The following is a 288,358-nucleotide window of genomic DNA, read 5'->3' on the forward strand; positions in this document are numbered from 1 at the left end:
GTTTGCAAGTTTATGTCATGCATACAAGGTTAAATATCAAAAGAGGTGAAGGAAAGCTTGTTCGAAGCCCTAAAGTTGGGTCAAGTTGAAGAAGAGCATGGTTGCCAAAGTCTTCTACACTAGTACATCCTCAAGTTGCAGAAGTTGCAGTTGAGTCTTCAGAGATCATGTCTCATGAAGGAGAACCTTCCATGACATAAGATGAGAAGACCTTCAGAAAGGATTTCTTTGATATGACAGAGATGGTGAAGGTCCTATATGAAAAGAGGAATAGAATATTGCAAGGATAAAGTTCCAAACCTCCTAAAGGAGAAGGATCTTCAAGAGGAGGTGATGGAAAAGGAAGTAATGGGAATGGAGACAAGCCTCCACCATCTCCACTATCTTCTTCATATTCTACTTCACAAGAATCTTCACACTCTTCACTAATACAACCTTTACTCATGTTCATCATCATTCTTCAAAAGGAAATGGTAAATCACATTTTCTAAAGCTTCATGTTAAATTTGAGTTGCCTATGTATAATGGTGAAGTGAATGAAGAGAAGCTGGATAACTAGATTCATTAGTTGGAGGTGTATTGTATAATTCAGAACCTTCAAGAGGATGATATCAAGATTCACTTGGCTTCCTTGAAATGGAGGGTGCAACACTTCTATGGTGTGAATCAAGGACGCAAGACGAGATCAAAAAACATGGTAAGATCTCTATTACATGGTATGATTTCATTGTTGCTATAAAAATACAATTCTACCCTTTAGCTCATATGCAAAAAACTATCATGAATTGGCAAAATTTCAGACAGTTAAAAGGTCAAAATGTGCAAGAGTATACTCAAGAGTTTAGGAGAAGATCTCTTATGCTAGGAGTAGACTTACAGTCACAAGATACTTTGCTGAAATATATAGGAGGGTTGCATAGCTATCTTCGACATACCATTATTATGTTTAATCCCATGAATCTTGATGAGGTCTGTGTTCAAGCTACACACCTTGAAGTAAGAGGGAAAATGTATAAGAAGAAGGTAAGAAGAAGCCATTCCAAAATGGTGAAAAGGGGAAGAAATTTAAAGGAAAGTAGAAGAAAAATGCTTCTGTTAAGAAAGAAGGGGAGAAACCCTTATGCAAGAATTATTCCAAAGAGGGCTATGATGAAGTGCATTGCTGGAAGCTTCGTCCAGAATTATGACTAAATAAATCTAATAATAAAGGGAAATAGAAGACAAACATTGTTGTACAATAAGACTTGGGTTCTAACTAAGGTGATGAAGCAATGATTGCAGCCACAATCACTAAAGGAAAAGCAAGAAAAGAGGAAGTTGTGGCAAGTACCAGTGCAGAAAATAACTCTAGTAACACTTCAAATGAGGAAAAAAAAATTGAGTTGTTCCATATCCAAATTATTTACAAACACACCAAGATTGATACGTTGTTTGACATTGGATCTCAGGCAAATTTAATTTCTATAGACTTGGTTAAGAAATTGAATTTGGAAACCGTGCCTCATCATAAACCGTATCTGTTGGGTTGGATAACCAAGGATGCAAATATTCAGGTCACGAGGAAATGCGTTTTCAGGTTTGCAATTACTACCAATTTTTTTGATAAAGTCGAATTAGATCTAGTGTTGCTGGATATTTCTAGAATTGTGTTGGGAAGCCTATATCTGTATGACAAGAAAGTTGTTTTCCATAGATTTGAGAATAAATATCATTTTTTTAAAGACGGAGCGGAGTACATTGTGAGAGTCCATCGTAGGAAGATTAATGTGTCTTTGGAAAGCACAGGGAAAATGAAACAACTGGTCAATTCCAGCAAGAATCTGTGCTCCTTATGATCAAGCAAAAGAATGACATGAAGCATGAATCCTTTGCAAGATGTGACATGAAGATAAAAGCTGAATTGGTTAATGTGGTCAATCAATATGGAGACATGTTTCAACAACCAAAGGGATTGCCACCAAAAAAGCGAATTCAACATGAAATTCAGCTACAACAAGACTGTCCACTCCCAAACATCGGTATGTATCGAATGTCCATTCTGGAAAATTTAGAAATTAAGAAACAAGTCCAGGAATTGTTAGATAAAGGTGTAATTCATCCCTCTACTTTTCCATGTGGTTTACCAATTGTTTTGGTACCCAAGAAATATGGAACCTAACGCATGTGTGTAGATTATCAAGCTTTGAAAATATGACAATCCATTCATGAAAATATGACAATAGTTTAATAAACCCCTAATCTAAGATGTTGCACGATGATCTACTAACCGAGCCAGAACTGGGTGATAACTTGAGGGATAGGCTTAGTGACTATGCAGTTTAGGCCTCGTTGTAGGGAATGATTGCATAATTTTAGAGGCCAAGGATCAGGCTTGAGCAGTAAAATTGTGAAATGCACACTACTGGAAGGACAAGAGGCCATGTGATTGCACAATTACGTAATTCAGGAGCTCAAGGCACAGGCTGGAAGACTAAGATTCTGCAATGTGTAGTGTGGGCTTGGATGGAGAGAAAGATTGTGCGGTTCTAGGACTTAAGGGTTGGGCTTAAGCACTAAAGTTGAGAAATGCACAATTATGGGAGTAAAATATTGGTCACTGCGTAGTGCCAAGAGACAAGGTTGCTCCTTGAGGACTGATACTACATAGTGCATAGTTCAGGAGGGTTGTATGAGGCTGAATGGCCTGGTTGGGAGTTTTTCCAACTTTGACTAAGTGTTGGATTAGGGAGAGGAAGTTGAATAAAAGAAAGACATGAAAATTTTCACACAGTTATTTCACTTTATTGCACAACAAGGAGCACTTAGAACACATGAAAAACATACTTTCCTCAATGCAACAACATTACAACAACCCATTCCAAGTGCAACACTAAAGATCCACTTTGTGATGACAATTATGATAGTTGCGCGATAGTACGTGAAACTTTGGAAATGAGTGTAGTACATGTGTACATGGTAATAAAAAATCATTATCACAAATATTTCCCCTTGAAAAAAAGAAAAAATCCACTTTACATGATAACCGATAATTCACATGCCAAAATATGACACTTGTATATGAAAATAAAAAAGCAAACGACACTTGCGATATGAGAACGGCAACAAAAACAACACATGCCAAGGCGAAGATAACATGAAAATTACACTAATTAAAGGGAAACCAAGAGAAAGCGACAACCAAAAACATGAAAATGACACTCGCAAAAACAATGGTGCGCGAAGCAACAATTTTCAAAACTCACAAAAATAGAAGTACAAACGCAACTAGGAGTGAGAAATCGCCCATGTTAGTGTGTAGTGACTGCCGACATGGATTGGACATCACACAGGTATAGTCTTGATGGACTGCGCTATGAACATTCAAGATTGCATAAAAGAATGTGCTCGTGCACTTCTTATTGACTAAGCATGTGTGAGCAAGTGACTTCGACACTTCCAATTCAAAAAGGAGCTCAAAGACTTAACAAAGCTAGAAGTGACTACAAAAATGTTCATCGCAAGATCCATGGTAGGCTACAAAATTAAAGTATAGGAAAATTTATGGAGGGTGTCTGTCGCAAAAACCACACTTGGAAACACACTGGTAGAACTCCAGCTCCCCTACCTTGGTCAATTATTTCGTGTTGCATCTAGTTCTCCAGGGTGTATTGATTCAACATTCATATTACCATGTCTTCCCCACTTACCCCGTGCATAAACATAGTCCCCTTCATTCCTTTATTTGCTTAAAAAAACATAAGGTCAGCAATCACACAATGTTTCAAATTAGGATATGGTAATGAAGTTCGCGAGATTTATATTTTCAGAGTATAATTTTTCATCTGTGATGTTGCTTTGATTCTAGTAGGATTAGACAATACCCCAACTGTTATAGACATTTTTGTGCCTTACAGCATGAAGCATGAAATGTCAATAATCTGAGGGATCCAAAGTCCCTAAACATGTTGTTCCTACCCCTAGAGGAACAAGGTCAGTAAACCACAGCACTGAAAATCAGTTCTCCACCTGAAAACACTCAAAAACAAGCTGTTTCTGGATCATGTCAACTGCTCCACTGAGCATCTGCGCTGAATGTCAACTGCTCCACTCTGTACCTGCGCTGAATGTCAAATCTAATGAAGGCTACCTGCGCTGGGCGAGATTGGCCAAGTGGCACAGTCATTCTGCAAGGTGTCAATTGCCCAGGAAGCTTCCAAACTGACACTTGGGTCAAGGAATTCGCCTTGTGATGAGTAAGAGGGTCTTGATCTCCAAGTGGAAGCAAGAATCTCCAAGTGGACTCAAGAACTGAAGTTTAACTAAAGTGGGAGAGGACACTAGTCAACCTCATGTCAGTCTCAAGCTGACTCATCCTTTCTCCAAATCTCCTATATATAGAGCTCTCTCATGAGGTCTAGGGAGGCTGGAATTTTGTGCAAGTAAGGAAGTGCTGTTGGTTTGTGTATAGAACTATTGGATGATTTCTTTGAAGGAGGTGAAGAGGAGATTTCTTTCTGCTGGGAGGTGTTGCTGGATCGGGCCTATTATGGTTGTAACACTCTCAGAGCTTTACTTCTTCCATTAATAAAGTATTTGAGGTTCTTCTATATGCATGTGTCTCTATGGTGAATTGATGCTTGTATATTTGATTTATTCTAATCCTTGAATTAGTTATGGATGTATGCTTCTTGTAGTTTCCTTTCTTTGTGCTTTTACAGGATCTTTGTGTAGCTGGGTCGGTGAAAGAGCAAGGATCTAGGAGCAAGCAGCAAGAGGGAAGATTGGATCAACCATTAGCGGAAGATAACGGTTAGTGGATCCCTTTTCTCTTCTCTCTCTCATCTCATAAAGAAGTAATCTTGAATAGCTTTGTATTCAGTTGTTGCTGAGGTACTATCACCCTTAGAGTGGGATAGGGTCATTCTGTATTGGATACTTTTCCCAACAACACCAACAAAGTTTCTTTCCTCACCTCTCTCCACAGGAAGCCTTTCTCTTCTTTCACTTTTATTTATTTATTTATATAGGATTGTGCATGTGAACTTATTTATTTCATGGGTAGAAGAGGGATCCTGAATTATTGAGAGTCGGAGAGGTTGTCCCTTTAGAGAAGAATATATAAGACCTTTTACATTGGTTTGCTCGTTTATATTTTCCCCTTATCCTTCTCTACTTGATTGGATCAACATGAAAATACCAAAACATAAGTACCCGAGTGTAGGGATGAGGTTTCATGAATAAGCATGCATATGATGGTTCAACACAATGCTTTCCTAATGCAAGAATCCTATTTTCCATCATAACATCATCGAACAAAACGTGTAACCAAGACAACGAAGAAGGATGGAGAGTTAACCAAATGTTGTAGCGTCAAAAGTCCTTTTTCTATTTTTCCACATTATCTTTTGAGCCAATGGAACATCCTTCATGCAATGTCTTATTAAAGAAAATGAAAGAAAATACAACAAAAAAAAGATGGAACAAAACCAAAGACAAAAGTTAGAAAACGAAGAAGGACTACATAAAGAAAGTGCAGGATGAATGCGAGAAAGGGGAAACTAGAATGCAGCTAAGCCTACTCCTAACCTAAATGACTAGAAGGTCAGGATCACATATAATGAAATTTCCAATGTAGCCACTATAGTTGCTCTCAACCTACACCCACAAAGATACGAACAACTAAAACATATATAAGTAATATTCAACATAAAATATATGAACCTGAATAACTTGTACAAAAAATTAAAGGTATTTCCCGTAAGAAGAAAGATAGGCCATAGCCACTACTTCTAACTAGTTTACATTCTCACATTTTTTATGAGAACCATCATTGAACAAACCTCGAAATATTCTCATGAATGTGTCTCCATGTACACTGAACTCCTTAGCAAGCATAAGAAAATATTGAAACATGTTACTTGTGATGGAGCTTGCCAAGTAAGATTGCTCCAACCATCCAAAGATTGAATCGTAAAGTTCATGAGAATCTTCTTGAAAACCCAGAAATCTTTAAAAAGACAAAATTTTAATTTGAGGAACATGATTACAATGAGAATCGTATGAGGAAAAATATATTTGATCATATTCAACAGGCATGTCAAGACAGTCAGGACTTGACATAAACATCAGTGGCTGTGAAAGTGCCTCAACTACTTGAAAAGTACCTAAATAGTGTGATACTAAACCATAAAGATAAATGATGTAAGACACTAGTCATTAGATGTCATGATGGGAAAATGATAAGCTCAATGACACTCATCAAAGATAGAATCATGATAAGATGGTATGATTAAATAATCAAATTCCCAACTTGTAATTAACAAAGATAAATCAATTTGAGCAGATTTGTGAATTCTCTAAACAATAGAACCAAGTTCCTCAGATGCCAAATGTAGCACGCCATTTTCCTGTAACTGGAGACAAACTGTACAAGCATCGTGATCATCAAAAGAATTTAAAAGGAATTCCAGCACCAAAAACACATGAGACCGGTCAGGACATAAAGAGTGGAGAATAATTTGATTTGAGAAATAACTTATGCATTCATTATCTCTCAAGAGGATTTCAGGTGCAATGAATGGAAAGGTTTGTAATAGAACATTTGCAAGAAAAACCAAGATTTGACTATTAAGAAATGAATCCCATAGGTATGATCTCTTCAGCCAAAGATAGTCTTTGAAATGATTGATTTCACAATTTTATCACTCTATGAGAGATACACATTAAAAACCAAGTTTGATGCGAACGATTTGCATGAATATGGATTAGCTGAAGAAGATCCTTGAATCCGATGAGAATCCAAATCTCTAAAGTTTGAAATATTATATCCGAGATACCAAATATCTTTCAAAAAGAGCTTTACATCGAGTGAAACAATGCAAAGAAAAGGATTATGCGATAGAAACCAGATCTGACTTAGCTCAGGGGGATTACCAGAGTCGTGAGATCTTGACGTAACCATCAATGGAAATTGAAATGCCTCGACTTCCCGAAAATTCTCGAAGATTTCAAAGATTTTAAAATCGCATCTTGAAGATTGAACCAAATCGTGCATGGTGTGAGGAAAGTTGTTACCACTAATTTCAATAGGACCACTAATCACCAGATGGTAGCCATGTCAGTTACTAACTTCACCATACTTTTTTAATTCAACAAATAGATTACTCAAGTTGAAAGATTCATCTCATCCAAAATATGAAAATGTATGAATTAGAGAAATTTGATGAGCAAGATGATTTGGAGATTTGTCTTTATGAAAGAGAAGAGATGATGAGGGATGGAGAGAGCACTTAATGATTTGATTGTTTTCATTTTCATCATGGATAATCTCACCACCTTGTGTCAATTGAGAAGTTAACTCATCAGATGAAGAACATGAAAATCATGGAGTATCTCTTTCACAAGTAGATGCATCGCAAACAGTAGAGCACAAGGGATAGTGAGATGAAGAGGAAGTTTCTATAAGGACATCCTCTTTGACAAAATCAGATTCTAGATATAAAGTAAAGTCTTCATGAGAAACCAAAAGATCAGATGACGCATCAGGGCATTCATGATCTCACACATCAACAGAATCATCATCATCAGAATGATTGTTTCCCAAGTATACTGATTGATTAAATCAATTGATTACATTTGATTCACTGCCGAAATTAGGAGATTGAAAATCACCCAGGAATAAAAGTGCATCATCTTCACATGGAGGATTTTGATAAAGAGAAGAAGGATTCAAATAATCTTCACCTTCATGCTCCTCTACTTGTGTAATGTGGTTGCCTTGTATCTGATCCCAATTTGAACCAACAACTCAAAGATCAAGAATGTGTGAAAAACTAGCTGGTGGAGCATATTGATCGGGTTGATCATGGCACATAGAGTCATGGCATGTAGATCATAGAGGATAACTGAAATCCATATTGCACTCGAGACTAGAGATATGAATAGTAACATCATCTTTCGGAATGGAGGATTTAGTCTTCACCATGGGCTTCATGAGCCATTCTAGGATTTCCTCCATTGAATCTGAGTCATGAAAAGTGGAAGAAGTATGAGAAGATGGATTAGGAATTTGATTAGAAGATCTCCCAACTTTATTATCATCTCAAGGAGGCACCCACATCAAAACTTAAAATGGAGGGGGACAAGGAACAAAAGGAATCATAGATTCCTCCTATGAAATTAGAGGTGCCTCATGATTTAAAGGAGTTGGGGAAGTAGAAACATCAAGAGGTTTAGATTAAATGTTCAGAGAGATCTGAACCAGACGCTCAAATTTTTTCTTAAATAAATCTCAATCCATGTCTTCTTTGGGAAATTCATAACAATGGTGAAGGAATCGATGAGAGAAATCCTCAATTAGTTCATTGGGCTTCATTCTTAGCTGATATATTCTTTTAATAACATCTCTGTAATCATACCTATGGAAGTCTTGATAAATATCCTTGGGGAAATGATGAAAATAATGGATGGAAGCATATGGTAAGTTATGGCACCGTCAATTAACATGACCTTCAAGGGTGAGGAAGAAAGCCACAGAGAAAAATCTTCATCATTGATTTTTTCATGTTCACAAAATTTAAGAAAATTAGAAATGTGCTCAATTATGGATGTTCCATACTCACCATTAAACTTCAATTGAGGCAAGTGATAAAAAGGCTCATCGGGGATTATCATGTTACTAGGGGATAGGTTGGAAAAAAACCCTAAGAAGATGATTTGGTGATGAGCCATTTATGATAAGATATTAAAAAGAGATTTAACATGAATAATGTTTCATTTGGCCCTCTTTCTAATGCCATTTTGTTGACAGTGTTGGAAACCTGTAAACCAAGCGGGTCTCCCTAACATGAAGTCCCAATTAGATGTCACACCATTTGGAATAGGATTCCCATTCGGGATATCAACTCGATTGCCATGTCTTCTTATAGGTAATCTCGAATCAACAAGTGAGTATGCCTAGTGAGTGTTCAGTTATATGTGTTTCAAAACTCTTCTACTGTAGAGGGAAATAAAACTAATCCTCTAGGAGAGAGTTAATAGTACCACCCTAGTAGAAACACACACACATAGAAAATATTCATTTAACATCCAACATAATAGTCCAGAAGGTGTGACAGTCATTGCAGCCATTATAAACAAGAAATATATTTCTAACAACTAGCAGAATAGTCCACAAGGATGTGACAGTTATAACAACCATTACAACATATTATCAATATGATAAGTACCAAAATAACTGAAATAGTTCAACTAATTTAGCAAATATGAAAGAAAACATGAATTACATACATCTAGAGAATATTCTTACAAATATTCATAATCCATGAAAGAAGAACATTTTGGCCATGCGGCCTTTGATATTAATTAAAAGTCATAAGAAACATGGATAAAATGAACACCACTAGCCCCAATAGTGGAGCGTTGAAGCCACTCCTTGCTCCAAAAAAGAACTAGCTTGTCTCTCTTATGCCTTGCAGGAGGAGCCAAGGTGAAATGTCATTTTCTCATACAATGACAGTGTATATATAACCAATGGGGTGATGCTTCACCTCTTTGTGACTCCTTGACTATCCTCATGACTATTTGACATGCTATGACTTTTCTAATTTTCATCACTCTTCATATTCTATATCTATCCTATGGGCTTCCACTTTACAATACATTTTGAATAGATAATTACATAATCCACAATAATGATGTGGCATATGACGACTCGTGAAAAGACATGACATGACACTACTAGAATGGACTACATGATGACATGGAAATGTCAAGCCATTCTTTGTTGTTGCTTGCTTTTTGTTTTCTAAAAGATGGGTCATGATCTTCTTCTTTCTCCTGAAAATGGATTAGAGATGAGGAGCCTTCAGTGGAAATTGATCTCCAGTTTCAGCCTCAATTTGATGTCCCTTTGCTTTCTCTTGATTGATCGGCTTGTATTTAGAGGTAATAAAGTGTCCTCTAGCATCCCATCCTTCTCCATCTCCTTCTTCATCATCTTTCTATAGCATGTTTGACTACCTACATCTGCAATCCACTCATCGATAAACCTCTAATCTCAGATGTTGCATGAAGATCCATTGACTGAGCCAGGACCGAGTGACCAGGTGATAGAGAGGATTAGTGACTGCATAGTTGTGAAACATAGATAGTTAGGGGTGAGGCTTGAGCCTTGAGATTGCACAAAGCACAATTCAGGTTGGACTAGTTAAGCAGATTACGCAGTTTTGGGAGTCAAGGAGCCAGGATGAGGGGTTTTGCGTTGTTTCAGCCAACTACATAGTTTTGGAAGGAATAGGATGCAAGGTGACTACATAGTTATGCAAATATGGAGCTCAAGGGTTGGGCTTGAGGTTTGAGACTACACAATGAGCAATTTAGGTCTGGATGGATGGCATGATTGAGTAGTTTTGGACGACAAGGGCTGAGATTGAACACTAAAGTTGAGAAATGTGTAGTACTGGGAGGACAAGAGGCTAGGTGATTGTGTAGTTGTGTAGTTCAGGAGATCAATACTGAGGCTTGAGGAATGAGATCACACAATGTGCAGTGTTGGCTTGACTGGAGAGAAATATTGCGTAGTTATGGGACTCAGGGGTTAGGCTTGAGCACTAAGGTTACGAAATGCATAGTTGTAGGAGGCAAACACTGTGCATTTTGTAGTGCCAAGAGACAAGGTTACTGCCTTAGGATTGAGACTGCACATTGTGCAACTCGGGAGTGTTGGATGAGGCTGAGTAGCCTAGTCGAGAGTTTTTCCAATTTTGACTAAGTGTTGGATTAGTGAAAGGAAGTTGAATAGAGACAAGACTTAAACATGATTACACACTTAGTTCACTTGAAGACATAACACGAAACACTCATAACACATGAACAACATACTTTCCTCAATGCAACAACATTATGACAACCCATTCCAAGTGCGACACTAAAGATACACTTTGCGACGACAATGACGACACTTGGGAGGCAATGCGTGAAACTTTGGAAATGAGTGTCAGACATGTATACATGATAAGAATAATTCATTATCATAAGTATTTCACCTTGAAATAAACCAATACACCACTTTCCAGGATAAGCGACAATTCCCACGCTAAAAGACGACACTTGCTATATCAAAATAAAAGTGCAAACGACACTTGTTATATCTAAATAATGGAAAAGGAAATACATGACAGGGGGAAGATAACATGAAAATGAAACTAATTAAATGGAAAGTAAGTTAAAGTGACAACCAAAAAAATTAAAACGACACTCGTGAAAACAAAGGTGTGTGAAGTGACAATTTGCAAAACTCACCGAAATAGAAGTACAAACGTAGCTGGAAGTAAGAAGTCATTAATGTCAGTGCACACACACTGTCAACATGGATTTGACATTCCATAGGTGTTGAAGTTTCTAAGTCTACCAGTTAGAAACCCTCCATGCACTTTATCTGATTTATTCCTACCTACTTTTTGTTACTTAACAAGTTATTTACAATGTAAATACTGAAAATAAACACTATTGGATGCTCAACATATTACATATCAACAACTGAGCAAACAAAAACAATCACACCAAATGACACCATTATTTTTGAACAAATGTCCCTGAAATGCCCAATGTCGGAAAATTGGTGCAGCTATCTAAGGTTTTTCTTATTAAGCAATATCAGAGTACAATCTGGGTGCCAAATCCAGCCTACCCAACAGAAAATTTCCTTGAAAATAATACTTCACAACTTTAGACAAATGTCCCAACTGAAACCTTGGATCAACTTTCTGGCAACTCCTCAGCTCCAATCTACCCCAGAAACCCCAACATCTACCTTTCCGAACTAAGTCAGCCCCTCTCTGCCCGTCACCGGCCATGTGTCACCCTGAATGGGTCTGCGTTAGCATTAGGATGACCTACATCAACCTTCTGGTCCTTTGTGTTAGCAATTTTGGCCTCTCTGAAGCTCTACGTAGCTTTCAACTACCTCTGCATGGCATTGCGTGAGCCCTGGCTTCTACTGCGTCACTCTCTCTGGCTACTGCACTACTCTTCTGGCATTATCTCTACCTATCTATCTCTTTGTACTCAATGCCCCTTAGCTACAACTTTGATCACTGATTCTATCTCTCTTAGCAAATGCCGCTCTAGAGAATAGAATGATTGATGACTCTAGTGTATTCTCCAAGTGACCCTCAAGCCTCCTCTTATACTTTTATCATTGACATATAAACGGCCGAGATTAAGTCCCTAATCAATGAATAAGATTAGATCTGGCTTGATCCATGTGTTTTGGACCATTCTAACACAGTTTCATATTAATCCACATTAATATTTTAATTTCCCTAAGTTTAGACTTAGGGACTCCATTAAAAATATTAATTATTTTAATATCTCATGAATTGTTTAGAATCTTCCCAAACCCTTTCTGGGTATCAGACAACTCATGTGCCCCAACCTCTCCACCAAATTTTGTGGATAGATCACATCCGATGCTACCCAAATCAACACTACCTCTTAGCAAGGAGTGTGCTCTAGTAATACTCTTCACTGAGTATCACCCTAATCATTCGGCATCAGTCCCTGTGTTAATGCTAGGCCTGTTGCCCACCATCCTTTTCACTCTCGTATCTTGTACTGCTATCCATGGTTCTGCCACTTCCACTACTACATCTATAATAATGTAAACTTTGAAACAGGAACTATAAACTCAAAACGGGAACTCTGGCCAAAAAACCCTAAAAAATCATCAAAAATAGTGCTAAAAATGAAGAGTGTGTATACTGGAACAATGTTTTTATTTTTTAGGCATAAATTTTGAACATGTTTTAAAAATGGTAGTGAATACGAAATTTACTATGAAATTTTCGTGCAAAATATAGCTTCAAAACGAAAGTGATGATACTGGGACAATGATTTTTTCTTTTAGGGTCAATTTTCAATATTCTTAAAAAATGCTAGTAAAATCAAATTTTTATGTGCTAAACAAAGTTGTTTATGAGGAAAAAACACATTAATGTTTTTGGTAGAATATCATTTTTCTTTCCTAAGTATAAATTCAACATGTTTTCAACCATAACATGATAGATACAAAAGAAATTGAAATTTTTTCAACTATAAAATTAAAAAACCATGACATTATGAACAAATTACATCAATGAATTCAAAAGCCATTATTTGTATATTGAATAAAACATACATTATATCTCTAATTTAATAATGCATTGTAGATATTTTAAACAATAAAATTTATCATAATTAAGACATATAATCCAACAACATAAAAATGCCTCATAACTTCTCATTTAACACCATATGGAAATCATTAACTTTATTTGAAGATACGATGCATACATCAGTTATATAAACTATCTTAAACAATTATTCAAAATCACTCATATTTTCTCGCACACCATTAGAATTCACATCTTTATATGAGTGACTGGATGCTGACGAAGATGTTCCATATTCTTCTCTTTAATCAACTAGTGCCCCATATGAGTCCACATGCATGCCCAACATTTTAGGTTTCAAAATTCTTCTAGATCTATGACTGGTTTCAGCAGACTCCCATCTCAACACTGTTCCTTCTGGTAAAAACCTTTTCAAAATCTCTATCGCCTTGAAGCGAAGAGTTCCTCTCTTTGTTAAATTGAAGTCATAAACAAGTATGTCAACATCCTCCAATTTTAATATGTTTGTGTGGCGGCGATTTATATTTGTACCCTTTCTTTTTCTCTTTCCGCCATTTTTTTTGTCAACTACCATCTCTGGCTTATACACACCATTGAATGGGTGTGTATTTGTGGCATACCAATGTACTTCAACACTTGTAGCATCCTCATTTTCTCTAAAGACCTTTATAACTTTAGCAACCCAAAATGGATAGCCATTGGGATCTCCATCTACTAGCATTGCAATCATGCAACCCTCCTTAATATATCTTGTATTGAACCCCTGTAAAGGTCTTCCATGGCTTCACATTATGCATGAGATATTTTGGAACCAATATACATCTCTCTTTCCGCTGCCTGTGAAGAATTAATAATACCTTGAGATTGTTGCTGTTCAACAATGTTTATTTCCTCACGTTCATTCAACACATTTTGTGGCCAAATAAATGGATTTTTCAAAGGTATATCTTCATTTGTTGTTGTTGAAATGATATCACTTTGATTATTGAAAAATGACCAAACTAAATCAACAATGTCAAAGTACTCATATGTATATCTAATACATTTTTTTAATTTCTTCCAGGCAATCAGAATAATTTATATCTCTATTCTATCTGCGTGCATTCTGAACTTCACCAATTGATTATAATAACAATATTTTTGATGCAAATATTGGATGATCTAGAATGAACTTCAAAAATTTCAAACCTAATGACGGTGCCCATTCTACAGTAGTTGAATACTTCTTGCCCCATATTAGTGCTTTCCCATCAATTGTTTTGATACGAAATTGATGTTGGAAGCTAATGTCATTAATTTGTTCAATTCATTTCCCCTCACTATATGATCCCAGAATAAACCTTCGCATGTCAAAAGTTTCTTCCAACACATCAAAAGTAGGCTCTGGCATGTATGATTTCTTAATACATTCAATTAGTGATGGCAAGCTCCCAACTTCCTTCCTCCTCAATGTGACTGAAAAAATGATTGAACATCTAATCAATATGGTCATGAGTGTGCCCAACAAGAAGGAAACCAACCTTTACCTTTTGAAAAACTCTCAATTCAAAAAGCATGTTTAGATATCCAAAAACAACCTGATTTTTGTTTTCACGGCAAGTGTTGTCCAATTGTAGATACAAAACTTCAAGAAGATTACCAGACCAATGAGAAATCACATCATGAATTATGGTTATGGTCAGATTTGCATCATTATGAATATTTGGAGCTGTGAAGTACACCCTTGGCAACATTTTCCCATTGAACACCATACAACTAACCAAGTGAAATTGAATAAAATTTTCCTCCTGTAAATTTTTGGGTGTGCGAACAAAATGTGGTAAAAGTGTTTTCTTTCGGTCCATACCATCAATTATCAAACCCAAATATTTATTCGGATTATCATAACACTTCTTTCAATGCTTGTACAACTTCTTCCTTTCATCTGTTTGTTGTTTGTGATGCTCCTGGAGTTCTTTGACAATTAAATCTACACAACATAAAAGAAATTCATTAAGAAATATGTTTTCATAGTTGATGACTATACAATTTTAAAATTTAAAGTTATGAATGCTTACCTCTTTCTGACCCTTCACATTTGTCCTTTTTTTATTTAAGAGAAGCACATGTACTGCAAATCCCCATCCTTGTCTTCTTAGGAATATGGACATTGTTGAATTCTTTCTTCCATACCTTCACAAAATATTGATATGTAATAAACTGGCCATGTCCCTCAGCACCTTCTGCATATTCTTTGTATAAGTTGTAGATTTCTCGTCTTGAAAAATTATCTGGAATATGTATTGTCTCTCTATTTGGCATACACTCTCCATGCTTTGAAAAGAAATATTTCATCCATGACATTGCAGTATTTGATAATGGCCCAAACTATCTTTTATGATGTACTTCTGAATAAAATGTGGGATCCTTTTCCAAATTTTCTTGAATTCTCGAGAGATGAAAATTCCCAATCGAATGAAACATTTTGAAAGCTTTTCTACACATAAATAAAGTCCTAATATGATAATCATAACCTGACAATGTAGATTGCATGCACCCAACTAAATATGAATTTTGCATGCTTTTATTCATTGACAAATATCTCTTCCTGCTTTCTAATGCAAATGTGAAATCCATATGTTTCAAGAAATTTTTTTGGCAACATTCACTTGAAATGAGAGCGCTGATAGAACTTCTTCTTGTTAGATATTCTGCTCTACCCCTTCTATAACTAGAACAACTTGCATTGATATGAAAAGGTCTGCTCCTACTCCTCGATACAATATTTCTTGGCAACATCTCCATCATTGGATCATCATTTGTATAATGATTTTCATCATCATTAAGAGGAATGTTATCCACACTATGATCAGCTCTACTTTTCAAATATTGACTTGGAGGATATTCTTCATCTTTTCCTTCTTCAGTGCTACTGTCATAGTCCTTAGAATTCAGACTGAATGGAAAATTTGACTTGATGTTTAATGGATACTCTTCCTCATGTGCATTGTCAGTGCTACTCTCATAGTCCATAGAATTATGACTACATCGAAAATGTGACTATTTACTTATTGAAGATGCTACATCATGTCCTTTGTCACTGCTACCTTTATGCTCATTAGAATTAGGACTAAGTGCATCATCCTATCCTTCATCACTGCTACTCTCATAGTCCTTAGAATTAGGACTAAGAGGACATTGTGACACTCCATTCTTTTGAAATTCATCATCACGCTCTTCATAACTGTTGCTCTCATAGTCCTTAGAATTAGGACTAGGTGGACACCGTGATACTCCAATCTTTTGAAATTCATCATCTTGTTCTTCATCACTGTTGCTCTCATAGTCCTTAGAATTAGGACTAACTGGACACCGTGACACTCCATACTTTTCAAATTCATCATCATGCTCTTCATCACCACTGCTCTCATAGTCCTTAGAATTAGGACTAAGTGGACACTTTGACACTACATTCTTTTGAAATTTGTTATCACGCTCTTCATCACTGCTGCTCTCATAGTCCTTAGAATTAGGACTAAGTGGACACCATGACACTCTATTCTTTTGAAAGTCGCCATCATGCTCTTCAAAACTACTGCTCTCGTAGTCCTCAGAATTAGGACTAAGTGGACACCGTGACACTCTATTCTTTTGAACTTCACCATCATGCTCTTCAAAACTATTGCTCTCATAGTCCTTAGAATTAGGACTAAGTCGACATCGTGACACTCCATTCTTTTCAACTTCACCATCATGCTCTTCATCACCGCTGCTTTCATAGTCCTTAGAAGTAGGACTAAGTGGAATCTGTGACTCTTTACTTATTTGAAATTCTCCATCCCCTCTTTCATCAAAGCTGCTCTCATAGTCCTTAGAATCAGGACTAAGTGGAATAATTGAATTTCTATTCATAGTGAAATAATTCTCGCTATATTCATCAATATGAATAGAGTTGTTACGCGAGGAAGATGTTGATGGTGTATAAATCAAAACTTCACTATCAGAACAATCCATCTCTTTCAAATAGAAGATGTTGAATGATACAAATGGAGAGTCTCCTAAAGATATTATATAGCTTAAAGAATGAAATTTTCCCTCCAAAAAGTTTGTTATATTTATTTACTTTTATTATTTCTACAATTTATTGAAAAATGTAAACTAAATTTTTTTATGAAATAAATCATTAAAATTAAAACTGTAAACTACAACTTCTACATTAATTATTTTAATAGTTAAAGTATATAATATTTACTAAACAATTGATTTTTTTTATTTTTTATTTTTATAATATATTATAAAACAAATTAATCCCACATTCAACCCGTTGTAAAACAATTCTACAATATTCGCTTCATAATATTTTAAAACAAATTATCCCACATTAACCGTACGGTAAAACATCTCCGTAATTTCACTTATAGATTAAATTTCATTATCACTATTACTCACATCACATCCAGGTTTTCTGAAGTTCGTTGAAAGACTCGTGAATTTGTGGATCAATTACATTGTTATCAACAACATATTCAATGCAAAATTCTCACAATTGAAAGGTAAGTTAAATTTTTTTCCTTGAAAAGTTTCATATTAAATTAGTTTAATGAAAAGGAATTTTTTTTTTTTAAATTAATAATTTTTCTGAGCCAAAATAACAATTACGTCCGTCGTGAGCATGGTGGGCCCAATCAAACTCAATCGCCCAATAGTCGTGGGTGGGCTGCCATAGTGTCGCGGGGTGGGTGGGGAGGTCAGGTGAACAGGTGGGGTGTGAGAGAACAGAGGGGCGGTAGGGGATGTGGGGGTGGCACGATAGCTCGCCTACCTGTTGCGGGGGTTGGGTGATTCTAAGAATCACCCAACCCCTGCGGTGGGAGGGCGAGCTGCCGGGGTGGGCGCCGCAGCCCAAATCGCCCCCTACCACACACCCCCCCAACACCCTCACCCCATTCACCCACACCCCGCGCCCCTGACCCCTTACCCCCTCCACATTCCGCCCCCTCAACGCCACCCTCATCCCTTACCACCAACCCCCCAGACCCCTCACCCCCACATCCCCACATGACTCGCCAACCCTCCCATCCCACCCACACCTGCCCCCCTTCCACCTCCACGCGTACACGCCGCCCCTATCCCCTCACCCACACCCACTCGTCCCTCCCCTCACCCTCATCCCCCCACACCCACCCAACCTCACCTCACAACGACCCCCCACCACCCACCCTCCCTCACCTGCACGCCCTCCCCATCATCCACCCTCCCCACCCATGCTCTCCCCACCACCTGACCTGCACGCCCTGCCCATCATCCACCCTCCGCATGCCCTCCCCCTCACCTCCTCCCCCTCACTCACCCTCCCCACGCCCTTCCTGCCCACGCACCCTCCCCCTAACCCACCCTCGCCACCCCCTCACCCGCACGCCCTCCCCCTCACGCGCCATCCCCCTCGCTCACCCTCCCCCTCACCCACCCCACCCATGCCATCCCCCTCACCCACGCTCTCCCCACCCCCACCCCTGCCCATGGCCTCTCACGCCCATGCTCCACCCTCGCCTAGGTCTGCCCAACCGATGGCTGAGCGATTCCAGTCGGGCAGGCGAGCGGGCTGTTAGGGTGGCACCAGCCGGGAGGGCGGGTGAGGGGCCGAATGAGGGGATGGGCCAGGTGTGGGCATGGGTGAGGTCCGGTGGGCGGGTGGTGAGGGGCTGGGACGGGCGCGAGCGAGGGCAGGTGTGCAGATGAGGGGTTGGTTGAGGGGGTGGGGCGGGCGTGGGCGTGGGTGAGGTCAGATGGGTGGGTGAGGGGGTGGGACGGTCATGGGCGTGGGTGTGGGCGTGGGCATGGGCGAGGACGGGTGGGGAGGGCGCAACATGCGAGGTGGGTGAAGGGGGGCAGGTGGGGGTGCTGGGGGAGGGCGGGTGTGGTCGGGGGGGGTGAGTGTGGGCAGGGAGGGTGAGTGAGGGGGTGCAGATGGCATCCAGGTGAGGGGGCAGGCATGGGCGTGGGCAGGGAAGGGTGGGTGAGGGGGCGGGTGTGAGCATGTGGGCGGTTGAGTGTGGGGTTTGGGTGCGTGGGGCAGACGTGGATGGGGGAAGGCGGGTGAGGGGGCGGAGGGCGAGGAGGGAGGGGGTACGGGTTAGGGGGAGGGCATGGGCGGGCAGAAAGGTGGGTGAAGGGCGTGCAGGTGAGGGGGCCGATGTTAGCACGCATGGGCGAGGAGGGCATGCGGGTGAGGGGGCGACTGAGGGGCCAGGCAGAAAAGGGGAGGGCAAGGGAGGGCGAGGGCAGGTGGAAGGGTAGGTAGGGAGGGGGAGGTCGTGGGTGGAGTTGTGTGGGGATGTTGGGTGGGCAAGCGTGCGCGGGAGTGCCTAGTGTGTGAGGGGGTGGGAGGTGTGAGGGGTGTGGGAGGGGTCGGGTAGGTGGGGGGGTGAGAGGGGTGGGGGAGAGGCGAGTGGGTGTGAGGGGGTGAGTGAGTGTGTGAGGGGGGTCGAGAGGGGTGGGGGAGAGGCGTGTGGGTGTGAGGGAAGAGGTTCGGCATGGGCACATGGGGGTGGAAGGGGGCTGGGTGCGGGTGTAGATTGGGAGGTTAGCAGGTCAAGGGGCTGGGTACGGGTGAGGATGGGGAGGTTGGGGGCCGACCCACCCCGCCCGCCCCCCCCCCCCGCATGCTCGTCCCCACCCATCGTCCACCCGCCCACACTTGCGCACCCCTCTCACCCACACCCACCCGACCCACCCGTCGACCCGGCTCGCCCTCACCCACCTGGCAGCCCACCCTACCCCACTGTCCCTCACCCAACCTCCCACCCGCCCACCGACCTGCGCGCCCACTCGTTACGGGTGGCTGGGGGATTTTGATTATACAAATAAAAAATTTATGATATATTTTCATTGTTAATTTAAGTTAATATGTTTTTGTTATTTGCTGATTTATGTGTTTCTATTTTTCAGGAAAATGGCATCAAAGTAAATTTCTGTCAATCTTTCTGAATCAAAGAGTCTTAAAGGTGCATCTTCAAGAAACATTGGTGAATGAACTCCACCTGAACTCATGGCTACAAATCTTTCAAGTGCCTCAAGTGATAAGAAGATGATTTCAGACTGGAAGAATTCAAAAGAGGCGAAATTTCCATCAAGAATCTGGTATGTGAAAGAAAAAGAAAGCACAAATGTGAATACATATCTATATATTGATATACCGAATGATAATGGAATTTTTGAAGTGATGGGAAGAGTCATAGATATGTGTTCGGTACTAGACAGTGAGGTTGTTTACATACTTACAAAAGCTCCCAAGTCACATGAAATGATTAAATACCGACTATCATATTCATTGTATGACACAAGAGAGGTATCTACAAAGTTGTGTAAACAAATCATAAGTTATATTTGTATTTTGTGTTCTTGAAAGTGTTTCGCTATATTTTTTTAACTTTGTTTTTATTAACATATGATATTTTGTTTGGCAGAATTTTGTTGAAAGTTGTTCAATTAGGTTGGAAGGCATTCATTTCATAGAGAATGATATCATGAAAGTTGTTAGTAGTTTTTACTCAGTGTCAGAAGAAGATATGGAAAACAAGCAAAATGTAGTAATTGATGATGCTAGAAAACTACATCCAAAGAATAAAAAAAAAAGGCCTCTGGTGGATAAATCTAGCAAGGGTAAACAAGTTACTTTTGAGGACGATGAAGTTGAAACTGACAGTGAAGCATATATTTCCATTACTGAAGACGACATTGGAATTGATAAGAGTCGTAAAAGACCAAAAGTAACAATGCCCAAGATAAATCTGTTGAAAATGTTATGACGAAAAAAAGTAAAGCTGAAGATTTTGAAGTAGTTAATACTAGCAGTCAAGAACCTAGTGAAACTTCAAAAGAAACCAGAGAAATCATTACACCAGGAGTTGATTTAGATGATGGCATTATCAAAACAAAACAAAATGCCATTTGACAGAATTCGACAAAAAGAAACTTAATTGATGGTGGTCATACATTTCAGCTTAATGTCAGACAAACCTATAAGGCAAGTGAAGGACAATGTCAATATCAAGTCAGAAAGCCACATCATCTGCATGTTCACAACTTGAAGACATTGATGAGGTACAATCCATATGCTCATGTGGTTAGTTATGTGCTTCTTGTTGATCCATGTCAAGCTCCCAACAAAGAAGCATTTGATAAGTCAAAATGTTTTGAATACAATTATTATGTACTTGAGGGGAACCATTGTGTAGAAGCTCAAAGACAATTGATGGAGGAATATCCTAATAACCCACGTTTTGAAACAATGAAATGTATCATTTATGCTGGTTTATCAGAAATAGAAGCAAAGTTAGTGGCATGGGATCATAATTCAGATAATGAATATAGGATGTCTATGACTTTCATCGAAAGGGTTAGATTTATTCATAGTGAATTTCAAGAAAAATGTGGTGGGGATAGGATAAATGTTACTGCAAATTTTTGAAAGGAATGTTGTATGGAAATAGGCTATCAAATTGAAGAGAAAATCAATTCAAAAGGTGGAAAAGGCAACAAAAATAGTGATTTATTCAAAGGTGTTGATAACATTTTCCAATTGGCATTTAGAACTAGAGATGTTTGGAAGTTGATTGATGAGATTTTTAGCATGTGGGAAGACATTGGCATTAAAAACTAGAGGGTCAAAAAGTCTAAGCCATTGATATTAACAACTGTAAATTAGCTCCTGAAATAAAGAAACTTCCAGACGATATGACTATCACACCTTGGAGGGCGATGCAAGGAGTGAAAGATGAAAAAATTGTCAAAACAATATTATCTCATGTGAGGTCAAGGGAATTATCATTGGAAGAAATGCCTGAATAATTTCAAAAGTAAGTTCACTGAATTATTTTTATTTATTTCTAGATTATAGTTATCTTTTAAATAAAACATGTTGTTCTTGGTAGTATTGTTGGAAATAATACTGAGAGGGGGGGTGAATCAGTATTATCAAGCCAAATATTTCCTTTTTAAATTCCAGAAGATATACGCTGCTTCAGTTAATAAAAACCGCGTATATACGCAACTACAGATAAAGAAACCCGCGTATATCAAGCAGACTTATAATTTGAATTATCTTTAAGAGGTCATTTATTAATCTGTGATTCAGATGCACATAAACAGTATCAGAAACAGTGAAACAGAGCAGAAGACAGTCACACACAAGAACACAAGATATAAGGAGGAAACCCAATGTGGGTGAAAACCCCCTGCTGCAATTCGTCTCTATCTTCTTTTTAATTAGAAACTTCTCTTACAATGTCTTGTACTGGAGCAGACTTTACCAGTACGCAGGCTGCAACCTGCAGAGAGCTATAGCTCTCTCTCGTTTTCCAGCTTTCCTAGAAGGGAGCTCCAATCCCCTTAGTTCTTGTACTAGCTTGAGATACTAGTACGCAGGCTCCTACCTGCAGAAGGCTGCAACCTTCTCTTTGCTTTCAGGGACCTCGTTTCATTAATTTTCAGACTGGATCCACCAGTAACATCAATCAAACATCAAGAATTTTTGCTTAACCCAAACTCCTTTTCACCAATCAAAAGCTGAAACAAATAAGCACTTCTCTGACCACTGAACCCAGAACACAGTAACTGTAATCAAACACCAATTCTGAACCCAGAGCACAATAAAACAGAAGCAGCTAGAACATAAATCAAGATATATAAGCTACTTCATTGTTCATCAACCTGCGAGTATACGCTTCTATATCACAACAAACCTGTGTATACGCGTATTTCATTCACAGAAAACGCGTGCATACGCACCTTCAATTCACTAAACCTGCATACAGATCTATAAAGGATAATTTATTCTTTTCAGACATTAGTTAGCCCAGATTTATAGATCAAGAGTGTGCTACATATAACAGATCAAAATCATACAAAGATACCAATGTTCAAGCCTTGAGATTTAGATCCATCAATAGTCCTTATCCTTCTTGCGCTCAGGTTCCTCCTTTATTCAGATCTATATCTGCACCATAACCCAATCACCAGTATTCTAGATCTATCACAATATCAGATATTCAATAATTCAGATGATTCCTTGCCACATGATCTCCTTCCTCTTTTATAGTTTTAGGCCTTCCTCAATACCACGGTCCAAAACCATAATAAACCAATACCAAGGGCCAAAAACCTGGGGTCAACTCTTCTGACGAGACGCCATGGTCCACAACCATAGGTTCAAATTCCAAGGACTAACAACCATGGACCAAAAATAAGTTTCCCATCATGTACATGCTTTTATGTGCATAAAAGTGCGTGTATACGCATACGCGAATTCGGAACGTATAAACTGCATGTATACGCGTCTTCGGCAAGGTGTACCTGCGTATACAAGATTTCCTTCAATCTGAGCACCTAAACTGAGATCTGTCACGAAAGTGAGTTGCCATCAAGGACAACACCTGTACCATAGCGCCATACCTGTGCCAAATTGCCAACAAGTATTTGTTATACGTATCATTATATTAAGTTTTTGTTACTTTATTTATGCAGTCACAAAGTTTACATGAAAATTCAAGAACAAATGGTTAGATTGTTGAATGAAGATAGTTGGGATGATGTTGCATGGAACTATCCAGATTCAAGTTCTTCATCAACATTAAAAGCTTTTTATCTTGCATTTAAAAATGTATCTTGATTTATACATTCATTTTTATTCATCTATGTACTATTTTTAATTTATAACTTACACATATATTTGTTTATTTTATAAAAGATGAGGAAGGATGATAATAGAGCACCAGATAGTTTTAAAACCTTTATTGAAAAAATAAAGAACGAAAGACTGAGGAAGCAACGTATTAAGAATGTTGAACTTGGTCCAACTCTTAATCCTTTTATTTGGAATGGGCTAGACACTATTCAATATCAAGTAATACAAGGCGACTGTGAAGACATTGCTAAACTCATACCAAAAAGGGATTATGCCCTAGTTATTGCAGATATTCCCCATGGTTTCAATATTCCAAACATTTACTATGATAGTGACCCTTATACTTATCAAGCTCTTAGTAAAGTGGTTGTGGGATTTGTAGAAGTAACGTCATCACCATTATGGAGATTTGTGACATTTCATTCAGAGACACAATTGGCAATGATATTGTCAAGCTTCAAGGGGAAAACAAATTTAAGGATGCAGCTTACATGGTATGATGTTTAAAATGTATATTTGATTAATGTTGAAAAATTCGTTTATGTACAAGTTAATTGAACTTTTACTATTTCATGTTACAGGCAAAAGTCAAATCTTCTTAATAATGAAGATCAACAATTTATAAATGATTGTTAGTTCATTCATATTGATAGTTGGGTAAAAGGTGCTAGCCATATGTCTATGATTTTTAATCGGGTAGACGGAAAGAGTCATAGCCAAATACTGACTTATGATATTGTTGTGAGAAAACTAACATGTGAAGGCAAAGAAGCAAAAGGAGAGATAGTTAACATTTATCAAAAACCCCAATTATTGATTAACTATCTTATAGACATATGTTCAAATGAAGGAGATTGGGTTCTGTATTTATTTTCTGACTCAGGTAAGTTTTATTATATGGAATTGAATTTCAATATGTTGTTTTTTTATTAATATGTCATTGTACTAATTTACTTCATTGTTTATTTTGTGCTTGATAATTAGGTAGAACACTAGCATGCTGCCTTCAAAAAGGAAGAAATTGCATTGCAATTGAAAAAGATCCATTACAGTGCCATTTCATTCACCAAAGAATTAATGCTCTTCAATTTCTTCCAGATGCAATGCAAGAAATTGGGTTGAAGAAGGGGGACTTTAGTGAATCACGTGTGGCAAAAAAGGCAAAGGAACCCAACTACCATTACATGGAATTTTTGGAAAGACATACATTGGGAGATTCACAGACATCAAAGATCCATTAGAAGAGGAAAATGAGCAAAAGAAAGCAGAAAATATTGTGGAAGAAGACAATGATGAAACTCTAGAGGACGAAGAATTTGGATTACGTGACATTGTTAATTAAATTAAGTTATGCTTGGAAATCAAGCTTTGCAATGCTTTGACTTTGACATTTTATGAGAAGAATAAACACTCAATTAAGGTTGTTATACGTTCAATATTTGTAATATGTGATTTTTACATTGATTTTTAAGTCAATCATTATTTTTTGAAAAAAAAAGTGATTATTATTATGTTTTTGACATGAAATTCATAAAAAAAAAAAAACTATTATTTAACCATTTTTAGTTAAAATTTTTGTATAAAAATCGTGATTTTGACATGTCAATTTTAGCAAAAAATAATCAAAACGTGTAGTTTTTTTGTCATATTTATGTTAAAAATGGTTATTTTTATGTCCATTGTTAAAAAATATTGTTTTTTAGAAAAAATTATTTCATGTGGATTGAAAAATTAATTAATGATGTATAAATATGTAGAATATCAAAAATTCAAAATATCGATTTTGTAATTTAAAAATGCAAAACAATGAAAACCTCACTACAAAAAAATTAAAATTAAAAAAAAAAAAAAATATGAAGAAAATGACCACTTCAAAAATTATCAAATTTAGAAAATAATTATTTACATTTCATACATTAGAAAATTTAAAGTCAAGAATAGGTCTTTTAAAAAAATGGTGTGATGCAGAATACCCCACTTTTTTAAATCAGCATGAAAATCACTACCATTCTAAAATGTAATGTACATAAAACAAATTAAAGTGCCAAAAACTATGCTCTAAAAAAAGCATGTGTGTTTTGCATCACCCCTTTTCAAAATCAAGTCACTTGTTTGCTATCTCTACGAAATGAGTAATAGGATTAGTTCCCGTTTCAAAGTTTACACTGTTCTGTACGACATCTCCCTCTGCACCCATGCTACTACTGGTCCTTTCTCCAAGTAGTGCATCCGCACTACACCTCTTCTCGTCGTGTTGCATCGTGTTGCCCACTATTTCACTACAACTCAGTTATTGAGAAGTAAGTAGATGATCTCCCATCTCTGACCTCTCTGTTGGGCTAGAGACCCTCCTGATGCTAAATCTCCCTCTACCACTAACTAGTGCTCCCTCTTCGAACTCTGCATTGCTGCAACAACTCCCTGCATCTCACACCATTGCAAACCTCTCTGTGTCATCCTGCACTGATGCAACACTCTTGTGCCTCTCGCACTGTTGCAGCCTACTAGCCTCACAGTGTCTTCAGACTCCTGCACTATAGCTCTCTCTATCGCTCCATCCGCATCCATCTCCACCCACATCAGCCAATCCTGCTACTCCTCTTCGAGGCTCCCGTAGTAAGCTCTAATCCAAGAGACTTGGTACCCTGAGGATTCTACCCCTCATTGCTTGTAGTTCGCCTGACTATAGCTCAATGTCTCCCCACTTTCGTTCAAGTGGTGTGTGTGCACTCATGGCACAGTCATCGTCTATCAACACTTCCTTCTCTGCTCTTTCTGGCACTGCCTTAGTCTCGAAAGACTCTCCCTTACTCTTCTTCCTTGGGCACTGGGTCACATAATGACCCATCTCCCCACAATGGAAGCACTTAATCTTGGAGAGATCCTTCTTCTTCCGCTTTTTCTGCTCTCCCTCAAATTCTAGGGTAACATCTTCCTCCTCCTGCTTGACTTTTATTTCCTTGCTGCTGCTATCCATCTTTGACTATCGTCTGATCTCTTCTTGGCGAAGAGTAGCCCACATCTCATCCCAAGGTGGAAGTGTCCCTCTACCTAGTATGATCTCGACAAATACCTCCCAATCTTCTGAGACTTCATTCAGGGCCATCCTGACCGTCAATTCCTAATTCGACGTGCATTCTATAGCAGTTGACTGATCTCAGATCTCGTTCAGTCCTCCGAGGAAGGTGTCAATTGGCTATCCCTTCTTGATATGATATGAACTCAGCTAATTTTCTAGTAACATTCTTCTTTGCACAGAAGTATACTGGTACAATTTCTTGAGGGCCTCCCACATCTTATATGTCGTTTCCTTCTCGGCAATGTGTGGTACTACATGGTCCTTGACCCCATCAAATATGATGCTCTTAGCCCTCGCCATTGCCTCCTTGTAATTTTCGTTATCATTTGGGTCGACTGGGTAGTTATAATCTTCAAGGCAAAGTTCTTGACACGATTTCTATCAAGTACGGATAAGATTATGGCCTTCCAGATTGCGAAGTTTGACGCTTCGTCTAGTTTGTCTTGGTCTCTTACTCCATGTAGTGCCATGATGCTCTTCTACTTCCGTCCTAGAAGTTCTCGATCTGACTCCTTCTGAGTCTCAATTTCCCTCCTGGAAATCCTTTTGTCGATGTCGAGTTACCGCCTACTCTGATTGTCTGTGAAACCATACCATTAATCTGGGTTTCTCAGCTAGAAACCCTTGGTAGAAACTTCCTCCTCTTGGCCTTGCCTTGTCAGGTATTGTTTTGACTATGGTACCTCAGCAGCTCCACTCTGCAATGTTCCCACAACCTTCTAAACCCCAACAACCTGAAGGTGAGAGCTCCTAGGCTCTGCGTAATCCTGACACTAGCAACCTGACCTCCTCAGCTAACTGCGTTAGCCCTCCTAGATTTTTCATGGCTCTGTGCAAGGCTCCCTTTGCCTTCCTTAGCCTTTGTGTTTCCTCTTCCTGGCTCACCCTTGATGAAGCGGGCACTGATTCACCCTTCCCTTGTTACTGCTCTGCTAGAAACAACTTCTGTCACTTCAGGACAACTGTTTTCTATTACTATTGCTTTGATCAGCTGATGTCCTCAATCCTCCTGTGATCTACAATCATGCTCTAATACCATGTTGAAGTTTCTAAGTCTACCAGTTAGAAACTCTCCATGCACTTTATCTGATTTATTGCTACCTAATTTTTTTTTACTTAACAAGTTATTTACAATGTAAATACTAAAAATAAACACTAGTGCATGCTCAACATATTACAGATCAACAACTGAAGGAAATAGAAACAATCACACCAAATGACACTGTTATTTTTGGACCAATGTCCCCGGAAAAACCCAATATGGGAAAATCAGTGGAGTTATCTAAGGGTTTTCTTATTAAGTAATATTAGAGTACAATCTAGGTTCCAATTCTGGCCTACCCAATAGAGAATTTCCTTGGCAGTAATACCTCACAATTTGAGACAAATGTCCTAGCTGAAACCCTGGATCAACCTTTCACCTTAACTCTAATCGGCCCCAAAAACCCCAGCGTCTGCCTTTCTGGACTGTGTTAGCCCCTCACTGCCTAGTCCTGGCCATGCGTCACCTTGAATGGGTCTGCATCAGCTTTAAGAGGCCCTACGTTAGCCTTCTGGCCCTCTGTGTTAGAAACACTAGCCTCTTTGAAGCTCTATGTAGCTCCCATCTGCCACTGCATGAGCCTTGGCTACTACTGCATCACTCTCTCTAGCTGTTGCGCTGCTCTTCCGGCACTATCTTTGCCTCTCTATCTCTCTGTACTCAGTACCCCTCACTTGCAATTTCAATCACTGATTCTATCTCTCTTAGCAAAACCCCGCTCTAAAGAATAGAATGACTGATCACTCTAGTGTATTTTCCTAGTGACCCTTAAGCCTCCTCTTATACTTTTCTCGTTGACATATCAATGGCCGAGATTAAGTCCCTGATCAACGGAGATCTGGTTTGATCCATGTCTTTTGCACCATTCTAACATAGTTTCGTATTAATCCACATTAATATTTTAATTTCCCTAAGTTTAGACTTAGGGACTCCATTAAAAATATTAATTATTTAAATATCTCCTTAACTATTTAGAATCTACCCAAACCCTTCTTGGGTATTAGAGATCTCATGTGCCCCAACCTCTCCACCAAATTTCATGGCTATAACAAATTCGATGCTACCCCAAATAAACACCCCCTCTTAGCGAGGAGTGTGCTCTAGTAATACTCCTCACTAAGTATCACCCTGATCATCCTGTATCAGCCCCTGTGTTGATGCTAGACCTATTGCCCACCATCCTCTGCATTGTTGTATCTTGTACTGCTATCCATGGTTCTGCCATTGCCACTGCTGCATCTGTACAACAGCTCCCTCTACATCCGTGCTACTGCTGGTCCTTTCTCCCATCACTGCATCCGCACTACACTTCCTCTCATCATGTTGCATCGTGCTACCCACTGCTGCACTGCAACTCAGTTACTAAGAAGCAAGTAACTGATCTCCCAACTCTGACCTCTTTGTTGGGCTAGAGACCCTCCTAATGTTGAATCTCCCTCTGCCACTAACATGTGCTCCCTCTCTGAACTCTGCACTGTTGTAACAACTCCCTACATCTCGCACCGTTGCACACGTCTCTATGCCATCCTTCTCTAGTACAACACTCCTGTGCCTCTCACTGCTGCAGCTTGCTAACCTCCCACTGTCTCGGGACTTCTACACTGTAGCTCTCTCTATTGCTCCATCCACATCCATCTCGACCCACATCACCCAATCTTGCTACTCCTCTTTGGGACTCCCATAGTAAGGTCTAATCCAAGAGGCTGGGTACCTCGAGGATCCTTCCCCTAATTACCTGTAGTCCACCTGACTACAGCTCATTTCTCCCCACTTCCGCTCAAGTGGTGCATGTGCACTCATGGCACAATCATCCTCTATCAACACTTCCTTCTCTACCCTTGTTGGAGCTGCCTTAGTCTCAAAAGACTCTCCCTTACTCTTCTTCCATGGACACTGGGTCGCATAATGACCCAACTTCCCACAGTGGGAGCAGTTGATCTTGGAGAGATCCTTCTTCTTCCTCTTTTCCTGCTTTCCCTCAGATGCTAGGGAAACATATTCCTCCTCATGCTTTACTTTGATCTCCTGACTGCTGTTGCCAGTCTTCGACTATCGTTTGATCTCTTCTTGGCGAAGAGTAGCCCACATCTCATCCCAAGGTGGAAGTGTCCCTCTGCCCAGTATACTTTGGAAAAATACCTCCGAGTCTTCTAAGACTGCATTCTGGGTTGTCCTCACCATCAATTCCTAATTTGGCGTGGCTTCTATAGTAGTTAACTGATCTCGGATCTGGTTCAGTCCTCCGAGGAAGGTGTCAATCGGTTCTCCCTTCTTCATCTGAGACGACCTCAGTTGATTTTTTAGTAACATTCTTCTCTGCACAGAAGTACGCTGGTAAAATTTCTTGAGGGCCTCCCAGATCTCATATGTCATTTCCTTCTTAGTAATTTGTGGTACTACATGGTCCTTGACCCCTTTATGGATGATGCTCTTGGCCCTCGCCATTGCCTCCTCATACTTGTCATTATCATTTGGGTCAACTGGGATAGCTATAATCTTCAAGGCAAAGTTCTTGACACGATTTATGTCAAGTACAAATAAGATCCTTTCCTTTCCAGACTGCGAAGTTCAACGCTCCATCTAGTCTGTCCTGGTCTCATACTCCGTGTAGTGCCATGATGCGCTTCTACTTCCATTCTGGAAGTTCTCAATCTGACTCTCTTTGAGTCTCAATTTCCCTCCTGGAAATCCTTCTGCCTATGTCGAGATGTGCCCTACTTTGATTGTTTGTGTAGTTGCACCATTGATCTAGGTTTCTCGGCTAGAAACCATTGGTAGAAACTCCCTCCTTTTGGCCTTTCCCTGTTAGGTATTTTTCTGACTACAGTACCTCACCAGCTACACTCTACAATGTTCCCATAGCCTTCTAAACCCCAACAACTTGAAGGTGAGAAATCCTAGGCTCTACGCAATCTCAACACCAGCAACCCAGCCTCCTCAGCCAACTGCGTTAGCCCTCCTAGCTTTTGCGTGGCTCTGTGTGAGGTTCCCTTTGCCTTCCTTATCCTTTGTACTGCCTCTTCCTAGCTCACCATTGATGACACATGCACTGTGTCATCCTTCCCTTGTGGTTACTCTACTAGAAACAACTTCTGTCACGTCGGGACAGCTGTTTTCAGTTGTTATTGCTTCACTTGGCTGATGTCCTCAGTCCTCCTATGATCTGCAATCATGCTCTAATACCATGTTGAAGTTTCGAAGTCTACCAGTTAGAAACCCTCCATGCACTTTGTCTGATTTATTCCTACCTACTTGTTTTGTTACTCAACAAGTTACTTACAATGTAAATACTGAAAATAAACATTAGTGCATGCTCAACATATTACAGATCAACAACTGAAGGAAATAGAAAAAATCACACCAAATGACCTGTTATTTTTGGACCAATGTCCCTGGAAAAACCCAATGTGGGAAAACTGGTGCAACTATCTAAGGGTTTTCTTATTAAGAAATATCATAGTACAATCTAGGTGCCAAATCCAACCTACCCAATAGAGAATTTCCTTGGCAGTAATATCTCACAGTTTGAGACAAATGTCCTGGCTAAAACCCCATATCAACATTCCGCCAACTCCTCAACTCCAATCTGCCCCAGAAACCCTAGCATCTTCCTTTCTGGACTGCGTCAACCCCTCTCTACCCAGTGCCAGCCCTGTGTCACCTTGAATGGGTCTGCGTCAGCCTTAGAAGGCCCTGCATCAGCCTTTTGGCCCTCTGCATTAGCAACGATGGCCTCTTTGAAGCTCTGTGCAACTCCCGACTGCCTCTACATGGTCTTGTGTGAGCCTTGGCTACTACTGTGTCACTCTCTCTGACTACTATGCTACTCTTTCGGCACTTTCTCTGCCTCTCTGTCTCTCTGTACTCAATTCCAATCACTGATTCTATCTCTCCTAGCAAACCCCGCTCTAGAGAATAGAATGACTGATCACTCTGATGTATTCTCCAAGTGACCCTCAATCCTCCTCTTATACTTTTCTCGTTGACATATCAACGACCGAGATTAAGTCCCTAATCAACAACTAAGATTAGATCTGGCTTGATCCATGTCTTTTGGACCATGCTAACATAGTTTCATATTAATCCATATTAATATTTTAATTTCCCTAAGTTTAGACTTAGTGACTCCATTAAAAATATTAATTATTTTAATATCTCCTGAATTGTTTAGAATCTGCCCAAACCCTTTTTGGGTATTGGAGATCTCATGTGCGTCAACCTCTTCACCAAATTTCGTGGCTAGAGCACATCCGATGCTACCCCAGCTCAACAATAGGAACACCTTGATGGACCGTGTTATGATTTTTCAAACTTGCGTAAAAGAGCACACTCGTGCACTTGTTACAGACTAAGCATGTGTGAGAAAGTGACTTGGACACTTCCAATCCAAAAGGGAGCTCAAAGACTTAATAGAGCTTGAAGTGAATACTAAAAGGTTGATCACAAGATCCACGATAGGCTCTAAAATTTAATTATAGGAAAAATTTTGGAGAGCGATTGTCGCAACGACAACACATTTCTAAAAAAATCATAGAACAAGATTATTATGAATGGATGTTTACCCACACTTCCCATAGTGATTCTTAGTATGTAAATAGAATTTTCTTCAATACCATGACCTATAAATATCACATACCCAGAAAACCATAACTCATTTCGTATGACACTTGCTCAGATGATTTTTTTTTTAAATTAATAAATTTAACTAAAATAATTGAAAAGGAATAATTATTTTAAAGATTAATCTCAGTCATTGATTTATGTAATATACTATATATATTGTAGAATATTCCATGGAAGATAAATCCTTACTATGAACCTAATATTTATTAATAACTAAATTAAAATTTTGAAATCTCTATTTCAAAATAAACATAAATTAAAAAAAATTACAACATCAATTTTACTTATTTAAACTAGAAATTTTTAATTTAGTTCTTTAACCAATATAATAAAAATAAATAATAATAATAATAATAATAATTATATATATATATATATATATATAATATATATAAATAGATAGATATAGATAACATGCTCTTTTCCTTTCTTTTATCATTCCTTATGAAAAGATCAATTTCATAAAATATAAATTAAATAAAAAATATAAGAAATAAAATATAATATAAAAGAAAAATGAACTCCATAATCAATATGCTAATTAGAATATAATTACAATGAAAATGGAAAAAACCACGGTTCCACCTTTTACCCAAAAAATGAAAAAAAAATGGGTATACATATATTTATTTTTAATACACATGAAAAATTATATATATAACCAACTTATCTCGTTCACAATTCATAATACATTTATTTCTTTATGATTCATAGTACATTTCCTATTAAGATCAATTTCCTAAAATATAAATTAAAGTTATAAAAATTGTGATGTTTTTTAAATTGATAATATTCAATTTGTCGAATATTATCGATAGATATTCAAATAACATTTTATTGAATGAATTTTATAATAAGTTATGGATGAAACAAATAATAATATGTGAATAAATTAGAATTGACTGTTTGGATTTTTGGTGTTTTACTTATGGTAAATAAGAGAATGATGAAGTTAATGGAAAAATATAAAAATTTGATCTATTTTAAAGGTGTATATTCATGTTTTTATTTCGCGAATATAATACTTTTTGACTGGATATTTTCGTTAATATCTAGTCTCATTCTTATCTATTCTCGCATCCTCGATTTCTAGAGCTTTGGCTCCCATTGGTGAAGAACCAGACTACTAGTTATGAATCAAGTATCGAACCAATGGGGAGATACTTGGATCTGATCTAATATTATTATATGTTCACTCTAGTTCTTGTTGTTCTTGATGTTCAAACAATCTCTCTTTCTCCATGGGCTATGAGTTCTAGTATACAGGGTATATCTTCATTTGTAGGAGCATCAATTCTCGTTTTGATTTTCAATGTTGGTTCATTCCATGCATGACGAAAATGTACATTGGAATGGTCCTTAGTTTCTGAGCAAGGGAGGGAAGTACAAAATCACATAAAGCCAATGACGAATCCTATGGAGTTACCTTTACTTGATCAAACAATTTTGAATCCAAGTATTCTAAGAGATCTGTCGAATGAATTGAGCTAGACTCTCCATTTTATGACCACTCCTTTACAATACTAATTGTGGTTTCATCGAATTTTCTTCATTAATAGGTTAAAAATTTGACTTTGATCGTTACGGTCTGGGACCAAGATATGGTCCTAGATGAGCTGACCTCATTATAACAGCGGGCACTGTCACCATGAAAAAATATCCTTATGTAGTGAGATTGAGTATGTGAACAAATGTCAGAACCAAAATATGTAGTTTCCCTAGGAGCATGTACTATCACAAAAAAAGGTTTGGTATATATTCTTATAGTACCATTTGCAATGTAGATAAGTTAATTACTATGGATGTCTATTTACCAGATTGCCCACCTGAACCAGAGGCTATTATAGGTGCTATAATGAAACTTCGTGAAAGAAAAGACAGTTCGATGGATATATGAGGCTTGAACTCCAACAAGGAAAGAAGGAATTATTTCACTATAAATCATAGCGATCATCATATTTGATCTAGTATCCATAGTAGAAACTATGATCAAAATTTATTGCATCAATCTTTTGAACCTCAATTCAAATCTACTTTCAAGATATCATGTAAAAAGTTCCGATCTACTTCAACTTTGCAATTATAGATCTATCTTTGGGATAATATATCCCATTTTGATTCGTATGTAATAAGATGAATACATTGACTAGTATCATAGTCAAATTCTTATTCCTACCATTAAATCTTGTCCTCTAATTTCTCAATCCTACTTTTTCATATGTACAAATTATCGAGATTCAATTGGAATGAATATGGAGGGAGAATATCAGCAAAGAAGAGGGAGAGAATAGATTGATTTATCTATATACTTTGATAGGGGTGTTTGCATATGTAAATATACATACGTATATGTACATATTCATGTACACATATCCATCTAGATAGAATATATTTAGATTGATGGATATCTAGATAGAATAGATGGATGGGTACATAGACATGGATATTGACATCTTGCTAGGAACCATATTTGAATTGGTGGCACAAGGATTTTCGGCCCTCTCCTTTACCAACTAATCTATCCTGACTCTTCCATGTGGATCATTTTGGTACAAGGTTTTAACTTGTTTTAACTTGTTTCAAGTAAAAATAAGGAATTAATGGTTTTTCCTAGATTTTAGAATGATCTTTATTATTTTCGATCCAAAAGTTACTAATATGCTAAAAAATGCACTGCAATTGAATAATTTCCAAATGATATAATATATGTAAATCATATATCACAAAGTTAATTGATTATATAATCAACTCATTAACAAATCAACTCAATTTGTCTAATTTCTTCTCTTCATGAAAATAATTAACATTCATTCATCTCTTTAAAAAATAGTAATAATAAAATATGGGAAAACTGATCATAATTAAGTTGTCGAAGCATTGGGCACAATCATCATTGGTTATCATTTACATATTCAAGGAAAACCACACCACTTGTAATGATCTATTAATGGTCCATAACGGATAAGCTTTCAATCCTACGAGATGCCTCTTGGGTTGTTAACATGTTTCCTTACATCCAAGTAAGAAGAGCTCTTAGCCAAACAAAAGCAGTTTTAGGGCATACTTCAAACCCATATTTGTCTATTCATCGAAGCTCCAAATATAAATTATTCATTCAAAAAAATTATATAATTAATTGTGTATTTATCATAACTCCAAATACAAATGATTCATTCAAACATTTACATAATTCATTGTGTATTTATCTTAATTCCAAATAAAAATGATTTATTTCACAATTTCCCTTTTAAATAAAAACAACCACGACCAACCATTTTCCCTTTCACTGATAGAGTTCGCAAAAATTACTGCCGCTATTGTTGAGGCTGATCGAACTTCTATTATTACGAGTGACCAAATTTACATTGAAAAAATAAATCACAATGTAATTATACCATCTTACATCTATCTAACACTGGATCTATAATGCGTCGAGAGGAATCAAATACCTTGAGGTGAAAACCTTCTTTTTGGAGTGTAGAACTTGAGGAAATGTTTGCACCTCGAGGGATTTGATCCCTCTTTGTGCATGATGCAACTAAGTTGGTTCCAGTTGAGGGAAGCAATGCCACATTTTTAGATTATCATTATTATGTATACGTTTGAGATAAAATTCGAAATTCACATTCTCTTTTCTTTGCTTGGCATGGCCATATCATGCTCTTCTTTAATTTAGTCTATGTTTGCTTTGAACGGTTTATACATCTATGTTTGGATGCTTTAAGAGGCTTGTGTCTTTATGTGTTTGGATTTGGATGGTAATGTTTGTGAATGTTACAGTTGTTTTATATTTTTATGTGTATGTAATTATCTATTAGTAATTAACTGGTGATGAAGAAGGGTGACAATCTTGTCAATAGTTTGCAGGAGGATTGATATTGCACATCTATTTTATTTAATTTTAGGTATCACATCTTCTGACAATTAATTAATTCTTAATAGTGTCCCTCCAAGTATTGCTAAATATATCTTGCAGAGTAATTTTAATAATTTAATGGGTCAAGATTACTCTAGAAATAATTTGTTTCTTTGCTAATTTTTTAAATAATTATTTCGTTCAAACATATTTTGATGATTTTTTTTCTCTATAGTCTATTTTGCAAAGTCAAGAGATAATTTTTTTTTGTAATGAGTGGTCAGATTTATAAAATCTTTACATTGTTTGTTTCTCCAAACAAATATCACATCTCCTTCAAGAATATTTTGATTTATTTTGAATGTTTATAAATATATCTTTTCCTCTTATAAAACTTTTGAATACATTGTTGTATGCAATTATCTATTAGTAATTTTGAATATATGTAGTTTTGAATATATTTTGAATATTTATACTTGTCTATTAGTAATTAGTTGGTGATGAAGAAGGGATACGATCTTGTGAAGGATTAATTTTCACTTTGTGGGTGGATTGATTCTGCGTATCTATTTCATTTTAAGAGGTATCACAGCTTTTGACAACTAATTAATTTTTAATAGTGTTCCTCTAGGTAATACTAAATATATCTGGAAAATCATTTTTTTAATAATCTACACCCTCAAGATTAACAACATCTAATGCCTCTAATGCAAGCAATCAAATAAGATTAGAAAACAACATCTACACTGAAATCAATGCATCTAGTGCAAGCAATCAAATGAGATTAGAGATCAACATCTACACTAAAATCAATGTATCTAGTGTAAGCAATCAAATAGGATTACAAATATACATCTACAATGAAATCAATGTATTTAGTGCAAACAATAAGATATAATTAAAAATCAACAACTACACTAAAATTAATTTATCTATTGCAAACAATCAAACAGGACTAGAAATCATCATCTACACTGAAATCAATGAATCTAGTGCAAGAAATCTTCCTCCCTCTCCCCCCTTCTCAAAGATTGTATGATTTTTTTCACCTTGTCCTGAGGATGAACCACATTAGTTAGTTCGAAACATCGACCCAATCCTAATGATGTGATTAATTCCAAAGACTTTCATCTACAATATGGATCACAAAAGTCTCAGATCTAACAATATATAATTCATCTAATGCAAGCAATCAAATAGGATTAAAAAACAACATATACACTAAGATTAATGCACCTAATGAAAGCAATCAAATAAGACTAGAAATCAACATCTACTCTTAAATCAATGCATCTAGTGCAAGAGATCAAATAAGATTAGAAATCAACGTTTACACTAAAATCCATGCATCTAGTGCAAACAATCAAATAGGATTAGAAATCACCATCTACACTGAAATCAATGCATCTAGAGAAAGCAATCAAATAGGATTAGAAATCAACATCTACACTCAAACCAATGCATCTAGTGCAAGAAATCAAATATAGTTCGAAATCAACATTTACACTAAATTCAATTCATCTAATGCAAGCAATCAAATAGAATTAGAAATCATCATCTACATTGAAATCAACGCATCTAGTGCAAGAAATATTATTCCTTCTCTCCCCCCTCCATCTCTTTTTCTTTGTCTCTCTATCTCACCCCCCAAACACACACACACACACTCTCTCTCTTCATATATATCTCTCTACTTCCTGCGCTTCCTCTCTCTATCTCTCTCTTCTTCCCTCTCTCCACCTCTCATCTATATCTCTATCTCCTTCTGCCTCTCCTTTGTCTCTCTATATCACCCCTAAAACATACACACTCTTTCTCCATATCTCGCTATCTCTCCCTCCCTCTTCCTCTCCCTCTCCCTCTCACTTCCCCTTCCCGCCCTCTCTCCCCCTTCTTATTCACTTCCCTCATGCTCTCCTCTCTCCCTCTCTGTATCTCCTTTATCACTCCCTCTCTCGCTCTCCACCATTCTCTCTCTATGTATTTTATTTTACCTCCCTCCATCTCTCACTCAAACTCGACCTCTGACTCCCTCCTTCTCTCCTTCTCTCTCTGACATCCTCTATCTCTTCCTTATCCCCCCCTTTCTCTCCCACCTCCCTCTGTCTCCCCCTCTCTCTCTTCGCCCTCCAACTATGTCACTATCTCCCTCCCTCTCTCCTTCTCTGCCCCCTTCCTTCCATCTCTCTTTCTTTGTCTCTCTATCTCACCCCAAAACTTACACACTCTCTCTCCATCTTTGCTTTGTCACTCCTCTCTCTCTCTCTCTCTCCACTTTTCTCTGTCTATATCTTTCTTCTTCACTCCCTCTGTCTCTCCCCATCTCTCTTTCTCTCTCTTTTCCCTCCAACCTTGTCACTATATCCCTCAACCCCCCCCCCCCCCCCGCTTCTTTGTGTTTCCCTCTCTCTCTCTCCCTCTTACCCTTATCCCCCCCCCCCTCCTTCTTTGTGTCTCCTTTTCTCTCTCTCCCTCTTACCCTTATCCCCCCCCTCTCCCCTCCCTCTCCTTCTTTGTGTCTCCCTCTCTCTCTCTCCACATCTCTCTTTCTCTCTCTTTTCCCTCCAACCTTGTCACTATCTCCCTCCATATCTCCTTCTCTCTCTCCCCATCCTCCTCCCCCACCCCCCTCCTTCTTTGTGTCTCCCTCTCTCTCTCTCTCCCTCTTACCCTTATCCCCCCCGCTCCTTTGTGTCTCCCTCTCTCTCTTTCCCTCTTACCCTTCTCTCCCTCTCTCACTACTCTCTCTCTCTCTCTCTTCACTCCTACTCCCCCTCTCCTTCATTTTATTTATATCTCTTCCTTGTCACTCCCTCTATCTCTCCACCTCTACCACTCTATGTTTTTGTTCTTCCCTCCATATATTAATATTAGAGTTAATGGTTTTTTTACATGGCATGGTAACAAAATTTATAATAAAACTACATCAAATTAATATTTTCGAATACTTTGACGTGAAAATATTTATAGCTCTAAAGATTTTAATATATCCATAGGATATGGTTTTTCCTTTTAAAGATTAATTTTAGAAATATTTAATTAAAAAAAAAAAAAATTGGAGCAAGAATTTTTTTTCTTTGGGTTGAATTAACTTTTTCCTTTTTATTTAAGAAATGGAATTCGCTTTAGTAAAGAGTAAAAATGTTTAAAATTTTACCTAATTTGGAATTTTAATGTAGTGAAATTTTTTGTTAAAGGTAAATTTATGATCCATTCAAATTCACCTAAATGATAAGCATGAGATAATTTATTATCCATTAAAATTGTATATAACAATACATAGTTATATTTTAATAATTAATCTTAGTAAATAGTTATATAATCTAAAGATTAAAGTTATATATAGTTTGAAATTCAAGTTAATGTTTTGGCCAACATTAACCAAAATTAAATTTATTAATGAAAACATATCCTACTTACACATCAAGGTCTTACTGGGCTCGAAAATGCCCCTCTCGAAGTCATATTACCCCTATTGGAGCAATAATTTTACCCTCAAATTTAAATTTATATACCACTAATCATTTGTTTTTGTGACATAATTTCCTAAAAAACGCTGTAGCCTAGGTATTTCAAATCCGAAGTGAATGTTGCGTGTTTCTCCCCAGCCCTTCCTTCAAAACAAAAGCTCGTCTACGGCATCTGCAACTTCCAGTCCTATAGTTTAGGTGGTGATAATTTATGACAGGGTGTAACATTGCAACATAAAATTTTCATTCAGCACGTTTCGATGCCTGATATCTCAATTATTACACTCGATATTATGACCTGAATGCCGTACATAGATTAAAGTCAATGGTAATTCTAAGGATACGGAAAACAACATATTTTCATTGCTCAATCAAATAAATAAATATATATATATATATATATATAAAGAGTAAGGTATGTGGGTATGCGTATAACGGGTGGTGGAATATATCTATATTACGGATGGCGGACTAGATTTCATGAAGATATATATATATATATAGGTTGGAAGAAACTGGTCCACTAAAACATATATCTCCTGCGCATTATAATAAGAAGTAACTCGTTCTCTTTTCATGGATTTTCGCTGCCTTGTTTATAAATTTAGGGCGATATGCTAATAAAAACTACCGATGTGTAACTTTATCAATCACGATTTCCTTGTGGCCACGAGCTCTTTAAGATAGGAAACGAATGAGTGGGCGTGTCCAGTATGGCGGACTTGTCGAGATCTTCGAGATATTGACATGAATATAATTATAGCATTCGATTAAGGAGCACCTTTTCGTAAATGTTTTCGGCAACACCCATCCAGGCCAGCCCATTCCGGAAGGGCGTTATTCCCGTAAGAAGCCAACAATCCCAACGGAAACCTCCCCTAGAAAATTATGTTGATAGAAATCTCCTTTGTTCAAAAGGTATTCTAATTCCTAACAAAATGGCGTTTGGCAACATGATAAGGGCAAAAACAATGCCTTCTAGTATGGCCGTACGTTCTTTCAGCTGGATCGGAATTTGATGGGTAAATTGTCCAGGTGATAGGTTTATCAAATATCTCTAAAATATTTTTTAATATATTAATATTTTTTTGTGAAAATGATCAAAAACGAATATTGAAGTGCCTAAACTTACTCTATCTCTCTAACACAAATATTTAAAATGCCATACTCTATCTCTTTTCTAAGGTGTCAATTTTCCTTTTTAAATTAATGTAAATTTTATTTGTTGAAATTATAATTTTTAAATAAATTTAAATTATATAATTTGATTTCAATAATTTATAGATTTTTTAAATATTAATATACATTAAAAAATGGAGAATATTATCTTATAGGAAAATTATACTACTAAATTTAAAAAGAAAATTATATAACTGAATTTCAAAAAAATAAAACTAAACACAAAATGATTAAATCGATTTTCATAACCTTAAATTGATTTTCAGAACACTAAAGGCCAAAATAAGTGTGTGAGGAAAGAATATGCATTTAAATAAGTGTGAGAAAAAAGAATATGTATTTTTTGTTCTTCCATAAGAGTGAAAACAAGAAAACATTTTATTTTCGAATGTGAGGTCTTTAAAGACAACACGGAAAGTTATGCGGATATTCTTGCAACTAGCTCCAGGGATAATCTATTTAGCGAGGGTTTGTAAGGCTTCAGGGGAAAAGAGTTGAATACATCAACCAAATGAAAAAGAAATAAGGTTTATTGTAAAATTTCACAAGAAAAACCAGAGAAATAAGCAATCTATCCCATAGACTATCTTTAGCCTCATATACATTAAAATATATATATTTTTTCTGTAATCCATAATTAACTCCTGTGAAAAAACTACTCATTTTTCCTAAACTAATCTTCAGTTTGGATAACTCATTAATTGTGCTTTCATTCTTTTTCCATAAAAAACCAAGTCAGGTGAGAAATAAGAAGAAAATAATTCTTTTTCCAAAAAAACCAATCCATGTGGGAAATAAGAAGAAAAGAAAAGAAAAAAGGAGTGTATTAACATGTTTATTTTATAACGAAAAAACATAACTTATGTCTTTTGCGTTTCTTATTTTACCTTTTGAAAAGGGACATGTGAAACAAGTTTTCGCCTCTTTTTCAAGGTCCAAACAGAACTGAACAAACCAGGCACAGTTTACAGCCGTACTCGTGAAACTACAAAGCATGAATTTCGTTTCCAAACTCTCTTTGTTTTAATGTATTTCTATTTTATATTATATATAATATTTTTGATCGTGTGGAAAGCAGATACAGATGCTTGCGATGAGGGACTAGGTTCGTTTGACTTACACAGATTCCCCAATATCATCATTTCTAACAAAATGCTGGCAGGAAAAACGAGTGGAGTGAAGTGAAAGCAACTCCCTGTTTCCATCGGGTTTTGCGCGGGCCATCACGACCTACTCCCTGCAATCGACAGTATTTAACCAATCGTCATCGAAACTCGCTGAAATAAAGCCTTCATCTGCAGCTAATTCCATTAGCCCAAGCAATGGGTAATCTCTCTCCACTTTTAAGCCTCTTAGTTTTCTGAATCATGTCATGTGGGATTTCCACTGTTTAGTTCCTGATCGCCCCAAATTTCTATTAAAAACGTTGTCTATAAATCTTCTCTGTCTTTTTGGATTTCTAAGGCTTGGTCCAAACTTTAGCTGAATACTGTAATCTGCAATATTTACAACTAATGGCGTTGGAAACAGCTTTTCCTCATGTCGCAGAGGGCTCTCGTCAACATCCTCATGGTGTAGCTGTATCAGCAGAAAGGCTTTTAGAAGATGTATGGACTCATTTCATTGCACCACGGACTGATCATCCATTACATGATGAGCTGCAACCAGCTGCTTGTAGTAATCATGCGAAAGGAAATTATTTCAATGTCCCAGATCAACAATATCCTGAAATATCCGTGTTGCCTATGAAGGAGAATGATTCAGAGGACATGATACTCTTTCAACTTCTCAACGAGGCCACCGAGATTGGATACTCTGCATCTCAAGAACAGCGTCAGATGGCGATCCCTCGAGAGAGTGAATCAACAGTCTCCACCCATGTAATCTGCAACACTAAGACAACCCGGGCACAAGGTCAACCCGCAGAAAGGTCGACTACAAAGCGGTACAGAGGGGTCCGCCAACGCCCGTGGGGAAAATTCGCAGCGGAAATAAGGGATTCAACGAGGCAAGGGGCCCGAGTGTGGCTGGGGACATTCAACACAGCCGAGGAGGCTGCCATGGCATATGATAAAGCTGCTCTTCTCATTCGCGGAAGTCGGGCCACTTTAAATTTTCCTATAGAGATCGTGACGAAAGATTTGGTGGACACTAATTACCGGTGTTCCTCTAAACTTATATCCACTCGGCAACATCGCGCTAGAATCTCTCAGGATCATATCAAACTCAGAAAGAAAATGGAAGTGCCATCCGTTGACTCTTTAGGAATGGATTTTAACATGTATATTGCAATAGACGACGATGGAATGACTGCCATGTCGCGGAAACGGATGAGGGAAAGTAATAGTGAACACATACAAGAGGTACGCTCGGAAATGGGAAGCCCTCCACCTGAGAAGCTGGAATTACACAATGCCGGGCTCTGCGGACTGATTAACGATGCGATGATGAGTAGTAGTGATGATAATTTACGCTTAGCCGTAGACTCTGTCGTTGTGGAGTTGCAGGACCTTGGGAATGATTACTTAGAAGAGTTGCTTCGTTCTACAACTGACTCTAATGATTTCCTTCGATGTTCTTTGCCTTCTTTCGTTGACATTTTGGAAACATAAATAAATAAAACTCTCGTTCCTGGCTTCCTTCTGCTATTTGTTTGTGCCTGGTACATTTGTACATCCATCGATATACCTAAACTAACTTAATCGTTAGAGAAGAATAATTACCAAGAATAATTTTCCACCATGAATCTCTGATTCTCTTACCCCTAGTGATGTTTTTCTTTTGGGATTGCATTCATTTCATTGATTTTACATTCAGGAAACTATTCAAGAGAATTATCGTATCTAAATAGAATAACATATGATATTCGTACGTTTTAAGGTAACCCATTACGCAAATTTTGGGATGACAGTCAGCATCTAATGAGTTGAAAATTACATTCCTTGCAATAGCCTTCTAATAAAACCCTGATCTCAACGAGCATAACGTGGTAAACGAATAACATCTCAATCATATAAGGAATAAACAATAACCTTGTAAAAAATAGAAGTCGGTTCCTTCTCCACATGTTTAAGATCTTTTAACAGTGTTTTTAAACATATTATTTGGTATGAAGTTGTAACAATGGATGGATATTCTGCTCTGTAGCATGTATTCAGAGAATGGAGTATTTCTTAATGCCCATGATCTCAAACTCATTTTTAGTTGAAACGCATATTTTAAGGTGTTGTTACTATCAACAGTGCTACTAATAAAGTCATTATTCGTGTATTCTATAAATGTATTATTTTTAGAAGTTGTGTATTACAATCTATAATTAATTTTACCTGCTATATATCTTGAAATATAAATCTATAAACATAAATTTAGAAATATAAGTAACTATATGACATAACATCCGGTCTAATTGCAGTAAGGTAAATAAGGTTACCTGCTATCTTCCATCAATTGTTAGTGCTTCATATTGGTTTCTCAATTTTGTTCATGTTGCAATTGGTGTTTCTATTGGTTTGCATTTGTCCATCTTGAACATATTTGTAGCATACCTTTTGTTGAAATATGAAATTTCCTTAAGTAGATTGCTTAACATCAATTTCCCAAAAGTACTTCACAGTCCAAGATTTGTCATCTCAAACTCTCTTTTCATGGAAGTTTTGAAATCATGTAACATTAGATATCAAGTATCTATCATATCATCAACATTATGAAAAACTATGAAAAACTTGTCTTGCTAATTTGATAATAAGGCAAAGTGATCTTGTTGATCTATGTCATCACATTGTTCATAGATTTCCCAAAGCTCGTTGTTTTCTAAATTCCCATCTTGTCTTGCTAATTTGATAATAAGGCAAAGTGATCTTGTTGATCTATGTCATCACATTGTTCATAGGTTTCCCAAAGCTCGTTGTTTTCTAAATTCCCATTGAAGTTATTGGCTCACTACTAGAAGAAGAACTAGTTTCAATCTATTTTTCTTATATTTACATTTATAACCTTGGAAATATTGGTGGATGTACTTCTTGTCTTGAAATTTCCACATGTCCATCTATTTGGTGAAATGGATTTCAATTGTCCATTGTTACCTTTTTTTCCTTCAAGAATTTTACATCTCTTCTCACCAAGAATTTATTGTTGATTAGGTTATAAAGTGTGTAGGCTCCAAATAGTTCATTATAGCCAATGAAGTTGCAATTTTCACTCTTGCTCTCATGTTTTCTATTTATCTCTTTTGGGACATATGCAATGTCAATAGAACCAAAAATTCTAAAGTGAGAGACACTTGACATCACACCACTCCATGCTTTTCGAGGCACTTTATCTTTCACATTATTTGTTGGAGATCTGATTATTATGTAGAATCTTAAGCAAGCAATAACTTGAGCCCAAAAACCATTTGACAGAGTTTTAGCTTTCATCATGCTCCTTGTCATGTTCATGATGGTATAACCTTTATTTTTAGCCACTCCATTCTACTGTGGAGTATATCAGGGGGTGAAATTCCTTTTATATCCCTACTTTCATACTGTCCCCCTCCATACGATATGACCTCTTTGACATATTTGACACTTTGTTTTTCTACTACAATGCTAAATTATTTGGACTTTGTGAATGTTTCAGATTTGTTTTTGAGGATGTATACCCAGAAATTCTTGTAAAATCATTAACAAATATTAGAAACTAAAACATCAATGGACTTATTTTTCATGGGCCCACATAAATCTATGTGGACTAGTTCTAGATGTTTTTCAGCTTTGTTGGAGGTTGTTGGAAAGCTGTATTTTTCATGTTTTTCATGGAAACAACATTAACAAGGGCTGGTTTTTTCATTATATATATATATATATATATATATATATATATATATATATATATATATATATATTCCATTAATATATATATATATATATATATATATATATATATATATATATATATATATATATATTCCATTAACCACTTAATATCTTTGTAAAATACTAACACTGCTAAAAGGTAGGTGACTAATATAAAATGCCACAATGAAGACTCATCTATGTTTCAGACATTTTATACATATGATTGTGACATATTCACACTACTCAAATTGAATGGGAACATTATGTTTTTGGTACTTTAATCCTTTGTAATAAGCTTTTTGCTCGCTTATCTAAAATTATACATGTGGAGTCTTTAAATATAATGTCTTGACCATTTTGACTTAATTTTCCTATACCCATCACTTTATGCCTAGGATTAGGCATGTACAAGACATCAAGAAAGTATTTCTTATTGTAATATTTGGTTAAGATGCACAAAACCTTTACATAATGCCTTGATTGATAATCATCTCCTAAATAATTTAAAATTTAACACGACTATCACTACTAAATAACAATTCTTTATTACCTATCATATGATTGTTGCAACCACTATCTAGCAACCAAAGGTCCTTCTCATTATCTTCTTAGTGATTTGACATGAAATGGACATTGCCTTAAATGTTCGTTCTTCATTGTTTGGAGATGTTAGCTTTAACCTTGTTCAAATGTGATTGTTTATTTTTTATATTTGCTTTCATAGTGACCACACTTTTTGTAGTAGTAACATTGGACTTTGGAATTGTCTTTCTATTTTATGCCTCTTTCACTCTAGTTTTGAGAGATGGAGTAGGCCAATTTCATTGGCTTGACTATTCTAGTGCTTTTATCTCTTATTCTTAATTATTGCCTTTACTTATTTGAACTCTACCTCTAATTTCTCTACCTCCAACTGTTTGACCTCTACCTCTACCTCTACCAATGAATAGTTGAATATTCAAGGCATGATATAAGGATTCATCTTTTAATATGATTGTTGATTCATGGGATAAAAGAGAATTCATAAATACTTCTACTATAAATTAAGATAGGCATTTGGACTCTTCTATGGCAACGAAAACCATTTCAAATTTCTTCGGAAACCTTTTAAGAAATTTTACAATAATTATATGATTTCCAATATTCTCTCAAAGAACCCTAATCTGATTCACAACTCCCATCACTTTGGTCGACAACTAGCCAATTTTCACTTCCTCCTTCATCTTCAAGGTTTCAAACTCTCTCTTTATAGTTTAAAGATCCACTATCTTCACTTTTCTATTAGATTTATATGATAAATCCATGATATTTCTTTGCACTAGATGATCCTATTATCTTAGGGAAAATTGCCTTATTCACTAAAATCAGGATCCAATGCTTCGCCTTGTTCTAGTTTTTCGTCACTTATGCAAGATCATTTCTCTCATAATTAGTCATGGCTTGTAGAGGTGCTTGATAAACCTGTAAGAAGCCTTTATCCACTAGTTTCGAGCATTCATATACTTGTAGGAAGGTTTTCATCCTAAAATATTACAACTCATAGTTATTTCCAACAAGAAATTATCCCTATGTTTGCGCTATATTACTTGTAGAAGCTATTTTTTTTAAATGAAACTTCAATGATAGATTAGAAATGGTGGAAAATAATTTATTTATTTTTAGTCATAGTGATAATGGTAGAGGAAAAAATTATTTGATTATATACTTCGACAATATACTAAAATCCTTCCACTATAGAATATAAGTAAGTTGTAGTTCACCCCTTTAAAATTTTCCATGGAACCATAAAATGAATCATCTTATAGTTAAACAATGTGGATATCATGGAATTGCTGATGAAGGTGAAGGGAACTTTGCATTAAAAAAGGAATTAAATAGCCACTAAACATTACACATTAATAAGAAATCACTAGACAAAATAGGGTCTCGACTAAAATGATATATTTGATGAAGCCTACAACATGTAAGTTTGAAATGAGAGCGTCAAGCATGCAATTAATATCTCCTCAAATTCTTAGTTGTAGCGGGCTATAGCGATTAATTCCATGAAAAATAAAATTGGTGTACAACCTCAACACATTTATCTAGGTGACAAACTTTTGATGCTCTTCTCTCACATGGTTTCAAAGAGTGAAATTCTAGTTAACACCTCAGACTCCAATATTTCTCTTGGAAAATACTCTTTGGAGTATTTTCTAGTTGATCCAAAGTTGATTGGGAACAAATATACCTTTTAGTTTACCTCCCTATTGGCTTCAGTACACTAGCTTCATGAATCAATCTCGTTAGGATCCAAACATGAGGTAGTTTCTAGATTGCAACCAAAAATTGAAAATCTAATCCTAGTTTTTAAATTGTGGTTAGATCCAACTTCACCTAGCTTCACCTACTTGCAACAATTCTTCACTCATGTTTCTCTCTTCCACATTCTATCTACTTTTAACTACCCACTCTCTAATTTATGAAGAGCCTTATGGACATCTTTTGATACCATGTTGAAGTATGAAAGAAAACACTAGAAAAATATTGGGACTAGGTTGTGCTTTTCATCCTTAAGCAGAAATCAATCAAGGTTTAAAATTGTCAGATATTAATAACAAAGCAACTAAAAACTAGTTTTTATATCTAACCAATAATAGAATAGAAAAAGCAACTAACTAATCATTTGAATTAGGTCAATGAGTGAGATTAGATACTCTAACAGATTAGAGGGATATATCATTCAAAGTTTCTAGTGTTATTGTTCCATTGCAACTCTATATTAGTATTAATTATTAATGATCATTAAATGTGGTATATTCATTCTTCCCTATTCATATTGAAATTATCTTCAACTTTTTCTTAGTTTAAAAAGGGAAACATACTAGTTTTAACTTGACCTTGGTACCATGTTCACAAGATATTTATTGAAGCTAAAATGGGTTGGAAAATGGTGATACTTGTTAAAAATAGCAACAGGAAATCCTAATTTAATTTTTCCTTGAATTAAATTAGGAATTAAATCAAAATTATATACTCATAGAAACTTGTAATAGTTAACTAAGTTGGCTCAGTAAATTTGAGTTGGAATTCTATCTAGAGTCATGTAGAGTGGTTCCTAAATTTTAGGGGTCCAGGTTGAGTTCTTTAGAGTTGTAATTAATCAACTCAGTCTAATTTAGTTATAGGAAGTTAAACTAGTTCAAACAATTGGGGGAACTAGTAGGATGTCTAGTAGTGGGGAACAACTTCAATGTAGCTTCACTGCTCCACCAATTAATTGAAGATTCACTCATAAATAACTCATCAATGTTAGCTCAGAGTAAGACCTAGTTGAGATTAGAGTTCAAGGACAATGTACTATCAATTGTATAACTTTCTGAGTTGTACAGATGGTGCATGCAATCAGTAAAAGGATTATGATGGATTGGATAGTTGCAGTGAGGGATTTTTCCAATTAAATAAGGGCTAATTCTCTTAGGAATTGTGCATGTAAGTAGGGGCTTGTTAGGCAACAAAATTGGCTAAGTGTTGGCTTGAGCTAGTTTCTGAAGTAGAGAGATAGATTTTAAGTGTGCAGGAATTGTTCGGGTTGAACAAGAATTGTATTTTCTTCTTAGGTCTTCTAGTTAATGTAATATATATAGTCATGGTTTTGAGCAATTTATTTCCCCAGAAAAATATTGTGTTATGTGTGATTGAAATTCATGTGTTACACAGTTAAATAGCTTAGTCAAGCTATGGTTAAGCCTACCAAATTGTATTGGAAGACAACCAAACATGTGTTACAATACCTTAGAGGCATCACTCAGTTTGGTATTTGGTACAGACGGACAAAGGGAATGAAGCTTCAAGGCTTCACCGATGCAAATTGGGTAGGGAGTCCATCCGACAGGAAGAGCACATCACCAGGGATCTTCAATATTGGGCCAGAAGTTGTTTCTTGGTACAACAGGAAACAGAGATCAGTTGCACTCAGTTCAACAAAAGAAGAGTACTGTTGGAAATAATACAGAGAGGGGGGGGGGTGAATCAGTATTATAAAATCAATAAAACCTTTTCATCTCCATACTTAGATACATATACACTACTTCATTTAAGTGAACCCGCGTGTATACGCTACTGTGTCTAATGCAACTAGCATATATCCAGAATACTTATGATTCAGTTAATCCATTAAATGATGATCTTTAGTTAGTGCATCAGAACTTCATTAACCACATGAACAGTAAGCAGGTGCAGAAAAACAAAACAGAACATCACACATAAGGAGCACACATGAACACAATGATATAAGGTGGAAACCCAATGTGGGTGAAAACCACTTGCTGCAATTCGTCTCTATCTTCCTTTAATAAGAAACTTCTTTTTACAATAGTAATGGTGCAGTCTTATACTAGTATGCAGGCTTCTACCTGCAGAAGGCTACAACCTTCTTAGCTCTTGTACTAGTCGATCCATTTACTAGTACGTAGGTGCTGACCTACTGAAGGCTCCAACCTTCACTCATTTTCCAGCTGCTCCTGGAAGGGAGCTACAACCCCCTGACTCTTGTACTGGCCGATATGTTTACCAGTATGTAGGCGTCGGCCGCCTACTGAACTCTACGATCTTCCAAGGACCACGTTTCATACATTTTCATACTCGATCGATAAAACAATCACCATTGTAATACAATCATCAACTACACCTACATCATCAATCTCTGAATTACCCAATACTGAAACCCTGTCAACAACACAGTCACTAGAACATAGAACAGACAACATAACTCTGCAACAGCAACCAGATCCAATTGCAACTTCAAACATCATACTTCATACTGTATACGGTACTCGGATGAACCCAACTTGCGTGTATACGCGCTTTTACCAAAGACAGCTCGCGTACAATTCTGCAAATTCTGACTTATAACTTTGCAGCTATTTCAGACATCAAAACATAACATTTACTGAATAAATATGCGTCAATAATTCAGATCTAGTATATCCATAATCAAACCATATAATCATAAACATTCCAAGCCTTAATATCCTGATCCATCATCCATCATCATCTGCATAGGTGCATCCTTGATTCAGATCAAGCTAAGCATCACAAACCCATAACCAACATACTAGATCTCACACTTAATCAGATATTCTGATCCGGATTTAAGCAGGAACGCAATAGATTACAGAGATAACCATAAATACAGAGATGCGATAACCATAAAAACAGAGATGCAGCGGAAATAATACTTCATTTCATTAATGGAGAATACTGAAATATGCTTACAAATAGAAATAACCCAGCTAGGGCGATGGTAGCTTATCTCTGAGAAGAGATGTGTCGGCTACATGCCTCTGAACTATTTCGAATTGTGTTACAATGAGGCTCGAGGGCCTATTTATTGTTGAGAAACAATGGAAAACCCTTCACATTCCAAAACCTAACCCTAGAAGATGAAACGCCAAATTGTGGGCCCCGTTTTTGGGTAAGTTGGTACATCAACTTCCCGGGGTCGCGAATTGGTCGTACTATCTCCGTTTGACGCGCATGATAGCCCGTTGGAAAGATCTCTCCGAGGACTACAACGAAAAAGATGATTTTTATCAAAAAAATCGCTAGCGGTGGATTTCCCAAAAAACGTCGTTTAGGGCCTCAAAACGGCTCCGGAAGTTTAGGACCCGAAAAACTGCTAAAAATAGCAAACTATGCTATAATTAAGGAAACTGAAAAACTGAAAGAGACAGTTGTGGGGGTCAAAATGGGATAGGTGGGTGGCCACCAACATCCACCTGGATCATTCATCCCCCCTTAGGAAGCAATGGTCCCCATTGCGTTGAGTTCCTCCCTGAGATGAGGAAGCTTCTGCTGAGCTGGGTCTCTAGTGAGATGTTCTACAATCTCTGATGTGTCCAGAAATGGTGGGGAGCATGGTCGGCGACGGTCCACATTGAACACTTGGTGCAAGCGAAGGAATGGAGGAACACTGTGCTTCAAAGCATTGTTTCTCGTAGCCTTGTTACTGGTGTAAGGACCATGTCAAAGTGGTCTGAGTTTCTGATGGATTCTGGTAAGGCGCTCCCTCTACAAATGTAACCAAACTTTGTCGTCCACCTAAAACTTGTGTGGTACCCCTCCGGGTAAGGAGAAGTTGTTCCTGTGTTCTGTCACGACTGTATCCCTCTGTTGCTGCTGCTGTGTGGAGGAACCCTTCGCAGGGGTCATGGATGTAGCAATGATCTTCCCCTTACTTTGGGAGCGAACCAGACAGAAAATAAATTTCCTAGTCTGTGAGATGAGCTTGCTGCCTTTCTTAGCAGTAATCAAAGAGGTGGCAGTAGGTGGGGCTACCTCCGGTATCCTGTATAATGAATTATCCAAAGAAATGATGACAGCGCGAGGCCTTGACTCATACACAGCATGTCGCCTCCACAAGTATGGCTGGCCTAATAGTACATCACAAACATCCAGAGGTGTAACATCACACAATACCTCGTCTGTGAAGGGCTTGATGCTATAGGGAAGGCGGCACTACTTGCGAACTTTGAGATCTCGTCCTTCGTGAAGCCAACCAATACTGTACGACTGAGGGTGTGGTGTAGTTGGTAGGCCCAACCGCTTCACGACCTCTGCTGAAATGAGGTTCTTTTGGCTGCCACTGTCGACAATGAATTGCACCGGCGAACCCTTCACCCACATCTGTGAGTGGAAAAGACGTTCCCCCTCCTCTGGATCTTCGGGCTCATTTTTCTGGATCTTGGCAGTAGCAACAGTGGCGCTGGGATCCGCATCAATGATCTGCTTCCCTTTGTCATTCCCCTTGTCGGGTTCTGACTCAAAGTTGGAACATGCATCTGATTCGGAAGCCTTCAGCTCGGCCACCAGCGACTGCTTGGTCCGACACTCACTTGTGTTATGAGTGGGACTCTTGTGGAACTCACACCACTTTCCTGTGTCCTTCTTCGGCTTCGTGGTGTTGTTCTTTTTTGACGGGTTGTCTTGGGTCACCCTGCCTTGGCTTTGTCCTTTGGGCTTTGGATTTGCAGATCCAAAGTCTCGCATCTTCTGTTTGAACTTTTGCTCGATTTTGACAGCGTATCGGTATGCTGTGCCGAGTGAGGATATGTTCAAGAACTCCATCTCTTCCTGGATGTATCTGTGTAGGCAGCCGTGGTATTTGAGTACCAGATACAGCTCAGAATCTTTGATACCCAATTGTGTGCGAAGGGTATGAAAAATTTTTGTGAACTCTGGCACATCTTGGTCTCGTCCCTGCCGTAGGGTGGTCCATTTGATGTATTTGTCCTCATAGCTTTTGACAGGGTAGTACTGCTCCTTGATGGCATCCCGGAAGTCATTCCAAGTGGGTGCGGCTGAAAACAATGAGCCTGTACTTTCATCCTTCTGTTCGCAGTAGGTTTCCCACCAGTCCTTGACGTGGGGGGTTGCTTTGAGAAGAGCGAAAACAATCTTTTCTCGACTTGAAAATTCATGAACAGAAAAATACCCATCTAGCAGATTTAACCATTTATCTACGGCATCCGCGTCTATTTGACCCTCGAATATGGGGATTTCAAAATTAACTTGTACCTTAAACGGTGTGGCATTTCCAGAGTAGCTGTTGGAAGTCGATGTGTCGCCTCTGGGTAGCCGCTGAAGGATCTGCGCAAAGCTATCCAACATCGCGTTCCTTTGCCGCTCGAGGGCTTCTTCGAGCAAGATTCTGATAGGATCTCCTGCCCCCTCGTCTTTCTTCTCATCCGCCATGGGAGGTCGTCGAGATTTGCGAGGCTGGTCTTGCAAAGGTTTGACCAATTCAAGCCCTAACTCCTTATATCCCGACCTCGTTGGGGACATGCAAAGAAAAACAGAGAAAAAGCAGACCGCTCTGATACCACTGATCCGGATTTAAGCAGGAACGCAATAGATTACAGAGATAACTATAAATACAGAGATGCGATAACCATAAAAACAGAGATGCGGCGGACATAATACTTCATTTCATTAATGGAGAATATTGAAATATGCTTACAAATAGAAATAACCCAGCTAGGGCGATGGTAGCTTATCTCTGAGAAGAGATGTGTCGGCTACATGCCTCTAAACTGTTTTGAACTGTGTTACAATGAGGCTCGAGGGCCTATTTATTGTTGAGAAATAATGGAAAACCCTTCACATTCCAAAACCTAACCCTAGAAGATGAAACGCCAAATTGTGGGCCCCGTTTTTGGGTAAGTTGGTACATCAACTTCCCGGGGTCGCAAATTGGTCGTACTATCTCTGTTTGACGCGCATGATAGCCCGTTGGAAAGATCTCTCCGAGGACTACGACAAAAAAGACAATTTTTATCAAAAAAATCGCTAGAGGTGGATTTCCCAAAAAACGTCGTTTAGGGCCTCAAAACGGCTCCGGAAGTTTAGGACCCGAAAAACTGCTAAAAATAGCAAACTATGCTATAATTAAGGAAACTGAAAAACTGAAAGAGACAGTTGTGGGGGTCCAAATGGGATAGGTGGGTGGCCACCAACATCCACCTGGATCATATTCATCACCTTCTCACTTCCCCCTTGGCCTAATGATCTTCTCCTTATATAGGTTTAGGCTTCTCTCGATACCATGGCCCAAAACCATGTTAAACCAATACCATGGACCCAATACCTGGGGTCAACACTCCGGACCAAATACCACGGAGCAATACTTAGTTTTCCAACATGTACGTGCCTTTACTTCTGTGAACTTGCGTGTGTACGTATACGCGCCTTTTGCTCTGCTCACCCGCGTGTATACGCACTTTCATCAAGTCTAACCTGTGTATACCTTTCTTTTGACCTACTGCACTAGATCTGTCATCTGATTAAGTTGCCATCACCTGTATCATACCTCTGAGTGAGTTGCCATCAAGGAAAACACCTGTATCATAATGCCAACAATCTCCCCCTTTGGACTTGATGGCAACCACTACACCAAGTCACTCTCCCCCTTTGACATCAAGGGCAAAGGGAGGACCAAGATATTCTCTTCTTTGATATACATTTTGTTGTCCATACTCCCCCTGAGTACATGCTGAAGTTTCTGATTGAGATCCCCCTTTGTATATGCCAAGATGTATTAATCCGTCCATGCTCCCCCTAAGCACATGCATGGTCTGCAAAAGAATAACATAACTCTATACATACATCAATCTCCCAATCAAGTGGGAATACACCATTTTTGACTCATCCACCCAACCAAGTGGGGATATATCAAATGTTTATACATGACTCCTTACATCATCCATCCCATGCATAGTGGGGTAACAAAATAAATCATCTGACTCAAAAAGACCAAGGACCTAAACAAGACCATGATAGTTATCAGAAGCTATCATACACCTTATGATCTACATTATAAGTATCTAGCATCCAGACCTGTAACCTACAATCCATTCTTTTGGTCAAGAAAGATATGTCAATAAGCATCATCACCAAAGACTTCTAACCATAATGCCAATAATGCATTATTTGAAGTATATGCTCCCCCTGAACCTGTGCCATGCCATCATCAAAATAGTGACTGAACCATATCAGACTTCTGTACTGTTGCTTTTCTTCAGAACATCATATACGTGACTGTGCAGCATATAACTCGCGTATATACGCGACTTGTCTTCATGAAACCTGCGTATGAGATTTAGAACACTGATGTTCCACACTTCCAGCTTCCTCTGAATCTGTCATGTCTGTGTACTCTTCTATGCCACATATTTCTGGCTGTACTTCCTTTCTCTTCCATATCTTCAACTGTGACGATGTTTTCTTCTTTTGGTTTGGTGTCCACAATCTTCTCCTGCATTCTTTCGCTATATGTCCAGGCTTGTTGCATGCATAACATCTTACATGTTTCATATTCCTCCTAAAACAGTCAATGGCTTTGTGACCAAACATATTGCAAGCAAAACAATATCCCTTAAAATACTTGGAACGTGATGATCTTTCTGTTTGATGGTCTTGAACCATTCTACTTCTGCATCTGGCTGCAACATGTCCAAGATTATGACATACATAACATTCAACATTATTCATTGGAGGAAATAATCGTCTATCACTTCCAAAGTTAGGAGCAAAAGATTTTCTTTGAGGAATTCCTTTCCTTGGCTGTTGATGGGGTTGCCTTCTCATCTCCTTGTTGATCATTTTTGATTTCTCATTAGAGTTCGTTGCCTTGCCTTGTGAGCTAAATTCACCTTTAGCAGTTTCATAAAAACCAAGACTAGTTTTGATAGCAGGCGACCCTTTGACTACTAAGAATATCATCCAAAATCTTAGTACTATTTTGAAATCGTAATAGTTTATCCTTTTCTTCTATTTTACCTTTCAAGATATTTACCTCAACTTGATGTTGTTCTTCCTTTTCAAGACATTTCTTCTTCAAAATTTCTTCAAACTTTCTTCCTTCTTCCACTTGTTGCCTTAGTTTGAGAATCTCCTTTTCTTTTTCTTCATTCAGCTCCTGCAGCATTTGATGAACTCTGAAGGCATATTCCAGCTGAGCTTTTAAGCTTATAACTTCTTCTTTGACGGCACTTTCCCTTTTGATAAGTAGATCTTGTTGATCTATGATTTTATCTGATACTTCATCTGCTTGTTCAGCTTCACTCTGGGGTGATTTAGAATTTGGATCCTTGCTTCCACTTACCGGCAGGCTATCATTGTTCCTTTGAGCTGTCTTCTTCTTTTGACGCGCTTTCTTTCCCATTGTTCTACGGATCTCCTTCAAGCGATCAAGCTTCTACCAAAGGACCTGCTCTGATTCCAATTGTTGGAAATAATACTGAGAGGGGGGGGGGGGTGAATCAATATTATAAAATCAATAAAAAATTTTCATCTCCATACTTAGATACATATACGCTACTTCATTTAAGTGAACCCGCATGTATACGCTACTGTTTCTAATGCAAGTAGCGTATATCCAAAATACTTATGATTCAGTTAATGCATTAAATGTTGATCTTTAGTTAGTGCATCAGAACTTCATTAACCACATGAATAGTAAGCAGGTGTAGTAAAACAGAATAGAACATCACACATAAGGAGAAACATGAACACAATGATATAAGGTGGAAACCTAATGTGGGTGAAAACCACCTGCTGTAATTCGTCTCTATCTTCCTTTAATAAGAAACTTCTTTTTACAATAGTACTGGTGCAGTCTTATACCAGTACACAAGCTTCTACCTGCAGAAGGCTACAACCTTCTTAGCTCTTGTACTAGCCTATCTATTTACTAGTACATAGGTGCCAGCCTACTGAAGGCTCCAACCTTCACTCGTTTTCCAGCTGCTCCTGGAAGGGAGCTACAACCCCCTGGCTCTTGTACTAGCTGATATGTTTACTAGTACGTAGGCGCCGACCTACTGAACTCTACGATCTTCCAGGGACCATGTTTCATACATTTTCATACTGGATCCATAAAACAATCACCATTGCAATACAATCATCAACTACACCTGCATCATCCATCTTTGAATCACCCAATACTGAAACCCTGTCAACAACACAATCACCAGAACATAGAACAGACAACATAACTCTACAACAACAACCATATCCAATTGTAACTTCAAATATCATACTTCATACTGTATACGCTACTCGGATGAACCCAACCTGCGTGTATACGCGCTTTTACCAAAGACAACCTGCGTACAGATCTGCAAATTCTAACTTATAACTTTGCAGCTATTTCAGACATTAGAACATAACATTTATAGAATAAACACGTGCCAATAATTCAGATCTAGTATATCCATAATCAAACCATATAATCATAAACATTCCAAGCCTTAATATCTTGATCCATCATCCATCATCATCCGCATAGGTGCATCCTTGATTCAGATCAAGCTAAGCATCACAAACCCATAACCAGCATACTAGATCTCACACTTAATCAGATATTCATCACCTTCTCACTTCCCGCTTGGCCTAATGATCTTCTCCTTATATAGGGTTAGGCTTCTCTCAATACCATGGCCCAAAACCATGTTGAATCAATACCTTGGACCCAATACCTGGGGTCAACACTTCGGACCAAATACCATGGACCAATACCATGGACCAAAACTTATTTTTCCAACATGTATGTGCCTTTACTTCTGTGAACTTGTGTGTGTATGTATACACGCCTTTTGCTCTGCTCACCCGCGTGTATACGCACTTTCATCAAGTATAACCTGGGTATGCCTTTCTTTTGACCTACTGCACTAGATCTGTCATATGATTAAGTTGCCATCACCTATATCATACCTTGGAGTGAGTTTCCATCAAGGAAAACACCTGTATCATAATGCCAACAATCTCCCCCTTTGGACTTGATGGCAACCACTACACCAAGTCACTCTCCCCCTTTGACATCAAGGGCAAAGGGCGGACCAAGATATTCTCTTCTTTGATATACATTCTGCTGTCCATACTCCCCCTGAGTACATGCTCAAGTTTCTGATTGAGCTCCCCCTTTGTATATGCCAAGATGTACTAATCCGTCCATGCTCCCCCTGAGCACATGCAAGGTCTGCAAAAGCATAACATAACTCTATACATACATCAATCTCCCAATCAAGTGGGAATACACCATTTTTGACTCATCCACCCAACCAAGTGGGGATATATCAAATTTTTATACATGACTCATTACATCATCCATCCCATGCATAGTGGGGTAACAAAATACATCATATGACTCACAAAGACCAAGGACCTAAACAAGACCATGACAGTTATCAGCAGCTATCATACACCATATGATCTACATTATAAGCATCTAGCATCCAGACCTGTAACCTGCAATCCATTCTTTTGGTCAAGCAAGATATGTCAATAAGCATCATCACCAAAGACTTCTAACCATAATGCCAATAATGCATTATTTGAAGTATATGCTCCCCCTGAACCTGTGCCATGCAATCATAAAAATAGTGACTGAACCATATCAGACTTCTGTACTACTGCTTTTCTTCAGAACATCATATACACGACTATGCAACATATAACTCGCGTATATACACGACTTGTCTTCATGAAACCTACGTATGAGATTTAGAACACTTATGTTCCACACTTCTAGCTTCCTCTGAATCTATCATGTTTGTGTACTCTGCTATGCCACATCTTTCTGTCTGTACTTCCTTTTTCTTCCATATCTTCAACTGTGATGATGTTTTCTTCTTTTGGTTTGGTGTCCATAATCTTCTCCTGCATTCTTTCACTATATGTCCAGGCTTTTTGCATGCATAACATCTTACATGTTTCATATTCCTCCTAAAACCGTCAATGGCTTTGTGACCAAACATATTGCAAGCAAAACCATATCCCTTAAAATACCTAGAACATGATGATCTTTCTGTTTGATGGTCTTGAACCATTCTACTTCTGCATCTGGCTGCAACATGTCCAAGATTATGACATACATAACATTCAACATTATTCATTGGAGGAAATAATCGTCTATCACTTCCAAAGTTAGGAGCAAAAGATTTTCTTTGAGGAATTCCTTTCCTTGGTTGTTGATGGGGTTGCCTTCTCATCTCCTTGTTGATCATTTTTGATTTCTCATTAGAGTTCCTTGCCTTGCCTTGTGAGCTAAATTCACCTTTAGCGGTTTCATAAAAACCAAGACTAGTTTTGATAGCAGGCGGCCTTTGACTACTAAGAATATCATCCAAAATCTTAGTACTATTTTGAAATCGTAATAGTTTATCCTTTTCTTCTATTTTACCTTTCAAGATATTTACCTCAACTTGATGTTGTTCTTCCTTTTCAAGACATTTCTTCTTCAAAATTTCTTCAGACTTTCTTCCTTCTTCCACTTGTTGCCTTAGTTTGAGAATCTCCTTTTCTTTTTCTTCATTCAGCTCCTACAACATTTGACGAACTCTGAAGGCATATTCCAGCTAAGCTTTTAAGCTGATAACTTCTTCTTTGAGGGAACTTTCCCTTTTGCTAGGTAGATCTTGTTGATTTATGATTTTATCTGATACTTCATTTGCTTGTTCAGCTTCACTTTGGGGTGATTCAGAATTTGGATCCTTGCTTCCACTTATCAGCTGGCTGTCATTGTTCCTTTGAGCTGTCTTCTTCTTTTGACGCGCTTTCTTTCCCATTGTTCTACGAATCTCCTTCAAGCGATCAAGCTTCTACGAAAGGACCTGCTCTGATTCCAATTGTTGGAAATAATACTGAGAGGGGGGGGGGGGTGAATCAGTATTATAAAATCAATAAAAAAATTTCATCTCCATACTTAGATACATATACAGTACTTCATTTAAGTGAACCGGCGTGTATACGCTACTGTGTCTAATGCAACTAGCGTATATCTAGAATACTTATGATTCAGTTAATCCATTAAATGTTGATCTTTAGTTAGTGCATCAGAACTTCATTAACCACATGAACTGTAAGCAGGTGCAGTAAAATAGAACAGAACATCACACATAAGGAGCACACATGAACACAATGATATAAGGTGGAAACCCAATGTGGGTGAAAACCACCTGCCGCAATTCGTCTCTATCTTCCTTTAATAAGAAACTTCTTTTTACAATAGTACTGTTGCAGTCTTATACCAGTACACAGGCTTCTACCTGCAGAAGGCTACAACCTTCTTAGCTCTTGTACTAGCCGATCCATTTACTTGTACGTAGGCGCCAGCATATTGAAGGCTCCAACCTTCACTCGTTTTCCAGCTGCTCCTGGAAGGGAGCTACTACCCCCTGGATCTTGTACTGGCCGATATGTTTACCAGTACGTAGGCACCAACCTACTGAACTCTACGATCTTCCAGGGACCACGTTTCATACATTTTCATACTAGATCCATAAAACAATCACCATTGCAATACAATCATCAACTACACCTGCATCATCAATCTCTGAATCACCCAATACTGAAACCCTGTCAACAACACAGTCACGAGAACATAGAACAGACAACATAACTCTGCAACAACAACCATATCCAACTGCAACTTCAAATATCATACTTCATACTGTATATACTACTCGGATGAACCCAACCTGCGTGTATACGTGCTTTTACCAAAGACAACCCGTGTACAAATCTGCAAATTCTAACTTATAACTTTGCAGCTATTTTAGACACCAGAACATAACATTTACAGAATAAACATGCGTTAATAATTCAGATCTATTCTATCCATAATCAAACCATATAATCATAAACATTCCAAGCCTTAATATCCTGATCCATCATCCATCATCATCCGCATAGGTGCATCCTTGATTCAGATCAAGCTACGCATCACAAACCCATAACCAGCATACTAGATCTCACACTTAATCAGATATTCATCACCTTCTGACTTCCCCCTTGGCCTAATGATCTTCTCCTTATAAAGGTTTAGGCTTCTCTCAATACCATGGCCCAAAACCATGTTGAACCAATACCTTGGACCCAATACTTGGGGTTAACACTCCAGACCAAATACCATGGACCAATACCATGGACCAAATACCACGGACCAAAACTTAGTTTTCCAACATGTACGTGCCTTTACTTCTGTGAAATTGCGTGAGTCCGTATATGCGCCTTTTGCTCTGTTCACCCGTGTGTATACACACTTTCATCAAGTCTAACCTACATATACCTTTCTTTTGACCTACTGCACTAGATCTGTCATCTGATTAAGTTGCCATCACCTGTATCATACCTATGAGTGAGTTGCCATCAAGGACAACACTTGTACCATAATTCCAACAAGTACATGGCTGCTAGTCAAGTAGCTTGTGAGGCTATTTGGATGAGGAATATTCTTGTTGGTTTGTTTGGTCAACAAATGGATCCAACAATTATTTACTGTGACCATCAGACTTGTATCAAACTCTCTTAGAATCCATTTTTTCATGATCAATCCAATCCTATTGATATCTGGTATCATCATATTCGAGATTGTGTGCAAAGGAGAATCATGTTGCTGGAGTACATTCCCACTGAGGAGTGGGATGCAGATATTTTGGAAAAGGCCTTGTCAAGATGAAAATTCGAGTTTCATAGAGGCAAGATCAAGGTAGCAAATAATCCCTTTCTTGTTGAGAGGGAGTGTTAAAATAATAACAAGAAATCATAATTTAATTAGTCCTTGAATTAAATTGAAATTCTATTCTCATAGCAACTTGTAATAATTAACTAAGTTAATTTGACTTGGTTGGCTCAGTAAATTTGAGTTTTATGTCAATCTAGAGCCATGTAGAGTGATTCCAAAATTTTAGGTGTCAAGGTTCAGTTCTTTTTAGTTGTAATTAATAAACTCAATATAATTGAGTTATAGTTAGTTAAATTAGTTCAAACAGTTGGAGGAACTAGTAGGAGGTCTAGTAGTGGGGAGTAGCTTCAGTGTAGTTTAACTGCTCCACCAGTTAACTACATATTCACTCATAAATAACTCATGCATGTCAGTTCAAAGGAAGACCCAGTTTAAATTAGAGTTCAGGGAAAATGTACTATCAGTTGTATAATTTTCAGAGTTGTATAGATGGTGCATTCAATTAGTAGAAGGCCTATGATGGATTGCAGAATTATGGCGAGGGATTTTCCAAATTAAATATGGGCTAATTCTCTCAGGAATTGTTCAAGGAAGTAGGGGACTGGTAGGTAGTAGTGGTTAAGTGTTGGATTGAGCTGGTTTGTGAAGTATATAGATAGATTGTACTTGTTCAAGAATTGTTTAGGTTGAACACGCATTGTATCTTCTTCTCAGATCTTATGATTAATGCAATATAGGTAGTCAGGGTTTTGAGCAGTTACTTTCACCAATTTTTTTTGTGTTATGTGTGATTGAAATTTTTCCTTTTCTGCTTAGTGTTTTCATTGATGAATTTTTTGTTTCCACTGATGAGTAGAGTAGATTAAAGTATTTTGTTTTAGCATATTACAAAAGCAATGAAGAAATTTTTATATTATAAGCATATTATATTCATTCTTCCCAATTCATATTGAAATTATCTTCACCTTTTTCTTAGTTTAAAAGGGGAAACATACTAGTTTTGACTTGACCTTGGGATCATGTTCACTAGAGTTTTATTGAAGCCAAAATGGTTTGGAAAAGGGTGATACTTAACATGTGTGGGGTGTTTGTTGTGTTGGAAATTGTAACTATTTTTGGTGGTCATAATTGTCATGTGTCTCATGTATGATTCAATTCTTATGTATATATCAAAAGAAGAAAGAAAATGATGAAGGAAAATTTAATTATGAAGCATGGATTTCATGCTTAAGTCATTTTACAATTAGGTGAAGCCTCCATTGTAGGCTCCTAGGGTTTACATAAGTCAAAGAGTCATGGTCACATTGTAAGATACTTTTTTGGGCACTTGTATTAAAGAGAGACATTTTATTTTGTATTTTAGAAGTGTCTAGATTCTCCAATAAATTAAGTTGGCCAATAAGGTAAGATTCAACCTTATGTAGGCTTTAAAGCCACATATAAAGGCTATATAAAGACACCATTTCAACCTCTTTAGCAAGACAAGTAAATCACATAAGTCTGAGTTTGGGTCTGCAGCTAGGAGGAGGTGCAAAGGTGGAAAAGGAAGCCCTTTAAGGCATGTGAAGGAGGAGAGTTATGTTCTATATGTAGTACCTAGGGTTACCTCAGTTCTCAGGTTAAGGAGGTACTACAACTCATTCCTTTGGAGAGTCATAATTTCAATGTCCTTAGAGAACTAATGGAGGAATTCTGGCTAATTGATTGGCAGAGAAAAGGTCTAGGTTTTGATCTTGGAAGTCTCCTTGATTTGATTATGTAAGAAGAAGTTCTTGTAGTTTTTCCACTTTGGAGGGGTTTTTCCCTGGCTTGGAGCCTATTTCTGGTGTCTCTTTATTATGGTTGTGATATGTATTATTTTGGAATTTATTTCATTATAAAAATAAGCATAGTAAACAAAGAATAAGAACTAAATATCACATATAAATGTCATGCATGGAAAATGGAATAATAAATTTCCCTAATCTTTAATTTTTCCAACATGTTATCAAAGCTAAGGACAATGAAACAAGGTAGCTAGAAGATCACAATTTGAAAGGAATAAGGGATTATTTATTCTAGTGTTGAAGGCTATACTTCTATAAGGAAAACGAAGCTACAAAAGGAACATGTTTCTAGGCACATACATAAGTCTACACCTCTACAATTAGGCCGTAGATCTAGGATTATAGACCTAAATTCTTAGAGGAGTAGATAAGCCTTATGTTAGAGATATGAAAGGATAGATCAATAGTCTAAACAAGGCAGATTTCCTTGTGGTTGAAATAAAAGTTTTGGTCATAAAAGTTTAAGGTATGAAATAATCTAGGAGATCCGCAAATTTTGTCCATGTTTTGGTGTATGCCATATTTGTTCATAGGGCTGCAGAGAGGTGTTGCTACTACAACGTATGAGAGGTGGAGTTGAGAAGGCATAGAGGCCTATAAATGGCCTCCTAACCCTACCGCTACCATCTCAAGGAACAACACAGTTCAATCAACCCTTTCTCCATGTGTATTGGGCTATTGTGTAGCGTTGGTATGGGAAGAATGCTTATGATATGATATGAGTGTTGTAGAGATCCTTGTGGAGGTGCCCAAGACCTAAAAAAAAACCTTGGATGTCTGAGAAATAACATCAAAAATAAGCGGCCTGATTGGATAAGGATACACAATGTTTAGAGTAGTGATTTAGCACTATCGATGTGCCCTAACTAGATGTGTAGATGCACTAAGATCGAAGACGAGGAGACAACATCAGTGAGTGGAAGCTGTCATCTTGTTAATGACTAGATGAGAGGTCATCTAAGATAAAAACATAAGTTCTATAACATAGAATAAATAGTTATTCTAGCCATCAAGAAGAAAACATCTAGTGGAGAATTTATGCCAACTTATGTCGAAAGTTTCTATGCTTGTTCTAAAAGGCATATAGAATGAGGTGTAAATCCCTAGATTGAGTTATCTACTCTAGGAAGTAGTTAAAATGTAAGGGATATAAGTCAAATGAATGGAAATAAATCTTCCTCAAGAAAAATTGATAATTGTGCTAAAAGGACCAAGGCTGGAGAAGCATATATTGGTGTTAAAACCAAGCTTAAAAGATCTGTAGTAATGAAAAACAACAAGTCACCTTATTGTGAGCATATTGTTTTGGAGATATCCTTGGGAAGATCATGAATTCAATAAAAGGAGTAATACCTTAGGAGGAAGACTTTGAATTTGGCTTCTTTGGAAGATTATGACATCTAAATTTTAGTTGACCAAGGCATGAGGTTTGTACAAATTTTTGTTTTTCTTACATTTCAATATATAAAGGGTTCAATTTAGGGTTTTGCAGCATGCTTTGTAAATCTAAGGTTTAGGGTTTGTATATTTTCAAAATTTTTGGTATCCAGGGAATAAAAACCCTAGATGGGCTAGAAAGACCTAACAAGAATCCCTAACACAAATCTAATTCGTTCCCTCATAGAAACACTTGCTTTCTCATCTAGGTTTTCTAAGAAGTATCTAGGACATAGTAAACCATATTGAGGAAGGAATTGGACATCTCCTAGGAGGTGACATAAAAAACCCTAGAGTTGACCTTGCAATAAAAAAGTCATAGTATTTAGGGTTTGTGTCTAAGAACCCTCAAAATGTACCCTATAAGGATACTATGGAACCCCTAGGTTGACTAAATTGTCATCATGATCTTATGCTTGTAATTTTCTTGGGTTTACTTGTCAAGAAATGTTGCATGTGAATAATGAAAGAAGAAAAATGGGAAGGATGGATAAGCAATGTAGTCCTTACACTTGGTAATGATAACCATGATGAAAGGAGGGAACTAGAACTCTAAGAACCCTATTGAAAATTTCATGTAATAAAAGTTAATAAAGGAAAATAAGACCACGGTCCAGGGACACCTATTCCAAGTTGAATGTTGGGAAAAGATATCATAGTAGGCATCATTGGATGTGTGTTTTGGCTAAGAAAAATTGGAAAAGGATAAGGCAAAGGAATTAAATGGAAAAAAGGCATTTTTTGCACATTTATTTATGAAAATAAAGTAAATTAGGAGAAAAGTAAGGTGAAAGATCACAGGTTGCATGTGAGTGGGAAAATGAAGAAAATAGAGGCCTCATCAATAAAAAGGCTTCTGAGGACCAGTTCATGGCTTTTGTTAGTTCAACCTTTTGTCAGTTCAAATTTGGATCTCTCTATATTCTCTCTCTCTCTCACTCTCTTGGTCACTTAAGATTTTCTTGGAGCACTCTAGCTTTGGATCAAGGAAGGAAAATAAAGAAAAGGGAAAGGAAGGAAAACAAGGATTAAGGAAGGAAGATCAGGATTAGGAAGCTTCAGCAGGAATATTTGTAGGTAACCTTTTCAATGTTTGATTTCGTAGCTAGTTTGGACATGCATGGATTCACATGTTGGTATATGGTTCCCTTGCTGTCGATGGCATGGTTTTTTCCAGGTATGACAGTGGTTTCTACCATAGCCTTGCCTTTTTCCAGATGCCATGTTATGCTCAAATGTTTATTTCATTTTTTGGGCTTTGGTTTACTCAATGTATTTCAGAATCCGAGGTGTAGGTGGTCTCAATTTACATTCCCAAAGGCCCAGGAATCCTTTCGATGGTTTTGGTGGGATACATGGTAAAGCCTGAGGGAGATGTCTTGGTTTAGGGCCTAGTGGTATGGGTTTAGATTGTAGAAAATCCTGAGAGACAAAGAGACGAAAAATTCATCAAGGATAAGTAATGGATTCCAGATGGAATTCCAAGTTATGTTTGGTTGTGATCGAAGCACCGATTTTGGTGTGATCACGGTTTGATGAGTGTGGAGGTCGTTTAACCTATGGATTCCCTTGGTTGTTCTTGGATTGGTTTTTCTATGGGATCCCACATTCATGCTTGGAATATGGTGCATGAGTGATTGGTTGAAAGTGAGATTTGGTTCAGCCATGTCTATGGTCGGGTGGTACGTGGAAGTCTTGAACCTAGTCGGATTTGACTATGATTAGTAAAAGATAAGTTCTCATAATTTTTCACTGATTTATATGTGGATTTAATGGTTGTCTTATATCTGATATTTACATGGTTTTATGCTGGTTACAAGCATGGTTAAATGATTGGTTCATGTCATGGTTATTTCATGTATTTACTTGTAACTATTAAATGGATGGATACAAGACCTAATTGATGATGTAGTAGTTCAATGGAGAAGGAGGTGATGCTTCTGGTTATGTTTCATAAGTGGTTTCAGTCATTTATGCTTTGTCTTGTATCCTAGATCTATAGGTTGCATAGATGCCAAGTGTTTGACATAATGTCAATCCCAATTGGGGATGTTCAGACCTAGTCCTAAGTTTGATTTTGAATTATTAGCATTGTTACCATGTCCTTAATGAATTCTGAAGGTTGTAGGAAGTTTTGTGCAAAGGCCAGGATTCTGGGCTAGAAAAGAGGTTTAAATCTTAGGGTCGCTGGCACATAACTGACAATTCCGGTCCACGGTCGCTGGAAGGCAGGCCTATGAGAGAGAATTTAGGTTTTTTGTCACTCCCTTGCCCACAACATGAGAGCGACTATGGCCTAAAATATCTATAATAATACTGGGACCCAGGGAGAGGTTGTCTGAGTGGCTAACTTATCTCTTGAGGGTTCTGTTGATGATGTTGGATGACTATGTGTGTTTTGTCGATTCCACTTCCTTAAGGTCACATAGGAGGTTGAGTTTGATCATAGTAGCCTCTTGTCTCATGTTTAACCTAGTTGGCATGGTTAGTTTGGGTATACCTAGGAGGGGGTGTTACAGATTGGTATCAGAGCATGGTTCACCCCTCAAACTAGATGGGCAGTGTGTGTTGGTCTTGCATGCATGTTAGTTGCATGTTTGTCTCTTACACTTCTACTCCATGTGGTTTTTGCATTGCATCATGTTGATCATGGGTGTAGTAAGGTTATCATGAGGAACTTGATGTGATTTTGTGGAATATAATGTCGAAAGTATATGACTTGCTACTTTATTATATGCAACTTATATGTGGCCTGATTATATGTATCTTGATTACATCCTTGTGTGTTGGGATTGCACTCTTGATTGTTTGATTACATGTATCAGTCTTGTAGGTTGGTAACAGGAATTGTTTTCTTATGCTTGACTACATGTGGTTAGGCGTATGTGCAGTTGATTAGGAATTTCTTAAGCATGTTGTTGGTTGCATGTGGCAATGGGTACAATGGAATAATAGTTGTTGTCATGCATAAGGTGATAGCATGCATTGTTGATATGGCCTTGCATTGATGACTGGACCTTGCCTAGAAGGATGTTTATGTGTTGACACATTTATTCTATAGATGTCTATATGCTAGTATGATTATGTTATATATGTATCACATTGATTTGATGATATTGCAGACAAGGTATCCTCCCCAAATTATGCTAAGGTATGTTGGTTTATTGTAATTGGTTTAGCTAACATTGTATGCCTTGTAGGAAAGAGATCAAATGGCTAACAAGGTGGTAGACTACATAGAATCTCCCTTTGCATCAGATGAGCAGTGTGGTGTGGGGAATTCTTGTGATTTGGAAGACACATTGAGAATCTTGTGGGAAGAAATAAGGAGTTGCGAAGCAGACAATGATAAAATCATGCAGGCATAAGAGAAATAAGTAGAAGTGAATGCAATACTACTTCAAAGATTGTAATAATTGTAGCGACAAGGGCCACTTTAGATCAACCATGGATAAGAGGAAAAAACTAATGGGGCATATGGGAAAAGATATCCTATTAGACACAGGTCTTATGGTGGTCACAAGTAGGATAGATCTGACATGATCAAGGATGGTAGGTTGTTTGACACTGCGGATAGGAGAGGTGATGGACACATGTATTATTGTAGTTCTGGTTTAGACATGCATCATGATCATCATCATTATCATCCTTATAGGAGGAGTGATAGGGGATACTTGTCATATGAGTTCAAGAAATCGAAGCCACCTTCCTTTGATGGAGAGATGAATAAATCATGAGATGGAGAGGCATGGCTGCTTGGCATGAGGAAATTCTTTAGATTGAATCACTATTAAGAAAACATGAAAGCAAGGATATCCCTTTTTAGTGTCAAAGGTAAAGAAAATATTTGGTGGGAAGATGTGAAGAATGTTAATGGTGTTGATCAAGATGATTTGACTTGGCATGCATTTGAAATTATCTTCAAGAAGAAGTACTTGTCGAATGAGTTATGGATGGGTTCTATGACAGACAAGGAGTATAGTAGCAGGTTTTTGGAGCTGTTGAGATATCTGCCTAACCTCAAGGAGGATAAGGCCAAGGTTTAGAGATTCATCCGTGGAATGCCAGTAGCATACAGAGATCAAATTGTGTTCGATGAGCCTAGATCATTCAAGGAGGCCATCCAAAAGTTGAAGCATTGTTATGAGCAGTCGAAGCGCAAGGTTGATTGAAAGCATGACTTGAAAGGAAATGAGAAAGCTAAAGGAAAATGGACACCAAATAGAGGAAGACCTCAACGTGCAAGTGAGAAAGAAAATGTAGTTCCTTACAAGAGATTCTATACAACTGAGAAAGGAGCTAGAGAGCAGCAAGCTAGAGGCGGTGGTAGAGAACCATTGCAATGTTGAATATGTGGTAAGGATCATCATAAGAGGCATTGTCTGCAATATCAGAGTGGTGGTAGACACCAGAGCTACAGTGATCAGGAGGTGCATACAGTTGGTGATGTTGGTCATAGAATTCCTCGGATCTATGCAGCTATGGACAATAGGCAGGAAAATCATCAGAAATCGATCATTGATATGGACGATAAGATTTGTGATCAATTTGTTTCTATTTTTGTTGATCCTAGATCTACCTATAGTTATATTAGCCCTGACCTAGTGGAGAAGTGTGGTTTCAGAAAAGAAGTGCATGCAAAATCTTGGTTGGTACAATTGGCTAGAGGTACAAAGAAGCGAGTTCACTATTGGGTAAGAGCTTGTGGATTTGAGTTAAATGGTAGGCCTACAACTACACATTTAAATGTATTTCCATTGGGTTCATATAGTATGCTTTTTGGTATGGATTGGCTATACCTTCACAGAACCAAAGTGGATTTCTTCAACAAGGCCATTGAGTGTGTGGATGATAGTGGTGAAAAGAGGACCTTGTAGGGAAAGAAGAAGCTTACATCAGTGAGGATGGTTACCGCTATACAGACTAACCGTAGTTGCAGAAAAGGTTGTGTGATGTTTGCAGTGCAAATTTCCAGTGACAAGGGTAAGGAGGTTGAGGATGTGAATGTGTTGAGAACATACCCAGTTTTGCAGCAGTTTTAAGATGTATTCCCTGAGGAAATTACAGAGTTGCCACCTCATAGGGAGGTAGATTTTTCTATTCAGTTAGGGCCAAGGGTAGCTCCAACATCGAAAGCACCTTATAGGATGAGCACACCTAAGTTGGTAGAGTTGACTTTTTCGCTAAAGGAGAAGTTGGACAATGGATACATCAAACCTAGTGTATCACCGTGGGGTGCACCAGTGTTGTTCGTAAATAAGTAAGATGGTAGTCTCATATTTTTCATGGATTACAGGAAGTTGAAAAAGGTAAAAATCAAGAAAAAATACCCTTTTCCAAGGATTGATGATTTATTCGATTAGCTAAAGGGAGCAATAGTGTTCTTTAAGATTGACTTGAGATTGGGATACCATCAGGTACACATCAAGGAAGAGGATATCTTCATGACTGCATTCAAGACCAGGTATAGGAATTATGAGTTTGTTGTTGTTCAATCTAGTTTGATTAATTCTTCAGCTACATTTATGTGTTTTATGAACATTGTGTTGCATCCTTATCTTGACAAGTTTTTTATTGTATTCATTGATGACATATTGGTATATTCTAAGAATAAGGAGGAACATGTTAAGAATTTAGTAGCAGTTTTGAGGTTTCTAAGAGAGCATCAGTTGTATGCTAAGATTAGCAAGTGCAACTTCTTTTATACTGAGGCACACTACTTCAGACATGTTATCTCCAAGGAAGGTATTGTAATAGATACAGAAGAGATAAGGGTTATCATGGAGTGGGCAGCGCCTAAGAATGTGGATGAGGTGAGATCATTCATGGGATTTGGTAGGCTACTACAGGAGGTTCTTTAAGAACTTTTCATGCATTACATATCCTATCACATCATTGCAGAGGAAAGGTAAGAAGGTTGAATTCACTGAGGAATGTGAGGATAGTTTTCAGTGTAGAAATTTTGCAAATTCTCTACAAATCTACCTCTAAGATCTATGTAGAAAATCTGACTGTAGATTACCTTGATAATGCAATATACGAAAGCAAAATACTATAATCTACTTGTACTATCAAACTTGCTAAATATTAAAAACTTTGAGCAAGATCAAGCTGAACACATATAACCAGAAGAAGAATCAATGCACATGAAACACAAAAGAATACTCTAGGGAAAGCCTTAGCTAAAAATCCCGCTATCTATATTATCATACAAGGTGGAAATACATTAGAATTACACAAAGATTTAGCTCTCACAGCTAGCTAGCTCTTAGTAAAATCCTCTTGGATGCTCATAGGCAATCAAGGCTTCTCACAAACCTTCTCCTCTGCCCTCCAAGCCTCTTATTTCCTTACGCAATTTTCCCTGGGTGATCCAGCTGTTACCAAGTGTAACACTGATCACTCATACTGATCTCACACCCTATGAAACTACGCAATCCTCAAGGAATCTTATTCCTTCTGCACGGATGTGTTTCCTTTATAGGAAAATTCCTCCAACTGATAGTACAATGTCCTTGTCTTTAATCTCAACTAGGTCTTTGTCTGAACTGACATGCATGAGTTATTTATGACAGAATCCTCAGTTATCTGGAGTACATGGTGGGCTCCAGTATTGTAGCAATAATGCTACAACTCGTGGAGCTTCCTTCTTTAATTTTATCAACGCGGTAGTTCGTAACAAACTTGGAAGCGACGGTGCTGTATGCACAAGTACTAGCTCTTGCCGCAGCTGTCACTTGGTCAGCTGACACAAGTCCGCTAGGGGCTCAAGCCAACTTCTATGAGCTCTTAGAAGAAGCTTTTTAACTGATGGACGAAAGCTAACTCAAAGGAAGCTAATCTACTTGCAGAAAGGAACTGAAAGCCAACAAGAAACGCAAACCCTAATTCTACTAGCTAGTCCTGCTGATGCAAAGATGGGAATGCAAACTACTGAAAGAGATGCCATTACTTCTATGAAGGTCAGATGCATGTGTCTAGACTACTTCTACCTGAAGAAAACATCTTTTTGTATTTTTGAATAAGTTATTTAGAATTATCATGCATGTGCTTGTAACTGGCTTTTTATTGTGCAGAGGCGGATCACGGAGGAGAAATGCTTGGAAGAGGTCGGGAAGGTTCGAAGAGGGTCTAAGGAGTCCCTAACATCCTTCTAGAGAGTTTCACAAAGTTTGGCTGCCAAGAAACCGCGTTTATGAGCTTCTACAGGAAGTCTGCAGTGGTTCTACAAGATGTTTCAGAATTTCTACAGGATGTTCAGTAATTCCTGCAGGATGTTCTACGATTGGATTTTGGATGATGGGTGAGTGGAAGAGGCTGCATGGATGGATAGGGAGGTAGGAGAGGGGTTTGTAATGACTTAGTGACAGAGAGATGAGGTGATGAGAGGGTGTGTAAAGATAGTTTGTCTTAAAGAGGGCAGAGGGAATGGAAGGCCAAAAAGGTAGGATGACGTGGGCAGTAGAGTAGTTGTGAGACGAGGGGTCTAATTTGGAGATGAGCAGTTGGCCTAGTCGAAGCTTAGAAGGACAAGAGAGAGTGATGGAGTTGCACTGCACAGTGTAAACTGAACCAAATCATCCACGTCCTGCACATAATCAAAATATTCCTAATCTATCCTAAATGAAACCAATGAACAACAACGTTATTTCTAAAGAGAACCATGTATGGTACTGAAGCAAAGAAACATTCCAAGAGGTCTGAGTGCATGGATAACTTCTACAAATGAAAATATTGCACCAAGGAGTGCATGAGTATGCAAACCAATGTTTTTGGTGGGTAGCACTGTCTGCAATTCCAGCCCCTAGAAAGAGGTGAAAATGAGATTGCAGGCAACCCGTTTCTGGAACTTTTATCCATTCTAATCTCTTTACTCTATTCTAAACATCTGAAGCAACTCTATCTTCTAACAATGACCTACTTAACCGCACCACGAAATCTAACTCAACAAACTGCGTTTCAAATGCATGTAAAGAAAACCATATTGCTGAAAGGAAACATATCAATACAAAAGAAGGAGGCCCTAGGCTCTCAGGTTGGGCCCAACCCCGAGAGCTATGGCTCCTTTAGAAACTCAGAGCTGAGATCAAATCTGACTGCTTCTCATTAAAAAATAATAATCATAAGTCAAGAAGTATGCCAATGATGGCTACAAAAGAGCAAAAACAGAGCTAGCAGCTCGTAGTGCAGAATGTGCAATAGTTTTCCAAAAAGTCCTTTTCGAAGGCTGAAGCCTTATCATTTATACATCACGAGGCCCCAAGCTGGCCTCCTAAATCTATGGGACTTGGCTGACCAAACTGGGAGTGAACAACTGCTTCCTCAAAATCTGTTTGGCTGCCTTCTAGATCCGGTTGTGGTGGCTTTTGGAGCTCGGAGTTGGGGGTGAAGATCCCGAGGAAGGCTATTTAATGCCGTGGACAACCCTCCTACGAATCCTCAACCCCATCTTGGCTGTCTCCTAGCCCTTATCTACTCGGTTTTGCTCCAACATGTGTCAAAAAAACCTGAAATGAGCACGTGTTAGCCACCTAGGAATAGTGACTGCCCTTATTCGTACAAATGACATAAACATACTAAAAAATGATGCATAAGTTATGAAATATGAAGGGTTGAGCAAGGGTAGTTAGGCCAAATGAGCCCAAAATGTTACCAAATTTGGGGCTCATCATCACCCCCCAGCTAAAATGATTGCTCATCCCTGAGCAACTAATCCAGCTCCTCGTCCTTCATTGCTTTCACCGCCACTCTCACATCCCAGGCTTCTGAAGTGGTATCCTCCTCACTGGCATGGAACCCAGCCTTCCTTTCCACCTCTTCCCACTGCTTATGCTCATCTCTTTCTATGCTACCTTCCATCAATCCTAAAAGCAAAGGTGGGCTTAGCTTGAGGCCAATCCAGCTGGCTTGGAGGTTCTATATGGACTTCTTATAGAGGGGCACCCGTACTAGAGCTTCCCTAATTCGAGTTGGAGTGTGATATTCCTTGATTTTGAGGCTGTGGGAAAATGTGTTCCATCGGCGGGTGCAAGCATGAACACAGTTGTCCGCTAATAGTCGCTCCATATCCTCGAAATGTGCTATAGCCTGAGCCTGCTGATCCATGTATTTCAATAAAGCTTGAGGGTTGGTGGCTAAGTGTTGGTGGGCCGATATCAATGCAGTGGGATCCCCTGGCTCTGCTCTAATTAGCAATGGCTCATGTAACTCTCGGTTCATGACCTCTTTGACTTCTGCTGCTCTCTTTTCTTCATGGTTCAACCATGAAGCAAATGCCATCAACTACATATCTCCTACGACTGTGTTGGGATCCCATGAAGTCACATTAGGAAGGGCCAAATTATGGAGATAGAACTCCGATAGTTTGGCCTTGTCCTTTGATGAACTACTATTGCATAACTCTGTGAACTGCTGGGGGTCTTGGATTTGGGATATACCCCTCTGTGCCAATGCATTAATTTGGAATTACAGCCATTGGTCCCGTAGGTATAGGCCATAAGATTTGGCCGGTTGTCTACATTGTAGAGAATCCATGGCCCAACTAACCATGCAGGCCAGTTGTGCCTCTTTTTGCTGCAACTGCTGTTTGAGAGCTTGTATCTCGATTTGTGCTTGCAGTTCCCTTTCCTGTAGATGCGAGGTTAGCTCCCCAAGACCAACTTGTAGTCCTTCTTTGCCTTGAGGTTCTGCTGTAGTGTCCCCTGATGATGTGCCCCTTTCTTTCCTCAGTTCCTGTAGCTGCAGTTTGAGTTTCTCATTCTCTTCCTGTAGGAATACCCGCTGGCAGTTTGCCACGTGTTTGGCCATAGCTAATTCTCTTCGTGCCTCCTTGAGTTGTTCCTCCAAGGGGCCTATATCTGCCACTCCTTTAGATTTAGCTATCTTCATCCACGTGTGGGTTCTCACTCTTTCTTCCTCCAACGCAAAGAAAAGCGGCACTGTGAATTTCTGTGGAATAATTTTTCCAGCCTCCAAAAAGTTATAATACGAGCTCAAGCTTGGCTGGGGACTAGGTTCCGGAATATGCTCTTCCTCTTCTTCCCTCAGTGGCTCTACTCCGTCTTCCCTAAGTGGTGATGTGGCTGCCTCTCCCTCCATTCTCTCGGTCTCCTTGAGCCGGGCTAATGTTTCCTGTAGAACTGCCTCAGCATCCTATAGTGGGGTTTTTGAAGCCAACCTGTCCATTCTCTCCTTCCATGCAGTTGCCTTTGGGCTCCCCTGCTCATAAGTGACTGATATTTTTGAGGGGGACCTCTCCCTTGGCGAGGTAGGGGTGTCTTCTATGGTAATTGGGCTGCTGGATGGAGGTTGGGGCCTGCCTGTTTTGATTCTCACACTTCTCCTTGCTTTGAAATACAGAGGGATCTCCCTCTTTCGTTTTTCCTTCGGCTTGGGAGGGGTACTAAGGGTGGCCAGCACGGCTGCTGCCTCCCTTGCAAGGATTTCGGCTATCTTCTCCTTTGGTTTTCCTTTCTCAGGACTTCCTGTAGAAAGCCCTGTAGCGGCTGATTTCTGGCTTCCTGTAGAAGCCATTTTTGATTTTCCTGTAGAAACAGGTGGCACCGTTTTAGCCTGTTTGGTTGAGGGTGCTTTGTCTTTTGACTTTGCTGAGGCTTCTTTCGAGGTGCCTTCACTGACGTGGACTTGTTCAGTCCTTTCCACCCTACTCTGTAACCTTTTCTCCCTGGGTGTCAATGTGGGTTTGTCATCCTCTTTTTCGGCAACCTGGTGTTTCTCTTGTTTCCCCTTTTGTTCTTTCTTCGGTGCTTTGGCCGTGGTTTCTTGGCCTTTCCCTTTCTTCTCTGTGTGTATTGGCTCCTTCTCCTCACTGTTGGAGGAGGTGAGCTCCTCATTCAACATTTTGATGTCACCATCCTTAGTCAAATTTCGGAAGGCTTCCCACGAGAGAGGGATGGTGTATGTGTGGAGTGCATCCTCCACGAGGAGCTTAATGAGCCCATGATGGGCTACCTGGTCTGGCGTGCCCTCTCCTAATTTGGTGGCACATTCAGTCATGGACTGTAGGACGAAGTAAGGAATACTTAGCTTGTTTTCTGAAGGTAGGTCCATTTGGTGCCTAAGTTCTGTGAGCAGCCAGAAATGGTACCCATATACAATGCTGAATCGTCCTTCGCACGTGATATATTTCATAATTTGGAGGCTGACCTCACTCGAGAGTGGCTGTAGGCTAGCTCTGCGAACCCCGTTCTTATCCTCTGAGAATTGCCCCTTGGGTAGAAAGAACTCCTTTTTAGCCTTCTGGCCTAGTTTTCTCTCCTCCTTATCCCACGGTACCCCCATTGGGAGATCAGTGACTTTGCTGATGAACTGTGGGGTGAGTATGAGATTCAAACCCCTAAAATTGATGACGGCCAGCGTTTTTGATTTTGGCTTCAAAGCTCACAGGAATTCCTCTGCCACCTCGTCATCGTAACCTTGCAGCTTGTCGCAGAACGACATCCATCGTGCACGAGAAAACAGTTCTACCACCTCAGGGTTTTCCCGTATCTTCTTTGAGTCTGTCGGTTCCTTCCTAATGAACCCACCCGGCATGGTGAAAGCTTGTTGTGTTAGCTGGAGGTGGCTGGCGCGTATCAAAAGATGGGCCTTTGGGATTTCTTTAGACAGAGCGCAGAATTACGCCTCTCTTCCAATTCGCCACCTTTGACGTGAATAGATTGATTTCCTCCGTAGCGGTGAGCTTCCTGTAGCGCAGCTTCCTGTAGAAGTTGCGCACGGGTTCTGGAGAGTGCGTCAGTGGTTCTGGGCCTTCTGTGCAACCACCAGACGTTTGAACAAGCCGAGAACTCGGAGTAACAGGCTTCAGGGAAATTCGGACGCTTACTCGACTGCAAAGCGGTGGATGATAAATAAGTGGAGTGCCATACACAATCTAGCCGGTGGATTTGAATCCCAACGGAACTCGTGGAGCGGGGGTGAGCTGTCTCTGCTGGACCGTTGGACGACATCACCTATTCATTCCACTGCAAGTCTGCCTGACTGCCGCATCATTCCCTGCATATCTACCGTCGCCATTTCTGTTAGATCGCCGCTTCTCCCCGACTGGACGCTTCCCACGTGTCCATTTCCTGTCTTGCTTGACACATCCAACACTTTCCAAATCTGACGAGACCATCGGACTGGTTGTGGTGGCCAGTTGAATGGCTACCCGACTGGCTCAACCCATTCATTTTCATACTCGCAAACATTTTAGAGCATTGTTCATGTAATTTGATGAAAAAGGGTGAGGCACTTACCTGTGCAGCCGCGATGTTATTTTCAGGCTTCAGGACGAGGGTGACGGATCCGCTTGCTACTACTTCATGCACAGGCACGGGGGTTCCTCCTTGCTGACTACTGCTGGTTAGGAAACTTATTACCTGGCTGCGGATGGTGCATGTGCCCGCTCTATTTGTTGCAGGTGCCTTGATGGTGTACGCTCTAGCTGGATGAACTGCTACAGGATTCCTGTAGGATATCCTGTAGCCGTTTCTCCTCCTCGGGTGCATGCCGAAACGGTGGAGACGGTGGCATCATGGTCACGGTCATAGGGTCCTTGGATGGCTTTGATAAGTAGCGCATGGGGTCTCTGCATCCTTTATTCCATTTGAGAATTTCTTCCTCTGAGAATTCAACGTTCTGATTTGACTGTGCAGGTATTTCCATTGCATGGCAACAGGGGTGGTAGAAGGAGGCGACAACAGCGAGTGATGGAGAAAAACATTGGCTTGCATGCCTCCGTATTGGACCTCGGCTTCGAATCCTCCCACACAGTCGGTCCTGGGCCGTCCAAAGATTCTACAGGAAGTTTCCTGTAGAAATACAGAACTTCCTATAGAAAGTCCTGTAGCTTCCTGTAGAAGGCTAAACTGTGATCAAATCATGCCCAGACCTTGGAAGAGATGAGTGTTTCTGGAGGGAGTGCTTGTGAGGTCACCTAGTAGCATAGTAGGGACCCTTTTCCTTGAGTTGAGGGACCTCTTTTCCTGCATGGAATACCTGCAAGCTGCATGAGTTGTCAAATCTCAAACCTGTTTTCCCTGTTTCTTTGTTCGTTTTTTTCCTTTTTTTTTTCTCTTTTTTTTTCTTTTTTTTTTGAAAGACAGCAGGGGCGCCTCCATGAGGTTTTCACCCTTACCATCTTCCTTGAGTGCCTCAGAGAGGTTTTCACCCAAGGGTATTTTTTCAAACATTTTCAGAAAGACAACAGTGATGCCTCAATGAGGTTTTCACCCCCACCATCTGCCTTGGGAGCCTCAGAAAGGTTTTCACCCAAGGATCTTTATTATATACATTCTTTTTTTTTAATAAGATGTTCAGGGTATGCCCAAAACAGAGGCAGAACCCTTCTCTATGACCAGCACTGATTTTTCCATAGTTTTGATGAATTCTTGCCTTGAAAGAGGTTTTCTATAGATCCTTAGTCGATGCCCATTGACGAGCATGGGGATGGCCTCCTCATCAATGGTCCGAATAAGAACAGACCCATTGTCATTACATTTTTCCACTGCATATGGTCCCAGCCATCTGGTTCTCAGCTTCCCCTTGAAATCCTTATGCCTGGAATCGTACAACAGCGCCCAATCTCTCGGCTGAAATTGCTTGTCATTGAGGTGTTGGTCATGCCATACCTTCCTCTGAAGTTGAACCACTTCTGAGTGAATAAGGGCCTGCATTCGGTGGTCTTCCAATCCATTCAGCTGCAATAACCTTTCTTGTTGGGCATGGCTGAGATCCAGGTCCAGCTGAGCTGCCATCCTCAAGGTGTTGTACTCGAACTCAATTGACAACAAAGCTCTCTTCCCATAGACCAGCTCATAAGGTGTGAAGCCGGTTGTGGTCTTCCAAGTGGTGTTGTAAGCCCACGTGGCCTTAACCAGGTGATCTGCCCAATATTTTCTACTGCTGCTCACCACCTTAGTCAAGATCCCTTCCAATGCTCTATTGGTGACTTCCACCTGCCCATTTGCTTGAGGATGATAGGGGGTGGAAGTCCTATGCTTGATTTTGTGATGAGCGAGTAGGTCTTCAATTATGTTGGAGGTGAACTAGCTTCCTTGATCGGTGACTAACTCTCTTGGGTAGCCAAATTTGTAGAAGATGTTTTCTCTTAAGAACTCGGCCACCTTTTCTTTTGTCACTGCTTTGATTGCCTTGGTTTCTGCCCACTTTGTCAGGTAGTCTGTGCACACAATGATGTAAGACCTTTGCCTCGAAGGAGGATTGATTGGACCCACAAAATCCATACCCCACTTCTCAAATGGCTCAAGAGTCACTTGAGGTTGGAGAGGCATTTCGTCCCTTGGAGTCGGTTTCCCCATCCTTTGGCATTGGTCACATTGGCTGATATACCTTCTAACATCTTGATGAAGTGTGGGCCAATAGTAGCCTGCCTGTAGGATTTTGAAGGCAGTCCTTTTGGCTGCAAAATGTCCTCCACACGGCCCGTCATGACAGGTTAGGAGGATATCAAAGACTTCCTCCTCCCTTACACAACGCCTTAAGATCTGATCAGGGCCAAGCTTGAACAGGTTGCCCCCGATCCAAGTGAATGAGGCACTCTTCCTTACGATCCTGCGCTTCTCTCTTGAGGATAGGTGCGGAGGGAACTGTGCTGAGACAAGGTAGTTTGCTATATCATCAAACCATGGAGAGAGTATTGAGATAGCAAACAGATGTTCATCTGGCATCTGGTCATCCACTGTTCCATCCTCACCTGCAGGTAAATCCAATCTAGACAAAAAGTCAGCAACAACATTTTCTTTACCTGGTTTGTCAATGATAGTCAAATCAAACTGCTGCAACAAAAGTAACCATCTAATAATACGAGCATTCACATCTGGTTTATTCATTAAATATCTAATTGCAGCATGATCCGTATGTACAAATGTTTGATAGCCAGTGATATAATGTCGGAACTTGTTCAGTGCATGGACCATGGCCAAGAATTCTTTCTCAGTTACAGTATAATTCAGTTCTGCCTTGGATAGGTTTTTGCTGACAAAGTATATGGCGTATGGAAGTGTTTGTTCAACTTGTCCTAAGGCTGCCCCTATGGCTTTGTTCGAAACATCAGTGTGGATGTGGAAAGGTAGGGCCCAATTTGGACCTCTCAAGATTGGGGCAAACACCAACTTATCCTTTAATTCATTCAGAGCCTTTTGACAATCGTCAGTCCATTTAAACTCAACATCTTTTGCCAAGAGGCTAAACAATGGTGAGGCTAGCTTACTGAAGTCTTTAATGAATCTCCTATAATACCCTACTAAACCTAAGAGACTTCGAACATCTCTTACCTTCTGAGGAGGTGGAACCTTCTTGATGAGAGCAATTTTGTTAGGATCCACCTGTAACCCTTGGCGAGAAATGGTATGTCCTAGCACGGTCCCTTCAGTCATCAAGAATTCACACTTTTCAGGACTAAGGGATAGGTTCATCTCAATGCACTTGGTTAGGACTTTTCCCAGATTAGACAATGCTTCTTGGAAGTTGGACCCATTAGGAGTGAAGTCATCCATATAGATTTCCACCGAATCATGGACCAGCTCAGAAAAGATGCTCAAGACGGCTCTCTGGAAGGTGGCAGGAGCATTGCATAGTCCAAAGGGAAGAACTCGGTAAGCAAAGGTACCCCAAGGACAAGTGAAGGTGGTCTTATGTTGGTCTTTCAGGCTGATTTGGATCTGGTTATACCCGCTAAACCCATCTAGGAAAGAGAAAAACTTCTTTCCTGCCAGTCCATCCAACACTTGATCTATGAAGGGTAGAGGAAAGTGGTCTTTCTTGGTGGCTTTTTTTAGTTCTCGGTAGTCCACACAGATTCTCCACTTCCCATTTTTCTTGGGAAATAACACCATAGGGGACACCCATTCGCTATCCGAGATGGGGTAAATGAATCCGGCATCCAACAGTTTTTGCAATTCTTCCTTGACGATGTCCTTAAGGGCTGGATTCATTCTCCTTTGGGGTTGCCTAACCGGTTTACAATCTTCTTTGATGTAGATGTGAAGGGTACAGACCGAAGGATGGACTCCTTTCATCTCCTTATAGCTCCAAGCAAAAGCATCTAGATGACTGGCCAACAGACTACACAGCTCCTTTTCCTAGGAAGGAGATAGGGAGGAGCTGATCTTTAACGTTCTCTCGGGGCCGAACTCCACATTTTTTACTCTGGGAGAGACTGGGTTGGTCGCACAAAGGTCCACTAAGGTGCTGGCTTGGGCATCCTCCACCAATTCCTCTAAGGACAATGCACTGGGAGGTGGATTCTGAATCAAGGTCTCAATCAAATCATCCTCGGGTGGGGGACCTCCCCTAGTGGTGTCTAGGGTGCACAAGGGTGCTGAGTACACCTCATCCTCTTCTCCTTCCTCCAACCAAAGTGGTAAGTCATGCTCTAATAAGGGTTGGGCCGGAGGGTACATGACTAGCTGCTTGGACATAGGACCATTTTTGATGGTCATGTTTCCTGCACGACAGCTTATGTAAGCATCTGCAGTGGCTAACCAAGGCCTTCCCAAAATAAGGGGGTATCCAGTAAGCTTTGCCTTTGGTTACAGAACCAAGAAGTCTGCAGGGTACTCCCAAGAGTCAACAGAGACCAAGACATCCTCTACAATCCCTTCGGGAGTCACGGTGGAGCGATCTGCTAGTTGCAGGACTGTCTAGGTCTTTCTCAAGGAACCCTGAAGGTTGAGTTTGAGCATGGTATTCCTGGTCATCACATCAATGGCAGCCCCCAGATCAATCAATGTGTGTGATATGATGGTGCAATTGATGTGGACATCAACTACAGGACTCCCAGGATCCAAATACTTTGGGCAGATGACTTGCCCCAACATAAGATCAGACAGTTGTCCTATGACATTGATGGTTGAAGCGTCTCTTTTTCGCCTGCCTGGGTGTCTGAAACACTTTTCCTTAACCAGTTTGTTGTATATCGGTACATCTTTGATGGCTTGGAGAAGTGGTATTCTCACACACAACTGTTTGAGTTCTCCCAGAAGCTCATCCTTCTCTAGGTTGGGTTGTGTGGTGGCCGTTAGTCTCTTAGGAAAGGGTGGAATGGCTTTTGGTTCACTTTCTTGTTTATCTTCCTCATCCTCTGGGGGAGGAGGTTGGCGATCCGGAAGAGTCTTTCCAGATCGCAGGTTGATCTCCTGGATCTCCACAGCATAGGTAGGGCATGATGTTTCCCCAGTATATACCTGCTGGGCCTGTCGGTTGTTGGGGTTCGGGTTCAGTTGAGCAGGCATTTGGGGTTGCCTTGGAGGAGCAGGAGGTAATGGTTGTGGTTGAGCTGGTGGTGGAGGCAAAATGGCGGGAGGAGTATTGTACTGGGGCCTCCACCCCTGTTGAGGTGCATTCCACTGAGGCTGTGGCTGGGCATGTGAGTGAAACGAATGAGTAGTGGGCTGAGTATGGTACTGAGGCGGGTAAGACCATGGAGGAGGCACAAACCAGGAAGGATGAGCAGGGGGACCCCAGGAAGGCATAGGAGCAGATTGGTTGGGGCTATAATAAGCTTGGGGTGTCCCTTGCATCCCCTGTTGGTAAGGTCTAGGTCCATGTGGCCTCCTTTGGTTGAGGAAATAGAGAGGTTCAGTGGGCGCTTCTGTCCCTTGATACATGGCTTTAAGCCCAGGTAAGGTTGGACATTGGTTTGTGGGGTGGTCCTCCTCACAAACAAAACATACCTCAACTGAATGTAATGGGCACTCGTTCTTAGGGTGCTTCCTTGTACACCTAGGGCAGAAGATAGCCAAAGCCCTCTCAGCTTCCTCTTTCTTCTGCTGGATTCGGAATGTATCAAGTTGCATGGCAATGGTCTGTCTCACTTCACTCTTGAGGTCCTCTAATTGATTTGCAAACTCATGTTTGGAGAAAGGAATACCGGCTGAGAGGAGGTTTCCCCTACCTCTTTTCCGGGCTGCCCTAGAGTGGTTTCTAAACACAGTCTTTATATCCTCATAAGGTAGTTGGTAAATATCTCCTCCAGCTAGCATGTGAAGGGTATCTAAGAGGTCTTCAGGGACTCCTCGGAGCAGGACCAACTTGAGAGATTCAAGGTCAAGTGTGCACCTGGCCCGTTTATAGCTAAGTTGGAATCTTTCCTCGTAATCTTCTAAGGACTCATCATTTCCCATGGTCATCCGAAATATTTCTCCCTTGGCTTCCTTGGACCTACAGTAGTCCCGGTATTTGGTATTGAAAGCTTGCTGCATCTAGGCCCAAGTGGTGATACTGTTCCTAGGTAAGCCCATGAACCAGCGTAATGCTGCATCCTTAAGGGTAGAGGGGAAGAGTTTCAGTTTTTGCTCATCTTCGGTATAGTCATAGGTTCGACAAAGGACGGAAAACTCAAACAGGAAGGTATCAGGGTCTTCAGTAGTCAGTCCATGGAAGTGAGGTAAAGCGGAGGGGCTTATGTTCTTCATTTTCATGTCTCCATTGGTCTCTCGGATGGGGAAGGCACCTTCAATTCTCTCATCTTCTCCCCTATTGTCAGCCATAGCTTCAGATGGAGTGTTCTCTAACTCTTCTTCTGTTATAGGATCTTTGTATATCTCAGGAGGCTCTCCTATAGGTTCTTCTGGATCACTGTCACCAAAGAAGAGAGAAGGGTGACTCAGTGACGTGGTGGGGGTGTTGGGTAAGAATTTGCCTGTTTTATCTCGATTTCTATGAGGCATGAAATGGAAAGACTTTTGATTGCTTTTGTTTTTTTCTGGTACCTGCAAAACTTAAAACAGATTGAACTGCAACTAACTATCTTGCTGAAATGGAAATGCGGAATTGAAATGAAAACATGAAAGAACTAATCTATTTTGCTCAAATGAAATTGCAGGAATGAAATGCTAGGCTACGCTTGCGGAATTGAAATGCTAATCTACGCTTGCAGAAATGAAATTGCGGAATTGAAATGTTAATCTATGAAAGCAGGAAATGTCTATGCTACTTTTGCGGAAAGGAAATTGCAGAATGGAAATGAAATAAACTACTTAGCAGAAGGTGAGAGTAGGAAAATAGAAGAAAAGCAACAATCACCAATACTCTGACGCTTCCCTGGCAACGGCGCCAAAAAGATGGTGGGCTCCAGTATTGTAGCAATAATGCTACAACTCCTGGAGCTTCCTTCTTTAATTTTATCAACCCGGTAGTTCGTAACAAACTTGGAAGCGACGGTGCTGTATGCACAAGTACTAGCTCTTGCCGCAGCTGTCACTTGGTCAGCTGGCACAAGTCCGCTAGGGGCTCAAGCCAACTTCTATGAGCTCTTAGAAGAAGCTTTTTAACTGATGGACGAAAGCTAACTCAAAGGAAGCTAATCTACTTGCAGAAAGGAACTGAAAGCCAACAAGAAACGCAAACCCTAATTCTACCAGCTAGTCCTACTGATGCAAAGATGGGAATGCTAACTACTGAAAGAGATGCCATTACTTCTATGAAGGTCAGATGCATGTGTCTAGACTACTTCTACCTGAAGAAAACATCTTTTTGTATTTTTGAATAAGTTATTTAGAATTATCATGCATGTGCTTGTAACTGGCTTTTTATTGTGCAGAGGCGGATCACGGAGGAGAAATGCTTGGAAGAGGTCGGGAAGGTTCGGAGAGGGTCTAAGGAGTCCCTAACATCCTTCCAGAGAGTTTCACAAAGTTTGGCTGCCAAGAAACCGCGTTTATTAGCTTCTACAGGAAGTCTGCAGTGGTTCTACAGGATGTTTCAGAATTTCTACAGGATGTTCAGTAATTCCTGCAGGATGTTCTACGATTGGATTTTGGATGATGGGTGAGTGGAAGAGGCTGCATGGATGGATAGGGAAGTAGGAGAGGGGTTTGTAATGACTTAGTGACAGAGAGATGAGGTGATGAGAGGGTGTGTAAAGCTAGTTTGTCTTAAAGAGGGCAGAGGGAATGGAAGGCCAAAAAGGTAGGATGACGTGGGCAGTAGAGTAGTTGTGAGACGAGGGGTCTAATTTGGAGATGAGCAGTTGGCCTGGTCGAAGCTTAGAAGGATGAGAGAGAGTGATGGAGTTGCACTGCACAGTGTAAACTGAACCAAATCATCCACGTCCTGCACATAATCAAAATATTCCTAATCTATCCTAAATGAAACCAATGAACAACAACGTTATTTCTAAAGAGAACCATGTATGGTACTGAAGCAAAGGAACATTCCAAGAGGTCTGAGCACATGGATAACTTCTACAAATGAAAATATTGCACCAAGGAGTGCATGAGTACGCAAACCAATGTTTTTGGTGGGTAGCACTGTCTGCGATTCCAGCCCCTAGAAAGAGGTGAAAATGAGAGTGCAGGCAACCCATTTCTGGAACTTTTATCAATTCTAATCTCTTTACTCTATTCTAAACATCTGAAGCAACTCTATCTTCTAACAATGACCTACCTAACCACACCACGAAATCTAACTCAACAAACTGCGTTTCAAATGCATGTAAAGAAAACCATATTGCTGAAATGAAAGATATCAATACAAAAGAAGGAGGCCCTAGGCTCTCAGGTTGGGCACAACCCCGAGAGCTATGGCTCCTTTAGAAACTCAGAGCTGAGATCAAATATGACTGCTTCTCATTAAAAAATAATAATCATAAGTCAAGAAGTATGCCAATGATGGCTACAAAAGAGCAAAAACAGAGCTAGCAGCTCGTAGTGAAGAATGTGCAACAGTTTTTCAAAAAGTCCTTTTCGAAGGCTGAAGCCTTATCATTTATACATCACGAGGCCCCAAGCTGGCCTCCTAAATCTATGGGACTTGGCTGACCAAACTGGGAGTGAATAACTGCTTCCTCAAAATCCGTTTGGCTGCCTTCTAGATCCGATTGTGGTGGCTTTTGGAGCTCGGAGTTGGGGGTGAAGATCCTGAGGAGGGCTATTTAATGTCGTGGACAACCCTCCTACGAGTCCTCAACCCCATCTTGGCTGTCTCCTAGCCCTTATCTGCTCGGTTTTGCTCCAACATGTGTCAAAAAAACCTGAAATGAGCACGTGTTAGCCACCTAGGAATAGTGACTGCCCTTATTCGTACAAATGACATAAACATACTAAAAAATGATGCATAAGTTATGAAAAATGAAGGATTGAGCAAGGGTAGTTAGGCCAAATGAGCCCAAAATGTTACCAAATTTGGGGCTCATCAGTACACTAGTTTGATGCATGCGTGCATTAACTGATTGAATTCACAATTAGTTCCTCAAACTGTTTGGAACTAATTTAACTAGACTTAACTCAACTAACTGAGCTAACTAATTACAAATCATATACAACTCAATATTATCTCCTTAATTAAGGGATAATCTCCTTAATTTAAGGGATAACTGTTGCATGATTTCAGAAAGACTTCTAGCTTGAATTTCTCTAACTAATTAACTCAAGATGAATCAATTAATTATTTTTCAAGCAACTCATGAGACTAAATTCGAATTTTAATTCTCAATTTTATTTAAAGGAAAAATTAAAATTGGAATATTTTGAATGCTATTTTTAGCATTTCTTGTTGCTATTCTCAACACTCCCTCTCAACAAGAAAGGTACTCAACTCGATCCCTATCTTGAACCTCTGGAATGTTTTGCATGCAACACTTCTCTCTAGTGTTGTTGCTCCAGTAACTCCAAAAACAAAAAAACATCCAACCTAAATCAATATGATGCATCTGTCATCAAAGTCTCTGACTGCTATTGCCTCTGTCAACTAAAAACTCTATGATTTTATTGACTCAACCTTTCTGCACTGTTGTTAATCCTTCTCTGCGCTCTTCAGTATCTGACTGCTCTACCCTCTGTCACTTTGATCTATGACTACATCAATCCCATTGATTCTTCCCGCTGCATCCATGCTGTTGTTGGTCCTTTCTCCCAACACCGCATCCACATTGTACCTCCTCTCATCATGTTGCATCATGCTACCCACTGCTTCACTGCAACTCATTTACTGAGAAGTAAGTACCTGATCTCCCAACTAACCTCTCTGTTGGACTAGAAACACCCTTTGATGCTGAAGCCCCTTTGCCTCTCCATCCGCAACTGTCTCTACCCACTCAGCCAATCCTGCTAATCCTCGTCAGGGCTCCCGTAGCAAGGTCTAATCAAAGAGGCTAGGTACCTCAAGGATCTTTCCCTTATTTCAGCCTTCTTGGGACTATCACTTCACATTGCGCAACCTCACACCTGGAGATATGACTGCATGTGATCCCTCTGCTGACTTCTCCAATTATGGCTCCTACACAATTGTCTGATACTTATTCTGATTTGAAATTGGTCACTAAAGGCTTCTTGTCAGCTTACAAGAACCTCTCCCACTCCAAAGCTTATATATTCCCCAAGATCTATCTTATGCTTGATAAATGCTGAATTAAATAACTTGAAAGAGGTGCCTGTTTGTGTTTGCCTTTGTACTGTTAAGTGCTTACGTTCATTTTCTTTGCTGATATTTAAACACACATATAAGTAAATGCAATGCAACAAATAAGAAAACACATAAGACAACAAGTTTAATTAGGAATTCACCCTCATATCTTGGGCTACGTCTCCATGAGCTCTAATCAACTTGACTAAGCTCTTTGGGATTATGGCTTAAATTCTTTTACAAGCTCCACACTCAACTCCATTGGTTTACACTGAACCTATGGGTTTAGAAATGCCATTTTACCCCTGGCTGTCCTCGCTTTGCAGATAGATCTAGGCTTCTCTAGACTTGACTCCTTCAGTCAGTGCTCTGAGCTTCTCAAGCTTCTGGCTTCTCTGACTCCCTCAAAATTTTGTATTGTCTCTGGAACTCCTTTTTCTGTCTTCAGCACACTCTGGACACTAGCAATAGCTTGATCATTTCAATCTCTTTACTGTTCTGTAGCTTCATTACAGCTCCATGGCTCTTAGAAGTCCATTGTGAGCTCTCTAGCTTTGGCTCTGGCTTTGGCTCTAGCTCTTGGCTCTAGCTTTGGCTTTGGCTCTTGGCTCTGGCTTTGGCTCTAGCTCTTGGCTCTTACAAGCTTCTAGGTTTTCTCGACCTCCAAGTGGCTCCCATCAATTGACCTCTTTGGTTTCGCTCAACCTCTAAGTGATTCCAAAACTCCAAGCTCCCAGCTCCCTCTGTTAATCGTGCTCTCTAGCTTTTGTGAGGCATCTCTTGACTCTTCGACTTCCACAGTCATTCCTCTATCCCTTTGATCATGAGGAATCATTCCTTTCCTGGCTCTTCCTCTTCGTGCTTCAAAATGCATCGTTGTTACAAAAATTCCCGCTCACAGTGTCACACAAGGAATGATGGCTGTTTCCAATGGAAAATGAACCGGTGGCCTCTTCCCGAATGAAATCCATGAAATAACACATTTAAGGCTTGTAACGGAAATACACAGGAAAAACAATATTGGGTGCAAAAACTAGACTTCAAATAGAATGCAACCTCATCTATAAACTTATCGGGTCTGCCATTCCATCACAAATTGCAATCACATGGCGTATTGGATAAAAAAACCCAATACATGGGAATACATTGAAATCCCGTAATTCTAGATTTCAAAACTTATGAAATCGGGTGTATAATTCCATTAGGTCTACCCCTTATCGGCATATCACAATTGCAAGTCGTAATCGCATGTAACAGCCCTTTGTATCAGAGATCCACCAATTGCTCGATTGCCAATCACCCCGATCAAATCCTAACCGTTGATCCTGCTCATCGATTCGACGGTTTGCGTGCGATCGCACATCAGCCCATCATTTTATTGTATATCAGAATATCGTTGTCGCAACGGCCTCGGGGGTCTTCCCATTGGTTATGTCAGCTGCTGATCTGCTGATCCACCGATATCGCATCTCGCATATCGCATTAACGGGGTCTATGCCTCTGTTCCTTTGATCGCTGATCGCTGACCACTCTGATCAGATCCTAACCATTGATCTGACTCCTCGATCCGACGGTCGATATTGCATCATGGCATATCGCATCGGCATACCGCATATGTAATGGCCTGGGGGTTCTTTCCATATACCATGGACTGTGCCGACCCAATCTGCCAATCCGATCCCGCTTTATCCCAATCGGGTCTGCCTAGGTCCCAATATCGCATGCAGCCTACCTCCAACCCGATATATCGGAGATCGCTAATCGGGGGAGTCCTTTCGCCTTTGGTCTAAGTCTTCCTTTTAACCCTCTGATGCGATTTTTCCCATATAAGGCCTTAAGCCCATTTTTGTAAGAATTTGCCTCCTTTTCATTGGACAATGGAAAACTTCTTATTACAATAACTTCTTCATTCGAAGTCCGTTTTAGTCCATTCAAATGGCATTAGATTCAGATTGAAAAGATCTATGCAATGGGACTATTGTCAGAAGCATCCTTTGACTTTCATTTTTGAGTAAAAAGTCATCTAGGATCATTTTCTGATCATGCCTTCCCGCTAAAAAGATTTTGGTCTCCAAAAGTCCGATATACTGATCTGAACAGTAAATGAGAGTAACATCACCCTCTTCTTTTAGCCTTCATACATTTGCCTGCATGGCTAGTTCCTCTGAACCAAAGCCTTTGAACACTCCCTTCCTGGATGTGCTTGTCCTCTTGGGAAGAACTATCTTCCTCCTTGACTTCCTGTAGAACTCCTACTGAGAAGGTCACAGAAGGTAGTTTGAACTTCTCTGCCTTGACCATTGATCCAAAGTGGCTCAAACCAATGTGAAGTTACCTTTGCTTCACAAAATTTTGATTTGTACCTGTTTGACATACTGTCAACAACAACAGGATTACAGACAACAACTGGATGGCCTAAACTCCTTCTTAAACAAAAGAAATAGATTTCACATCTTGTGAACACCTCCATGTCTTTACATCTGCATACAAATTATTAACTAGATAACAAGCCAACAAAACATACCTTTAAAACAATTGACCCTTCAAGTCAAGCATGCCTTTACATATTTTTCTACATGTTTTTCCAAAGATGAAACACTTCATCATTATCTCCATCTTGAAGACCAAATCAACATTTTCCAAGTCAATATCACATTACATGCATGACAAAGCAATCAACCCTTCAAGTTAATTACACATACATGTTCAAATACAAGGAAATCATCAACATCCCTATGTTCATGCACATCATTCTTATGCATGCATCTCATCTTTCAAATTTCGCTTAGGTACACTGTACTTTCAAAGCTGAAATGAGTATAATGTTGCAGCAATAATGTGAGTCTCCTACTCAACTTTTCCATTCACCTTCTTGGTAAAATCCTGAAACTTGCATTTCATTAACAAAGAAATGCAAATAGATGTGTTATATCAAGAGACATGCAATCTTAATTGGATAAGAACTCTAACCATTTCTTACCAATCCATTTCAAAGGTGTTACCTTTGTCTGCACATCTGCATCAACATGTGAATCATCCTGAAACACATCAACCATGGAATCTTTCTTTCCATTCCTGCCATTTTCTCTTTCCACCTTCTTCAAGTTTTGTGGAAGCATTGTTGGATTCAAAGTCCAACATTTTGCAGCAACATGTCCTTGCTTATGGCAGTAAGTGCAACACATGTGCATCCTCTTGACATCATGATTTTCCTTGTCCAATGGACCTTTGGTTTCTTGCTTCTTTCCCTTCCAAAGTTTCCTCTATGTGGCCATTCTCTTCCAACATCTAGAAACATTATGGTTAACCAAACCACAAAAGGAACATGAAATTCTTTTCCCATACTTATATGGAAATTTATCATGCTGAACATAATTAAAAGGAATATGGTTAGAACCAAATTTATACCTTTCTCTTTCACCTTTATTTCCTTCATGAGGAGGTGAATTGAATGAAGAAGTAGCTCCTTTTGGAACACCATCAACCTCTTCAATGGTTTCAGAGTTTCCACAACTCTCTGGTTCAAGTGTATGCTAATATACACCTTCTTTCTGCAAAGTATGCTTCACACTATTGCATTCCCCAAGAATACAATCCTTACACTCTTGAGGTAGAAGACCTAAAATGAAACTCCCTCTTGGAATTGTTTCAATTGTCTTCATGGCATTGTTGAGTCACGAAATGGGTATGTATTTACTATTAATCTCATTATATCTTTCCTTGATTCTTATCTTTTCCATATCCTAATGCACTAATATGTTGACGAATTATGGTAAGAAATTAAAGAATTATTTGTAGTTATGATTTAGCTAACTTTTACCCTTCATTATGCAAGAAAATGACAAAAGGGACAATTGTTGTTCCCTAATGTTGGAACAACAAAAACCAACAAACAAAGGTAGGAATGCGATCGTTGCGGAAAACTCTGAAGGTGAATTAGGAGGATCAACACGAGAAAGGAGAATGTCTGAAGTTAGTAATCAGTTGTGAATCCCTCAGGATGGGGAGATCCTGAGGGATCACATTTATCTTTTACCCTTTCTGATTATAAAAGGAGACGATTGTAAGAAGAAAGGGGAGGAATCTCTGTTATTATTGGAACTGTAATTTTAATTACAGACTCTCGCTATTGAGAGAACACGGTTATATTGTAATGCTACTTACATTTGATGATTAATACATAATTGAAGTTGTTGTCCCCTCACATAATTTGAAGTAGCTTAGCAGTGTTCACTGGTGGCTAAGGGTCTGGCCTCTAGTGAATTTAACTACTTTCTTGTGTTATATTTTGATTCTCCTAAAGTTTGGTTGGTTTTATAATTTCTTGTTTTTGTGAGTTTACTTTATTTGTTGTTCATTACTTTCTTGGACTGAAATAGTGTATGCTTTGTTTATAAGTTACAGCGCTGTCAATTGATTCCAGTTATGTTTATTACAGAGAATATTATCTAGATAGTGAATCGCATTGATGTAATCAACTGTAAAGAGTTTGATTATTGCTATTGGACTCTCAGATTGATATCGTTGCTATTTGGATTGTTTACTAGAGATTGTGTTTGATTTGGATTAAATCAGTTAAGAAGAGATGAGTTATTGCTACTATACTCTCAGCTGATGCCATTGCTAGTTGAATTGCTTGAGTGAGGATTGATTACAATTTCGGTAGAAGATCAAGTCTTGAAGTTTAGATGTTATATTTCCTTTGATGATTGCAATTGGAGTTTATTAGATGCATCCGTTTACTCTTGTATTTAAAGATCTATACTACAATTTAGGAAACATTACTCTCTGAATTAATAGTAGCCACATACTGTGTACACTCTTGAAATAAGAGGACATTCCCAGGTTGATAATTAATGTGGGATAATTATGAGTTTTAAAAGGTACCTTTTATCAGTCAACATTTTGGCTCCGTTGTTGGGGAGAGTGTAGCCATTTACAAAGAGTGGTGTATATCTAATAATTGCTGTTGAGGAAGAATTGGGTATTGAAAACGGAAGGTAAGAACCTACGTAACGAGTAAGTAAAGTGCTTGCCCCTCTGCCCACTTTTCAACACAATTACAAAGAAGTGAAGTAGGTGTTTGATACTTGTCTGTCGAGAGAGAACTAGGTATTAAAAACGGAAGGTAAGAACCTACTTACAGAGCAAGTAAAATGCCTGCTCCCTCGCCCACTTTCCAGCAGAGTTGTTAGGAACTTAGGGTAGAGATAAACATTTGAATTGTTCGCATGAATGACTAAGAAGAAAAGACCCAAAAATAATCCAATTCCACTACCCAAACCCAAAAATTCTAAGGGACTGATGACCCTTGGATGATCAACTTTCATAGACGACATCTTAAAGAACGTTGAATCTCAGCCATTAGTAGGTCCCCGAACCGTTGCTTCCAGACAACCTACTGTCTCCCTCCGGGCCATAGGCTCACCGTCTATAACATACACTAAGGTCCATAGTAAAACGGAAGGAACTGAGAAGAGTTTTCAAGAAATTGGAAATTCACGCCCAATTCCCTCACAAGAAGGGAATTCTTGTAATATCCGTGAAGGAGGAGGAGAAACAGGGGAAACAAAGGAACCAATATCCCCTCAGGTAGTAATTGAGAAAAGGACACCCAATATCCCAGACCGAGGGAGTGTTGTTAAGATCATTTCCACCCCTTCTAGACATCCTACGGATAACTCTCTAGTTCCAGAGATCCCAGAAGGGTACTGGCATATATTTGATCAAATGGCCAACAATCCACAAGCACCCCAGACCTCTACATTATAGTATCCCATCGTTGACACAGTTGTCAACGCACCCATGAAACCTATCCCTCTACAAAATATTCCCACCTTTCATGTAGAGGATCTAGATGAATTTCTGTTTGAATTTGATGTATTATGTTGGGGTTATGATTACACCACCGACCCCAAGAAACTAAAGCTGTTTCCCTCTATGTTAAATGGAGCAGACCTGCGTTGGTTTATGGGACTAGGTGGGGGAACAATAAATGATTGAGATCAAATGAAAACCGCTTTCCTTAAAAAATATCAGGACTATTGTAGATCTAGGGAACTAAAAGACGAAATATTCCAAATGGTAGCAAGACCTAGTGAAATTTTGGAAGAGTATGTGGAGCGTTTTCAATACAACCTCCAAAGGTCTCCCTATGCAACTCTCCCTTTGCCTGATAATGTGCTAAAAACTACACTGATTAAAGGGATGAAAGACCAATGGATAGAGACATTAAATATTACGGGTAAAGGTGATATATATCAAAAAGAATATCCTAACATTATTAATTTGTGTATTAGGTGCTCAAGAGGCAGTACGATATTGAAACCAGCAGAATGCAATATGACCACTAGGGATAGTAAAATCTCTGGCGAAAGCATTACTCGTGCAGAAATCAACAACCTGCTATAGGATTTCAAAACAGATATCTTGCGAAATTTGACAATGCAATTAGACATCATGTAAGCCAAGCAGAAGCAAGTTGAAGAAGAACAAAACCTGGTGATCTTTTTCCCTCAATGCAGAAAGAAGCATAGTCATAAAGAATGCCTGTTGGATATGGTACAAACCTGTGTCATATGCACTAAATATCATGCTACAGAAAGTTGCCCATCACTCCCAGGGCTAAAAGCAGTCTTTAAGGAGGCAGAGGAAGAAACAGAACAAGGCTACTTGGTAAATCATTGTCGCCAATGGCAAACACGACAAATAGGTATGCCTACTGACCCATCTTCTTTCTTTCATCCCTTGCAATATAATGCTCAACGATACACATGAGCTACGTGGCAAAACCAACCACCTTTTCCTAATTGGTCATAACAACCATTCTCTATGCCACCCTTGTCTAATCAATCAAATCAAAATAATAGTTGGCCAAATTCCCCTTACTTCCCACCATTTTGGCAGAACAATACATATCCATATCAATGGCCACCCTCCGCAGTCAAGTTGGCAAAGACCTAGAAATCAGCCAGCAGGAACAATCCCCCTGTCTCAACTTATCTTACCAGCACCTTACACATTGCAACAGAACCCTCAACCCAATCTACGACCACAGCTCTGAGCCCATCCCAATTGATATCCCAACAATAGACCCATCCAATCTGTACAAATTATTGAAGGACCTCAGCCAGAAACTGAGTTGAGGGAGTGTAATGAACTCAAATTAAGGTCTAGACAGATAATTGAGTCAGAAAGGGATAAAAACATACAAATAGAAAATCTGTTACCTGTAGAACAAACACCTCAAATGGAGAATACGGTTAAACAAAAAAACCATGATCAAATTATTACCTCCTCTCCACCATTCCCAGAGAGATTGATTATACCCCACCCAATAGAATACCCTGATTTTGATCTTCTGGGAGAATTAAAAAATCTTTGTGTAAAAATACCCCTCCTCCAGGCTATTTAGGACATTCTAATTTATGAAAAAACTATTAAGGAACTATCTACTAAAAAGCCTAAGAGGAAAATAAAAGCAACCCCAACTGTCCACGTAGTCAGAACTTTGTTTGATTTATTATCAGGCAGAGAAACACCGGTGAAATATGAGGACCTAGGAAACCCTATAGTCACAGTACAAATAAATGGATGTTCCTTCCCCAATGCATTAGTTGATTTAGGAGCAACCATTAATATACTCACAACAACAACCTATCAAAAACTTGGCATTACAACCTTGGACCCAACTACGACCTTACTAGAACTTGCTGACCAATCGGTTGTCAAACCAGAAGGGACATTACAGGATGTAATGGTGTCTATAGATTCTTGGGAATACCCAATAGATTTCTTGATAATTAATCCTAGAAACCGGCTAGATGGGCATCCCCTAATTCTAGGAAGATCTTGGCTAGCAATCGCAGATTCTTACATAAGCTGTCGAATAGGTAGTATGAAGATAGCAAGAGGAAGTAATGTGAAGAATATAGCTTTATATCCTCCAGCTCAGCCAAGTCTAACAATAATAAAAACTAGAAAACAACCTATATCATATTTAACTGAAAACATTCGATCATCGCTAACTGTAGAAGATCCTCTCAAATTTAAGGATCAAACAAAAGATGACATCATTAACACTTAGATTAACCAACCAAATGTCGTATCCAATCTAAAATGTCACATGATTGAAACAACCCTGGATAACGAAATTGAAGAAGGTCCCTTAAAAGATATTAATGACCATACAATACCAACAACTACTATTTATAACAGCAAACCCATTGAAATTGAGCCAGGGAAAGTCCTAAACATAAAAAAAAAACTTGACTGATGACCAAGAGCAGAGGCTTGTTCAACTCCTTAGAAAATGTAAAGAGGCTTTCACTTGGGATTACCCAGATATGAAAGGGATTGATCCCCAATTATGCATTCACCACATCTATACAGAGAAATATGCAAGGCCCATTTGATAACCTCAACAGAGGTTAAACCCTCACCTTAAAGATATTGTTAAAGATGAACTGCAAAAACTATCAGATGTAAATTTCATCTATCCTATATCTGATAGCAAATGGGTTTCTCCATTAGTTGTGGTGCCTAAAAAGAATGGAAAGTGGCGTATATGTGTCGATTATAGAGAGCTTAATAAAGAAACCCAAAAAGACCATTTTCCCCTCCCGTTCATCGACCAGGTCTTGGACACATTGGCAGGTAAAAAATTATTCTCTTTCTTAAACGGATTCAATGGCTACAATCAAATTCAAATTGCCCCTGAAGACCAGGATAAGACTACCTTCACCTGCACTTGGGGGAAATTTTCTTATAGGGTCTTACCTTTCGGACTGTGCAATGCACTTGCCACATTCGAGAGGGCCATACTCAGCATTTTTTCAGACTTGATAAACAAGGGGATCGAGGTGTACATGTATGACTTTACACCCTATGGAGATGACTTCGAGCCAGCATTACAAATGCTAGAGAAAGTTCTGCAAAGATGCATTGCTACCAGGCTCTGCTTAAGCCATGAGAAATGCCATATGATGATGATAGAGGGCCTCATCCCGGGTCACTACATCTTAGCAACTAGAATTTAGGTAGATCCAACAAAAGTTCAGATAATTCTCTTAATACCTACCCCCTCCACACAAACTGAAGTACGTAGTTTTTTGGGATTTTCTGGATATTATAGAAGATTTATAAAGAATTTCTCCCAGATTGCTGCACCATTATATGCATTAATAGAAAATATCGATTTCATAGGTACTAACAAATGTGACATTGCTTTTGAAGATTTAAAATGGCTAGTATCAACAGCCCCAGTATTATGGGGCCCAAACTGGGATTTTCCATTTTATATCTCATCTGATGCATCAGATACGACCATTGGAGCAGTTCTCGGCTAGGAGGAAGATAAGAAACATTATGTGATATACCACATCAACAAAAAATTATCTCCTGCTGAGTTGAATTACATTATGATTGAAAAAGAATTTATGGCTGTAATCTATGCTATCAACAAATTCAGACATTATATAACAAGACACCTTGTGGTTTTGTATACTGATCACTCTGCTATTAAATATCTAGCTAATAAATCTGTTACGAATGGAAGAGTGACACGATGGTTGATCCTTTTGCAGGAATTCGACATAATAATCAAGGATCGACCAGGAAAGGAAAATCCGGTGGCAGACTTCCTCTCACATATACCAAAGACAGATGACTCGGCAATAGTAGAAGACCAGTTCCTTGATGAGCACTTATTTGCCGTAACCATGAAAACATCGTCGTACGTGGATGTTGCGAACTACCTAGAAATGGGAAAATTACCCAAGCACTTGAAACCTAATGAAAGAAAATTAATAATACAATGCAGCACTCGATTCTCCTAGATCGGGGGATACCTCTTTCACATAGGAGCTGATATGCATATCCGAAGGTGTGTCAGGGAAGACGAAATCTTTGACATCCTAAAAGCTTGCCATGATGGACCTTGCGATGGACATTTTACAGACCGCAGGACTAGTCACAAAGTCTTACAGATGAGCTATTATTAGCCCACCATTTTTAAGGACACCAAGAAGTTTGTCCAAGCATGCAATATATACCAAAGAATGGGCTGCCCTGGACAGTCTGACGAGATGTCACTGCATCCACAGTTAGTCATTGAACCTTTCGAATGATAGGCGTTAGATTTTATTGGCCCAATAAACCCATCATCTAATCAAAAGACATATATACTGGTTGCAACAGAATATGTGACTAAATGGGTGGAGGTAGAAGCATTACCAAGGGCAACGGAGGACTCAGTAATCCATTTTCTTTTCCAAATTTTTGTGTGGTAGGGCTTGCCTAGAGAAATAATCATGGATGGAGGGCCACAATTTGTAGGCCATAAGATGGCTGCAACATTAAAAAATCATCAGATCATGCACAAAATCAAATCTCCACACCACCCGTAGGAAAATGGCCAGGTAGAAAGTACCAATAAAGTAATCGAGGCTATACTAACAAAGACAATCACATCACATAGACGTGACTGGGCTACCCGATTTCCAGAAGCCCTGTGGGAATATCGCATGACATGGAGAAATACCACAGGATACTCCCCATACCAGTTAGTGTTTGGCAAAGAACCTATCTTCCCAATAGAATTTGAAATTCAGACATTGAGGATAGCTCAAGAAGTAGGCTTGGATCTGAATGAAGCATAGATTAACAAACTACATCAAATCAATGAATTGGATGAAATCCAACTATTAGCTCTTCAACATACTGCATTGATTCAACAACAAAGAGAAAAATGGCATGATGCCCTCGTCAAGAAGAAGATATTCCATGAAGGTGATTGGGTACTTCTATATGATTCTAGGTTCCTGGATTTCCCAGGAAAACTCCAAACCAGATGGTTAGGTCCCTACGAGATAAAGGAGGTGCACGATAATGGCACCCTTACATTAATCACCATTGATGGGTCCGGTTACTCTTTTAAAGCAAATGGGCATAGAGTGCGCCTCTACCATAAACTACTTACAAGGGAGTCCTTTTGCCAGCACATACGTGAAGATCCCACAATACAAATTCTTGCTGAGGAGGGAAACCCTCCCACAACACCAGTCCAGTGAAGAATTTATTCTTTTTTGAAACCTGTACATAAATTTACCTTTCTGTTTTCTTTCTATTTGATTGGATTTTCTTGGATAATAGAATGTACATTAGTTTTTTTTCTATTTTTCCTTTGTTGTTCCCTATAGGGAACAACTGTTGTTCCCTACAGGGAACAACAATTTTAGCATGCATTTTTCTTGTTGTTCCCTCTAAGGAACAACAATTTCGGCGTGCATTTTTTCTTGTTGTTGTTCCCTCTAAGGAACAACAATTTTTGCGTGCATTTTTTTCTTCTTGCCATTCCCTACAAGGAACAATTGTTGTTCCCTCCAAGGAACAACTTCTGTTCCCTCTAAGGAACAATAGTTTTGGCGTGCATTTTTTTGTTGTTCCCTACAAGGAACAACGGTTTTTCCCTACAGGGAACAACAATTTTTGTGTATATATTGCTTTGTTGTTCCCTACGGGGAACAACTACTATTCCCTATAAGGAACAACAATTTCCGTGTATATTTTGCCTTGTTGTTCCCTATAGGGAACAACAATTTTTGCATGCATTTTTCTTTGTTGTTTCCTATAGGGAACAACTGTTGTTTCCTATTGGGAACAACAATTTTTGTGTGCATTACCTTTGTTGTTCCTGACAGGGAACAGCTGTTGTTCCCTCTAAGGAACATCACTTTTGCATATATATATCTTTTTGCTCTTCCCTACAGGGAATAGCTGTTGTTCCCTATAGGGAACAACACTGTCTGCGTGTATTTTTCATTTGTTGTTCCTTACAGGGAACAACTGTTGTTTCCTCTAAGGAACAACACTTTTTTTGCATATCTTTCCTTACTGTTCCCTCTAAGGAACATCACTTTTTGTGTAAATTTTTCTTTTGTTGTTTCCTTCAGGAAATAGTACTTTGTGAGTATTTTTTGAGAACACCCATTCTTTCCATTGAATGATATTCCCTAGACCATCCTTGCTCACTCTTTATGATCCTCTCTATGGCTCAAGTGTACAAATACATATGTAAGGAACAAATATGGAGTTTACTGGAATAGGCAAATATCTTGAATATTATCATCTTTAACAAAATTTCTTTGTATTGATCAAAAAAGAAAGGACACAACCATCTATATCACTTCACTGTCCTCATTTCCACTATAAATCAAATTGATTGATTATCTATACCATGTTGGTTCTCCCCTATCCCCTATAACTCTCTCTGTTCATTATCATCAATAAGGTTAAGGGCATACTTTTTTACTATTGATATGTTCAAACTTCTTCCGCCATACCTACTCTTAAGGAGTGTTGAGCCACCCTCTATATATAAATAGAAAGTGCTATTCAAAAAAAAAAAAACAGAAACATATACATATATTTACTAACAATTGTATGATTTTTTTCCACAGATGGAGGATAGGGGGTCTCATCACGAGCCAGCCTACCATGATCATAAGGAAGCAGCGAAGTGGCATTCCCACTATGGCCACCACACTAGGGATATGATCTAATGGATGCACCAAGAAATAAAGTCCTTGGAACAGGAGGTTTCATTACGAGCCGACTTGCCCACCCTCCGCTACTTCCCAACGAATGGTAATGTGTTCATCTAGTTACCATGCCAACACATTGGTCTCTACTCTGGATATCATAATGCACTTCCCCAATTATACATAGAGGACCATGGTTCCAAAGGGTTAGAAAGCAACTCTGTCGAGGCTATGGATGCCTATGGGCAACTGAAGCTCTGCTGATGGTATTGAAGTTGTATTTTCTACATCAATAGTTATTATAATGCCCTCTTCTTATGTTTTATATTTACTACAGAGAGATTATGTTCCTAACTTACTTTGAACCTTTATGCATGCGATATCTTTTAAAAATCAATCATAATAGTTTTAAGTGGAATAATGGTGGTAAAGTATTATTCCCTGTGTCAGTTGTCCTTTTTCCTTTTCAAATCACCTCACGGCATCTTATCACTTATTGATAATTATCGTTATATGCATTGATTTCATCACTTTGATATCCTTTATGATCCTTTCATTAATATGCATACCTTGCCACTTTCATCACCCCTGTACTTCGCCACTAGCGCGTTATCCCTTCACTCATTTGGTTGAATGCGACCTATTATTTCAAAGGGGGGCGAGGAGCTCCATTGTACTTATGCATGTGTTGTCAGCTCTTTAGTTGATTTTGCAAGGCAATACACATTCCATGATCACAGAGCATGTGGTATTATAACAGCCCTCAATAAAGGTATTGATGTTTATAAAGTATCACCCGAGAAAGTTATCACAACCATTTGTTGTTCCATCACTCAACTCTGTTCGTCACTGCGTTTTTCTCTGCTACACTTATCGTTTGTAGAATTCAAGAAGTATGGGAGGAATAACAGTGCACAGAGAACCACTAATACTAGTTGTTTCTGATGTAGCCAAAGAAATTTTATCTCGAGTCAGGTGGATAGCATACTTTACGCGATTTCAATCACCCAACAAGGAAATTTCCATTGAATTCCTATGAAATCTATAGAATGGACAATCCATGGTAAGAGGTAGGCAAATCACAGTATTAGATGCTATGATAGCAGAAGTATCTGGGTTGTCAGCTGAAGGACCAGTATGGGCGAACAAGTGATTAAAGTTGCATGATGCTATCAAGGCCTTTAAGGATGAAGGACATGAGCTGATCATCAAAGGCAAAGGGGTTCGACCATCATCTCTTGGAGAACCATGGGGAGAATTAGCAAGAATTGTCCAGAACTACATCACATGCGACGGGTGCAAAGACATGGTAAGGTCACGTCAACTCAAACTTAGCAGTTTTGAAACAAAATTTCTCTGTAAATTTACCTGCATTATTGAATTTTTTACTGCATGACATCGCTGAGAGGCTAAGACGATCCCAACAAATAGAAACCATAGTAAGCCACTACTACTTGATCAGGCTGATAGTTAGCTATAACCTTGCCCAGCAACAATCAAGATGGGAGGAACTAACATTTTCTCTTGAAGGAGGTTTAGCTCTGCTTGCACCCAACCCTGTTCCGAAAAGGAAGAGGACTACCCTTGCAAGGAACATACCCCAAAAGCGCAGACGATCCACAAGGCTAAGGTCAAAATTAGGAGTGACCGAAAATCCTCAAGGCAGTATCAATCAGCCTATAGAAGTATCCAGTCCAGTTAGTGAACAACACTTGTAGCTAGAGTTAGAAGGCCAGGATAACCCTGAATCAGACCATGAGGAAGAAACAAGGCATGCTGGAGATGAACAAAGAAATGAATCGGGACTTCCCTCAACACCAAGAACGAGTCCCCAAGGTGACTTGTTGCACGATTTTGAATTGGCCCAGATCTTGGCCAACATGAACGAATACATACAGCTTGAAAGCCCACTCAATCTTAATTTGGGAGCAACCCAATCTCTTGAGAATTCTAAAGATGCCAGAATTCTATCTCCCTCAAAAGATGCAAGCCATGAAGCAGAAGTAGATGTAGAGGGCATTCAAGAAGAAGAAAACCAATTTGGTGACATGCCTCTAGTAGAAACTAGCTAGGTAGGCCTAAGCACAGAAAACATAGGCCAAGAGGAAGAAGCCAAAATAATTCGGGAAACCGATATCCAATCTAGAGACACGGTCCTTTTAGAACAGAGCCAGGATGAGCAACTAGGCTTTTTAGAAGTAGAAACTATGAATGAAACTGTCAACATAATAGTTGCTCTACCGAAAAAGTATAGAGCCAAATTGAAAAAGCTTAAGAAGGAACAACAGAGGCTTCAAAAAATGGTAAAAAGGCTTAGGAGAAAGATAAAAGAAATATCAGTGGGAAAGGTCCCGGACAAAACCCCGGTGATAGAAAACACGACTGTACAGATAGAATCACATGAAGGGAGGGCTATAGGGACTCAAACTGAGCCCATACCCACTCAACCTGTTATCACTCAGAAGGAACATCATGCAATTCTAGTAGATATTGTTACTCAGACAGAGGGTGTACCCTCTTATAACATAGCTACTCAGACGGAGGTGGTACCCTCCTATAGCATGGCTACCTAGATAGAGGTTTAGACGTCCCATAATAAAGAAACACAGACAAAATGCATCCCTTCTCATAGCAGAAGTACTTAGACAAGCATTCAAGTCAAATATTTCATGACACACAATGACCCCATCATATTAAATCTTCAGGAAGAATTAGCACAGGCTCATCTCGTGTTAGAATGGCTGGAACAAGAAACATTTTCCCAGGAAAAATACCAAGAATTGCAAAGGCATCTTTGGAACATGAATACAACAGAAAGCGAGACTTTGGACAGATGCTAAAAGGTAGAAGAGAAAATGGAGAAAATCAAGCTCAACCTGGATAGGGTCATAAGTCAAACAAACACTATCTGCTCATTATATACAAATGTCTTGGCATGCAGATCCCCTGCCAATAATTATGCCTTGTTTTTGTTAGAATGATACTTGCTGTTGAAAATTAAAGCTATGAGAGATAGAAAACCAATCGAATTAAAAACAATTGAAGATTTTATAAATTGTTGCAAACAACATTAGGTCAAAGTTCAAAGGTTGCTTTGTGAATTTTACCTATACAATTTTTTATTAGTGGAGGAGTTGGAAAAGAACCCCAACCCTTTTCTGGGAGATGTTCAATTCCAAGCCTTTATTTCATTTGCAGTCAATCAACTGAAATGGTTCAAGGCTCATAACACGTTCCAAAGACAAGAGCATGGACTTGATCTTTGGGTAAGAAGTGAACCCAAACACCCTTTGAAAATGCTTGCCAATCACAAGAGTCTAATGACAAGGGAAGGGGTGATTAAAATTTTAGGACCTATTCAGAAAGAGATTGTACAGAAGGGAGTAGAATACTTCCTCTCCATTCAAGAAATTTCTTTGGCTGCAGCCAAGCTTAGGTGGATAGTCTCCACTAGTAGTGTATAGGATAGAGAGCCATTCAATTACAGAAATTTTAAACTAGCTGCAAACTATTTTGTCACGTATAGCAATCTCATTTTGAGAGAAAGAGCTTATTGGTTAGGATATCAGTTCCATAGCCCCATCATTTGGTATCTTGATGAAGGTTATCGGGCTATATACGAATTGCCTGAAGGATAGACAGGGCCCATATTTGAGCTCTTGGCCCATAATCATGCTTGTAGACCACTTTATGATGTTCCTTCTCCAGCCTACTCTTTAATTGCTCTGCATAAGGATTACTTGCTTTTCATGAGGCTGTGAAACAGGGTAAGTAGGGGAGTATGTTGAGTCACGAAATGGGTATGTATTTACTATTAATCTCATAATCTCTTTCCTTGATTCCTATGTTTTCCATATCCTGATGCACTAATATGTTGAGCAATTATGGTAAGAAATGAAGGAATTATTTGCAGTTACGATTTAGCTAACTTTTACCCTTCTTTATGCAGGAAAACAACAAAAGGGACAATTGTTGTTCCCTAACGTTGGAATAGCAAAAACCAACAAACAAAGGTAGGAATGCGGCTGTTGTAAACAAGGTTGAAGGCAAATCAGGAGGATCAATGCAAGAAAGGAAAGGATGTCTGAAGTTAGTAATCAGTTGTGAATCCCTCAGAATCAGGAGATCTTGAGGGATCGCATTTATCTTTTACCCTTTTTTATTATAAAAGGAGACAATTATAAGAAGAAAGGGGAGGAATCTCTGTTATTATTGGAATTGTAATTTTAATTACATACTCTCACTGTTGAGAGAACATAGTTATATGGTAATGATGCTTACATTCGATGATTAATACATAATTGAAGTTGTTGTCCCCTCACATAATCTGAAGTAGCTTAGTAATGTTTGCTGGCGGCTAAGGGCCCAGCCTCTGGTGGATTTAACTGCTTTCTTGTGTTATATTCTGATTCTTCTAAAGTTTGGTTGGTTTGATAATTTCTTGCTTTTGTGAGTTTACTTTATTTGCTATTCATTACTTTCTTGGACTAAAATAGTGTATGCTCTGTTTATAAGTTACAACGTTGTCAATTGATTCCAGTTATGTTTATTACAGAGAATATTATCTAGATAGTGAATCGCATTGATGTAATAAACTATAAAGAGTTTGATTATTGCTATTGGACTCTTAGATTGATATCGTTGCTATTTGGATTGTTTACTAGAGATTGCATTTGATTTGTATTAAATTAGTTAAGAAGAGATGAGTTATTGCTACTATACTTTCAGCTGATGCCATTGCTACTTGAATTGCTTGAGGGAGGATTGATTACAATTTCGGTAGAAGATTGAGTCTTGAAGTTTAGATGTTATATTCCCTTTGATGATTGCAATTGGAGTTTATTAGATGCATCCATTTACTCTTGTATTTAAAGATCTATACTACAATTTAGGAAACATTACTCTCTGAATTAATAGCAGCCACATACTATGTGCACTCTTGAAATAAGAGGACTTTCCCGGGTTGATAATTAATGTGGAATAATTAGGAGTTTTAAAAGGCACCTTTTATCAACCAACAAGCATCTTTGGAACTTTATCCATAAGCTTTTCCATAGCCAAGACCCAAATACTTAGGGCTTTCCTCAACCATTATTGGCTCAACAATACCCTATGCATGTTTGCCCAAGCCATTTCCTTCATACCCATCTTGGACATTAACTTGGAACCTATGCCTCTGGTATGTTTTTCAAAAGAACCAACATAATCATTCTTAGAGAAAATTGAAGACAAACAGGAATTATTTACCTCTTCTTCAAGTTGATACTTGATCAAGGCTTCTTTGGCAACAAAGAGCTGTGTCTCCAACTCATACATCCTTTTCAGGTTCACATTTGCAATATGAAGTTGCCTCTCCATTTCCTGCAATTTGTCAGAAAGCAATTGCTTCTCTTCCTTCATGGAATTCAACTTCTCTCTAAGTATGATGCTCTTCCTTCCATCCTCATACATTTCACTCACCATTTCCATCATGATGAACAAGTCTTGCTTCATGTCTTCATCAAAGACTCTTGTGAAGAAAAAAGAATTTGAGCACTCACTTGTAGAAGTTGTCATTATCAGAATGAACAAAAGAACTTCAAATAAGATTAACAAAGAGATTATTCAAACAACCTCTCACAATAAACCTCTTGTGCTTCAAGGATTTCTTTAAGGTCCTTTGGGATAAGAAGAATGCCTTCAGCCCTTCTTCCTTCTTGTCCTCTCCTAGACTTAGCTATCCACAGCTTTCCCTGAACCTTTGCAAACTCAAACAATAGTCAATTCACAAACAAACAAGCAGCAAAATCCTTGCTACTGTTTTAACACCTTTCAAGTCAAACAAGCATATACTGGTACCACTTGCATCATGATAACATTTGGTCTGGTATAACCAGTTTTGATATAACCTTCTTTGAAGGTGGGGTTAATCAACATGATGCTATGATGTAACCAGATCCAATATAACCGTTCTTATACCACCTGATCTGAAATGGGGCACTAAATGCTTCTTGTCAGCTTACAAGAACCTCTCCCACTACAAAGCTTATATATTCCCCAAGATCTATCTTATGCTTGATAAATGTGGAATTAAATAACTTGAAAGAGGTGTATGTTTGTGTTTTCCGTTGTACTGTTAAGTGCTTATGTTCATTTGCTTTGCTGATATTTAAACACACATATAAGTAAATGCGATGCAGCAAATAAGCAAACACATAATACAACATGTTTACTTAGGAGTTCACCCTCATATCTTGGGCTACATCTCCATGAGCTCTAATCAACTCGACTAGGCTCTTGGGATTATGGCTTAAATTATTTTACAAGCTCTATGCTCAACTCCATTGGTTTACACTGAACCTATCGGTTTAGAAATGCCATCTTACCCCTGGTTATCCTCACTTTGCAGACAAATCTAGGCTTCTTTGGACTTGACTCCTTCAGTCATTGCTCTAAGCTTCCCGAGCTTCTGCCTCTCTGACTCCCTCAGAATTCTGTATTGTCTCTGGAACTCCTTCTTATGTCTTCAGCACACTCTGGACACCAGCAACAACTTGATCATTTTGATCTCTTTGTTGTTCTACAACTTCATTACAGCTCCATGGCTCTTAGGAGTTTGTTGTGAGCTCTCTGGCTCTGGCTCTGGCTCTTGGCTCTGGCTCTAGCTCTGGCTCTGGCTCTAGCTCTGGCTTTGGCTCTTGGCTCTTATGAGCTTCTTGGCTCGCTCGACCTCCAAGTGACTCCCGTCAATTGAGCTGTCTGGTTTTGCTCGACCTCCAAATGATTCCAAAACTCTAAGCTCCCAGCTCCCTCTGTCAATTGTGCTCTCTGGCTTTTGTGAGGCATCCCTTGACTCTGCGGCTTTCATGGCTATTCCTCCGTCCCTTCGATCACGAGAATCATTCTTTTTCCCGACTCTACCTCTTCACGCTTCAAAATGCATCCCTATTACAGAAACGCCCGCTTACAGCATGGCACAAGGAATGATGGTTGTTTCCAATGGAAAATGAACCGGTGGCCTCTTTCCAAATGAAATCCACGAAATAACACATTTCTGGCTCGTAACGGAAATACATAGCAAAAACACTATCGGGCATAAAAATTGAACTTCAAATAGAATGCAACCACATCTATAAACCTATCGGGTCTACCATTCCATTGCAAATCACAATCTCATGGCGTATTGGCCAAAAAAAACCCAAGACACGGGAATACATTGAAATCCTGTAATTCTGGATTTCAAAACTTATGAAATCGGGTCTATAATTCCATCGGGTCCACCCCTTATCAGCATATCGCAATCGAAAGTCACAATCACATGTAATGACCCTTTGTATTGGGGATTCACTGATTTCCCGATTGCCGATCACCCCGATCAGATCTTGACCATTGATCCTGCTCATCGATCCGATGGTTGGCGTGTGATCATACATCGGCCCATAGCTTTATCGCATATTGCAATATCGTTGTTGCAATAGCCCCGGGGGTCTTCCCATTGGTTATGCCGATCACCGATCCACTGATCTGCTAATATCGCACCTTGTGTATCACATCGGCGGGGTCTATGCCTCTGCTCCTCTGATTGTTGATCGCCGATCACTCCGATCAGATCCTGACCTTTGATCTGACTCCTTGATCCGACAGTTGATATTGCATCATGGCATATTGCATCCGCATATCGCATATGTAATAGACCGGGGGTTCTATCCATATACCATGGATTGTTCCGACCCGATCCACCTATCTAATCCCACTTGATCGCAAACGGCTCCGCCTGGGTCCCGATATCACATGCAGCCTACCTCCGACCTGATATATTGGAGATCACTAATCGGGGGAGTCCTTCCGCCTTTGGTCTAAGTGCTCCTATTAACCCTCCGATGTGATTTTTCCCATATAAGGCCTTAAGCCCATTTTTGTAAGAATTTGCCTCCTTATCATTGGACAATGGAAAACTTCTTATTACAATAACTTCTTCATCCAAAGTCTGTTTTAGTCCATTCAAATTGCATTAGATTCATATTGAAAAGATCTATGCAATGGGACTATTTTTAGAAGCATCCTTTGACTTTCATTTCTGAGTAAAAAGTCATCTAGGATCATTTTCTGATCATCTTCTAGGACTGCATGGTTAGAGGTAATATGCTTTCCCTCTCAACCACCAAGTCTCTAACATTTGCCTTGCTCCTCAAGGCTTTTCATGCATCTTGAACCTTAAGAGCATATAGGTTCTTGGCTAGCACACCAATTTGTTTCATCTATCCCCTTGTCACGAAATTTTTGGGAATAAGAGCTGATTTTAAATCAACAATATCTCCCTCATCTGAACTTTGATTTAGCCGATCTTTTTTCTGAATTTGGGTCTTTTTCTGCAAGCAATCTAGATCGACTATTTGTTTATGAAAATTTTGCACAAAAATTTTCAGATCTTCTCTACAAACGCGTGGACCATTTTTTTTTTATTTCGAATTCTCTTCTTCGTATATTGTTCATAGCTCCAATAACCTTTGCTCTGATAAACCTGGCTCCGATACGAAGTAGAAATTCTGCAAATTCCCTACAAATCTACCTCCAATATCTATGTAGAAAATCTGACAGTAGATTAACCTGATAATGCAATATACCAAAGCAAAATACTATAATCTACTTCTACTATCAAACTTGCGGAAGCTTAAAAACTTTGAGCAAGATCAAGCTGAACACATATAACCAGAAGAAGAATCAATGCACATGAAACACCAAAGAATACTTTGGGGAAAGCCTCAGCTAAAAACCATGCTATCTGTATTATCATACAAGGTGGAAATACATCAGAATTACACAAAGCTTTAGCTCTCACGGCTAGCTAGCTATCAGTACAATCCTCCTGGATGCTCACAGGTAATCAAGGCTTCTCACAAACCTTCTCCTCTGCCCTCCAAGCCTCCTATTTCCTTGTGCAGTTTTCCCTAGGTGATCCAGCTGTTAACAAGTGTAACACTGATTACTCACATTGATCTCACACCCTGTCAAACTGCACAATCCTCAATGAACCTTCTGCATGGATGAGTTTCCTTTATAGGAAAATTCCCCCAATTGATAGTACAATGTCCCTGTCTTTAATCTCAACTAGGTATTTGTCTGAACTGACATGCATGAGTTATTTATGAGAGAATCCTTAGTTATCTGGGGTACACTAGTTTCATGCATGCATGCATTAACTGACTGAACTCACAATTAGTTCCTCAAACTATTTGGAACTAATTTAACTAGACTTAACTCAGTTAACTAAGCTAACTAATTACAACTCAAATACAACTCAATATTATCTCCTTAATTAAGGGATAATCTCCTTAATTTAAGGGATAACTGTTGCATGACTTCACAAAGACTTCTAGCTTGAATTTCTCCAACTAATTAACTCAAGATGAATTAATTAATTATTTTTCAAGCAGCTGGTGAGACTAAATTTGAATTTTAATTCTCAATTTTAATTCAAGGACAAATTAAAATTGGAATATTCTGAATGCTATTTTTAGCATTTCTTGTTGCTATTCTCAACATTCAATAGCTTAAGTCATTTTTGACACATGCACTAGTGATAAAGATTGTGGATCTAGACCAGGAGTTTGTAGCATGTACAAATGCTTGCAAGAGAGGACTTGGTGGAATTCCCATTCAAGAAGGGCAGGTATTGTGTTATGAGTCACTGAAACTAAATAAGCATGAGCAGAACTAGCCAACACATGACCTTGAGTTAGCAGTGATCATACATTCATTGAAGACATGGAGGCACTATCTTCATAGCAGGAGATTTTTTATATTAATGAGAGATCACAGTGGCTTGAGGTACTTGTTTGACTAGATGAATCTAAATGCCAGGCAAGCTAGATGGTTGGCCACCCTTAGTGAGTTTGACTTCAAGATCAGATATAGTAAAGGGAAGGAGAACCAAGTTGCATATGATCTTAGTAGGAAGGTATAGGTAAATCATATAGAAGCTAACTCTTATGGGATAGATTTACAAGATAAGATCTTACAGGTAGCACAATAGGATGACAAATACTTGGAGATCAATCACATATTATAATAGAGTATAGGTACAGGTACAAGTGATCAGGATGCATACTATCATCTCACGACAGATGGCTTGGTGAGGTTTCAAGGTCGAATCTATGTGCTGAAGTGTAGTGAGCTCAAGGCTCTTACCTTGAGAGAGTTTCATGTCAAGTTATACTTGGGTCATCTAGGATGTCAAAATATGTTGATGATGGTAAAGAATTTTTACTATTGGCAGAATCTAAAGAAGGAAGTGCCATATTTCGTGGCTAGATGTTTAGATTGTCAGCAGGTGAAGGTGGAATGCAAGCATCCAAGTGGTTTACTATATCCTGTATTGATTATAGAATGGAAATGGGAGGTCATTTCCATGGATTTCATCATAGGTCCTCCGAGGACGATGAGGCAGCATGATTCTATTATGGTCATGGTTGATAGGTTGAGAAAGGTAGCTAAATTTAGTCCATTGAATACTATATATTCAGCTAGTGAGGTAGCACATGTGTTCATCAGAGAGATAGTGAGACTGCATGGTGTCCCAAAGAATATTGTGTCAGACAAGGATGTGTAATTCATTTCCAAGTTTTGGAAGGAGCTATTTGCAGGCTTGGGTACAAAGTTGGCCTTCAGTACAACTTATCATTCGTAGACAAATGGTCAGCCAAAGAGGGCCAACTCAATTTTGGAGGATATGTTGAGGATGTAAGTGATGCACCAACAAAGGAAATGGGAGGAGTATCTTCCATTGGCTGAGTTCGCATACAACAATGGGTATAAGGAATCAGTGAAGATGAGTCATTTAAAGGCATTGTATGAGTGAAGTTTTAATATTCCCATCAGGTGGAGTGATCCAATGAACATGGTGCTTATTGGACCAAAGATGCTAGTAGACATGGAGTAGGAAATGTAGGTTATAAAGAAGAATCTAAAGGGAGCACATGATAGACAGAAGAGTTATGAAGATCAACACAGGGTGTTCAAGGAGTTTCAGGTTGGGGAGAATGTGTATTTGTGCATCAAGCCCAAGAAAAGCTCTTTGAGGATTGGTTCATGTGCCAAGTTGGCACCACGATATTGTGGGCCTTTTAAGATCCTTGAGAGGATTGGACTAGTGGCATATCAACTTGCACTACCTCCAACAGTGAAATTCCATGATGTTTTCCATATTTATTTGCTTAGGAACTATATAAAGGATGTTGATCATCTTATTGATTGGTTTGTATTTTAGGTGGAACAAGAAGAAGAGTTCCAGCCTAAGCCTTAGTGCATACTGCAACAGAAAGATCTCATTCCCAAAAATAGAGCCATAAAGAAAGTTAAAGTGCAAAAGGAAGCACTTTGGGCCTAAAGAATCTACATGGGAGATGGTGGGTCAGATGCGGGCCCTATATCCTTCATTGTTTGCCGGTTGAGGCAAAGCAGTTTTGCTTTGATGTTTGGTATATGTTTTGTTGATGTCTTTGGTATTTGTATGTGTCTATATATATGGATGTAAATACCCCCATGAGCTAAGTTATAAGGCTCCAATAAGTGGTATGGGTGTCATATTATTATGCTTGTTATATTGTCATGTTGTTATGATGTTTTGCTTTTTAGGAGGCCTTTCATTGTAAATACTGCAATGGGCTAGGTTATAAAGCTCCATGGGTAGTATGTTTTATTTTCAACGGTTTTGCTAAGGTTATGATGTGTTTTAACACTGAGGATAGTGTTCCCCAAGGGGGAGGGTTTTGTAATAGCCTTGGTGAAAATTTCATGTAATAAAAGTTAATAAAGACAAAATAAGACCATGGTTAAGAGACACTTATTCGAACTTGAATGTTGGGCAAAGATATCCTAGTGGGCATCACTCGGTGCGTGTTTTGGCTAAGGAAAATTGGCAAAGGCTAAGGCAAAGGCATTAAAAGGTAAAAATTATTTTTTTCCACATTTATTAATGAAAAAAAAGGAAATTAGGAGAAAAGTAAGGTGAAAGGTCACAGGTTGCATGTGAGGAGGAAAATCAAGAAATAGAGGCCTCATTAAAAAAAGGGCTTCTGAGGACCAATTCATGGCTTTTGTCAATTCAACCTTTTGTTAGTTCAATTTTGGATCTCTCTCATTTTTCTCTCTCTCTCTCAATATCTTGTTCACTTAGACTTTTCTTGGAGCACTCTAGATTTGGTTCAAGGAAGGGAAATCAAGCAAAGGGAAAGGAAGGAAGAGAAATATCAGGCAACTTCAACATGAATACTTGCAGGTAACCTTTTTCATGTGTGATTTCCTAGCTAGTTTGGACATGCATGGCTTTGCATGTTGGTGTATGGCTCCCTTGATGTCGGTGGCATGGTTTTGTCGGGTTATGACAGTGGGTTTCAACGTAGCCTTACCTCTTTCTGGATTCCATTGTATATTAGGATGTTTATTTTAGTTTTTGAGCTTTGGTTTGTCAGATGGATTTAAGAATCTAGAGCAGAGGTGGTCTCATGTTCCATTCCCAAAGGCCTAGGAATTCCTTGACAGGTTTTGGTGGGATACACAGTAAATCTTGAGGGAGATGTCTCGGTTTAGGTCCTAGTGATCTGGGTTTGGATTTCAGTAAAGCCTAAGAAGAAAGGAGACAAAAAATTCCTCAAGGATAGTGATGATTTCTGGATGGCATTCTAGGTTTTGTTCGGTTGTGATCGGAGCACTAGTTTTTGTTTGATCATGGTTTGATGAGGGTAGAGGTGGTTTAACCTATGGATTCCCTTAGCTATTCTTAGATTGGTTGTTCTCTGAGATCCCACATTCATGTTTGGAATATGGCATGAGGGTGACTAGATAAAAGAGAGATTTGGTTCAACCATGTCTATGGTTGGGTGGTATGTGGAAGTCTCGAACTTGATCAGATTTTCCTATGATTAATAAAAGCTAAGTTATCTTACTTTTGCACTGATTTATATGTGGGTTTAATGATTGTCATATCTCTGTTATTTACATGGTTTTATGTTGGTTATAAACATGGTTAAATGACTGGTTCATGTCATGGTTATTTCATGTATTTACTTGTAACTATTAAATGGATAGATTCAATACCTAATTAATGATGTAGGAGTTCAACAGAGAAGGAGGTGATCCTTCTGGTTATGTTTCATAAGTTATTTGAGTCATTTAGGTTTTGTCTTGTATCCTAGACTTGTAGGTTTCATTGATGCCAAGTGTTTGACATAATGTCAGTCCCGGTTAGGGATGCTCAGGCCTACTCCTAAGGTTCATTTTGATTTATCAGCATTGTTACCATTTCCTTAATGAATTCTAAATGTTGTAGCATGTTTTTGGCAGAGGCCAAGATTTTAGGCTAGATAAGTGGCTTAAATCCCAGGGTCATTAGCACATAACTGGAAATTTTGGTCCATAGTCACTGGTAGACAGGCCTGTGAGAGTGACTTTAGGTTGTTGGTCACTCCCTTGCCCATATCATGAGAGCGACTATGGCCTAAAAGATCAAGAATAATAGTGGGACCTGGGGATAGGCTATCTGAGTGGCTGACTTATCTTCTGAGGGTTATGTTGATGATGTTGGATAACTATGTGTCATGTTCCATCGATTCCACTTCCTTAAGGTGACATAGGAGGTTGAATCTTATCATAGTAGCCTCTTGTCTCATGGTTACCCTGGTTGGCATGGTTACTTTGGGTATACCTAGGAGGGGGTGTTACATGAACAACCATGATAATACCAATGCTATCAAGGTAATTGAAGGAGTATGTATACATCATTTTGAGTATGGAATATCAAAGAAAATCATGTGATAGTAGTATATTTTAAGTCTACGTTTTTTTCTTGAAATCATCTAGTCCTTTAAAAATTTAAAGCTTGGGAATCATTCTGCATAAGTGTTAATCCATACATTCTCTAACAATATGTTAAAAGACGTCATTTTCCTAAAATGGGTAATCATGATACTATAAGAGTCAAGACTCTTGGAATAAGAATTATGAAAAGATCAATAGAAAAAGGGATGAAGGAATGTATTTGGTAAAGTTTCAATCCCATTGAAAAGTGCATATGGCTAGATGATTATGTGAAAGATTAGGAAGGAATATTTAAAAGTAATATTTGGGTAGGATTCATATAATCCTAGAAGAAATGTTGGTCATGTGCATAATGAATATTTCATTTGAAGAAATGATGTCTAAGGTAGATGGAATTGACTTACTAAGAAATGGTTAAGCATTTTATGACTTTCTCTCTAGAATATATATATATATATATATATATATATATATATATATATATATATATATATATATATATATATATATATATATAAATATATATCTATATATATATATATATATCTATATATATATATATATATATATATATATATATATATATATATATATATATATATATATATATATATATATATATATGATTAACATTTTGCATAATCTATGGATGAAGAACGATAACTTGGTAATCAAGTTGGATCCTTGGGAACTTTGATATATGAAGGAAAAATTATGTTGGGATGGATGATGAGGATGTTGATGATGAGAGAGTCATCATGGGGTAAGTCTTGTATTTCTATTTTTGGGTTATATGATTAACATGTTGTTTTACTACCTAAAAAGATGTTCTAGGTGCACATGATGATATTTTAGGCAAGTTCAACTGAGTGAATGGATTGTTGAGGAAGAATCAACATCTGGTACCTGACAACTATAAATTCAAGAGGAAATTGTCTTGGGATTAATAGGCAGTAGCACGAGAAGATAATCTGAAGGAAAAAACTTTGAAGATCACGTTCAAGGAAACTATGATCAACATGAAGTCTGGAAAGGCTCTACAAAGTTCCTTCATGAATAAAGACAGGATGAAAGTGGTGGATGACCCAAAACTTGTCATAAGAAGTTAGTTATATGACCTGTAATAGCAGAAAGGAAACATGCTCAGTAAAATGAGATGTAGAGGAAAGAGGGAGTCATGAAAAATTGGAGGAGCTAATAGCTAAATAAAAGACATGTAAGAGAAACTTGTGGTTATGACTTCTCTAAAGAAGTTTGGAATCTCCTTTAGATTCAAGAGGGAGTAAAAGGAGTATCCTTAAGTAGGAGCTAAATATCCTCCCTATTTGAGAGGGAGTGATGGTGGATATTTCTTATCCTAACATGTCGACCGCTAGACGAGGACTACAATCTTAAGTAGTAGTGAAGGCCATAAGGAAAGAATGATGTCCACATGATTGTATAAGGAATTATGGTTTCCTTAAAGGATTGATCAACCAAGAAAGGAAAGGGACCAATACTCCTAGAGGATTTGGTACCCAGTAGGGGAATTAGTCTCGTGGACTAACACTCTTTGAGGATATTACAAGTGTCCAAGACAAGAGTGGGTGAAGAGGATCGATATCGTTTAAAGATTTAGGGCTAGCAATTCAAGTTAAGAATAATCCTAAAATTACATACCTTGTGAAGATATGGATGAGTTATGTGACTTTGAGAGGTAGTGCACTATCATAAGTAAAATTTCCCAGCATAATGTCTAGTTATACTTTAGAGATAATGTTGGTTGAACATAATTTTGATTCTTACAAGATGGATTATCAATATAAATCTTGTTATCAGAACTTTCTCAAAGGGAATATTGTCCTTGTACCATTGGTCAATTATGAATAGCTCCCTAGTTAAGAGGGAGTGTTAGAAACTGTAACTACTTTCAGTCTTCATAATTATCATTTGACTCATGAAGGTTGTAATTATTATTTATCTATCAAAAGAAGAATGAAAATAATAAAATAAAATTTATTTGTGAAGCATGTGTTTCATGCTTATGTTATTTTATCATTAGGTCAAGTGTCCATCGTAGGTTCCTAGGGTTTACATAAGTCAAAGTGTCATGGTCACATTATAAGAGACCCTTTTGAGAAGTTGAATTAAAGAAAGACATTCTAATTTTATTTTAGAAGTGTCTAGATGTTCCCATAAATCAAACAAGCCAACAAGGTAAAAGTCAACCTTACGTAGGATTCAAAGGCACATGTAAAGGCTATATAAAGACAACACTTCAACCTATTTAGCAATACAAGTAACATGCATAAGTTTGAGTTTGGTTCTATGGATAGGAGGAGGTTCTAACGTGGAAAAGGAAGGTCTTTAAAGAATGTGAAGGAGGAGAGTTTTATTCTATGTGTAGTACCTAGGGTTACCTCAGGCCTGAGGTTGAGGTACTACAACTCGTCGTTTTGGAGAATTCTAATTTTTCTATCCTTGGGGAACTAGTGGAGGATGTCTAACTAATTGATTGGTGGAAGAAAATCTCTAAGGTTTGGTCTTGGAAGTCTCTATTGATTTCATTCTATAAGAAGTATTTCTTGTGGTGTTTCCCCTTTAGAGGGGTTTTTCCCTCGCTTGGAGCGTATTTCTGGTGTCTCTCTCTTATGGTTGTGATATGTATTATTTGAAATTTATTTTATGATAGACATAATCATAATAAAAAAAGAAGAATAACTAAATATCAAGATAAATGTCAGGTATGTAAAATGGAATAATAAGCTAACCTAATCTTTAATTTTCCCAACATGTTGAGGCCAGTGGAGATTCAATTATTTTATTTGTCATTCTAGGAAACCAACTAGTGTGTAATCCATCAATAGAAAAGTGCTTGACAATGGTTGGTTTAAATTGCAATTAAAGAAGTTGCAATAGACAAGAAATACATGGAGTGGAGTTATAACTACCATGGGTGCAAGTACAATGTGATTTAACATTATGTTATTCTCATCATACTTTGCATCTAAAAGAGATACTCCAATATAAGCATATTGAATATCATTAGGAGAAAAAATGAGATTTAAGGCATATATACAGTAAAATTAAAGGTTAACACATAATAAAGTTTGAGTTTTTGTAAGTAAAGAAAAATGATTTCTTCAGTTGTAGGCGGTATTTTCTCATAGTCAAATTAGTGTCCCTATGGACTTAATTTTATAATGTAAACCATAATGAAAATTATGTTCATATACTATGTGTTGGGAGCGGGATCCCCCAAGGGAAGTTTTGGGGCTAAAAGCCCATGTTTAAGTCAAATTTTTGTAATAATATTATAAAGACTCTGCATTTTGTGGTCACAGAGCACAAAAGTGTTATGTGTCACAAAGGGTAGTCTGCCCTTATTTTTTTAATGTAAAGTCGGCTGTAAGAGATCTACCCATGGTCCACGGACCATGGAATTGTATAAAAAGAGCTAAGCTCTAAGTAGTTAGAGGCATCGAACAGGAAAGAGGGTCATATATTTAGAGCAAGAAGTCTAAGTATTTTGTTGTAGCATAGGTAGAGGCTCTACAACTGAGTGCACAAAGGCATAGGGTAGAATTCCACAATAGAGTGAACGGACCCCTGCAGCTGTGTGCGCAGGGTGAACAAAGTCTGTAACACTTGGAAGATATTAATAAAAGGAGTTATTCTCCAAATTCTGTGTATTTGTTCTGTTGATGGGTTTGGATATTTCGTGTATTAATTTCCTTTATTATGCTTCTATGATGCACGAATGAATACAGTTACATCAAATAATTAAATACAATTACAAATATCTGATGACGTGGTGATAACTTTAAGTATTCAGAAAAATAAGAAAATCGCTTAGGGTAATTGAGCTGCCATAATAGCACGAAAGTACTTGAGCCCCAGGTTAGGGTTGCACAAAGGTCGATCATATACTTTCGCAAAGGTATTGAAAGCCGAAATAAAGGGTTTGTCTTACAAGCCCTAGAGCGATATCACCTGCGCAAAAGCAGGGATAGAAGAGATCAAACAACATCACAACCATCTTAGGTTGCAGAAACTTGGTTTCAACATCCCCCCATACTGCTTCGGGTGAGACTTCGATCCGCACTTGGCGTGCTGATGCCGAAAGGGCTAGTAGTGTAGGGATTTGTTTGGTTAATTAACGCTAAACCTGGGTTAGGGCCCCTCAAGCCAACAAATGGTTCTATTGTCGAGACATTTGTTGGCTTGGGGGGGCCGGACTTAGGTTCAACGTTAATTAGCCAAACAAATACCTACACTACTGGCTCTTTCTGCATCAGCTTGTGGAGTGTGGACCGAAGTCTCACCCAAAGTAGTATGGGGGGATGCTGGAACCAACTTTCCACACCCTGAGATGGTTGTGATGTCATTTGATCTCTTCTATCCCTGCTTTCGTGCAGGTGATCTTGCTATAGGGCTTGTAAGACAAACCATTTATTCCGGTTTTCAATACCTTCGCGAAAGTATATGATCAACCTTCACGCAGCCCTAACTTGGGGCTCAGGTACTTTCACGTTGTTATGGCAGCGGACCATGCAGATTCCTCAATTACCCTAAGCGATTTTCTTATTTTGCCGAATACTTAAAGTTATCACCACGTAATCAGATATTCATAATTATGTATAATTATTCAATGTAACTGTACTTAGTCGCACATTATAGAAGCATAATAAAGGAAATTCATACACAAAATATCCAAACCCATCAACAGAACAAATACACAGAATTTGCAGAATAAATCCTTTTATTAATATGTTCCAAGTGTTACAGACTTTGTTCACCCTGTGCACACTGCACAGGGGTCCACGCACTTAGCTGCAGACTTCTACCCTAGACCTCTATGCACTTAGCTACAGAGCCTCTACCTGCACTACAACCCAAGACTTAGACTTCTTGCTCTAAAGCTATGACTCTCTTTCCTGTTTGATGCCTCTAACTACTTAGAGCTTAGCTCTTTTCATACAATTCCATGGTCTGCGAACCATGGGTAGATATCTTACAACCGACTTTACTTTACAAAACTAAGGGAAAAATACCCTTTGTGACACATAACACCTTTGTGCTCCGCGACCACAAAATGTGGAGTCTTTACAATAATATTACAAAAATTTGACTTAAACATGGAACTAGGTTTCTGCACCCTGATATGTGTGATGTAGTATCACTGGAATCCAACTAAGAAGGAGATTGGAGACTGGTTGGATAGAAATATCCACGAATTTGCATCACAGGAGAACAGAAACCCGCGACTGACAATAGAATAGTGGTTGGACCGATACTTGTATACAAAAATCCACAAGATCTTTTTCTGCTCTTTCCCTGTTGAGTTATACGAGTGGATCACGAAGCTAGCAAATAGCCAAGGAAGGTGGAAACTTCACGATCCTATTGTGTGGACCCCAGAGCTAGTGCGAAGGTTGGAAGCATCGGAGGACAAGATTGTCTGCACTATCGATCATTGGCTCGATCAAGTCATAGGAGGATTTGTGACTAAATTCGCGGTCGACACCTCAGTCAACTATAGCAAGCTAAAGTGATGCTTTTTCAAAGGAACATGAGGTAAGTATGTAAAATATTTGAATACTTGGATTAAAATTTTGTTGTGAAAAAAATTGGTTATGTATCTACCTTGATGTTCAGGACTACGCAAAGTGCAAAAACTTACAAGAACGAAGGAAAAAAGGGTCCAGAGTATATCCCCTTGATTTCACCTTCATGAAGTGACGAAGAAGGGATAGCGAAGGTTTCTCCCCAAAGTTCTATTCAATTAATAAGACAAGGATTCCCGCGAATACCACCTCCACCCACACCATCTCTGACTTCACCACCATCACCTCCAACTTCACCCATACCACCTCCACCTCCACCGCAGTTCAGTGTGGAAAATATAATGAAGTTTCCTTTGTTCAAAGGCTTGGGAAATAAAGACCCGAACCAATTCTGGTTCGTTGTGAGGGCTATATAGGAAGCTCAAGGTGTTACAGATGATCATATAAAGAAGGTGACACTGGTTAGTAATCTGTAAGATCGTGCTCTAACCTAGTATATTAAGTACTCTAACGATAACCCGAATGCTGGAGTAGTAGACATCCAACCAGCAAAAAATAGGGAATTTAGTAGGCCTAAATCTAAGGCACAGTCGATTGTGGGATTCAAAGAGATCGTGATGCAACCATGTGATACGCCTAGGGAAATATATGAGAGGTTGAAATGTACAATCTGCAAAGCCAACATGAATTTGACAGATGGACAACATCACAAGTGGTTTGTGGCTTCGCTACTACCACAGTTAAGGAGTGCGCTATCGCAGCAAAACATAACAACTCAGGCAGAGGCCTTGGAGATTGTCATGAGACTACATGAGACTCTGATGTAAGATCCTAATCTAGGAGATCAATAGATCCATGCGTAGCTGAAGAATCTCTGCCTTGAGATGCAAAGTTTGAAGCAGGACAGGATGGCTCGACCAAAGGTACGCGAGGAGGCGTGGTGCTTGAAATGCAAGAGTTAGGGTCATGACAAATACCATTGCTCGGTCTTTGAAAATTACATTGCAGGAGGAGGACTGATGCCTTTAAGTCCAGAAGCTCAAGTAGGACCTAGCACGAGGCCTACATTATTTTGCGCTATCTATCAGGTAGCTGGAAAACATGCCATGGATAACTGCCACTTGCTACAGAAGTATGTACAAGCACCGTAACAAATGTTCTGCAACTTTTGTAGGTTGGTAAGACATGATTAGTGTACATGCAGGAGCTATGAATTGATGATGGATAGAACTCCCGCCTATAGGGCTTAGGCTAAAACACGGCCCGTTGACCAGAATGCAGGGATGGCATGAACAAGATTTCAGGGGCACGGACGAGACCAAGGTGGAGGAGGACTTGGTAGAGGTCAAGGGCAGTTGATTTTCTATAATTGCGGAGGACCGGGACACTATGCCAGCGATTTTACTAATCCAACACGTTCATTATGCAAGTATTGCACGTTGTTTGATCATTAAATAGAACGCTGTCCTATGCTAATAGCTAGGATATGTGACAAAGGGGCGCTACCACCTTCGCTGACTCAGAACCTGCAGATGATGAGGTCTGAGCCGCGCAAGGAACATCCAAACATAAATATAGTGCTAAGGAGTGGAATCGCGATAGGAGATGATAAGGGGAAACAGCAAGAAGATAGTACATGGGTTCGCAAAGCCCCAACAAAAGAGGCTGAGTTTGATTAGGAGTGTGCTCGTGAAACCTTCATGGAAGCTAAGAAGAGCTTTGCTGAGGCCTCCACCTCAGGAAGCAAGGATAAACCTGAGCCGTAGATGAAACCCTCTATGCTCACAACTTTCTTGGAAACCTGTATGAAGTTACTGCGTGATAGTAAGGCTGCGAAAGGGTTAAGAGAACTCATCAATAGATGTGCTGGAACCATGCTAGGTGAGTTGCGCGTTGTATGAAATATTGGCAAGAATAAATCAAGGATGGGATGGGAGATGAGATTGACTACACAGATATGAGAGTATGAAATGGATCAGGTCATTTTGGACCTGGGCTCAGATGTGAATGTCCTACCAAATTAGACTTGGGAGCAAATGGGGAGACCTGCTCTGCGATGGTCTCCTACTCAACTAAGGATGGTGAATCAACAGAAAATCATCCCCATGGGACGACTACAGGGGTGACCGTGGATATTGAGGAATCGAGCGTGCTGGCTGATTTTGAGGTAATAGAGATAGTGGATGACAAAAATCCGTACCCTGTGGTCCTGGGAATTGACTGGGCTATTGATATGAATGGGTAATCAATCTAAAGAAGTGAAAGATGATCTTTGAGAAGAAATTGCTACGCATAATAGTACCCCTCAATCCTGCTAAAGGATCACGCTATACTGAACCTGTCTGTGATTATGAGAGTGATGACGACTTGGGCTGTATATATAAGATAATAGCATGAGACCAAGATTGGGTGAATCCCACCATGGATGGATGGATTACATGGGATAACGAGAGTTCCTGCACTTCGAACTTCGGTGAAGAAATATAATGCTGGAAGAATCGGTTACATGAAGTAACTACATTGAATTACAACATGATGACTCGGTCATTGCATTGTGTGTCATTAGAGATAAGAAATATGCCTATTTATTATGGTCTAAATGAGTTAGATACCTTTTTGGATGCATTTGAAAGGGAGGTACCAGAAAAGCAGCGCTTCCAGGCCTTGGACTGGGCACTGCATGTTATGACTGCAAGATGGTGGGGTATGCACAAGGGAAGCTTTGATGATTGGCGTGAATGTAGGAAGATGATGAGAACATGATTTGGGAATCCTAAGATGTGATTGACAGACAAGTACGATGGGCTTTCGTGCACGCGTCTGGCCAAATGGACGCAGGCTTATGGAGAAAAGCCCCACCCTGAGTGGGTGCAGTTGTTTTGTCATACATTGGATGTTATCCCATTGAATTGGTATATAGAAACAGAGCTCTGCTATGGGACAAGTGAATGGGATATCCTACACGAAGGATTCATGATGACATTCAATTCTGAGGACGGGTTTGATAGTATTGATGAAGTGCTACAAGAGGTGAAAGTAACTATCTTTAGGATACCATAGGATCATTTAGACCTGATTCAACCTGAATGGGCTACTCAGCTGAGTCACGCACTCGAATGTTATTATGTAACTACTGAGGTAGAGGATGAGGATCCACATAAAATTAACATTCCAGAAATAGAAGGCCACCACGAGGTTCAAGGACTGTAGATTGAGAACCCTGATATAACCGTGCTGGTGAAAACGAAACAAGTGAACATTGGTACGAAGGGAAAACCCAAATTCACGAAGATTGAAGACTACTAGGATGATGTGATGGTGGATAAGGTCGTTGAATTTCTCCATGAATAACAGGACTTATTCCCTACCTAGTTTATGCATCTAAAAGGAATAATCAGGGACCTAGGAATGATGAAGATCACGTTAAAGTCCAACGCGAATCCAGTTAAGCAAAGGCCTTACCGTCTCAATCCAAAATACAAGGAGAAGGTCCACCTAGAGCTAGACAAGATGCTAGCAGTAGGCATCATTGAGCTTGTGGAAGAATTTGATTGGGTTGTGAAAGAGAAGAAGCAGAAGGATGAGATAAGGATATGCGTGGATCTCAGAAAACTGAATGACGCTTGTGTGCATGATCCTTTTCTGCCTCCATTCATGTATGAAGTGTTGGAAAATGTAGATGGCCAGGAAGCATGTTCCTTCACTAATGGGTTCTTTGGGTACCACCAAATCAAAATCGCACCGGAGGATAGGAGCAAGACAACCTTCACAACTGAGTGGGGTTGTTTCCAATACATTGTAATGCCATTTGGATTGAAGAATATTCCTGCAATCGTTTCGCGCGTGGTTGTTACGACATTCAAGGAATTTATTCATAAGTTCTTAGAGGTATATTTTGATGATTGGTCTGTATTTGGGCTGGTTAAGCGCCATGTAGCAAGCTTGCACCTGATGCTAGATACCTGTTGAAGATACCAGATCGCACTCAATCTCAAGAAATGTTTGTTTTGCATTCCTTTTGGGAACCTATTGGGACATGTGGTTTGCAGACAAGGACTGATGGTAGACCCTGTGAAGTTCACGGTGATACTGAACTTGGAAGCGTTGAGGAGGGTGAAACAACTACACGCTACTCTAGGACATATAGGATATTACAGAAAGTTTATCAAAAGCTATGCCCATATCACCGCACCTATGAAAAAATTGTTGAATAAGGATGTCATGTTCTGCTGAAACAATGATTGTAAGAAAAGCTTGGATATATTGAAAGAAAAGATTGTTATCGTGCCGATTCTAGTTTCCTCGGACTGGAAGAAAGAGTTTCATGTACATGTCAATGCGCCATGTATAACACTAGGGCCAGTACTAGCACAGGATGGCAGAGAAGGCTTGGACCATCCTATCGTGTTTGCAAGCTGCAGATTATCCAAATAAGAGAAGAACTATTCCACCACTGAGCACGAGGGGCTAGCTATGGTGTATGTGCTCCAAAAGTACCAGCACTACTTGCTAGGAGACCATTTTAAGATGTATACAGATCACTCTGCACTGAAGTACTTGGTCAATAAGCCTGTGTTGGGGGGGCGAATCTACAGATGGCTCTTATTTTTCTAAGAGTACGATTTTGAAGTTTTTGTGAAGCCTGGATGATTGAACGTGGGACCAAACTATCTGTCGCACCTCGAAATAGGGGAGGAACCTACTAACTTGGAAGAAGGATTGCCTGACATGTAGCTATTTTGAGTGCGTGTCGCAAATGGTCATTTTGAGGGTATAATACACTTCATAACAATAAGAACTACACCGGAAGGATACTCTGTCCAGAAAAAGAAGGAATTAGCGGAGCGCATGGAAGATTTCTTTGTTATTGCTGGGCATCTATACAAGATGGGGACTGATGAGATATTGCAACGGTATGTACCTGAGTTTGAACAAAGCAGCATCCTCATGGATGCTCATGGGGGCACCGTGGGAGGACATTATATAGGGAGAGAAACAACGCAGAAGATTCTACGCAAAAGTTTGTGGTGGCCAACCCTTCATCAGGATTCAAAAGCATATTGCAAGGCGTGTGATGTATGTCAAAGAATGGAAAGGCCATCGTGGAGGGATGAAATGCCTTTGAATCCATAAATGATGTTGCAACCCTTCGAGAAGTGGGCAATAGATTTTGTAGGACCGATTCAACCACAAGGGAACACAGGAGCAAGGTACATTATCATTGTGACGAACTATTTGACTCGTTGGGCAGAAGTACAGCCAGTGAAGTATTTCATAGGCACAACGACTGCGAAGTTCCTATTTGAGCATGTATTGACTTGATTTGGATGTCCAAGGATCTTGATGAGTGATCATGGTACACACTTCCTGAATGAGACAATCAGTGCACTCATGGAGGAATTTCAGGTATATCACCAGAAGAGCACACCTTATCACCCATAGGCTAACAGGACAGTGGAGGCATTCAACAAGGTCCTTGAAAATTCTCTGACCAAGGTTTGTAATGCTCAGCGAAGTGATTTGGACCTACGCATACCTGCAGTATTGTGGGCTTATCGAACAACATGCAAGAAGTTGACGGGACAAACCCATTTTAGGCTTGTCTATGGTGTGGAAGCCATAATGCCTATGGAATAAATTGTGCCTAGTCTGCGCATAGCAGCGCTCACAGGTATGACGAATCACGGAGCCCTAGAAGAGAGGCTCGTGCAGCTGGATGAGCTCAAAGAAGAAATATTTTTGGCTGGATTTGACCAGAAGGTCTAAAAGCAACATGAAAAGGCATGGCATGATCGACACATCAAGTTGCGCACATTTAAGGTTGATGATGTGGTTTTGTTGTATGATAGTAAGTTTGACAAATTTCTAGGAAAATTCAGGATGCACTAGTTAGGGGCTTATGTTTTAAGGATATTACCGACGGAGGAGCAGTATAGTTGGTCATGTTAAATGGAGAACCCTTCCCAGAAAAGGTGAATGGTAGTCGCTTGAAGCCATACACCGGCAGTCCGGCCATGTGACTAAATGAAAGTAGCATAGTCTTAGTGCTACAGGCAGCTGAAAGGAGGCACAGGACTATAAACTGCACTGCCTGAGTTGAGGAGCTCGCAATTGGAGGATGGTGTGAAGTAAGGACATGTCACTGGGACCGCGACAGCGTAGAGGGAGATGCGCTACCTAAGGAGAAATTATGCAGGTTGACTGGAATGTGACAGTTAAAGTCACTGTTTGTTTAAAGACAGCAAAAGTGAGGCCAAATGGAGCGGGCGACCGACATTTAAGACGAACTTTATGGATTAGATCCTTGAAAATATACTGCCAATCCATCATTAATGAACCAATTTCGGGGGGAATGATCAAATTTGAATTCAAATTGCCCTATAAATTACAAGTGGCTGCCCATCAAAAAACACTTGGCATTTTGAAAATTGAGTTGTTGCACTCTCAGGTGGACATGAACTGTGAATTCTTTCAAGACCTAATAGCGAGTCTAGCATTTGAACAATTGTCAAAAGAGATACAAACACTACTGAAAAGTGTCATTTCAACCCGTGCAAAAGCTATGAACACTGAAGGAGTGGCCATCGAGGAAAATGTGCATGAAATTGATATGGGGACTGAAGTAGCTACCCTGGAAGTGGCCGAAGTATTGGCAGAGGTCCCTAAATCCCCGAGAACACTGAGACCGAAGCCAACCCCAACCAAGGATACCATGAAAGACAAGAAGGGAAAGTAGCTTGCCATCCCAGTGCGTGCATCACCGAGATGAATCCCACCAAAGCCCCCTGCCCAGGAGAAAGGCAAGGCTATAAACCTAGAGGCAGAAGAGGAGGATATCGAAGACATCCCCATGGACAATGAGGATGTGGTAGTGGAAATAGAGGAGGTTGAAGCCCAAGGTATGGACACTATTACATGGTTTCTAGAGTATGTCCCTCTGCGCAAGCCTAAGTCCAATGTCCCAAACCCCATTTCTACCAAATGAGATCACTATTGATAGTCCGTGTTTGGCACGGGTGCCGATTTTGAAGCTCGAAGACTGGGACTTGGCGAACCATGAGAAGTTCCTGCACATTGTGACTGAACACTTGATGTGTTGCATCATACACACAAATATGGGGATGACTACACTAGAGCCGCGGAAGTGGCTCAGAGGAGTAGAGAGGGCAGGATTACTCAACCTGCTCCGGGTGCCGCACTATAACCGCACCCTCGTGATTATTTCAGTCATCAAGCAGCTGTTGTGCTTGGTGCATGATGTGTGTCTATGGATGGAGGAGCCAATATCCATCACCGATATGTTGATTCACTGCATAACATGCCTACCATATACAAGTGAAAATCTAGCTATAATCTTTGGCGGTAAGGGTGGCGAGCTGGCGCTCACAGAATCAATGAAAGAGAAGTTCAAATTGGTGAAGAAGCCATGCGAGTACACAATCTCTAGCATCTGCAACCCCATTGTGAAAGTGGTAACGAAGACCCTTGCAAGCAAGGTGACGCAGAAGTACCACATCAACAAGGTGACAGCGCTTTTCATTGCGGTCACACAACAGTGCTCTTAAGGAGTCCAATTTAATTGGTCGGACTACCTTCGCGGAGAGTTCCTGGAAAAATTTTGTGAAGCGCAAGAGAAAATCAAGATGTTCCACTATGCGTGGCTCTTGCTATCAATTTTTCTTGTAGCGTGGGAGCTACCAAAAGAGAGCCAATTCCCCTCAGTCGCGCTGGACCTTCTTGAAGCAGTGAAGTACGCTTCACTATGGGCAACCAAGGACACGAAGCGCATTCAGGACAACATGAATATCAGGATGCCTATCAATCGCAAGTTGTGATTGTTGCCCATGGTATATGCTAACCTGTAGAGTTATGATGAATTCAAACCTGATTTCCATCGAATAACAATCAGGGCATCAAACGACCCTGCGGAGAAATGGTACGATTTGCCGTACCTAGCGACAAATAATGCCATCAATGCAATGTTGGATAAATGGTCGATGGAGTGACACACCACCAAGAATTGGCGGTGGGTGGAGGAAAGTCTGCCACACAAAAGAAGAAGGACAAGGCCAAGCTAAAGATGGTGCAGCTGGTCGAAAAGAGGAAGAAGGAGTCTATTGAGAAGGCCAAGGCAGAACAAACAGGAAAGGAGGTAGGAAAATAAACAGGTGGCACAGAGCAGGCTCTGACAAAAGCGTGTGGTCACATCCACCTGAAACCAAAGAAGAGGACACAAAGAGCACGACGCAGACCCTGAGGAGACATCCGGCTGCATTAAGCACCCGAGAGAGATGGAAAAGGGAGGGTCCATAAAGAAATCCAAGGCGACCAAGACTTTGCTGGACCCTATCACACTAACAGAGGGAGATTTATACGACATCATTGACATAGTCAGAGATGTCACCGAAGAGGCCCTGCAGCAATTTGAAAAGTAGCAGCAAATCATCCTAGGGGCCATCCAAACTGGACTGCAGGAATTACAGACCCACACATCATAAGTTGGCATGATGTCTACCAGCTTAGCTATTGACACATCAGAGGCTACTGATATGTTGAGCATAAAGGCTTCAATGTGCTAGTGCTACCGGATGGAGCACTGACAATAGAAAATGAGGTCGATAGGTCCACTATCAACACCTTGAAGGGAGTGGGATTGAACCTAGCAGTGCTCTCGTGCGAAGCACTCCACCTCTTACAGGATGGAGTAATTATCGAGCTAAGGGCCCGCGAGCACCGCACCCTCTAAGGGATCAGTGAGCAGAAAATAAACAATGAGTAGATGGACTTACAGAGGAATGCTACCATCGCCTCCGAGGCCGAGGTGACCAACCAGAGCAAGAAGATCATACAGGTCATGGAGGAGGCCTACAGAATGGTCCCATAATTGGCCATTCTAGAGGAGGAGCCAGTCGAGGTCTACGTCCGTAAATTGGCCACAGGGCTGTGCGACACTCAGGCGGAGATGGTTCGGGTTCAGTTGTAGCTGAACCTCCAAATTATAGAGCTCTAGTTGAGGGCTAAACCTTCAAAACCACCAAAGGTAAAGGAATAACAGGCAGTCGCTGTCACAGAAGTAGTCACAACAGTGGAGAGTGTAGTAGTAGACTGCACACAATGGTTCGAACAATCGTTTGAGGTCTTTACCGGCTTGTAGGAGGACCCAAACATCCAGAGGCTAGAGATGGAAGTGCGTGAACTCCAAGAGCACTATGACAAAGTTAAGGGCACAGCGTGAATTGTCATTTTGATACAAAGGTTAGCAAAGCTGCAGGAAGCCAAGCAACTAAAGGAACAAGTGGATGCAACTTTGTACAAGGATGCAGTGCTGAAGGCGCAACTAAAGCCCTGGCTAGAGGAAGCTTATGTAGTCACAGGAAACATTGAAGGCAAGCTTGCGAATCTGCAAGCGACGCAACAACTTCAGGCTGACAACGCAAGGGTAGTAACCGAGAAGACAGTCGAAGATGCAAAGTAGGCAGCGACTCAGTGCACAGCCAAAGTTGCAGTCATCAAGGTCGAGTTGGACGGCCTTTGTGCAAAGATCTCCGAACCTACCAAGTGACTCGAGGGCGAGTCACGATGTTTGTTTTGGGGGCCCGTTGGGAGCAGGATCCCCCAAGGGTTTTGGGGATAAAAGGCCATGTTTAAGTCAATTTTTTGTAATATTATTGTAAATACTCTGCATTTTGTGTTCACGTAGCGTGAAGGTGTTATGTGTCACAAAGGGTAGTCTACCCTTAGTTTTGTAAAGTAAAGTCAGCTATAAGAGATCTACCCATGGTTCGCGGACCATGGAATTGTATAAAAAGAGCTAAGCTCAAAGTAGTTAGGGGCATCAAATAGGAAAGAGAGTCATAGATTTAGAGCAAGAAGTCTAAGTCTTAGGTTGTAGCGTAGGTAGAGGCTCTGCAGCTAAGTGTGCAGAGGCCTAGGGTAGAAGTCCACAGCTGAGTGCGCGGACCCCTGCAGTTGTGTGTGCAGGGTGAATAGAGTCTGTAAGACTTGGAAGATATTAATAAAAGGAGTTATTCTGCAATTTCTGTGTATTTTTTCTATTGATGGGTTTGGATATTTTGTGTATGAATTTCCTTTATTATGCTTCTATGATGCGTGAATGAATACAGTTACATTGAATAATTAAACACAATTACAAATATCTTATTATGCGGTGATAACTTTAAGTATTTGGAAAAATAAGAAAATCACTTAGGGTAATTGAGGAATCTGCATGGCGCGCTGCCATAACAGCGCAAAAGTACCTGAGCCCTAGGTTAGGGTTGTGCAAAGGTCGATCGTATACTTTCACGAAGGTATTGAAAGCCAGAATAAAGGGTTTGTCTTACAAGCCCTAGAGCGAGATCACCTGTGCAAAAGCAGGGATAGAAGAGATCAAATGACATCACAACCATCTCAGGGTGCGGGAACTTGGTTCCAGCATCCCCCCATACTTCTTTGGGTGAGACTTTGGTCTGCACTTGGTGGGCTGATGCCAAAAGGGCCAGTAGTGTATGGATTTGTTTGGCTAATTAACGTTGAACCTGGATCAGGCCCCCTCAAGCCAACACTATGTATCTATGAGCTTTCCTATTGAATGGATATCATATCCTATGTTTTCATTTTTTATGATATAAACTACTAAATTTTCCATTGATGCCTAAATGAGGAGGTAAATATGGTTGTAAATATTTGTGTGTTCTCATGATGTGCATACAAGAGAATGGGTTTGATTAATCTATAACCCTAGATAATGTAAACATTAATTGAGTAATAAATAGGATTGACAAGGAAGGTAAAAGATTAAACCCTCAACCTCTTAAATATCCATCATAGTTAGTTAGTTATGAAACACTCTTACTAATTTTAATCAATAAGCATGGTATACTCTAGACATGGTAGAGGTTTCTATTTATATTGTGTGGTTAGAAGGTCATATTAGTGTTTTGAAGTTACAAAAAAAACCTTGACCATAGGGTGAGGAATCATATGAAAAGGGTATTCAAAGAACATCTTATGAGAAGTGTTGTAGCATTAATTTAAGAACTCTTAATCTAGTTGAAAGCCTAATGAAGAGCATGAGTTTCCTTCAAGTCAAGATGTTTATAATTTATTGGGCCAACTAAATGATTAAACTACCAATATATATGTCTATTTTGACTACTAAATAGTTTGAAGGTTTTGTTGGTTTGGGAGAGATGATGTTTGAAGGCCTTAGAAGTGGAAATTTTATGTAGTGGTACCCTCTACTATTACTTGATAAGTTATTTTTCATTGGTGGTGAGGGTGAAGTGTTTGGGTGCCTTCATATTTGGGGAGGATCTCTATAGTTTAGAAGTCTTCTTAGCAGCTCTAGTGCCCTATCAAAGTACTTTTAAGGTATTAGGATGGGATAAGAGTCCCTTCAACCAACATGCCATGGTAAGGAGGTAGTTGGGAATTTCCCCTTTGGTTTCTGGCTGAATACAAATTGGAGGATTGACCCTTTTGTTATAGGTTGGAGAGAAATTTAACGATGAAGTCCCTTAGTGTGGATGTTTATAGAATTTTGGGCATTGGAAAGCCTCAACCTCATCCCTTATTCACATTTTCAACATAGGGGTGAAGGCCAAGAGCGAACAGGAAGGGGTATCTAGCCATCGGCTATTGGGTGTCATCCTTTGAAATTTTGATTATTGAGAGAATGCAATGGAATCTATTGAGAAGAAAACCCTTCAAATATGAAAAAATATTTGTTGTTTAACACCCAACAAGAATATTGGGAGCTTTCAAGTGACAGGTCAAGTGATTTAGAGATCCATGTTAACAATTATGTAAGAAGAGATCAACACAACTCATTAACACTAATAGGACCTATAATTCCTATCAATTAATTGAGATGAATGGTTGGGGCTGTTAATTGGTGGATATTGGGTTGTTCAGTATCATATTTTAGGATATTTAGTCCCCTCTATGAAGACTTTCTTTATGATACTACTGAACCCCTAAGAACCTGATGTGGTAGATCTTGATGTGGCATTGGCATGGGGGTGACATGGTGATGACATTATGTTGACATGGGGCTAATGTGGTGATGATGTGGAGATTATGTGTAGATGATGTGGGCTGATGTAGCCATATGATTTTTGAATTTGACATGGATTAGAGTGTCCAATGATGTTAAGGTGGTGTCTAGCTTCCAACTAAGATGGTAGGTTACATTGATACCAGATGTCAGGAATTTAACTATTGGGAGTTTTAGACCCCTGTATTAGTTGTAGCCCCCATGATGTTAATAGAAAGAACTTGACATGCATTTTAGTTAATGGAGATTTATTTCCATCAGTTGAAAATGGTATGTTGGCCTATTGGAATGTCATCCGTTGGATTAAAGGAAAATGATAAGTGAGGTTTGTATACATATTAGGGGTGTAGGGATCAATAATGTGAATGTAATAGAACTCAATAAGTCTATTGGAGCATGGAATACATTGGAAAGTTGAAACTATCAATTAACATCTATTGGTGAGTCGAGTGAAATGGTAATAGAGGAATTTACTTAGTAAATACTTGACCAAAGGATGATAGTTGATATGCATGCTAATGCGTTGGGTTTTCCACATAGGCCAATAAAGTGGTGCCACATGGTGGTATAGAGGTGCCATCGATGTCCTAAATAGACAAAATATTTAAATGGGCATGAATTCTTACTTGAAACTAAATTTTAAGAATAATTTATATTGATGGGAATCTCTTAATGAGCAGAAGTTTATGGAAGTCTTAAAAATGAGATATGAGGAAGCTAAAAATAGAGTTGTTGATGGTGCTAGAAATCCATCAACCAAGGGGTCTTCTAGATGTGAAGTCCCAATTAGACCTCACACCGTTTGGAATAAGAGCCCCATCCAAAATATTGGCCCAGTTGCCATATATCTTAAAAATATTCCTTGGATCTAACTGTCAACAAGAGGGAGGAGTGCATGGTTGCTTCGAAAATCAAGGGGGGTTTTCCTGGCGAGTGTTCGATCGTATGTGTGTCAAATTTCTTTCATTATGGAAGGGAGCCTCTAAGAGAGAGGTAGTAGTTCCACCCTAGTAGAGACACACATGAAAAACAAGGTTCTGTACAACATCAAGTGGAATAGTACGCAAAGATGTGACCGTCATTGAAACCAATATAACGAGGAAGATATATCTAATATCAACTGGAATAGTTCATGAGGATGTGACAATGATAATACCAATTACAACACATTATAAATATTATAAATACCAAAATAACTAAAATAGTTCAACTAATTTAGCATAAATGAAAGAAAACATGAATTACAAACATTCACAAAATAGTCCTACAAATATCCATAATCCATGCATGAAGAATGTTTTGGCCCATAGGTCTTCTGATATAGGTGGCTCAAGAAATAGAATTGGCCTTGAAAAATCTCAAATGAAATCCATTGGATTGAAGTGAAACTAGGGACATATCTAAGATCTCGACACAAGATTTACAAGGACGTAAAGAAAACCTCAATCTGAGTCCTTATGTGAAAGATATAGCTGGTCAAAGTTCATGTCAAACTAGGCCTAGTCGTAGCCACTAATGAGGCAACAATTTGGCATTTACTAGTGCATGGATTATGACCACTCAAACGGGTGAATTTATCACCTATTTAATTTTTTTGGTGACCCTCAAAACTCGACAGAATTGTTTTGTCTAATGTGATTTATATAACAATAAATTAACAAAATAATAAAAATTGGTTGGAAGGCCACCAACCCTGCCAACCGAATGACATATATATATATATATATATATATATATATATATATATATATATATATATATATATATATATATATATATATATATATATATATATATATATTCAAATATACGGTGCGTAGACCACCCACTAGTGGGCCCACCCAACCTCCATGTTGCACCATATAATAGGGCCGATGAGATTTGAACCTTCCCAGCCTATCGACCCACCCACCTATCAGTAACCCCACATTCCAACCACAGTGTAAAATCAAAACATCTTCAGGTAATAAATCACAACAATGTGCTAATCTAAGAGTTGTGGGATTTGACCCTGGGCATGCTGTAACCAAACGAGTCCAATTTCCAATGGCCCAAATGACCTTCCTTGGAAAATCCTCCTGGAACCTTATACATAACCCTGCCTTTTCAATTATTTGGGAGAAGAGAAAGGTGAAGGTCTGATCAGTGGAGCAAAAGAGGTAGAGTCAAGTAGCCAAAATAAAATTGTGGGTAGAACCAAGAGTGCCCCAGGCTGGAACTGTGCCCGAGCAGGCACAAATCTCGAGAGATATTCTTAGAGAATATTAGCAGAAGATTTTTGTATAGAATATTGTGGGAATCTAAAGATTCCTTAGAGCTCTAGAGCATGGTCAGTTTATAGTCATTTGACACAATTTCATGTCACAAATCCAATGGTGATGTCAGTTTCTACAGATGAGCTTTTCATTTTCAGTCCATGCTGGAAAATTGAGGTATAAGGGTCATTTATGTAATTTGATTGTAATTTATTTATGTTTCCATTTAATTAAAGAGGTCTCCCCACATTGAGCACAACCCAGAGACATAGCCCACACTGGGTGAAATCCCTAATCAAATCGTCTTGTTCCTTTGATGTCATGGTTGCTTTTGGTTTCTACTACTTTTCATGTGTTTATGTTACTTGGTTACATGCTATTTTAAATGCAATTCTGTATGAATCCAAGAAGTAAAATATCTGGATTAAGCTTATTATCAAAGTAGGTCTTCTTGATGCAAATTACATGAGTGAATGCTAACCAAGAACAAGCTCCAAAGAGGAAAAGGAAAATTTAAACCCTTTGATCTTGAAGCGGGCTGTGCAGCATGAAAACAGAAGATGGAAGATGAGGAAGCTCAAATGGAGGAAGAGTGAAATTATCACAAGATCTTCTTCACCATGACAGAGAAAGTTGAAAATTTGTTTGCAGAATATGAGAAGACAATCAAGCATGAGAAGAAAGCACCAGATAATCATTCCTAGGTAAATCATGAAGGTGGAAGAGGAGAGCCTCCTGAACCACCCTCTCCATCCTCTAGTTGCATTTCTTCTTCTTCCTTTTCTGATCACTCTAATAGGAATCATAGGAATACATCTAAGAAACCATTTTTTAATCTAGATGTAAAGTTTGATTTTCCCACATATAATGGACAATACAATGCAGAGAAATTAAACAATTGGATAGATAGATCAAGGTTTATTGTCAGATCTAGCAGATCGAGGAGGATGAGGCCAAGATCTAATTAACATCTCTTCGGCCAAGTGGAAACCCTCTCGTTTGGTGGGAGAGAATGTTGCGGAAAGGGAGAAAATACTTGGGTAATCTCCTTTCTTCTTGGTCTAATTTTGTTTCTGCATTACCGCACTAGTTTTAATTTGATCATAGTAGCCTCTAGTCTCATGTTTACCTTGGTTGGCATGGTCACTTTGCGTATACCTAGGATGGGGTGTTACAGATTGGTATGAGAGCATGGTTCACCCCTCAAGCTAGATGGGCAGTGTGTTTTGGTCTTGCATGCATATCAGTTGCATGTGTGTCTCTTACCATTCTGCTCCATAGGCTTGTTGCATTGCATCATGTTGATCATGGGTGTAGTAAGGTTATCATGATGAACTTGACGTGATTTTGTGGAATGTAATGTCAAAAGTATATGACTAGCTACTTGATTATATGAAACTTATATGGAGCCTGATTATATGCAGCTTGATTACATACTTGTATGTTGCGATTACACTCTTGATTGTTTGATTACATGTATCAGTCTTGTAGGTTGGTTACAAGAATTGATTACTTATTCTCGACTACATGCAATTAGGCATATGTGTAGTTGATTAGGTATTTCTTAAGCATGTTGTTGGTTTCATGTGGCAATGTGTACAATGGAATAATAGTTTTTGTCATGCATAAGGTCATAGCATGCATTTTTGATATGGCCTTGCATTGATGACTGGATTATGCCTAGAAGGATGCTTATGTGTTCATGCATTTATTCTATATATGCCTGTATGCTATTATGATTATGTTATATATGTATCACATTGATTTTATGATATTGAAGACAAGGTATCCTCCCCAAATTATTCTAAGGTATGTTTGTTTATTGTAATTGGTTTAGCTACCATTATATGCCTTGTAGGAAAGAGATCAAATGGCTAGCAAGGTGGTAGAATACATAGAATCTGCCTATGCATTAGATGAGCAATGTTGTGTGGGGAATTCTTGAGATTTGGCAGACACATTGAGAATCTTGTGGGAAGAAATAAGGAGTTGCAAAGCAGACAATGATAAAATCATGTAGGAATAAGAGAAACAAGAAGAAGTGAATGCAATACTACTTCAAACATTGTCAGAATTGCAGCGACAAGGGCCACTTTAGATCAGCCATGGAAAGGAGGAAAAAACTAATGGGGCATATGGGAGTATATCTCCTATTAGACATAGGTCTTATGGTGGTCACAGGTAGGATAGATCTGACATGATCAGGGATCATAGGTTGTTTGACACATCGAATAGGAGAGGTCATGTAAACATATATTATTTTAGTTCTGGTTTGGACATGCATCATGATTGTCATCGTTACCATCCTTATAGGAGGAGTGATGGGGATACTTTTCAGATGAGTTCAAGAAGGTGAAGCCACCTACCTTTGATGAGAGATGAAAAAATCATAGGATGCAGAGGCATGGCCGCTTAGCATGAGGAAATTATTTAAATTTCATAAATATTTAGAAAACATTAAAGCAAGGATAGCCCTTTTCAGTCTCAAAGGTAAAGAAAATATTTGGTGGGAATATGTGAAGAATGCTAAAGGTGTTGATCAAGATGATTTGACTTGGCATGCATTTGAAATTCTCTTCAATAAGAATTACTTCTCGGAGAGGTACTATGCTAACAAAGCTAAGGAGTTTTATGAGTTGCGAATGGGTTCTATGACAAACAAGGAGTATACTAGCAGGTTTCTGGAGCAGTTGAGATATGTGCCTTACCTCAAGGAGGAGAAGACCAAGATCATTGCAGGAGGCCATCCGAAAGTTGAAGCATTGTTATGAGCAGTTGAAGCGCAAAGTTGAATCGAAGCATGACTTGAAAGGAAATGAGAAATCTAAAGGAAAATGGACATCAAAGAGAGGAAGACCTCAAGATGCAAGTGAGAAAGGAAATGCAGTTCCTTGTAAGAGATTCAAAAAAAACTAAGAAAGGACATCGATAGCAACAAAATATAGGTGTTGGTAGAGAACCATTGCAATGTTGAATATGTTGTAAGAATCATCATAATAGGGATTGTCCATTGTACCAGAGTGGTGGTAGACCCTAGATCTACAATGATTAGGAGGTGCATACAATTGGTGATTTTGGTCATAGAATTCCTCGGATATATGCAACTATGGACAATAGGCAGGTAGACCATTAGACATTGATCATTGAGATGGATGGTAAGCTTTGTGATCAAGTTGTTTCTATTTCTATTGATCCTAGATCTACCTATAGTTATATTAGTCCTGGCCTAGAGGATAAGTGTGGTTTGAGAAAAAAAGTGCTTGTAGAACCTTGGTTGGTATAGTTCGCTATACGTACAAAGGAGAGAGTTCACCATTGGGTAAGAGCTTGTGCATTTGAGTTAAATGGTATGCCTACAACAACACATTTGAATGTATTTCCATTGGGTTCATATAGTATGATTTTGGGTATGGATTGGTTATACCTTCACAAAACCAAAGTGGATATCTTCGACAAGGCCATTGAGTGTGTGGATGATAGTGGTGAAAAGAGGACCTTGCAGGGAAAGAATAAGCCTACATCAGTGAGGATGGTTACTGCTATGCAAACTAAGCGTAGTTGCAGAAAATGTTGTGTGATGTTTGCAGTGCACATTTCTAGTGACAAGGGTAAGGAGGTTGAGGATGCGAATGTGTTGAGAAGGTACCTAGTTTTGAAGGAGTTTCAGGATGTATTTACTGAGGACATTACATAGTTTCCACATCATAGGGGGGTATATTTTTCTATTGAGTTAGTGCCAGGGGCAACTCCAACATCGAAAGAACCTTATAGGATGAGCACACCTAAGTTGGTAGAGTTGAATTTGTAGCTAAAGGAGAAGTTGGAAAAAGGACACATCACACCTAGTGTATCACCTTGGGGTGCACCAATGTTTTTGGTAAAGAAGAAAGATGGTACTCTGATATTTTGCATGGATTACAGGAAGCTAAAAAAGGTAAGGATCAAGAACATATACCCTTTGCCAAGGATTGATGATTTATTCAATCAGCTAAACGGAGAAGAAATGTTCTTTAAGATTGACTTGAGATTGGGATACCATCAGGTACGAATCAAGGAAGAGGATATCTTCAAGTCTACGTCGAGGACCAAGTATAGGCATTATGGTTTTGTTTTTGTTCAATTTGGTTTGACTAATTCTCCAGTTACATTTATGTGTTTGATGAATAGTGTGTTGCTTCCTTATCTAGACAAGTTTTTTTATTGTATTCATTGATGACATACTGATATATTCTAAGAATGAGGAGGAACATGTTAAGAATTTAGTAGCAGTGTTGAGGTTGCTAAGAGAGCATCAGATGTATGCTAAGCTTAGGAAGTGCAGTTTCTTGCAGATTTAGGTACACTACTTAGGACATGTTATCTCCAAGGAAGGAATTTCAATAGATCCAGAAAAGATAAGGGCTTTCATGGAGTCGACAATTCGTAAGAACGTTGATGAGGTGAGATCATTCAAATAATTGGCAGGTTACTACAGGAGGTTCATTAGGAACTTATCACACATTGCATATCCAATTACATCATTGCAGAGGAAAGGTAAAAAGTTTGAATGGAAAGAGGAATGTGAGGATATTTTTTAGTATCTTAAGAAGTTGTTGACACATGCACCAGTGCTAAAGATTCTGGATCCAGGCCAGGAGTTTGTAGTATGTACAAATTCTTGCAAGAGAGGACTTGGTGGAGTTCTCATTCAAGAAAGATAGGTAGTGTGCTATGAGTCATGGAAACTGAATGAGCATGAGCAGAACTTCCCAACACATGACATTGAGTTAGAAACGATCATACATTCATTGAAAATGTGGAGGCACTATCTTCTTGGTAGGATATTTGTACTAATGAGCGATTATAGTGGGTTGAGGTATTTGTTTGACTATCTAAATCTAAACACCAGGAAAGCCATATGGTTGGACACCCATAGTGAGTTCAGCTTCAATATAAAATACATCAAAGGGAAGGAGAACCAGGTTACAAATGCTCTTAGCAGGAAGGTACAGGTAAATCATATAGCAGCTATGAGCTCTAGGTATGGGACAGAGTTGTAGGATAGGATCTTATAGGTGGCACAATGGGATGAAAAATACATGGAGATCATGTACAGGTTACAATAGACTACAGGTGATCAGGATCCATACTATCATCTCACGAAAGATGGCTTGGTGAGGTTTCAAGGCAAGATATATGTGTTGAATTGTAGTGAGCTCAAGACTCTTATCTTGAGAGAGTTTCACGTCAAGTAATACTCAGGTCATCCAAGATATCAAAATATTTTGATGATGGTAAAGAAATTTTATTATCGGCTGAATCTAAAGAAGGAAGTGCCATATTTCATGGTTAGATGTTTAGATTTTCAGTAGGTAAAGGCAGCATGCAAGCATCCAGGTGATTTACTATGGCCTATAGCAATTCTAGAATGGAAATGGGAGGCCATTTCCATGGATTTCATCATAAATCTTCTGAGGAAGGTGAGGCAACATGATTCTATTATGTTCGTGGTTGACCGGTTGAGCTAGGTAGCTAACTTTAGTCCATTGAAGACTATATATTTAACTAGTGAGGTAGCATAGGTGTTCATTAGAGAGATAGTGAGACTACATGGTGTCCCAAAGAATATTGTGTTGGACAAGGATATGAAATTCACTTCCAGGTTTTGGAAGGAGATATTTGTAGGCTTGGGTACAGAGTTGGCCTTCAGTACAACTTATCATCTGCAAACAGATGGTTAGACAAAGAGGGTCAACACAATTTTGAAGGATATGTTGAGGATGTATGTGATGCACCAGTAGAGGAAATGGAAGGAGTATCTTCCATTGGTTGATTTCGCATACAACAATAGGTATAAGTAATCATTGAAGATGAGTCATTTCAAGGTATTATATGAGTGGAGTTGTAATACTCCCATCAACTGGAGTGATCCAATGAACATGGTGCTTATTAGACCAGATATGCTAGTAGACATGGAGTAGGAAATGTAGGTTATAAAGATGAATCTAACGATAGCACATGATAGATAGAAGTGTTATTCGTATCAACACAGAGTGTTCAAGGATTTTTAGGTTGGGGAGCATGTCATTTTGTGAATCAAGCCTGTGGTGAAGTAAAATTATAAGTGCGAACACGAACAAATTCATCTAGCCCGATAATGGGTCTAGCCACAATAGATACATTCTATGGAATATTTCCTTAGGTTAGAATCAATCAAGAGGGCCTACCTCTTGGTCCACTTATCTTGATTGATGATGTCCTCACTTGCTCGCTCCAGAAATCTCTCACTTCCTTCTTCAAACTCCTAAAACAAGTGAACAACAACAGAAAACAAACATGATAATAGACAAATTGCAATTCAAGCTACTTAAAAAGTCAAGAAACATTAAGCCATGAATATGTAATATTACAAAACACGTAGGAATTCAATCGATAGTTTCGTTTATTAATATCAAAGAGAGATTACAACCATTTGTGTTAACATTGCAATCTTCCTTTGACAAGACCAGGCTCCCACACACTTCTGCTAGCCTTTCACGATGGCTTCAAACAAAAATAGTTTTAAAACTCTTCCGTTTAGTCTTCACTCCAAACCAAATCACACTTCTCCCTCACACAACTAGATAGCTACAACTAGTAATAGCTTGTTGTCTACTCCAAACAAAAATAGCATCAACACTCAACCAAAAACTATGATTAGGTTGTGCTTGGGAAGAAGGAAGGTTTATATAGGAAATATGGATGGGAGATGGATCCTCTTCTCATGGGAGAAGGTCTTATCCTTTGAGGTAGTTCCATCATTATAGGGGAAAGGAGCCAAACTGTCATCCTCGACCCCATCCGACCAATCCATTTACCAGACTTTTTTTACGAAGCTTCTAGAGTTGGAAGCTTTGGCTCTAATTTAAAAAACTCTCCATAACAGGACCGATGCAGCTGGAACACAGCTTAGTCGCTCTACTCGGTACAAAGAGTAGTGCTAATCTCTGTACATCAGTACGAGGGAGAGAAAGGCCATTAGCGCTAGTCTTGTAAACTAGGCAACACAGAAGTTTCAGGGGAAATGGTGAAAAAGGGAATCTATCTGCTCATGAAGAGGGACACAATGGGAGTTTCTTCATGAAGGAAAAGCATGCAGGGTTCACTGTATAGGTCCTTCAGGATCAAGGAATAGGAAGTAAAGGGACAGTGACAAAATGCTGTGTAACAGATGCCCCCTAAAGTGTGAACGTCGAGCGAGGGATGAAATGCTTTATAAACTAGTGCGGGGAACCATAGTCTGCCATTGGAAAACCTGCAAGCAAGTACAGATACATATACATAAACTGAGATCTTTTTCAAATGATAAATGAATCGTGGCATGGACGCAACCATCGAGAGAATGATCATCTAAATGGATCCAGGTATGGGCGCAACCATCCATCAAAAGGAGCATAATGAAACCAAGGTATGGTCGCAGCCATCCAATAATTAGAAGGATCACATATGATAACTCATGGTCTGGTCGTAGCCAGCAATCTGATAGAGACATACATATCATCATAACCATGTCATATCACTTCGCATCCTAGACTTTTATGATCTGAGTCTAGGGTCTTGCGCTTGACCGCAACCTGATCAAAGTATAGATCCTAGCATGAAAATAGATGTGTTGAAGTCGAACATGTTAGAAAGTCATTTGAAAGTCGCTTGAAAGTCGCTTGATTACCAGTAAAAGATGGAAACTATTAAAAAGTGTGAGAGAAATCACTAATAATGACAATGGTCCTCAAGGTACTATCAGCACAATTCACGGAATTTAAATACAAGAACTGAAGTTGAACACCCGTGAAATCACTCGATCGAAAGCCAATGATATGACCTTGTTGTCGAGTGTGAAGAACTTGCCATTAGGGCATGCAAGCTCCAAGGTACTAGAAGGTAGTCTCTCGGCCAACTTCCCAGATAATGAGTTGAAGTCGACGGAAAGCGACCGTGTCGAAGGAGGGCCATAATGAATCGCACATCATTGACACAAGACGAGAGGATACACAATGATTTTGGATGATACAAAGAATTAGAGGTAAGTGTAATTGCAGAAGGAAATCTCTTGAACATATCAGTGACACAATTGGAAGTAAAAGACACGTAAAAGAAAACTCCATATGGTCCGTTTTTGTACATTTGTGTCTCTCGAGCCCAAAAAGGTAGAAAAAATACTTGAGAGAACCACTTGACCATTTCAGTCAAGGAGTACCTTTTTCATAAATAGTGCCTCCCGGCATGAAAAAGGGGTAAACTTATACTGGGTGCACGACATTTCACATCTGTTAACGAGTTCAAAATGACAAGGGATCGTCTATATTTTCAGTTTTAAAGAGTCATAAAAGAGCTGAAAGTGGAACCCCCATTTTTATTCTCTTTTATGAGTCAAAAAGGGAAAAATACTTGGAAATCTTTTCACCTTTTACGAGTCAAAAAAGAGCTTAAAGGTGACTCGTCCTGGAGGAATGAGTGGTATAAAGGGTAGCAACTAGTTCCAGCAATGATGGAACTGATCAAAACATGTAATGGTCAAGATACTAGCTAATAAAACCACTCATCACTCCGGTTCCTCATGAAATTCAAAAAACCTAAGCAAAAGCATACGATTGGCCAAAGAGATGGTGGCGATGGAATGAAACAACCAAGGCTCATCTAGCAGAAATCAACTGATAAAAAGAGTAATCACGAGATGTAAATTGGGCATGGGTTCATTTTTACACAAGCTTGAACCATGGAGAACTCTGCTTGGATTTGATTTCATGTTTACACAAGCTTGAAATGAAAAACTTTGCTTGCTATAAGTTTGCATGCCCTCAACATAATGACTCAATCGAGGTACATGCCCCTCAAGCTTCATTTCATTCAACTAGGTGGATGGAATGAAGGTTCACTTTCGAGATCCAGAAAAGACTCGATTGGGATTTTACGAGATTTTAATCAAAGACTCGATTTGGAAAAGGAAGTTGTTTCATTTTTAACAAGGTTGACATAGTAAAAGAACTATCCTTGTGACTCCTTGTTTCATTTGTTAATGAGCTTGACACAAGACAAGGAACTATGCTCAGACATCTGTTTCATTTTTTAAACAAAGTTGATATAGGAAGAAACTGTCCTTAGGACCCTTGTTTCATTTTTTAACGAGCTTGACACAAGACAAAGAACTATGCTCACACCCATTGTTTAATTTTTTAATGAGGTTGACACAAGACCATGAACTATCCTCATGACCCTGTTCATGAACTGTATGAGAACATGGCTCCCAAGAGGTGTTCACTAGATGGAAGAACCACGCTTTGGGAGGAATACATGTCAATTGGTAACAAAGGCAGATCGGGTTCCAATGCCCTAGTAAATAATGTACTATACCATCTATGTGATCATCAATAGACGTGGAGATGAAACAGGTAGCCACATAATTGACCTATGGTGGGGAAGGTACTTCTTGCAAATAAGAGTTGATAGGGGACAATGGTTGCAAAGGAGGCACTTGGTGACCAATGAATGATGGTTGATCAATGATCACTATTGTCCCTTCATATGGAAAACAGACCACATGAAAATGTGAAGAAACAAGAGCTCCCATGACATAAACATAGTCGCGTCCAAGGAGAAGACTGAAATCTAATGGACCTTGGACTACCATCACGTCCATATAGACTGTCTTTCCTTCCAAAGTAATAAGGAACTTCAGAAGGATCCCTGAGGGTTGATTGGTTCCTCCATTGAAAGCCGACAGATTCTGGGCGACAGGCACAAGCTGTGGGGAACCCAAAGCTTGCCAAGTAGTAGAAGACATGATGCTAATAGATGCACCTTCATCTAATATAGTGCCTTGTACTCCCATATTATAGGCTTGTACTATGATCTGGAAAGGCACATAAGATGGGAGGTGGAAAGAAGTCAAGTGACTCCAATCGGAAGAGATGAAAGAACTACTTGGTGGGGTATCATATGATTGACCCCATGTTGTACAGGAATAGGAGAGGGACTCTCCTGAAAAATTGGGATGGGAGGGTCACTCTTCGATTCATGAGAATCTGAGGAGATAAGAAGAATATGAGCAATATGATCACTACTCTCTTCCGGAACATATTGAACAACTGAAGGCGGAGACAAATCGACACTCTGTTTGACTAATGGTTGGTCGGGAACAGAAAAAAAAAAGAGTCTTGCTCAGGAAGAGCAGGAAGGGCGAGATATGAATCCAAGTCAATCTCTTTACCAACCGGGGGAGGGTCAGAAGAAAGCCTCTAAGAATCAACAGGGAGTTTGGGTTGAGGAGCTGCAAGGTTTTCCAAAATTTTGGAAGTTTTATCCATAAGAGGACAAAGGTGAAGAAGATTCTCTCCCTCACATAACCTACAGGGGAATCTAATCTTACCTTTCTTCTTACCATCGCTAACCAAACATGCAACATCAACATGATCTCCAGAGGCCGATGGGGATGGTTGATCCTGTTGGACACCTAATCCTAAAGGGTTAGTGTGGAAGCCGAAAAGACTAAGGAGTCCAAGAGACCTTGGGATCTGAAACCCAAGAGTCACAACATTGTATTATAAATGTACATCTGATGTTAATAAAAAAATGAACTCACATGATTTATCTTTCACATTGTTTGCTGTCCATGTGTGTTTAACATGGTATCAAAGCAGGCGTATTCCTGCCCTGCATAAATTAATTTGAGCCATTTGTTTTATGGCCTCTCTATGTAGTTTATTTTTTCCATAAATTTTATGAATATTTTCTCATGAATATTGTCTCAGCTAAATTTTAGCTGCAATCTGTTATTTCTCCAGCGCTATTTTTTCACCTATGCTCTAAAAACGCTCATTGCTCAGACCTGCCATCTCTGCCCTAGCAAGAACGTATCTCTGACTGCAATATATTCCTCACTATGGCCTCTGCGCATTCCTCAATTTGTAACGCTGGCCCTTTGATTTAAACATTGAAGTGTTATCTGCCATTGCCTGCCAGAAATCCGCTGCCTCTCCTGACTGACATCTGTGACCTCTCTGCCATAATCATTGTCTGCGCCATTTTCCTAACAGTTGGCACGGTTTTCCTGTGTAACGTTTCCGTCTCTCAGTTTTCTAGAAGAGGAGCGTTGAATCTCCACATCATTGAAACTCCTGGTCGGTTTCTCTGTGCATTAATCTTTGAAGGGCGTTGTGTTTATACCTTTCGTTTTGAGAACTAGTATCATTTGTTGAGGATGGTTCAGCTTTGTTGTGGCATTTGATACCATAAACCAAATGAGTCACAGTGCTGAGAAATAACTCTGCAAAGCATAGACCCAGCGACGCTACCTTCAGAAACCGGAGAAATGCCTTCATGGTGCCTCCATGTGTGTTTAACATGCGATCAATACCATCAAATCTCTGAGGGAACTGAACATAGCACAGTTTCTTTCCAAGTTGGGGATCCATGAGAAAACACATTGCCTCCCGCACGGCCTTACTGTTGTTGACATAGTGATCACAATCCAGGTTCAAAATGAATGGGGCATTTGTTAGAACTGCAGAGACTCGAACCAGGGCGTTCATGGCACCGACTTTCTTGTGGTGCTGATATCCAGGTCTCTTCTCACGAGAAACATAGACAAGGCGAGGAAGCTCGTTCCCCTCAATATCAAGGGCTCCACTGCTTCCCAGAAACACCTGAATCATCCCAGGGTGATCGCGAGTATTGTTCCCGGGCCAGGGCATTCCGTCCTGCATGACCCACCCCTCATCAGGGGTCTTCTGAGCCTTTGAAACCAAGGCGTTTATCCTCACTTTGAACTCTTCATACTCTCGTTTCATGGCACGCCGCTCTTTTACAAAGGTCGGCTGCACCTTGTCTTTCAGGTAATCAATTTTTTGAGAAAAGTAATAATCGGGGGCCCGAGGCTCTATACTGTACTTTTTGCAGAAAGGAACCCATTTCCGGTCAAACTCTGAGGTTTCTGTCATTGAATCGAATGTGAGCATCGATGCTCCATCGTCTGATACATAGCATGATACCCTGTCCACAGGGTAGTCTGCGGCCAGGATAGAGAGAACAGTATTAGCTGTAATCAGAGGAGGCTGCATGAGCTGGATTGGTGGTTTCAAGTATCCAAACATACACGGCTGCCTGTAACGTTGGATAGATTCAAACGAACACTGGAGAGAAATCTATAATGCTTAGGGTATATTCAATAACGTTGGGTTCTATGGGAAATTCAGTAAGGCAGTCATGCTGAGCAATAACATCAAGGCCTCTGCAGCCAACTAAATACTTTGGGTGAGATCACCATTTGTTAACATGGGAAGTTTTGAATTTTGCTTCTCAGTATGATGCTATTTATTATCTCTGTATTCTTTTCTTGAAGACCGGTGTCTAGTAGAGTAAGTAAATCTAAGAAGCAGTAAGTAAATCTATATCTAGTCTCTAGTAGCAGTAAGCAGTTCTCTTTTGGTCCAAGGGCTTATAATTTCAGTTTTAATGCAAAGAACTTGCTTTGGAAATATAAGTTTCAACTGAAGTGACTACAATTTCAATATTTTGATTTTGTAACCTGGAGGGACGAGATATATCAGTGTTTGCCGTTTTAGTAATTTGATTTTGTATGTAAAAGGGGGCTGAGATTCATTGGGGATCATTTGTACCAATGCTAAAATATCAAGGGCGCATTGAGTAAGGACAAGTCCAAGCCTTTCATTGATTAAAATAATGGGCACATTGTTTCATTGAATTTTGGTCATATATGAGTGATGTTTATTGGGTTGATGAGCATTTGAATGATTTGAGTCATTGGGTTTAAGAAGTTATAAATTTGCCTGCTGATGAGTAGATATTGGAATTGAGATAATTCCATATATGATGACTTTTAATGAAAGTATGAAATCAGTGGTGAATGTTTTTGAACCACATGAAAGATAAGCTTCCGCATGCAAATGGTACAGTTGTGAAATTGCCAGCTATTGAGGTTTTTGATTTGGGTAAAAAGCTGAGATGCATGTTACTAGTCCGTTTTAAAGAACGTGGATTCTGGGAACTTTTTGCTGATACTGATTTGAAAGTGAAGGAGTACTTGAAGGATCCAAGCAAGTTTGCAGTTGCTGCTGCCCTAATTGTGGCATTGTACTTAAAATTCATTATAGTGCATTGTTTCCTTGATTCAACTGCTTCATAAAGATTTTGGTGAGCTGATTGTAATCTTTTATGCTGCACACTGATCATTTGCTGACATTTATAAAGGATATTGTTGTGTATTGTGAGTAGATATTATTTTTCTGCATTAAGACATATGGCCAGAATCAGTGAAGTATTAGATTTCATGAAAACTCTTATACAATCTACTGTTGATGACACATTAAAAATCAGCAAAGGATCTCTCTCAGAAATTCAGACATGCTTATATAATGCCAAGGAAAAGATTGATTTTTTGCAGCTTGAATCACAGCTACAGCAAGAAGAGCTACATAGACATCATTCCGAACCTGTTTTTGTTCAGAACGTTGAGACAACCACCCATCAGTAGCATGTTAATAATGTTACAGTTCATTCAAATAAGGCAACAGTTGTATATGCAGATGCAGAAACTCAGTCTGCACTTCCCAAGCCCATCATCAGACCTTGGGAACAGCTTGTCCACAACAAGCACAGAACTGGTCTTGGATATGACAAGGACTTGTCCTTTCATATTCCAGACTACTCCAAGCCCATTCAGTTTCAGAGTGCTGGATTTATTCATGACAGTTCACCTGCTCTTCATGACAGTTCAGCTTCAGCTGTTCCAGATTCTGCCCCTCTTCCACAGCAACAACAACAACAAAAACAACAGATCGTGAAATGCCAACACTGTGACCGAGTTGGCCATTTGAAAGATCATTGTTTTGATCTTCATCCATGTAAGCACTTTCACAAAACCAGTCATTCTTCACACAGATGCTTCAGAAATAAACATCCTGCAAGAACAAAGATTCATCTTGGATGGATCGCTTCTTGGCAATGGGCATCAACAGCCAAGAAGATATTCCAAACACATGTCAGAACTTGTTCCAGAGTATTGAACAGTCTTGCAGTTGAGTTTTCTCCATCTTCTCACCTTGTATCTGACAGGGGGGGAAATGATGGTCATCTACAAGCTTCAAAGTCACATCAAGCGAGCCTGAGCCACAACCTGCCACACCAGATTTAGAGTTGTAGCCAGAGACAAAGATGCCCGTGAACAAATTGAGAACACTTCCTCTAGCAGAAGACTCCAGCTTCTTGCCAGCTTTGGAAGAGTTCCAGGAATCGCAGAGTTGTTGGTCATCCTTAAACCATCACAGATTAAGAACACTTCCTCTAGCAGAAGACTCCAGCTTCTTGCCAGTTTTGGAAGAGTTCCAGGAATTGCATTAAGCATTCCAGAGTTGTTGGTCATCCTTAAACCATCACAGATTGAGAACACTTCCTCTAGCAGAAAACTTCAGTTTCTTGCCAGTTTTGGAAGAGTTCCGGGAACTGCACTAAGCGTTCCAGTGTTGGTGGTCATCCTTAAACGATCGCCCTTTTTTACCAACATTTCATAGAGCACATTCAACCTAGTGCTGCCATGCATTTTTGCATATTTTGTATTACAGCTCTCTTCTTGGACTCATACATAACCCTTCGGATTAAGGGGGGGAATGTTGGACACCTAATCCTAAAGGGTTAGTGTGGAAGCCGAAAAGACTAAGGAGTCCAAGAGACCTTGGGATCTGAAACCCAAGAGTCACATATTTGTACTATAAATGTATATCTATTGTTAATAAAAAAATGTACTGAATGATTTATCTTTCATATCTTTTGTGTTGTCCATGTGTGTTTAACGGATCCAAATTTTGAGACCATACCTCTAAGACTCTGGGAATGTCAGGACATTCCCGAAGGAGATGGTCAGCCTTACACATCCTGTAAGGGAATCTAACCTTCCATGGAGGATTAGAAGGTTTGTCTACAAGAGGTGCATTTGGAGTAACAACCACACAATTGGCCTCTCTCTTATCTGACCTATTCTTCTTCTTTTTAGCCTCCTGGTTACTGGATTTCAAACTTTCACCAAGTGAAGTAGAAGAAGAAGAGGAAGAAATAGGGGAAGAAGGGCAGAGGTCAACCTTAGAATCAACGTGATGTGATTCAAATGAAGGAGATGGCGGGGCATGATTTGGGACACTCGGGACCACCGAGGTCGAAAATAACCAAATAGGTAAACCAATGGTTAACCCAGGAAGGGACAACGTTGCCATATAAGGAGCACCAACATTTCCAAAAGAAGGAAAAGGACCAAGATTTCCATCCGAGGGGAACCCTTGACTGGTAGACTCTGGGAATGTTGCCATTGGAATCGACTTTTAAAGAATCAGTAAGGAAGATAAATTTAACCAAGAATATTTCATGGGACGTTAATTTTAAGACACTAAAACAAAACTTTTCCTTTTCATGTTTTAAGAGTCGAGAAAGGGACGAAAGGTGATTCTATCACTTTCGATTTGAAACGAGCTTGAAAGGAAAATTGTTCAAGTGATATTTTATATTTAGGGAGTCAAAAAGATCAAAATGACTACTTAGGGTACTCTAGGCAAAAGGATTACTAGGTAAGCATGAACTACAAAGTACCTCCTGATGAATCGAGCAGGACGGGCAGGAAATCTCTCCGAATGCTATTTTGAGTGTTTCAGGTTTACAAGACGGTAGACTCGGCTTCCTACAGATAAAGGATTTAAAACCTAGTGGGGTCTCCCTTTATATATGCGATGGTATGGGGAGCACAAGTCTGTACTAGTGTTGTTTAATGCCTAATTGAATGATAGCTGCTAGGTTTAAGGACGCTGGAACACATCTCTAGCCTAGACCACTAAATGTGAGCATTAAGTTTCAATGTTTCCTTAGGTTAATTCAATAAATTATAACAGTTGATCTTGAATTAGGTTTCAATTACAAGGCCCTACCACTGTCATCTAAAAAATCGTATATGCAGCTATATGAGAAAAGAGATCTTTGTCTTTGATGAAAGTTGTCACTAATTGAGAGATAGAGAACACAAAATTAATGCAACAATCAAAGAATGAAATCTTTCACTAATAAATTTCCTAAATGCACTTAATCTTCCTATACCAAAGAAAGAAGTTTCATTTCATTTCCAATGCTTATGATGATGCAATTCTAGTTTCTCAATAACACTACTAATGCAATATTTCGCTTAAGTAAACTAGAATGATGTTCTCCTTTTCATAAAATGAAAAATGGGTCTTTCATATAAAGCACTTTAAATGAAAGTTTTCACAATTCCGAACAAACAAGAATCAATCAAATCCAAAGCATTATAAATGAAATTAAAAGTAACTTCTTCCCTGAATCGAACAAACTAAACACATAAATTCTTCAATCGACAAACCAAGCAATGTAATATATGCTTGGAAAGAGAAAAGAGACACTCGGAATAAGAGAACAAATGAGAATCTTTCACTAATTCAATTGAAAACAAAGAATTCTAGTCAATTCTGTGTAGAAGAAGAGAGTCTGAGGGTCAAGACACACTGGCACTGGAATGAGAGAAATTCTGATTTTTCTTAACTCAGAGACCAGAGTGACTTTTGGGCCAAAAGTAGCGCCGATCAGCACAACTCACCAGTACTACAACTAGTAGTGATGGCCTGATCGACGCGACTTTTTGGCCAAAAATTGAGCTGATCGAGGGATTCAAAGAAAAAATAAAAAAGAACTTCACACAGGGCCAGACTTAACACATCAGAGGGTGGGCTAAACCAAGCAAGCACACAAAGCAAGCTAAATGAAGCTTTCTAGTCAGGGAGAAAATGGTAAAAAAGGCTTACGAGGTCAAAACCACAAGAGCAAAACACACTGGCGAAGATTGGGGTCAAGCCTTAATCTTCACTTACAAGCATTGACACGACTTCCTAACTGACAACATGCATCAGAGGCTGCTTGATGCGACTGTTTCTTAGCAAATCGCGATGGTCAGCTCGACTGCCAGTGGATTAAGTGCATTGATCAAGGTAGCTAAGGAAAAATAAAAAAATTTTAAAACAGAGACTAGATTTGCTACTATGAATTTTAGACTTAGACCAGTAAATAGGAGAAAAGAAATAGAACCAAAGGGAAAACATGAAACTAGAAAAGTTCTCACGAAATCATGAAATCTAAGACAAACAAAAGGATTGGGCATCCCCTACGGAGTCACCAATTTGTGGTGAAGTAAAATTATAAGTGTGGAAAAGAATGAATTCCTCTAGCCTGATAATGGGTCTAGCCACAATAGATACATTCTATGGAATATTTCCTTAGGTTATGTTGATGCTACGAATTTTTCTATGCCAGCAAGGGGAACCAACCCGATCATAGACCCCAATTAGATCTGTTTTCGTTTGGAATGGCTAGTTCCGACAGGTTTTAAAGGACCCCATAAACTATTATAGGTGTTGAAAGATTGCTCCCTGGAGGAAGAATTCCATTAAATCAACAAAATAAACAACTAACCTATATGTATCAGATCCTATCTATACTGATTCTAACAACTTATGCTAGTCCTAACTATTCTAAACCATCCTACAGGAGCATAACAAAAGAGATTAAACATCATATACAGATTCCAAGTCCAAATGAATCAACTAATGGTTCATAGATGAACAAGGTTGTATTAAATCTTAATTGCAATCTAATTACTCATACAAGAATACATATTCCTTTCCATACAAATAAAACTTGCAACTAATGTTTAACAAGGTTTCGAATTAGCAACCACTCATGAATTAACCTTGGTAACAAATCATATTTTAATAACTAAGACTATTGACGAACTGTATGTTCTCACTGTGCACAAAAAAAAACATATATATCCTCATGCCAGTCACAACACCCTGATTCCAAACATAAAAGAAAAAAAAGAAAATGAATCTAAAAAAGGCTTCTTCTTGACCAAAATAGTCTTCTTTATTCGCATAATAAAATCAACCTCTCCTTTGCCAAAAAAAAGTCCTCCGCCTCTATTCAGAGGTGATACTTATGGAGAAAGAGAACTAACCATCGATTTCTCCCGACCTTCGACCTTCCCTCTTCCTTTCCATATTCAAATTAAAATATACAAAACGTAACAGTTAATGAAACAGCGAACACGTTGAAGCCATTGCTACTGGAGCATTCTATTTACTGAAGAAAAATGAATGGATGTCGATAGAAAGAGGAATGATTGCATGCCATACCTTTGCACACATATTGACTGAATGTTGTTCCCTTTTATTCCCATAGTCTGTTGTGTAGTTCCCCACTGTGTATGCCTTCCCTATTTCTTGTCATAAATTCCTCTGTTTTGGGTAGGTCACACTTGGATCTTTTCCTTGCAGCCATTCCCGATGCTTACGCATCAACTCATTGACCTCGCCTTTCTTCCCTTGGTGTTATAGACATTTTTGGGCCCTACAACCCCAAGCATGAAATTTCCATAAATCAAGGGCTCCTAAGTCCCAAAAAGTGTTGTTCTAACCCCTAAAGGGGCAAGGTCAACAGATTAAAGCTTCTCCCAGAAGTTCTCCATGAAAAACTACTCAAAATTGGTCAAAACAGGACCATTTCAGCTGCTCCACTGGCCAAGTGCATTGCATCTCACCTAAATAGACTGTGTGGGTGTGTTGCATTTCAAAAATCCCTTCTGTGGGTTGCGATGGGTGAGAAATGACAAATGGAAGTATCATTCCGCGAGGTGGAGAGGCAATGGAAACTTCCAAAATCTTCTCCTGTGACACTTGCCTCACTGAATTTGACCAAGGATGAGTAAGAGACCATCAATCTCCAAGTGGAAGCAAGAACTATCAGAGGGAAGACACTAATCAAATCATGAGCTGACTCATCTCCATTACAGACATCTATATATGGATCCCTCATCCCAGAGATCCGGAGGCTAGAATTTTGCATATTGTAAGGAATTGTTGTTGGTTTCTTGAGACAAACATCAGATTGTTGGGTGATCTAAGCTTCGTTTGAGGTGAAGAGGGGCTTCTTTGCTGGGAGGTTGATGCTGGGTTAGAACAACTGGTTGTAACTCCTCTTGGCGCTTTCTTGTTTTATCAATAAAAGCTATTCAAGTTTTCCTCCATGCTCTTGTGTCATTGATGCTTGTTACATTTGTATGGTCAATTTACATATGATCCTAGAAACACATATTTCGTTAAAATTGGAAAATTTTTATTATAAGAACATTATTATAATTGATATTTTTGGTTATTTTGAAATTCGAGATCCACTATTTAATTCCAAATTTAATGAAATATGTGTTTAGATTGTTTATGAATATAGATCCATGTCTTTGTATAGTGCTGTGCTTCTGTGATCTTACAGGTACTTTGTGAAGCTGGGCGTGCAAGGGAGCAGGTAGCTAAAGACTATCAAAGAAGAGGGGAATAAAATCAAGAGATTAGCGCAAGACAGAGGTTGGTCTTTCTATTCCTCTCTATCTATAATTCATAAAGGAAAAACGAAAGTAGCTTTTCTCTGTTTGTTTCTAAGGTAGCTGTCACACCTTAGTGGGATAGAGCAGTTCTATATAGACACTTTTCACTGTAACAAAATGGCGACTCCATTGGGGAGATAATTAGTTTGTTTGTTTATCATTCTTTGTTGTTTGTTTCATAAACTTACAAGTAGCATTCGAACTACATTTGCCATAACAAATGCAAAGTAGATAACTGTTATTTCAATACATCTACTGGATCTGTTTATGAGTTAAACAACTGATTCAAAAACTATATAATTTCCCTTGTGATAGCTCTTAGATCCTCCTTAGATCTACCCCTGATTGTTGCATTATTGATTGCTTTTTGCTCGGCCAAAACCCAAGAACTGAACTGCAAACTGTGACCCGGAACCCAAACAGAGTCTCGTTTCTGGCCCAGCGCAGGTACTGTTCAGAGAATCTGAACTTCAGCAGACTTCCTGAGTGGACAAGCTGTGCTGCATTTCAAATTCTCTGTGTACAGGTGCACTGATCAGACTAGGCTCTGTGCAGTTTTTGTTTCTGTGATTCATTCTTTCTAGTTCTATTCCTGAATTTTGCTGCCTGTGATCAGTATATGTCTGTTTGAAACCCCTTTTCCTTGCTGTTATTCTGCCTCCTTTGTACAAAAGAACTGTAGATGTTTTTGTGTGTTTGTTGAGTCATTTACAGTTCTCCTTTGCAAAAGTAGCATAATCATACTGTCATCCTTTGATTTGAAACTGTCGCAAGTGTCGATTTCAATCGTAGGAAAGAGTTTGATTGTTGTTGATGGTCGATTATCCTGTTACTATTGCTTTTGGTCTGAATTTGTAATTTTCTAGTGTCAAGAACAAGTATTCATTTCAAAATCGTAAGGTTTTGTGATCGTCTCCATTTTTGATTTCGAAAAGAAACTTGTTGATATTTGTCGCTTGAAAAGAAATTCAGATTTGTGCATCAACTTTCTTTTTAGCATTCATATACTAAGAAAGTCGAAAACAAATACATGCATGTGCATTTGCATATAGACAGTCTGATTGGCTTGATTTAGGAAAGTGCATTTAGAGTGTGCTCTTTGCTCTTTGTGAAAAGATTCTGTCTTTCTTTTCCTTAGTAGCTAGGATTTTCATTGCACAAATAAGATAAAAAGTTTGCTTATCATCTTAGATTGCATTTTAGGAATTACATCTACATTCGCGGTGAACCTGAATGGCAAACTTCATAAACAAGATCAACTTAAAATAAATTCAATGAATCTAACAACTCTTTGGAACTTAACGCACAACATTTAGAAGTCTAGGATAGAGACGTATTCTGGCGTCGTAAAGCCTGGTAACTGTTGTTCTCACTGATGGTTGGGTGATTCCTCCACTTTGAGACGATAAGTGCTAGTACAGACTTGTGTTCCCACGTACTGTCGAGTATATTTTGGGAGACCCCAATAGGCTTAATCCTTTATCCATAGGAAGCCGTGTCTGCCACCCTATCGATCGCAATGCACTAAACACAGCATTCGGGAATATTGACTGCTGTACCGTAAAAAGTATTCTACAGTTTTGTGATTGGTTTGGTAATCCCTCTACCTAGATTTCCAGAGTAGTCCCTTTCATTCCTTTTTAGACTCCTTAACAGAAAAGGTCCATCTGAGCACTTGTCACTTCAGGCTCATTAAAAATCGAAGGAGACTAGAGTCATCTTTTGTTTTTTCTCGACTCTTAAAAATTGAAAAAACAAGTTGTGTCAAAGCGTCTAAAATTCATTTAATTCGGAAACATACTTCCCCTTTATTTTTAGTTGATCGAGTAATCCGAAATCGTGGAAGAAAGTCAATTGAAACCCCATCGTTCGCGGAGGCTTATGAGTCAACCGTCTTTGTCTCCGGAATCGAAGCTAGTACGGACAAAGTGAACTCGTTTAACTGGTTCTAAATCTCCTGTTAAAGTTAGAACAAGTGTTCCAACAACATCAGAGACTCCGGTTACTCCAAACATTTCTGGAATCCCTGCCTCTACAGACGAAGTTCACCAGCCACAGAAGGACAGTGATACTGATCCTAGTCTGAGAGTAAACACTTGTGTTACCGAACTAGTTCCATTTTCAACCGGTTTGGAGAGTCTTGCTCTTCAAACATCTGTCGCTGTCGATTCCATACCTTCTTTGGCACCAGAAATATTCTACGAACCTGACGGTCTTCCCCTTCCACCTGGTCTGATTGCCATAGAAGAGATTGTGGAAGATCCTCCGACAAGTACTCCATTGCAATTTGGAGTCGGGATCACTCTATATCCTTCTTCATTAGAAGTTAGTCTACCGCCAGCGGAAGCTCCCGTAGAATCGCTAGGTAATCTTTTGGATAGACTAGAAATGTCTGAACAACCATCAACATCTAAGACTGTGTCGTCTGACACAGCGACGGTAGAACTCCCTGCTATCACTCCAACAATGTTCGCCGGTATACCATCTGTCCCAACTAGCTCTCATCCGCTAGAAGGGGCCCACTCAGGGGCCATTTCGACAGTATGGTATGTTCCTATTTGTTCATCCAAAATAATATCCGGAAACTCTTATGTTGAGTCTCAACAAATTGATCCATTTGGAGGTCAATTTGGGCAGTCCGGCCCTCAAGGGCAAACGATTCCCTTGAGTTATGGATTACCACCATATGGGGGGCAGTATACCCTTTCATTATCCCCTCCGGGAGGATATCCATACGGGAGTTCACAACAACATTCGGGTTATACTGGAATCACCTCAAGCGGTTGGGTACCAATACTACCTCAACAACCAAGAGTTGTATACTCGATGCAACAATGCTTACCTATGTCAAATATACCAACTACGCCAGCTATTGTGACAGCGTCGCAAGTTCAAGCGCTGCCTATTGTATGCTAACCTCAAGTCTCTCAGGTTGTAATGCAACAGGCCCTTGACCCTGCAACTCAACCACAATCGCCGACTGGAGGAATGACACAGGTTCAGACGGGTACAATCACCCCTCCTCTTGGTCAAAATGTTAGTATTGGGCAACAACACATGGCTTCACAACCATGGCTAGTGCAATACCAACAACTGCAATTCCAACAAGTATACCAAGGTTCTGAGCAACAAATATTTGCAAATAGTGGATAGCCGTATATTTAAAATGGTCAAAATCAACCATTTTACAGTGGTCATGCCCACCAACCTTACCAAAGTTACTAGCATCAAATGCATTATGCCGGTATGCAAAGACCAACTGCTCAGGCAATCCCATCTTATCCTGGCTATGCTTCACCTAACCTGAATCAGCAGTTACCCTTTGTGGCAACTTTAGAGTTACCTGATTTAAATCAGTTAACAAACGATCCAATCATTTACGCCCCTTGGTGGCCAGCGATTCCGCATAAACTTCCATAAGATATTCCTAAATTTAATGGAAATTCGGGTGAAGATCCGTCGAATCATGTGATGGCCTTTCATCTATGGTGTTCATCAAACACCCTAAATGATGATTCGATAAGACTTCACCTTTTTCAGAGGACGTTAATAGGTCCAACAACAAAATGGTACATCGAATTGCCTAGAGCTTCATTCGACAACTTCAGTACCTTAGCCACAACATTTTTAACCCATTTTCAATTACCAATAAGGTACGAAACAGGAACAGAACTCCTTACTAATTTCAAATAGACAACGGCCACTCACATATCTGATCATATACATGAGTGGCGACATTGTTGTAGAATGGTAAAAACGTATGTTCCCGATCAGCTCTTAGCTGAATGGTTTATCAAGTCATTACTACCTTCCATTACGAAAGATGTGGCAAAGGGGGGAGTCGTAACGGAAGAGCAAGTTATCGCTCGTGCGCAATATTTGGACTTGATTTACACTCAGTCTAGCACGCTCTACGATAAAATACCTGATGCCCCTAGACCAGAATTCTCAATTCCTCCTCCTCCTAAATCAAACAATGACTCATGCCGGCGATGGCGTGATTGGCACAATAGACACGAAATCGACAAAGGCTACATCCAAAAAGGCCCGTAAGATTTCAGGTCAAAATGCAAAAGATGAACTTCTTGCCTCGGAAGTAAATGCCGTATCGATAGATAAAGGTAAAGAAACCAAACAACCAGGGGGCAAGAAGAAAGGAAAAGGGAAGAAGAAGAAACAGGAAGAGTAATCACCTGAAAAATCTTCTTCAAACCCTCCTGGAGATAGGAAACCAAAAAATCCATGCTTTAGATGCGATGAGGATCATTGGACGAGAGATTGTAGCTAGGATTTTCATTGCACAAAGAAGATAAAAAGTTTGCTTATCATCTTAGATTGCATTTTAGGAATTACATCTACATCCGCGGTGAACCTGAACGGCAAACTTCATAAACAAGATCAACTTAAAATAAATTCAATGAATCTAACAACTCTTTGGAACTTAACGCACAACATTTAGAAGTCTAGGCTAGAGACGTATTCTGGCGTCGTAAAGCCTGGTAACTGTTGTTCTCACTGATGGTTGGGTGATTCCTCCACTTTGAGACGATAAGTGCCAGTACGGACTTGTGTTCCCACGTACTGTCGAGTATATTTTGGGAGACCCCAATAGGCTTAATCCCTTATCCATAGGAAGCCGTGTCTGCCACCCTATCGATCGCAATGCACTAAACACAGCATTCGGGAATATTGACTGCTGTACCGTAAAAAGTATTCTGCAGTTTTGTGATTGGTTTGGTAATCCCTCTACCTAGATTTTCAGAGTAGTCCCTTTCATTCCTTTTTAGACTCCTTAACAGAAAAGGTCCATCTGAGAACTTGTCACTTCAGGCTCATTAAAAATCGAAGGAGACTAGAGTCATCTTCTATTTTTTCTCGACTCTTAAAAATTGAAAAAACAAGTTGTGTCAAAGCGTATAAAATTCATTTAATTCAGAAACATACTTCCCCTTTATTTTTAGTTGATCGAGTAATCCGAAATCGTGGAAGAAAGTCAATTGAAACCCCATCGTTCGCGGAGGCTTACGAGTCAATCGTCTTTGTCTCCGGAATCGAAGCTAGTACGAACAAAGTGAACTCGTTTAACCGGTACTAAATCTCCTGTTAAAGTTAGAACAAGTGTTCCAACAACATCAGAGACTCCGGTTACTCCAAACATATCTGGAATCCCTGCCTCTACAGAAGAAGTTCAGCAGCCACAGAAGGACAGTGATACTGATCCTAGTCTGAGAGTAAACACTTGTGTTACCGAACTAGTTCCATTTTCAACTGGTTCGGAGAGTCTTACTCTTCAAACATCTGTCGCTGTCGATTCCATACCTTCTTTGGCACCAGAAATATTCTACGGACCTGACGGTCTTCCCCTTCCACCTGGTCTGATTGCCATAGAAGAGATTGGGGAAGATCCTCCGACAAGTACTCCATTGCAATTTGGAGTTGGGATCACTCTATATCCTTCTTCATTAGAAGTTAGTCTACCGCCAGCGGAAGCTCCCGTAGAATCGCTAGGTAATCTTTTGGATAGACTAGAAATGTCTGAACAACCATCAACATCTAAGACTGTGTCGTCTGACACAGCGACGATAGAACTCCCTGCTATCACTCCAACAATGTTCGCCGGTATACCATCTGTCCCAACTAGCTCTCATCCGCTAGAAGGGGCCCACTCAGGGGCCATTTCGACAGTATGGTATGTTCCTATTTGTTCATCCAAAATAATATCCGGAAACTCTTATGTTGAGTCTCAACAAATTGATCCATTTGGAGGTCAATTTGGGCAGTCCGGCCCTCAAGGGCAAACGATTCCCTTGAGTTATGGATTACCACCATATGGGGGGCAGTATACCCTTTCATTATCCCCTCCGGGAGGATATCCATACGGGAGTTCACAACAACATTCGGGTTATACTGGAATCACCTCAAGCAGTTGGGTACCAATACTACCTCAACAACCAAGAGTTGTATACTCGATGCAACAATGCTTACCTATGTCAAATATACCAACTACGCCAGCTATTGTGACAGCGTCGCAAGTTCAAGCGCTGCCTATTGTATGCCAACCTCAAGTCTCTCAGGTTGTAATGCAACAGGCCCTTGAGCCTGCAACTCAACCACAATCGCCGACTGGAGGAATGACACAGGTTCAAACGGGTACAATCACCCCTCCTCTTGGTCAAAATGTTAGTATTGGGCAACAACACATGGCTTCACAACCTTGGCTAGTGCAATACCAACAACTGCAATTCCAACAAGTATACCAAGGTTCTGAGCAACAAATATTTGCAAATAGTGGATAGCCGTATATTCAAAATGGTCAAAATCAACCATTTTACAGTGGTCATGCCCACCAACCTTACCAAAGTTACTAGCATCAAATGCATTATGCCGGTATGCAAAGACCAACTGCTCAGGCAATCCCATCTTATCCTGGCTATGCTTCACCTAACCTGAATCAGCAGTTACCCTTTGTGGCAACTTTAGAGTTACCTGATTTAAATCGGTTAACAAACGATCCAATCACTTACGCCCCTTGGTGGCCAGCGATTCTGCATAAACTTCCATAAGATATTCCTAAATTTAATGGAAATCCGGGTGAAGATCCGTCGAATCATGTGATGGCCTTTCATCTATGGTGTTCATCAAACACCCTAAATGATGATTCGATAAGACTTCACCTTTTTCAGAGGACGTTAACAGGTCCAGCAACAAAATGGTACATCGAATTGCCTAGAGCTTCATTCGACAACTTCAGTACCTTAGCCACAACCTTTTTAACCCATTTTCAATTACCAATAAGGTACGAAACGGGAACAGAACTCCTTACTAATTTCAAATAGACAACGGCCACTCACATATCTGATCATATACATGAGTGGCGACGTTGTCATAGATTGGTAAAAACGTATGTTCCCGATCAGCTCTTAGCTGAATGGTTTATCAAGTCATTACTACCTTCCATTACGAAAGATGTGGCAAAGGGGGGAGTCATAACGGAAGAGCAAGTTATCACTCGTGCGAAATATTTGGACTTGATTTACACTCAGTCTAGCACGCTCTACGATAAAATACCTGACGCCCCTAGACCGGAATTCTCAATTCCTCCTCCTCCTAAATCAAACAATGACTCATGCCGGCGATGGCGTGATTGGCACAACAGACAGGAAATCGACAAAGGCTACATCCAAAAAGGCCCGTAAGATTTCAGGTCAAAATGCAAAAGATGAACTTCTTGCCTCGGAAGTAAATGCTGTATCGACAGATAAAGGTAAAGAAACTAAACAACCAGGGGGCAAGAAGAAAGGAAAAGGGAAGAAGAAGAAACAGGAAGAGTAATCACCTGAAAAATCTTCTTCAAACCCTCCTGGAGATAGGAAACCAAAAAATCCATGCTTTATATGCGATGAGGATCATTGGACGAGAGATTGTAGCTAGGATTTTCATTGCACAAAGAAGATAAAAAGTTTGCTTATCATCTTAGATTGCATTTTAGGAATTACATCTACATCCGCGGTGAACCTGAACGGCAAACTTCATAAACAAGATCAACTTAAAATAAATTCAATGAATCTAATAACTCTTTGGATCTTAACGCACAACATTTAGAAGTCTAGGCTAGAGACGTATTCTGGCGTCGTAAAGCTTGGTAACTGTTGTTCTCACTGATGGTTGGGTGATTCCTCCACTTTGAGACGATAAGTGCCAGTACGGACTTGTGTTCCCACGTACTGTCGAGTATATTTTGGGAGACCCCAATAGGCTTAATCCTTTATCCATAGGAAGCCATGTCTGCCACCCTATCGATCGCAATGCACTAAACACAGCATTCGGGAATATTGACTGCTGTACCGTAAAAAGTATTCTGCAGTTTTGTGATTGGTTTGGTAATCCCTCTACCTAGATTTCCAGAGTAGTCCCTTTCATTCCTTTTTAGACTCCTTAACAGAAAAGGTCCATCTGAGCACTTGTCACTTCAGGCTCATTAAAAATCGAAGGAGACTAGAGTCATCTTCTGTTTTTTCTCGACTCTTAAAAATTGAAAAAACAAGTTGTGTCAAAGCGTCTAAAATTCATTTAATTCGGAAACATACTTCCCCTTTATTTTTAGTTGATTGAGTAATCCGAAATCGTGGAAGAAATTCAATTGAAACCCCATCGTTCGCGGAGGCTTACGAGTCAACCGTCTTTGTCTCCAGAATCGAAGCTAGTACGGACAAAGTGAACTCGTTTAACCGGTTCTAAATCTCCTGTTAAAGTTAGAACAAGTGTTCCAACAACATCAGAGACTCCGGTTACTCCAAACATTTCTGGAATCCCTGCCTCTACAGAAGAAGTTCAGCAGCCACAGAAGGACAGTGATACTGATCCTAGTCCGAGAGTAAACACTTGTGTTACCGAACTAGTTCCATTTTCAACTGGTTCGGAGAGTCTTGCTCTTTAAACATCTGTCGCTGTCGATTCCATACCTTCTTTGGCACCAGAAATATTCTATGGACCTGACGGTCTTCCCCTTCCACCTGGTCTGATTGCCATAGAAGAGATTGTGGAAGATCCTCCGACAAGTACTCCATTGCAATTTGGAGTCGGGATCACTCTATATCCTTCTTCATTAGAAGTTAGTCTACCACCAGCGGAAGCTCCCGTAGAATCGCTAGGTAATCTTTTGGATAGACTAGAAATGTCTGAACAACCATCAACATCTAAGACTGTGTCGTCTGACACAGCGACGGTAGAACTCCCTGCTATCACTCCAACAATGTTCGCCGGTATACCATCTGTCCCAACTAGCTCTCATCCGCTAGAAGGGGCCCACTCAGGGGCCATTTCGACAGTATGGTATGTTCCTATTTGTTCATCCAAAATAATATCCGGAAACTCTTATGTTGAGTCTCAACAAATTGATCCATTTGGAGGTCAATTTGGGCAGTCTGGCCCTCAAGGGCAAACGATTCCCTTGAGTTATGGATTACCACCATATGGGGGGCAGTATACCCTTTCATTATCCCCTCCGGGAGGATATCCATACAGGAGTTCACAACAACATTCGGGTTATACTGGAATCACCTCAAGCGGTTGGGTACCAATACTACCTCAACAACCAAGAGTTGTATACTCGATGCAACAATGCTTACCTATGTCAAATATACCAACTACGCCAGCTATTGTGACAGCGTCGCAAGTTCAAGCGCTGCCTATTGTATGCCAACCTCAAGTCTCTCAGGTTGTAATGCAATAGGCCCTTGACCCTGCAACTCAACCACAATCGCCGACTGGAGGAATGACACAGGTTCAGACGGGTACAATCACCCCTCCTCTTGGTTAAAATGTTAGTATTGGGCAACAACACATGGCTTCACAACCATGGCTAGTGTAATACCAACAACTACAATTCCAACAAGTATACCAAGGTTCTGAGCAACAAATCTTTGCAAATAGTGGATAGTCGTATATTCAAAATGGTCAAAATCAACCATTTTACAGTGGTCATGCTCACCAACCTTACCAAAGTTACTAGCATCAAATGCATTATGCCGGTATGCAAAGACCAACTGCTCAGGCAATCCCATCTTATCCTGGCTATGCTTCACCTAACCTGAATTAGCAGTTACCCTTTGTGGCAACTTTAGAGTTACCTTATTTAAATCGGTTAACAAACGATCCAATCACTTACGCCCCTTGGTGGCCAGCGATTCCGCATAAACTTCCATCAGATATTCCTAAATTTAATGGAAATCCGGGTGAAGATCCGTCGAATCATGTGATGGCCTTTCATCTATGGTGTTCATCAAACACCCTAAATGATGATTCGATAAGACTTCACCTTTTTCAGACGACGTTAACAGGTCCAGCAACAAAATGGTACATCGAATTGCCTAGAGCTTCATTCGACAACTTCAGTACCTTAGCCACAACCTTTTTAACCCATTTTCAATTACCAATAAGGTACGAAATGGGAACAGAACTCCTTACTAATTTCAAATAGACAACAGCCACTCACATATCTGATCATATACATGAGTGGCGACGTTGTCGTAGAATGGTAAAAACGTATGTTCCTGATCAGCTCTTAGCTGAATGGTTTATCAAGTCATTACTACCTTCCATTACGAAAGATGTGGCAAAGGGGGGAGTCGTAACGGAAGAGCAAGTTATCGCTCGTGCGCAATATTTGGACTTGATTTACACTCAGTCTAGCATGCTCTACGATAAAATACCTGACGCCCCTAGACCGGAATTCTCAATTCCTCCTCCTCCTAAATCAAACAATGACTCATGCCGGCGATGGCGTGATTGGCACAACAAACACGAAATCGACAAAGGCTACATCCAAAAAGGCCCGTAAGATTTCAGGTCAAAATGCAAAAGATGAACTTCTTGCCTCGGAAGTAAATGCCGTATCGACAGATAAAGGTAAAGAAACCAAACAACCAGGGGGCAAGAAGAAAGGAAAAGGGAAGAAGAAGAAACAGGAAGAGTAATCACCTGAAAAATCTTCTTCAAACCCTCCTGGAGATAGGAAACCAAAAAATCCATGCTTTATATGCGATGAGGATCATTGGACGAGAGATTGTCCATATAAAGCTGAAGTTAAGAAACTCTTTAAGAGTTCAAAAACCCCAGCAGTATTGACTGATCTGTTTCCAAACCCGGGAACGAAACTGGTTGCTAATCAAAATGCTTCCCGATCCCAAGTGCTTATATTGTCTATCTCAAAGCAGCAAAATGATGCTTTGACAAGGAATAAAGATTATGGGAATCCACAGCTGTCGAATAACAAGGCTAATGAACAACCTAGTAGTTCGACAACAACTTTGACCGAAGTTGTGCCACCCATCATTCCTGAACCAATGATAAAACCGCCAAAGGGAGTAGTACACAAATCGACATTTAATCCTCGTGCAAAAGTAGCACAGAATTATAATATAGTAGAGGACCTGGCCCAATCACTGTCCGCTATGTCAACACTTGAGGTACTGCAAAATTGCACCTCCCAAAAGCAGGCTCTATTATCAGTAATAGGTGGGATTGACCCAATGGATTCCAATCTTGTATCCTTTAATCACAAAGGATATGACCCTAAGTTACTAGCTCAACTAGCTTTCCTTATTCAAGTGAAAGCCCTCAACAAAACTGTTCATCAAACAATTATTGATGAGGGGGCATCTACATGTATTATGTCGATGAGTTGCTGGAAAAATTTAGGCTCACCACCCTTGTCACGATCATCAACAACGTTAAAAGCATTTGATGGACGTTCATACACTCTATACGGGATTTTAAGTAACTTGCAAGTTGAACTAGGGGGAAAAACAGTAGAAATTGATGTTGAAGTAATCGACGGAAACCTCGATTACAACATCCTACTGGGAAGGCCCTGGATATATGCCATGGCCGCAGTTGTGTCGACCTACTTCAGGAAGATTGCATTTCCCTTTCAAGGAGGAATTACAATCGTCGACCAACAAACATTTCTCCCCAACAGTTCACTAGTTACGGGAAACATTCCAATGATCCATGAAAGCAATCATTCTCTTCAAAATATTGGAGTAGGCCTCCTAAAAGACCCTGCCTTAATGGGTACTCTTTCCCTACCGCCTCCAAGTAATTTGGTGGAAGTGGCCACAATGGAAACCTACAATATGAAATCTTCTATATCTAATGGATTCGGAAGATTCCTAAACATTTTGTCAGCATGGATCATCGCCATTTTAGAAATATTGTAGCAATCAATTTTCTTGGCTTGGGGGGAAAACCCAAATCAACACTCGCCGAGTGTTTGGATAGACAGGTCTAAGGAATATGGCACCTCTTCAGATCCTTGGTCGCATGTACATTCTACAGACGAAGGAATCATTCAATCAATGATGATAGGAGAGGCACCATGGGAAGATTACCACCATCTCTCCCATCCTTTGGATTACCACGAAGATTATTCCAGCAACCTTAATCATCCATCAGTTTTTTATTTTCTATCAAATACTGTAAATATGGTGGATTTCGAGGATGGTTCTTATCTCGTGTTGACCTCATTAAAAAATGAAACAAGGAGTCATGAGGAAAGTTCTTTTACTGTGTTAACCTCATTAAAAAAATGAAACAAATCCCCTTTCCAAATCTCAAAGGTAAACCTTCATTCCAACCACCGTGTTGAATGCAATGAAGCTTGGGGGGGCATGCACCTCGATTTTCATTATTATGCTGGGGGCATGCAAACTTATCACGAGCAGTGTTACCGCAGGGTTCAAGCTCATTAAAAAATAAACCCGCATCGAGCAGTTTTAGCTCATAGTTCAAGCTCATTAAAAAATAAACATAAGCCATGAGCAAATGTTTCCCCCCGCGTTTAATCTCATTAAAAATGAACTATTCCCCGGTAAATAACCATCGTGAATGTAGTACTTTAGCCATTAAAGCCTTGGTCGTGTTTGCACCATCACCTCCACTTTTGCATTGGCTGATCATTCACCTCCATTTGATTGTTTATCCATTTTGAGGAACAGCTGCGAAGAGTGATTTCACTAGCTATCCTTGTAACACTGCCGTGATTGGAAAATTCCAAACCTTACCTGGAATTGGTTGCTACCCATTTTATCACTCGTTCCTCAAAAGACGAGTCTCCTTTAAGCTCTTTTCAACTGACTCATAAAATATGAAAAGATTGCCGAGCCATTGGCCTCTCCAGCTCATGAAAGGCACAGGAAGTGCTATCCCTCCTCTAAATTTTAATCTTTTTGGACCTGAGGGATTATTACACAAAAAGATCGAGTGCTTGTTTTGTTCGGCTCGTTAAAAGTATCGAAAATTCATCCCTTTTGCATTGTTTTATACTTTTTCGGACTTAAGGGATTAGATGACGAAAAAGGAATTTTGGAGTTACCTTTACGTTCCTTTTCAGACTCTCTAAAATTGAAAAGGACCGAGTTATCTTTGTCGTTAAACTCGTTAAAAAGATTAATAGCGACAAACTTGTCTATAGACGAGAACGAGTTTCACTATCGCTAGGCTCATTAAAACATAGTGATGGGTTTGCCTGAAGGGAAAATTATAGAACAAGCATATGTTATCCTCCTCAAGCTTGACAAAAATAAAGAGGTACTGGTCAGCAATGACTGGGGAAAAATTGAGAAGAAAACTTGAAGAAACTTTGTTGGTAGCAAGTCGCTCTTGAACATGACACTTCCACTCCGTGTCCGAGTCGGGTTGGGTTGTTTCATTCACCGGTCACATCACCATGGTCCCATCATACCATCCACATTTGGGGTTAATGCTACCAATCCATCACAACAGTGTCGCCGATATGTTCAAGAGAAGTCATTTAGAGAATTCACCTGTGTCTCACCCACTACCATACATTTATACTCCATTCTTTCATGATCGCCACCCTGAACCTTATATCACCAGATCGTTTTCACCTCCATTAAAGTCATTTGCTCCATTCCATGTCATTGATGTGGGATTCATTAAGGCCCTCCTGTGACAGATCGCTTCTTGTCGACATTAGCTCATTATCCAAGAAGTTGATCTAGGAACACCCCATTCAGTACTTTGAAGCTTGCATGCCTCAATGGCAAGTTTCTCACTTCCGGCGACAGGTTTACATTAATGGCCTTCGACCGAAAGATTTTGCGTGGTGTTTGAAACCAAGTCCTTTATTCACACCACGTGAATTGTACTGCAATACCTTGAGGGTCATTATCATTATCGGTGATTCCTCTCGCGCCTGTTAACAGCTTACATCATTGGCTGGTAATCAGGTGATGACTTTCCATGTTCGACTCCAGAACAGCTTTCACATGGATCGACTTGTACTTCGAGTGAAGATCGAACGAGATTGAAGACCCCGGATCTAGTTTCATCCATCCGGGTTGCGATATATATTCAGGGAAATAAAGACATCAAATGTACATCATTGCCGCACAGATAATCATCCAATCAAAAGGATGATGGCTCTATCAGAATCATCAGTCTACACTCAGACGATTGTCTGTCCTATGTACATGAAAATGAATTTATAAAGTTGAGCATGGGAATGCCCGCCTCAGCTAGATCATGAAAATATTATGAAGATAATGTATTGTATTGTATCTTATTATAGGTCTCCTCCCAGCATTGAAAGAACTTCGGATCCTCATAATAAAGCATTTCACCCGACATCAAAAGATTAACGACATCATGCTTTAGGGGGAAACTGTTATAGACATTTTTGGGCCCTACAACCCCAAGCATGAAATGTCCATAAATCAAGGGTTCCTAAGTCCCTAAAAGTGTTGTTCTAACCCCTAAAGGAGCAAGGTCAACAGATTACAGCTTCTCCCAGAAGTTCTCCATGAAAAACTGCTCAAAATTGGTCAAAACAGGATCATTTCAGCTGCTCCACTGGCCAAGTGCATTTCATCTCACCTAAATACACCATGTGGGTGCGTTGCATTTCAAAAATCCCTTCTGTGGGGTGTGATGGGCGAGAAATGACAAATGGTAGTATCATTCCGCGAGGTGGAGAGGCAATGGAAACTTCTAGAATCTTCTCATGTGACACTTGCCTCAATGAATTCGACCAAGGATGAGTAAGAGACCATAAATCTCCAGTGGAAGCAAGAACTATCAGAGGGAAGACACTAATCAAATCATGAGCTGACTCATCTCCATTACAGACATCTATATATGGATCCCTCATCCCAGAGATCCGGAGGCTGGAATTTTGCATATTGTAAGGAATTGCTGTTGGTTTCTTGAGATAAACATCAGATTGTTGGGTGATCTAAGCTTTGTTTGAGGTGAAGAGGGGCTTCTTTGCTGGGAGGTTGATGCTGGGTCAGAACAACTAGTTGTAACTCCTCTTGGCTCTTTCTTGTTTTATCAATAAAAGCTATTCAAGTTTTCCTCCATGCTCTTGTGTCATTGATGCTTGTTACATTTGTATGGTCAATTTACATCGGATCCTAGATTGTTTATGATTATAGATCCATGTCTTTGTATAGTGCTATGCTTCTGTGATCTTACAGGTACTTTGTGAAGCTGGGCGTGCAAGGGAGCAGGTAACTAAAGACTATCAAAGAAGAGGGCAATCAAATCAGGAGATTAGCGCAAGACAGAGGTTGGTCTTTTTGTTCCTCTCTATCTATAATTCATAAAGGAAAAACGAAAGTAGCTTTTCTCTGTTTGTTTCTAAGGTAGCTGTCACACCTTAGTGGGATAGAGCAGTTCTATATAGACACTTTTCCCTGTAACACTTGGTCCTTACCTACAGAATGATCATCATTAGTTATGATTATCAGAGATACGACAAAAACTCCTAAAAACACAAATGTTGCCCTTAATAAAACTTTTATAAAATCAAAGGAACAAGTGTGAAAGAATCGGCCCCTGGTTCAGCCAAGGTTGCGATGTGATCAAGTTGCAATCGCATATCGCAGCGGGAAGTCACATGAAACATCACCCCTAGTCCTGCCAATTGTGATTTTCGATTGGCTAGACCCAAAAATATATGTGTTGCATTTAATAATTCCGACGGGTCTGCCATATCGCATCGTGCTTTATCTATAAATGTTGGGTTTCAGCAATTGTAATTTGTGATTGGGGAGCGGACCCAAAATCATATGTGTTATGCTTAATAGTCCCATTGGGTCTGCTATATCGCATCTTGCCTTATGTATAAGCTTTAAATTCTACCGATTGTGATTTACGATGGGCTTCGGACCCGAAATCATATGTGTTGTTCTTAATAATCCTGGCGGGTCCGCCATATCACAGAATGCATTATGTATGGGCCTTGGGCTTCACCGATTGCAATTTGCGATAGGGGAAGCAGACCCGAAAAATATATGAGTTATGCTTAATAATCCTGGTGGGTCTGTGAATCATGGTGTGTCTTATGTATCAGCATTGAAAGTGCCGTTTGCGATACCTGATGCGATCATAGAATTGATAGCATCACAATAACTCATTGGAGATAGACCTTAGACCTTTACCAATGTGAAAAGTGATATGCGATGGAGGAGTGGTCAAGCGATTGCGATAAGCGATGAAGGCATGCATCGAGAGATGTGTAAAGACTGAGGAAGCGTGAAAAGGGTAAGTTATGCATAATTGTATAATATTTCTATTATCAAAGCATTGATATAGAAATAAGGACGTGATAGAAGGTTTTGAGGGTTGAGCCCATATACACCCATAGTAAAGAGTGGGAGTTGATTATATGTGTGGGTATAGAGCACCATGAAGGTTTATGAGGATTGAAAAAGTCTCGATGAAGGATATGAATGAAGGACTAGACTGGGTTATAAATGAATCATGCCGCAGAGATTTATTTAGGGGGTCTTAACCATTAAGAATTGAAGATTTGACTCAGTAGAGAGTTAAAATCCCTGGGACAAAAACGGATCATTCGGGGAGTTATCATTTAGAGAAATGAAAGATCAAACTTCTAGGGGACCCATTCAAATTTGCTACCAGAGCAAGTTTTAATAGGGTGGTGGTTGTGGCCACAATAGGTTATAATCAATCAAGAAGGCCTACCTCTTGGCCCGCTTATGCTGCTTGATGATCTCCTCGCTTGCTCACAACAGCAATCTCTCGCTTCCTTATTCAAAATCCTGAAACAAGTAAACAACAATAGACAACAAACATGATAAAAAACAAATTTCAATTCAACCTACTTAACAAGTCAAGAAACATTAAGCCATGAATATGTAATATTACAAAACATGTAGGAAATCAATCGATAGTTGCATATATTAATATCTAAGAGAGATTACAACCATTTGTCTTGGCATTGCAGTCTTCCTTTGACAAGACCAGGTTCCCACACACTTTTGCTAGCATTTCATGATGGATTCAAGAAAAAATAGTTTTAAATCTCTTCCCTTTAGGCTTCACTCCAAACGAAATCACACTTCTCCCTCACACAACTAGATAGCTACAACTAGTAATAGCTTGTTCTCTACTCCAAACGAAAATAGCATCAACACTCAACCAAAAACTATGATTAGCTTGTGCTTGGGAAGAAGGGAGGTTTATATAGGAAATATGGATGGGAGATGGATCCTCTTCTCATGGGAGAAGGTCTTATACCTTGAGGTAGTTCCACCATTATAGGGGCAAGGAACCCAAACTGTCATCCTTGACCCCATCCAGCCAAACCATTTACCAGACTTCTGTTACAAAGCTTCTAGAGCTGGAAGCTTCAGCTCTAATTTAGAAAACTTTCCATAACAAGACCGACGCAACTGGAACACAACTTAGTCACTCCGGTCAACACGAGGACTAGGGCTAATCTATGCACATCGACGCGGGGGAGACAAAGGCCATTAGCGACAGTCTTGTAAAATGGGAAACACAGAAGTTTCAGGGGAAATGGTGCAAAAGGGAATTTATCTGCTCATGAATAGGGACACAATGGGAGTTTCTTCATGAAGGAAAAGCATGTGGGGTTCAATGTATAGATCCTCCCAGATCAAGGAATGGGGAGTACAAGGATAGTGATAAAATGTTATGTAACAAGCCCAATAAAAGCTCTTTGAAGATTGGTTCATGTGCCAAGTTACCACCATGATATTGCAGCCTTTTTTAGATCCTTGAGAGGATTTGACCAGTGTCATATCGAATTGCACTACCTCAAACAATGAAATTCCATGATTTTTTCCATATTTCATTGCTTAAGAAGTATATAAAGGATGATGATCATGTTATTGATTGGTCTGTTGTGGGTGAACAAGAAAGGTACTTCCAGTCTAAGCCTTAGTGCATACTATAGCATAAACATCTCATGCCCAGGAATAGAGTCATAAAGCAAGTTAAAGTGTAGTGGAAGCACTTTGGGCGTGAAGAAGCTACATGGAAGATAGTGGGTCAGATGCAGGCCCTATATCCTTCATTGTTTTCCGGTTGAGGCAAAGCAGTTTTGGTTCAATGTTTGGTATATGTTTTGCTGATGTCTTTGGTATTTTGATATGTATATATATATGGATGTAAATACTGCCATGAGTTAAGTTTAAGGCTCCAATAAGTAGTATGGGTGTCATATTATTATGGTTTTTATATTGTCATGTTGTTATGATGTTTTTCTTTTGAGCAGGTCTTTCATTGTAAATACTGCAACGAGCTAAGTTATAAAGCTCCATGGGAAATATGTTTTCTTTTCAGCAATTTTTCTAAGATCACGATGTGGTTTAACACCAAGGATGTGTTCCCCAAGGGTGAGGGTTCTGTAACAGCCTTGGTGAAAATTTCATGTAATAAAAGTTAATAAAGGCAAAATAAGACCACGGTTAAGGGACACTTATTCCAAGCTAAATGTTTGGCAAAGATATCCTAGTGGGCATCACTAGATGTTTGTTTTGGCTAATTAAAATTGGAAAAGGCTAAGGCAAAGGCATTAAAAGGCAAAAATGACTTTTTGGCACATTTATTTATGAGAATAAAGGAAATTAGGAGAAAAGTAAGGTGAAAGGTCATAGGTTGCACGTGAGGAGGAAAATGAAGAAAATAGAGGGATCATTAATAAAAAGGCTTATGAGGACCAGTTCATGGCTTTTGTTAGTTAAACCTTTTGTTAGTTCAAGTTTGGAGCTCTCTCATTATTCTCTCTCTCTCTCACTCTCTTTTTAACTTAGGCTTTTCTTGGAGAACTCTAGCTTTAGAGCAAGGAAGGAAAATCAAGCAAGGGGAAAGGAAGGAAAGCAAGGATCAAGGAAGGAAGAGCAATATCAGGGAGCTTCAACATGAATACTTGCAGGTAACCTTTTGCATGTGTGATTTCCTAGCTGGTTTTGACATACATGGCTTTGCATGTTGGTGTATGGCTCCCTTGTTGTCGGTGGCATGGTTTAGTTGCATTATGACAATGGTCTTTAGCCTAGTCTTACCTTTTTCTAGTTGTCATGGTATGTTGGGATGTTTTTTCAGTTTTTGAGCTTTGGTTTGTCAGATGGATTTCGGAATCTGAGGCGGAGGTGGTCTCATGTTCCATTCCAAAAGGCCTAGGAATGCCTTGACAAGTTTCAGTGGGATACATGGTAAAGCCTAAGGGAGATGTCTCAGTTTAGGGCCTAGTGATCTGGGTTTGGATTGTGGTAAAGCCTGAGAGATAAGGAGACATAAAAGTCCTGAAGGATAGTGATGGATTCCGAATAACATTCCAAGTTTTTCCCGGTTGTGATTGGAGCACTAGTTTTGGTTTGATCATGGTTTGATGAGGGTGGAGATGGTTTAACCTATGGATTTCCTTGGTTGTTCTATGAGATCCTATATTCATGCTTGGAATATGGTAGGGGGGTGACTAGCTAAAAGAGAGATTTAGTTCAGCCATGTCTATGGGCGGGTGGTACGTGGAAGTCTCGAACTTGTTCATATTTGCCAATGATTAATAAAAGCTAATTTCTCTTACTTTTTCACTAATTTATATGTGGGTTTAATGAATGTCTTATCTCTGATATTTACATAGATTTATGCGGGTTATAAACATGGTTAAATGATTGTTTCATGTCATGGTTATTTCATGTATTTGCTTATAACTGTTAAATGGATAGATACAATACCCAATTGATGATGTAGTAGTTCAATGAAGAAGGTGATCCTTCTGTTTATGTTTCATAAGTTGTTTGAGTCATTTTTGCTTTGTCTTGTATCCTAGACCTATAGGTTGCATTGATACCAAGTGTTTAATAGAATGTTAGTCTTGGTTGGGGATGCTCAGGCCTAGTCATGAGTTTTATTTTGATTTATCAACATTGTTACCACGTCCTTAATGAATTTTGAAGGTTGTAGCAAATTTTGGGTGGAGGTCGAGATTCTGGGCTAGAAAAGTGGCTTAAATCCCGGGTTACTGACACATAACGTGCAATTCCAGTCCACAGGCACTGGCAAGCAAGCCTCTAAGAGTGACTTTAGTTTAGTCGCTCCCTTGCCCATAACATGAGAGCGAATATGGACTAAAAGATCCAGAATAATAGTGGGACCCAAGGATAGGCTATCAGAGTGGCTAACTTATCTTCTGAGGGTTCTTTTGATGATGTTGGATGACTATGTATGATGTTCCATCGATTCCACTTCCTTAAGTGACATAGGAGGTTGAATCTGATTATAGTAGCCTCTTGTCTCATGGTTATCCTAGTTGGCATGGTTACTTTGGGTATACCTAGTTGGGGTTGTTACATGAACGACCCTGAGAAGACCAATGCTATCAAGTCCATTGAAGGAGTATGCATACATCATTTTGAGTATGGAATATCAAATAGAAGCATGTGATAGTAGTATATTTTAAGTATACTATTTTTTTCTTGAAATCATCTAGTCCTTTAAGAATGTAAATCTTGGGAACCATTCTTCATAAGTGTTCATCCATACATTCTCTAACAATATGTTAAAAGAGGTCATTTTTCCAAAATGGATCATCATGATCCTATAAGAGTTAAGACTCTTAGAATAATAATTATGAAAATATCAATATAAAAGGGGATGAAGGAATGTAGTTGTTCAAGTTGCAATCCCATTGAAAAATGCATATAGCTAAATGATTGTGTGAAAGATTAGGAAGGCATATTTAAAAGTAACCTTTAGGTAGGATTCATATAATCCTAGAAGAAAGGTTGGTCACATGCATAATGAATATTTCATTGGATGAAATGATGTCTAAGGTATATGGAATTGACTTACTAAGAAATGGTTAAGCATGTTATGAATTTATCTCTAGAATCTATATATATTAATTATCAACGTTGGGTGATATCTCTATTAGAAGAATGATAACTTGGTTATCAATTTGGATCCTTGGGAATTATGATATATGAAGGAAGAACTATGTCGAGACAGATGATGAGGATTTTGATGATGAGAGAGTCATCATGAGGTAAGTCTTGTATTTCTATTTTTAGGTTATCTAATTAACATGTTGTTTTTCCACCTGAAAAGATGTTGCGGGTGCACATGATGATATTTTTCACCTCTAATTACTCACAATAATATGTCAATCCGGGAGCGTTTTGTTATTTCAAAGAGTGTCTCAGTCTGAGGCTATCATTTGCCAGAGTAATGCTAGTAGTACAGTGTTCAGAAATACAAGAGTAAATGGATGCTTGTCTACAGCTTGACTTCTTCAAAAAAGTAAATCACACACTCAAAAGACTAAGCAACTTATCAGTCAAGGGTTCAGTAGCAATAACCCCTCCCTTTGGAAACTGATGGAAAAGGAAATCAGAGAATAGATCGTGGATCTGGGAGCCGGACAGTAAATGCCAATGCTCACTACAGCCTTAGATCGTCCCTCACACCAAAATAAAAAATGACAGGAAATGGAACGGCAGATAAGAAATGGAACAACAAATAAGAAATCGAACAGCAAGTCTGTAATGGAACAACAATTCCAAAATAGGACAGCAGCTAAGAAATAAAAAAACAACTAAGTCTCACAAGCAGTAACAATCTTAATCTATCAGATCAAATGCATTAATCGTAATCAAATAGCAATCTTTCACTCTTAAGGGCAAATCAAATAGCACACACCAATGGAACAACACTGATTACTGATAAACTATGGAACAACGCTTGAAAGCCATATATGCACACAACACACTTAAATAGTAATCTGATCCAAGTATCAATCTCAGTTAGAAGGAATACGACTGCGTTTCAAAATAGAACAGCATTGTTCATAAATCCAACAATCGTAAAGAACATAACTCCCAAGATGAATTCCGTAACGTGAATGAACAGGTGCACAGCACAAAAGCTCTGTAATGGAATAGTAACAGTATTCTGTTAAGACTAGTAATATTAGATCAACTCTTAAAAGAACAGTAATATGATGCAGAGTCAATACAATAGTTCTGTCTGTGGAAACCTTAATGAATTAAACATAACAGAGCATGTGATGTAAACTTATAAAACACATCAGATTACCAAATAACGACGATAGGCGAACCACACATAAACCAACGTAATAATACAGGAGCAAGTGTCCTCCAGGGCCGGGCCCTTAGCCTCTAGGGGTACACCGCTTGAAGTTAATCTAGACTCAGAGATGAAGTAATCACCAAGTTTGTATTAATGCATAAAGTAGAATTACAATAAACCAGTTCTTATTGAGACTCGATGATCAAAGTTTTGATCTTAAAAGAAATTACATAAAAGCATAATCATGTCTAACCCCCTCCCGAGCTAACAGTGTTGTCCCTTTTATAAGGGTGACGGCGGAGATGTCTAAGTGAAAAAATAGATAAAACAACGATCCGTCAGGATCAAGGATCCTGAGGGATTCGCCGAACTGTTAGTCCTCAGTCATTTCTTTTCTTTCCTGCACCGAGCTGATATCTCCACCTCCTTTTCTGGTCTGATTCGCTTTGATTTTCTTTGTTTTGTTTGCATTCGGTCTCCCGTCAAAGGGACAGGGTTAACCCGTCCTTGTCCTTTCCTTTGGAACAACAACTTCTCGTTTTCACTCCTCCCTGCATAAGGAAATGACAATTGTCAGCGTTTTAGTCTTGTATATTAATCTCACATGTTTTATTATAATTCTTTATCATTTTCCGAGTTCATGATGCAAAAAGGTTTGCAAGTTCTAATGAAAAGATACTGAAATAATCATCAAAAACATACCTTCTTTAGTACTCCACACACCCCCCTGCTTACCCTGTTTCATGCCCTCATGCAAACATTGTAGTTGACATGTAAGGCAGTGAGAGAATAGGCTGGAGATGGAATCTCATGTGGAGGCCTACAACCATGATGAGTAACTAGGTAGTCAAAGGAATGGCCTGTCTAACCCTCGGGCATCTCATATAGGGCTTGGTATCTGGGTGCAGGGTGCCAAATAATTGGACTCCAGAACCTATATCCTAACCAGGATGGCCCTGCCCTCAAAATGATTTCGCCATAGAGGTGCAAGCGGTTTGTAGCTAATTTAAAATTCTCATACTTAAACGGTTCCCTGAGCTGGATATTCGGGTTAGAGATTTGATACCGAAATTTAGCTGCATCAATGGCAAGGTCTTTGATAGAAAGAAAGTATTCTAATCCCTATCGAATCTGTGCCTCATGCATGGGACCTAATGTTTCATTTACACCCGGAGTCTTCATGAGGTTTCTATGTGCTTTCCACAACTGTACTGGGTTCCTAGGCTCAGCCCTTACCCACAAATCTAAGTCGTTTTCTTGCCTCTGGAAAGTATTATAGGATTTAAGCCATTTAATTTGATTAACTCCAAATGAGATGAACGCCTGCAATTGGATGTCTCCAACAAAAGGGCCAGGGTTCAGCTTGATCTCCTGGTCTAATACAAGGTTATGTAAATAAAACTCACACAGCAGTCTCTGGACTTTTACCCCGTAGTGCTTACAGCAGTCTATAAAATCATTGACAGTGTTAATTTGTATGGGAGCACCTGCTTTAACAGCTTTTATTTTTAATTGCAAATACCGTTCCAGTAGAAACAGGGCATAATTCTTGGCAGGGTCTCTACATTTTAAGACGTCATTGTATAAAGAACACAAGGTATCCATCTTCTTGATAACGATATCTAGCCTACGTGTTACCTTTGCGACTTTCTATTGTTCCTTCCGCTAACCTTCAAAAGCCTGGCTTTCAGATTGATTGATGTTCCTAAGCTGCTGTTGTAGCTCTTCATACTTTTCGCGAGGGACCATTTGCTCTCTAAGATTTTTTACTTCTTGCTGAGCTTGCTTCAACCCCTTTCGCAGGGTTACTATTTTTGGATCTCTTCTCCATGCAGCAGTGGAGGCCGAGAGTTTTACCTGAACTTTCCTATTGCGTTGCTTTGAGTTCAGAACCCTTATCACTCCTGAAAGTGGTGCCTCCGTTTGAATTTCCTTATCACAGGTCATCATGTCATCCATTTCTATTTTAACGTGAATATCAGTCTGTTGCTATTCCTTTTCAATTGGAACAACAGTCTGTTCCTCAGCATCATTTGGAACAGCAGCCTGGTTCTCGACAGGGTTTTGAACAGCAGGATGAATTCTAGTCCTCTGCCCCTTTGCCTTGTGGGGTTTTGCTGGAGTGGTCACCTTTTTCCTTCCTGAAGTCCTTTTTACCCTTTGCCTTGCTTTCAGGATCCTAATCTGCTGGTGGAGCTGGACTATTATATTCAATAATCTCTGCTATTCCTTTCGCAATTCTTTAATCTCCAAAATTTCCTTAGAAGGAGCAGTAGGCTGTTCACTACGGCTTGGACTGTGACTAGTTCCCGGATTTTCCTTCTGGGGTGCTTCTTCACTGTTCTGCTCTGGCTGTTTTGGGGTAGGAACCCTAACTGGTTCTGTATTTCTTGGGCGACTTCTCTTTCTGCCCCTGCTTCCTTCTGAATTTCTTCCGGTGTCTTTTGGTTAGGAACAGATTGTTCCTGTTCAGTATCTCCTATCATCTCTTCATCATGAACAGGCAGATTCCCTTCTTCTACCTCCTTTGCATGTGATTCTTCAGGTGCATTTTCCTCCTGGGATTTCTTTTCATCATGGAGGTCTGATGGACTGGAAGGTTGGCCATATTCGCCCATATTGGTCAAGACTTCGGCCAATTCATCTTCTCCCACTGGTCTTGCAATGGGCTACCTTCCTGCTGTTCCATTTCCTCCTCCTGCTCAAATTGCTCGGCTTCTTCTTCAGAATGCTCGGCTCCTTCTTCAATTTCTTCTTCTTCTTCAGATTGCTCAGCCTCCCCTTCTAGCGGTGAGGGTTTCTCATCTTCAATTTCTACCGGCCAGCTGGTGTTTTCCTGGAGCTTCTCTAGCCTCCCTCGTATCTGTGCTAGCCAGACTGATTTCCTGCGTTTTTCTGGCGATTCGGGTGTACTGGTGGTATGTTTACGCTTTGCCAATTCCTTGCGTTTTTCTGGACGCTCGGATGTACTTTTGGCATGTTTCCGTTTTGCTAATTCCCTGCATTTTTTTGGACACTCTGGTGTACTGGTGCCATGTTTACGTTTTGGGGATGGTGCGATCAATCCCCCATTTATCATGGCAGTTAGGTCTTCCCAGTTGCTCTGCTTCTGGGTGAGGCTATGGCTGACAATTAACCGAATCAACCCATGATGACTAACGACTGACTCTACATGTTGTGCCTTTTTTATGCTCCGTGCAACGTCATGAAGTAATGAATTCAAAAATGCAGGTAAATTTACAGAGCATTTTTGCTTTAGTACAGCTAAGAGTTTAAGATGTCGTGGTCTTACCACGTCTTTTCTGCCTTCACAGGTGATGTAGCTTTGAACGGTCCTTGCCAATTCTGCCCAGGGCTCTCCTAGCGTTGCTACTAGAACTCCCTTTCCTCTAATTGCCAGGCTCTGGCCTTCGTCCCGGAAGATTTCTATAATCTTCTGCAATCTCTCCCTTTTTAACGTCCATACAAGTCCGGTGGCTGGTAGTCCTGAGACTTCTACGATTATGTCATCAATGACTGCTATATGTCTCCCCCTCACTGTGGAGTAATCCTCTTGCAAATTCTGCAGGAATTCAATTGCCACCGTCTCGTTAGACTCCTGCAAGCAGTTGAGATAAGTCGGCGACCCTGCTCTTGCCAGGATTTCCCAGGCAGCAGCGAAGACTGTCAACACCTGTGGTTCCCTCCAAATCAATCTTCCTCCCATGGTTTCACTGTAAACTCTCAATGGAACGACAACTATTCATGCTGTTGAAACACATAAGGGCTAATAGACGCAAGACTTGTTCAAAAAAACAGAGTATACAATAGAAATGGCTTATGAACAGCAATTCATGTAGAAAAAATAAAAATAGTATGCTGTTGAGCCGTGCCATACCCTAGTACACAACTTTCCCGAATAGTGAGATGACACGTAATCCAGGGAATAATGAGGTTAACCTCCCCCCCGCAATGTGATAGGCTGTTCCAGCCATCAAATAAAGGAGCAGTGCCCGCTCTAAAACAGAGTCATAAAGGAACAGCGTATGGCAATATGCCATGTTTACAAAAATAGCGAATTACCGAAATCGAGGCATAGAATTAGATCGCTTATTACGTAAGAGGCTACTGTGATATGATGCAAGGCTGGGAGGATAGGACATATGTTGTACTTTCCAAATCTCCTGTGGTCATTGTCAATTACTCTGCCATGATTGGTGATAATAAATTTACATGCGTTATATAATTCAAGAAATGATATATGATTAATTACTAAGGTATAAGAAACAGAAGGGTGTTAATAACTCACCTATTGGTGTAAATAATGTGACTTCAATATCATTAACAGTGCTCTACTGCCGACAGGTGTCCATAACCTTGGCAGAGTTGTTTATTTCACCCATGGAACCGTGATCCTTTGTTTATACTTAGGGAATGTTGTGTGATGTCAAAATGTAGGCCATTATGCTGGCTTGGTGACCAATTAACCATAATGCCATTCACGAGGAAGGCGCGAAAAGTAGGTAGGCCGGCTCGTGATGAAACCTCCTGTTCCAAGGGTTGTTTATTTGATATACCTTTTGGACCATATCCCTAGTGTGGTGGCCATTGTGGGAATGCCACTTCGCTTTTGTCCTCATGATCATGGTAGGCTGGCTCTTAATGAGACCCCCTATCCTACATTTGACAACTTATAAGTCATGTTTACTTTTTTCTTTCTTTTTCATAAAGTATTTTCCCTTATTTATACCCAAGGGGTGGTTCAACACTCCTTAAGAGTAGGAATGGTGGAAGAAGTCTTAACATCTCAATAGGAAGATATAAACCCTTTTCTCTTATTCCTAAATAATAATCAAAGAGGATTAAAAATGGGTCATCATGATAAAGATGTACAATCATAGCAGAATTAGTAAAACAATGACAGCATAAGATGATAAATAAGTGTTTCCTTCCCTTTGTCCTCTTACCAAAGCAGAGTCTTATAAAGATAGCGATTTATGATTGGCTGATTTCAGTATGTTGTGATTTTGTATCCATTGCATAAGTGCATAGTTGTATTCTAAAAGACTTGAAAGAATAGGAGCAATAAGCATCCTTAATTTAGATAAGCAAAAGGAACAAGCTATTTCACAGGGAGAGCAAAAGCATGTAAGTGGTGTTCCTTTTGGAAAAAGGAACAACAAAAGACCACAAATAGAAAAAAATGTCGTTCCTTTGAAAAAGGAATAGCAGAACACATAGATGATGTTCCTTTGGAAAAGGAACAATAGAACATTCCAATGCCATTCCTTTGAAAAAGGAACAACAGAAATAAAAAATGTTGTTCCCTTGGAAAAGGAACAACAAACACACGGAAATGCCATTCCTTTTGAAAAAGGAACAACAGCAACCAAAAATGTTGTTCCTTTGAAAAAGGAACAACAAAAGACGCAAAAATGTCGTTCCTTTGGAAAAGGAACAACAAAAATAAAAAATGTTGTTCCTTTGGAAAAGGAACAGCAAAACATGCAAAAATGCCGTTCCTTTGGAAAAGGAACAGCGGAAATCGAAAATGTTGTTCCTTTGGAAAAGGAACAGCAAAACATGCAGATATGTCGTTCCTTTGAAAAAGGAACAACAGAAATCGAAATGTTGTTCCTTTAGAAAAGGGACAACAAAACAAGAAAATGTCGTTCCTTTGGAAAAGGAACAACAAAAATCAAGAATGTTGTTCCTTTGGAAAAGGAACAACAAAAACACACAAATGCCATTCCTTTGGAAAAGGAACGGCAAAAATCGAAAATGCTGTTCCTTTGGAAAAGGAATAGCAAAACATGCAAAAATAAAGAAAAAGATCCAAATTACAACGAGATGACGGCTGATCCAAAGGGATTTTCTCTTTTGAAAAAGGAACAGCCAAAAGAAAATGTTGTTCTTTTGAAACAGGAACAACAAAAATGACAGCAAAACATTAATTCAAAAGTATGTGCAAAAAATGATTCAAAAAAAAGAACTTATGTACAAACTGTAAAAAGAAATGAATTCTTTAATGAATTACAGGTGAGGAAGACTTCTCTTCCTCCCCCAAAATCTCCATATCAGAGTCTCGGTGTAGCTGCTAGCAGAAAGACTCCCGAGTGAGTGGTTTGCGATAGAGACAAACTCGGTGGCCATTTTCCTTGAAGGCACATCCAGAACCGTCAATAGTGATTAGAGTAAGGGTCCCATTGTCATGTACCTTCTGAATTTCATATGGTCCCAACCAATGAGTCTGGAGTTTCCCAGGGAAGTCCTGAAACCTGGAGTCATACAAAAGAGCCCAGTCTCCTTCGTGGAAGACTTTATTTTTAATGAGAGCATCATGCCATTTAGCTCGCTACTGTTGGATCAGGGCAGTGTTTTGAAGTGTAGAGAGCCTAATTTCATCCAACTCATTGATCTGCTGCAATCAATTAATCTGTGCCTCGGTTAGATCTAAGCCAACTTCCTGTGTTGTTCGTAATGTTTGGATTTCGAATTCTATGGGGAAAATGGGTTGTTTTCCAAACACTAATTGATAAGGTGAGTAACCAGTGGTGCTTCTCCATGTTGTTCTGTAAGCCCACAGTGCTTCAGGTAGTCTGGCAGCCCAATCACGTCTATGTGACACAATGGTTTTCGTTAGAATTGCTTCTATTATTTTATTGCTGCTTTCTACCTGTCCATTCGCCTGTGGGTGGTATGGAGTAGTGATTTTATGCTGGACATGATAGTTGTTGAGTGTTGCAGCTATTCTGTTCCCAGCAAACTGTGGTCCACCGTCTGTAATTATTTCTCTTGGAAGGCCATAATGTACAAATAGATGGAACAGGAACTGTATGACAAATTCCTCTGTAGCTCTAGGCAATGCTTCTGCTTCAACCCACTTGGTTACATATTCTGTTGCCACCAAAATATATGTTTTCTAGTTTGATGATGGGTTAATTGGTCCAACAAAATCATGAGCCCATCGCTCGAATGGTTCAATGACTAACTGTGGTTTCAGAGGCATCTCATCAGACTGACCAGGGCATCCTGCTCGCTGGAAACTGTCACAGGCTTGGACAAATTTCTTTGTGTCTTTGAAAATCGTGGGCCAATAATACCCTGTCTGCAACACTTTATGTCCAGTTCTGTGCTCAACGAAATGTCCACCACATGGTGCATCATGACAGGCTTTTAAAATGTCAAAGATTTCATCTTCTCGAATGCATCTCCTGATATACATGTCTGCCCCTGTGTGAAACAAATAGCCCCCAATCAACGAGAATCGAGCACTCTTCTGAACAATCTGTTTCCGCTCATTAGGGGTTAGATGTTTCAGTAGTTTACCTACTGCTAGGTAATTGGCAACATCAGCATACCAGGGTGTTTGAATAGCAATAGCAAAAAGATGCTCATCTGGAAATTGATCTTCAACTACTGCTGCATCGATTGGCTTTGGAATTCTTGAGAGAAAATCGGCTACAAGATTTTCTTTTCCAGGTCAATCCTTGATTGTGATATCAAATTCCTGCAATAGAATCAGCCATCTAGTTATTTTGCCATTTGTGACAGGCTTATTTGCTAGATATTTTATGGCAGAATGATCTGTATACAAGATAACATGATATCCAATAATGTAATGTCTAAACTTATTGATAGCATGTATTACAGCTAGAAATTCCTTTTCAGTAACAGTGTAATTTAATTCAGCAGGGGATAAATTTTTGTTGATGTAATAAATTGCATATGGTTTTTTATTCTCTTCCTGCCCAAGGACCGCTCCAATGGTTGTATCTGAGGCATCAGATGATATCTGGAATGGCAAATCCCAATTTGGTCCTCGAAGGACTGGGGCTGTGGATACGAGCTTCTTTAGATCCTTAAAAGCACATTCACATTTTTCTGTCCAAAGAAAATCAACGTTACCAGTTAGTGCATATAGAGGTGCAGCAATGTGCAAATAATATTCTATAAATCGCCTATAATAACCAGAAAATCCAAGAAAACTACGTACCTCTGTTTGAGTGGTAGGAGTGGGAATAAGCAAAAGTATTTGGATTTTGGCTGGGTCTACCTAAATGCCAGCTGCTGAAATATAGTGTCCTAGGATAAGTCCTTTAGTCATCATCATATAACATTTTTCGTGGTTTAAACAAAGCCTAGTAGCAAAGCAGCATTGTAGGACTTTTTCTAGGGTATCCAATGCTGGATCGAAATCATCTCCATATGGTGTAAAGTCATCCATGTATACTTCAAGTCCGTCATTTATTAAATCTGCAAAAATGCTAAGGATAGCCCTTTGGAATGTGGCAGGAGCATTGCATAAGCCAAAAGGTAGAACTCGGTAGGCAAATGTTCCCCAAGGACAAGTAAAAGTAGTTTTGTCTTGGTCTTCAGGGGCAATTTGAATCTGATTGTATCCACTGAAGCCATCCAAGAAAGAAAAGAATTTCTTTCCTGCTAAAGTATCTAATACTTGGTTGATGAATGGGAGAGGAAAGTGGTCTTTTTGTGTTGCTTTATTTAGCTCCCTGTAGTCCACACAGATTCTCCATTTCCCATTCTTTTTCGGTACCACCACAAGTGGAGAGACCCAATTACTATAAGAGATAGGATAGATAAAATTGACATCTAAATGTTTTTGAAGTTCAACTTTTACCACATATTTTAGATGAGGATTAAGTCTCCTTTGAGGTTGACGAATAGGTCTGGCATCCTTTTCTATATAAATGTGGTGTGTACATAATTGGGGGTCAATTCCTTTCATATCAGGGTAATCCCATGCAAATGCTTCTTTATATTTGCTTAACAAATGGATGAGATTCATTTCTTGTTCAGGTGTGAGGTTGGCATTAATATTTAAGGTTTTTCCCGGTTCAATTTCCATAATTTTACTATTTGCAAGAGAAGTAACATGTATTGTTTGATCATGTGTATCTTTCAGAGGATCTTCTTCTAATTCATTATCAAATGCTACTTCTATCATGTGACACTGTGTGCAGGATCTAGATTCAGTTTGACTAATGAAATTGTTAATGGCATCATCTTCTATTTGGGTTTTGAAATCAAGTGCCTCTTGTATAGTTAATGGATATCTAATGTTATCAGTAAGGTATGATACAGGGTGCTTATTAGTTTCGATTATTGTGACACTTGGCTGCGCTGGAGGATATAGAACTAAATTCTTGATATTTGGTCCTTTGGTTATGGTCATATTTCCTTGCTAGCAACCAATATAAGCATTGGCAGTGGCAAGCCAAGGTCTACCTAAAATCAGTGGATGTCCATCAAGTCGGGTTTTAGGATTTATTATCAGGAAATTGGTTGGATATTCCCAGGAATCAACAGAGACCATGACATCATGTAGAGTACCCTCCTGCCTAACCATGGATCGGTTAGCCAATTCTAGCAAGGTAGAGGTGGGTTCTATAGATGTAATGCCTAGCTTTTGGCAAGTAGTGGTTGTTAAGATATTAATTGCAGCTCCTAGATCAACTAAGGCATTGGACAGGGTCTGACCATAAATTTGGACAGTTACAATTGGATTTCCTGGGTCTTCATATTTAATGGGTGTTTCTTTCCCTGATAGCAAGTCAGATCAAGTACCGACTACTTAGACCCTTGGATTATTTGCTATATTCCTCCTTGGTTTCTTTATGCACAATTCTTTGATAGTTTTTGCATATATCGGGATGTCTTGAATGGCTTGGAGGAATGGAATTTTTATGTACAGATTTTGTAATTCTCCCAGAATGTCAAAATCAGGATATTGTATAGGTCGAGGTATGAATAATCGTTCTGGGAATGGAGGAGAGGATGTGGTTGCTTGATTATGAGTTTGTTGTTTATTCACATTCTCTTGTTGTGACAGATGTTCTCTGGGTAACTGATCTTCAATCAAACTGTCTTATCTCCCTCGGTTTCAATAATACGACCAGATCTTAACTGAAGATCATTACACTCCCTCAGATCGACTCCTATCTCAGGTGTTTCTATGATTTGGACAGATTGTATCGGTCTATTATTTGGATTGGGGTTGGGTTGGGCTGGGAGTTGAGGTCTCAGATTAGACTGGGGATTTTGTTGCAAGGCTGGCAGTGTAGGTTGAGGGAGCGGAATAGTTCCTACTAGCTGATGCATCGGTCTCTGCCAGTTTGTCTTCCAGACTGAACTTTGCGAGGTAGGGGGAGTCCATTGTGGTGGATATGAGTTACTTTGCCAATATGGCGGGGTATAAGGAAAATTCGGCCAACCAGATTAGCTTGCCTAATTTAGCCACGAGTTTGAAGAAGGAAACGACTGTGGTGACCAATTTGGAAATGGGGGTTGGGATTGACTTTGCCATATATTATATTGTTGAGAAATATACTGCGGAGGCTGAAAAGAAGAATTTGGGTCTGGAAACATACCAGATTGTCTCGGCTGCCACTGACGGCGCTGGTTGAGCAAATACACCGATTCTGGTTCTTCTTCCGCTTCCTTATATACCGCTTTCAATCCAGGAAGTGAGGGGCAGCTCTCCGTAAGGTGATCTTTTGTACAGATGGCGCATCTTTGGACTGTATCCAGTGGACACTCCTTGTGGCTATGATTTTTCCTGCATCGAGGACAGAAGATCGCCAAATTCTGTTCTACCTCCATTTGCTTCTGTTTGGCCTGCATAATATCAAGTTGTGTAGTCAGTGTCCCTAGTATATCAGTTTTAAAATTTTCCAATAAATTTCCAATTTCTACACGTGTTACTCCTTCTGTTGAAATTTTATTATCTCTTAAAAATTGATCATGTTCTACCAGTTTTACTCTTGTGCCGCCTCTCGAGCTCCTGATACATAGTCAATAATGTTAGCAGAATTTTCTTGATAAATATCCCCTTTTCCCATAATGTTTAATGTTTCGATCCATTGTTCCTTCATGCCCCTTATCAATGCTGTTTTTAACACATTATCAGGTAAAGGTAGTGATGCATAAGGAGATCTTTGTATATTATATTGGAAACGTTCCACATACTCCTCTAATGTTTCGTTCAGTCTAGCTGTCATCTGGAATATTTTTTCCTTCAGTTCTCTAGACCTGCAATAATCCTGATATTTTTTTAGAAAAGATTCTTTCATTTCATCCCAGTTATTTATAACCCCACCACCTAATCCCATAAACCATCTTAAAGTAGCCCCTTTTAATGTAGAGGGAAATAGTTTCAGTTTCTGGGGGTCGCTGGTGTAATCATATCCCCTGCACAACACATCAAATTCAAATAAAAATGCATCCAGATCTTCTGATGTAAGACCGTGAAATTTAGGGATATGTTGAAGAGGGATTGCTTTCATAGGCGCATTTGCTGCAGAATCCACTATAGGGTATTGTAATGTAGAGGTTTGAGTGTTTGGCTGGTTCTGAGCCATAGGGTCGAATATATGCCAATAACCTTCTAGGATATCTAGGAGGGTATTCCTAGGTTGAGAGGGAATGGCTTTGACAGGAATAGTTTTGATAGCACTTCCTCTATCTGGGATAATGAGAATGCCTGATGTCTGACGAGATTGAGTTTCTTCAATAATGATTTTTGTAGCACTTCCCTTGTCTGGGCTATTTAATGGCTAAGTTGTTCCAATAAGAGATCTTGGTTCCTCAGTTTCCCCTGTCTCTCCTTCTCCTTCACAAAGATTGCTTAAATTCCCTTCCTGCAATAGTTCTGGAGAAGAATTTTCAATTTCTTGAAAGTCCTGCTCTTCAGTTTGACTATGCACCTCAGCAAAGGCTATAGATGGTGATCTTGTGGCCTGAAGGGAACTAGTAGTCTGTTTAGAAATGATTTTCATGGGTCCTACTGATGGCTGAGATTCTGCTTTCTTGTAGATTTCATCTATGAAGGTTGTTCGACCAATGGTCACCGGCCCCTTAGCTTTTTCTGGCTTGGGTAGAGGTTTGGAATTTTTTTCTGGCTTTTTCTGCTTAGTCATGCACTCAAATTAACTACTAAATTCTATTCAAACAAAACAACATCAAATTTGTAGGAAAGCGGACAGAGGAGTAGGGCTTTTACATGCTCTACAGTTAGGTTCTTACCTTTCGTTTTTAAAATCCAACTCTTCCCTACCAGGTTCGTACACTACTCTGAAAAAAAGAACAAATGGCTACACTCTTTCCCCGGCAACGACGCCAAAATGTAGAGCTATAAAAAGGGTCTCTTTCACCTCTAATTACCTCACATTAATATGTCAATCCGGGAGCATTTTGTTATTTCAAATAGTGTCTCAGTCTAAGGCTATCATTTGCCAGAGTAATGCTAGTAGTACAGTGTTCAGAAATACAAGAGTAAATGGATGCTTGTCTACAGCTTGACTTTTTCAAAAAAGTAAATCACACACTCAAAAGACTAAGCAACTTATCAGTCAAGGGTTCAGTAGCAATAACCCATCCCTTTGGAAACTGATGGAAAAGGAAATCAGATAACAGATCGTGGATCTGGGAGCCGGACAGTAAATGCCAATGCTCACTACAGCCTTAGATGGTCCCTCACACCAAAATAACAAATGACAGGAAATGGAACAACGGATAAGAAATGGAACAACAAATAAGAAATGGAACAGCAAGTCTGTAATGGAACAACAATTCCGAAATAGGACAACAGCTAACAAATAAAACAACAACTAAGTCTCACAAGTAGTAACAATCTTAATCTATCAGATCAAATGCATTAATCGTAATCAAACGGCAATCTTTCACTCTTAAGGGTGAATCGAACAGCACACACCAATGGAACAGCATTGATTACTGATAAACTATGGAACAACGCTTGAAAGCCATATACGCACACAACACACTTAAATAGTAATCTGATCCAAGTATCAATCTCAGTTAGAAGGAATATGACTGCGTTTCAAAATAGAACAACATTGTTCATAAATCCAACAATCGTAAAGAACATAACTCCCAAGATGAATTCTGTAACGTGAATGAACAGGTGCACAGCACAAAAGCTCTGTAATGGAATAGTAACAGTATTCTGTTAAGACTAGTAATATTAGATCAACTCTTAAAAGAACAGTAATATGATGCAGAGTCAATACAATAGTTCTGTTTGTGGGAACCTTAATGAATTAAACATAACAGAGCATGTGATTGTAAACTTATAAAACATATTAGATTACCAAATAACGACGATAGGCAAACCACGCATAAACCAACGTAATAATACAGGAGCAAGTGTCCTCCAGGGCTGGGCCCTTAGCCTCCAGGGGTACACCGCTTGAAGTTAATCCAGACTCAGATATGAAGTAATCACCAAGTTTGTATTAATGCATAAAGCAGAATTACAATAAACCAGTTCTTATCGAGACTCGATGATCAAAGTTTTGATCTTAAAAGAAATTACATAAAAGCATAATCATGTCTAACCCCCTCCCGAGCTAACAGTGTTGTCCCTTTTATAAGGGTGACGACGGAGATGTCTAAGTGCAAAAATATATAGAACAGCGATCCCTCAGGATCAAGGATCGTGAGGGATTCACCGAACCGTTAGTCCTCAGTCATTTCTTTTCTTTCCTGCGCCGAGTTGATATCTCCACCTCCTTTTCCGGGCTGATTCGCTTTGATTTGCTTTGCCTTGTTTGCATTCGGTCTCCCGTCAAAGGGACATCGGTTAACCTGTCCTTATCCTTTCCTTTGGAACGAAAACTTCTCATTTTCACTCCTCCCTGCATAAGGAAATGACAATTGTCAGCGTTTTAGTCTTGCATATTAATCTCACATGTTTTATTATAATTCTTTATCGTTTCCCGAGTTCATGATGCAAAAAGGTTTGCAAGTTCTAATGAAAAGATACTGAAATAATCATCAAAAACATACCTTCTTTAGTACTCCACAGCAAGTTCAACTGAGTGAATGGATTTTTGAGGAAGAGTCAACATCTGGTACCTGGAAACTGTAAATTCAAGAGGTAATTATCTTGGGATTAATGGGTAGTAGCACGAGAATATAAACTAAAGGAAAAGAGTTTGAAGATCAGGTTCAAGGAAACTGTGATCAGCATGAAGTCCAAAAGGGCTCAAAAAAATTCCTTCATGAATAAAAATAAGATGAAAGTGGTGGATGACCTAAAACTTGTCATAAGAAGCTGCTTATGTGACCTGTAATAGTAGAAAGGAAGCATGCTCAGTATAATGAGATGTAGAAGAAAGAGGGAGCCATGAAAAATTTGAGGAACTGATAGCTAAATAAAATACAGGTAAGAGAAACTTGTGGTTATGACTTCTATGAAGAAGTTTGGAATCTCCTTTATACTCAAGAGGGAGTAAAAGGAGCCTCCTTAAGTAGGAGTGGGATATCCTCACTATTTGAGAGGGAGTGATGGTGGATAGTTCTTATCCTAATGTGTCAACTACTAGACCAGGACTAATAGTTGTAAGTATTAATGAAGGCCATAAGGAAGGAATGATGTCCATAGGACTGTATAAGGAATTATGGTTTCCTTGAAGGATTGATCAACCAATAAAGGAAAGGGACCAATACTCCTAGAGGATTTGGTATTCAAGATAGGAAGTAGTCTCGTGGACTGACACTCTTTGAGGATATTACAGGTGTCCAAGACAAGAGTGGGTGAAGAGGACCGATATCCTTTCAAGATTTGGGGCTAGCAATCTAAGATAAGAATAGTCCTAAAAGGACATACCTTGCAAAGATCTGGATGAGTTATGTGCCTTTAAGAGGTAATGCACTACCATATGTAAAGTCTCCTAGCATAATGTCTAGTTAGGCCTCAAAGATAATGCTGATTGAACATAATTTTGATTGTTACAAGATGGATTATCAATCTAAATATTCTTATCCAAAAATTTTCAAAGGGAGTACTGTCCTTGTACCATTTAGTCAATTATGAATACCTCCCTAGTTAAGAGGGAGTGTTAGAAATTGTAACTAGTTTCAGTCTTCATAATTGTCATTTGACTCATCTAGGATGTAATTATTATGTATCTATCAAAAGAAGAAAGAAAATAATAAAAGAAAATTTATTTGTGAAGCATGGGTTTCATGCTTATGTTATTTTATCATTAGGTCAAGTGTCCATTGTAGGCTCCTAGGGTTTACATAATTCAAAGCGTCATGATCACATTATAAGATACCCTTTTGATAAGTTGAATTAAAGAAGACATGCTATTTTGTATTTTAGAAGTGTCTAGATGTTCCAATAAATCAAGTAATCCAACAAGGTAAAAGTCAACCTTATGTAGGACTGAAAGCCACATGTAAAGGCTATATAAAGACAACACTTCAACCTCTTTAGAAATACAAGTAACGCTCATAAATCTGAGTTTGGTTCTATGGCTAGGAGGAGGTTCTAATGTGGAAAAGGAAGGCCTTTAAGGAATGTGAAGGAGGAGATTTGTGTACTATGTGTAGTACCTAGGGTTACCTCAGACCCGAGGTTGAGGTACTACAACTCGTCATTTTGGAGAATCCTAATTTTTCTATCATTGGAGAACTAATGGAGGATGTCTAACTAATTGATTGGTGGAAGAAAAGGTCTAAGGTTTGGTCTTGGAAGTCTCTATTGATTTGATTCTATAAGAATAATTTCTTGTGGGTTTTCCCCTTTGGAGGGGTTTTTCCCTCGTTTGGAGCCTATTTCTGGTGTCTCTCTCTTATCGTTATGATATGTATTATTTTGGCATTTATTTTATTATAAACATAATCATAATAAACAAAGAATAAAAACTAAATGTCACAGATAAATGTCATGTATGGAAAATGGAATAATAAGCTAACCTAATCTTTAATTTTTCCAACATGTTGAGGCCAGTGGAGATTCAATTATTGTATCTCTCCTTCTAGGAAACCAACTAGTGTGTAATCCATAAATATAAAAGTGCTCGACAATGGTTGGAATAAATTTTGAATTAGAGAAGATACAACGGACAAGGAATACATGGAGTGGAGTTATAACTACCGTGGATGCAAGTACAATGTGATTTAACATTATGTTATTCTCATCATACTTTGCATCTAAAAGAGCTACTCCAATATAAGCATATATAATATCAACAGGAGAAGAAATGAGATTTAATGCATATATACAGTAAAATTAAAGGTTAACACTTGATAAAGCTTGCATTTTTGTAAGTAAAGAAAAATTATTTCTTCAGTTGTAGGTGTTATTTTCTCATAGTCAAATAAGTGTCCTTCTGGACTTAATTTTGTAAAGTAAACCATAATGAAAATTATTTTCATATACTATGTATCTATGAGCTTTCCTACTGAATGGATATCATATCCTATGTTTTCATTTTTTATGGTATAAACTACTGAATTTTCCATTGATACCTAAATGAGAGGATAAATATGGTTGTAATGGATACTATTACTATGAAATGTTCATATGCCTACCTGCAAATCTTTGTGTGTTCTCGTGATGTGCATACAACATAATGGGTTTTATTAATCTATAACCCTAGATAATATAAACATTAATTGAATAATAAATAGAATTGAGGAGGAAGGAAAAATATTAAACCCACGGCCTCTTAAATATCCATCATAGTTAGTTAGTTGTGAAACACTCTTAATAAGTTTAATCAATAAGCATGGTATACTCTAGACATGCTAGAGGATTCTATGTATATTGTGGGGTGAGAAGGTCATATTAGTGTTTTGAAGTTACTAGAAAAACCTTGAAAGTAGGGTGAGGAATCATATGAAAAGGATATTCAAAGAACAACTTATGAGAAGTGTTGTAGCATTAATTTAAGAACTCTTAAGCTAGTTGGAATCCTAATGAAGAGCATGAATTTCCTTGAAGTCAAGGGGTTTAGAATTTACTGGGAAAACTAAATGATTAAACTACCAATATATATGTCTATTTGGACTAGTAATCAGTTTTAAGATTCTGTTGGTTTGGTAGATATGATGTTTGAAGGCCTTAGAAGTGGAAATTTTATGTAGTGGTCCCCTCTACTATTACCTGATAAGTCATTTGTTGTTGGCGGTGAGGGTGAAGTGTTTCGGTGCCTGTTATGAAACCAACTCAAGAAAATATAGAAAAGATAGATCAACGCCTTAGAATTCAGCCTCTTCGAGGGGGCAACCTCCTTTACATTACACAAATGAACAATTCTTGGATGATACAAATGAAAAGACCTCCTTTCTATATATAGGAGTCTAAGGGGTCATAACATAATCAAAGCCGACATAACAATAATAATGTAAGGGCACAATAATAACAATAGTGGGCTTCTATGGGGCATAATAGTAACAATATGGGCACTACATGGGTACATCAATATAATAAGTGGGTTGTACTAATAACAATAAGGGGTTACACTAGTAGTATAGGGGCCTAACATGCCCCTCTTCTTCAAAAAGTGTTGTCCTCAACGCTTGAGTAGTTCTTAATGCTTTTGTATAAAATTCTTCTCCTCGCATGTGGAATCTTCAGCGAGTAAGTTCTTCCACTTGATGAGATACTCTAAAATTGATTGATTTTGTAGCTGTCGGGTTCTTGTTTCTGTGACTGCTCCAGGTTCCAATATGATTTTTCCTTCCTCTTCAATTTCTGGCAATATTGTTTGAATTGGGATCTTTTGCAACTTTTGAATAAGTGGCCATACTTCTTCGTCCTTCTTCCATTCATCCCTTGCTTCATTTATCCAATCTGGTTGGATAATAGAAATAGCACAAAGCAATGCTTCCACATCCTTATCCTTGAAGAGTCTTCCCATTCGGTAAGGTCACCAATTTTTAAGTGCATGTAGTATTGCCAACATTTCCTTCTCATAAATAGCTTGCTTGAGATGTAGTAGTAAAAATACCCAATCACCTACATCAAAACATTTTTCACTACGATGTTGATCTACCTATTGTTTCATTTGATTTTGCACAGAAGTGGCCTTATCCTTTAAAAGTTGGAGAAGTTGTTGTTGATGCTCAATGTGATCTTTCACTGCTTGAACCTTTTTCTTCTTGATATGTCCTTCTATCTCTAGAGTTTGAGGAGTGGTAATTTCTTCCAATCCTTTACAAGATATGGTCGGATTCATTTCTTGATGCTCAATGTGATCTTTCACTTCTTGAACATTTTTCTTCTTGATATGCTCTTCTATATTGATAGTTTGAGGAGTGGTAATTCCGACCAATGAATTACAAGATATGGTTAGATTCATTTCTTCTTTCTCGATGTGATCTTTCACTTCTTGCACCTTTTTCTTCTTGATATGTCCTTCTATCTTGAGAGTTTGAGGAGTGGTAATTCTTGCCAATGCTTTACAAGATATGGTCTTATTCATTTCTTCTTTCTCTGGGGTGGAGTCCTAGCGTATAGCTTCTTCTTTTGATGTTTCTTGATCCTTTTCTTCCTTCTCTTCATATTCTATGTAAAATAATTTCTTCTCAGCACACTTATGACCTTTAGTGCATTTGCTATCACAATTGTAACAAAGCCCTTTTTCTCTTTTTTCTCCAATTGTTGTGGTGTAACCCTTGTAGTGTGTGGAAGGCTAGGAGAAACAACACTTCCATCTTTATAGTTGCGAGGGGTATGCTTCCTGGTTTCCATAATTTTGCTTTCCACTATGTCACAAAGCCCTTTTATTCTTTCCAATTGTTGTGGTGTTGCTCTAAAGAAGGTTTTGCTCTTTGTATCCTCATAATGTGCTATCATTTCCTCCGTGAAAATTGACCACGTAGCAAGTCATTTACGAGAACAAAGCCCTTCATACCATAAAAATTGATCTGGTTCTAAATACGAAGATGCAATACATACCTTTTGTAACAATGGTACACCATGTAGATCAAAATATTCCTCCATCTGAAGTATCCAATTTACCGGATCCTTGCCATCAAACTTCCTCATCTTGCTTTTTCTTGATTTTAGGAGCTTGATCTTGAAATGACTGTAACTCTATACTTTAGGGTCTTTAAGTTCTGAAATTGCAACTTATAGTAGCCCTATGTGTCCTCTTTCCAATGCCACTAGTTTGATCCAAACTGGATTCTCCAAGGAAGAGTTATGTGAAATCTCCCACAGTGACTTGATTATAGACTAGTTCAATAGAGCAAACTTGTATGACGTGCCCCGAGTCACTGTTTCAACCTTTGGCTTTGAAAAATATATACAGGAAACCAAAGTCCGTCCTCTTTCTGTACCTTCTTACAAAATTTCAATCTGATGCTTAGAGTGAAAGTTATGATGATTTTCCCTAGGTCACCTATTTGGAATGTAATTCAAGAGTCTGCAAAAAGACCAACTTCCTCAGATCATATCTCTGCAAATATAGCACAAAAAGCTCTAAAATTTAGACCCGAGATTCAACGCGATTTCTTCTCAAATGGGTTTTTTTTTTAGCTTCTGAAACATCGCAGAAAAAAGTTATAGCGAAAATTCCATGATGACCTGTTTGGAGCAGCGAAACCCTAGAATCCAAGCTCTGATACCAAATGTTATGAAACCATCTCAAGAAAAGATAGAAAAGATAGATAAACACCTTAGAATTCAGCCTCTTCAAGGGGGCAACCTCCTTTACATTACACAAATGAACAATTCTTGGATGATACAAATGAAAAACCTCCTTTCTATATATAGGAGTCTAAAGCCGACATAACAATAATAATGTAAGGGCACAATAATAACAATAGTGGGCTTCTATGGGGCACAATAGTAACAATATGGGAACTACATGTGTACATCAATATAATAAGTGGGTTGTACTAATAACAATAAGGGGTTACACTAGTAGTATAGGGGCCTAACAGTGCCTTCATATTTGGGGAGTATCTCTATAGTTTAGAAGTATTCTTAGAATGTATAGTGCCCTATCAAAGTCCTTTTTAGCTCTTAGGATGGGATAAGAGTCCCCTCTATCAACATGCCTTGGTAAGGAGATAATTGGGAATTCCCCCTTGGTTTTTGGTTGAATACAAATTGGAGGATTGACCCTTTTGTTATAAGTTGGAGAGAAATTTAAGGATGAAGTCCCTTAGTGTGGATGCTTATATAATTTTCGGGATTGGAAAGCCTCAAACTCATCCCCTAGTCACATTGTCAACATAGTGGTCAAGGCCAAGAGAGGACAGGAAGGGGTTATCTAGCCATTGGCTATTGGGTGCCATCCTTTGAAATTTTGATTATTGAGAGAATGCAATGGAGACTATTGAGAAAAAACCCCTTCAAATATGACAAAATATTCGTTGTTTAGAACCCAACAAGAATATTGGGAGCTTTTGGGTGACGAGTCAAGTGATTTAGAGATTCATGTTAACGAATATATAAGAAGAAATCAACACAACTCATTAACACTAATAGGACCTATAATTCCTATCAATTAATGGAGATGAATGGTTGGGGTTGTTAATTTGTGGATATTGGGTTGTTGATGTGGCATTAAGACTTTCTTCCTGATACTACTGAATCCAATAAGAACCTGATATGGTAGATGTTGATGTGGCATTAATAATTTCTTCCTGATACTACTGAACGCAATAAGAACCTGATATGGTAGATGTTGATGTGGCATTGACATGGGGGTGACATGGTGCTGACATGATGTTGACATGGAGCTAATGTGGTGTTGATGTGGAGATTATGTGTAGATGATGTGGGCTGATGTAGCCATATGATTTTTGAATTTGACATGGATTAGAGTGTCCAATGACGTTAAGGTGGTATCTGGTTTCCAACTAAGATGGTAGGTGACATCGATACTAGATGTTGGGAATTCAACTATTGGGAGTTTTTATACCCCTGTATTAGCTGTAGCCCCCATGATATTAATAGAACCTAACATGCATATTAGTTAATGGATATTTATTTCCATTAGTTGAAAATGCTATGTTGGCCTATTGGAATGTCATTTGTTGGATTAAAGGAAAATCATAAGTGAGTTTTGGATACATATTAGGGGTTTAGGGATCAATAATCTGAATGTAATAGAACACAATAATTCCATTGGGTCATGGAAGATATTGAAAAGTTGAAACTATCAATTAACATCTATTGGCGGGTCGAGTGAAATGGTAATAGAGGAATTTACTTAGTAAATACTTGACTAGAGGATGACAGTTGATATGCATGGCAATGCACTAGGTTTTCCACTTAGACAAATGGAGTGGTGCCACATGGTGGTACAGAGGTTCCAGTGATTCCCTACATAGAAAACATATTTAAATAGGCATGACTTCTTTCTTGAAGCTCAATTTTGAGAATAATTTATATTGATGGAAATTTCTTAATGAGTAGAAGTTGATGGAAGTCTTAAAGATGAGTTATGAGGAACCTGAAAAGAAAGGTGTTGACGGTGCTAGAAATCCATCAACCAAGGGGTCTTCTGGATGTGATGTCCCAATTAGACCTCAGACCATTTGGAATAGGAGCCCCATCCAAAATATTGGCCTAGTTTCCATATATCTAAAAGATATTCCTTGGCTCTAACTATCAACAAGAGGGAGGAGTGCATGGTTCCTTCAAAAATCAAGGGGGGTTTTCCTAGTGAGTGTTTGATTGTATGTGTGTCAAATTTCTTTCACTATGGAAGTGAGCCTCTAAGAGATCGGTAGTAGTGCCACCCTAGTTGAGACACACATGAAAAACAAGGTTATGTACGACATCAAGTGGAATAGTGCACAAAGATGCGACGACTATTGAAACCAATATAACGAGGAAGATCTATCTAATATCAAGTGGAATAGTGCACGAGGATGTGGCAATGATAATACCAATTACAACACATTCTCCATATTATAAACACCAAAATAACTGAAATAGTTCAACTAATTTAGCACAAACGAAAGAAAACATGAATTACAAACATTCACAGAATAATCCTACAAATATCCATAATCCATGCATGAAGAACATGTTGGCCCATAGGGCTTCTGATCTAGGTGGCTCGACAAATAGAAGTGGCCTTGAAAAATATCAAATCATTGGTTAAAATTATGGTCAAACTAGGCCTAGTCGTAGCCACTAACGATGCAAAAATTTGGTACTTACTGGTGGATAGAATCTGGCCACTGGAATGGGTGAATTTGTTACCTATTTAATTTTTTCTGTGACCCTCAAAACTCGGCATAATTGTTTTGTCTAATGTGATTTATATAACAATAAATTAAAAAAATAATAATAATTGGTTGATAGGCCACCAATCCTTCCAACCAAATGACATATATCTATGTTCAAATATACAGTGGGTAGACCACCCATTAGTGGACCCACCCAACCTCCACATTGCACCATATAACAGGGCCGGAGGGATTTTAACCCGCTCTGCCGGCCGCCCTACCTATGGGCAACCCCACATTCCAACCACAGTGTAAAACCAAAAAATATTCAGGTAATAAAACATAGGAGTGCGCTAATCTAAGAGATGTGGGATTTGACCCTGAGCAGGCCATCACCAAACGAGCCCAATTTCCAATCGCCCAAAAAACCTTCCTTGGAAAATCCTATCGGAACCTTATACATAACCCTACCTTTTCAATTATTTGGGAGAAGAGAAATGCGAAGGTATGATCAACAGATCAAGAGAGGCAGAATCGAGTAGCCATAATCAAATTGTTGGCAAAACCAAGAGTGCCCCAGGCTAGAACTACGCCCAGGAGGGCACAACTTTCGAGAAATATTCTTAGAGAATCTTGGGAGAAGATTTTTGCAGAGAATATTATGGGAATCTAAATATTCCTTAGAGCTCCAGAATAGGGTCAAGTTTATAGTCATTTGACACAATTTCATGCCACAAATACGATGGTGGTGTTTGCTTCTACAGATGACATTTTCATTTTTAGTCCATGCTGGAAAATGGAGGTATAAGGGTCATTTATGTAATTTGATTGTTATTTATTTATGTTGCCATTTAATGAAAGAGGTCTCCCCACATTGAGCATGACCCAAAGACATAGCCCACGCTAGGTGAACTCTGTAATCAAATCGTCTTGTGCCTTTGAAATCATGGTTTCTTTTGATTTCTACTTATTTTCATGTTTTTATGTTACTTTCTTACATGCTCTTTTATATGAAATTCTATATGAATATGTGATGTAAAATATATGGATCAAGTTTGTTATTAGAGTAGGTCTTCTTGATGAGATTTACATGATTGAATGCTAACCAAGAACAAGCTCCAAAGAGGAGATGGAAAATATAAATCCTTTGATCCCGAAGCGGGGCATGCAACACGAAGACAAAAGATGGCAGATGAGGAAGCTCAAATGGAGGAAGAGTGAAATTATAGCAAGATCTTCTTCACCGTGGTAGAGAAAGTTGACAAGTTGTTTGCAAAATATGAGAAGACAATCAAGCATGAGAAGAAAGAACCAGATGATCATGCCTTAGTAAATCATGAACATAAAAGAGGAGGGCCTCCTGAACCACCCTCTCCATCCTCTAGTGATATTTCTTCTTCTTCCTCTTCTCATCACTCTAACAGGTAGCATAGGAATACATCTAAGAAACCATTTTTTAAGTAGAGAAATTAAATAATTGGATTAGATAGATCAAGGTTTATTATTAGATCTAGCAGATCGAGGAGGATGAGGTCAAGATCCAATTAGCATCTCTTCAGCTGAGTGGCAACCCTCTCGTCTGGTGGGAGAGAAAGTTGTGAAAAGGGATGAAATAATTGGGTAATCTCCTTTCTTCTTGGTCCAATTTTGTTTTTGCATTAAAATATCAATTATTTCCTTTTGGTTATTAACAAAAGGATTTAATGGAATGGAAATATTTGAGACAAGGAAAGGGTCAAAATGTAAAAAGCTTCATAGAAGAGTTTATAAAAAAATCTTTGAATTTGGGTTTTTCACTTCATTCACTGCAAACTGTAATAATGTATATTGGTGCTTTACGTATTTACATCAAACATTGTTTGTTGTTATTTGAGCCTACTACTATTGGTGCGGTCATTGTGAAGGCCATTTGATGAACCTCATAAATGGGTAATTATATGGGCTCATTTCACCTCCTAACCTAGTCAAATCAACCATTCTCTTAGCTTATTGTATGATTTTCTGATTATATTTATGCTTATAGGGTGAGTTGAGTTAGTTATGATGCTATGTGGTCTAACATGTATTTAATGCAGATTATTGATGGATTTCGAGGTCAAAGTCAAGGAGTTAATGGCCAAACTACAACAATAACTCAAAGTAGATAGAGGAGAGGACTTATAGGAGGGAATACCCCTCATTTATTTCTCCTCACTTCAAATTCCCCTTCATTCATCTCGGAGTACAAGCAGCCGAATCATGCACTAGAAGGCAGCTGAGCAAGTGGAAGATGATTGACAGTTATCTCGAGTTTTGGAAGCCAAGCCTCCCGAATTTTAAGGAAGCTATTGGTAGCTTTAGATGTATAAGTAGAGAGGCCTAGGGCCTCACTAGGGTCGGATTTTTTGTTTATGTAAACTCTGCTCAAATTTTGAGCTTACTCTTTTGTGACAGTTTTATGTAACTTTGCTATTTGTTGATAATGAAGATGGAATCCTTCTTGAGCTAGCACTGAGTTACCTCACAGGATTGAAGCTCTTAGTTTAGGGCCCAATCCAAGCAACCAAGCTCCTCTTTACTTGTATTTGTATGATTTACTTCAGTTGGTAGATTAGTTTGTTGTTAAATGTATTTCTCTTATGGTTAAGAATAGGTTGCTTTTGATGATTTAGTAGTTTACTTCCATTTGTGCTTTTTGTAGCAGGTTCAGCAGTGATAAGAAAAGATTCAAAATGCTAGAAATAGTGCCTTGGCCTCTCTTCCTCCCTCTGGGACCATGATTTGAGGCAAAGACTCTCTTGCTGCCCCAAAAACACAAATTTTCCTCATTCACAGGACTTCTAGTGTTCGCAGCTCTTTAGTAGGTTAATAGTCCAGTTTTGCTTTGCTTTAGATCTCCTTTATCATGTTCACTTCCTGATTTGCAATAGTCCTCTTTCATGCTTTCCTTTCTTGCAGCATTTCTCAGCATTTCCTTTCATACATCATAGTTTAGACCTTTTTACGCAAAACTCTATTTTTCCTAGATGCACTCATTTCATTAGTTGCTTGATTTTCTTGGTTGACTGTTAGTTTCTATGCAAAAAATATCTTCAGCAGTAGGTCAGCTTACCAGCAACCACACCCTCCATCTGATCGATGCTCTATAGGTCTCCCAAACCTCACCTCAATTTTGCCCTAGTTTCCTTCATTTTTCATAGAACATCTTCCTCTCTCCTTGAGCAAACTCAATAATCTTTCTCTCTCCTGGTGATTCATGACAGACCTTAGGTTCCCTAACACCTCATTCCAGCCTTCCTCCACCTTTTCCACCCACTCTCACACCCTCAAAACAGTGAAAATTGCTCTCAACCTCCTCCTGAAGGCCTCCTGTAGTTCCCCTGTTTTCCTCCTATAGTTTCCCTGTGTCCTCCTGTAGTTTTTCCTGTAGGCTTTCTTTTGAAGGCCGAGTGTGGGAAAAGCCTCCGGAAGGCCACCTAAGACCTCCTAGGACCCATCCACATCATTTTATATCCTCCCAAGCTCTAAAACCACCCTCTAACGCCACCTGTTCACTACCACACTCACACACAATAAATTAGATGCATGATCAAATTCACATAAAAACACACAAAAATCCAAAAATATGTTTTTTTCTTATTTACTTCCAGAAATAGCATGGTTAGATGTTTTTTACCTTCTTGTGTAGGTAATGGAATTTATTTCATGGTTTTCATAGTGTTTTTGGCAAAAGTAGAATTAGCTTGTTAATTAGGGTTTACTAGGTTTTGCTTTACATTCCAGTCTTTTTCCTTTCTGCAATTGGAATAGCTTCTGTAAAGTAATCTTTCTTTCCTTTCATCACACATAGAGATTCTTCTGAAATCTATAGAAGTTGGCTTGAGCTCCTAACGATCTCACGCTGGCTGACCATGTGACAACCTACAGTGAGAACTAGTACTTGTCCATACAGCATCGACGCTTCCAAGTTTGTTACGAACTATCGGGTTGATAAAAGTAAAGTTGGTAGCCCATGAGTTGAAGCATTCTTGTTGCAATACTGGCACTCACCACCTTTTTGGCACTATTGCTGGGGAAGCATCAGAGTAATCTGTGATTACTGCTTTCTTCTATTTCCTATTGCAGCATTCTACTAATAGTTTATTTCGGCAAAAGTAGACTAGTCATTTCTTTTCTTTAAAGTTCTAAATTTCCTTGCTTTCCTCTTCAATTCTGCAAATTTCATTTCGGCAAAAGTAGACTAGTCATTTCTTTTCTTTTAGTTTTGCATTTCCTTGCTTTCCTTTTCAATTCTGCAAATTTACATTCAGCAAGTTCATTTCAGCTAGTTGCAATTTGTTATGTTCAATCACAATTTCAGTTTCTGCAGGTATTATCAGTGTGGGGAAGAGGAAACAAAAAAGCCAACCAAAAATATTTCCTTTCATGCCTCGTAGGAATAGAGATAACTCAAGATTTTTTTTTCCCAACACCCGCACTACTTCACACAGCCAACCTTCTCTCTTCTTCGGTGGCCACGATCAAGAAGAATGCTGAGGTGAACAGCCAGACATATTTGAAGAACCTATGGGGGAAGAAGAAGAAGAAACCATTCCTCTAGAGCCAATGGCTGAAAACGGAAATTCCAGGGGAAATGGAGAAAGAATAGAGGGTACCTTTTCCATTCAGGAGACCAATGGGGACACCAAAATGAAGAATATAAGTCCTTCAGCCCTACCTCACTTCCATGGTCTGACTACAGAAGATCCTGACACCTTATTTTTTGAGTTTGGTGTCATCTGTCAAACTTATTACTGTGCAGAAGATGAGAAAAATTTGAAATTGTTCCCTTCTACTCTCAAGGACGCAACATTGCGCTGGTTCACGGGATTACCTGGGAATATCATCTCAAATTGGGCTCAGATGTAGCAAGACTTTAACAACAAGTATCGAGACTATTGTAGGTCAAAATATACTAAAGAAGAAATATTCTGAATGACCATGGGAAGTGATGAGTCCCTAGAAGACTACGAAGAGAATATCTAGCTCAATTAAAAAGGGGCTAGGTGTACACTTTACCCTAAGTCTCTAAAGTTGGTCCTGCTCAGGGGAATCCAGGAAGACCTTTTAGACACCCTCCATCTACTGGCCGAGGGAGACATCTACTAACTATCCTATGAGGACATAAAGACTATTTTTAGAAACCATTCTAGTGCATCCAGAAAGAAAGGTAGGGGGAGTCAACCCATAGCCAGTACCTCTTCTTCCAATTGATCCATAAAAGGGGAAATTGGAAGCATGCTAGAAGATTTCGAGAGTGATATGTTGCAGAATCTTTCCATGCAAATGGATACCTTACATATCAAAAGAAAACAAGAGGAAGAAGCAAGGGCTTTGGCCATTTTTTTCCCTAGATGCACTAGGAGGCATCCTAGGAATGAGTGCCCATTGAACTCTATAGAGGTCTATTCAGTCTGTGAAGAAAATAATTCTACAGCTAAGTGCCCTTCCTTTCCCAGACTTAAAGCTGTATACTAAGGGGTCGAAGGAGGCACTGAACAAATCTATTACATAAACCAAGGAAGGTTGCCTAGACCTAGACTATACTAGTAGGGGATACAAGAGACATCTCAAGCATACGACAACCCCAACCAAGTCACCTCCATACCTTCTTGGGGTCTCCCTACTCATCCTTCCTAGTCCACACTTCCTCCTTGGTCCTTCACATCTCAATATCATGGCCAACCAACCACTCATTCATTTCAACCCTATGCTCAGCCGCAACCTCAGTGGAATGCATCTCATCAGGGGTGGAGGACCCAATACAACTCTCTTCACGCTCTTCTGCCTCCACCACCTGCCCAACCACAACCGTTACCTTCTACTCCACCAAGCCAAACCCAAATGTCTACCCAGCCAAATCCAAACCCGAACAACAGACAGGCTCAGCAAGTGTATAGTGGGGACCATCATGCCCAACTTACGCTGTGGAGATTCAAGAAATAAAATTGCGATTCAGGAAAGTTCTCCCAGATAGCCAGCCTCCACCCAGGGAGGTTGAGGAAGATAAAGAGGAAAGTGAACCTAAAGCCAATCCACCCTTTCCTAAGAGACTATCCATGACAATCCAGCATACCCCAGAAGAGACTAAACTCCTGGGAGAATTGAAATAGTTATGTGTGAAGATACCACTTCTCCAAGCCATAAAAGATGCACCTATCTACAACAGGTTGATCAAAGAGAAGTGTTTTAGGCATCCAGGAAGGTGCAAGAGAGATGCCCCAACCATCAATGTCATAGGACAACTGTCTGACCTGATGTTGGGGCAGATAATCTATCCAAAATATCTGGATCCTAGAAGCCCAATAGTTGATGTCCACATCAATGGAACAATGGTCCCACATACCTTGATTGATCTGGAAGCTGCCATTAATGTGTTGATAAAGGAAACAATGCTCAAACTTAACTTCCAGGGCTCCTTGAGGAAGACCACGATAGTGCTGCAACTAGCAGACCGATCCACCATGACCCTTGAGGGGATTGTGGAAGATGTGATGGTCTCCATTGATTTTTGGGAGTACCCTGCTGATTTCTTAGTTCTCTAGCCAAAGGAAAAGCTCACTGGGTATCCTCTCATTCTTGGAAGACCCTGGTTGGCTACAATCGATGCCTACATCAGCTACCGAGCTGGGAACATGACTATAAAGAACAGGCACATGTCCAAGCAGTTAACACTATATCCTTCTACCCAACCCTTGCTAGAACATGATATACCTCTCTGGTTGGAGGAGGAGAATGAGGATGAAGTTTATTCTGCACCACTTTGTGTATTAGAAGTTGCCATGGGAGGAAAACCGTAAGATGAGGATGATATGATTGAAAATTTAATTCAGAATCCATCTCGCAGTGCATCACCATTAGAAGACATAGTAAGAGAAACCCAAAATAACCCCTCAAATAATCTTTGTATGGTCGATCCCATTCCTCTCCGTGTTAAAAATGTAGAGTTCAGCCCAGGAAGAACATTGAAAATCAATCCATCCCTATCTACTTCCTAGGAGAAGGAGCTATGCAGCATACTGAGAAAACATCTAGATGCCTTCGCCTAGAATTATAAGTATATGAAGGGAGTCCACCCTTTAGTATGTACTCATCATATATACATCAAGGAAGATTGAAAACCAGTTAGGCAGCCTCAAAGGAGGATGAATCCAGCACTTAAAGATATTGTTAAGGAAGAATTGCAGAAATTGCTTGATGCAGGATTCATCTATCCCATTTCTGATAGCGAATGGGTCTCTCATTTGGTGCTAGTGCCAAAGAAAAATGGTATGTGGAGAATCTGCGTTGACTATCGGGAACTGAACAAAGCCACTAAAAAGGACTATTTTCCTTTACCTTTCATAGATCACGTGTTAGACGGTCTAGTAGGGAAAAAGTTCTTTTCCTTCCTAGATGGGTTTAGCGGGTACAATCAAATTCAAATCAGCCCGAAATACCAAGATAAGACCACTTTCACTTGTCCTTGGGGTACCTTTGCATACCGGGTCCTTCCTTTTGGTTTGTGCAACACTCCAACCACTTTCCAAAGCGCGGTATTGAGTATATTTTCTAAACTAGTTCATGATGCAGTAGAAATATACATGGATGATTTACTCCTTATGGCTCTAACTTTCAGGAAGCTTTATCTAACCTAGGAAAAGTTCTAGATAAGTGTATTGAGATGAACCTGTCCCTTATTCTGGAAAAATGTGAATTTTTGATGACTGAAGGGACCGTGCTAGGTCATGCAATATCTCAACAAGGACTGCAGGTGGACCCCAACAAAATTGCCATCATCCAAAGAGTCCCACCTCCTCAAAAGGTGAGAGATGTCAGAAGTTTCCTAGGCTTAGCTAGATATTACAGGATATTCATTAAAAACTTCAGCAAGATAGCCTCTCCTTTGTTTGGCCTCTTAGGCAAAGATGTTGATTTCATATGGTCGGAAAGCTGTCAAGAAGCCCTAGATACCTTGAAGAGCAAGCTAGTGATTGCCCCAATTCTCAGAGGCCCAAACTGGGCCCCACCCTTTCACATCCATTAATGAAAAGTTACCTTATGCCATATACTTCATAAGCAAAAACTTGTCAAAGGCCGAGTTAAACTATACAGTGACCTAGAAGGAACTCCTAGCTGTTGTGCATTCTTTAAAAAAATTCAGACATTATATCACAGGCTATCAAACCTTCGTGCACGCTAATCATGCTGCAATTAGATATTTAATGAACAAACCAGATGTAAATGCTCGCATTATTAGATGGTTGATTTTACTGCAGCAGTTTGATTTGACCATTATTGATAAGCCTGCTAAAGAGAATGTTGTTGTTGACTTTTTGTCTAGAGTAAATTTTCCTATAGGTGAAGAAGGAATGGTGGATGACCAGATGCCAGATGAACACCTATTTGTGATATCAGTACTCTCTCCATGTTTTGATGATATAGCAAAATACTTGGTTTCAGCATAGTTCCCACCACACCTATCCTCAAAAGAGAAGAGAAAGATAGTAAGGAAAAGTGCCCCTTTCACTTGGATTGGAGGCAATCTCTTCAAACTTGACCGAGATAAAATCTTGAAAAGATGTGTCAATGAGGAGGAAGTCTTTGACATCCTCCTAACTTGTCATGACAGGTCTTGTGGAGGTCATTTTGCAGCAAAAATAACTGCCTTCAAGATATTGCAAGTAGGCTACTACTGGCCCACTCTTCATTAGGATGTGAGGAGATACACGAGCCAGTGTGATTGGTGTCAGAGGATGGGGAAACCCACTCCAAAGGATGAAATTCCCATGCAACCTCAGGTGACCTTTGAGCCATTTGAGAAGTGGGGGGTGGACTTTGTGGGGCCTATCAACCCCCCATCAAAGCAGAAGTAGTACATCATTGTGTGCATCGATTACCTGAAAAAATGGGTGGAGACAAAAGAAATCAAAGTAGCAATAGAAGAAAAAGTAGCTAAGTTTTTGAGAGAAAATATATTCTATAAGTTTGGGTATCCAAGAGAGTTGGTCACAGACCAAGGCAGTCAGTTCACTTCCAACCTGATTGAAGACCTGCTCACACATCATAAGATCAAGCACAGGACTTCCACCCCTTACCATCCACAAGCCAATGGGCAAGTGGAGGTCACTAACAGAGCATTGGAAGGGATCCTAACCAAGGTAGTGAGTAGCAATAGAAAATACTGGGTGGATAGATTAGTTGAGGCCACTTGGGCCTACAACACAACATCGAAGACCACCACTGGGTTCACACCCTATGAACGGGTCTATGGGAAGAAGGCATTGTTGTCAATAGAGTTTGAATTCAATACCTTAAGGATGGTAGCTCAGCTGGACCTAGACCTCAGCCATGCATAGAAGGAAATATTACTTTAGCTCAATGGATTGGATGAATACAAATAATACGCCCTTCTCCATACAGAGGTAGTTCAGCTTCAGAGAAAGATATGGCATGAAAAAAATATTAGGGAGAAGTAATTCCAAGAGGGAGATTGGGTACTACTCTATGATTCAAGATACAAAGATTTCAAAGGCAAGCTGAGGATAAGATGGTCGGGACCCTACACTATGGAGAAATGTAATGACAATGGTTCAATTCTGATCAAAACCATTGATGATGAAGCCATCCCCATGCTTGTCAATGGGCATCGGTTGAAAGTTTACAAGAAACCCCTCTCCAAGTGATAGTTTATTGAAGATTTGAATAAAACAGTGATGGTATTGGAGCATGTCTTAGCTTCCACTTCACCCACTCACTTGAGAAAAAAGAGAAAAATAAGGACTCAAGTGAAAACCTCCATGAGGCGCTTGAGTCCCATCATTGGGTTGAAAACCTCTTCTGAGGCAACCCAGTGATGTCAAAAAAAAGGAAAGAGAATAAGATCCCTGGGGGAAAACCTCCCTTAGAGACACCCAGGGCAGGTGATTAAGGTGAAAAGCTCTCTGAGGTGCCCTAGTTGTTTTCAAAAAAAAAAAAAAAAGAGAGAAAGAAAAAATGAATTTTTGTTGCATTACAGGTTTGCAGCGGGACTACAGGGAGTAGAAGAAGGTGCCAAGGGAACCCTGACATTCATACCAGCATCCATATCATCTTCTTCACACCTTCCTCCATCATTTTTGGCATATCTTACACACCAATATACTTTTTTCTTTCAAAACTGTGTTTTCTACAGGAGGCTCCTGTAGGAATAACGGAGAGCCAAAAGTGTCTACAAAAGGCAATTTGATGGACAAGAATAGTTTCATGAGGAACCTATGATCCCTCTTACCACCTTCAATCCTCCTTGCCATAATTTCCAAGCCTGCATCACACCCCAAGCATCATTTTTTCCTGTCCAAGAAAAAATCACAGAAAAATAATTTTCTAGTTTTGAAAAAACAAAAAAGAAAAAAGGAAAAGGCACCAATAACCTTACCTGAAGCTTACCTATTATCCCTCCATCATTCATTACACCTCTGGCATTATTCTAGAGCTCCAAGCACAGGGAGAATTTGAATTTTCCAGGGGAGGAGTAGCTACAAGAGCTCCTATAGGAATTCCTGTAGCAGCTGATCCCATAGAAGTCCAGCACCAACAGTAATATAGTGCAGATATATAAGTTGAAAAGGCACATGTAGCTCAGCTCCAGCAAAATAAGAACTTGTAAAAGCATACAAACACACATCAACAAGCAGAGACAACATGCATAAAGGAAAATGAAGGCATGAAGCAGAGAAAGCCATGCCACCTCACAACAAATACACTCAGATCACAGGCAAGTAACTAAGTCACTCCTCTATTTGCATCTGTGTAATTTGAAATCATACGAAGGAAACGATATGGTTGAAATAAAAGGGTGGCCAGTGGCCAGTTAACCTAGCCACCTTCATTTAGTTGACTCCACTCAACGGAGATGACACCCACACGTGCACACAATCAACTCAAGCAAAAGATGCCAAGGACAAGTAGTGGGAGGAAGAGTTAACTCTGATGCAATTATGAGGGATGATTACAAGGAGGGACCATGATGACCAAGAAGGTGGGGACTAACGGTCCTAATTCGGGCAATGTACATGATTCCAGCTCAGCATTGATAACCGAGAATATCCATAAAGGGTAATGAGCAATCCTCCCTGTGCATTCTCACCACATTTTCTTCATTCTCTCCTCGTAACTCAACCACAATAGTCTTCTTGTGCCCCCACAGCCTCGTAACCACCATCCTTCATCGATTTCCTCCCTATCTTTTCTCTCAGTGTTTTCTATAGGAGAACCTACAGGAAATCTGCAGGAGAACCTATAGGAAATCTACACGAGGGACAACGGGCTTCTCAGGAGGGGCAGTGAGTCATTTTGAAGGGAGAAAACACAATTTTTAGCACGAGTTTTAGTCTGAAGAGGTAGGGTTCATGAATGCCCCCTATTGAATATCAATATATGAAAGAATTGGTCTCAATTTGAGGATGAAATAACTCTTTAGGAGGGTAGAAAATACATAAAAAATTTATGTTTGTTTTAAAAAAAAACACAGTCCCCTTTGTTTTTCTATTTCACTCAAAATCCTTTGTCTCCACCTCCATATTTGGTTTTCCAAAAAAAGGTACAAGCAGTATGACAGGAGGGTTTATGAGAAAGGATCCCACTAGCTCCACTAGGCTCCATGCACATCCTCAAGTGGTTGACATATTCACAAGGGAAAAATGGATGAATTTCTTTGAGAAGTTTTAAGGGTTTGATGATGAAATTGCCCAAGAATTTTCTCTCTCTCTGGTCCCTTACACAAGAACTCATGCTACTATAACCATTAGAGGCCTCACCATTGAAATAACCCATGAATTCATCAGTAGGGTCACTACCCTTCCTCTTGGGCTGCCTTGGAGTAAAGATGAGAAACCAATTGGCTAGGTTGCCAAGAAGAAATTTTTCCAAAATAATGAAACCCTGTCGAAGTTAAAAATGGAATTAGAAGGGCTAGTATACCATATCCCTACAATGAGGTACAAGTAATCAAATACATTTCTTGTGATGGGAAGGCACAACATTGTTTATGGATACCATTTCAAAATCCTCCATGACTTGAGGTATGCCATGGATACCCCAACACCTCAAAAGCTCAGTATCCCTTACTTTCTCCTTCAGTACCTTGTTGACTCCAGCACCAAGGTACAAGCAGGAAATTCACAACAGTTAGCTCTCCATGGCTTAATCAAAATCCTAGTAGAGGAAACCTTCCATACACTTACACTCCCTATAGCATGGGAAGTTTTCAGAAATATGACAACTGAGTATGACATAAAGGCATTAACCTATGATGTCAGTCCTGTTGTCAGTGAGGAGGAAGAAAAACAAGGAAGAGAAGATGAAGCCAGTGGTGGCATAGCAGAGTAAGAAGGGAAGGAGGAAAGAAAAGAAATGGAAGAGAAGAGAGCTGAAGCCACAGAGAAAGAGGACGAAAAAGAGACAGGAGAGGGAGAAAAGGAGTCAAAGAAGGTAGAGCAAGGAGAAGAGTCCCCTGAAACTTTGGAAAGGGAAGTAGCAGCTACCCTCACTGCCCTCAGTACACTAGTCAAGCCAAAGCAGAAGAGGAAAAGAAAAACCTCCACGTATTTTAGGGCAAGGGAGAGCACAAGAATTAAAATAGGCAAACCTCAGCCCTCTTGAAAAGTTCCTATTACCATTGAAGATTCACCATCTGCTAAGGTGAAAGAATCTCCTTCCAGGACACCCATAACCTATGAAAGGGGGACTCCAAGATCTTCTACATGGAAGGGGAAGGCAGTACTATAGGTCCCAAAACCAGACCTACATGAGGCTTAGACAGTCCTACAGGCGACACTATCCAAACTACAGGAGAAAAAAAATCTTGAGAAAAAGATAGGAGGATAGCCAGAGGTGAAGAAGGAAGCAAAAGAGCTACAAGAACCTGACCCCCAGCCTAGTCTTGCCTCCTATTACAATCTACTTGAGGGAGGTAGGATAATCCCATAGAAATTTGCAATTCCGCTGTTTTTCAAATTGGAGAAAGAAAGAGTGAGAACACATAGGTGGATGCAGATAGCCAAATCTAAAGGATTTGAGGATGTTGGCCATATGGAAAACAAACTCAGGGTAATGGGTAAAGAATTGAGTGCTCTCAGAGACAGAGAGTCCATTACAAGAAGCCACCTTGAAAATGAGAATGGACTACTAAGGAGGCAGCTGCAAGAGAAAGAGACTCAGCTGGCATACATGGCCAGCTTATCCATGGAAGCATTACAATGCAGAACACCAGCTAAATCTTATGGCCTCTATTCGAAGGATCAATGGCTTCAATTCCAAATAAAAACTTTGGCATAAAGAGGCACAATTCCTTTCCAAGACTACATGCAGTTCATGGTTTTGTGTGACCAAAGAACCTCAGAGAATAAGGAAAAGATGGCAGAGTCCTACCTACACAACATGGCCCTCACAGACATGAATGTGTGGGACCCCAATGCCAAGCTAGGGGATCTACAATTAGTGGCCATGGCCTCATGGATGAACCATGAAGAATTGAGGGCAGCAGAAATGAAAAGATTGCTAATAAAAGAGAAGAATGAACCATTGATGATAAGAGCTATCCCATCATATCCTATGGCACTCATCAGCACACACAACCTACTTGCCAATGACCCTCAAATTTCCCCTAAATATCTAGCTAAGCAAGAACAAGCCATTGCACACTTTGAAAATATGTTTAGGCTACTTGGGGAGGACTGTGTGCATGCATGCATGAGAAGATGGAAAAACCTACCCCACAGTTTGCAGATCAAGGAATACCATTCCCCCATGAGACTGAAGGAAGCATTAAAAAGAGTGACAATGTACAAGTGCTCCATGCAAAGGCTGAAGGTCAACTAGTTTGGCCTCAAACTGAGTCCTCCACTCATATTAGGCATGCTAGAAGGCAAAAGAGAAGAAGAAGAGGAGGAGCAGTGGAAGGACATCGATAGAAAGGCATGATTTTATGGAGAACATGAGCAAACCACAATAGAGGCCTCGGATGCTAGGGAGGCCACCAGGGCCATAAAAGATGAAGAGATTGACTAGGTTGCTCAAAGGATGAGCAACACCTTTAGTAGGGGGGTGATGATGAGCCTCATAAATGGGTAATTATATGGGCTCATTTTACCTCCTAACCTAGTAAAATCAACTATTCTCTTAGATTATTGTATGATTTTCTGATTATATTTATGCTTATAGGGTGAGTTGAGTTAGTTATGATTCCATGTGGTCTAACATGTATTTAATGTAAATTATTGATGGATTTCAAGGTCAAAGTCAAGGAGTTAATGGCCAAACTGTAGCAATAACTCAAAGTAGATAGAGGAGAGGACTTATAGGAGGGAATCCCCCTCATTTATTTCTCCTCACTTTGAATTCCCCTTCATTCAACTCAGAGTACAAGCAGCCGAATCATGCACTAGAAGGCAACCAAGCAAGTGGAAGATGATTGAGAGTTATCTCGAGTTTTGGGATCCAAGCCTCCCCGATTTTAAGGAAGCTATTGGTAGTTTCATATGTATAAGTAGAGAGGCCTAGGGCCTCACTAGGGTCAGATTTTTTGCTTATGTAAACTCTACTCAAGTTTCGAGCTTACTCTTTTGTGACAGTTTTATGTAACTTTGCTATTTTTTGATAATGAAGATGGAATCTTTTTTGAGCTAGCACTGAGTTACCTCAGAGGGCTGAATCTCTTGGGTTAGGGACCAATCCAAGCAGCCAAGCTTATCTTTACTTGTATTTTTATGATTTACTTTAGTTGGTAGATTAGTTTGTTGTTAGATGTATTTATCTTATGGTTAAGAATAGGTTGCTTTTGATGATTTAGTAGTTTTCTTCCATTTGTGCTTTCTGTAGCAGGTTCAACAGTGATCAGAAAATATTCAAAAGGCTAGAAATAGTTCCTTAGCCTCTCTTCCTCCCTTTGGGACCATGATTTGAGGCAAATACTCTCTTGCTGCCCCAAAAACACAAATTTTCCTCATTCATAGGACTTCTAGTGTTTGTAGCTCAATAGTAGGTTAATAGTCCAGTTTTTCTTCGCTTTAGATCTCCTTTATCATGTTCACTTCCTGATTTGAAATATTCCTCTTTCATGGTTTCCTTTCTTACAACATTTCTCGGTATTTCCTTTCATACATCATAGTTTAGACCTTTTTATGCAAAACTCTGTTTTTCCTAGATGCAATCATTTCATTGGTTTCTTGATTTTCTTGGTTGACCGTCAGTTTCTATGCGGTAGATCTCTTCTAGCAGTAGGTCAACTTATCAGCAATCACACCCTCCATCTGATCCATTCCCTATAGGTCTCCCAAACCTCACCTCAATTCTGCTCTAGTTTCCTGCATTTTTCATAGAAATTCTTCCTCTCTCCTTAAGAAAACCCAATCATCTTTCTCTCTCCTGGTGATTCATGGCAGACCTTAGGCACCCTAACACCTCATTCCAACCTTCATCCACCTTTTCCACCCACTCTCACACCCTCAAAACAATGAAAATTTCTCTCAGCCTCCTCCTGTAGGCCTCCTGTAGTTCCCTTATTTTCCTCCTTTAGTTTGCCTGTGTCCTCCTGTAGTTTTTCCTTAGGCTTTATTTTGAAGGTTGAGTGTGGGAAAAGCCTCTAGAATGCCACCTAAGACCTCCTAGGACCCATCCACATCATCTTATATCCTCCCAAGCTCCAAAACCTCCCTCTAACGCCACCTGTTCGCTACCACACTCACACACAATAAATTACATGCATGATTAAATTCACATAAAACCACACAAAATCCACAAAATATGTTTTTTACTTATTTACTTCCAGAAATAGCATGGTTAAATGTTGTTTACCTTCTTGAGTAGGTAATGGTATTTATTTCATGGTTTTCATAGTGTTTTTGGCAAAAGTAGAATTAGCTTGTTAATTAGGGTTTACTAGGTTTTGCTTTACATTCCAGTCTTTTTCCTTTCTGCAATTGGAATAGCTTTTGTAGAGTAATATTTATTTCCTTTCATCACACATAGAGATTCTTCTAAAATCTATAGAATTTGGCTTGAGCTCCTAGTGATCTCGTGCTGGTTGACCAAGTGACAACCTAAAGTGAGAACTAGTACTTGTGCATACAACACTGATGCTTCCAAGTTTGTTACGAACTACCGGGTTGATAAAAGTAAAGTTGGCAGCCGAGGAGTTGCAACATTCTTGCTGCAATACTGGCACTCACCACCATTCACCTTGAAATCATAGGAAATAATGAAAAAGAAGTGCAACCAAATAAATCATCTTTCAAACCTCATAATGGCATGTTCAAAGGAAAGACAACGGAAAGGACAAGAAGACAACTACGACCAAGAAGGAGGAAGGAGAAAATTCATCTTCAACACATTAGAAGGAGGAAGGAGAAAATTCATCTTGAACACATTCGAAGAAGTAAGGTCATGATGATGAACATTATTTGAAGTTGCATTCGGAGTTGACACCAAAGAGATTTGGTGGGAAGAACAAGCGAAAGAAAGTGGCAAACATACAACAAGACCTTGGATCCGATTCTGGTGATGAGACACAGATCAAAAAATTAGGCATACAAGGTACTCTTTCTCTTCATGCTAATGAAAATTATGAATTGCATGCAAGTACAATTTCTTCAAATGAGTCTCTTTTTAATGAACGAAAGAGGACTAGATTATTCTACATTAGAGTCGTAATGAAACATACTAAAGTGGAAACCTTGTTTGATATGATTTCATAGGAAAATATGATTTCAGAATCATTGGTTAAGAAGTTAGGGGTAGAAACCAAGCCTCATATAAAACCCTACCCTCTTGGTTGGGTTTTTGATAAAGACAAATTACATGTAACCAAGAAGTGTAGAGCTAGATTTGTGATTCCATTTGAACTAGTAGATGAGGTTGATATTGATGTTGTACCCTTGGATATCTATGGTATTGTATTAGGGAGTCCATATTTGTATGACATGAAATAAGTTTTCTTTAGCCATGAAAACAAGTATCATATCACAAAAATATGAGGTGGAATACATTGTTAGATCTCATCGTACCAAAGTCATTGATAGTCTTGTAAGTGCAGGTCAAATGAAGAGATTGATAAATTCCAGCAAAGGGTGCCTTCTCATGGTTGTGAGGGAAAAAGTTGTAGAGACATCTGAAGCTTTCCAAGGTTGTAATTCCACTCATAAAAGGGAATTGTATGAAATTATTTCTAAGTATAATAGGCTTTCATGAACCAAGTGGGTTTCCTCCAAAGCATGAGATCCAACATGAGATTCATTTATAGTAGGATGCTCCTTTACCCAATATTCGTATGTACAGGTTGTCACCCATTGAGATGGAGATAAAGAAGCAGGTGTAGGAAATGCCGAACCAAGGGGTCATAAGGCCAAGTTCTTCTCCATGCAATTCACCTATTGTGTTGGTTCCAAAGAAGGATGGCACATGGAGGATGTGCATGGACTACAAAGAACTCAACAAAATAACGGTGAAGAATTGGTGCCCTATCCCTCACATTGATGATTTATTAGATCAATTGAAAAATGTTGTCTATTTCACAAAATTGGACTTGTGTAGTGGCTATCATCAGGTCAAGATTACAGAACAAGATGCATGGAAGACTATATTTAAGACAAAACAAGGGTTGTTTGAATGGTTGGTGATTCAATTCAAACTATGTAATGCTCTGACCACATTCATGAGGGTGATGAATGACATTTTTAGACCTTTTCTTGATGATTTTGTACTTGTGTAATTGATCATGTTCTTGTTTTTAGTAGAAAACGGGAAGATCATACGAGTCATGTTAAAAAGGTGCTTGATGTTTTTCTAAAAGAAAAATTGTATGTCAAAATATCTAAGTGTGAATTTTCTAAGACCTCTTTGGTTTACTTGGGTCACATTGTCAAAAGTGGACTTTTAAAATTGATGTGATTGTAAAGTGGCCTAAACCCACCAATGTTACAAAGGTTCGTAGCTTTTTGGGTGCAATACAATACTAGAGAAGGTTCATTTCCAACTTCTCGATCATTGCATCCCCCTTACATGCATTGACAAGTGTGAAGAAAACCTTTCAGTGGGGATGAAAGTAACAGAAAGCCTTTGATACACTAAAAGAGAAGATCAATACCACACCAGTTTCAGCCTTACCTGACCTCTAGAAGCCATAAGAGATCGAGAAAAATGTTAGTGGGTGTTAGAGCCTAGATTGACCTCAGGATGAAGGGAGGCAATCCTAGGATAACCACAACCCAAGCTTAACCTGGTAGCTAGCCCTACCAGGTTGGGATAGGGCTCTCTCCTTGTCAATATCAGTTGAGATGACTGAATTAAATATGGAATTTAGGCTAGGTATAGTAGCTCTAGGTTTTTTGGCTGATTTTGATGAGTTTGTTGCCGGATCAAACGGAGCAGGCAGCTTTGGGTCCGGGAAATCAAGTCAGAATTGCAGGGTGTTTTGCGGGGCGAGGTAGGTAGGTGTTTTAGCACTTCGAATTGAGCGAAATGGTAGGTATAATACTGGTGAGGAGTTGAGGAGGGCATGAAGAGACCATGAATCCTCTTCAAACAATTGAAAACATCAAAAACTAAATGTATTCCCAAGGTAGAGCACTATTATCAAAGTATTCTACCTATCTATCTTGATTCATTTAGTTAAGAAGAATGATATAGATTTTGGCACATATAACACATGAGAAAAACTAATGATAGAAGGAGAAACAATGCCAAGACACATTACCACAAGAATCCCACAAAAATAGCTGCAAACCCTGGTTTATTTCCTTGCCAAACTGTTGTAGTGATGTACAATGAAGTTCAAAGCATCCACAAGAGTCCAAACTTTACAAATGACTAAGAAAGTACATAATATAGGCCTCAAACCACCTGTTCTAGCCATCAGGTGTCAAATTCATGAGAAAAGGAGTGGTTTCGACCATATCTAAACTAAGAATAGGAATATAGGCAGTGGAACAGCTTGCCTCTAAAACCAAGGAAGTTGATTCATTTACTCCCAAACCACCTCAAAATGATGTATCTACTCTAAAGAGTCATTTTACAATTACATTTACATAGCATAGCATCATTTACATTCATAGATTCATTCAAAATGAGAGTAAAATTCAACTTGTAGAAAAACCAGGCGAAATTTTTACTTTTGAGCAAAACTGGCAAAATTCATCCTATGTGCAGTGCATTTTCAAACCTAGTTTTTGGGGCCTTCCCCTTAACCAAATTGAGCCCAAGATGGCTTGTTGGAAAGGTACGCCTATCTAGTTTCTAGAACATCTTGAATTTCTAAATTTGGAGGTCATTTTCCTTCTCAAAAGTGGAATCTACCAAGATCACTTCCTGTGTGTCCAAAAAGTGGCAGAGAGGTCATTTTTTGATGGTTTTCTAACCTTTAGGTGACCAAAATTTGCTCCAAATTTGATGAAACCTTCTGGGTTTGCTTATTTTTTCATGTTGAATCCAAATATGTAAGCCATTCTTCCAACAAGTGCCCCAATCAAAAGCTTGCAATTTCCTGTGTTGCAAAATTTAAAATTTGAAAATTACAAAATTTTCCCAAAATTGGTACAAGGCACGCTCATACACTACTTTGATGAGCTAACGAAGCATCAGCTAGGATTTCCAACTAGTTTTGCTCCTTTTTTCTTCTCAAACCTTCCTCAACCTTGCCTTAAGCTTCCTCATCCTTATATTGCATATTTTGTTCCGGGTCATATAGTGATATGCCATGTGGTGAAGCATCTTCTTTTCCTTATTGGCCTTCTCAAGCAGCTTCTCAAGGTGTATCTTAGCCCTTTCTAGCCAGGTTTCCCGATCATTCTCAATCTCTTGCTCAATGGAGGTCATCTTGACCTTTACGTTCTTTCCCTCTTGTCGCATCTCCTTGATCATTTGCAACTCTATGAGGACTTGCTTGTTAGTTAATTGCTTGTTTTCTTGCTCAAGATAATTGATGATCCACTTTTCCCTCTCTAAATTGACTGACAAGGCTTGAATGTCAGCCTCTTGCTCCTTGATGATCATGTCTTTAGTTATATTTTTGCTTTGAGTCTCCACATCAATAACATCAATTCACTGTCTCTCTTCATGATCAACTAGGTCAAAATCCCTCTCTTGCCCATCACTAGGATCCTTCTCCTACATTTTTCCTTTAGCTTTACCTTTGCCCTTGTTGTGTTACCCAACATGTACCTGTTTTGCTGAAGAAGAGGGCAAAGCCCCTTCCACTCCTTGTGGAGATAGCATTTTCCTGTGGTCTGAAGATGAAGGCGAGACCCCTTCCACACTTTGTGGAGATAATACTTGCCTAGACGCTGCAAAGAGCCCCCTAGTGCCCCTATGATATGTTACAAACACTGGCACTCCAATAGTTTCATTTTCCTTGACTTGTTCATGTCCTGAAGGTCCACCTTCCTCCTGATGCACTGATGAAAAGATCGGTGGGCCCTTGAACATCTCATGGGAAATGAAAGTCTCCCATGGCATGTTGATAAGGTTCAGCTGATGTAGGACAATGATTTTAATCAAAGAATAATGAAAGATGCTATTTAACTATTGGGGATATGGTTTCTTCTTCACAAAAAGTGAGATCTTTTCAATATTCTAGAACATGAAGTAAGGAATATCCATCATCCTCACTCTAGTAAAATGCATCAACAATCTAATGTGATAGGCATACAACCATGAAATCCTACCTTCACAAGTAAAGTATTTAATGATGATCTTCATGAGTGGGGAAAACTTGTCCTCCAAGAATTTGAAGGGAAACAGTCTCTTCAATTTGCTTTGGTATTTAGCCTTGATATAAGTCTCATAGTACTCCCTGTCATTGTACTGTCCTTTGTTCCATTTTTCACCTACATTTGAAATTCCTGTAGCCTGTGAAATAATAGCAGGTGACAAAGTAAAGGTAACTACAATAAGGTTTACCTCATTATTGTCCAGGCGTGTCACAAATAACCTTGCTAATTCATGATGGAATTTTACCCTCTTCGCCATTTCACAGAAACCAAAACATGACTAATGTTTGAAACATGAGATGGCAAGTGGACAAGCAAGAAATTCCCTCAAACTAATGGGCCCCTCCCTGATTATCTTTCCCCCTTTGTGAGGGTTCTTCTGCTGCAAATTTATTTCCCTAGAACTATCACTAAGGGTATCTTCCTGCATTTCATAATCACTATCCCTCTCCATTGGTTTTGATGAATATGAATACTAGTGGTGGAATGAAGGAAAAGGGTGAATCAAGATGAGTATGAAGAGATTTAAAAAGGAAAATAGGTGAGGTGAATGAGGATATGAAAGGGATTTAGGGAGTGAAGGATTTGGTATGTAGGGTTTAAGGTTCTAGGAATAATGTGTAGAAGGGTTTATATGTGGAGGGTTAGGGTTTAGGGAAAATAGATTAAGGGAATGGGGTTTAGGGAAAATAGATTAAGGGAATAGAAATAACATAAAACAAGTACCCTTTACAAATCTATGAGATAGTTTAGAGGATAGCTAGGGTTTAGTTTTTTTGAGATATGAAAATCACCACAATTGATGAAAAACCCTTGCTAAACTAGGTGGGAAGCTTTACTTACTTGATGAGAGGCCAATTGAGGAATTTGAAGTGAATTAGGGTGACTTGAGTCGTTTTGAAGCTCAGTGGATAGGTGCGCAATGCTCTTTGTATGTGCAACGCCCGTTCAATTTTCAACTGTGAGAACTCTACAAGTGTGCAATGCTCTTTGTATGCACAGCGCCAGCTGCCAGGTGCGCAATGCCCTTTGTTTTTCCACATACTGCTATAATTTCTTCCCTTGGCCCAAAAACACTCGAAATTGTGCTTTTTGCTCTCCTTAGCACTTACAAATCCAACAATGAAGTGAGCTAACACATGGATGACCCTTTTATAGCTTTCACTTTTTTTATTTTTCATTAATCAAAACCCACTTTATAAAGTTCTTTGGCTTTGTCAAATGCTCTATTTTTTAGTTGTGGATGCTTGACCCTTTTTCCTTGAAATTTGATAGACTAATGTTTTGAATGCTTTGACTTTACAGTGGCAGGAGTTGGCAATGTGACCAGGAGCAGCTTATGAACACTTATTACATATAGGAACCATAAAATTACATAAAATTTACAAAAAGTAAACCAATGCTCTGTTTTCGCTCAAATTGAGTTTGAGGAGTAGAACTTATTAAATTTACAAATTATGAAATTTAAAGCTTTCTAATAATTATTGTCTTCCTCAAGTGTCTGCTGACCATTATTCATCAATGATTTTTTGGACATTTGACATGGTGAAACCCTAATACCTAATGAGACTGAAACCCTCAAACCTAGGACTTATTTAATAAAATGGCCTGAAAATAAAAATTAACCTGAACCATTGACTGAATGGTACCTGAGAAAAGGTCAGCAGATATATATCATGAGGGAAAAAACTAAAATGAACCCTACCATCAGTTGATCCATGACCTAATGGAATGCAACTCATGAGACTGGGACTCCTAATATGAATGCAAAAGAGTGAATTTTGATCACTGATGGCAGTGTGAAAGCACTGACACTAACATTGGCTCCAATGGGGATGGTAGCTCCTTGGAGGTGCCAAGAACCATAGATCTCTGGAATAAGTAGACTAGTGCCTCTTCCATTGGGCAATATAGTCAATATACTTCGAAAACTGAAACTGACACTATGAAAATAGACTCAAGACTCAAAGATTCAAAAACTCAAAGACTCAAAGACTCAAAGACTAATACAAATCATTCAACTTTATAGCCTTCACCTCGGGCCCCAAGCTGAAATGAATTGTAACTTTTGAACACTTGCAAGGAAAGGAAAATGGTATATACAATGATCACTTCATAATTTCATAAATCACTTTAGAAGAAGTAGCGCTTCAAGAGCCTACCATTGACTGGTCCTCCTGAACAATCTTGACCATCCATCTCTTTGAGCAAGAATGCATTTTTCCCTCTATATGCAACAATCTTATAGGGTCCCTTCCATAAGTTTTCAAACTTTCCATGCTTGCCTTTATCTTCATTCCTCGCATCCCACTGTAACACCACATTGTCAAATTGGAATTTATCTACTTTAGTTTTTTGGTCATAGATCTTTTTGATGTTCTCCTACAATCTAAAAGTATTTTGGAAAACTTCCTCCCTTGTCTATTGTAAGTGGATCATCTGATTAATTCTTCGTTGAAAATCATCTTCCTCACTACCAGCTTCTTGTAAAATTTTCACAACCGGGACTGCCAGGGATGTTAGCAAGACTGTGTCAATGCCATATACTATTTCAAATGGAGACATACCTATAGATTTCTTTTGGCTCACTCTGTCTTCCCACAAAGCATTAACTAACTTCTTATGCTAGCCTTTCTTGTTTGTTTCCAGTAGCTTCTTAATGATGTTCACCAATGACTTATTAGATGATTCGGCCAAACCATTACCTTGTGGGTAATATGTTGTGGAGTGACCCAAGGTAATCTTATACTTGCTGCAAAAATTGATCATCTTCTTGGATTTGAATGCAGCTGCATTATCTGTTATGATTTTACTAGGACAACCAAAATGAGATAAAATATTTGATTCCAAAAATTGAATGATTACCGTGTCTTTTGCCTGTCTGGTCGGGATTGATTCAATCCACTTGGTAAAATAATCTCTTGCTGTTAGGATCCACTTGTGCTGAGCTGATGATGTTGGATGAATCTCATCGATAAAATCGAGTCCCCACTGCTGAAATGGTGCACTGACTTCAACCAGTTTCAAAGGAAGAGGCAACAACTTTCTTTTCCCTTGAAAGACCTGACACTCATGACAACTCATGACTTTTTAATAGACATTTGAAAATAAGGTTGGTCAGTAATAACCTGCCCTCAAGATTTTGTTTGTTGTTGTCTTCTAGAATAAGTGACCACCACAATCACCCTTGTGAAATTCACTCATCACTTGCTTAGCTTCATCTTCAATTAAACAGTTCAGCAAAACACCTCCTGGATCTTTCCAATAAAGGGCATTATTCAAAATGCAGAATTTAGCAACTTTAAGTTTTAGAGTTCTACCTTTGTTTCTGACATTTCTGGAGGTGGTGAGAGGTGCTGAAGAACATACACAATATCTAAATACCACGGTGACTGAAGGAACATTTCAGACACTTGAATCAAGGAACTTTCTTCTTCATCTTTAGACATGGCAGCAATAAGATTTATATCTAACGCATGAAAATTTGACTCTGCCATCAACCTTGCCAAGCCTTGTCCTTTGATCAACTTTGTAGGCTTGATCTCCAGATCGTATTCTAACATTGCTGCAATCCATTTTCCCCGCCTTCCTTTCGGATCCGTTTATACCAGCACATCTTTAACTGTTGCATTAGGAACGTATGCTATGATGTGGGAGTGCAAAATATACACTCATAAATCCTTCAAAGCTTTGACTAGAGCAAGAGCCTGTTTCTCAATTATATTGTGCTTCAAAGCTGCATCTCTAATGGTTCTACTGAAAAATGCAATGGGCTTTTCTAGCTGATCTCTTTTTTGCATTAAAACTACTGCCATGGTATGCTCAGATGCAAATGAGAATAAAATGAAATCTTGTGTATAGTCAGGACTAATCAAAACCGGAGCTATAGATAGAGCATACTTTACCAAATTAAAAGACTTCATAGCATCTTCCATCCATTTTACCACACTGTCCTTATTTAACATATTTGTAATGTCTCGCAAATGCTCAACTAAGTTGGGGACAAATATTCGTAGGAAATTCATCTTACCGTTAAATTCTTGGATTTCCTTCTTATTCCTGGGAAAATCGATCTGCTGAATTGATTATACTCTTGATGGATCAATACGGATGCCTTCCTTTGAGATACTATGGCCAAGCAGCTTCCCTTCATCCATAGCAAAGAGGTTTTTCTTTGGATTGAGCGATATCCCAAATTTCCTACATCACTGAAACACAATCCACAAATGGTGAAGGTTCTCATCATCTGAATTTGAAAACACTCTCGAATCATCTAAATATATAACCAAAAATACATCCTTTTCATGGGCAAAAGCGATGTCCATTGCACGCTGAAATGTGGCTTTGGTATTTTTCAAACCAAACAGGCATTTTAGCATAATGAAATGTTCCCCAAGGGGTGGTGAATGTAGTCTTATCTCTATCATCTTCATGCACTAAAATTTGATTATATCCAGAATATCCATCGAGCAGTGACATGCGCAATGCTCCAACCACTCTCTAGAGGATGTGATCCATCTTTGGCAACGGGTAATTGTTCTTCAATGACAATTTATTTAAATTTCTAAAATCAATGCACAATATGATCTCCCCGGTCGTCTTCCTCACAGGAACAAGATTCGAAATCCAATCAGAAAATCTGATTGGGACAATTATACCAGCCTTGTATAATCAGTTTACCTCTTTTTCAATTAGAGGCAGCAACTTGGGATTGATCCTTCTCAGCTTTTGATGGAATGGCTTCTGATTTGGCTTGATGGGAATCATGTGCTGAATTATGTATTTGTTATACACCTTTAAATCTGAATAATCCCAAGAAAACACATCAGCAAATTCAGACAATAATTTAACATATTTAGACTTTACCTTTGGAGATAATGTCTTTGACAGTTTCAAAAACTTGGGCTTCTCAGCTGTTCCAAGATTCACATCCTCAACACCTTTGTCTATTGGCACCAAGCTTGGCTTCCTAGCCACATCATCTTGATCGAAAAGTTCCTCTAAAGGAATAAAACCTTTAGGAATGACATTGTCCTTTAGCTGCAATATTTCCATCTGATTCACTTCAATTTTCGGTTCAACATTATCACGATCACAATCTAATGAAGCATCCTTGTAGTTGCCTTCATTTTCCAAGAATTATAATCTCCTTATCATCCAAAAACACCTACCAATACCTTAGATTGTCAGGAACAGTTGGGTGGTGCTTGACATTGATCTCAAACTTGTTATTGGAATTCATTTGGATCTTCAAATTACTTGCAGCAGTAGCAACATAATCTGCAATTATATTTTGTGCACGAGGTACGCATGTCAAGGTATAATCTAGAAACATCTTTAGGATATCTAAACTGCATTACAGTAGGCCCTCATCTGTGGATGTTTGGCTTGATATTCACCCTCAAATTGCTTGATTATCAGCTCTAAATCTCCATAGACTGATATTCTTTTTGTGTTTAGCTTTTCGAGAATTTTCAAACCTGCAATAAGTGCTTCATATTTGGCTTCATCATTAGAACAGTCAAAGGCCAGTTTATACGAACAAATTCTAACATTACTAGGGACTTTATTTGGTTGGAAAACATGGCTGCGAATCAGAATCCAAATCCCTATGCTGGAACCATCCTTACCCACAACTCCGTCAAAATCCATGCTCCATAGGCCTGCTTCGTCTTCTAAGTGCTGAAATTCTGTTTCATCTTCTTTCTTATCTTGACTGATCTCTTCAATATGTTGTTGTTCCTTACCTTTCTGCTACTGCCGGAATGTGGACTGCTCTGAGGTACTTGCAAGTTTTTGTCTTTCTTGATCAAGGACTGCTCTGAAATTTTCTGAAATCTCTAGCACATCTTCTACTTCAACTAACTGACTATCAATATCATTTAAACCACTATCCGAATATAATACAAATGACTCTAAATTTGTATGTACAACATTAATTGGATGATTAAGTGGTTTCTCCTTGCTTGTGATCATGTAGTTCATTTTCTTCTCCCTATATAATTTTCTCAACTGACCAAACACGGGAATGGTAGCATAGGAGAAATATAGTTGTAAAGTCCCTTTAAGCTTTTCACCCCACACAAAAGCATACCAAATTTTAGCGGAATGTCCACAACAACCACATCCATGAGAACATTCTTGGCCTGGATTTGATCTAGAGACACCAACAAGTCTTTGATAAGACCGATACATCGGACTCTACCGGAATCAAAAGAATAGAGGTCATGATATTTGCAAGTAATGTCAAGGCCCTATGTCATAATGGCTTTTGGCATCAGATTATGGGAGCCTCCAAAATCAAACATGGCATTATGGAGGACATACTCATGCAATCTAAGGCTTATATAGAATGGAGGCACTTCACTATCCTCAGACTGACCTTCTAAAGCAAGGCCAAAAATGAGCTCCGGGTGATCATCTTCTGCATTGACAATATCAAATAAAGGATCTATGTTCAAAATTTTCGACCCTTGGCTTTTATAATTGTTGTTCTTCATCAATTTAGTCAAAGGAATTGAAACCTTTAATTTAGGAATCTCATTTTCTAAACTAAAAGCTGAAACTTTATCTACCTCTTTGACTGAAGAGTCCTTCTTTTTGACCTTTTCCTTTGCTACACTTTGCTAATTGGTCTTCTCATTTGTAGATGGTCCTTTGCTGGAAGTTGGGTCAGTAGGCTCCTTCCCTTTCTTCTGAGTATTTGAGGAGTGATTCTTGGGTTGCGTCTCCTTTCTCTTTTGAACCAGGCTGACTGGTACATCTCTGCTTCTCAATGAATATTGTTTCTGCTGCGTTGTCAATGCATTGATATATCCCCTCTGATAATCATCTAACTCATCCTCTAGAACCCCTTCATTCGATAGTATGTAATCTTCATCTTTTTGAACATCAGGGACCTATGAATATTCTTCATCTTCCGTGAGAAAGATGGGAAAACCATCAACAGTAAAGAAATGATTTGCCTCCACCACCAGATCATCATCATCTTCACTCTCCATTCCGTGTACATAATTTTGTTGCAAAGGAGTTTTGACTTGCTACTACGTTGACTGATCTTGTGCCTTCTGCTCCCTTTATTTAATCATGAACTGAGGTTACTACTATTCTCTGAAGTTTGGATTTCTAATTGTGGTTTCAGGCTTGTCTGCAATTATCAACCGACAAACATCTTCTCAATTTTCTGGAGTATATGTCTGCCTTAAAATCTCAGGAAGGTGCTTCTTCCTTTATAGTCACCTTCTTTTCAGTCTTCATCCTTGCTCTCTTGGCCAGCAGATTTGCCTCTACACTTACTACGTTCTTTTGCATATCCTCAAGTGTGGTAGGATCTCTTTCTCTCAACTGATATGCCATATCAGCATCAAAGCCATCGGGAAATTTGATCAATGCTAACCCCATTGGTGGCTTAATGTCAGCTGGAATAGCATTATAAACTATATTGAACCTTACACAATAATCTTGGACACTTTCACCTACATTCCTTTTTATATTTTCATACTGGGATAGAATTTGGAGTGGATTTCTCTTTACCTCCCATCGGTCTAGGAATTGCCTATTTAGAACTGGCAAAGTATTGATGGATCCCGCTGGTGATGCTCTAAAACACTTTCAAACCTCACCTCCAAAGCTTTGCACAAATAATCTCATGGTCACATTCTCTTCATCTACCTCATGGAGATCATAGAAGTCATTCATCCTGTCAGCATGCTGCTGCGTTGTAATACCTTGAGTGGCATCGAACAATGGTATCTTACTTTGGTAATCAGCGGGCATAGAATCTAAATTATGAGGTAGAACGAGAGGTACATATCTGGCAGCCATGACTCGAGGCGGATTTGAAACTAATGGTGAAGTAACTGAGGGATTTGTGACAACAGGAGGAGTTGATGTAGCAGAAGTGATGGGTGTTTGAGGGGTACTGATAGGTTGTTGAGGGAGTAAAGGTATGAATGTAGGTGTCGAAAGATTCTTTGAAATATGAGGAAATGATAATGAGGCAAAATATGTTGAAGCCAAATCAGAGAGTTTAGGAATTCGATCAGTGGTGATAGATGACTGAGGAGAGTTTTGAAGATTACGGTTACTTATCAATTTGGCCTTTTCAATTTCAAGCTCCTTGGTGAATTTTGGGTCTGCAACTATGTCCAACAATTCACTGTTCAATGTGGTTCTAAACAAGGATAAACCAAAGTATTCGTCAAAAGGAAGATCTTCAAGGAACAACCACTCCACAGGGCATGAATGAGATCTGAAAACTAGTCTAGGACTTGATAAACTCTCTTGTCTGAGAATCCTGGGAATGAGATTAGGATTTTCAAATACAAGAGGAGGATCAGGATCGGGATTGGACCAGGCGTATCTTCTTGAAGCTAGTGTGTTCATAAATTCTCAAGAGTTTGATATTGCTTTACAACTTTCCACTTTTCAGCTTACTGAATTCTAAAATTATCATCCAAAAGTTCAGAACTTCCCAATTTTACTTGGGTGATCTATCTTTCTTCCCCAGTATGGTCGCCACTATGTTAGAGCCTAGAATGACCTCAGGTTGAAGTGAGGCAATCCTAGGATAACCACAAACCAAGCTTAACCCGGTAGCTAGCCTTACCGAGTCAGGAGAGGGATCTCTCCTTGTCAATCTCAGTTGATATGACTGAATTAAATATGGATTTTAGGCTAGGTATAGTAGCTCTAGGGTTTTTTGTTGATTTTGATGAGTTTTTTGCTGGATCAAATGGAGCAGGCAGCTTTGGGTCCACGAAATCAAGTCCGAATTGCAGGGTGTTCTATGGGGCGGGGTAGGTAGGTGTTTTAGCACTTGGAATTGAGTGAGATGGTAGGTCTAAGACTGGTGAGGAGTTGAGGAGGGCATGCAGAGACCATGAATCCTCTTCAAACAGCTAAAAACATCAAAAACTAAATGTATTCCCAAGGTAGAGCACTGTTATCAATGTATTCTACCTATCTATCTTGATTCATTTAGTTAAGAAGAATGAAATAGATTTTGTCACATATAACACATGAGAAAAACTAATGACAGAAGGAGAAACAATGCCAAGACACATTACCACAAGAATCCCACAAAAATATTTGCAAACCCTAGATTATTTCCTTGCCAAACTGCTGTAGTGATGTACAATGAAGCTCAAAGCATCCACAAGAGTGCAACCTTTACAAATGACTAAGAAAGCACATAATATAGGCCTAAAACCACATATTCTAGCCATCAAGAGTCGAATCCATGAGAAGAGGATTGGTTTCAACCATATCTAAACTAAGAATAGGAATATACGAAGTGGAACGGCTTGCCTCTAAAACAAAGGAAACTGATTCATTTACCCCCAAACAACCTCAAAATGATGTATCTACCCTCAAGAGTCATTTTACAATTACATTTACATATCATAGCATAATTTACATTCATATATTCATAAAAAATGAGAGTAAAAGTCAACTTGTAGAAAAACTAGACGAAATTTTGACTTTGGAGCAAAACTGGCAAAATTCATCCTATGTGCAGTGCCACTGATCCTATGCACAATGTCGTTTCAAACCCAGTTTTGGGGGCCTTCCGCTTAACCAAATTGAGCCCAAGATAGCTTGTTGGAAAGGTCTACCTATCGAGTTTCTAGAACATCTTGAATTTCTGAATTTGGAGGTAATTTCCCTCCTCAAAAGTGGAATCTCCCAAGACTGCTTCCTGTGTGTCCAAAAAGTGGTAGAGAGGTCATTTTTTTATGGTTTTCTGACCTTTAGGTGACCAAAATTTGCTCCAAGTTTGATGAAACTTTCTAGGTTTGATTATTTTTTCATGATAAATCCAAGTATGCAAGACATTCTTCCAACAAGTGCCCCAATCAAAAGCGCAGTGCCAGTGGCACTGCGCACCTATTACAATTTCCTATGTTGCAAAATTTAAAATTTGAAAATTACAAAATTTTACCAAAATTTTCCCAAAATTGGCACAAGGCACCCTAATTCATTGCTTTGATGAGCTATTGAAGCATCAACTAGGATTTCCAACTACTTTGCTCATTTTTTCTTCTCAAACCCTTCCTCAACCTTGCCTTAAGATTCCTCATCCTTATATTGCATATTTTGTTCTAGATCATATAGTGATATGCCATGTGGTGAAGCATATTCTTTTCTTTATTGGCCTTCTCAAGTAGCATCTCAAGGTGTATGTTAGCCATTTCTAGCCAAGTTTCCTGATCATTCTCAATCTCTTGCTCAATGGAGGTCATCTTGACCTTTCCCTTCTTTCCCTCTTGTCGCTTCTCCTTGATCATTTGCAACTCTATGAGGACTTGCTTGTCAGTTAATTGCTTGATTTCTTGCTCAAGATAATTGATGATCGAATTTTTCCTCTCTAAATTGGCTGACAAGGCTTGAATGTCAGCCACTTGCTCCTTGATGATCATGTCTTTAGTTATCTTTGTGCTTTGAGTCTCCACATCAATAACATTAATGCCCTATGTCTCCTCATGATCAACTAGGTCAAAATCCCTCTCTTACCCATCACTAGGATCCTTCTCCTGAATTTTTCCTTTAGCTTTACCTTTTCCCTTGCTGTGCTGCCCAACATGTACCTGTTTTAGAGTTCAGGCTTCTGTGATCCATATCAAGTTTGAGAGAGATTTTTCGGCGAAAATCACATGGGATACCATTTGTCGATGCGTTTCAAACCAACTAGTGTGGTTCATCGTGAGGACAAGTTGAAGAAACAGATCCAGCTTAGCAAGTTAAATAGTCTGAGCAGAGCCTCCAACGGCTAACTTGACCAACGGCTAGTTTGACTATAGGACCAGGGTCAAAATTATTTTATTAATTTAATTAGTAATATTTAGGACCAATCCCTTAAAAATATAATATATATATATATATATATATATATATATATATATATATATATATATATATATATATATATATATATATATAGATATATATATTAATGGGTATTTAGTTCAAAAATATAATTAAGATTATAAGTTAAATAATATTTAAAAGGAAATTTAGTTAGATAAAGGGCCTTATAAAATATATAAAGTAAAAAGTTAATTAATAATTAAATGGAAAATTAGTTACATAAAGGACCTTATAATAAAATAAAGTAAAATCATAAGGATGTTAGGTTAGTTAGAAAATTAGTTAAAAATATAAGTTGATTAGAATTTAAATGGAAAATTAGTTATATAAGGGACCTTATAATAAATAATATAATATATATATATATATATATATATATATATATATATATATATATATATATATATAAATAATTGAAACGGGTGATTATTCAGAAGTATTATTAAAAGCTAATTAGAAATCACATGGAAAATTAAAGGACCAAATGAAAAAATTAACTCTACAAAATAAATAAATAATTAAATGAAAGGAGAAAATAATGAGGAGAAAAATAAAAATAAATAAATACATAAATAAATAATAAATAAATAAATAATAATAATAATAATAAAAATTAAATAAATAAATAAATAAAAATAAAACAAATAAAATAAAAATAATAATAATAATAAAAAATAGAAATAAAAATAAAAAACAAAATAAAATAAAATAAAATAAAAAATAGAAATTAAAAATAAAATTAAAAAAATAAAAAGAAATAAATAAATAAAAATTAAAATTAAAAATTAAAAAAAAAAAAAAATAAAAAAAATAAAAAAAAAAAAAAAAAAAAACCTTCAGAGGAGGGCGGAAAAAAACGATTAGGAAGAGAGTGCTGGGACCCAACACCTACTGATTTTCCAGCCATCCTCTCTATTGAGATTTCTTGGCCTCTTTTCAATCTCAAGCGCTTCCCTAAATTTTCGATGATGGAAATGCGAAACCCTAGCAATAACACTAGCCTCCTCAATACAAACATGATGATTGGTTTTCTCAGCATGTTCAGCTAAAGCGGAAGACTTAGCTCTCCTATGCTTAAGGTTCGCTGCGCGCTCACTAATCCTTTGATTAATGGAGCGACCAGTCTCCCCAATATAGGGTGTCCCACAGGAACAAGGGATCATGTAAACACCTTTCATATCCTTAGGGTCGATAGGATCCTTCACTGATCTGAGGGACCTACGAATGGAGTTCAGGGGCCTAAAGGTCACAGGGATAAATATATATATTTTTTATATTTTTAAGGGATTGGTCCTAAATCTTACTAATTAAATTAATAAAATAATTTTGACCCTGGTCCTATAGTCAAACTAGCCGTTGGTCAAGTTAGCCGTTGGAGGCTCTGCTCAGACTATTTAACTTGCTAAGATGGATCTGTTTCTTCAACTTGTCCTGACAATGAACCACACTAGTTGGTTCGAAACGCGTCGACAAATGGTATCCCATGTACCTGTTTTGCTGAAGAAGAGGGCAAAGCCCCTTCCACTCCTTATGGAGATAACATTTTCCTGTGGTTTCAAGATGAAGGCGAGACCCCTTCCACACTTTGTGGAGATAATACTTGCCTAGCTACTGCAAAGAGTGCCCTAGTGCCCCTTTGATATGTTACAAACACTGCCACTCCAATAGTTTCATTTTCTTTGACTTGTTCATGTCCTGAAGGTCCACCTTCCTCCTAATGCACTGATGAAAAGATTGGTGGGCCCTTGAACATCTCATGGGAAACGAAAGTCTCCCATGGCATGTTGATAAGGTTCAACTGATGTAGGACAATGATTTTAATCACAGAATAATGAAATATGCTATTTAACTATTGGGGACATGGTTTCTTCTTCACAAAAAGTGCCATCTTTTCAATATTCCGGAACATGAAGTAAGGAATATCCATCATCCTCACTCTAGTAAAATGCATCAACAATCTAATGTGATAGGCATACAACCGTGAAAACCTACCTTCACAAGTAAAGTATTTAATGATGATCTTCATGAGTGGAGCAAACCTGTCCTCCAAGAATTTGAAGGGAAACACTCTCTTCAATTTGCGATGGTATTTATCCTTGATGTGAGGCTCATAGTACTCCCTGTCAATGTACTATCCTTTGTTCCATTTTTCACCTACATTTGGAATGCCTGTAGCCTCTGAAATAATAGCGGATGACAAAGTGAAGGTAACTCCAGCAAGGTTTACCTCATTATTGTCCAGGTGTGTCACAGATAACCTTGCTAATTCATCATGGAATTTGACGCTCTCCACCATTTCACAGAAACCAAAACATGACTGATGTTTGAAACATGAGATGGCAAGTGGACAAGCAAGTAATTCCATAAAATTAATGGGATCCTACCTGATTATCTTTCCCTCTTTGTGAGGCTTCTTTTGCTGCAAATTTCTTTCCCTAGAACTGTCACTAAGGGTATCTTCCTCCATTTCATAATCAATATCCCTCTCCATTGGTTTTGATGACTGTGAATACTAGTGGTGGAATGAAGGAAAAGGGTGAATGAAGATGAGTATGAAGAGATTTAAAAAGGAAAATAGGTGAGGTGAATGAGGATATGAAAGGGATTTAGGGAGTGAAGGATTTGGTATGTAGGGTTTAGGGTTCTAGGAATAGTGTGTAGAAGGGTTTATATGTGGAGAGTTAAGGTTTACGGAAAATAGATTAGGGAATGGGGTTTAGGGAAAATGAATTAAGAGAATAGAAACAACAGAAAACAGATACTCTTTGCAAATCTATGAGACAGTTTAGAGGATAGCTATGGTTTAGGCTTTTTGAGATATGAAAATCACCATAATTGATGAAAAACCATTGCTAAACTAGGTGGGAAGCCTTACTAACTTGATGAGGGGCCAATTCAGGAATTTGAAGTGAACTAGGGTGACTTGAGTCGTTTTGAATCTCAGTGGATAGGTGCACAGCACTGCCTCTCAGGTGCGCAACGTTCTTTGTATGCACATCGCCCGTTCAATTTTCAACTGTGAGAACTCTACAGGTGCGCAGTGCTCTTTGTATGTGCAGCACCAGCTTCCAGGTGCGTAGTACCCTCTGTTTTTCCACAAACTGCTATAATTTCTTCCCTTAGCCCAATAACACTCGAAATCATGCTTTTTGCTCTCCTTAGCACTTACAAGTCCAACAATGAAGTGAGATAACACATGGATGACCCTTTTATAGCTTTCACTTTTTTTATTTTTCATTAATCAAAACCCACTTTATAAAGTTCTTTGGCTTTTTCAAATTCTCTATTTTTTAGTTGTGGATGCTTGATCATTTTTCCTTGAAATTTGATAGACTAATGTTTTGAATGCTTTGACTTCGCAGTGGCAGGAGTTGGCAATGTGACCAGGAGCAGCTTATGAACACTTATTACATATAGGAACCATAAAATTACATAAAATTTACAAATAGTAAACCAATGCTCTGTTTTCACCTTAAACTGAGTTTGAGGAGAAAAACTTATTAAATTTACAAATTATGAAATTTAAATCTTTCTGACAATTATTGTCTTCCTCAAGTGTCTGCTGACCATTATTAATCAATGATTTTTTGGACATTTGACATGGTGAAACCCTAATACCTAATGAGACTGAAACCCTAAAACCTAGGACTTATTTAATAAAATGGCCTGAAAATAAACATTAACCTGAACCATTGACTGAATGGCACCTGAGAAAAGGTCAAGAGATATATATCATGAGGGAAAAAAAATAAAATCAACCCTACCATCAGTTGATCCATGACCTAATGGAATGCAACTCATGAGACTGGGACTCCTAATATGAATGCGAAAGAGTGAATTTTGATCACTGATGGCGGTGTGAAAGCAATAACACTAACAGTGGGTACGCCATGGGAGCAGTATTGATGCAACAAATGAAACATGTATTTTACCATTCAGAGACATTCTCCCAAGATGTTGTGAACTATCCCATAGATGACAAGGAATTGTATGCCTTGGTTCAAAGCATGAAGAAGTGGAACCACTATTTGATTGGTAAGGAAACCATCATTCACACAAATCACCATCCCTTACAATACCTCCAGTCACAAACCAAGCTTCAACAAGAACGTCATTTCATATGGATGGGATTACTCCAGAGGTTCCACTTGGTAATAAAATACAAGAAGGGCACCAACAACAAAGTGGCACATATTCTCTCTCTCCCTCCTATTTTTGCATCTATAGTTTTGCAAAATAGTTATTTATCTTTTGAAATTTATGCTGAAAAATATGTTGATGAAGTTGATTTTAAGGATTTATGCAAAGCTGACTCATGGGTCGCAGGTGGATAGTCACCATTTGCAGGGTAAATTGTTGTACCACTTTGGAAAATTTTATATCCCCACAATGAGGAAATACATATAATCAGAGAAGAAGATACCTCTCTTGTGTCAGGTCATTTTCATTAGGGGAATTTTGAGATATAAAATGGGCCTCCTAAGGAAATTATAAAATAATAGTGGATATAATAAAATAAGATTAGATTATATCATCAATTTTTTACAGGGGAAAAAGAAAAAAACTATTTTTTCAACTCGTATTTTCAACTTATCTCCCTTTGGGTTTACTCAAATTTAAAGTGGGAACACTCGTTGGATGCAAACTTTGATTCCTTATCCAAAGAGTATCCATGTTTCATTCTTTCAATGGACCTTGCAACACAAAAAATGAGAAATACATGAAAAGCGTGATTGCAATCACTTTTTTCATGCATTTCCCATTTTTTTGTGTAGAAGGGTCTATTGAAAGTATGCAACATGAGTACTCTTTGGATGATGAATTAAATTTTTCATCCAACGATTACTCCTTCTTGAAATTTGCATAAAACATGAGGGAGATAAGTTGCAAATATGAGTTGAAAAAGTAGTTTTATTGTTTTATTATTTTTTAATCTTTTCGCTTTTTTACTCTAAAAATGGTGAATCATCCCCCATGGTTGACATAATCATCTTGAATCCTAATGGTTCTTATAAAGTTTATTTTTGTTGTACATTTTTCTTAACAGGTCCATTTTAGACCTCAAAATTCCTCTAATGTGGTGTAGGGAAAAATTGTGTCATTTGCAGAGGTTGTGTTATTGGCCTCACATGAAAAATATTGTGACTCTATATGTAAATGAATGTGTGTTGTGTTTAATTAGAAAGCCCACTAATAGAAAATTGGGACTCTACACACCACTCACTTTTCTGAGTCGTTTGTAGGAAAGTGTGTCAATGGATTTTAATGGCAGTTTTCCTTTTTCTAGGAGAGGTCATGACTATTTGTATGTCATTGCGGATCAATTTAGAAAAATGTGTGCCTTAATGCCTTGTAAAAATCAAGTCACTACAAAGTAGACTCCTCATATCTTCTTCCATTTTGTATGGGTCCACTTTGGGCTGCCCACATCCATTGTGTCTAATCAAGATTCTTTCTTTCTTAGAGAATTTTGTATGAGTTTGTGGAGAATGATGGACACCAAGCTAAATAGGAGCACAACATTTCATCCATAAACTAACGGACAAACAAAGGTTGTCAACCACACAATGATACATCTACTCCAAGGTTATTGTGGAAAGAATCCCAAGTTACGGGATGAGGAACTTCCTTATGTACAACATGCATACAACCAGGAAATGCATTCATCCACTCAGAGCTCACTGTATGAGACATGCTTTGGATATTTTCCAAACGATCCCTTAGACATGGTATTTGGGAGAGATGAAGATTCAAGTGGGAAAGATGACATGGAAAAAGAAAAAAATCTCATTCATCAAATTCAGATGATTAAAGAGGAAGTGTAGGAGTAGTTGGAGAAAAGTCAAGCTCAACACAAATCTCAACATGAAAAGCACCAGGTGATTCACCAATTCCAGGTTAGAGACAAAGTGTGGCTCCACATCAGCAATAAAAGAATGAAAGGGGACAAAAATAATTTGAGACCAATCTGATATGGCCCATTCACCATATTAAAGAATGTTGGAGACAATATCTTTCGCCCCTATTTGCCAGCATACATGCAAATGTACTCAGTGGTGAACATTGAAAAATTGAAGCTTTATGAGACTCCTTTAATCATGGACACTGAAGAGGTTGTACAGGCTCATACAGGAGACAAAAGTTCACTTGAATACTTGGAAAAACTATCGGAGGATATCATTCTTGATAGGAAGAAGAGGAATTCATGATGGGGAGATGTGGAGTACCTTCGTATTGGTTTCAAGGGAATGAATCCAAGTAAGGCCCAATGGATTTAAAAGGAGAAAGTGAGGGAGTAATTCCCTCACTTACTAGTTGATTGATAAATCTTTTGGTGGCCCAAAATATCATTAGTTGGGAGTAATGATCCAGGTGGCTACAGAAATAGAAGTTGCCTTGAAAAATATGAAAATTCAAATTCATTGGATGTAAGTGGAACCAGGGTCAGATCGAAGGTCTCAACGCAAGATTTACAACTACGTGAAAAACACCTAAATCTGAGTTCGTATGTGAAATATATATCCCGTCAAAGTTCTGGTAAAACTAGCCCTTGTGGTAGCCACTAACAAGGCAACAATTTTTCATTTACCGACGCATAGATTCCAGCCCCCAAAATGGGTGAAATTTTCACCTCTTTAACTTTTATGATGACCATCAAAACTCGGTAGAAGATTTTTGTTTAATGTGGGATATATAACAATAAATTAAAAAAAGTAATAAAAATTGGTGGGTGAGCCCCCAATCCCACCAAATGAATGACATATATATATGTTCAAATATATGGTGGGTAGGCCACCCACTGGCAGACCCACCCAACCTCCACGTTGCACCATATAATGGGGCTAAGGGGATTCGAACCTACCTGGTCTGCCGACCGTCTAGCCCATGAGCAGCCCCACATTCCAACCATATTGTAAAACCTAAAAACCATCAGGTAATAAAATGCAACAATGCACTAATCTAAGAGCCACAAGATTTGACACCAGGCTGGCCATAATGAAACGAGCCCAATTGCCAATGGCCCAAACAATATTCATTAGAAAATCGGCTTGGAACCTTATACATTACCCCTCCTTTTCATTCATTGAGGAGAAGAGCAAGGCGAAGGTCTGATTGATAGAGCAAGAGAGGCAGAAAAAAGTAGTGGTAATCAAATTGGAGGTAGAACCAGGAGTGCCCCAGGCTGAAACTGCGCCCATGCGGCCACACATTTCGAGAGAGATTCGTAGGGAAGTTTGGGAGAACTTTTTTGTAGGGAATCTTGAGGGAATCTAAATATTCGTTAGAGCTCCATAGGTCACTTTCTTAGAATAGGATCAAGGTTAAAGTTTTTCAACATGATTTCGTGCCACAAATCCAATGGTGATGCCTGTTTCTACAACTCAGCTTTACATTTTCAGTACATGCCAAAAAATTGAGGTATAAGGGTCATTTATGTAATTTAATTGTAATTTATTTCTAATACCATTTAATGAATTATGCCTCCCCACTGGGTGAACTCTATAATAAAATCGTCTTGTGCCTTTGATCTCATGGTTGCTTCTGATTTCCACTTCTTTTCATGTGCTTATGTTAGTTAGTTACATGCTATTTTAAATGCAATTATGTATGCATCCATAAAGTAAAAGATTTGGATCAAATTCTCATATTAATTAAAAGATCCAAGGCACATGTATACAATGAACACCACAAGCTCCAATACTGGATCGTTGTAAGAACTCCTTGCTCCTCAAAAGAACTAGCTTATCTATCTGGTGCCTTCGAGGAGGAGCCAAAGTGAAAAGTATTTTGCTCATACAATGAGGGAGTGTATATAACCAATGGGTGATTCTTTCCTTTCCTTTTGACCCTTTGACAATTTGACTCCCTATGAATTTTAGAATTACATGACTTTTTATATTCCATATGTGTCCTTTCAACTTCCACTTTACAATACATTTTTAATAGCATTTGCATGAGCCACAATAACCATGTAGAATATGAAAACTCATGACATGCCATGACATAACACTGTTGACATGGAATTCTTGATAATATGGTAGTGCCAGACCACTTCTGCTACTGTTTGCTGAGTGTCTGCATGAGAATTATCTTCTTTTCACCTCCATATGACTTGGTGATAAGGAATATTCAATGATATTAAGTTTTGAGTTGTCATCGCAAATTGTTTTCCCTTTAATTTCTTGTGAATGATAAACTTGTATGTTCAGCTGCAAGAGTATATTTTATCATGTTTCCTTCCATTTCTTTCATCATCTTGACACCATATCATGGTAATGTATCAATATCTGTAAATCACTCATGACAAGATGACATCACTCTGATAAACCCATAGTCTAAGATTGTGCACATTGATCAACTCACTAAGCCAGAACTAGGTGATAAGATGGGAAAGAGGTTTGATAACTTCACAATTACATAGCTCACATAGTGAGGGGTGAAGATTGAGCCTTGTGACCATGCAAGGCACAGTTTAGAATGGTCTAAAGAAGAAAAATGTGCAATATGGGAGCTGAGGATGACAAACTTAGGGGACGAGCACTGAATGAACCTATTGCATAGTTATAGAGGATAGATGAACCCAAGTGACTATGCAGTTGCACAGTTCAAGATCTTAGGGCTAAGAATTAAGACCTGAGACTACTCTGTGCGTAGTTCCAGATGGACTGAGGGAGAAAACTGTGCAGTTTTGGAAGCAAGTGAGGTAGGCTATATGGATGGACACTGAGTGAACACATTGCACAGTACTAGGAGACAAGGGAGCCTGGGAAATTGTGAAAATGTGTAATTCATAGGCTCAAGGAGTGAGCTTGAGGTTTGTGATTGCATAATGTGCAGTTAGTGCTAGGCTGACAGAAACAATTGCACAATTCTGGATGCCAAGGCTAGAGCTTGAGCACAAAAACCATGCAGTGTAGCAGTCCTAGGAGGCAGGAACTACATATTGCGTAGTGCCAAGGGGAGAGGTCACAGCTAGAGGATTGAAACTATGAAATGCTTAGTTTAGGGAGGTCGAGTGAAGCCAAGTTGCTTGGTCGGGAAGACTTCTCAAGAATGGCTAAGTGTAATACAAGTTAGATTAATCTGAATAATGGTAAGGCTTCAAATGTGATCTAACACATAGAATACTTGACGACGCAGAAACATAGATCACCTAGGACACATGAACAATGCATTTTCCTTCGTGCGACAACTTTATCATGAGTTACGACAAGTGCGACACTTAAGATACGTTTTGCGATGATCATGACGACACTTATGCGACAATACTTAAAACTTTGCAAATGAGTGCAACAGATGTTTACATGGTTATGACATCTCATATTCACAAAGATAAACCCTTGAAACCACCAAAACAAGCTTCTACACATTGTGTGAAAGCCAATCATGTGAAAATATCATAATTTACCCAACCTACAAAGGGGAGAAAAAAACTTCAATAAAGTACATGAAATGAGTTTGGGTGTTTGTGAAAACTATGTGCAAGACCTAGGAACACTCTAAATTGAGTGTAAGCCAAAATTTTGGAGGGTTTTGTAGCAACTAAGACACTTGGCGACACACTGGTATAATTCCAGCTACTCTACCTTAGTTAAATTCTTCTTCGTAGGGCCTTGGCTCTTCAGGGAGTATTGATTCATCGTCTAGGTTACGTTTGCCTCCCCACTTACCCCATGAATAGAAATAGTCCCATTCATGCCTTCTCTATTGTACATAACATAAGGTTCAACGATATCACAATGTTTCAAGTTGGGAAGGGTAGTGTATCTTGTGAGCTTAAGATTTTTAGAGTATGGCTTTTTATATATATTGTTGCTCTGCTGCCAGCAGGCTTGGACAATACCCTGACGGAGTGAGGCAGGAACCCAAACATTGCTCCATGGCCAGCAATCCTATACAGTACCCAAGCAGAGTTTCTTTCTTCACTTCTCTGGGTAGGAAGCCTTTCTCTTCTTTCACCTTTAGTTATTTATTTAAAGATGATTTTTCATCTTCATTTATTCATTTTTGGGTAGAAGACGAATCCTAACTTATTGAGAGAAGAAGAGGTTATTCCTTCAGAGAAGCACATAGATACCTCTAATTTAGTTTTTCTCATCTAGATTTTTCCCCTTCTCCTCTTCTACTTATTGGATAAGCATGAAAACACCAAAATGAAAAAATTATTTTAGGCATAAGGCTTCCTTAGTAAATAGAGGTTCATGTTTGGACCAAAACTCGCCTTACAAATGCATTGTATTTTCTATCGAAACTTCAGCGACCAAGAGATGTAATCGGCATAAGGAGGCAGATTAGAGGTTAGCCAAATGTTGAAGTGTCACAAGAATCTTTAGAATTAAGCCACACACATACTAATAATCCAAAATAGGTCTAGGCACAACACTTATTCAAATGATGAAAAAAAAGGAGATAAGCAACAAGAAAGAAAAAACAAAAGAAACAAACTAAAGGAAGGACAACACACAACAAGGAAACAAAACCATAAGAAAAGCAAAATAATCTAAACCAAATCATAATGCAATAGAAAAGTAATAAAACACAAGATAGACTAAATATAACAACAAGGGATGGGTGCAAGAGAAGAAAAACTAAGATGCAGCTAATCCTACTCCTAACCTAACAACTAGAAAGTTGGGGTCACGTATAACAAAATTTCTAATGTAGCAACTGTAATCATTCCCAATCAGCAATCACAAAGATATGATCGATTAAAACAAATATAAAGAAATGTGCAAGAGAAAATTTGAGAGCCTGAATAACATTCACAAAAAATTGAAGGTCCTTCCTGTGGGCAGAAAGATGTGTCACAACCACTACTTTCATCCAATTCACACACCTACCTCTCCAATGGAAGGCATAATCAGACAAACCTCTAAGACTTCTTGCAAATGCATCTTCTTATGTGTCATCCTACTTAGCAAGCACGAGAAAAGACCGAAACCTGTTTATTGTAAAGGAGCCTGTCGAGGAAGATTGCGCAAACCATTCAACGGTTGGATCATAAAATTCATGATGATCCTCTTAAAAACCATAAAATATTTGAAAAGAGGTAATTTCAATTAGAGGCACGAGATTATAAAGAGAATCTTGTGAGGGAAAATAGATTTGATCATATTCAGCAGTCATGTTGAGTTAGTGAGGACTTGACATAACCATCATTGGAGATTGAAGTGCCTCAACTGCTCGACAAAAATCTAAATAGTGATATGTTGAATGATGAATATCAAAGGAAGTTTCGATAAGAACATCTTCTTTGACCAAATCATATTCTGGATCTAAAGAAAAATCTTCATGAGAAACCAAAAGGCCAGTTGATGCACCTGGGAAATCGTGATCACATACATCAAAAAATCCAGCATCATTGGAATGATTGTTTCCCAAGGCTATGGATTGATTGAAATAACTGATTACATTTGATTCACTATTGAGATTACCATATTGAGAATCATTCAAGAATGGAGGCACATTGTTTTGATATGGAGGATTTTGAGAAAGAGAAGAAATATTGAAAGCATCTTCACCTTCATGCTCCTCTACTTGTGTGATGTGACTTCCTAGTATCAGATAGAAATTTTAACCAGTAACCTGAAAATCAAGAGAGTGTGAAAGACTAGTTGGTGGAGTAGATTGATCGGGTAGATCATAGTACAAAGAGTCATGACTTGTAGATGATAGAGGATCAAAAAAATATAAATCAGATACGAGAATTATGAATAGTAACATCGTCTTGCAGAATGGAGTTATTCTTCACCATGGGTTTCATGAGCCATTCTGGGATTTCCTCCATTGAATCCGAGTCATGAAAAATGAAGGAGGAATGTGAAGATGGACTAGGAATTTGATTAGCAGATTTCCCAACTTTAGTATCATCGCACGGAGACACCCTCATCAAAACTGGAAAAGGAGGAGGACAAAGAACAAAAGGAGCAACAAATTCCTCCTCTAAAATTAGAGGTGTCTCATGATTTACAAGATTTTGGGAAGCATAAACATCATGCGGTTTGAATTCACCGTGCAAAGAGATATGAACCAAACACTTAAACTTTTGTTTAAAGAAATCCCAATCCGTATTTTCTTTATGAAATTCATAGCAAAGATGAAGGAAACAATCAAAGAAATCCTTAATTGATTCATTAAGCTTCATTCTTAGTTGATTAATTCATCTAAGAACATCCCAGTAATCATATATATCAAATTATTTATGAAGCTCCTTCGCAATTTGGTCAAATGAATGGATCAAAGCAGTGCGTAATGTATGATACCATCTCTTACCACAACCTTCAAATGTGAGGGTGAGGAATCTAGGCATAACATCCTTGCAATGTATTGTGTTAGAAAAGAAAAAATGGACAACTTGAAACAGATGTTCATGAAGAGTTAATTTTACCTCACGATCAAATTAAAATTGGGACAAGTTATGGACAACTTCCATAGGGATGGTAAGCTTAAGATATTTAGAAAAACATCCGGGATTTGATTTCAGAAAGAGTCATTTTGGATAGGAAATTCAATGCAGACTCAATAGGCATAGCCTATCATCTAGCCCTCTTTCTAGAGCCATTGTTGATGGTGCTAGAAATATGTCAACCAAGGGGTCTCCTCGACGTGAAGTCCTAATTAGAGCTCACACCTTTTGGAGTAGGAGCCCCATCTAGAATATCAGTCTGGTTGTCATATACCTTAAAGATATGCCTTAGCTCTAACTGTCAACAAGAGGGAGGAGTGCTTGGTGCCTTTGAAAAGAAAGGGGCGTGTGCCTGGTGAGTGTTCGATTGTGTGTGTGTCAAAGTTCTTTCACTGTGGAGGGGAGGAAAAGTGAACCTCTAAGAGAGAGGTAGGAGTACCACCCTAGTAGAGACACACATGAACAAGAAGGGTCCATACAACACCAAGAAAAATAGTCCACATAGATGCAACTGTCATTGAAACCAATATAACGAGGAATATCTCTCCAATATCCAGGAGAATAGTCCACGAGGATGCGATAATGATAATAGCAATTACAACACATTATCAATATGATAAGTACCAAAATAACCAAAATAGTTCAACTAATTTAGCACAGATGAAAGAAAACATGAATTACAAACATTCACAAAATAGACTTACAAATATCCATAATACATGCATGAAGAATGTGATGTCCATAGAGCTTCTCATATTAAGTTAAAGTTCCAAGGGACGCGTATACAATGAACACTACTAGGTCCAATAGTGGAGCATTGGAGCCACTCCTTTCTCCTAAAATAAATATCTTATCTCTCTCATGCCTTGTGGGAGGAACTAAGCTGAAAAATCCTTTGCTCATACAATGAGGGAGTATATATAACCAAGGGGTGATGCTTCCCCTTCCTTGTGAATCTTTGAATACCCTCATGACTGCTTGACTCCCTATCATTTTTCAATGTAGATGAATCTTTATATTCCATCTATGTCCTTTGGACTTCCACTTTACAATACATTTTAAATACCATTTACATGATCCACAATGATGATGTGGCATATAAAAACCCATGACATGACAAGACACTGCTTACATGGATTGATTGATAATGTGGTAGTGTCAAGCCACTGTTGGTGTTGTGTTCTGAGTATCTACATGAGAATTATCTTATTTTCACCTCCGTATGACTTGGTGATAAGGAATCTTCAATGATCTTAATTTTTGAGTTGCGATCACAAACTGATGTCCCTTTAATTTTTTGTGATTGATCAACTTGCATGCTCATATGCAAGAGTGTATTTTAGCATGTTTCCCTCCTCCATCTCTTTCTTCATCATGTCACCATATCATGGTAAGGTAATGGTATCTATAAATCACTCATGACAAGATGACATTAGCCCGATAAAGCCATAGTCTAAGATGGTGCACATTGATTGACTGACTAAGCCAGAATCAGGTGATAGGATTGGAAAGAGGCTTAGTAACTATGCAATTACGTAGCTCGGGTAGTTATGGGTGAAGCTTGAGCCTTGAGACCATGCAAGGCACAGTTAGGCTGGTCTAAAGAATAAAAATGCGCAAAATGGGAGCTTAGGATGATAGAATCAAGGGACAGGCACTGGATCAGCCTATTTCATAGTTCTGGAGGAGAGATGAACCCATGTGACTAAGAAATTGTGCAGTAAAATAGTTCAGGGGTGAGGCTTGAGCCTTGAGACTCTACAATGCATAGTTCAGGCTAGACCGAGGGAGAAAACTGTGCAAATCTAGGAGCGAGTGAGGCACCCTATATGAATGGACACTAAGTGAACACACTACGTAATTTTGCGAGACAAGGAATGATGGGAAATTGCACAACTGCATAGTTCAGAGGCTCAAGGAATGAGCTTGACATTTGGGATTTCACAGTGCACAGTTAGGGCCATGCTGAGATAAAGGATTGCATAATTTTGGATGCGAAGGCCAGAGCTTGAGCATAGAAATCGTCGTAGTGAAGTAGTCCTGGGAGGTAGGAGCTGTGTATTATACAGTGCCAAGGGGCAAGGTTAGAGCTAGAGGATTGAAACAACGTAATGCGTAGTTCAGCGAGGTTAGGTGAAGCCAAGTTTTTTGGTCAAGAAGACTTCTTAGAAATGGATAAGTGTAATACCGGTTAGACTAATGTGAATAGTGATGAGACTTCGAGTGTGATCTAACACTTAGAATACTTGACAACTTAAAAACATAGATCACCCAGGACACATAAACAATGCATTTCTCTCCATGTGACAACTTTATGACAAGTGCGGCACTTAAGATACACTTTGCGTTGAGTGTGACAACACTTGTGTGGCAGTGCTTCAAAACCTTGTGAATGAGTGCGATAGATGTTTAAATGGTTAGGAAATATCATGTTCATGAATATAAACCATTGAAACCACCAAGAAGCTTCTACACATCGTGTGACATCTAATCATATGAAAAGGTGATTGTTTATCCAACTTGCAAGAGGGAGAAAAATAATTCAAGAAATTACATGAAATGAGTTTGGGTTTGTGCAAAAACAATGTGCAAGACCATGGAAGGCTCCGAACTTTAGTGTAAGCCAAAATTTTAGAGGATGTTGTAGCAACTACAATAAGAGGATATTTGATAATCCCATTTGATTGGTGCCCATCTTGGAACATTTTCAATAGCCTCCCATAACCTTTTTGATGTCATTCTTCTGCTTTTTATTCGTTCCTTATGCATTTTTCATTCATTATTACCCTATTTGTAGTGTAAGTATAAATAATCTCTTTCTTTCCACTTACACTTGTTCTTATGCATTATGTTGTGAAATCATCATATTTTGTTCTAAAACTATTAGACATGAGAAAAATCCACTGGCTGTAACTCCTTTGTGTCATCGCAACACCAGCTACAACCCTACAGTAGGTGGTTCTAATCAACACATAGGTGTTGTAACTCCTTGAACCAAGATAGGAAAGTGTAGTGAAACTTCTCCATGCCATTGCCTACAACTACACTATGTTACTGAAATCATGGTGTGGTCACTTATAGAAGAGAATGATGCAACTCAACTAATGGAGTTGATACATCTCATGAAGGCCATGTTGCAAATGAAATCCTTGGACTTTTAATTGCTACAATTCTTGTTGCTACCACACTCTTTGTTGTAAATTTATTTCTTGCAACTTTAACATACTACACCAGCTCATCAGCCAATGCTCCAGTTGTACGTTCAACATGAATCTCTCAAGATGAAAGATGACAGAGGTAACTGGGTGACTGATTAAGAAGGACAAATGAGTTGACTGTAATTCCCAAACAATCTAAGTTAAATTTTGTTTGATCCATACCAATTTCTTAACAAAATGTTGTAATAGGATGAGCCACGTGATTCTCTCAGGCTAGTCATTCGATCTTTCACTTATTTTAGATTAAAAAAAGCCTTTTATATAAATATCTAGTTTCCTTAGAAGCATAGCGCGGAGGAAAAAGAAAGGAAGAATTTACTGTTAACTATTAAGTAATTTCTTTATTCATTATAATAGAAAATCTCCTTTTCTCCAATCGCTTGATGTTATTTTCCTGATCGTGCAAATAAGGATTTTATGAATTTTATTATAGACCAATGATCAAAATGAAAAACTTTATGAATTTTATTATAGACCAATCATTGACATATCTGATCAAATATGATAATTTTCTTTTGGTTCACATTGTTCATCAAAATTCTATGAGTTTATTTTTTATATCTTCAAATATTCATACTTATCTTATATGGCTATTATATGTACAAACTTATTTTGGAGACCATATTTATATCAATTTTTGTATGGTTATATGCCTCTGCTTTTGAACATATCCTAGTGGATCCTCTTATTTGAATACATGCTTGTCATAAATGTGCAGAATATATATTAGATGAATTTAATTTTATATATTAAAAAAAATTAAGAAAAAAATCACTAAGAAATTTTGATTCTCATGTATAATTATGAACCTTAATAACATGTGATCTAATTTTTTAGATAAATAAATTTACAAATGTTTCTCAATGCTCTCTATTTATCTTCTCGTTTTTACCCTGCCGCTCCACAGCTTATCAGATTTACATGACAGGAGGTCGAGAGAGCCATCTGTATCCCATCAACTAATGGAACTCGAATGAAAATTCCCACTCGGCCTTTAGATCTATCTAAGATAAAAAAGATTAAATCACTAAATAAAAATATTTGTTGCTTTAGCTTTAAAACTCGTAAGGAAATTTTCAATGTATAAAAACACTTCTAAATCTATTAGATATCAATAATGTAGAGAGACGTCCAAACATGAAATACCCATTTTAAACTGCGTTGTCGTGGTCGTATTCTTTTTACCAGCTTATTTTTTATTCCTTATATGATTGAGATGTGGGGTGGTATTATTTTACCACGTTATGCTTCAGAATATTGAAATATGGGTTTTATTAGAAGGTTATTGCAAGGAATTTAAGTCTGAACACATCAGATGGTTATATGATTGATATGCGGGATGGTATTTTTTTACCACGTTATGCTACACAAGATTGAGATTCTGGTTTTATTAGAAGGCTATTGCAAGGAATTTAAGTTTGAACACATTAGATGCTTATATGACTGAGATGCGGGGTGGTATTCTTTTACCACGTATGCTTTATAAGATTGAGATTGGTTAGAATTAATGGAAAAAGATACAGTTAGTTGTTTTAAGGATAGGATTGAGATTTTAAGATTAGGTCTCAGATCCTACTATCTAGGGAGTGGTTCAAACCACCTGATTGTGTGAAAGCTTATATGTATTAAGTTGTTCTCCTGATCTAACATGTAAGACATAGTGTGTGTATGAGTGTTTGTACACTCTCCAGGTATCTCAACTGGAGAGCCATTTAATTAATAGAATATTTGATTTTTATCATGGTATCAGAGCTTCAAGGTTGTCGATCCCGTAAGCCCAGTGGACCCCAGTGGAGAGCACGACTAAGGTGAAATCATCACTTAGATTGGAGGGCTAAATGCGCCGATCCCACTGTGGAACTATGTGCATTTTTTATTTTGTCAGTCGTCACAGATGTGAAGTGTACAGTCGCGAAGACCTTCATGAGACCGTGGTGTATAAGAGCGTCGACTGTGAAAACAGAAAACAAGGCTACGTGTTCGAGGAAGGCGGCGACTGTGCTATCGCCAGTGATTGAAGCCCAGATCTGTGTGGAGCGCGTGGAGAAACAAAGCTGCACGGAGCTTATGATCCATCATTTACTTCTGAAGTGTTTTGGATTAAGCAGCAGTCCGATTTCTTAGCTGCGCAATAAGTTTTTTTCAAGAAGATTTGCATCTTCCATCGAACCTCTACAACACATTCTCCCCAGCAAGGCCCACACCTGTTTTTCCTGGTAGCCTCCATAACCTGTCTCAGAAGCCCCTCCGGACTGCACCGTGTGTGTTGTGGCTGCTCTTCATCTTTCATCTCGAAGCAGGTGAAGTTCACAACAGTTCGGTGTTTCTTAAACATGCGTGCATGACCGTGTGGGCAAGCACTTTAACCTGAGGCGCCCAACTTACAAGCAGTGCCCGATCTTTGATTCGTTCTTCAAAGCCATTAGGTAAAACTACAGGCTTCCCAAATCAATGTCCGAGTAGAGAACTCACAAAGAATGTGATGAAAAATCCATGTATAGGTAGCAGTTGTGCCAAATTCATGAGAGTGTTAACATGAACTTGCGCAAGAAATGGCACAATTATTGTGTGACAACTGTGGCGTGGTCAAACGGGCACATGTTTTTTTTGGCTGCTTGATCCGGTGCCGGGAACATCCCTGTGAATCATTCGAATTATCTATGCTATTGGTCCACAAATCCAAATTGATCTAGTGCTATTGACCTGCGCAAAGAAACATCTGATCTACTCTTGAGGCCGAGGTTGCTACAGTCTACCGAGAAGGTTTTGTCTTGATTGAGGCCGAACATTCTGAAGCCAACACTGTGTTGATCATAGATTGGTGGTGCCGCGTGGATTCAATTTCTGGTGCCTTCGATCGTTGTATATTCGTGGTATTATGGATCGATAGTTTTGCCTCTGGGTGTAGCATATCAAGTGCCAAATTCCATATTATTGAATCCTTCTAATCTTGCTGCCGAGTTACTCGTATTATCAATGGGTTATCTCTCTCCAACCACATAAGTCATAGGCTTTAGGGTGGTAAGGCTTAATTCCTCATTGTTCTTGTGGGCAATGACAGAAGCAGTGAAATCATTACTTGAAGAAGAAGGAAACTCTCTCTCCAATCGATGCACAGGAAGAAAAATGGATGAAGTGACGAGCGACGGAGATACAACGACGGAACGGAAAGAGTGAAAATCATTGCAGGATCAGAGGAGGGCGGTCAATTGCAGAACGTTGGTTTATGTTTTCAGTGGTAGCTTGCTAATCCATGTGGCAATGTTTCTCTTGTAGCAGATTTGTCCTTAAAATTTAATTGTTTGAGAAATTTAAGTTGCAGGTTGTCGAGATCCCAAAAACCAATTGGGTAAATTTTTGTCTAAGTTATTATATGCCACAATGAAAATGAAAATTTCTTGCTGATTTGAACCAATATTTAGAAATATGTGTTATTCCTAATTACATACATCAGAATTAGATATTGATAGCATTTCCAGCTTGTGAGGGGTCGTTTCATTGCTCATCGTCAAAGTCGAGGGCACTAAGATCTACATGGCACAAAAGCCACAGTCTACAACGTTCTATAGTTGAAGAGTTGCCAAAGGGAGAAGTTTCCCGCCGGCATGGTAATGGGGTTGTTGGAGCTCGAGGGCCGTGTGGAGTTGAAAAGAAATCTCGAAGCGAGATAAGCTAGACTTTAACAATATGACTATATTTTTAGATATTTTTAATTCTAATGATGATGATTTTCTAACGTGGGCATTTGGAATTAGCATGGGTAGTATGTTAGATTCAGAAGAAATTTCAAGAAAAAAAAAAGTGTTTCTGTTGATAACCACGAGAATCAAGAGGCACAGTGTGTTGTGCAACATCCTGAGATTGAAGACACATGAGGTAATCTTCAGGAAGGGTGTGAAGAGGAACGAAGTGTTGAAGATCAATTGGACAAGCCACATGAAGCTGATTGCAAAGACGTGGCAGAAGAATACAAAGCTAAAGAAAATTTAAATTTAAATTGTGATGATCTCATTAATATTTCTGTGTGTGCAGACGTTACATCAACGAATGAAGAAGAAATCATAGCTGACTTTGAGATGGATGTCACCGGAAATAGTGAAAGGTAAAATTCTCCTATCCAGCCTGCCATAATCTTGAGAAGGGCGAGAATAAGAATTCAAGATTTCTATCAATGGGGAAGAAATGAGGTGAAGATACATCACTACCTCATGGCGAGGAAAGTGAAGATGAAGCCTTGATTCAAGATGAACAAGTATGGACTCTCAAGCAAGAAGACTAAGATGAAAACTCTATTACCAAGTTTTTTTTCTTGTTTTAATTGTAAGCCTAGCTGAAACTAGACCAACAGGCGTATGTTATTGTTCAGTACCCTTTTTCCATTAAGGGAGAGTGTTAGAATTATTGGAGAAAGATATTGTTAGTTGTTTTAGGGATAGGATTGAGACTCTAAGATTAGGTCTCAGATCCTACTATCTAGGGAGTGATTCAAACCACTTGATTATGTGAAAGCCTATATGTACTAGGTTGTTCTCTTGATCTAACATGTAAGACATAGTGTGTATATGAGTGTTTGTACACTCTCTAGGTATCTCACCTGGAAAGCCATTTAATTAATAGAATATTCTATTTTTATCAAGATCTGGGTTTTATTAGAAGGCTATTGCAAGGAATTTAAGCTTGAACACATGGGATGCTAACCATCATCCCAATTTTTTGGCAATGGATTACCTTAAAACATACAAGTATTATACGTTACTCTGGTCAGATATGATAATCCACTCTAAGTGTTTCCTCAAAGTAAAATCAATGAAATGAATGCAATCCCAAAAGCAAGGCTTCATTAGGGGAAGGGAATTAGATATTTATGTTGGATAATTATTGTTGGGTAATTATTCTTCGGTAACGATTGATTTTGGATATAGATGGATCTACAGAGAGTATTGAAATAAATAGCTGAAGGCTGCCAAGACCAAGAGTTTTATTTATTTATGTTTGCAAGATATCAAATATTGAAGGCAAAGAACAAGGAAGGATATTAGAAAATGAGACTCACTCCATGAGATTGTTTATTCTCATCACCCATCACTATTATTTATACATCCATGAGTAGTAGAATCAATAATGATTTTTGTTGATTGAAATTTTCTTCTTAACACTCCAGTCGACTATCATTTACTGTCGACAAGGGAATAATGGTCATCGTGGTCATGATTAATGTTTTGGCACCTTCCCTTAATTACAACCTACATGTTAACTTGCCTGCTTGTCTAAGTCTCATCTAGGCTAACAACATAATTTTGATTTTCTACAACACACAACTTGATAATAGAGCTTTCATTTTTTCCTTCTTGCTAAAGTGTCCATGCTTATTCATTCATTGGTGCAATTTCATCCTCACCTTTCTTGCCAAAAGATAGTGGTGGAGTTTATCCTTTGTTTCTTGTGGGCTAACATTCTTTATATTCAACATTGGTGCAAGTTCTTGAGACTTGTACTTGTCCTTAATGCTTGTAATTTCTTCAAGTTTTATTGCTTTTTCCTGACTATCAATATCTGCACATTGGTAAACATTCATGAGGTTCACTAAATAATAATTTGAGTTCTTCTCATCATCATATTTTATTGTTGTTGCAAATTTCTCTTTATCAACAACAACCATTGTTGCTGGATGTACCACCTCTACTTCAAAGAGGCTATTAACTTTCTTCAGTTCATCAACTGTTATTGAGCCCACAACTTTTCTCTCTGCAATCTCTGCATCTTTCAATAGATCTTCAACTTCTTTGGCTTTCTCACTATACTTCATTTCAAGAACATCCCAAAATGCTTTTTACCAAATTCATACAAAATACTAGACATAATGTTTTCATCCAAAGCTAATATAATGAGAAACAATGCTACTACACCTCTACTATTATCTTGGGCATTTATCTAATTTTCTTGAATGAATTCCCATAAATATATTGAACCAAGCCATCTCCCCCATTTTAATGTCCAAAGCTTAAAAAATTTACATGAAAAAGATGGAAAAACTTACATTAATCACTTCAATAGTGCTTCAATTTATTTAAATTATTTCGGCTGATGTAAATCTATATTTGTATTTATGTCTTCATTATGCATTGTATCTATGGCTAGAAACAATTCATATTCTTCTGTAGCTTCTACTTTTTGATCATTTCTCCTCAGTTGTTTCAATTCTCTCTGGAACTGCTTAATTCTACTTTGGTGACCCATGATTTTATTCTCCTTACCTTTTCTTATACCAACTTAAATCAATAAAAATAAAAACCTATTGTTGGTCCACCACTCTTACAAACAACCTCATAACCTTCTCTAAATCACAATGACCTTTACCACACTTCTCATTTAATAATTCTTTTAAAATCCTTTACCATACCCACTTTATTTTGAATAATCATAACACTCCAAATAATATCACTGTGGACGACACCTTTCCAAAAGTTGTTTTTTTTATGTTTTGAGACAGAAGTTAGGATATTTTTTAGATTATTCACTCTTAAGAAAACAATACCCTAGGCACTCTTAATCATTTTCATGTCGCTCTACCTTCTGCTATGCTTTACCAGAAATAGGTTTCAGGTTTACCAAACATGATCTGTAATGACCTTCAATCAGTAGGCAACACTCATACATAAAAAATCTCTCTGCAGTGGCCTTCAATCAGGAGGAAACACTAGTCCACACAGCACACTAATCTGCAATGGATTCTTCTATTGATAATACCATAGCCACCTCCCATGTAATTCAAATCTCGGCAACCTATGGTTGCACACAAGCCTCAATGAGTAGTTCAACGGCTCCTACTGATCACTCAATCACACATAGACACAACAATTTACTTAACACTAAAACAACAGGGACAACAATCATAGAGATGAGGCATGCGCCTCCTCCTAAACAAATTCTGACAAGAAACGACCCCAATGGCCATTTCACACCACAAAACACAAGCTTTAGCTTGATAATACATAAACACTCAGTGTAATATACCCAAACATTCTATGTGACATCTAATTAACATAAATTAAATTATTAACATACTTCCAATTTTTTCATGCCAAGAACCTGTCACTGTTTTGAAAATAGTTTGCAACTACCATGAATCAAGAATTCATCATGGAATGAAAAACAAGGTTACCAAATGGTAATGTTAAGGAATAAAAAAGAAAGTAAAAAGGAAAATTAGTGTGATGAATGAAAGGAAGTTGGGGTTTTTGGTGCCGGGGGGGAGAGACCCAATAGAAGATTCCATTACGACAAGGGTATAGCTCGTACTAAAAAGGTAAATATTTATGAGTGACATCTTCTGAGGGAGAAGAAGTACAGGTCATGCTCGAAGTAGAGGGACTGTTCAACATTCTGGAGTTGGATGATGAAATGTTAGAAATAACTCGACTTCGAATGTCGAATGGAGTTCATACCAAGTTTGAATCTCTTGCTGGGCATTATAATACCATTTTCTTAGTGGAAGAATAATAATTCCAGGGAGTGGATTGGACTGGTCGAGATAATCTCCTCATCATTTTAGACTTTCTTCTTGGAAAGGGATAAAATAACCAACTCAAACACGCTCACTTCAGTTGTCATGAGAGAGAGTCGGTTTTGGGGGGTTTTGGGGGCTCATCAATGGTGGCAGTAAAGATAAGTAATTAAACTTAAACTTTTCTTTAAAGTATTCCATATGTTTCTTACATGTGGAAATGATAAACTTTTCTTTAAAGTATTGCATATGTTTCTTGCATGTGGAAATGATAAGAATTAAGGTTCTCATCTGGAAAATGAGACTGCATATAAATATTTGTTTTGATAAAAAAAATTATTATTGCTATTGATACTTGTATAAATATAAGTAACTTGGTAAAGAAAAAAATTTACATGAGAAAGACCAAGAAGTCAATATAAAAAAATCTAGGATGGATTGTAGCAACTCATTTTCTCACCATGCAAATCTTGTGGTGTTCTTGGAAAAAAATCACAATGGTTTTGTGCTTAGTCATGGTAAAATATTTCCATGGATTCTCATGCGTAAGAGAGTTCTTTTGAAAATATAATAACCTATGCATAGTTTAAATGCACAGAGATAATATAAGTCATAGGAATATTCTTTAGAAATAATATGGTTTTCTTGCGCTTGAAAGATAAGTCAATTGTGTTAATTCCTTTGCAAGAGTTTGCAAAAGTTACTTGTTTTGGTGGGTACAACAATAAATGATTTGTGTGTTGTATATTGGATAGTTTGATTTAATTGCATTGTTTAATGCATAAAATGTTAATATTATTATTATTTTAAAACAAAGGTTAAGAAAGGTTGATTATAATACTTTCTTGAAAACAAAAATGCATGAGAAGTTTCTGCATAAAAGATAGAGAAACTATGTTGGGTTCTTGAAAATAACAATGAGAAAATAACACATATGTAGAAGTATAGAAACAATAGTTGACTACATGCATGGATTTGTAGAACTATTGTGTTATATATTTTAAAATAGAAACATGGATTTGTGTGAAGAAAATAATAAGTATTATGTAAGATCTTTGAAAGTAAAACAAGTAATTACTTGCAATGAATGCACTAGCTTTCCTTTGTAAAATACATAGATGCGCATACAAGAAATAATGACTAACACATTAGTTTTATTATAGAGCAACACATCTCTTTGTGCATACACTAGATTTTATAAATAACTCTATCTTCAGAAAGATGCTTTTTGAAAAGGGATTTGCATTTGCATTTGCATGCACGGTATCATGTTAACTTTCCCTTAGAAGGGGACATGTATTTTTATGTATAATAATAATATCTATTGTATTGGAAAGATTACTTAGTTACATGCACAAAGAAGAAGCTAAGGGGCTAGCTCTCTTTGAACATGTTTTAATCTAATTACATGAACAAAAAATAAAGATAAGTTTCTAGTATCCTTTAAATGAAATCAATGGTTACAATGATTTCCTTTGAATATGAATGTGTGCTCGTGTGAGAATGATCATAGTAACGTGGTAATTATTTTCATATGCTTGATAATTATCTTCTTAAACATGTACAATGTTAGATATCATTTTGGGATTCAACTGTGTTAAGTAAGTCATTCATGTATGACCATTTCCATGAGAGGTAGTCGTAACTGACTAATTTCTCATGATTTTTGAATAGCTCACTTAGCACTTATTGCATTGGGTGATGCTCACAGGGGTGAAGAAGTGTGATTGAAACTAGTGAAATGAATCACATAGCGTCAATCATCAGTTCCGAGGCTTGCACCCGGTAACCAAGACTTCCTGGGAGGTCACCCATCCCAGATGGCCTTTGGCTCAAGCGCACTTAACTGTGGATTTTTCCCCACAATCAAGCCCACTTAGCTTGCTACCCCATTTGTAAAACCTTAGCAAGTATTGTGCCTCATGAACCATTCAAATAGATATCCCTTCACTCTTTTTGAATTTTAGTATTAGGGGGTTTACACAGTGCATTATATTATATATCATTTTGGGATTCAATTGCGTTAAGTAAGTCATTCACATATGACCATTTCCATGAGAGGTAGTCATAACCGACTAATTTCTCATGATTTTTGAATAGTTCACTTAGCACTCATTGCATCGGATGAGGTTCACAGGGGTAAAGAAGTGGGATTGAAACTAGTGAAATGAATCACATAGCGTCATTCATCACTTCCGAGGCTTGCACCCAGTAACCAAGACTTCCCCGGAGGTCACCCATCCTAGATCGCCTCTGGCTCAAGCGATTTTAACTGTGGAGTTTTCCCCACAACCAAGCCCAATTAGCTTGCTACCCCATTTCCAAAACCTTAGCAAGTATTGTGCCTCATAAACCATTCAAGTAGAGATCCCTCCACTCTTTTTGAATTTAAGTATTAGGGGGTTTACGCAGTGCATTATATTGGATGTCATTTTGGGATTAAATTGCATTAATTACTCATGTACAATGTTGTTAGAAGAAGCGTGTTGTGATATTTTATTTACATCTCATGTATGCACATGAATAGATGTTAAAGGATCACTTTTAAAGGCTAATTGTTGATTGACTACTACTATATCTAATCATGTTACCAAAGCTTGTTGATGACAACAATGACATGAAATGATGGTTGTTTGTGCCAAAGACAAATTATGTTTAACATTGTGGTAGATAAAGAACTAATGGTCCATGCTCATGAGTACGAGTTGCAGGATGGTACACTGATGGAGCAATCATGCCACAAGGATGTAGAGAGTGGTGATATGTAGGTAAATGGTTTCATGAGAATTGTAATAGCTTTTAGCTAGGTATGTGGTATTTTAATGATATTTCATTGTAATATTTTATAACAATGGATAAGGGATGTAATCCCTTATAATCCATTGAGTGAGGGGTGAACACCCTCACGAGCGTTTAATAACAAAATTAAATGTTTGTTGGTTTTCACCCTACGGGGTTTCTAGGGTATATCGATGTTCAATGATGTGATTGATTATTGTGTGAGTTTGATGATGTTGATTCTTTATCTGATGTGATAATCATAATGCCAAGTATGTGATTAATTAATCTGGTTAAGGGATTCATGAAATGGATGCAAGGTTCATCAGACAATTTATGTTAATATACTACAACAGAACTACAATAGTGATTGTTAATGGTTATGCAACTTACTGTCTTCTATTAAAAGTTACTTTATGTACTAATGAACATGCTATCTAATGGTTAATGAGGATTGTGGAGTAGTGATTTGGATAATTACTTGTGGGTAATTTGTGTAAAAAAATTCTAACTCCCTGCATTCTCATGTGAGGTTACCGGTGTATGTTGCACTCATCGCCCATTACGAACGGTATCTCAACCAGGAAAAACAACCACACAAATCTTCACACAACAATGTAGATCTAGATTCGAAAACATAGATATTGCCTCTCAAAAATAGTGTCACAATCTCATAGATGACTCCTCCTAACAATTACTCTCCCACGCACAAGGAGCAACAACTCTTCCAACTGAACACCGAGCCCTTAGCTCTTCACTCCGCAGAGCCCACTCGACTATGGCTCTGATACCATATCAGAAAATGAAACTCACTACATAAGCATGTTCATTTAATTACCAATCACTATTATTTATACATCCATGAGCCAAAGAATCAATAGTGATCATTTCCGACTAAAATTTACTTCTTACCGTCTCCTGCCAACTATCATATATCGTTGACAAAGGAATAGTGGTTGACTCCATCATGATTAATGTTACTTAGACCAACAGACAGGTTAACATGTATGTGGTGATTAAGGGGAGGTGTCAGACCATTAATCATGATGGTGCCTACTATAGGATAAAATGCACAGCGTATGGAGAATGAAGATACCCTCAAAGTTCTTCCCGAAACCTTCAGCAGACTGTAAGATTATCTGCAACCGTCACAAAGTTACATTCATGTTCATAAACAATAACTAACTATTAAAGTAGAGGAAGTAGATTACCTCAAGCCTCCATGTAGATTTTCTGGAGAGCACAATGCAGCTAGGTGGAAGTCCCTTGAGCCGGCTCCAGATCAAGTCCTACACATAGAAGAGACAAGCATAATCACAGCATACAACTCTGATAACTAATACATGAATACATAAAAGAACATCTAGTTACACATAACTAAGCTACTCATGCTAAGAGATATTGGACAAACAACTGAATGAATGATAGTACCAACACCACAGAGTAGACAGTACAACTGTAGTTCTATATTAATGTTGGAAGAGTGATTACAATCATCTGTTACATCAGCTTTCCCTTACCCCTCCAACTTCTCTCTCTCACTCCCTTCTTGCCAACTTCTTATGATTTGAGACAATGCTCAATAGTCAAGTATGTTATCCTTTCAAATGCTCTGACCTCTATCACCATAGCCCTAGCTTTTCTTATGTAGCAATTGAGTTAGGGTTGCCAAGTTCCTCCTTGAGTTCCCTAGGGTAAAAGCAATGAAGTTGCCATGCTTTTCAACTCTTTCCCATTTGCCTCCTTTTCTAGAATTAGAAATCCTCCAAATAGGTCGAATTTGGATGTTTCCTTGCTTTTCTTGAGTAATTTTAGGAACAAATATCTAGATATTTATGAGTCAATTCATTTCTTTGACCCTTAGAACTTCACTAGGATTCACTAATGTTGTTCCCATACTAGTAACTTGAGTTACTAGGGTCACTAACGCACCCTTAGGCTTGCAGAGAAGCTTTATAAAGTAGGTTGTCAGTGCATAGCCAGCGTTAGTGTGGAAACAAGGAATGTGATTTTGGTCTTTGTTTCAGCTATCATGTCTTTCCCCTCTGAGTTGATGAGGGGGTGAGTTTGCTGTCTAACAGATGCCCCCTAAAGTATGAGATCAGATGCTATGATGATGGCTGAAATTCTTTACTTAACTGTGATTTTCCTTAAAAAAGAGAGAGAGGATCGGAGCTACGGGTGGTACGGGAAACCTAATACAACACATATATATAAAACTACTAAAATCATGTCTTGAGTCGGGAATTCCCATCTCTGTAGCTATGTTTGAGTGATTTTCTCCAAGAGATATGACAATGTTGGCCGCCGATAAGAACAATGTGGATCTAGTGTCATAATAGAATCATCCTGATAAGTTGTCTCCAAAAAACAATATACACAACTTGGGAGAGGAAATAAGGCTAAGTGATGCAAACCTCTACCCAAGGTCTTGATTTCCACTTCACCGAACATCATAGATCGATACATGTGAATATATGCATTAATGTCGAACATGCACGAAATCATCTGATTACTAGTCAATAATGGAGACGGTTAATAGACACGAGGAAGGCCACCAATAACGGTGATGGTATCCAAGATGCATAGTACAATGTAATGAGTGTGAAAGATTTTTTTGTCATCAAACACCTGTAGAATCACTTAACCAGGAGCCAATAATGAGAACCCATAATCAAACACAAGGTGACCTACCACTAATGTCTGCAAGTACAAAGGCACTGAATGTGTTTCTAGGTTGTCTTCCTAGATAGAATGTTGAAGTCGATAGGAAGATACCTATCGAAAGGTAGGCAATAATGTGTCCTGCATCAATCAACACGAAACGAGACAAGAATGATTTGTTTTTTGAGGAATCTTTGAGCATTGGGCCTAACCAACAGAGGGCATGATGAAAGAATATGCTTGATGGGTTGATGGAGGAAACAAAAGGTTAACCCTTGAACAATAGAAGGCACAACAACGTTTTTAACCATGCAGCACTAGACTCATGAACACAAAAGAGTGTTAGGATACAGAGATGCAAGAACATCGAGGTATATAGGCTAAACTCATAGGATGGTAGGATTCATATTGAGAGGCCATCACAAGGAAGCTTTATCTGAGGGAGTGCCATGTTCAAGGGAACAACAACTGCCAAACCACGCTTTCTAATAAGGAATACAACTGTATTGTCCACTTTCCCTGTCTGATTAGTTTAGCGAGTCCAGATGGGTAAACTTGTCAATCTTTTCATATTTTAAGAGTCTGAAAAGGACTACAAAAAGAGACACTCTATGCCCTATCTGATTAGTTTAATGAGTCTAGATAGGCAAACTCATTGATATTTTCATTTTTTGAGAGTCTAAAAAGGATCGTAAAAAGAGTGAATCTATATCTTGTCTGTGTAATTTAAAGAGTCCAGACTAGACAACTCAGTGGTATTTTCATATTTAGAGAGTGTGAAAAGATCGTAAATAATGACTCTATGGTGGTCCCTTCATCATAATTGTTAACGGGGTGTGACAAAGGTTAATAGTATGCCCGGATCAGTTACTTTTCCGTGAGTTAATCTATTGAATCTGGATAAAGAGAAACCTATGTTCAATAGATGTTGACCTCATTTTGTTACAAGTACGAGGAGACAGACTAAACTCATTTTTTGTCGTGAATTTTTAATGAGTCATGCGACAACAAACTCAATACCTTTATCAAATTTTAACGAGTCAAATGAAGAAAACTCAAGGTATCTTTTTCATTTTATTCAGCAACGAAAAAGAGGTAAAAGAACTACTCATTCCTCCTTCATAGATGTAAGGAGCCCGAAGGAGGGGAAAAAATCAGGGATTTTTCGATTTTAAGAGCAAGAAATGGTCCCAAAAAAGAAAGTGCTTTTGTTGCTGCCGTATATTTTTTACGAGCCTGGTGACAAAAACTCCGGATTTTTCAGTTTAACAAGTGATAAAAGTACCTAAAAGAATGCTCGGGCAATCTTTATAAATGTTTAATGAGCCTAAAGACAAAACTCAGGATTTTTTCAATTTTATGAGCGAGAAAAAAACGCCTAAAAAGAATGTTCTAATCATCTCTTTTAGTTTAATGAGCTAGAAAAAGAGCGAAAAAGAGTTGCTCAGACCATCGTCGTATATGTTTAACGAGCCCAAAGACTCGAGGATGCTTCATTTTGTGAGAGAAAGAAAATATCCCATAAAAGAGAAGTGCTCTTTTTGAGAATTGCATGCAGTTTTTACTGCTTTTCATTCCTGAAGGTACTTTCATCAAAAGTGGAAAAAAGTATAAAAAGGCAGCAATTCCTACCATATGGGTTCATGCATGATAGAAAATCATGGAGAATGGACTACTTCTTCTTTAATGATTTCAAAAAATCATGTCTCCAAAAATAAATATAAGGAAATTTTTTGAGATTTCACATTCACCATTTTCACTATTTGAGATTTGTGAGAGCATTTTGGAGCTAAAGAGGCGCAGATTTTCCATGGACCATTGCAGGAGATCCTAGTGACCATTTTATGTGCCATCAGTCCCAAGTAGATGCTAAAACATTGCTCTATGCATTTCTTAACCTTTCTTGATAGTTTTAGGGGTGGAATTTTGCAGATCTGAGGTGCCTTGAAGCCCTGTTTGCGCACTAACGCCCTCCAAATGGCCTGTAGGGAGCGTTAAACGCTCTGTATGAGCTACTGGAGGGTGTTAATCCTCCCTATGTATCACTGGGGGGGTGGTTAGAGCTGAAGGGCACAGTTAGAAAACTCATGCAAGGATTCTTGAAGCTATTTTGCCCCATTTTGATCGTTTTTAGGGTTATTTTGTGCAGGTTTCAGGCCATAATGACTAACCTATGGAAAGAACAAGCCCATGATAGCCAGGAATTGCTAATGAGAAATGATCCAACATGCATACTTGCATTGCGTCGCTATGGTTTACTGAAGTATGCAAAGTTGTAGCTGATGAAAGGGCAGGAGAATTTATTGAGATGGATTATCCAACGCTGGTATGAACATGAGCAAGTGTTCAGGATTGGAGATCAGGAGCTGGTTATTGACCATGATGAAATATATCTTTTTACTGGATTTTCATACTGTGGAGCACAGGAAAAGCTCACTAGTGGTAGGCCAGATCCACGATCTACCCTAGAGCTGGTGTAATCCTACTACATCCCTGAGAGTGGACTAGTCAGCAACAGAGTCCCCATAGAGAGGATAAGGTCCAGGTCTATGAGGGTAATTTTATGGTTGATTGTGTGGTTAGCGGGGTCAAAGAGTCCCCACGTTGCAACAAAGGTCCAACTGTTGCTTGCATTTCTCTGTGTCCAGCCACAGATGTTCAACTCGTGTGAAGCAGTGCTTCGCCAGTTGAAGGCAGAATTAACAACATACAAGACTCGTACCCAAAACAGTTATGGGTATGGTACTATCATAGTTTCATTCTTCCTTGAGAGGGTACCTATCATGTGCCCAAGGATGAGCTTAGGTCCCCTTGATCCGAGGGAGCCGAGGCAGGGTCCCTGGTTATCACTCGATCCTCGCACAGGAGGAGGACCGATCCGACATTTCTTCAAGGAAGATTTCTTCCAGTGGCTTCATGGCCAAATTGTGATGATTGATGAATATGCTTATGAGGGCATGGACTTTACCAGCGGCCTGGACTTGATGCTACTGCCCGCGACCAACTGGGGTCGTCAAGGTGAGAATGATTTTTGGTAGTACTTCAAGTATTTTTTAGCTTTTGAATGTTTATGTAATGTTTTTATAGGTGAAATAAGCACTGACACGAAACTTTATGCTTAACACTAGTGTGGCACCATTACGACCTACAGGTGAATCTCACCATATGCGATGAGGAGGCCAACTACCTGCTAGAGGGGGAGATGTCGACAGTCTTCACGAGGTTCTGAGGAACCTAGAAGGCTTGACCATGGGTGTTCCCCCGCCTTCCTATGAGGGAGATTCCTGCTCATATGCAGTGGCACACAGTCAGTGTACCTAAGCAGTTTCTTTTTCCTCTTTGGAGGATAGCTAGAGTAGTTTTAGCATTTTAGGAGCAATAGGATCTTTTTAGCAGGTGTTTTAGCGTAGCCAATGAGTGCTTGTAGCTGGGCTTAGTAGCCATTTTGTACTTAAATCATCCAAGTTTTGGAATATTTCGATGTAAAAGACTGGATTTTGATGTTGGGTTGTGTTATATTCTTTCCACGACTAACCTACATAGTGAACCAAGGGGTTAGACGGGGGGCGGAGCCCCCCCTTCGTTGCATTGATTGCGTAGCAGGGGGGTCACAGGGGGGTTTGAGGGGGGTAGGTAGCCCCCGTTTGTGGGGTTCGGGGCAGCGCCCCAGGAAAAAAAAAAATTGGACCTTATATTAGGTTGGGCGAACCTACCTATGGTTTTCGGTCCATGGTTTTGGACGCGATGGTTTTCGGTCCATGGTATTGGATGCTTCAACATGTATATATATGTATTGTAACATTGAAAGGAATATAATGAAAAATCAAGCTAGTAGTCTCAGTTTTGGGATCCAGGGGAAAATCTCTGTGTATATGTGTTTTATGTGTTATGCTCTCGCATTGTTTATTTTCTGTGTTTTTTAGAATTCGTATGCAGGTAGTTTCTGTACAGGGTTAAAACATACATTTGGTATTAGAGTTGTTTTGGCTTCAAGGGGATGCCTTTGTTGCTGAGGGATTTCGCTCGGGCCTGTGGTAGACCCTGTTCAGTGGGAGATCTGCGAGATTGATTTTGGTGGTGAAAGAAGATGGCGAGCAGTGGAAAGATAGAGATCGAGAAATTTAATGGTCAGAGTTTTGAGTTGTGGAAACTCGAGATGGAGGATCTGTTGGTGGATAAAGATCAGTGGATTGTAGTAGATCTAGTTACTAAACCAACGGGAGTGTCTGATGAAGAATGGAAGAAGTTGGATCGAAAGGCAAAGAGCACAATATGATTGTGTGTCTCAGATTCATTATTTCTAAATGTATCAAGGTAAGCTACGACGAAGGCTTTGTGGGACAAGTTAGGGACTTTGTACCAATCTAAGTGTCTGGTGAATAAACTGTTCCTGCTGAAAAAGCTATATAACCTGAGGATGAAAGATGGAGACTCGGTGATAGAGCATCTGAATGCATTTAATACTGTGGTTAGTCAATTATCGTCTGAGATATCAATATTTCAAATGAAGATAAGTGCATTAGTTTGTTGTGTTCTCTACCAGATTTGTGGGATAGTCTGGTTATTGCAATAGGTAGCAATGCAACTGCCTTACAGTTTGATGAAATAGTCTCAGCCTTGTTGACGGAGGAGATGAGACAGAAAAATATGGAGAGCCAAAATGGTGATTCCTTGTCTGTATGAAGACGGTCCCAGAATAGAAACAAAAATAAGTCATCGAGTGGGAGATCTAAATCCAGAGGAAGATATAAATCTCCAGGAAAACCTGTAAAGGTGGTGTGCTGGAAATGCGGAAAGGAAGGGCACTACAAAATGGAATGTAAATCTAAAGCTCCTGACAAAGGAAAGGGATCTGATGATGTTCCTTCTGCAGACACGAAAACCACCTCAGATGAAGGTGGATATGTGTACTTGGCTTCTTCAAGCACACATGTAGATCATGAGACATGGTTGATTGACTCAGGTGCATCCTTTCACTTCACTCCCCATAGAGAGTGGTTCTGCGAGTATGAGAAATACGATGATGGTGATGTCTTCTTGGGGGATGACAGGAAGGCTAGAATCATTGGTCATGGAAAATTTAAGTTGAAGTTGCAAGGTGGAAGGGTTAGAACACTTCCGGGTGTTCTGCATATTCCTTCATTGGCCATAAATCTGATTTCTGTAAGCAAACTAGATGATGCAGGTGTAAAAAAAGTGTTCGAGAAGGATACCTGCAAGATGGTTCAAGGAGCATTAGTATTGATGTGGGGAGATTGGACTGGAACTCTGTACAAGCTAGAAGGTAGCACTGTTGTTGATGGGTGCAACAGTTCTGTGGTTCCTGAAAGTGGAGCTAAAAATCTAGTGGTCTCTAGAGAGAAGACCATGTTGTGGAATCAAAGACTTGGAGATATTGGAGAGAAGGGCCTTCGAATACTTCATGGTAAAGGTATGGTAGAAGGTATGAGTAATAGCTCTCTGGATTTTTATTTTTCTGAAAATTGTGTATACGGGAAGTAGAATTGTGTGAGTTTCCCCTCTGGTTGTAAGACGGTGAAACAGATATTAGAGCTTGTGCACAGTGATGTGTTTGGACCTGTGAAGGTTCCATCACTGGGTAAGTCTATGTGCTATGTATCATTTATAGATGACTTCTCAAGGAATACATGGATGTATTTCCTTAAGAAGAAATCTGAAGTCTTTGACAAGTTTAAATAATTTAAGGCTCTGGTGGAAAAACAGACAGAGAAGAAGATAAAGGTGTTGAGGACAGATAACGGTGGAGAGTTTTGTAGTAAGGAATTTGAAGAATTCTGTAAGAACTGTGGTATAGCATGGCAAAAGACTACTCCAGATACAGCTTAGCAAAATGGAGTTGCAGAAAGAATGAACAAGACATTGATGGAAAGGGAAAGAAGCATGCTCAGTGGTGCCGAATTAGGACAGGAATTCTCAGTAGAGGCGGTGGAGACAACATGTTACCTGGTTAATAGATCACCTTCATTAGCGTTGGAGGATAAGACTCCACAAGAGGTATGGACTGGTAAGAAACCATCCCTTTCACATCTGAGGGTATTTGGATGTGATGCATATGTACCTGTTCCAAAGAAGAAATGAACCAAGTTGGATAGTAAATTTGAAAAGTGCATCTTTATTGGGTATAAGGATGGTTTAAAGGGTTATAAGCTTTGGAACCCAGCAACAAGGAAGGTTGTGTACAGCTAAGATGTGGTTTTCAGAGAGGTGAAATATGTTATTAAACATGAATTCCAACCAAAGGAACCTAAGAAGACAGAGTTTGAGCTAAAGGAGGAAGAATCAGACTCTACATCAAAGGAGGAATCAGAAGATGAAGATCCACAAACTTCGGTGTAAGAAGATGAGTTCGAGAAAGAAGGCAACCAGAAAGGTATAGTCCATCTGCTTTCTATTCAAATTTTGCTTTATCTATTACTGATGATGATCCCAGAACTGTGAAGGAAGTAGTAGATTCAGAGGATGGAAAACTCTTTAAAGAGGCCATGGTTGATGAAATGGCATCTTTGCACAAAAATGAGGCTTGGGATCTGGTGGAGTTGCCGGCTGGAAGGAAACCCATTGGCAGCAAATGGGTGTTCAAGAAGAAGCCAAATGAAAAAGGAAAGGTGGAGAAATACAAAGCTCGGTTGGTAGCAAAAGGTTATTCCCAGGTGCCAGGAATTGATTTTGGTGATATTTTTTCTCCTATTGCCAAGGTAACTTCTATTAGGTTACTTTTATCTGTTGCTGCTGCTTTTGATTTTGAGGTAGAACAGATGGATGTGAAGACAACATTTCTTCACAAGGATCTGGAAGAGAAGATCTACATGAAGCAACCTAAAGGCTTTGCAATGAAGGGTAAGAAAGAACTGGTATGCAAGTTAAAGAAGTCTCTGTATGGGTTAAAAAAATCACCAAGGATGTGGTCTCAGAAATTTGATACATTTATATGGGGACTTGGCTTCACCAAAAGCAAAGTAGATCACTATGTATTTTAAATTAATTGGTGACCGTTTTATTTATCTGGTCTTGTATGTGGATGATATGTTGTTGGTTGGAAATGACAAAGAAATTATCCAGGATTTGAAGACTCAATTGTCCTCCAAATTTGACATGAAAGATCTTGGTGCTGAAAACTATATTTTGGGCATGGAAATTAAAAGAGATCGGGCAAAGAAGAAGCTCTAGTTAAACTAGAGGAAGTATTTTAAGACAATACCAAAAAGGTTTAATATGCAGGATAGTAAATTGGTGAAGGTTCCTATTCCTGTAGGTATAAATTTATCTGCTGAATAGTTTCCAAAGACACAAGAAGAGGAAGAGGATATGTCCCATGTTCCATATGCAAGTGCAGTCAGTAGCTTGATGTATGAAATGGTATATACTAGACCAGACATTGCACATGCAGTGGGAGTATTGAGGAGGTTTATGTCAAAACCAGGGAAGGAGCATTGGACAGTAGTGAAGCAGGTTTTCAGGTATTTGCATGGCCCTAGTGATTACGGTTTGTGCTACCAAGGAAGACCAGGATTGGACATAGTTTTGGATATTCATGGCTTTGTTGATGCGGACTGGGCTGGAGATTTGGATCAGAGAAGATCTACAAGTAGGTATGTGTTTAACCTATTTAGAGGTGCATTCAGTTGGATGAGTAAGAAACAATCTGTAGTGGCACTATCAACTATAGAGGCAGAAAACATGGCATCCACTCATGCAAGCAAGGAAGCAGTTTGGTTGCAGAGATTGTGTTCAAGTATGGGGTTAGTACAGGGAGCTATAAGGATAGACTGTGACAGCCAAAGTGCAATTTTCTTGTCAAAGAACCTTGCTTATCATTCAAAGACAAAGTAAATTGATGTTCAGTATCACTTTGTGAGGGATATGATAGAAGACAAAAAGGTGTTGCTAGTAAAGGTGGACACTTTGAAGAATATTGTAGATGCATTGACAAAATCTGTGAGCTCTGAGAAGTTCCCCTGGTGTAGAGAAACAATGGGCATTTCAGAGCTGAAAAAGTGACTAAGCTCTCATGTGGCCCCCTGTGGAGAGAAAACAAAAAGTGGGAGAATGTTGGGTTGTCTTATATTCTTTCCATGACTAACCTACGTAGTGAATAGGGGGGTTAGAGGGGGGTGGGTAGCCCCCCTCTACGGGGTCTGGGGTAGCGCCCCGGGAAATTTTTTTTTTGGACCCTATAGAAGGTTGGGCGAACCTACCTATGGTTTTCGGTCCATGGTATTGGATGCTTCAGCATGTATATATATTTATTGTAACATTGAAAGGAATATAATGAAAAATCAAGCTGGTAGTCCCAGTTTTGGGATCCAGGGGAAAATATCTGTGTATATGTGTTATTCTCTCGCATTGTTTATTTTCTGTGTTTTTAAGAATTCGTATGTAGGTAATTTTTGTACAGGGTTAAAACCTACATTTGAACTATATATATATATATATATATATATATATATATATATATATATATATAGAGTCATTTTGGTATTTTGATGGTGTAAATGTTTTTTTTTTGTAAAATTTTTAACTCAGTAAATTTTTAATTTTCATGCATGCTTCTATAAAGAATGAGACAGATGTCAATCTAATACATAGTTAGCTAATGAATCAACAACCGTATTCAATTCTCGATGAACGTGTTCATATGTGATTATTTCAAATTGATGTTGCAAGAGCCATACCCTTAGATAATGACGTAACAAGGTTGGATTACGAATGTGATAATGATTTGTCAATTGCATAACGATTAGCTGGGAGTCTAACCTGACCACCAGATTGGAGATGTCCCTTGATGACGCTTTTGTGAGAAGTGTAATTACGGATATGTACTCGGAAATATTGTTGGTGGCGGTGCTAAGAAAGACTCCCTCGAAACAAAATAGTTCTGACTTAGGTGTGTAGATGACCCAAGCAGCTGATGCAATGTGCTATGTGTGACGACTGGCACCATCCGCATATCCTACATATGCTAAGGGTAACAAAGACATCTGCATTGAGAGAAGAATGTATGAGACAAGTACTCCACTAAATATCAAAACAAGCCAATCACACCAAAAAGGGAAGCAAAACTTATGAATACATAAAATTACAAAGCACATGCCTAGTGCAATACTAGGCATAATACTTTTTTAGATAGAGCCCATTTCTAGGCTCCTCGAGCGGGACTCCTTCCCAGTCCTGCAATTCATATGCCCCTTTTGAGAGGACTTCTTTGATGACATAGGGACCTAGCCATAAGATTTGAAGTGTTCTTCCCCCAAGAGGTCATGTTTTTTATCATAGAGCAAAACAAGGTCTCCCTCTTGGTAAGAACGAAACTTAACCTTTTTGTCGTATTGGGATTTTACCCAGTACTTGTGAGCCTCGAGTGCCAATTTGACATCTCAACGAGTTTCGTCCAGTTGATTAAGGTATAGTAAGCTTTATTCTTCGACAGTAGTGTTGGGCAAGAGTTCAACGACTATTTACAGGGAAGGGATTTGACACTCGATGTGTTGTGCATAGTCATAAAGCTTGATCTCATGCATGACAATAGACAAATCTATGCCAAGAATTTCCTCATGAGACCAGGCAGATACATCGTGGAATTCCTTAAAAAGGCAGGTGAAGCTTGCAATTTCCTCAAGATTGCAATCGGCTCTGATCTAGATGTTTTCCACAATGCATGTCATGACAAAAATATTGATGAGAAATGCTTTTGAAATATTGCCCGTGTTTCCTTTCGCCTCCAAAGTTTCAATGGTCATATAGGGTGAGGAAATGATTTCTGGTATCTCAGGGGACAGGATTTGAAGAGGCATCGTGTCCGAATCAAATATCAAAACACGATGGTGCCAATCCTCCCAAGGTCGCTCTTCTAAGCTCATGATTTCTCGAATAGCTTCGTCCGTAGGTAGGACTTGATTCAGTACATCAAAAGAAGGAGCATTTATGGGAGGGGCAGTGGTACCGTTGGCCGTAACCAACGTGACTGAAGATGCAAATGCAAATTGAATATCTTGGTAGGCCAATTCAGCTGCTGACATCGGCATTTGTTCTTCGTATGTGTCAAGGTCTGAAGGAGCCGGTAGGATCCATGGATTGGTCTGTTCATGAGGAATAGATGAAAGCATGTTGACCATCTGTGAAACCTTGGGCGGCTGATGAGGAAAACAACCCATGAGGGAAGAAGCCTTCAATCGACCGGTACCGAGACTGACGTAAGAGTCAGGTACACCGCCTACTAGGGGTACAAAGCTACTTGGTAATGGGGAATAATCAGGGGTGAAAAAATACAGCTAATCTACTGTAACTACCTTTCCATCCAATGGAAATAAGATGATGTGAAAGACATTAGATACAATGGCCATCATGGCATATGTCCAACTGCGACCTAGTAAGAGATTATAGTCGAGTTTTTTATCCACGACTTCTATGTCCACTATTACCATTTTCCCATAAAAAGTGATGGGGTAGCTAGATAGGTAACGTTTTGGGATGAAAGTGTGGTCGTCGAAAGATTTAAGGGAGTTCGATGGCGAGGATAGGGTTGGAGACCCCAAGGCGAGCCAACATGAAGCCGACATGACATAGGTAGAAGCACCTTCAGCAATGACAGCTCTGTGTATACTTTTACCTTTCAAAAAAATTTGCACTTGAAATGTAAGTTGGTGAGAAAGGGGAGGTTTACACTTTTACATGTCGAAAATTGCAAGCATGGAATCTTGTGGGTCGATACCACAAATAGCCAAAAGCAAAGCATTCCTTTGTGTTGGGCGTGTTTGTAATACTTCGAGCACTGACATAGCCGATGGCGCTTGCACCAAGTCTTCTACAATGCTATAGTTTTGGGCAGCATGTGCAGATGTATTGTGCATTGTGCAGCGAAGTGCCCCTTTGGGGGGGTGGATTACAAGGTTAGCAACCAACATTTTGATATGCAAATCGTTGGGTGGTAGTGGGTTTGGACTTGAGGAAGGTTCCTCTACATGAGCGACAAGATCTACATAAGATTTGGCTCGTGTTTGTAGATCTACCATTTCAAAGGTGTAAATGGTAGAAGATCCTTCACCAGCTGAAGGATGTTGTGAACCATCGTTGGCCCCTTGTGGGGGTTGGGGTTGGTTTGGAATAAGGTTTTGCTACTACTGTGCGGGAAAATGATTTTTGAGGACAGTGGGGGTCTGGCCAGTATCTTTTTTAGCAATGTATTCTGTGCATTTTTGAAGACGCAGACAACGATAGGTCATGTGGTCTTCAACAAAGATTTTGCAGGGAAATCTGGTGGGTTTATCCTTTTCATTGTCAAGAGGTGCAACATCCTTCTGTTTTGGGTTTGGCTACTTTGTTGACTACTCAGAAGGAGCGGTCTTTTTCTTATTCTTCTTGTTCTTACCACCGGGTTTTTGCATAGACTGCATAGAGTTTATCACAGTGGTAGGCAGAGCGGTCAATTTGGTAGAGGGGTCCAACACCATCTAGGCAATGTGACCACTGAGTTGTTTTACAACAACCTCAAAGGTTGCGCCGACAATCCCATCAGCATGTGCTCCGGGGTGTTGAGTAGCGGAGACATTAGAGTTACCATGGGAATTGGGGATTACATCGTAAAGAGTTCTAGACTGTGAATATATCATATCTAAGTGTTGGGCATGACGTATGGATTGGTCTTCTATGACCGCACCACCTAAAGCAACATCTTTAGTGATTTACGGGAATAAGGACTTGTAGAACCAGTCTGCTAAGAGATATTATGTGAGGGGAGCTTTGACTAACCTCCCCTTACATCTCCATTCATGTATATGATCGGAGATGTGGGTGGCAGTATCCTAACATAATGAAGTGAGGAGCTCTGTCCCAGTCTCATAGTGGATGGGTAGTTGGATGTCCTTTAGGAATTCCATCGCTAAAGTGTCGAAGGTGTTTACTAACACGCGTGGTAACTCAATGTACCATTTAGCGGCGTTGCCAGTGAGGGTGGAGGGAAAAAGATGTAACCAGACACTATCATCCACCATGGAGTTTGAAACACACCAACTACGGTAGGTGGTGTATGGGTGCCTGGATCCTCCCCTTGCTTTCCTTCGAACTTGGGGACGTATATTGGTATCTTATGTGGGATCTGTTGGCATTATGATTCAAGTGTTGTCCTTGATGGCAACTCTCTCAGAGGTTGGTACAGGTGCTCAGAGGTTGGTACAGGTGATGGCAACTTAATCAGAAGACAGATCTTAGTACAGCATGCCAAGGAAGTTCATATACGCATGTTCGTTAAGCCCAAGTCGCGTGTACGTGGAAAAGTATCTTTGGTCCATGGTGGTTAGTCCTTGGAAGTTGTGCCTATGATTTCGGACCATTGTGTCTCGACGGGCGTGTCGATCCCTAGTTTTGAAGTTGATGGTATTGTGTTACTATGGTTTTGGCTCTTGGTATTGAGCTAGGCCTAAGACTATATAAGGAGAAGAAGATCATTAGGCAAAATCATCTTTTGACAAGGCTTGAATATCTAAGAGAGAAAGAGATCTGATATGCAGGTTCTGGGTTGCTTGATCTAAGCCAAGGAGAGATCACATCGGTTGATGGAAGACTAGATCTAAGGATAGATCGGGATCTAATGGTTTGAAATGCACTATCATGATATGGTTGATTATGCGTATTTCTAGATCTGCATATTGTCGCAATGTTATGTTCTGGGTCTAACTAATGTCTGGTACAGCTGCAAATTGAGAAAGTTTATTTTTAGATCTGTACGCAGGTTGGCTTCGGTAAAAGCGCGTGTATACGCGGGTTTTGCTCATTGAAGTAGCGTATATCTTTTGAAGCTTGATTTTGGGTTTACAGTGGGGTCTGACTGTTATTGCAGAGTTCTGTAGTCTGCTCTGTGTTCTGGTAACTGGTGATTGACAGGGTTCAGTGGTTCAGTGATTCAAAGTTTGGTTGTTTTATGCTTCAATGATCTGTTGTGGAAATTGAATGAATTGTGGTCTTCAGATTGTAATGTTGTGCTTCAGGAATATCCAAGTCTGAAAATGTATGAAAAGTGATACCTGAAAGAAAGAAGATTGTAGGTCAGCACCTACGTACTAGTATCTTGGCTAGTACAAGAGCAAAGGGGGTTGGAGCTCCCTTCCAAGGAAGTTTGGAGAACGAGAGAAGGTTGTAGCCTTCTGCAGGTTGTAGCCTGCGTACTGGTATAAGGCTGCACCAGTACAAAAGATTGTAAACTGAAGTTTCATATTAAAGAAAGATAGAGACAACTTGCAGCAGGTGGTTTTCACCCACATTGGGTTTCCACCTTATATCTTGGTGTTCATGTGTGTGGCTTTTGATCTGTTCTGTTATACTGCACATGTTTACTGTTAATGTGGTGAATAATGTCCTGATGCACTTAACTGAAGAATAAGCTAACTAAATTGTGAGTTTTCTTCTTATACGCTGTTTTACTTAGTCACAGTAGCGTGTACACGCTGGTTCACTTAACTGAAGTAGCGTATATGTTTCTGAGCATTGAAAAGTTTGATTGATCTGATAATACTGATTCACCCCCCCTCTCAGTATTATTTCCAACAATTGGTATCGGAGCAGGTCCTTCAGAGAAGCTTGATCGCTTGAAGGTAGATCATTCATCATGAGCAACTACGAGAAAGAAGCATCAATCAGGCCACCAGTTTTTGATGGAACAAATTTCAATTATTGGAAGGTAAGAGTTACTGCATATCTTCAATCTCTTGGTACAGAAGTTTGGGACATTGTAGAAACAGGCTATGCTTTTCCTTCAGCTACTCCTACAGATCCAGCTGAGAAAAAGACATATGAAACAAATGCAAAAGCAGTCAGTACTCTATTAGGAAGTATATCCCAAACAGAATTCATGAAGGTCATGCACTTCAAATCAGCAAAAGAGATATGGGACAAAATGATCACTAGCTATGAAGGAGATGAACAGGTAAAGCAAGCTAAACTTCAAACTCTCAGGATTCAATATGAGACTCTCAAGATGTATAATGATGAAAGTGTGGCTAATTATTTTCTTCGGGTAGATGAGATTGTTAATTGTATGAAAAATTTGGGTGAAGAAATAAAAGAGACTATAGTAGTTCAAAAGATTCTAAGATCATTATCCCCCAAGTTTGAATCTAAAGTATCTGCAATAGAAGAAAAGGAAAATCTCAAAGTTCTCACTATGTCTCAGCTACATGGAATTCTAACTGCTTATGAAATGAGAAAGGGAGGTCCATCAGACAGAAGGGAAGCTGCTTTTAAGGCATCAGGAAAAGAAGATTACTATGAAGCAAGCCATGTTCCAGAAGAAGAGGAAGAAGAATCAAATTTTGTCAGAAATCTTCAAAGGGGTGCTGGAAGGTTCAGAGGTAAGCTACCTTTCAAATGCTTTGCTTGTGGAAGAGTAGGTCATTATGCTGCAAAATGTCCTTTTAAGGATAAAGGAAAAGAACCTGCTAGATGGAACAAGAAACAAAGTGCAAATAAGAAAAGCTACTACACCCATGAAGATAGTGATGGCTTATCAAACAGTGATGAAGATGAACAAGGTAATAAATATAAGCTGTTAATGGCATTTGAAGATGATGATTATGAGGATGCTGTAGATGTGGATAATCTCTATAATGAAATTACTAGACTCAAGAGATGCATAGAAGAAAAGAGTGTGATCATTGATACTTTGCAATTTCAAATTGATGAAAAGGAAAAACATCTTGAAAAACTAGAAGGTGAAATTGTTGGTCTCAGAAAAGAAATTGAGAAAACAAAAGCTATTAATCTTAAGTTTGTCAAAGGATCTGAAACTTTGGATGAGATTATCAATGTGCAGCGGTCTCCTCTAAACAAGACAGGTTTGGGCTATAATGGAGAAACCTCTCAAGCATCCACCTCAAAAAGTTATCTTGATGCAGCAAGAAGAAATGAGCAGAAGAACAATGAAGATAATCAGGTAAAGCAGGGACGAATTACAAACAGAAACTATCAGGGACAATCCTTCTTAAGGGTGAACAAAAGCTACAACCAACCACAGGTAAAATCTTCTCAGTTTGGCACAAGAATAGATGAAAATAGAAATTACAATCAGTTGGCTGGTAGATTCAATAACCGCAGAAGCTTCTTCAATGGACAATGCTTTTCTTGCCATAACTTTGGTCACAAAGCAGCTCAATGTGTTGCATATAAAACAATCATGACTAGGGAAGCTCAAAAACAAAGAAGTATGACAGGGATTACAAAGAGGACCTATAACAACTTTTCGGTTCTTGAAAATGAAGTTGAATGTTCTATTTGCAATAATTTTGGTCATAAAGAATCTGAATGCAGGAGCAGGTTTCAGGAGAAAAAGGAACAAGCCACGAGCACCAAAAAATGGAGAATAAAGGAACCTCAGACAGAAAGATGTGGGATAGCTTTTTATGCAGAAGGACAGGAAAATCTATGGTACATTGACAGTGGATGTTCGAAACATATGACAGGTGATAAAGAAAAACTTGAATCTTATTCTACTTTAGAAAAGGGAAAGAAAGTTTCTTTTGGAAATGATACTCCTGCAACTATAAAAGGAAAAGGTATTGCTCCTTTGAAAGAAAAGGTCAAGGCTGGAAATGTTTTGTATGTTGATGGATTGAAGCATAATCTACTAAGTGTCAGCCAGATGTGTGATCAAAAAACCGAGGTTATTTTCAGATCGAATGGATGTCTTGTTCGTGATCTTGATACAGGTAAAACAGTTCTCAAAGGCAAAAGAACTCCAAATAATCTGTACATATTTGAAGAAGGACAACAACAATGCTATCTTAGCAAGGATGAAGAGCACTGGTTATGGCATCGAAGGTTGGGACATCTAAGCTTCTCACAAATAAGGAAAGCATGCAAATATCAGGCAGTTCGCGATCTTCCAGATATCAAAATTCCAGACAACACCATATGCAAATCTTGTCAGTTTGGAAAGCAAACCAGAACTAACTTTCCAGAGAAGGAAGGATCAGCTAGCTTGCCTCTTGAGCTAGTCCATACAGATGTATGTGGTCCATTTAGGAAAAGGACACCTCGAGGAGAAGAATATCTGATATTATTCATTGATGATTTCTCAAGGTTTGTTTGGTTAGGGCTTATGAAGCACAAAGATGAAGCATTCGAAAAATTCAAATCCTTCAAAGCATTGGCTGAAAATGAATCAGGACACAAAATTAAGTGCCTCAGATCTGACAGAGGTGGGGAGTTCACATCAAATGAATTTTTCGATTTCTGTGATGAACATGGGATAAGAAGAGAATTCTCTACAGCTAGAACTCCTCAGCAAAATGGGGTTGTGGAAAGAATGAACAGAACTATCCAACAAATGGCTCGTGCTATGCTCGATGAATCAGGTACTCCTGCAACCTTCTGGGGTGAAGCTGCACATGCTGCTGTTATCATTCTTAACAAAACAAATGTCCGAGTAAACAGCACTCAAACACCTCATGAGCTTTGGAGTGGTAAAACTCCTTCCGTGAAGCATTTCAAAATCTTTGGGAGCAAATGTTATATTAAGAATACTGATGAGCAACTTGGCAAACTTGAACCTAGAGCAGATGAGGGCATTCTTCTTGGTTATTCTCCACATAGCAAAGCATACAAGTGCTACAATAAAAGACTTGGCAGAATTGTTGACAGTATTGATATAGTGGTTGATGAGAAGGGATATATTCCTAGGCAAGTTCATCATGAAGACATTGAAGAAGATGAAGGTTACTCTCAAAGGCGAAATGATGAAGAAGAAGAACCTCAAGAAGAAGAAGAATCTCAAGAAGAACCAGAGGAGCAGACAAGAATAGAAGAGAAGACTCCATCCAGATATGTCCAAAAGAATCATCCAGAAACTCAGATTGTGGGGCAGAAAGAAGCAGGAGTACAAACAAGAAGGACACTTGCAGAAGCTTCAAGCTACTTGGCTCTACTCTCCTCCATTGAACCACAAAATGTGAAAGAAGCATGCAAAGATGAATGTTGGGTCAAAGCAATGGATGAAGAACTTGAGCAAATCGAAAAGAACAACACTTGGGAATTAGTTCCTAGACCAAAAGATAAGAATGTAATAGGAACAAAATGGGTCTTCAAGAATAAATTAAATGAAAATGGAGAAGTAATTAGAAACAAGGCCAGACTTGTTTGTAAAGGGTATGCACAGCAAGAAGGAATAGATTTTGAAGAGACCTTTGCTCCTGTGGCAAGACTAGAGGCCATCCGAATGTTCCTTGCTCTCTCAAGCTTTCAAAACTTCAAGGTATTTCAAATGGACGTGAAATCAGCCTTCCTGAATGGAGACTTAGAAGAAGAAGTATATATTGAGCAGCCAGATGGTTTCATTCTTGGGAATGATCCAAACCTTGTATGCAGATTGAAAAAGGCACTCTATGGGCTCAAACAAGCTCCAAGGGCTTGGTACTATCGGTTGGACAAATATCTTCACCAACAAGGCTTTTCAAAAGGATCAGCAGATAGCAATCTCTATATAAAAGTTGAAAATAACAAATTGCTAATTCTTGTTGTTTATGTAGATGATATTATTTTTGGCAGCAATGAAGAGACTATGAGTCAAAACTTTGCCTTGGTTATGCAGAAAGAATTCGAAATGTCACTTCTTGGAGAATTGACATATTTTCTTGGATTGCAAATCCAACAAAATGAAGGAGGTATCTTCTTGTCTCAAACCAAATACCTCAAGCAGATCTTGAAGAAGTATGGCATGGAAGAGTCAAAGCCAGTATGTACACCCATGGTTACAGGATGCAGCCTCAGTGCAAATGATGAATCAGCAGCAGTTCACCAACCCACTTATAGATCCATGATTGGGAGTTTGCTTTATTTGACAGGTACTCGACCAGATATTACACATGCAGTAGGAATGGTTGGAAGATTTCAAGCCAACCCAAAGGAAACTCATCTTCAGGCAGTCAAAAGAATCTTCAAATATCTTCAAGGGACCCAAAACTATGGCTTATGGTATCCTAGAAATACAGATCTCACTCTTCATGCTTACACAGATGCAGATTGGGCTGGAAGTGTGGATGATAGGAAAAGCACAAGTGGTGGTGCTTTCTTCATGGGTTCCAGATTAGTATCTTGGTTCAGCAAGAAACAGAGTTCGATTGCCTTATCTACAGCTGAAGCAGAATATGTGGCTGCGGCATCTTGTTGCACACAACTTCTTTGGATGATGCAGACCTTGCAGGACTTTCAAATCACTTGCACTCCACCAGTCTCTATCTTATGTGATAATACAAGTGCAATCAGCATTTCAAAGAATCCAGTCATGCACTCAAAGACCAAGCACATACCAATCAAGTACCATTTTCTTCGGGAACAAGTGCTTGAGCAGAAGGTCAAGTTGGAGTATGTTCCTTCTAAGGAACAAGTTGCTGATATTCTCACAAAACCACTGCCCAGGGAAACTTTTGAATATCTCAGACAAAAGCTGGGAGTAGTTGATGCTTCATCCTGCTGTTGAAGCTTGTCTGTTCTACAGAAAAGTTGGTATACGCAAGTTACGAAAGGTATATACGCGTATACACGCGGATTTTTGCTGGGAAAGTCGCGTGTAAGGTGTACGCTTGTTGCAGAAATTATATCCGCGTACATACGCTGTTTTATGCAGGAGAAATCGCGTATATGAAGTTCTGAACAGCAAGGGAAAACTCTGGAGTTCTGAACAGCAATGGGAATGTCAGAATTCTTCAGGCACAGTTTCAGGGGGTGCAACAGGCACAGGTTCAGGGGGAGCAGCTTAAAAGTCTCATAAAGCATTGTTGGCATTCAGATGTTTTGGTTGTTGGTTTCAGGAGAAGGAGCTCAGAAAGAAATCCTAGTTGCTGATCTAACAAGATGTTTATCAGATGCTGCTGGTGCCTTTCCTAAGTCTTGGTCTAGATCTGTTGTCTCTATGTCATGTATCTCTCTTGTCATATCTCTTTTATGGTGTCAAGGTCATGTAACGGCCTATGTTGGTTTCCCCTCTATGCCTGGGATGAATGCTGTAATATAATTTGTTGGTTCTGATATGTCCCCTCTTGGTAGGGAGTATGGATGTATGTATTGAGTCTTTTGGTGATAGGAAGGTCTCTTATGGTGTATAAGTCTTGGTTCTTGTTGAAGAACATCTTTTGCAGATCTGGCCTACTGTCATGGGGAGCACGAGTCAGCACAGCCAAGCAGAGGTATCAGCATGTCCTCAGGGGGAGCACAGCCCTTTGCCCTTGATGTCAAAGGGGGAGAGTGACTTGGTGTGGTGGTTGCCATCAAGTCCAAAGGGGGAGATTGTTGGCATTATGATTCAAGTGTTGTCCTTGATGGCAACTCTCTCAGAGGTTGGTACAGGTGCTCAGAGGTTGGTACAGGTGATGGCAACTTAATCAGAAGACAGATCTTAGTACAGCATGCCAAGGAAGTTCATATACGCATGTTCGTTAAGCCCAAGTCGCGTGTACACGCTAGTTGGATTCATAAAAAGCGCGTGTATGTGGAAAAGTATCTTTGGTCCATGGTGGTTAGTCCTTGGAAGTTGTGCCTATGATTTCGGACCATTGTGTCTCGACGGGCGTGTCGATCCCTAGTTTTGAAGTTGATGGTATTGTGTTACTATGGTTTTGGCTCTTGGTATTGAGCTAGGCCTAAGACTATATAAGGAGAAGAAGATCATTAGGCAAAATCATCTTTTGACAAGGCTTGAATATCTAAGAGAGAAAGAGATCTGATATGCAGGTTCTGGGTTGCTTGATCTAAGCCAAGGAGAGATCACATCGGTTGATGGAAGACTAGATCTAAGGATAGATCGGGATCTAATGGTTTGAAATGCACTATCATGATATGGTTGATTATGCGTATTTCTAGATCTGCATATTGTCGCAATGTTATGTTCTGGGTCTAACTAATGTCTGGTACAGCTGCAAATTGAGAAAGTTTATTTTTAGATCTGTACGCAGGTTGGCTTCGGTAAAAGCGCGTGTATACGCGGGTTTTGCTCATTGAAGTAGCGTATATCTTTTGAAGCTTGATTTTGGGTTTACAGTGGGGTCTGACTGTTATTGCAGAGTTCTGTAGTCTACTCTGTGTTCTGGTAACTGGTGATTGACAGGGTTCAGTGGTTCAGTGATTCAAAGTTTGGTTGTTTTATGCTTCAATGATCTGTTGTGGAAATTGAATGAATTGTGGTCTTCAGATTGTAATGTTGTGCTTCAGGAATATCCAAGTCTGAAAATGTATGAAAAGTGATACCTGAAAGAAAGAAGATTGTAGGTCAACACCTACGTACTAGTATCTTGGCTAGTAGAAGAGCAAAGGGGGTTGGAGCTCCCTTCCAAGGAAGTTTGGAGAACGAGAGAAGGTTGTAGCCTTCTGCAGGTTGTAGCCTGCGTACTGGTATAAGGCTGCACCAGTACAAAAGATTGTAAACTGAAGTTTCATATTAAAGAAAGATAGAGACAACTTGCAGCAGGTGGTTTTCACCCACATTGGGTTTCCACCTTATATCTTGGTGTTCATGTGTGTGGCTTTTGATCTGTTCTGTTATACTGCACATGTTTACTGTTAATGTGGTGAATAATGTCCTGATGCACTTAACTGAAGAATAAGCTAACTAAATTGTGAGTTTTCTTCTTATACGCTGTTTTACTTAGTCACAGTAGCGTGTACACGCTGGTTCACTTAACTGAAGTAGCGTATATGTTTCTGAGCATTGAAAAGTTTGATTGATCTGATAATACTGATTCACCCCCCCTCTCAGTATTATTTCCAACAGGATCAGTGACCAAAGTAAGTTGTGGTAGATGGGGTCGTTTGTGAGTTTGTACAAGTTGGGTATATCCAATGTTTCCAAGAAAGCCCAAGAGTGTGGTGCCCCCAACTCAGACCAAGGTGATGACAATTGACTTGAGGAGGCTTCCACTCCTCCCATCATTTGAGTCCCAATATTATACATGGGTTACGTGGTATAGTAGTGGCCTTGAGGTATGGCATTGTAGTGTGGATTTCCATGGGGTTTTTGATACTGGGGTATAAAATTTCCCCCAGGATAAGCGGTGCCCCCTTGACTCCTTTGAATTTGTGAGTAGGGTGCCCCCATGGATTGTTTGGGACCTCCTTGAGGATTCCCACCTGTCACAAAACTAACCATTTGTCCTTGATTGACATAAGGAATGCTCATGTCAATTAGCGACTGACCATGCATGCCTGAGAATGGAGGGGGAACTGCTATGTTCCCTACTGGCATGTGCATATTAGGAATACCCCCAGATACTTGAATCTAGGGGTTTGAACTATAGAATGGCAGCTGACCATATTGTTGGTGGATGCGAACTGCACCCATATTTCTATATTGAGCGTTATAGGGAACGCTGTATGTAGCACTTGTCGAAGGTATGCAATTTGACACCAAAGGGGTGGAACCAGGCATCGCCTGGGTCCCACCCGTAGAGGGTGTCATGTGAGTGGTTGTATCTGGGACAAATGGGATAGCAGGGTTCACCATCGACGGTGTTGTGGTGATTGTCAACTGGGGAAGTGGTGAAGGACCAAAAGTGTCCCTAAAGTCCCACGTCCCGTTAGTCATCGACGGGATAGATGGAACTGTTCCAACTACTGAAGTAGGAAGTACAAGTGCCACTGGAATCAAAAGTGGGTCCAATAGATTCGTGAGCGAAGGGTTAAAGTGAGGAAGAAATCCTTCGATAAATAAATCGTCCAGCAAAATTGAATCGTCGATTGTCTAAACAGATTCCGTGTGAGATCTGGGAGACTGATTCCCCAAAGATGGGGAGTCTGGCTCACTAGAGCTCGGCGGATCTTCCAAAATGAGTGGAGGAAGTCCTAGCAATCGTCTAGATTGACGACGAGGGTTGGATGTAGCCACAGTGACCGTTTACTTTTATAAATAAATTTTATCATGATATTTGTTAGTCTCAAATGATAACATGCGGGTGCCTAAAAAATATAAAAAATACACTAAGTTGACCAATCAATAAACAGAGGGAAATGATGCAGTCCGATAAGCACTAATCACTGGAGATGAAACCTAGTATCTCAATGAATAACAAATAAGGTTGGCCAGATGTACAGTTATGGTTACTCTAGAGCTTCGCCCGAACCTCAGATTGAGGGATCAAGTACTCTCGTGAAGACGAGCGCCCTCCCAAAAACTAAAGAAAGAGTAGATCCATCTGTGCTAGGTACCAGGGCAGCCCACCCGAATCACCTTTTGTAAGTCCCTAAAAGTTTGGCCACTAAAGTTACCTCAGATCACAGACACCACCAGGGGGGACATAGTTGCAGACAGTACACTGTGTGGGCAGGATACCTGAGTCCCCGACTCAGCTCTGAAATTCCTGAAGGGATACCCAATACATAGAATACCCAAAGCAGTATAATAGAAGGTGGGCTACCTTCACTTACAGTCTGATTTTGTCTCGTATTTAGCTCCGCTTTTACTGGAGTGGCCCCGATAGTATGAGTGCAGAAGGACTTTTTCTCTTTTTTAATGACACTAGTTTGTTTTTTGATCTTGGGTAGTTTACTTACACTGCCTATCCCAAGATCCTAGCCTGAACTAATGTTAGTTTTATCAATAAAGAGTTACTTATTGGTTTTAGGTAAATTTTATGTGTACTTCATTATTGTCTTCGATAGGCGAGTTGATGTATGAAATGTGATGAGACTCTGACTCGAAAATTGTGCACAAGACAATGCTTTGAAAAAATTTCAATTCGATGAAAAAAAGATGTATTCTACAGGTGAGAGTTTTTCACATATTCATATTCTTTCCATGCATCTTAGTCATTTAACACATGCATAACCAAAGGACTTCTTTCCAATGTTTTCTTAACAACTACTTGAAACCAAAAATAGAGCAGCTTTCAACTAGCTAAATAGAAGAGTGAATAAAAAATGTGGATCTTTCCTTCGTAAAAAATGCTTTTAAGAAAGAAAAACAAAAGTATTTCCCAAAAAAAAACTTTTTAGGACACCTATTTTGCTAACAAAATGCAGTAACAGATCTTCTTTCAGTCCATGAGCAGGCTTCCTATCCCTTTTGGCTTGCAGACACAACTGGAAATCAAGTTTTTGGAGACTAACGCTCTGTAGCAGTGGCCACAGAGAGTTAATAGGTCCACTAATGTTGTCTGTATGTAGACACAATGATTTATAAAGCACTGTGTAGTCTGCTAACCTTCGTTATCCACAAGAACTAAGAATGGCTGCCCCAATTGCAATGGATTTCAGACCCATTTCTACTCCTCACCTAGACCTGGACCACCTTCCCCTTGCTGATAAAGATTTCCAAATCAAGGACACCTCTATCCTTGAATCCCCCATCAAACTATACTGCTGATATAGAGATCAATACCTGAACCACTCTGATAAAATTGGTCTTTGGGAGTCCAATTTACCCAAGTATCAATTCCCTGAGGTCCACATCTTTCCATAAATTGTCCATTATTTCCATGAAAACTACATCCCCAGTCAAAGAGCAGTGATGTCCCTAAACCAGACTATACTTTTCACCATCACTGTTGAATCAATTAATGAAATGTTGCAACTTCAACCGAGGAAAAATCTAACCCCTATTTCAATTGGATACCTATTAGACCGTTTCCCCAATCTTACCACTACAAAACTTGATAATATGTTTCAAACCTTCATTAGGGAGGAAAAGCATATCCCAAAAGATCCTCCTCCATATGTGGCTACTATATTTTCCCCATTTGGTCTAGACATTGTAGCAATGATTTCAAGTGTCTTAGGATACACCATGAGTGAGTATATAGATGAAATCATCTTAGCCTTCATGTCTATCTTCACTCCAAGACAACCTCCTACTGTCATGTATGATTATGCCAAGTTCATAGCTAATGGGATACATGAACAATTTCTTAGAATGAGTAATGAAAGAGTATTCAAGTATTCCTCAGTTTTGTACCACCTTTTTCTATATTACCAAGCTGACAAGTTCCCCTTCTCTCTCCAAAATCTTGATACTAAAGGTCATCCTAGGTCAGTGATCTTCTAGACTCCTCTGATCCATGAGCATGACTCACCATATCCATACACAGACTTCATAGATATTTTTGTACATCCTATAGTGACAATGCTACTAGGAAGTCCTCCTCCAAGAATCAATTTAGATATCAAGAGGATCCTACAGCTTTCAAAACAACACAAAGTGGGAGATTAGTACTTGTACCAAAATCAAATTGAAATTAGGATCTATGGCTGTGAGTTGGCCCCATATAAACTACCCAAATACCTCCCAATGAGGTTATATTCTCTGGAGTACTACAGGAAGATAAAAAACTCAGATGAGGTGCATCTTGTTAAAGCCAAAAAGAAGGCTCAACTCTGAATTAAGGGTCAACTAGGCCCCTTTGTGTGTAATAACCAAGAAGTTAGGAAAGAAGCAAAGAAAATCCTTCAGAGAATTAAACTAAAATAGAGCTTCATGTGGATATATGATCCCTTTGACTTCATCTACAACAGAAGACAAAAAGCAAGATGGCTGCCTACATTCACCACCGAATACACAAAATAGAAAAATATGCAAATCATTTGGAATGGGTGGAGAATACTTTAGTGGACAGAGATAGCACTGAAGTTGTTGTTGAAAATACTCTAATTGATCTAGAGAATCAGCTTGATGAGGGTTCTTTCATGCAAGTGCCAAGAGGATCTCAAGTCCAAGGAGGATCTCAACCCCAAGAAGAATCACGAGCACAAGGGGAATCTCAGGCACAAAGTGAATCACAAGTAGAAGAAGAATCTCAGGTGCAAGAAGAGTTAGAACAACCAGACCTATCAAAATAACTAACTCAAACAGGTGTACCATAGCCCATCACGAGTACTCCCCAAGCCTTGCAAACTCCTCTAAATGAGGAGAAAAACCTCAAAAGGAACAAGGAAGAGGCCACAACTTCAGGAAGACCAACCTCACAAGCATATGCAGAGACCAACCTGGTTAAAAGGCAAAGGATAAATTCTATCACTGAATAGGAATTCATAGAAGAAACAGTTGGGGCCAACAACACAGAAAGAGAAGGAAGCAGGCATGCCACTCCCTCTGGGGGCACATTAGAACCTTCCACATCACACACTCAGATGTTGGAAAGGCAACAGAGTGTTGAAGTGTCCTCATTCAGGATGCCAGCTAACAGAGACCAAGACATTAGAGAAATGTAAAAGAATATAAAATCCAGAAATGAGAGGCTAAAAGCCTAAACCTATACACAGTACCTAAAGATGGCACCCACCAATCAAACAAGGCTTATGTTAGCCTATGATGTGAAAGAAGGAAAAATGCAGATGACATTCATGAAGCCTAATACTCAGCAACCAAGGATAGTAGTAAACTTCAAAAATATATATTTTGAAGTACTGGCAAAGGACATCCATCCTATTGACTAGATTGAGTTGCACAAGCAGACATGGGAGATGATTTACTCCACCTTGACAGGGAAAGCCAGTGCAACCCACCAATTACAGAATTCCCTAAATAACATATCATCTCAGTTCCAATTGGAGAGGGCCCCTTCACAGACCAAAGACACCAGAATCAAGTCCTTATAGGACTTAATCATTGAGTTGGGACAAAATCCCAAAGATGTAAAGTCCACCAAAAAATTGATAAAGAAGAAGAATGATGACATAACTGCTTTGAAGAAGCAACTCAAAATTCCACCATTACATCACCCCCAAACAACAGAAGTCCTGGAGACACAAAAAGGACAAGAAGAGCTTATGGACTTGGTCCTAAAGCTAAATGACCAACTGAAAGAAACATAGAAAGAATTAGACACATTGATTCAGTCCAAACAAAGTGAATTGGCCACCACTTCTACAACTACCATTCCCACAGTAACAACTGCAGTTCCTTCAACATTGGTAGCATCTTTCGTAGCAACAGCTCCACCTACCAGAGCACTGTCAGTCACAACTGAGTCTACAGCAGTAGGTACATCTACAAAGAAAACAACAGTATTAGTAAAAGCCATGGAGGAAATTTCCATGTAGGCAACAGAGGTCAAGAGGCTAAAAGAGAAAGTGGGAAGCTTAGAAACTGACTGTAAGCTTTCCCAAATTTAGCAGAGAGAAGAAATACAGAAAACCATAAGGATGAGTGAGAAGGTCAAAGTCCTAGAAAAAGACTTAACACTGCAAAAGCCACTACGACAGACCAAAGAGATGCTCTGGGCCAATATCATTGAATCTGTCAATGATATTTGGCCATCAATTCAAGTTATATTTGAGCAGACAGAAACTAGTAAAGGTAGCTACTAGAGCTATCCAAAAGGTAAATAAAGAATTGGTTGAAATGTCGGAGGATGCCAATCAACTCATCCACTTCCTGAATAACAAGAACATGTATGAGCTAAATGAGCTTGGTATAGAGGATAGCATTGAAGCCATCCTGGAATTCAAAAGGGCTCTTTCCAAAAGAAACCTTATGGTCAACTTAGAAGAAAAATGCCATAACATGCAGGTGGCCATTGATAGATTCATGGCCAAATTTCAAATTTTGAGGGACAAAGGCCTTCCCAGTCCTATGGTCATCCATGATAAACTTATGACCCAATTGGAATACATAGACAGACTGAGGAAGTTGGCCAAGGAAGAAGCAAGTACTTAAGTTATCAAAGCCTTACCTACAGGAAAAGTACTACATGACACTTTCGAAAACTTATTCTTTTTAGAGCATGAGGTGAAACATTTGTTTGTCACCAAGCCAAATTTTTCTAAGTACACAGAAGCAGACGAAATATACAGAAGAATGATAAAAGCAAAATTACCTAAGGATGAATGGTGGGAAAAAATGACAAATTTACTATAAGTTACCACAGTAAATCTGAAGGCAGCCAGATGAATCAGGTAAAAGACAAATCAACAGGGTCAAAGAGTAGCAGGTTAAAGAATATCAGTGAAAGATTAAAGATAAAGATGATTCTAGCTTACAAATATCAGCCAACTTAGAGGGCTCAAATCCAATTGCAACGGCCAGCACTACCACAACAAGAGGGACAACATGATGCAATTTTCCATCTATCCCTACCTTCAAGCTTAAAGATATTTTGATTCTCTAAATTAAATCTCATATTGTTATGAGATATTTTGTAAATATTTTTTGTATAAATACTTCATATTTTGAAGTATTTAGGGTGGATTCAAAGACATTTCTGTAGACTTTCCTCTCTAATCAAAGTCTTATTGTATCAAAAAACTGGATTGGCTTACTGGATCATGGAATAAATCTCAGATATTTTTCAGGATTCTTGTGTAAAGCGAAAATCAAATAACTATTCTCTGATGTGTATTATTTCTTTTCCTTATGTTTCTTAATAATCATACATGTTTCTATGAAATCTAAATGTTAAACTAGGAATGATATTTAAGAACTAGCTTAAATGCACTCTGTCTTGACTGTTTATATTCTTAATGTTTTCTGCTAAACTATCTTAGCTAGGGAATTCTTAGTTGCTCGTTAACTTTCATAGTTTTCCTTTTGGTCTATGTAGCAAAGGATTCTTGATTGCTCTTTGTTGATGATCCCCTCTATTCCTCATTCTGATCCTGGTCCAAGGATTCTTTAGTGCCCTTTTACCCTGGTTAGAATCATTCCACCCATCAGCCCTTGAAGATTTGCCTTTTTCTTTACTAGCCTGCCCTGTGAACATTCCCTTTAATGATCTGATCCAATTATTTGATCCTTTTATTGACTCCATAGCCCAATGGTTTTAAGAAACTAGCTCTATCCATCTGTTCCTAGGATTCCACCACCCAACCAAAATCAAAACCTTATGAACACTAAGAATTAGCCTAAAATCCTCACCCAAACAAAGTTAAATTATAAAGAGAGAGCCCTCTCTGGACTTAGGTTGGCTAGAACCTGAGTCTGAAGATTAGTTTGTGGTTACCTCGGATTATTCCTTCCTTTGAAGACTTCTAAGGGAAACTTCTGAGTGATAACAACTTACACCATATTTACAATAATACAAATATACCCATGCGGGAATAAAATAAGCTTGGGTGAGCTTGACAAGACAAACAACATCACTTGGGGTCTTAGGGAAAGACCAAAGCAGTAACCTCCTCATGATGATCTTTGGTGAAAAACTGATACCAAACTTTGTAATATGCTATTGTGTCCCCATACTATTTTATGACATCTTTTTCATAGCAAACTCTTTCCTCCATGGCTTCAGGTATATGGTTTTGAAACCTCTGTCTAGCTCATCCTGAAGCATGTTCAACATTGTCTTGAATGTGGTTGGACCACTGATGTACCTTTTCATGTTCTATGCACTGAGATGGAAGTCATCATTGGTGGCTACACGCATCAAATGCTCTATGTACTTGTCAACATCCAACATGACTTGGTTCTTCCTCATGGCCTGGGTGAGGGTTCCGATGGAAGGGATCTTGTGCGTTCACACTATGACATCCAAACTCCTTAACAACCATGCATAGGAAGCCTCAATGTTGGTTATGAGTGGAGGGGGTTTCTCATAGTTCTAAATCAACATTTGAATCCATTCTTTGTCTAGCTTAGCCTCTAGCTTCATCCCCTTATGCAAGCAAAGTGGGGATCCCTTCTACCTCATTGTCCATTCTTGCATGGCACCATAGCATTGTGAATGTCTTTGAGAGTTTGGGTCATCTGCACACACTGTTGCTGAAAATTGTATAAATGGTAAACCACTTTGTGCACGATTAAAAATATTCTATACATTGTCTACGTGGTAGCCTCCAAAATTGATATCTCCGCCATTATTTCTTTCTTCATATCTGTCATGGTAGATACTATAGACTACATTGTTCTTTGCCTATCCTCTTGCATGTCCTTCACCATTCGATCATTCTCTCTTATCAAGAACTTTATCGTAGAACTCGTGGCTTCGACATATGCCTTAGAAGCCTCAGCCATGGAAACTGGATGTCCTCTAACATATGGTACAATAATCCTTTCTTCTGTGTGCACATGTGATGTATGATCATCTAGGATTTGATTTCTTCATGCTGGTACAATCCTTTGTTCCATCTCTTTAAATGTCAAATTTTACACATCCGTCTATGGATCATCTTCAAGGAGAATAAATTCCCCTTGTTTTCTCAGGACTTATTGTAGTTATGGAGGTGGTGGAGACTATGGTATGACCCCAGATTTCCTTGGCATGAGATCAATGTCTTGATCATCTAGATCTTGTTCTGTCTCCATGTTGGTTGCCTCAACCAACTGCTCAAACTACTGAACAAGTTCCCGAACCTACACCTTCTCATCGTGTTCATCATCTGTTGGCTACTATGTTGTCACAACCCTTACCTGCACAATTTTCTCTGTCAGTGCACCTTGTCCTTCATCCTGTTATGTTTATGTCTTTCTTCATTCTCTCTCCTCTTAAGCTCTTCTTCTACTTTCCGCTTTTCTCCGTCCCCTGAAACTTTCTCTCAGTTTCTTCCAATATTTGCTTCTCCCTCTTTCTCTGTTCTTCTCTCTTGTCACCCTGTGGCCTCTTTACATCTATCTCCAAAGCTACTCTTTCAACAAGTGTATCTTCTTTGAACTTGTAGCTTTTCTCAACCACTACGCTCTCAACAATCTTCATATTGCCTTTGTCTTTGTGGTGAAGTAAAATTCTATGTGTGAACACAAACAATTCCTCTAGCCCAATAGTGGGTCTAGTCGCAAACAAGACGTTCTATGGAATATTTCCTTAGGTTAGAACCAATTAAGAGTGCCTACCTCTTAGTACGCTTATCCTATTTGGTGATGACCTTGCTTGCTCACTCCAGCTATCTCCCGTTTCCCTCTTCAAACACCTGAAACAATTAAACAACAACAAACAACAACCATGATAATAGACAGATTGTAACTCAAACTACTTAACAAGTCAAGAAGCATTAAGCCACAAACATGCGAGATGTCACATTATGCAGGAAATCAATTGATAGTTGCATATATATTAAATCAAGAAGAGATTACAACCATTGTCTTGATGTTGTTGTTCCCCTCCGACAAAATCAAGTTCCCACACACTTCTGTTAGCATTCCATGATGGCCTCAACAATGATAATTTTAAGGCTCTTCCCTTTAGTCTTCACACTAAACCAAATTCACACTTCTCCCTCACACACAACTAGAGAGCTACAACTATGGGTAACTTGTTGTTCACTCCAAACTTAATTAGAACTAGCACACCAACATTAACACTAGTTTGTGCTTGGGAAAAAGGGAGGTTTATATATCATGAATGGATGGGAGATGGTCCCTCTTCTCATGGGAGAAATTCTTATCTCTTGAGGTAGTTCCATCCTTATAGGGGAAAGGAGCCCAAACTGACATCCTCGACTCCATCAAGCTCAACCATTTACCAGACTTTCATTATGAAGCTTCTAGGGCTGGAAGCTTCGGCTCCTTATTTAAAAAACTTTCCAAAAGAGGATTGGTGTGACTGAAAAAAAACTCAATCTCTCTTATCGGCGCTAGGGACAATGTTAATCCCTCTATATCAGTGCCAGGAGGATAAGGGTCATTAGCGTTGGTCTTGTAAACTGGGAAAAAAGAAAATTTTTGGGAAATGATGAAAAATGGAATTGTTCTGCTCATGAAGAGGGAGACAATGGAAGTTTCTTCATAAAGGGAAATCATGTAGGGTTCACTGTATAGGTCCTCTAGGATCAAGGAATGAGGAGTACAGGGACAGTGACAAAATGATGTGTAACAGTCTTGCGTTAGTTTACTGCTCATTTTTGTTGTTGTTGTTGCTTCCTATGGTGCAACTGCCTGCAATTCCACTTTCCATTATATAGCCATGATCACTGGTTCATTGAGCATAGAGGAGTTATAGAAATACCTCCAAGGATCTTTCTCTGGCCAATGGCATGCCCCATGGACCCATGGGAAGTATACCTTCACATTGTGGTTCTTTCATATGTAGTGAGGATCATACAGATTGAAAATCTTAATGCCAAAATCGAACTTCATCAAGTCTTCGGTCTTGACATCTACATATTTCAAGGTATGAATCATGTACAATGCAATCACCAAAGAAAGATTAGATCATGGTGCCTTCTTCCTCCTGTGCAATTTCACTGATAGCCTTGTGGAAATGTGGTAGGCAACGTCTTGCATGACCAAATTTTCTATGGAAAACCTCGATAGCTCATG

General features: G+C 39.0%; 1 protein-coding gene across 1 annotated transcript; it reads right to left on the reverse strand.

The window, feature by feature from the left end:
* Positions 1-50,687: 50,687 nt before the first annotated feature.
* LOC149203746 (uncharacterized) lies at positions 50,688-178,141 on the reverse strand. The gene is made up of 3 exons (XM_089401968.1): positions 177,744-178,141; positions 144,903-145,838; positions 50,688-50,799 (listed from the first exon to the last, which is right to left on the reverse strand). Exons 1-3 carry the CDS (start codon positions 178,139-178,141, stop codon positions 50,688-50,690), a joined length of 1,446 nt encoding a protein of 481 aa, XP_089258094.1.
* Positions 178,142-288,358: the final 110,217 nt, after the last annotated feature.

Source organism: Pinus tabuliformis, chromosome 2_1, assembly GCF_031772625.1.
Source record: "Pinus tabuliformis cultivar Carrire ecotype Pingquan chromosome 2_1, CPIR1, whole genome shotgun sequence".
Classification (NCBI taxonomy): domain Eukaryota; kingdom Viridiplantae; phylum Streptophyta; class Pinopsida; order Pinales; family Pinaceae; genus Pinus; species Pinus tabuliformis.

Excerpts from the sequence above, each read along its gene's own strand:
- LOC149203746 (XM_089401968.1), bottom strand. The coding sequence starts at position 178,141 with ATGATAAATGGGGGATTGATCGCACCATCCCCAAAACGTAAACATGGC. Across the intron at positions 145,839-177,743 it reads CAGGAGGAGGAAATGGAACA|GCAGCCGTGTATGTTTGGAT; the intron begins GCAGGAAGGTAG and ends CCAACGTTACAG. Across the intron at positions 50,800-144,902 it reads ACTAGTTCTCAAAACGAAAG|CTGCAAAGTTATAAGTCAGA; the intron begins GTATAAACACAA and ends TGTCTGAAATAG.